Source organism: Sciurus carolinensis, chromosome 17, assembly GCF_902686445.1.
Source record: "Sciurus carolinensis chromosome 17, mSciCar1.2, whole genome shotgun sequence".
Lineage (NCBI taxonomy): Eukaryota > Metazoa > Chordata > Mammalia > Rodentia > Sciuridae > Sciurus > Sciurus carolinensis.
The window spans coordinates 21502002-21775241 of record NC_062229.1 but is presented as its reverse complement, the minus strand read 5'-3'; the positions used below and the strand labels follow the sequence as shown (position 1 = coordinate 21775241).

The following is a 273240-nucleotide window of genomic DNA, read 5'->3' as shown; positions in this document are numbered from 1 at the left end:
TTCCTCAGTCCTGTGACAGTGGCACAGCCTCCAAGACTCAGTTTCCTCGACGTCAGGCTGCTGGGCCGTGGGCCCAGCCGTCCCCGTGGCCATGGTGGCTGGAGGTTCCTAAGCAACTTCGCCCCTCCAGGTGTCCTTTTTGCCACTCAGCAGGTCATGCAGCGTGGCCTCATGGCCTCTGAAGGTGGATTTGGATCCTCCTGAGAGAAACATTCTAATGAAGCCACCCTGTCCGCCACAGCTGCCTTGGACGGGGAAAAGGCAGGAGGAAGTCCCAGGGCAGACCAGGAGCAGCGGGGCTGGGCATCGGGGTCCCTACAGGCGCTCCACCGGCCTGAACTCCCCCGGGGCTGTCTCCGCCCACTGAGGTGACAGGGCTCAGAGAGGCACAGACAGGGGGCTCCTGGACCCCAAGCTTACCTCGGAGTATAGGGGTGGCGGGCGGTAGCGGAACTCCTGGATGTAGGCGAAGTAGGGCCCTTCCAGACTCATCCTGGGGTCTGGCAGCAGTGGGAAGGGGCTCTGTGAAGCGACTGCCACCTCTTCTGTGACCACCTCTGAGTAGTCAGGAGGGGCTGGACACAGGCGACAGGGTGAGCAGGGCCCCCTGTGCCTGCTGGGGGCTGCCCACTGGAGCCCTCCCGCTGGGATTCTGGGGTCCTGGGGCCACCGAAGGGATTTTTTGGGGGCCGGGACAGAAGCCAGGGCCTCGTGCACGCTAGGCCAGTGCCCCCCAGGAGCCTCGGCCCAGGCCGCTTTAGTGTTGGAGACAGGTCGCTAAGTTGCCAGGCTGGCCTGGATCTTGCGATCCTCCTGCCTCGTCTCTGAGTCTCTGGGATGACGGGTGTGTGCCACCTTGCCCAGCCACCAATGCAACTATTACTGTGACCTTTTAGAGGTAGGAACGTGGAGACTGCAGGAAGGACAGCAGACCTGGGACGTGCCTCTGTCCACCTCGCCACCCTCCGGCCCCCAGAGTGGGGTGGGACTCACCCTCAGGGTGCTCGGGCAGGGCTCCCAGCCCCCAGTCCAGCAGGAAGCTGGCGTGGCTGCCCACGCTGGACGAACGGCTGCCGAAAGGGTGCAGGGGGACGGTGCCAATGACCAGTGGCAGCTCCAAGAGCAGCTTGGATGTGCCCGGGATGTCCACGCAAACCTGGAGGCAGAGCTGTGAGGGAGGGGTGCCCAGGCCGCCTGGTGCCCTCCATAGAGGAAACAGGCCTTGGCCGCCGTGCCCACCGTGCCCCCCAGTGCCGGCGATGGAGACCCCAGCTTCAGCCCCGGGGGTGGGGACCCAGCAGGCAGAGCCACCCTGCCCCAGGATCAAGGGGCACTGTACCTTGAGCGAGTAGCCCACGTGGAGCACGCGGCAGTGGAAGATGGAGGGCCCCACCGGGGGGATCCGCAGCGCCCGGCCCTGCCACAGCGCCCGCCGCCCTGGGCCCACGGGTTCGCCCGCCAGACTGGCCACCACAGCTCGCTTCTGCTTCTGGGCGCCTCTGGCCATGAATGTCTGCGTCTGCACCACGGCTGCCCGCGGCAGCACCGGTCGCGTGGAGCCGTTGTCGATCTCGGCGAAGATGGGGATCACCTCTCCTGCCCGGGAGCTCGGCCTCAGTCTCCCAGCTTGCCGCCCGACACCTGCCTCCCGCCCCCCGTCCCGTCCCCCACCTGCTACCTGGCGTGTAGCCCTTGCGGTCAATCTTGGCAGAGAGGGAGACCAGGCCACGGTTACAGTACCAGGATCGGGCGACCTTTTCCCGGGCTCCTGCTTGAGGCGCCTGTCCAGGTGGAGCAAAGGGCCATGAACAGGTCACTTTGTACAAACCAGACCCCTGTGGGGCTTCCAAGCACCCCCAGCCTGAGGGACAGAACCTGGGACAGGGTCTACTTTCTTTTTAATAATCCAGGAACCATCTTTCACATGGAGCCAGGAAAATGACTTATAAAACTGAAGCTGCAAGAAGCAATGTGTGATGAGCGCACTTGTGACCAGCGCTCGCTGGGCACTGACTGATGCTCACACTGCGCATCTGCAGCTCACAGAGGGCGAGGCGCTTTCCCAGAGCCACAGAACCATTTGGTGCAGCCGGGATTTGCACTCAGCGCCAATGGACTCCGACCCATTCCACATTTGCCTAGCTCCCTCCCCGGGTCCCCCTGGGAGCTCAGCTTCCTGAAGGGAGTCAGTTGGGGTCCCTTAGGCGTCCCGCCTACAATGCTCTCCTCCTTCCTCCCACAGGGTAGCCACTCACCAACAGGGCCGGTGTATTGATGTCCACTGGCTCAATGACAGTGAACACCTTCCTGGTCCGACGTGCTGGGACCCAGGGTCGGTGCAGGGTGGCCTTGATGCAGTAGCGGACGCTGCCATGTTTTCCCTCAAAGGATGTCACCAGGGTCCTGGGGGTAAAGGGAAGGGGATTCAGGGGAGGAGCACAGAGACACAAAGGTGGGGTGTCTCAAAGACATAGGGGAAGACAAACATGGGGGTCCCTCGGAGGAGAGGACAGTTTTGGTGCTCATAGGTTCCCAGATACCCAGCACTGGGGGCCCATGGGGAAGGGGCTGGCCCGGGCCTGGGGGCTTACAGAGGCAGCTGGAAGCTGAACGGGAACTCGTGATGCCCGGCAGGCAGGGTCGTGGGCTCGCCAGTGTCTGTAGGTGCAAGCAAGAGAGGGTGGCTCAGCGGCTACGCGGGAATCCGGGTGTCCTGCCGGCGATCGGGATGGGGCGTGGGGTCCCAGGCTGGTACCTGGAGGGAGCAGCGTGGCACGGTGGCTCACGACCTCCACGCGCTCGCTGTAGCTCTGCGTGTACGCGGTGCTCGAGCCCGCGCTGCGAGACTCGGTCCAGTGCACGTGTGCGCGGCCTCGCGCGCGCAGCTTCAGGGTGCCCACGCGCGCCGCGCCCGCTAGCTCCAGTAGCACCCGGCCCACCACGACCTGGCCGCCGCTGAACACGGGCTCAACGCCAGCGGTCGCGCCGTCCAGCTGCACCGCGAACGCCTTCACCTTGTCAAACAGCATCACGCCCCGGGGCGCGAACCCACCACGCGCAGACCCTGGCCTCGAACCCGCGACGCGGAACGCGAGCTAAGGACGCTGCAGCCTGAAGACGCAAACTCTCCCCGCGCACGCACGCGCAGTCGCCGATCCGGCCAGAAACCCCGCGTCCTTCTCGGCGGCGCCGCTTTTATACGGCAGGGCGGAGGTGGGGCCTGAGATGCAAGCCTCTCCCCCCGGAAGGGGATCCACCAATAGCGCGGTGAGGGGCGTGGCTTCGCCCAGGCGTGGAGCAAAATAACAAACATCCCTGTTCAGCGCCGCTGCTCTCTAAGCTCCTGAACCGGTGGTGGCGGGGCGGGGACACTGAAGTATTGAGGCATCCGAAGCCAGTCTCTCGGGGGTCCCGAGAATAAGGAAGGGAAACCGAGGCTCAGAGGCAGGGACCCAGGCCTGAGATTGACTAGCAAAGCAGTCTGCCTCTCGACTTAATCATCAACTGGCTGCCACTTGCAGACGTGACTGGAGACACGTCTGGTCTGAGTTGGGAATGGGGGCCCGACCCTAGTTCGAGTTGGGGAGGGGGCCTATCTCAATCCAGGCCTATTTCCCCTCCCTTGCAAATTGGTGGGAGAAGGAAGAGGAAGGGCCTCCGTCCACTCGGGTCTGCTGCCTCCCTCTTCTGATTGGAGCCCTGCTCAGCCACGTGATCTCGTGTCAAGAGACAACCTGTTGGTGCCTCAGTTTCCAATCGTGCTGAGCCGGTAGAAAAACAGCTTCAGAAGGTAGTGCCTGGACCATCGCGCAACCCCAGCTCGATTCCTCCGAGAATCGAGCCACCAGCTCCTGCACTCCGCCACTCGGTCGCGCCTCGGTGCTTCTGCCCAAACTGCTCCATCACCCGACTTTCTCTTCCCAACTTCCGGCTTCTGGCAAACTCCTCCTTGCCCCCTATGCCTCCTCCTATGCCTGATCCGGGCATCCCCAGCCCCCAGTACCCCAAAGGAAAGAGCCGAGTACAGGGCATGCTCAGGCACCGTCGGGTCCAGGGCTTCAGTGTGCTCTCGGGTTGGCGTGACCTTCCTCTGGGCCTCAGTTTCCCCAGAGAAGAGCCTCATGGGGAATTTAGCCGGCCGGAATCATTTCCGTGCAGCCTGCGGGGCGCTCGCGCCCTCTGGTGGCAGCGGGATGCGCTGCTGGTCGAACCACCTCTTACTTAAGCCTTCCCGTTTGTCGCTGGGGCGACAGAAACCTCAGCCCACCAGCAGAGGGCGGTCATTAACCTACAGGGCCCCGCCCCTCGCTATCTGCCCTACAGGTCAGAGCAGGCAAGAAGGGGCTGGAGGCTCAGCGATCAGCCTGGGCAGCTACCTAGAGGAAGGGACGCGGGCTGAATGGAGGACCTGGGACCTTCCCCCATGGCCATGGGAAGCTTGGAGGCCACAGGCTTAGGAGGAGGCAACCGGGGACGGGGGGCTCCTACTGAGCCTGTTTCACAGATGAGCCCCCAGAGGCCCTGAGACAGGCGGGCCCTCGCTTGAGGTCGCACCGTAGTTCCGCCAGCATTGCCCCCCAGTGATTTAAGGAAGCCTCCAACGAATGTCTTGGGCCAGGTGGGCACTGAGGGGTAAAAGCGGTTCCAGCATGAGGACTGGGGAAGGGAGGTGCCTCGTGGGCCCCTTCCTGCCCCGCCCCACCCCGCTACCCGCGGGTAGTTGGGCGGAGGTGAGGGGAACCCTGGTGCTCGGGAGCTATCCGCAAAACGTCTGTTTTGCGCAGCACTGTTGGGGACTATGGCGAGTTTGAGTTGCTTCTTGCCTTGCCAGCCTCGCAGACTGTTGTAAGTGAGGTCTGGCTTAGCCCGGGGCAGCCCAGAGAGGCCCACATCTCTCCTGCAGCCACAGAGCAGGGTGCTGGGGGCGAATTCCCTCCTGCAGCCCTGACAGGTGTGTGGCCGCGGGGTGCTGCGGTAAGACTCAGATTCAGAGTGGGGTAAGGCCATGTCAGAGACCCGAGACTCAGGTTGATGTGACCCCTCCCTCCCCCCCACCCGGAAGGCATTTCTACCCCTTACCCACAAACACACCTGATGCCCCACCCCACATGGGAGGAGCCCAGAGCAGCAGACATGGCGGGGTAAACTGAGGCAGAGGAGCGCATGAGCCAGGGCCTTCTTTGAGAATCGAGGCCCCCAAGTGTAGGGGTTCCCCAGACCCTAGCCAGCGTTGGGGTCCCCTTGCTTTGAGAGGGGTCTCCCCAGCGCATAATCTGTAAGTAAGGGCACCCAGGCCTGGAACAGGGGACACCCAGAACCTGGGCAGGAGGTCTGAGGGGCAGGGGTTCTGGCCCAAGGTGGGTGCGTGTCCCCGAGGGAAGGTGTGTGTGTGGGGGGTCCCACTCTTCGAGAAGTATCACCAGATCCAGATTCTCTAAGTCAAAAGGCTCTGGACCTGGAGAGGGGCGCCCAGACCCGGGGAGAGCGTCCCGCCGGGCGTCCTGCGGGAGTGGGGTGCGGAGGGTGTCTCACCTCTGAGGAGCAGTTGCCGTCGCCGCAGATACGTCTCGGCAGCCGCGCAGTGTCTGGACACGGCGTTGACGCCCACGCTGCGACGCTCCAGCCAGTGCGTGGCCGCCCCGCCGCGCGCCGCCACGACGAGCGCCCGCACCCGCAGCGGCGCGGCCACCTCCAGCAGCACCCGGCCGCACAGCTGCTCCCCGCCACGGTACGCACCGCCCGGGCCCCGCGCCAGCTCCAGTGCGAAGCCGCGCACGCTGCCCAGGCGCATGGTGCCGGCCAGGGCGCGCAGCCGGGACGGTGCCCGTGCGCCCGGCGGGGACACGGCGCAGGCGCGCAGCAGTTCTCCAGGGTCCCCAGGCGTCCCGGGCGCTTTTTTTGGAGTCTGTTAACTTCTACTGGCGCCGCGAGCCGTGGGAGGGCTCTTCGTCGGCCAACTTCCTGGTCCCCCGCCTCTACCCCAGTGACGCGCCCAGGCCGCCGGGGACGTGCCGTCCGGTGTCCTTACTGTTGACTTTGCCGCCCCCCAGCGTGAGGCGGGCCCTGTTTTTGTAGGGTCGGCAACGATGAGTCAGAAACCGGCGGGGGCGCCGCCCCAGTCTGCTCCCCCCACACGCCCTCTCTCCGTCACCTCTTGGCTGCCCCCCAAACACACCAACCTCAAATCTTGCCCCTTGGCCTTTGCACTGGCTGGTTCAATGCCAGGTCCGCTCTCCCACCTGCCCCACCCACACCCAGATGTCACCTCCGCAGTCCCCAGTCACCCTGACCTTGTTTATTTCTCAGTGGGGCCGCTGCGGGCTGTGTGTTTACCGCTCCTCTTGCACCAGACTGGCTGCTCCCCAAGGCTGCGCACCCGCCCTGTTCTCCCCACACGCCCAGGAGCTAACACTGGGCACAAGAGGGGACGGCGCTTTCCTCGTAGGACTGTTTCCTGCAGGCCACAGGCTGCGACTGAAGCTTCGGATGGGCGGGTTGAAACTTTACGGCCCCTCTGGTTTCCACTTAGGCCTTCAGAGGAAAATGCGGGGGCCCCAATGGAGGCCCGAGCCTTTAGCAAGTCCTGGTTAAATCTGCTGCCACCTCCACCTTAAGATGAGGCAACAGAGGACCCCGGAGGGACAGCCATTGCTCAGGCAGCCCCGTGCCACACTGGAACCCAGGTCTGAAGATTCCTGTGGCACCTCCCCAGTCCCTTCTTGTTCGTGGGTCTGAGCTGGTCCTCTGCAAGTCTTGCCAGGGTCAGGTTATCCCCCAGAGCCAGGTGGCTAAGGGCCTTATCAGAGGCTGCCAGGGCCCCGGGCTCCCACCCATCCCTGCCTGGGGAGCATCTGCCACGTGTCTGGCCACGTTGGAGACAGCGCCCCAAACCCCAAAGTCTGGAGGGAATTTTTGACTCTGCTTGTATCTGGAACCCTGTCCACCAGTCCATCCGAATGCCTGCCCCAAAGGATGCCACCTTGTGTCCCCACATTGACACCTCCTTCCCAAGGCTGCCCCTCGGCAGTGCCCTCCTCCAGCACATCAGTGCTTTCCCCTTGGAGTCCTGGCTCCACTACTCCTTGCAGGGTGGCCCCAGGCGGGTGGCCTCGTCTTTCTGAGCCTCAGTTTCCCCCACGCTATCCTGGTCAGGTGCTGGTGAAGTTACTGTGGTCATTTACATCGTATTCCATGTATACAGCAGGTGCTCAATATGTGTCCAGTGAAAACTTCATACCCTGTTCACCCACGGTGGGTCTATCCATCCGAGATGGGGAAGGCATAGATGTTACAAAGAGCTGTCCCCAGTGGAGCTCGGGCCCAGAGGGGACACTTGGACAGGACAGTTAGGGATCAGGCTTCCCTCTACCGCCCTCCGTCTTTGCACCTCCAGGCTGGGGCCCCTCCCATGGTGTGACTATCAGGGACCCCAGCCACCACCACAGGCCACAGTTTGGTGGGTCCTGCTTTATTCAGAACTGGCAAGGACCCCCCTCCCTGCTGCCCCACACCCACCGGGGGCGTGGGGTGAGTGGAGGGCCAGGTGACCAGAGGATGCTCCGGGCTCCCCTGCTCGCGGCCAGGCAGTGGGTGGGTGGGCGGCCCCCATCCTCCCAGCCCAACTCAGCTTCGGCTTCTTGAACTACAAGAGGCGACACTGTACAGGGCTTCCTGGACGGTGTGGAGACGGCGGCCACACGATGGCCAAGATTTAGGTGTCCGGTGGCGGGCAGAGCCGTCACCCGCAGTCTGAGGGGGCCACGTGTGCCCACCGGCACGGCGGGCTCTGGGCAGCTTGGTCAGGGAGGCCGGGGCCGGGCCGGGGAGGCAGGGGCGGCGGGGGCGGGCGTATGGCTTGGGCGATGAGGCCGGGCAGGGCCTGCAGGGAGGTGCCCAGCGCGTCCAGGCGGCTTTCCAGGGCGGCCAGGCGGACCTCGAGTTCCTCCTGCTGGGCGTGCAGCTCGGACACCAGGTCGTACATGATGTTCTGGGTCTGCCGGAGACAGGAGAGGCTGAGGGGAGGGAGACACACGGACAGAGGGGGACCCGGCAAGGGGGACTCCCAGGATGCCCCAGCACCGCGACCTCTGTCTGGAGCCCGGGGGATGGTGGGGGTGGACAGGAGGGGAAACCAGCACGAACGCCAGGCTCAGAGTCAGGGGACTGGGGACCCCCGGGTGGACGCTGCCAGAGCTGCCCTGGAGTGGGCTGAACCAATGCAGCCAGGGGGCGGGGCCTCAGTGGGGCTCCCAGACCTGGAGAAGGCGCTGGGCTGGGGCCGGGGAGGGTCGTGGCCGCGGGCCAAGGGCAAGGTGAGGGGGCATCCTGGCTCAGTTATGAATTAACATCCTGCCCCACATTGAGTTGGGGAGGGGACAGGGGTCTGAAGAGACTGGTGACCATTCTGAGACATGGGACATGACAGTTGCAACAATTACTGTTAACGGCAGCTTGTGGGACGTCCCACCTCTATAGCTTCACCACGACCCAGAAAGCCGCTACAGTTCACGTGGGCACTGGAGGCCGACCAGGTGGGGACGGTTGCAGATGCCACTCTGACCAACAGGTGGCGCCAGAACACCGCTCCGTGGCCCTGACCGCGGCTGATGCCAATCACAGCCGGGATCTGAGGACTAGGGGCAGCCTGTCGCGCAGGTCGGGACCATACGCACACCCCACCCTGATCCCGAGGAAGCTTGTCCCCCATGGGCTCCCTTCCACTGCCACACACCCTGGGTGAGAGGGTGACATCTGGAGGCTCCTGCATCCAGTCATGGGCGGTTCTTTTTGTCTCTCTCTGAGGACAGTAAGCCTCAGAGTGAACCCCCTTACTTTTAGAATAGACATTTTATTTTAGTCAGATAGAACTATTAAATTAGTCAGAAATCTTGGAAAACATTAAAATTTAATACTGAGCCGGTGCCTGTGGTCCCAGATGCCCCTGAAGCAGGAGGATCACCTGAGCCCAGGAGTTCAAGACCAGCCTGGGCAACATGGTGAGAGCCGGTTTCAAACACCGAACCAAAACAAAAACATAATGGTGAAGAATATTTTAACTTTATTAATTTTTTTAAAATTAGAAACTCACATGAACTCGCATAAAGAAGGTTCTGTTGAAGGTATTTTGTGAGGACTTCATGGCCGAGAGGAAAGGGCGAACCTAATCTTTTCAAATCCCGATTTCGAGGCTGGGGGTGAGGCTCACCGGCAGAGCGCTCGCCTGACTCAAGGCCACAGGTTCCATCCCCAACACAGCAAAAAATTTTAAAGTACGAATATGATATTTGAGGCAGGTTTCCTGCTTTGCTGCCCAGGCTGGCCTCAGACTGCTGAGCTCAAGCGATCCTCTGGCCTCGGCCTCCTGAGGAGCTGGGCCTGCAGACACCCCGCCCCCCAACTGCCTGACATGTGATCTTTTAAAATAAAGCCCAGTGTTAACAAGCGGAGACCCCACACAGGCAGGGAGACCTCCCATGTCTCTCCTGTGTCAGGGTGACAGTGGCCCCTGGTCCCTGCCAGGGCCTGTCCCTCCCCTGCCCCAGCTGGCTCACCTTGGCCAGGTCGGCCAGCGTGTTGGCCTGGTCGTTCAGCTTCCCTTGTTCAATCTTCACACTGCGGAGCCTGGGGAGACACAGTGGGTGACTGGGGGCAGGTGGCAGCGGCAGTGGGGGTGGGGTCCTCCGTGCACCCACCTGCAGTGGCCCCGTGGGACATGCATCGGGTCTGCAGGGCGGAGGGGCAGCTCAGCTACCATGCCCTGCAGGACGGCCCATCGGAACCGACCCGAGACCCAGGGGATCTTCACACCCGCCAAGGGGACGGCCGTGCACCCTGTCTGGCTCTGAGGGTGGGGCTGGCATGCCCACTGTGCCCCTGCCCCAGAGCCACCATGCACCCAGGCTCCCTGCCCCCAAGGCCCCCGGAGACTTACTTTTGAGCCCTGGCAGGACCAGCAGAGCAGGAAAAAACCATGAGGCAATTTTAATCTCGGCACAGCTGAGCAGCACGTGCCCGGCCCTGCCCGCCTCCCACATGCATCACCCAGGGCCACGCTGGGTCCAGGCGGCAGAGGGGCTGGTCTCGCTCTGAAGGCGCAGGGCCAGCCCCTCAGGAAGGTGCCTGTCCTGTCCCTCCCCTCAGCAGGGTCCCCGGTCCTGGCCACGCGGCCTCCAGGGTGCCAGCCTGTGTCAGGGCCTGGCCCTGCAGATGGCCTTTGTCCTGGACAAGCCGAGGGCCAAGGGGCAAAGCCAGTGCTTGCGGGCAGGCACCCCAGCAGGACTGGAACCTGCGACTGCCCCATGGTCTCTGTGCCCTCGGCCCTGGACCACTGCCCGTCGGGGAGCTGACCTGTGTGTGCTCACCGCTTCCCACTGTCCCTCGGTACTGAATCAGCCCAGGGCCCAGGCCTGCCAGGGTGCCCTACACCCGCCGGGCATCTGAGCCCAGCCCTGTATGCCCCAGCAAGAGACGCCCAGGGAGCCCCAGTCCAGAGAAGCAGAGGGGGAAAGACGCCCCCAGGCCTGGAGCTCAGGGCTGGAGCTGGGGAGCCCTGGAGAAAGCAGGAGGCCTGCTCAGGACCCAGACGGCCTTTCGCTGGCCATACTGTGCCTGGCTGCTCTGGAACTGCCCTGTTTAGGGTGAGCCACGTTCACCCCCAAATTTATGCTGGCATCCTCACCGCCAGTACCTTAAAATGTGACCAAATAGGAAACGGGGTCTTTGCAGATGTCATTAGTGAAGATGAGCTCATGAGGGTGACCCCAACCCAATATGGCTGACGTCCTTACAGAACGGGGAGGGGCTGGGGAGCTCAGCTGGGGAGCACTGGTCTAGCATTCATGAGGCCCTGGGTTCCATCCCCAGCACCACAGTAAAACAAAAAAGCAAAATAAACAAACAAAAAGCCCTCCCAGGGTAGCCAAGTGCTGTGCCCCATGCCTGTAGTCCCATCTACTCAGAAGACTGAGGAAGGAGGATCGCTTGAGTCTAGGAGTTCAAGGCCAGCCTGGACAACAGAGCAAGACCCTGTCTCAAACAAAAACAGAAACAAAAGTCTTACCACAGTCATGTGAAAAGGGACTGTTGTCATTAGAAATCAGTCCAATGATAACAGTAAACACAATAAATGTAAATGGACTAAACTCTCCAGTTTAAAAACAAGGATGTCCTGGGTTTGGGCACCCTCCCCCCAGAAAGAAAGACAGGGATGTAAAGGGCATAAAGATAGCTTTGGTGACAGATAGGAACATATCTGTGGTGAGTGTCATGGTGATATCATATATTAAAACAACAAAACTGGGCAGAGAGGGGGAGGAAGAGAGGATATTAATGGGTTCAATCCCCAGTTAAAAAAAAAAAAATAACAGGTCCAGGAGGGTACAGGAGGAGCAACCTGTAGTATTCTGTAGCACGGTCGGGTAAGTGGTACACAAGTTTTTATTGTGTGCTTCAACACAGCTAGCCAAGGGGGTTTTGAATGTTCACAACACAAATAAACAGCGTATCTATTTTGAGACAGGGTCTTGCTATGTTGCCCAGGCTGACCTTGAACTCCTGGGCTCAAGCGATCCTCCTGAGTAGCTGGGACTACAGATGTGAACCACCACACTCGGCAGAGAAATAATAGACATTTGAAGAGCCGGATATACCAAGTACCTTGATCTGATCTTTCCACATATCCACATGCCTTAAAATCTCACACCGTACCCCATAAATACGTCCAATTATTATGTTGAGTTTTTGAAAATATGAAAAAGCCAGGCCTGGTGGGCCCACGCCTGTAATTCCAGCAACTTGGGAGGCTGAGGCAAAAGGATCGCAAGTTCAAGGCTGGCCTCAGCAACTTAGCGAGACCCCGTCTCTCAACGAAAAATAAGAAGGGCTGAGGGTGGGCTCAGTGGTGAGGCACCTCTGGGCCCATCCCCAGAACCAAAAAATTAAATTAATACATAAATAACACTGACTTCTTGTTTCTTTTAAAGTTGAAATCAGTGCTGTTCAGAGGCTATTCTAGGGACAGCACAGTGGTCGGCGTGATGGCCTGGGGGTCGGATCCAGCCAGCTGCCTGTCCCTGTTTTCCTGATACAGTGGCAGAACTGAACGGCAGGACAGAGACCATCTGGCCCCAAAGCTGGGAATATTTACGACTTGGCCCTTTACATGAAAAACGCCCTCCCTGGCTACATTTCAGACTCACCTGAGGAACCCGAGTCCCGGCTGCACCCCAGATGCTACTGTAACTGGTATTAGAAGTGGCATGTAAATCTTTCTACCACTCCCTAAGTGACCCTGGTGAGTGGCCACGGATGGAACCCCTAGATTAAATAATTCCCAGGGTGAAGGGACAACAGAATTGAGTAGTTTCTAATTATCCCACAACACCTCACAGATCAGACCACGCATTCAATTCCAAACTTCCTGGCAGGCAAAGCGCAAAGAGGAAATAGCTTCAAAGTCAGAGTAACCATTTTGGTTATTGCAGAGAATAAGGCCTGCTTCCCGCCACTCATATTGGGTGGCTTCCACGACTCATCTGAGGCAACTGTTAAGGCTGGGTATGGGGCCCAACTCCTGTCCCCTGACCATCTTATCCTCCCCAGCACAGGAACGGCAGGTCCCAACCAACCGACCACCTGGCCTGGAGGGGGCCCATGACAAGGCCACACTGAGCTGCCTGGTCCTTGGCCTCCTCCTGGGGGCCACGGCGGCCTCCAGGCCAGGCAGCCTCGGAAACGTGAGCTGGAAAGGTGCTGGACTTACTGATGGATGGCTTGGAGGAACTTACGCTGGTGTTTCCGAACCCGGGCTTGGTCTGGCTTCTTCACCAGCCTGGTGTGTTTGTAGATGAGCCACGTCTCCCTGAGAACGTTAGCAGCGGCGTTTTTTACCTGGGGCCAGAAAAGGAAGATTCTCAGGGTAGGTACAAAGCCACGGAAGGTTCTAGAAACCTCCAGAAGTCCTCCAGGACTGGGGTCCCTGGACTGCAAGGCAGGGCTGTGTTTGCACGTCCACACGGTAGGAGGGTAGTGAGAGTGTCTAACATGTGCGGCTTGCCCCAGCCGGGCCCTTCGGATACACCGCAGGGACCTCGGTGCAGTGCCCATAAGTTGATCTCTCCTTGTTCTTTTGGCACTCGGGGCCCTCTATCAGGGAGCTGTGTCCCCAGTCCTTCTTCCTTCATATTTTGACACAGGGTCTCTCGGCATAGTGATTCCCAATCTTCCTGCCTCAGCCTCTTGGGTAGCTGGCGTTATGGTCGGGCGCCACCACACCCAGCCGAGACCGCCCTCATTTTATACCGGGAAAACCGAGGCCCAGGTCAGCCTGCAACCTGGCAAGGTCAGAGGGCGCACACTGCACCGAGGCATGCTCCAGGGTCGCGCTTCCCGCCTGGCCTGGGTGGCTCCTACGCCACACTACGGTCTGTGTCTGTGCACAGCATACAGATGGACACAGCCGGGGCAGGGCAGTGACTCCTGGGTGCCTAAGCGGCCTGCTGGCGCAGAGGCAAAGCAGGGAGGGTCTCGCTTGCTGATAAGCAGGGAAGGTGGCCCTGGCCAGGGCTGGGGTCCTCACCCGCTTGGTGAGCTGAGTGTCCATCATGAAATTATGCACGTGCTTCTCAGCCTTGGTGAGCTCCAGCTTCCGGGCCACCACGGCCACCACGAGCGCCGTGCAGCCGGCCCCCTGCAGGCAGAGCGGAGGGACACCTCAGCCTCGGCCTCCGGTCGCCTCCCCCTCCCCCTCCAGGAGGCCTGCCTGGCCCAAACCCGGCGGAGCTGCTCGGAACTGCAGTGGCAGCGGACTCCCCCCCCCAGGCCGCTCTGCCTGCCGAGCCCACTGCCTGGTAAAGGTGCGCAGTCCACGAACGAACGAGCTCATGCGGCCCGTAACTCACTCCTGCCTCCTCCAGGGAGGGAACCAAGACTCGGGGGAGAAAGGAACGAGCCGCCAGGCCACGCCCACAGAAGCGTCAGGCCACGCCCACAGAGGCGGGAGGATTTGGAAGAGTCCTGTTCAAGGCTTTGGGCCATAGATGCGACGGGGACAGGGGCTGACATGCACTAAAGGTGGCCACCAAGCAGGGTCAGAGGGACAGGCTGGGGCTCGGGGCATCTGCAGGAGGCGGGGGGAAGGCAGAAGGGCCCAGGAGGAACGGGGCTGCCCGTGGTGGCTGGGGAGGACTTGCCTGTGCCCCTGTGCGCTCGCTCAGGGCAGCCAGGCAGGCAGGGAGGGCAAGGTTGAGGTGGGAAGCGGACAGGAAAGAGTGATACGGGTTGGGGGAGGACGAAGTTCTGCCACTGAGAAGCAGGGAACAGGGAACCTCAGACACCCAGGGGTGTCCTAGCCCCAAGGAGACAAGTGGTCAGGTGGCTGAGGGGCCCAGGAGGCACCCACAACTCAGCCACCAGTTCCCTCCTCCTGCCACTGCTCAGTCACGGGCTGGAAGGGGAAAAGGGCCAAACTTGGGACACTGAGGGTGAGGGGCCAGGATGGCTCAACGTTTCTCTAGGGACAGAAGGAAACATTTATGGGAAGGAGGGGGGAAGGGCCAGGACACCATCAAAATGTCCTGGATGGGTTTAGATACTAACATGCCAAGTCTGGGTGGGTGGGCACAAGAGTAAGCAGGGGCTCTCTGCCCAGGTCTAGAGAGGATCCACAAACCTATTCTCAGGAAAATCCCTGTTAACAGGGAAAAAGCAACTTGCTGAAACCTCTGGAATATTATGCAGCCAGGAAAAGGGACAGCTGAGGGATCCATGCTGAAGCACATGGGTGCTGCGTAGATACAGGATAGACACAGTGTTGGTCAATAGATGGCCAGCTTCCAGAAGGCCAGGCTGGGATGCCCCTGAAGCTTAAAAACAAGAAGTTCAGGGCTGGGGAGATAGCTCAGTTGGTAGAGTGCTTGCCTTGCAAGCACAAGGCCCTGGGTTCAATCCCCAGCACCAAAAAAAAAAAAAAAGAAGTTCAAGGATGGTGCTGCAAATTGGAGTCCATGAGGCAGTGATCAGGAGTAAGAGGGAGGCGAAGAGGTAGAAAAGGAACCTGGCTGAAACGGCCAGGGTGTGGCTTCAGGTGATTCCTAGAGTCTGTGAAAAACCCCGCGTGTGACCTTTTCCATCTGCATCAGGGGCAAGCGCAGGAAGCAGGCTGCAGGGTAGACACAGAACTTTCTAGAAGGAGCCCCAACCCCACAGCCACATCAGGAACATGGCTTCTCCATTTCATCCTGGCCCCTCTGGGTTTGAAGTCCTCCCTCTGAGGGGTCAGCGTTATCTGTTTGTACCAGCTGCTGGGGGCAGGGGGAAGTCTCTAGCTTTTCTCCAGCATGAAGTAAAGAAAAATGTCATTAGCAAAGCGCTGGGAAGCCAGGCAGCTGGGAAGGCGCTGAGTCAGCTCGCAGACAGGAGAAGCCAGGACGTGGGCTTCCCAGGCTCGCGTCCAGCAGGGGGGACGCAGGATCAGGCAGAGCCGGAGGGAAGCAGGGAACAGCCTGGAGGGCGGCGGGGGAGGCCGGAGGAAGGAGAAGCACTCAAGGAGGAGATGAAAGAAACTTGGCGAAAAAGAAGGTTCCAGAAGGAGGAGATGAGAGAAAGGAAACTGACGATGGAACTGGAGAAGAGAGAAGGCTCCCGACGTCCCAGGACGCCCACATCCACGAAGGCGGATCTGAGAAGTCTCCGGAGAGACTGGGTGCTGCTGGGACCGAGTCCACAGACGCGCTTCACAGGGCCAGGGCTGCACAGGGTCAGATGGGGGCGGGGCTGTGACCCCCAGTCACCGATGGGTGTTCCAGGCGTAAATGAGCTTAGTCTTTGCAACAAGGAGAGAAAGTGGCACAGGACACAGCTGGGGAAACCAAGGCACAGGAGCACCGAGTCCCTTGCCCTGGGTCCCAGAGCTGTGGCTAGACTGGTGGTGGAGAATAAAGGGGCAGAGACGATACTCCGCTCAGAGTGGATCACAGCCTCTGGAGGGAGCTACACATCCAGAGCTGGAAGAACCCAGACAGAGACCCGGGAGGCCCGAGGCTGCAGGTTCCACAGGACATGAGAGGGAAGGGGCAGGGGAGGAGGGGGCCGACCTCGCAGCTCTCAGGGTGGGGCGCTCCCGTTAGGGGCTGCGCGAGGGCGGGGAGCGCAGAGCTGCCAGTGTCCCCGGGTCCGCCCACAGCTGCGCCCTTACCATGATGCCGGTGAGCAGGCACACGCCCTTCCCGCAGTAAGTGTGGGGCACCATGTCGCCGTAGCCGATGGAGAGGAAGGTGATGGAGATGAGCCACATGGCCCCCAGGAAGTTGCTGGTCACTTCCTGCTTGTCGTGGTACCTGGGGGAGCCAGGGGCAGGGGGCTCCGTCAGCTCACGGTGGCATCGCAGCCTCCATCACACCCTGGGGCAGGGTCAGAACTGCAGGGCCCCGGGTCCACGGCCATCCTGGGTCCCCGACCTTGGCCACAGGAAGTCGATCAATCGGGGACGTGGCTAGCCCTGGGGCAGGAGGCAAGGGCACCCACGCCCTCCTTCCCCACCCCCTTCCAACCCCCCCAGCCCGACACCCAAGCTACTGCCCTCCCCAACCCTGGTGACAGGACAAAGAAGGGCCCCGGTGAGGGGACACCTGCACATGGGCACACAGTCTCCCTCCCAACAACAGACACAGGCAGACGGGGACACGAGTGGCTGAGGGTGCCAGAAGCAGCAAGGAGTGAAGGTGAGGATTTAGGTCAGACACCAGGAAGAACTTCCTCAGCCAATGAGGCCCCAAAGAAGGAGGACTATTGGACAGGCTAGTGGATGGAGCCCAGGACTTAAGAGAAGGAAAGAGAGCATGCAGAGGGAGTCCCCAGTGCCCAAACCCGGGGGTCTTGGGCTTGAGAAGAAGTGGGCAGGTCACTTGGCACAGGGGGGAGGCCCAGGGCTATAGTTTGGAATCCAGGGGACAAGCCCCAAGATCTTGGAAAGGACAGAACTTTGTCCCTGTCTCAGCCAGGCCTGGGCCCAGGTACAGGGGTTCAGAGGTGCACGGGTGGCCAGACAGGATACAGGCTGGAGGGGGATTCTCGGGGTCAAGGGGCAGCAATCCTGACACCTCCCTGGGACGACTAGATATCCGGCCCCATCTGCCAAGACTTCTGTCAGGGAGCCTGGGCCTGGCCAGCTGACCTACGCCTTCCTGTCTCAGGTGGCAGAGCCTGGCCAGCCTGTGCAGAGCGCCTGGGGCGTTTAACGTCAGAAGCCGGTTGGGGAGGCAGGGGATGTGGACCCCTAGCCCGGCAGAGCAAAGGGAGCTTTGGTAGGGGCGGCAGGTCAGCCTGGGGACAGGGCTCTGGGGAAGGGGAGCAGGGAGCGCCCCGAGGTCAGCTCCTTGGGAGTCTCCGGGCCCCTGGGGCTTGGATGCTTTCAGGCGCCTTCAGTCCAGGATTCTAGGCTGCTCAAGAGGTCCTGGGAGACAGAACCCCATGTTGCACAGGGGCATTTCAGTCCCAAACTGCCCCAGTCCCAGAAGCCAGGAGGGCAGTGGAGGCGCGGCCAAGCCCGCTGGAGCCACCGGCTGCGCAGAGAACCCCAGGGGCAGAGGCAGGAGCATGCGGGAGGCAGGGGTGGGCGGAGCGAGGCAGGGGGGCAAGCAGTGGCTGGGCTCAGAATTTAGGACCGGCTGCCCTTGGCCCTGCCTCTCTCCACCCCCACCTGGGAGAAGCCTGAAGTAACCCTGCTTGGACCTCAGGGACACCTGACTGGGGAGACCCCAGTGACCCCAGACCCTAACCCTGATCCCACTCCTGCCTGGATGGGGGGGATGGGCTGTAGGGACTGGTCCACGGCACATCAGGGGTCCCAGGAGACCCCCACGTATGACTCCTAGACCCCAGAAGAGACCCTGATCCCCAGAGAAGCTGGCTCTAGCCACTGGGAACCAGCCATGGGGTCCCAGAGGGGGGTGCAGGAAGGGTAGAGTGACTGGCGGGGATGGGAAGCGAGGATGAGCCCAGCCCGGGGATCCGGCCAAGGTCCTCCCCAGCTTGGCATGAGCAGGGAGACCCTCTCTTCGATTAGGAAGCCCCAGGGCAAGTCCTGTTGCTCCTCAGGGCCTCAGTTTTCCCATCTGTGAGTTGGGCCGGTGACCTGCCACCTTCCGGGGCGTCCAGAACAAACTCCCCACGGAAGCCCTGAAGGCTGGGTCACTCCAGATCCGCTAAGCACTCAGGAGGTGACTTCAGAGCCCGCGGAGGCCAGCTGCCTAAACAGAATGTTTCTCTAGGCGCCTTCCTTCCTATGGAGACAGGACCCCAGGCGCAGAGAAGATGCCCTCCGGCCAGGGGTGGGGCTGATGCGACCCCCCTGGTCCCTGCTGGCAGCACCGGCTGACCCTCCAGCTCCCCTCAGTTCTTGGCAGCTAATCTTAAATTCCTGGCAGCGAGGCCACCACGGCGGGCTGCAGCTCTGAGCGCGCGGCTCGGCCAAGGGCGGGACTCACATGTTCTCCCTACGGTCCGGCGGGGCGGGCAGAGGGGGGAAGGAAAGCCGGTTAACCGTGGGGGGAGGGGAGCAAGGGCCTGAGGGGCCGTCCCTGGCCCACTGCGTCCTGGGGCCTTTGCCACCCTGGCCAGAGGTCACCAAGGGTCTCCACGAGTGGCGAGAGGTGCAGCGCGGGAGCTCTGCGGAGGGAGGGGAGAGCCAGGGAGCCCCGCCCACGCCGGGGAGGAGCCAAGAGCGGCCCCGACTGGGCTGGGAGGAAGGTCCCCGGGTTGAGCATGGAGACCACGCACTGGGGACAGGGGGCACCACGGCGGCCTTGGGGGTGGGTGAAAGTGATGGCCCGGGGACTCCGAGGCCACGGGAGTCGTGAGCGGGCATGGGGATCGCAGGCCTGGTGGGCCTCCGGCGGGCGCACCTCTCACAGACGCGCACGGTCCAGGCGGCGATGACCCAGGACGAGATGCTGAAGACCAGCAGGACGGTGCCCGGGCAGATGGTCATGAGAGTCTTCATGACGAAGCGCGTGTTGAAGGTGATCTTGTTGAGCGCCCCGATGCTGCGGCTCGAGGCGTCGGTGAAGATCTTGCTGTGCAGCAGCATGACGCGGCCCAGCAGGTAGAGGCGGAGGAACATGGGGATGGACAGCAGCACGTCCACGTCGGCCTCGGCCACCGACGGCGCGTACGTGAAGGCCAGCCGCGCCGTCCACGTGAAGCGGTAGTGGCCGGGCACCGGGTGGATGGCACACACGGCCAGCTCCAGCGAGATGAGGAAGACGCGCTCGCAGGTCATGGCGATGCGCCAGTCGTCCGCCCCGTTGTCCACCATGAAGAGCTGCGGAGGGCGATGCGCGGGGGGCGGTGGGTCCCGGAGTCGCCCCCGGGCCCCACCCTTAAGGGCGAACCCCAGCCTCAGATTTTCCCAAGAAAAATCAGAAGCGTGGCCTTGGAGGACACTCCCTAGTTCCAGCTCTGACCAGATTCAAACTAAATGTCAGATGGGTGTCCCCCAAAAGTTAAGCACAGTTACCAATGACCCCGTCGTCGCACCCCTAGGAAGAGCGTGACAAAGAAATACATGGAAACAATCCCCCACCAGCCACACTCGAGCAGGGCATTCACCATCGACGGCAGCGGGATAACCCGCGTGCCGGTCCACGGACAGATGGAGACCAGACGGAGTGTAGCGCGCCCCAAATCCCTGCATTCAGCCAACTGCGAATGGAAGATATTGGGGTGTATGCCACCTATACTAGATGTGCCCAGTCTTTTCCTCGTCATTGTGCCCTAAACAATGCAGAATGGCGGCTGGGTACACAGATCCACGTTGGTTGAGGTACTATAAATCATCTAAGGATGATGTAAAGTCTATGAGAAGATGTAGCCCAGCCAGGTTAGCCTGTGATCCCAGCCACTCAGGAGGCTGAGGCAGGAGGATTGCAAGTTTGAAGCCAGCCTCAGCAACCTAGGGAGACCCTGTCTCAAAGTAAAAAATAAAAGACTGAGTATGTGGCAGTGGTAGAGACCCTTGGGTTCAATCCCCAGCGCCAAACAGAAGGAAATCTACAAGAGGACGCGCCCAGGCTGTGCGAACTCCAACCATCTTATTCTATCTTAAATGCTGCTTGTTTTATTGTTATTTTTGGTGTGTTTTGGGGTTTTTTGGGTGCTGGGGGTAGAACCCAGGGCCTTGCTGCATGCCAGGCAAGTGCTCTACCCTGAGCCATACCCCCAGACCCAGTTGTGTCCCTTGCAATTCATGTGGAAGCCCCAACCTCCGATGTGACTAATTGAACACAGGACTGTTAGAGATAATTAAGGTTAAATGAGGTAATTAAAGTAGAGACCACTGGGTGCTGTGGCGCAGGCCTGTAGTCCCGGCAGCTTGGGAGGCTGAGGCAGGAGGATGGCGAGTTCAAAGCCAGCCTCAGCAAAAGTGAGGAATTAAGCAACTCGGTGAGACCCTGTCGTAAATTAAATACAAACAGGACTGGGCATGTGGCTCCATGGTCGAGTGCCCCTGAGTTCAATCCCCAGGACCAAAAAAAAAAAAAAAAAAAAGAGAGAGAGAGAGAGAGAGAGAGAGAGACCTACTCCAATAAGGCTGGTGTGTTGATAAGAGAGGAGACCAGGGGCCACAGGTGAACACACACCGAACCACGTGAGGACACCACAACCAAACGGCCATTTATGAGGCAAGAAGAGAGGAGGCCCCAGGGGAAGCAGCCCTGCTGGCCCTTGATCTTGGACTTCTGGCCTCCAAGGCCAGAACTGTGAGAAGACAAATTTCTTTAAGTCATTCCGCTTGTGGTATTTGACCCATGGCGGCCCCAGCGAACTCGCATAGATTTTATTCACTTATTAATATTGTGTGGCTCTATTTATATGAAGTGTCCAGAACAGGTGAATCCAGACAGAAAGCAGATGCGTGGCTGCGGGGGCGGGAGGGGATGGGGAGTGACTGCTGATGGGACGGCTCTCCTGCTGGGATGATGACCACGTTCTGGAACCAGGCAGAAGTATGGCAGTTAACATTACAAATGCACTAGAGGCCACTGAACTGTTCCCCTTTAAAATGGTTAAAGTTATATGAATTCTACCTCAGTAAAAAAGTCTAGGGCTGCAGTTGTGGCTCAGTGGCAGAGGCTTGCCTGGCACCTGTGAGGCACTGGGTTCCATCCTCAGCACCACATGAAAAATAAATAAGTAGAAAAAAGCTACTGTGTCCATTCCAACTAAAAAAATTTTTTTAAAAATCCAGTGGGATGCAGAGGTACATGCCTACAATCCAACTACTTGGGAGGCTGAGGCAGAAGGATCACAAGTTTGAGGCCCGCCTCAGTAACTTAGCGAGGCATTAAGCAACTTAGCGAAACTCTGTCTCAAAATAAAAAATTAAAAGGGCTGGGGATGTGGCTCAGTGGCGGAGCGCGTGCCTAGCAACCACAAGACACTGGATTCCATTCCCAGCAGTGCCAAAAAGATGAAATAAAATAAATGAAAATAAAACAGGAGCAAGGCGGGGCGGGAGGGGCTCAGTGCAGAGCGCTAGGCCCCGGGTTTGATCCCCAGGACTGCCAAGAGGGACGCGGCATTCAGACCCAGACAGGCACACAGAGAAAACGCCACACGAGCCTCAAGAGACCAGTGCGGCATCTACAAGGCAAGAGCACCAAGAGCTGCAGGCAGCACCAGGAGCCAGGCAAGAGGTCTGGAAAGCCCCCCCACAGTCCTGAGGGGGAGCCAGCTTGCTGATGCCTTGACCTTGAACTTCCAGCCACCAGGACCGTGATTGAGTGCATCTGTGTCGAGGCCACTCTGTTGTGGGTCTCTGCAATGCCCCGGAGCTCGTCAGTACGGAGCTCCAGTCTTTCTTCACCACCGGATGGCTCTCTATCCTACAGAGGCACCACGTCTTGTTTTCTTTATCCATTCACTCACTGAGGGACTTTTTTTTTGGGGGGGTGTGTGCCAGGGATTGACCCTGGAGGTGCTTAACCACTGAGTCGCACCCCCAGCCCTTTTTATATTTTATTTTGAGACAGGGTCTCGCTGAGTTGCTCAGGGCCTCACTAAATAATTGAGGCTGGCTTTGAATTTGTGATCCTCCTGCCTCAGCCTCCCCAGCTGCTGGGATTTCACTGTGGGAAGTTTGTACATTGTTTCTCTTTTCTGGCCATTGAGAAAGGTGCTGTTATAAACATTTGTGTGGATGTTGGGTTTTGTTTCTCTTGGGTGTAAACCTAGGAGCGGATTGTTAGGGGTCAGGGTTACCTCCTGGTTAGCTAGAATCAGCCCTCCACACTCGCGAGTTCCACGCCTGCGTATTCAGCCACCCACGGACTGAAAATACTCTGAAACAAAATCCCAGCTGTACCGATTCTTTTCTTGTGATTCCCCGAATGGTACAACGCTCGAACCTTTACGTTGTATTAGGCGTTCTAAGTCACCTAGAGATGATTTGAAGTTTGCAGGAGGATGGGCAGAAGTTTTATGCAAATACTATGTCATGTGACAGAAGGAGCTTGCGCGTCCTGGGATTGAGGTATCTTTGGGGGTCCTGGAACCAGTGCCGCATGGACACCAAGTGCTGACTCTGAGGAACTGCCAGGCACCTGTCCCCAACAGCCATGCCCCAAAAAACATCTGTGCAGGGCCTGGATGGGGATTTCTGTCATGCGCATTCTGCCTGACTGAGGTGTCTGGAGGTGGGGTCTGAGGTGAAGGCAGGAGCCCAGGGACAGGACGCGGGTGTGACCTGGGTGAGCCACCCGGCGGGACACTCGCAGCACACGTGACTGCAGCACATGGGGTCCAGCCCAAGCAAGACGCACGCAGCCTGTTTCCAGGCTGCGAAACCTCAGAGGCCACCAGGGCCGTGGAAATCCCGGTCCAGACCCCCAGCCGGCCTGTCCTTCCACCCGTCTGCTTTGGTTTGGAAATGAGCATGAAAATTAAAAAGTAGACGCGTTACAGGGAGATTTAGTGACCGCCGGTGACGCTCCGTGGAGAACTTTGGTTTGGTCCAGGAGACTACGTGGCCTCTGTGTCCCGGGGAGCTGGGGTCCCAGCTGGCTGATAGGGGCACCCTGGGCCCAGGCCGAGGGCCCCGCCCTGCCCGGGGAGGCACTGACCTGGATCTCCCGGGCGTGGTAGAGGACGACGAGGCCCAGCAGGATGGCGGTGGACAGGCTGATGAGGCATTTCAGCGCGAAGGAGAACAGGGAGTCCTGCTCGGGAGGAAGACGCGCCTGCGGGAGGGGCCTGGGCGGCCTGCGGGGCTCCCACACCACCCGGCGGGCCAGTACCCGCCCAGCTCAGCCTCCCGTGCCACCTGTGCTGGCCGGTCTCACATGGGTCTGGGCACTTCACCGTTCATAAAGCCTGGTGCCACATGGGCCAGGGGACCCCAGGGCGCCCAGGCCTGCCGGAGCACAGACTGGAGCCTCCAGCACCCGGGGCTGGGGGGACGAGGCCCTGACCTCTCTGCGGTCACACAGTTGGCACTGGAGGGCCCCCAGCCAGGCTGGTAGCCAGCCGCCCGGGGAGAAGCGGAGGAAGGCCTGACCCTGCCCTCAGCCCCGGCCTCCCTGGGGTCACCCTCCCCACCTCCAGCCAGCAGAGGGAAGGGGCTGAGCCTGCCTCCCTCACGGTGGCCGCCCCGCTGTCCCCCAGAGGTGGGGACTGCATTCCCCGCCCGCCCGCGGGCCTGGGCCAGGCTGCTCGTACCTTGGTGTACACCCCCCAGGACAGCTCGGTCTCCGTCACCATGACAACGATGCCAAACATGCCAAAGATGAGGGCGTAGTCGCTGAGACGCTTCCGCTTCTCAAAGAGGGCCCTCCGGTGGCCCAGGCGGTGGCCCACGGTCGGGGGCTTCCCAGGGCCCCTCCGCCCGCCTGCTTCGTCCTCCTCCTCCTCCTCCTCCTCCTCCTGGTCCTGGGGCTGCCCCCGGGGGCTGCCCGGCGAGAGCTGGGCTGGCTCGCTCTTGGCCACCACCACCTGGAGGCCCGGGCTGTGCGGGGGGTACGGGGGGCGGCCCGCTTCAGGGTCCGGAGGGTCTCGGCCCAGAACACCTGGCCCGCTGCCCAGCGGCCGCCCCACGCTACCATTGTGGCTGTGGCCGTTCATGACCACCTGGGTGCTGGGGCTGAACTCGCTGCAGGCCGCCCGGGGCCCGGCATGGCTCAGGGGCTGGGCTCCTGAGCTGACCTGTGGGGAGCAGAGGGACTCGGTCACAGAAAGGCCAGAGGAGCAGGGATCAGCACCACCATTCCAGAACATTCTGAGACAGGCCACCTCAGGAGTCATTCAACCCAGAGTGCTGACGTGGGGTCACCATCCAGAAGCCCCGAGTCAGCCTGGGGCTGACTGCCCCTCCTGTGCTGTCACCTGCTAAACCAGTCCTCACGGTGGCCGAGGGGCCCTCTGCGGGCAGGCTTCTTCCCACCCCACTATCCCAGACTCGCTCCCCTCCAGTCACACTGGCCTCCCCAAGACCCCGTCCCAGCAAGCTCAGTCCTGCCTCCGAGCCTCTGCAGAGGCTGTGCCCTCTGCCTCGATCACCCTTCCACCAGAGCCTGGCCCCGACCCAGCACAGGGCCAGCACGCAGCCCACACTGCCCAGCAGGGTTGCCTGGGAGCAGAGAGAGGTGTCCGGGGAGGAGAAGGTTTTGCTCTGGGTCAGCCCCGGCAGGCTTCTGGGTGGAGCCTCTGCTTCCTCTCCCCAAAATTTCCAAAGGCCTCCGCGCATTCATGAGGGCTGGGGTGTGGCCTGGGGTACTTCAGAGATCATGGCTGTGACTGGAGCCCTGGAAGCTCCCTTTGCCTCAGCGGGGGGAGTTCCCATTAGCTCGGGATTCCAGGACCAAAGCGGGGGTCCAGGATTTAATTCTAGAATCCCAGAACCAATTCTTCAGGGCCTCGTGAGACATGCTTGGCCTGACCCTATGACTCTGGGCCAGCCTCAGTGTCCCTACCAGGTTACTGTGGGGCAGACTGATCCCTTGACAATGTTCTCTGGTGTCACATGTGAGTATAGGGACTGAAATGACAGGGCCCTGATGCGACTGTCTAGATTCTCCTGGGGTCAGACCCTCCACCCTGCCTTCTGTCTCACGCCCTCACCAGTACATCCTTCTGCCCCCGGTCAGGGTTTATTGAGCATCTACTACGTGCCGTGCTCCATTCTCCACTCAAGTGTTCACCCTAGTCCTCACGGTATACCCAGGAAGTGACCCTGGATTTGGCCAGCCTTACAGGTGAAGCCCCGGAGGCGCAGTGTTGTGAAGGGACAGATTCTGGCCCAGGCCACCTGGTAGCGTTCTTGTGTTATCCCGTGGCTGGCACAGGCTGGCGCTCTTCTGTACGCCAGGCCTGGGACAGGGAGGTGGGCAGCAGCCGTGCACGTAGGCAGGACAGTCCCCACTCCCACTGGGGTGGCCGATATGGGGACCATCAACTTGGGATACGCGAAGACGAGCCAGACTGCCTGGGGGGACGTTAGTGACCTTGGCCACCCCACATGCCACGGTCCACTCGTGCCCTTGACCAGCAGCCCCACACTGTGTCTGTCCCCCGACCATGTACGCATCTCCAGACACTGGTGCCACCGCCCTGTGGCCGACCCGCAGAGCCCGTCCCCTGCCTCCTCCCATGTGTCACCGGGCACCTCGGCCTAGCCCTTCACAGCAAAGGCCTGGCCTCCAGAGGCCCCGCGCCTCAGAACTTTCTAGGCTCATGATTTTCTTGGCTCTGATTTTTCTCTATCTACACAAATTCACGAACCCCTGCTCTCTACGCAAAGGCGACCGCCGTGCATGGGGGGCGGCGCTCATCCAGGGCCCTGGATCCTGCCCTTGCTTGAGGGCGGGGGGACAAAGAGACCCCAAGTGCCCTTCCACCGCCCGGACCTGCGGAGCACAGGCAGGCAGGAGAGCGGCTGGACTGGTGGGCAGGACCTGGGGACCTGGGGGCCGGGAACCAGCAGAGGGCCACTGCAAACGACCTTCCAAACTGCACCGCTGAAGAGGCAATTTAAGATGTGACTCAGCCACCCGACGCCTGGGCCAAGTTCAGTGGTGTATCTGCCACATTCCTCCTCGCCTGGCAGCCGCGTCCTAAGGTGCCCTGGGCAGGGAGGGGGCAGGGAGGAGGGGACAGATGACAGGTGGCTTCTGAGTGGGCAGAGGGTGGAGGGCTTTCCTGGAGCCACCACGTGGCCAAGCACCAGGGCTCTGGCTGCATTTCAAGCCCTTGATCAGGAAGATCACATTTCACCCACCCAACGGGGCAGGTGGTATTCCTGTTCCCGTTCTGCGGATGAGGTACAAAGCTCAGAGAGGTTGAGCACGCTGCCCAAGGTCACACAGCCAGGAAGGGCAGGGGCCAGGTGAGTGTCATTCAGAGGTGTCAGAATCTGTCATGTGAAGAGGGAATCAGCCCAGCCTTGCCCTTGAGAGGCCAGAAGCTGGGAGCACAAGTGGTGGCAAGTTCCAGATCCCTCCTTGGCCTCAGATGAACAGGAGGACAGAGTGCCTTGCCTGAGATGCCTGCTTCAAAAAGGGGCGGCCCATTTCTAAAGGCTAGGAAGGACCAGAGGGCCCTGGGGACAAGAGGCCCTCACTCTTCCCAGGTATTCCTTCTCCTCCCCCAGGGCAACCTGGATGCCCAGAGGCCCAGAAACTCCTCTGAAACACCAACCGAGCTTTGGAAGTATGAAAGGGTATTTTTTTCCTTTGTTTTTATTTCTGTGGTACTGGGGATCGAAGCCAGGGTTGCTCCAGCACTGAGCTACATTCCCAGCCCTGCTTTTTAAAAATTTTTTATGTTGAGACAGGGTTTTGCTAAGTTGCGCAGGCTAGCCTCAAACCTGTAAGCCTCCTGCTTCAGCCTCCAAAGTCTCTGGGATTAGAGGTGTGTGCCACTGCGCTTGGCAAGGGTGTGTTTTTCTAGTCCAGGGCCCCAGGTTCACCATGGAGATTCCCCATAAGGTAGGAACCCCTGTGGACTGCACTTGGAGCTAAGCATCCTGGGCATTTAACCATTGTTGAATGTGTCTGGGAAAAAGACCCCTGCTCCCCGAAGGCTGGGGTAGGGGCACCCACAACATCCCAGGAGACATACACAAGACTTGTGGGAAGCTGGCAGGCTGGGGGGCCAGGAGGGCTCTTGAGAAAAACAGGGAGCAGAGGAGCTGGCCCCTATCCAACAGCATGTGGGGAGAGAGGAAAGCCAGCCGCCCCCCACATGCCCTTTTACAGATGATGGCTTGGTAAAGCAGCTGCCCACGGGGAACCCTCAGGTGCCCCTACCAAGGGGGGAAGTCATTGCCCCTTCCTGGAATGGCTCTTTTGTAAAGGATCCCAATAGTGCTCACCCCACACCATGGTGACCAGAAGGGAGTAAGAGACATTTTCATTCTTAGAACTAGATCAGGTGGTGTCCCCTGCTCATCCACCAGTCCTCCGAGTCCCCAACCCCACCCCAGTGTTTCCAAAAAGCCAGAGCCACCCGTGGCAGAAACTTCCAGGATGCACAGGCCTGTTTTGAGTCCCAGCCAGGGCAGCCCCAAGGCCGTGTGTCCCTGTGGAGGGTGAGGAAGGACCCCAAGGGTCCCCTCGGTGCTCTCGGGTCCCTAACTCTGCAAGGTGGGCAGGCTCAACCTGTCCTCCTGCCCTGTGGCCTGGCGCCTGGGAGCTGTGCAGTAGGTGCTGGCTGCCAGCCTGGTCCCCCATCACCAGCGCCAGGACCTGCCTGCCAGCCCCTGGGGTGCGCTCCGGGAGGCCGCCTCCCTGGGCGCCCTCCCCTCTGATCATCTCCACCAGCCTCTGCTGGGCCCCCAGACTCTGGCATTCACATCTGCTGCCACACCTTCCGGACGGCAGGGGCAATGCCCTGGGCTGGGTGCAGGGACCTCTCTGTCCAGGGAGAACTGGGAGACTGGGCTCAATGACCCTTTGCAAGGCATCCCCGTCCCTGGATCTAGGGGTCAGCAGCGGGGGCTCCTCCTTCCCGTCCCAAGTCATCCCGGCTCGCTGCCCACCCCGGCAAGCTCCTCCACCTCCAGCGTGTCTGTCAGTCCGGAGACTCGCTGCTGCACCCCCTCCAGCGGACCCAGACCCTTGCCCTCCAGGATGGGGGTCCGGACTCTGCACTCGCTTGGCAGGGCACACACAGTCAGCCCCTCCTCCTCGTGTCCCCTGCGTTCCAGACCCCCGAGACCCTTCCTCCTGGCCCTAACCCCAAGCCGTGTCCCCTTCTGGGACCTGGCTCCCTCCTTGGGTACCCGGGGCTGCACATCTCGGACCCTCGCGCCTCCCCTGCCATCCCACCTTGTACCTGAGGACGACGGTGGATGGACGAGACTGGCGGGGAGAGGGTCCCGCGCGGCCGTGAACCCCCGGGTAGAGGCCGGGGCCGGGGTCGCGGCCGGGACCGGCAGCAGCTGGCGTGCACGGGGCCCCCGGGCGGCGGGGCTGGGGGCGGCGGCGGCCGGCTCATCCCCCGCCGCCCAGTCTACGGGCCCGGCCGGGGGGCGAACGCCCGCCCCAGCCGGGAGAGGAGGGGGCGGTGCGACGAGAGCGGCGCCGCCGATTGGCCGATCGCTGTTGGCCCCGCCCCCGACGACCCCGCAAGCCCCGCCTATATTTAAAGATCCCACATTCTCGGGCGCCCTTTCTCCCCCTCAGCGCGCGGTTGGTGGTCAAGTTCGCACTCTTGTCCCGCGTCTAGGAAGGGGACTTGGCAGAACCACAACCCCCGCTCGCCACTGCCTTGGGACCGCCCAGCCACCCGTTTCCCAAAATGGGTCCCCTAACTTCAGTGGCCCCTCGAAACTTTGCGTGCCTGGGGGCCATCCGCACCACACGCACGGCTGGATGGACCAGCTTCGTGCCCCCTCCCTAAACGACCTCCTCTGTGGTCGGCTCAGCGTAGAGGAGCAGGAGGCAGGAGGCGGGAGGCAGGATGGGGGCAAGTGGGGGTGCCTGGAAGCCCGCTGCAGGAGGTGGGGTGTCTGCAGCCCGGAGGGACAACCGGGAGGACACCTTCTCTGGGAGGAGAGATGTCTGCTCGCCTCGGTCCCTCCAGCCCTAGACCCCAATACCCGTGCCCAGGATGGCCGGCAGCAGTAGCCCCCACTGAGTTGGGATCACCAAGTTGGGGGTCACCCAAACAGTGCTCGTCCCCTGGCACCCAGGTTGGCATTCATTCGACCTTAATGGAGGCTCCAGGAGAGTCTTGGGGAACAGAGGTGGGGACAGAGGTGGGGAACGCCCATCCTCCCACCTGGTTTCCCTGGTGCCTGGAGCTGGGGGTGACGGGTGCCTGGTCCTGTGCCCTAGCCCAGGACTTCCTGGGGCAGCAGCTCTCCTCCCATCGCCCCACATCCCCATCTGTTTCCTTCCTAGAGCTCTAGGTGGGAACATCAGCTGGCACTTGTCACAGCCTGAGGGCAGTTTTGTTTCCTCTATGGTTCTTGGAAAACAGCTGGACAGAAAGAAGGAAGGAAGGAAGGAAGGAAGGAAGGAGGGAGGGAAGAAAGGAAGGAAGGAAGGAAGGAGGGAGGGAGGAAGGAGGGAGGGAGAGAAGGAAAGGAGGGAGGAGGTGACGGTGGACACCTGCGCAGGAGGCCGGGGGTGGCAGGTGGACTGCTGGTGGACTGAGACTGAGCAGGGCCAGGGGATGTCTCAAGGCCCAGGGTGGCAGATGGGCCCTGTTCTCTCCTCTCTAGAGCCTGTTTCTGGTCACCCTGATGTGGTGACAGTGTTCAGGGCTGTGACAGGAAATGGAGGCCCTGGTGGTCCCTGCCACGTCCACATAGATGGGGCTGGATGAGTGCCACCATGATAAGGATTAAAAACTCCCCAAAACCCGAGAGTGCCATGGGGACCTCAGAGGGACAGGAGAGTCCCTCCTCCCTCCTGAATAGCAGTCGCCCGCCCCCATCGCCCTTGCACTGGAAGTCCCTGCCTGGAGGGGGGTCCTTCTAAAGCGCACCATTGAGAGTCGCCCTGCTCCCCAGGTCAGGAACACACCCTTGCCCTGCTGAACTCAAGGCCCCTGGTCGCTGACGGCCTGATCCGCCCCCGTCAGGTCCCAGCTGCAGGGGCAGCACTTACACTGTGCCCACTGACCCTGCCCTGCCTGCCTGCCTGTGGAGGCTGCGGCACTGAACGGGGTGTAAACATGCCCAGATTCACAAAAGCGTCAGTCACCGCCTCTTTTGGAGGCCCCTCCATCCCTCTGGCCTTGCCCAGGTCCCCAGCCTCTGCACCCACGTTCTCCCTCTGGAAAAAGTCATCTTTCCCTTGGGGCCCTTCAAGGAGACAAGCCTGGGACAGCTGAGCTGGTGAGCTACTGAGACGGGGCTGCTGCCCACTAGACCCCCGCCCCTTGGACACGAGGCTGGTGGTGTTGGGGGTCAGGAGTGGACACGGGTGGGGCCCTGGGTGGGGCTTACTGGGGCTCCATTCCAGGCAGAGCCTCCCATCAGCCTATGGCTGGACCCAAGGAGCCTGCAAATGAGCTGGGTAGCTGGCCAAGACACCCCTGGGACTCACGCCCCAGGAAATGGCTGGGCACACTGGCTCAGTGTCCTCTCTCACAGGCGGGGGCTGCTAGAGGCAGCAGGACAGGAAGTCCTTCCCTAGGGGCCAGCAATCCCTGGGCGGTGGCTGAGGGTCTGGGGCTCCTTCTCAGAGCCGAGTGCCTGCCCGCAACAGTCCAGCCTATACACACCACACCCCTCCCCCGGCTGACTTCCTGGAGGAGGGGACAATCCTCTTCAAACAGGGAAAGAAAACTGCCCGTGAACTCCACAGCAGAAGGCCTGCCTGGTGTGGCCCCAGGCCCATCCCTGCACCCCACAGCAAGCAAAGAGAACCTCTGGGCTGAGGCAGGAGGGCCGTGACTTCAAAGCCAGCCTCAGCAACTTAGTGAGACCCTGCCTCTAAATAAAATATAAAAAAGGGCTGGGGATGTGGCTCAGTGCCCTGGGTTCAATCCCTGGTACCCCCCAAAACAGAATTATTTCAGATATTCAGATACACAAAAGCATCGGAAAGAGATCCAGTGAAGTGAGGAGAAACAGGACAGGGGCCGGGACAGCCAGGCCCGAGAGCTGGGAGACAGGTGAGGCCCTGGGGGGCCAGGAGGGCGCACTGGAGGGAGAGAAAGGAGACCGTGGGCTGCACTGCAGGCAGGCAGGAGTCCCACCTGCAGGGCTGGGCCAGTGACTGACAGAGCCACCGTGGAGGCCTGGGCTCCCTGGGCTCCTGAGGACTGTGGGGCAGGAAGGGGAGGAAGCGGCCGGGCAAGCCGGGCAGGGGGCCCAGAGGCCTCATTCCTGGATCTTCCGGGATTTAGGAACCTGTCGGCACTTATGAAGCACTTTCTGTATACAGAAACAGGGTTTGTACTCAGGCGGGGACACCGTGGTGGCGAAGACACACAAATTCCCCCAGACTCAGCCAGATCCTGAGTCAATAAATAAACCCGCAGGACCCTGCAGCCAGGAGGAAGGAGGCTGAGGGGTGGGGACGTTGCTTGTCTCTGGAGGCTGGAGGTAGGCGCCTAGGGATGACAGACAGGCGGGAGGCCCCGCCATCAGAAGCAAGGAGTTCCCACAAAGCATCCAAGGCTGTTGGGACCAGATATCCAGGTCCCCTCCTTCCTCACACTCAGGCTGGGATGCTCCAGGTCACTCTCATCTTGGCAGCCCCTGCCTGGCCACCTGGCCTGCATAGTCCTGTACGGCTATCCTGGTTTGAAAAATTCCAGTCCTTCCCCCAGAAGAACCTCAGAATTTGACCTCACATGGAAATAGGGTCTTCACAGATGTCGTTAAATTAAGATGAGTCACACTGGATTAGGGTGGTAAGAAGGAGAGAAGGCCCTGTGTAGACACAGACACGGGAAGGAGGCCAGGCGACAGCTCCAGGCACAGGATGCACTCCAGAGAGGCAGGAAGAGGCAGGAAGGATCCTCCCCTGGAGCCTCAGAAGGCAATGTGGCCCTGCGGCACCTTGATTTCAGACTCTGGGTCTCCAGAACTGTCAGAGAATCAATTCGTGTTGTTTTAAGTCACAAGGTTGTGCTCACTCTTCACAGCAGCCACGGGAGACTCATACGGTGGCCGTGGGTCATGCACTGGACCTCCCTGAGCCTCAATTTCCTCAGCAAGGAAATGAGGCCCTGGGAGAGCAGAGGGGTGAGGAGTTGATCCCCATCACACGTCCCGTCCCCGCACACAGCGAGCGCTCCAGGATGCCTGCCGCTGGCACTGGTCTAATTACCGCTGGGACTGTTGCAAAAGGGCCTCCTGGCCTGACTCCCCCAGACCCCCAGGAAGGTCTTTCTTGGTTGCAAATTGGATTGTGCTCCTCTAATTCTGTGTGCTCAGTGACCCCCAGGCTCCTGTGGCCTCTGAACAATCAGACCTCCACAGTTCCAGCCTCGCTGCCAGCAAACTCCTACGTTGTTCCCCTCCTGGCTCAAAGACCGGCTCCCCCAGGATGTGCTCCCAGTTTTCCCAGGCACAAGGGATCCCTGTGGTTCCTTGACCTAAGGTGGAAACCTGGTCCCAGTTTCTTCTCCACCCCCAGCTCACTCCCAGAATCCACCAGTTCTCTTTGTCCTGGAGTTCCAGACACCTATTCTGGTCCAGCCCAGCTAATGCCACCAGATACCTCTCCAGCCACGGCTCTGACCTTCTGCCACTTCCTCTCTTGCCCTGATGGTCCCTACCCTCCACGGCAGTCAGAGGAGCTTTTGAAAATCCTAAATCACATCAGCGTCTCTCCTGCTCACACACCCTCCATGGCTCCCCTGAATTCCTCGGGGCTTGGCCCCCGCCTGCCAACTTCTCTGCCTTCATCTTCCTCTGCTCTCCCCTTTGATCATTCTGTTCTAGCCACAGGCACTTTCTCAGTGTTCCTCAAACATGCCAAGCTTCTTCCCACCTCAGGACCTTTGCACATGCTGTTCTCTCCGCCGGGTCTGCTATTCCCCTACCTCTCACTTGGTTGGCGCATCCTCTTCCTCAGGATCATCCCCCTGGAGAGGCCCCTCTGCCCACCTGGACTTTGTCCTTCCCCTTGGAGAAGCTCTTGTGTGCATCTACCCACTCCTCTGGTCATTCTCTAATACACCACCATGTTCCATTTTCCTATCAATGCATGTCACTTTCATAACTGATGTCCCCATGAAATTCCACAAGGACTGACCAGGACCCGTCTCAGTCCTTGCTATGTCCCCAGTGCCCACCCCAGGGCCTGGCACACAGTAGCTAGCTGCTCAGCATTTGTTGATTCACTGAATGACCACAACATCCCTATGTCCCATGCAGGGGAGGGAGGACAGAAGCCAGCAAGTGGAGGCTGTGGGGGCCATTTGGACCTGGTTCAATGCCATTTTTCTAGCTGTGTGACACTGGGTGGGTCACCCAGCCCCTCTGAGCAAGTTCTCTCCACCCGTGTTCCAAGTAAATAGGAAGTGACTTGGGGGGTCTCTAGAACACAACCACTGCTATGACTTTTAGTATTATATTGTCATTGTTATTATTATTTCAAAGGTTGGCAGTTTTTCCTTAAGTCTTCAGTCTTTCTATCCAACCCTGGACCACCCCACCCCAAAAGGTGACCGGAGGCTGGACCGACTCACCCTGAGGTGCAGGGTTCTCCTCGCTGAGCTGCTCGCTGTCCAGGGCCCTTCAGTCCTCTGGGTCACTGCCCGGCGCTGGGTGCTGCAGCTGCTGTTCGCGTCCTCTCAGGACCTGGAAGGAGCAGAGACGGGGCGTAGGGTAAAGCAGGACCCAGGCGAGTGGTACGCTGCTGGCTCCTGGCCACAGTGAGCAGACTCCACGTTAAAAGTTAGGTCACCTTGGAAGTTTTAAGGAAACTTAAAATCCGTGGCTTTGTCTGTCCAGCGGGGCCTTGGGTGAGCCCCTGCAGCTCTGTCGCCCCACCCACCCAGGGCCCTCCCTGGAGGACGCTCCTTCTTCCACCAGGTGCTGGACACTGACCACTCTCTCTGCCCCTCCCCATGCTCTTCCGTCCTCCCCCAGGTCGCTCCACACAGCCGCACGTTGGGAGGGGCTGACTTGAAGAAGATGGAGGGGAACACAGCCATGAACTTGGACGTCACAGCTGTCCGTCCATTCTCTCACCAGGATCTGAGATGGGGACAAGGGCCACTTCAATGGCTCAGGGGCCTCCCCTTCCAGCTAAGGGGCCTTGCAGTTGACCCTGGTTCAGGAGGGCAGTTGGGTGGCCCAAGGTCGGCCCTCAGGTCTGAGATTCTGTCCCACTTGGCTCAGGGAAGCTTAGGTTCACTCATCTGCCACCCCCCTCACCTCAAGGGTTTCCTTTGACAAGGTCTTGGGCAACCCGAGGAGGCTGGAGGAGAGGGGAGCCAGGGGGCACAAAGGAGGAAGAGATCAGAGAACCAACGGGAGAGCCAGGTCGGGGCTCCTCAGCTCGGACTGGGTCTCCAGCGGGTGGGGAGACGTGGAGAACGAGAATGTAAGGAACACGCCCAGATCCAGGGCCCCCAGAAGGGCCTCACCCCCCCTCCCACCCCGTCAGGGTTGAACACAGGAAGCAGAGGATCCAGAGATAGCCCACCAGCCAGCTTCTAGGGTTAGGGAATCTGACTCAAAATCTGTTCTGCCCTGCTCAGCTGGGTGACCTTGGGCAGGTGGTAACCCTCTCTGGGCCTCAGTCCTCCTTCCTCCTGTAAATGAGGGAAGGGGGAGCCTGGAGAAAAGGCCAGCTGCCCGAGCTCTAAGGTTGGGGGTTCCCTCCCACTCCGCAGCGGAGGGAATCCCCACCACGCACGGGGGAGAAGCGGGAGTACTGGGAGCAAGGGAGGGGGGACGGGGAATGGGGGTCAGCCCCGGCACGGAGGATGCCCCCGGCCTGACGACCCAGGTCCCCACTCCCATCCCACGGGGTGTCTCCGCGTCCCCAGACCCGGGAGCAGGAGTCCCCTCCTCCCAGAGGCATGGGGGTGGGGTCCGGAGCAGACACAGGGTTCCGCGAGAGGGGGACAGGAGAAGGGACGCCCGCCCCCTCCCGCCGCTCCCCTTCGGATTGCCCGGGTCGGGCAAGTGCCTGGCCTGTTCGCCCACCTAGGAGACGGGGCACGCCGCTGGGACCCCGGCCCTGGGACCCCCCACCGCCCACTCACCGGCCAGAGGCGGCCGCAGCAGCCGGAGCCCGGCGCCGGCCCGAGCGCGAAGACAAGTGCACGGCCGGGCAAGGGCGTGTGAGCCGCGAGGGTGTGCGCGCGCCGCCGCAGAGCTGACCCCCGCCCCGCCGCCCCGGGCCCCGCCCCGCCGCCCCGCCGCCCGGGGAGGGGAGGGGAGGGGAGCCGGGGAGCCGGGGAGCCGGGAGGGCGGGCGGCCGCCAGCGCTCTCCGCCGCGCTCTTCCAGCAAGGGGACGAGCAGGGAATCCCCCTCCCGCCCGCCCCAGCCCGCTCCCCTCAGGGGCGTGACGGCAAATCTCGCAGGACCCTCTGCGGCGGCTGGCCCAAGGCCGTGCGTGCACAAACGGGGAAACTGAGGCCGGGGCAGGGGTCGCCCCAGGCCGGGCCGGCGCCCCGCAGCACAGGACGCGGCTGACCCCGCACTCCCGGGCCCGATCTCCAGTCTCCCGGGAAGGAGCCCAGCCAGCACAAGGCAGGGGAGGAAGCCCTGGCCCTGGGGACTGGGGAGGGTCCAGGTGAGACTAGAGGCTCTGGGCAGCTGGTGACGTTGCCCTGGCTGGAAGGTCCCAGTGAGAAAGGGGGAGTCTAGGTGACCAGAAAACAAACGACAGGAAACTTCTCTATCTTACGTTTGGGTCGGTGATGTGCCCCCTCCCCCATTTCACCTGCCGGATCGCAGACCCCTCTGTGCCTGAATGGCAGAGGCCTGGGCGACAGGGTTGTGAAGGTCACTCTGCCAAATTAGATCAATGCGGCTCCCGGGGTCCGGATCACTGGGGGATGGCCCGGGTAACCCACAGGAAGTCCCTTCGGTGACCTTGGCCCTGCCCAAACCCCTTTCTGCACCTCAGTTTCTCTCCAGCCAAAGGACAGCACCCACCTCCAGGGTCTCTCCAGCTGAGTCTGTGGGGCCGCCGGCTACGTCTCGCTGTTTTCTTCTCCAGCTGCCACCCCCACCCCCAAGGAAGCCTGGCGCCCTCCCAAGCCACCCCTTGCAGCGCCCCTCCCCATTTCTGAGCCCCCACCCACCTTCTGCCGCGGTCTGGGGCAGGGGGCATTCCTCTTGGGAGCCGAGAGGCTTCTACAAACCTCCATTCTCCCCCCCCTCCTTCTTCCATATATTCTAAAAATAGTCCTCCCCCCTCCTCAGTCCCCCGGCCGGGAGCCTGTCGTGAAAGGTACTGCGCTCCCCCCGCAGGGCCCCGGGATTCCGCGGCGCGGGCGGGGCTGGGGGACTCGGACAGCGAGACGGGAGGAGGCTGGGAGCGCACCCCTCTCCCATTGTGTGAGCCAGACGCGCTCAGTGGGAGCCGCCGGCCTGACCCTGACCGTGTGTGCAGGGAATGAGAACAAAGGGGAGAGGGGGCTCTAGGGTCGGTATGGCGCAGGCAGAGAGCTGTGGTCTGGGGAGCCGTGAGTGAGGGGCATACCCAATACCTCCACGGGGGCTACTTTATGTCCCCTGTGGCTGTTCTCTGGTCAAATATGAGGGAGAAAGTCAAAGGCAGCCATAACAAGGGCTCCCCTCACTGAGGGATCCCCTGCAGACACCAACACCCTACCATCACCTATGGAGCCCCTGACCCTTCTCCAGTCCCAAAGCGGGCCCCATTTTCCCTGTCCCCCTACAGTCTTTTCTCCCTAACACAGATCTCTGTCCTCACCCGTGTGGCAGGTCACATCCTTGTCCTGCAAACTACCTTTCCCTCCCTCTCTGTTTTCTGAAACAAGAGGACCGTGATTTCTCGCAGGCCCACAGTCTGGATCCTCCTCCTACTCCACCTATGTCCAAGCCCCTGAGTGGTCTCCCCAGACCACCCAGTACACTCTGGTCACACCCAGCATCTCCACGAACCAGTCCAGCCTGAACCTTTGCATCTGCTGTGCCTCTGCCGTGATCCCCTTTCCCTGCTCTCTCACCTTCCATCCCTACCCTGTCCTCTTCCTGACCTGTTACAAGGTCACCTCCTGCCTAGAAGCGTCCCTTCTCTGGGCACATCACCCGATTTACTGTCCTCACTGCTCTCAGCCCCTGATGTGACCTGTACATTCATCTCGTGCTTCCCCTAGGGAAACAAGGAGCTATGTGCTCCTTGGGCTTGGCCGATGGTCAGAGGACATTGCTGCAGACCCACACCACCCAGGCTCACCCTGCTTCAAATAAGGAAGTGCTGTCCAGGGAGCCACACTAGAAAGTGCCTTGGGGACAAAGCACAGAAAATCCACCACAGCCCCCAGCTGCTGCAGGGATGACTCTTTGGGCAGCAAAATTAAAAAGTCAGGTGGCCACATGTTCCCCACCTGGGAGTGCTAAACCATTTCCAAAATAAAGGGACCCACAGGGAGTGCATTCTTCGCCTCCTGGGTGGAACCCAGGCTGAAGGTCTGTTCCAATGGCAAGTGGGAACAGGGAAGATGAGAACCGTGTTAGGGGAGGCGCTGGGGGGCTGCCCTCTCCCCTCTTGCTACTTTTCCTAATGTTTTATTATCTTACACTTTTGAAACCAAACAGAAAGGTAAAAGGAAAATTGCTTTGTTGAAGGAGACAAAGACCCAGAGAGGGTATGTATCCCTATGGGACCAGGGGCTCAGTTGTCTTACGCGGAGAAATGTAGCTCTCACTCCCTAGAGCCCCTACTATGTGCCATGTACTTATATAATCAGGGAAGGGGGAGCCGGCCAAAAACAGAGAATCCAGGAGATCTCTGTCATCTGGGCTGGGCAGGCCGCTGGGGAGCACAGGATTAGAAGGTCCCTAGGGGTGTGTACGGGTAGCTGGCCAGGACTGGACTTCGGGCAGGTGTGCAAGGCCCACACGAGGGGAGACAGTGGGGGCGCCCCGCGTGCAGGGCGGTGGGGCGTCAGGGAGTCAGAGGACAAAAGCGGCTGCCCTAGGCGTTCAGAAAAGCAACCTAAGGGTTGCCAGAGAAGGTACAGGACACGGAATGGGACACACTGATAACAAAAAACGACTCGTTTATCTGAAAATCAAATTTGAACGGATGCTCAGTATTTTATTTTCTATATTTGGAACTCTTTCTCTGGCACCCAAGCCAATGACTTTCTGCCCAGAGACCCCCGCCCCCCACGCGCCACCCCTGCAGGTCAAGCTGCTGGGGGAGCTGAAAGGACGTCTCCCCGCCCCCACTGCCCGCCCTTCGCGCCTCCAACCCCAGTGTCCCCCTCGTAGCTCCCTTTGTTCCTCTCCTCTCACATTGTTCCCATCCGTTCTCTCAGCGCTCCGGCTCCCCTCCCCCTCCGCGTTCTCTCATCGCCCCCTCCCCTGCCCCCACCCGAGGCTCGCCCTTCCCCTACACCCCGCGCCCCACATCCGCATCTATCGCTCTCCCCCACCGCCCTCGCTCCCGCACCCACCCCTCCTCCTCTCCTCCTGCACCGTCGCCTCCATTCCCTCCCCCGACCGCCCCCAGGGCGCACCAAGGGGAACCCCGGCCGTCGGCTCAGAGCCACGCGCAGGCGCAGAGCCGCCCGGCTTCCCCCAGGCTGACGCCGCCCCCGCACTGCGGCCCGCGCGCCCGGTTGTCAAGGCGACGGCGGGGGCCAGAGCGGGAACCTCGGGAAGACCCCGCTCTCGCACGCTCCCCCGCCACCCCCTCGGCAAACCCCACTCCGGTTTGAGCCGGTTTCCCCACCCCGCCCTCAGTGCGCACTGCGGCGGGAAAGGATTCCCCGGCCCCTAGGGCGAGGGGAGGGGGGGTGTGAAGGGGGATCGGCGCACGCGCACTGAGCCGGCGCGCGAAGGGAAAGCCCAAGCTCGTGAGGCGAGCACCCCCCTACGCAGGCGCAGTGCGCACCCGGCGGTCCCGCGGCCCCGCCCGGTAGTCCTGGCAACGCGCGCGGGGAGGGCTGGGAATGCACGGAACTCCCCTCTCACGCCCCCTCCTGGAGCCGGGGATTCCCAGTCGCCGGCGCGCAGGCGCAGGCCCGGGATTCCGCAGGGGCGGGGCCGGAGTGAGAAGGGGCTTTTCTGTGAAAAAGAACCAATGTCATCAGCGCCGTCTTTATGGCTGAGGGCTGAAGGCGATGCTCTCAGCTCCCGCCCTGAGTCTCAGCTTCATTCTGGTCCCTTTACGTCTCCGGGAGGTCACGCCAGGCGCAGCGCCCACACGCCCGCGATCCGCCAAGGCTCCCCATCGTCCCGGTGAAGCCCCACTCCGTTCCCGGTTGAGGCCGGCGCTGCCGCTTGGCTTCTTCCTTCAGGTTCATCACCACTGACCTTCCCTCACCCCCCGCCACGAGGTTCCCGACGCAGTCGTGCGGGAGGTTCCTTTGCCAAGCGCCTCTTTAGGACACGCTCTTCCCAGGCACCAGCTCACGGATTCTCAAGATAGCCTGGGACCAGGACTGTCTTTTGCCCCATTTTTTAGGGGCGAAAACTGAGGCTCAGACCATTAAGGCCCTAGCCTGAGATCTTAGGAGAGGCGGAGATGGGATTCGAACCCAGGCCTCCATAGTGGGGCGTTATCTGGACCTGTTCTCCGGCTAGGGCACCTGGCTGTGCCCAGGACTCTGCTGCTGCTGTCACATGCCTAGCCAGGGCCTACCCTCCAGGGGCTGCGAGTTCTCTTGACCGGCACAGCCCCCACACCCCACCCGGGAGCCTCTTCGTTGGCGCCCCCCGCTGGGCACTGTACCCCCTGTCCCTTATTCCTCACTGAGGCTTCTTGGGGTCTTTCCCGCATACCCTACAAAGCCTGGAGATGATCTCAGGGTTGGCTCCTGGGGACTTCCAAACTAAGTCCCCGTTCTATCCATGCTAGGTAGTCCTTTCCTATGGTGGGGACGGAAACCGGGGCTTAGAGCACGTTAGGGAAGTGACCCACCTCTGGGCCACAGCTCCAGTGCTGCTGGGTCGCTCTTAATGCCAGTTAGCATTGTTCCAGCGCCCTCCAGACCATCCTTCAGCTGTACTCAATTACTAATGGCACCTCTCCCTTGCTCAGGAAGAGTTGTGACTGCCAGAGTCTGTAAGTACGGTTCCTTCTGCATTTCTGTCCCTGGCCTGGGTGAAGAACTCCTATGCACCCTTCAGGTCCCTCCTCCTTGAGGCCTTCCCTACCCCTGGGCAGAGGCTAGCCCACTTCATGCCAGCCCTGACCCTCTAAGCTGGGGACATCTGTGGGGAACTGCATCTCTCCTGCTGGGAGGAACCAAGGGGGCAAAGGCCTGGAGGGGAACAGGACGGCTGGGGGAGAACCTGAGGTCAAGGAGCAGTGGGTACAGGCAGGGTCCTGCCTGGACGGAGCCTGAAGAGCGACCTGGCAATCCTCCAACCTGCCCCCACCCCATCCTGGGTGACCTCAGTCCCTACAGTACTGAGACCGGGCACACAGCATGGTGCAGGGATGGGACCCAGGGCCTTGCACATGCTCACAAGCGCTCCACCACAGAGCCACACTCTGCCCTTTTTGTTTTTGGGACAGAGTCTCACCAAGTTGCACGGGCTGGCCTCAAACTTGTGATCTGGCCTCAGCCTCCCAAGTGCCTGGACCTTTCCCTTGCGGCATAGCCATTTCCAGGGCCAGTTACTGTCCTTCCGCTGTCCCTGAGCCCACGAGGTTAAGTGCTACAGACGATCAACCCTTGCCAGCCCGAGTGAGCGAGGGCGCAGCCTGGACCCGAGTTGGCTTTCCTGCCTCAAGACCCAAGCACTGCGCTCATCCACCACCTCGTGAACCCATCTGCTTCTCTGGGGACCATGGACTCTGGAAGCCAGAACTGGGGCAAAGCCCACTCCACTCTTCCCAGACGCACAGTCCCCGTCCCACCCAGATCCACCTGCCTGCTGCAGCCTCCAGGCCCTGCCAGCTCAGCGCCCTCTTCCTCCCTCCAGGATGCAGTGACTCATCCTGTTAAGGCAGGCTCAGAGAAAGTCACCAGTGGGACGCCAGCCCAGAATCCATCCCAGACACATTCCCTGTTGAGATAACAGCGAAGAAGCCAGCATCCCCTCACCCCAAGTATGGTGGCAGGTGAGCGCTGGCCCTGAAATGTCACATGACCTCGGGCCAGCATGTCCAGCACCCTGGCAGGCAGCAGAAGGTCATACGGGGGTCTCCGTGGACACGTGTCATGGCCTGAAGTGGGGCCCTGGCCTTTTGCAGCCATGGTCTCAGCTCAGACAAGGGCAGGTACCGAACGAGAACCTTTGTGGCCGCGTTCCCCACCTCGGGCCAACCCTCAGCACCTACCGGCACACACAGGCCTTACCCACCGCCTTTATTGGGTGCTCAGCCCCAGGGCCCCACAGGTGTGGTGGGGGATTGAGGGTGGCACTCAGAGCAGGGGCCCACTGGCGGAAGAGGGTTGGCGGGGTGGCACACAGCCCCAGGGGCAGGTACCAGGGTCCCCGGACTTCTCTGTAATCCTCAGAGCTGACCCAGAGGGAGGGCATTCGGAGTCGGAGTCGCGGCCTGGGCGCCCGTGGGCAGCCCCCCCAGTTCTGGCCTCACTTGGGGGCGTTGAAAGGCAAGGCCCGCTGGTTCATGGGGTTGTCGGGAGAGCGCAGCCACTCCTTCTTCAGCAGCTGCTTCAGCTGCGACAGCCGCATGTTGGGGTTCTCCTGCTTGAGCCGGGGCAGCTGGGCCTCCTCGAAGGCGGTGAAGGCCGCCCGCATGCGGCGCTCGGGGTGCCGGTCTGCCTCTTCCGCCACGCTGGGAGCGCACGGGGTGGCATCAGGGGGCTGCAGGCCCCGCCCCGCCGCCAGAGGCCCCGCCCTGCCCCGCCCCGCCCCACCTGCCCCCAGACCCGAGGGAGGCCCGGCTACCTGAGCACGGCGATGGCGTCCTCCACGGTGCGCGCCTCCACGCTGCCCTCCTCCAGCACGCGGCGGTTCACGTTCTCTTCGAGCGGCACCTCCAGATGGCTCCTGGCTTTCTCTGCTTGGGACAGGCAGACGGCCGGGTGGGTGGTGACAGAGACACACAGTCAGAGATGCAGAGTTCCAAGAAGATGAGACCGTGGCAGAAGCAGCCGGGAGGGAGGGAGGGAGGGAGGGAGGGAGGGGGCGGAAGGGGCCCGGAGGCTGCAGGAGGGAGCAGGGGCCTCCCCACGGCCCTGCCCAGGCCCCCAGCCCTCACGAGGCGCCCACCCACGGCTAGGGTTCCTGGCCTCAGGACCCCCACTCAGGCCCCAGGGAGCACCAGCCACATGCACACACCCATGCTGTCCCAGCCGCCACCACTGTGAAGGGGGACCTGCAGACCCTGGGGTAATCCCACGGCTCAGCATCCAGTGGCCAAAAGGGCCACTCCAGAGTGGGAGGCAGCCCACCTGTGTCCTGGGCCTCCCTGTGCTGATGGTCCCGACGCAGCGTGTCCTCAATTTGGGCACGGGTGACCTTACTGGGGGCCGCCCGGGGGGCCTTGCCACCCTTGAGCTTCGAGTCCTCCTCCTCCAGCAGGCGCTGCGTCTCCTTCTTGCGCTCCAGCTGCTCCAGGCGCCGCTTCTCCTTCTCCTCCTGTGGGGACAGGGGTCAGGCTGAGGGAGCCACCTCATCCCACCCTGCTGGCATGCGGGTCCTGCTTTGCACCCCAGCCAAGCTGCAGGTGGCCTTGATGGGTGCCGGGGACACAGGGGAGCAAGGTGGGCCCAGGGGCTGCCCTAGCAAGAGGCTCCTGTCCTACAGGGGTGTGGGCAACAGGGGATCCTGGCCAGGACAAGCAGTAGCTCTTGGAGCAGTGACACCTGCATGGCAGGAGGGTGGCCAGATGGGGGCCCTTCCTTGGTAGGGGTGGGGCAGGTATGAAGGACCCTGGCAAGATGGGTTTGGAGCTGGTGTGGACACTAAGGGTCACTGTGGAGGGAGAGGGCCGGGAGGAGGGGCCTGGGCCACGGGAGCCCCAGGACAGAGGGGTCTGCTTTGGACTCCAAAGCCATGGAGTTCTGGGCCCATTTGGCAGCTGGCAGACACTGTGTCCAAATGTCCTCAGGCATGTATTAGTGAGGAGGTAGGTCCTGATGCAGCGGGTCTGTGGGACCTGCCGTGGCCACTGCCCTCACTCACCCAGGGGGCCAGGAGGTTCTGCTCTGTTCATAGCACAACCACAGGCTCCGAAGAGCCCCTGTCACCTGCCCAGCACCCCCACAGGGCCCTGCCTCAGACACCCACCTGCCTGCTTACTGCCTGGGACCCTGCCATCTGCCCCTTAAGCTCGAGTTCCCCCAGAGACACCTGCAGCATTCCTGGGGACACTACCTGTGTCTCCAGACAGACCTGAAGAACTGAGGGTCTCAGAAGAGGGGTCCTCACACCTAAGGCCATGCCTGCACCGAGGGAAAGTGGGAGGGTATTCACACGCAGCCACTAGGCTCTGAGACACGGTGTCCGTCAGTCAGAGGCGACTTCAACCTGAAGGTCCTCGACCCACCCACAGCACACAGGCACAGTCCATACTTCCTTCGCCCCCAACACCACTCTGCCCCAGGGTCTTTGCACTGGCTGTTCCTAGCCTGGAGTGTTCTTGCCTCCTCCCTGGCTGCCTCTGGCTCTCTGAGCCTCCCCTACACCACACGGCTCTTTTCTGTGCCCCAGAGATCCATTTTCCAGCCTTCTGATGGCCTCATCTGTCCTGGAGGCGGAGGCCCTGGCCTCAGTTGTGGCTGGCTGCTTTCTGGGCCTGGCTGGCCACATAGCGAGCCGAGGGCCCCCATCCCAAGTGCCCTCCTCCTCCACGGCTCCTCCAGTGCTGGCTGAGGGCTGTGGCTGGAACGTGTCCCCCAAAGTCCGCGAGCTGGGAACTCAGTCCCCAGGATGGGATGCTGGTTTGCAGGCGCGGCCTAGGAGTGTTCTAGACTAGACATGGTCGTGAGGTGGGACGTCGGTGGCACCTGTGGTCTAAGATCCATCCCCAGGCTGCTGTACCCCAGGGACTCCGCCCTCCTCCAGGCAGTGAGCCTGGAGCACCTGGGGGCCTGCTGGGCTGTGCGGCCCACTTGTCCCCAGCCCTGGGGTGTCCAGCAGGTGGTGACAGAAGTGTGCTAAAAGAATGGATGTATTCTGGAAGGTTCCAACAACTTCGGAAGGACATGAAGACGGGGTTGTCAGAGTCACAGGGCCGACGGCAGTGCTTGGCGTGCATCATTTCTTGTTAGGTTGTGGTGGTGGCACGCCTGTGGCCCCAGCTGCGGGACGTGAGGCAGGAGGGACACCTGAGCACAGGAATCCAAGGCCAGCCTGGGCCGCACAGGAGGCCGCTCAATGCCAAGGCAGCCGTGGAGGAAGGGTGGGGTCAGCCAGCAGCAGGGCCTGCCCAGCACCGGCCAGGCCTGGGCCCCACACCAGGGAGACACACGCACACCACGGACACCATGCACACTCACACACACCTGACGCACACTTGTGTGCTCACACACACGCACACACAATTTTTCACAGCCACTCAGTTTCATGCAGAGCAGGACATTCGGCAATAGGCAGCCCAGGTGGCGTGCAGAGGGCGCGTCCTCTCTCTCGGTGGGATACTTCAGAGCCATCAAAAAGGAGCCCTATGCCAGGCCCTGGGCACAAGTCCGTAATCCCAGCAGCTCAGGAGGCTGAGGCAGGAGGATCGTGAGTTCAAAGCCAGCCTCAGCACAAGTCAGGTGCTAAGCAACTCAGCGAGACCCTGTCTCTAAGTAAAGTACAAAAAGGCTGGGATGTGGCTCCGTGGGAAAGCACCCCGGGTTCAGTCCCAGGTATAAGAAAGCCCGAGACCTGAGCCTCGGAGGACTGAGCCGGAGCCCAGAGGCGCACAGCAGTGCCCATCACCAACGCGAAATGCCACCGCTGGCGCTCTGGATGACAGTGCAGCCCACAGGGGGGAGTACTGGTTTTCAGTGTCTGGAGCAGCATGGATTTTTTTTTTTTATCAAAACAATACATTTAATTTCATTTTGATTTTCTGCAGTGCTGGGAACCAAACCCAGAGCGTGTGCAGGCTGGGCAGATGCCCTGCCGCAGCCCCCTGGTGTTTTAAAGCAGCTCTCAGGGAAGGAATGAAGGGGGACCAGGTGCGCTCCAGAGAGGCCCGGCACCCAGCAGTCGGCGGAGGCGGACAGACCCCGAAGCCACACCGCAGTGGAGAAGAACCAGCACTAAGCATGGCGTCTGAGTGAGGGGCACTGGACAGAGGGCACGTCCCGCGCGAGTCCACTTTGCACGACTATAACGCAGCACCTGAGGCAGCTGACTTCATAAAGAAAAGAGGTTTATTTGGCTTGTGGTTCTGGAGGTCAGAGAAAGGCCAGGCAGGCCCCACTGGCCAAGTCTGTGGTAATGGTCATTCCCAAGGTGGCACTGAGCATCACCGGTCGAGATGAGGAGTGTGTGCGCTTGTGTCTCCCCTCTCTGCCTGGGCTCTGCCCGACGACCTTGTCCAACCCAGTCACTCCCAAAGGTCCCACTCTAAACAGCACGCCTGGCGGGAGTTCCCGCCTCTTCATCTCTGAGCCCAAAACCTGGGCAGCGATTAGCCTGCCTGAGTTGGGGGCCACCTGATTCAAAGCGGAGCGCCACACGGATGCCTTCACTGGGCATTCAAGAGCCACGCCCACCCGGGGACTGGGGGCGGGCGGGGCTTTGCCAGCGGCAGCTGTGCCTGTTTGCAAAGCTGCCATCTGTGGCTCCTTCTATGCCAGTGTCAAGGTCTAGTGGCCGCAGGGTTCTGCTGGCCCCTAAACGAAGTCTAAGCTGGCCACCTCTGCTCTCCGCTTCTCCCGGAACGTGCTGCGCAGGCGCCTGGCCAGCTGATGCTCCGGGCCCCACACCTAGGGCAAGGGTGACCTGCGGCACTTCCTGCCTTCTCTGTGCCTCGGTTCCCTCGCTTGGGGAACGGGGAGCACCCCATCCCCAAGATGAAGGCGTGGGAGGCCCCGAGGCCCCAGCCGGAGCAGGCCCCAGGCCCCAGGGCTGCGCCTCCCTTCTAGATGGGGGCCTTTGGCAAATACTGATTTTTCCTTCTGCCTTTTCAGCCGTGAGGTCGTCAACACTTTGATGAGTGGAAGGACGGAGGAAGTGGGGCCAGGGCGGTCAGGACCTGACCAGAACCTGACCACGCAACCCAGAGCCTTGCACGGGCCAGCAGGCCCCAGGCACCGTGAGGGCGGGGACGGAAGGGAAACCAGTGACACTGTGTTCGCTGAGAACGAGGTAGGAGCCCCAGCACAACGAGGTGGCCGCAGGCTGGGCGGTAGGACGTGGCCCTCAGGCTGGCTCAGGGCTGCTCACCAGACACCCTGGGCCAGAACAGCGGCTCGCTGGCGCCACCTACTGGGCCCAGCAGGTCAGCACGGCCCGGAGCCACACCTGACAGCAGGTGAGCAGCTGGGCCTGGCCCTGCTCACAGGGACTGTCCACCACCAGAGCAGGTCGCAGTCGGCAGCGGAGCCCATCACAGCACTCTGGCCACAGTTCTGTTGGCACCTGGGGCTGTCCCTGCACCACGGGTTGGGCAGCATCCCCGGCCTCCGCCTAGCAGGTGCCAGTAGCCCCTCAGGAGCAGGCTCCCAGCAGGACTGACCAGTCTAGCGCCACCCTGGCATTACTCTGAAGCAACGAGCCATAGGGAGCCAGGCCTGCCCCGCCACTCCCTAAACCAGGCGAGCGCTCGCCACCCCAGGGCCTTTGCACAAACTGCACCCGCTGTCTCCACCTCCCTCCCAGCAAGTTCAGTGCTTCCAGCCTTCCAGGCCAACTCCCCTCCACGCCACCAGTTAAGTGCCGGCCAGCGCCCTGCCCACCTTGCGCTGCTCCTTCCTCATGACGTGTTTGTCCTCGTCCTTCCAGTAAGCATCCTCCAGCTCCTTCTGCTTCTTGGCATCAGCTGCCGCCTTGGCCTCAGCCCTCCGTGCCCGGGCCGCCGCCGACTTGGTGTTCTCGCCCTGGAACTTCTTGGGCATCCCTCAGCAGGCTGCAGAGAGGGCACAGTGGTGAGGGGAGGCAGCACCCTGGACGCACACCTGCGCTTCCATCCTCCACCCCGGGGGCTATGAGGCGAGGCTCGCGGCCTCCCTCCCTCCCTCTAGTATCTTCTTAAGGTCAGCCCGGTGTGGTGGTGCACGCGTCATCCCAGAAACAGGAGGCCGAGGCAGGAGGATCGCACGTTCAAGGCCAGCCTGGGTAACTTAGGGAGGCCCTGTCTCAGAATGAAAAATAAAAGGGCTGGGGACATGGCTCAGGGACACAGTGCCGCGGGACCACAGAAACACACCCGAAGGCGAAATCCACAGACGCAGAATGAACCACTTGAAAGTGTCCCGCGGGCCGACGAGAGCCACCTGGTCCAGGCCCAGAGCACTTCCACCTCCACAAAAGGAGACCCGCCCCTCCCGCAGTCACTCCCCACCTGCTCCCCAGGCCTGATGCTTCTGACAAATGGAGGCCTACACTGCACATCCTCCCGCGCACGGCTCGGGCGCCTGGCGTCCTGTTTCCAGGGCGTCCCTGTACCTGGGAGCCTGTCAGTGCTTCATCATTTTCATGGTTGACTCATATTCCACCGAAGGATATGTCACTTTCTTAGGGTATCAGGGACTGAATCCAGGGGTGCTCTACCACTGAGCCGGATGCTTAGCCCTTGATTTTTCATTTTGAGGCAGAGCCTCACCAAGTTGTCGAGGCTGAACTCATGACCTCCTGCCTCAGCCTCCTGCGTAGCTGAGATGACAGGCACGCGTCACGTGTCCTGCTGACATGCCAGGCATTGGGGATGGACACCTGTGTTGTTTCTGCTTTTTGGCTTTTCTGAGTCATTCTACAGTGGACTCCAGTGTCCCTGCCCTCTCTGCCACTAGGACTCAGGTTCCACAGAACTGAGGTCAAGTCCCCGGGTCAGTAGTAGCCACGGTAAGCTACTCAGGAGAATTCTGGACACAAGCAAAGCACGTGGGCAGGGCCCAGGGCAGGAAGGAGGCTGGTGTTCTAGGCCGGCGCAAAGAAGCAGGGTGGGGAGGGAGCGGGCAGGGCGGGCAGGGCGGGCAGGGCCAGGGGGCCTGGGCTGGGGGCGCAGCCTTCAGCAGGGCGTGAACGCGTTCTCAGAGGCAGCTCCCAAGCCCCCGCGGCTGTGGCGTGGCTGGGCAAGGCTGCAGCGGAGCCACACGGTGTCACGGGCAGGGCTGGAGCCAGGCAGTGATCGTGACTGGGCTGCCGAGCGGTGGACACGCCAGGCCGCTGGCTGGCTGGGTGGTACTTATTCCGCAGCTGAGGCTAGTGAAGTGGCGCACGGGAGATCCCAGAGCCGGCTAGCGGAGGGGCCAGGAGTCCAGCATTCCCAGCCCCTCAGTCCTGTGTCCTGACCTCTGTCGCACCCCAGGGTCCCAGCCGGCCCCTCAGGAAACATCGGTGCAGGTCAAGGCGCTGGGGTCACTGGGGCCCCTCAACCCTGAGACTGGGGAGAGCAGGGTGGAGTGGGGACACCAGACTGGGCCAGGGAGTTGGGCACAGAAGCTGGAGTGTGCCTGAGGCTGAGGTCCCTGACCCACACCCTCCCGGCCCTCCTCAGCCCCAGCCAAGTGGTAAGTGCTGGTTACCATTAGCGAGTGCTGACGGGACAGCCCGCAGGAAACCTGCCCTGGAATCCCCAGGAGAGCACGGCCGGGGTCCCCAAGGCGCTGGCTGGCGAAGCCCCTTGCTGCCCTTTCCACCCTTTCCCTGCTTCTCCTCTTGCCTTACCGGGCGGCAGCCACACTGGCCTCTTGGTCCCTCTTCAAAGCCACGCAGGCTTCTGCCCGGGGCCTTTGAGCTCGCTCTGCCCCGCCCTGGATACCCTCTGTGCCTTTTCATCTAGTAAACAGCTCGGGAGCTGCCACCTGCGGGAAGCCTTCCGAGACCTCCCGATTCTTTCAGACCACAAACTTCTCCTGGAGACACGTATCTGGGCTGCTATTTTAGATCCAGTTAGGTGATTATCTGATAAGTGTCCCGCTTTCCCACCAGGCTGGGAGTGAGCAGGTGGCTGACTGCACAGCAAAGAGGCCTCCCCAGAACGGAACCGGCAGGACTTCCCAACCGCCAAGTCAGAGAAAATCTCTGTTCAGCCACCAGCCGTGGCATCCTTGTCATGGCTGCCCAAGATTATACACACGCTTGGTTTTCTGCGTGGTCATTTCTCCTCACACCTGTCATTCAACAAACACACAGAGCAACTAGTGGGCATGGGATGCTGTGCAGAGTGCTGGACACCAGCTTCCCGAGTGCGTGGGACTCCCCGCCCAACAGGAAGACAGAGGACTTGCGGGAGTTACAAGATGCGACCAGGTGGGCTGGGCCTGCGGCTCAGTGGTAGAGCACTTGTCTGGCATGCACGAGGCCCAGGGTTCCATCCCCAGCACCGCCAAAATAATAATAATAATACGATCAGAGACGTGCTGCTCAGGGCACAGGGAGGGGGCTTCTCTGACCCAGCCTGGGTTGATGGCCTCTTAGAGAAGGTGCTAAAGTAGGGGACCCTGAGCCTGCAGAGGTGTGCAGGAGACAGCTCGGGAAACGGGGTCTCCATTCCGGCACGATGGGAAGGTGTGGGGGGCCTTTGAGCAGCACCTGTGGGTGAGACTGGGCCCTCCGGGGTGGGTGAGGTGGTGGACTGAAGGGCCAGCACAACTAGGAGGCCAAACGGGGTCCAGGGAGTGGATCAGGCAGGCCGTGGGATCCACTTCAGTGGGAACTGAGACCCACCTGACTGGGGGTGAATGTAACAGAACAGAGGATAAAGCTCACAGCTGCCTCCTCCGAGAAGCCCTCCCAGTGCCCTCTGGGTCACGCCATCCCAATCCCTAATCCCACTGCAAGAGGGCGTCTGCATCCAGCTCGGTCATCCTCGGAGTGCAAGCTGTTCAGTGCATCGTGGGTCTGGGTGGCCTCCAACACGATGCCCTCTGGCTTTCGGTCCCCAGGTCCGAGAAATGGGCACAGCCCCCCTCGGAGCTGTCAAGACTGGGCGCCAGAAGTGCCCATGTCTCCGAGCACCCCACCTCCAGCCTTCCCGAAGGTAGACCGGCGCCGAGCAATCCCCGCAGGGCCCGTCCGCCCCCCAACACCCGGGCTCCGCCCGCGCCGCGGCCGCTCCTACCTCCTTCCCCCAGCGCCGGCCCGGTCGCGCCTCCGTGACGTCACCACAGAGCCTGCGCGCTGATCTTCCGGTGGCGCGCGCTCATTGCGTTACCATGCCGTCGCCATCTTGGTAAAGGAAATGCTGGTCGGGCCTCACACACAACCCTAAGTCGTCAGCCATTTCTTCTATTTTATAAAACGAGGATATTTCGTAAATACTCATTATTTCTTCTCATTTCACATACTGAGGTGCCAGGATTGTGGATATAAGGTATAATCCAGAACATTACCTTTACCAAGATGGCCGCTGCCCGGATGAAAGATGGTGGCCTCTATTTCACACGCGTCCGACGGTATCAGCCAGGAGTTGCCTGGCCGCCAGGGCGCGCCGGTGATCCATATGGGGAGATGATCCAGGTTGTTAGAGGTAAGACTCAATTGGTCCTTCACAGAGTTTGAGCTTTGAAAGCGCTTTCCAAGTCCAAGATCTTCGTCCCACTCGCCATGCTAGGGCACAGGAGAGAAAGGGGCGTAGAAATTAACACCCTCCGCCGCTGTGCAGCTGGAAAACTGAGGCTGAGAGATCAGGGATTGAATTTGGCTAAAATGTAACCCCGAGCGGTTCAAAGTCCTCTTCTTTTGTTCCTACTGACCTCTCCTCCCGGATTATCGACTCTACCGCCCTTATTTTTATTTTTCTATTTTTGTTTTTTTAACTTTATTTGGATTTTTCCTTTGTCTACATTTTTTTTTTTTTTTTTTTTTTTTTTTTTTTTAAATAATGGGTATTGAACCCGGGGCACTTAACCACAGAGCCACATCCCGAGCCCGTTTTTTATTTTTTTATTTAGAGACAGGGTCTCACTGAGTTGCTTAGGACCTCGCTTAGTTGCTGAGGCTGGCTTTGAACTTGTGATCCTGCCTCAGCCTCCCACGTCACTGGGATTACAGGCAGGCACCTTTGTCATTTTACTAAGTAATTAGGCTTGGGGCGTCAGTTTATTTTAGACACCTATGTGTCATTTACTAAGCTTCAGTATCCTCATGTGAAAAAATGCTAATATTAAGGATTGGTTACACCAGGCCTGGCTGTGGAATTGGGCAGTACAAGCAGGACCAGTGAACCAGAGAATCTGTTCTCCAAAAGGCATCCTTCCAGCGACGCTGCTGGGACCTAAGTCAGTAGACCCACCTGCCCTGCTCTAAAGCCTACCATGGATCCCCACTGCCCTCAAGACTCCTGCCCCGCCACTTTAGCTCCTTTGGTCCCCATTTGCCCTCGCTCCTCCCGCACCAGCCCTCTTTTATGAAATTGCCTGGCATGTTCCTGTCAGATTGTTTTTGGACTCTGAGAGGGCTGTGCTGTCAGGAAGGAGCCTGTGCACCTGAGAAGGTGTTTAACACCGAGGGGGATCGGACTGGGGTGTGGCTCTGGCCAGGCCCAGGCTTCCATCCCCAGGGCTGCGAAAAAGAAGGGGCTCAACGAACCTTTATAATCCTTTCTCCGATAAAGATCCAGACTAGTCACACCTTGGGCTGGGAACCTTTTACCTCAGATGTTTAATTAGTGCAAGAGAAAAGAAGAGCTTTGGGCATTGTTTAAAGGGTGTTTAAAATTTAACCAACTAAACAAAAATGCCAATGTGATATTTTAATTTGTATGGGCTAAGTTTTCTCATGATTTATGTTTCCTAAATCTCCATTTGGTTCTAGAAATTAAGCAAATTATAAGTATTTCATTGACTTTCAATAACTTGTTTAAAAGTTATGAAAGTATGAAGTTACATTCAATAAAGTGAACTGATAACAATAGATTTTTAAATTTTTCTTTGTAGTTGTAGATGAATAACATGCCTTTGTTTGTTTTTATGTGGTGCTGAGGATCAAACACACGCTAGGCAAGCGCTCTACCACTGAGTTACAACCCCAGCTCCCCAACAGATTCCTTTTTAAGTTTTATTTTTCATTGTGGTCACAAACATAGCATGAAATTTACCATCTTAAACAATTTAAAGTGTGCAGCATGATAGACTTCTTTCTTTTCTTCTTTCTCTTTCTTTCCTTCTTTCTGGTATACTGGATACTAAACCCCCCTTTCTTTTCCTTCTTTCTGGTATACTGGATACTATTCCCCACTGAACTATATCCCCAGAACTTCATTATTTTTTTAAACTTTGACACAGGGTCTTGTTAAGTTGCTGAGGATCTTCCAAGATACGGAGGCTGCCCCAGAACTGGTGATCCTCCTGCTTCAGCCTCCTGAGTCAATGACAGATCTATGCCACCAAGCCAAGCTTCGATTTATTTTGAGAGCATTTCACTTTATGGTTTCATGATACCATAAATCATGAGAGCTTTATGAGTTTGCTGAAAATGTAATCTTTAGGTCGACAGTAGAAAAATGTCATTGAATTAATAATGAGTATGTTTGCGCAATTTCTATAGTCAACAGAAGAGCTCCCCCAAATGTTCAGTATCCCTGGATACCGTGAATAGTTTGTTATCTAGCAAAAGAGATTTTGAAGATGTAATTAAGGTTATGGACTTTAGAGAGCCCAGAGGACATTTTGGCGAGGGAAAGGCAGGCACAGAGACCAGTGTGGCCTGATCCTGTTCCCACGTGGACTCTAAGAAGGTTCAAGTCACAGGAGGCACGTGCTGGTGCTGTTGGGTTGAAGACTAATCAGTGCCCGGAAAGCCTGCGGCCAGATAGGAAGGTCTCCAAAGGCCGTGGGGGCGGGGGAGTGGGAGGGGGCGCTGACTGCGGCCCTTCTCTCTAGTCTTGGGGGAGGATCTGGAGACAGCGACCTTGGTTGTAAAGGAATGTACTTGGCGAGTCCTGCTGCGCTATGGCGTGCCACCTGTCCTGCGCCCCCAGCGCCTCAGATGGGGGTGGCCCTCCATCGTATCCCAGCCCCCGCCCCCAGGAGTAAGTACTATGTCCCAACCTCTCCGTTGAACCCTCCCACCCTTCCTTTGGGATTGGAAAACAATGTGCTGAAAAATTGCCAAGTCGAGCTGTTACAAATCAAGGATCGCCTTCATTCTAGAATCCTCAGTTTAAGGTCCCCCAGCGGAATGCACCTCCCGTGCTCGGGATAAGATGATGGGTTCCTTCTTCCCCGTGGAGGTGGTGGGGACAGAGCCCAGGGCCTCCTCCACACCGGTGCCGCCCGCCCGCCTTGTCTTCATCCTGCACTGCTGAGCTCCGTGCCCTTCTCCCGCCACTTACGCCTAAGTCTCCTGCATTTCTCACAAACCACAGCCAGTTAGTTATTCTGGACACAGCTAATGGCCACGTCTCTTCACTCCACACCTGGCCTTGGTGACAGTGCCATACTAGCTATTTCTTTGTCCAATTCAGAAAGTCGATGTTGAATTGTGTCCCCTCAAATCCTAACTCCTGGTACCTGTGAACGTGACCTTACTTGGAAACAGACTCTGCAGATGTGATCAAGTTAAGACCAAGGAACATTTGGTTGTCACAGGAGGCATGTGAGTGGGGCATGGTGACACACACATGCCTGTATCCCAGCTATTCAGGAGGCTAAGGCAGGAGGATTGCAAGTTTGAGGCCAGAGTGAGCAATTCAGTGAGACCCTGTGTCAAAATAAAAAGGGCTGGGGATGTGGCTCAGGGGTAGAGCCCTCCCTCGCCTGTGTGAAGCCCTGGGTTCAACCCCCCCAGGACCCCCAGTAAAAGCGGGGAGGTGGTTTGGGACCAAGGGCTGCAGAGGGAAGAAGGGTCCTGCAGAATGTGCCTGCAAACCAAGGATGCCAGCTGCCACCAAGCCCAGGAGAGGCACGGAACAGATCCTCCCGCAGAGCTTCTAGAAGGAAGCAGCCCTGCCAACACTTGGATTGTGGACTTCCTGGTCTCCAGAACCACGAGACAGTACATTTCTGTTGCTTTAAGCTACTTGTTTGTAGAGCTGTTGTCGCAGTCTCGGGACCTTCCACAGCAGATTCCCTCCTCCGGCCCCTCCTGGAAAGCACTTTCCCCTCACAACTTCATCTCGCAAACTTCCTCTTGTCAAAACCGGGTCTTAATCTTAGGCACACAAAATGCTTCTGTTGAGAACTCTACAACTCAGTCAGCAAGCCCAGCCGTGGGGAGTGGGAACAAGCTCTGGGGTTATGGATTATCTTTTTCCTTTTTCTTTTTTGTTTTTTGGGGGGGTCCTTGGGGATGGAACCCAGTGTGCTCTCCCACTGAGCCACACCCCCAGCCCTTTTTATTTTGATTTAGAGACAAGGCCTCATTAAGTTGGTGAGGCTGGCTTTGGACTCCAGATCCCCCTGTCTCAGTCTCCCCAGCTGCTGGAATCACAGGCGCGAGCCGAGTATTGGGGTTCCCGGGGCTCTAGTAGTCAATGCATTTTTAGAGACCCCAGGTTTCCTCGAAGGTGCCCTTTAACGCCACTGGAAAACGCCACGGTTCCGCTCACTCCTGCCGAGGTCGGCAGGACTGGTGTTCCGATGAGTCTGTGTCCCTTGTCACTGCTTCTTCTGAGGACCCGAGTTCCACTCTGGAAATGCAACAGACCAGGTCACCTGGGCGGCCACGCGCTTTCCTCACAGCCAGCCCAGGGCGGCTCGCGCTAGAGACGTTTCTTACTGTCCCCTAAGTAGAAGAGTCTGAGCCACACGGTCGCTAGCACGGACCCGCCCCCGGCTGCCTGTGGGGCATTTTTTACTGGGGGTCCTGGGCTGGGTCCGCTAAGCCTTTTCTTTTTCTGTGCTGGGAACCAAACTCTGGGCAAGGGCTCCACCGCTGCGCGGCGCCTCCATCGCGGGGCTGGATTTACGAACTCACTTCCGAGGTTAGACTGAAAACCAGGGCAGCGCACGACGGCGCCCACCTGAGCCCAGCGGCTGGGGAGTCGGAGGCAGGAGGATCGCCAGTTCCAGGCCAGCGTGGGCAATTTAGCTGGACCCTGTCCCAAAATAAAAAATAGAAGGGGCTGGGGATGTTGCTCCGTGGTAAAGGGTGCTTGGGATCAATCCCTAGTGACGCAGGCACGCACGCACGAATGAGTTCCCATTTCCCAGCTTCCCGGGACACCTCTACCAGTAGGGTTGGCCATGGACCCGGATCTGACCAATGAAGCGGAAGGGAGTATACAGCAGAGATTTCTAGCAAAGCCTCGTCTCTCCTGATACAAGGGAGATGCAGCTGGGTTCCCACCTTACCTCCTTCTTTCTGCCTTGAATATGAGTATGACATCTGGCGCGGCAGCAGCCATTTTGCAATCAGAGGGCAACAAGCGTGAGGCTAAAGGGCACACACCAGAGGTGGCGGACTCAAAAAGGATGTCCGGCAGTAGGCGCAGGTGAAGAAAGGAAACCGGTAGCTACCTCGTTCCGGATTTCTCTCTTTGCTCGTTTTAGTTCTGGATATCTTGTTATTGCCATTCCCTTGAGATGGTCTCTGGTTGCGTTCCCAAGTAACCACTACCTAACCTAGTGAACAAACTGAAACTTTAACACAAGAGGCTAACAAAACAGCCAGATTTCAGTTGAGTTTCAGCCAATCACAAACACTTGAGTTTCAGCCAGTCACAGCCCGCCAGCTGACCGCGCCAGGCCCACTCGAGGCACATGACCAGCCGTAGCCAATCAGAGGCTTGCGCTGCTTTGCCGCTGGGTCGGCGCTGCAGAAGCCAACCCGCAGCTCCTGCTGCTGGGTGGAGCTTTCTGGGTGTCTACTGGTTCTGAGGTGCAGGAGGAAGGGGCTTTCTTGGGAAGGAGGTGGAGCTCAGTGGTAGAGCTCTTGACTTGGTTCCATCCGCACCGGTGCCGAAAAAAAGTTATTTGCTCAAAAGCTTGCTGTTAAGTTTAACTTGCTCACAGTGTTTCTTTTAACATTATGTAGTACAAATACACCCCCGTTGCTATGTTATGTTTTGAATATGTGGCCCAAGGCACCCTCCAATCCATGGCTCTGTTGGAGGGGGTAGAGCCTTTAAGAGGTGGGGCTTTTTGGGAGGAAGTTAGGTCATTGGGGTTTGCCTTTGAGGGGAGACTGGGCCGCTGGTCTCTTCCTCTTTCTCCATGTGCTTCCTGGCTGCAGGGAGGTGGGGAGCAACTTCTCTGCCACGTTCTCCCACCATGAGCTGCTGTCTGCCACAGGCCCAAAGGCAACAGGGCCAGCCAACCATGGACTGAAATGTCCAAGACTGTGAGCCAAAATAAACCTTTCTTCTTTTCAAGTGTATCATCTCAGGATTTTGTTATAGTAATGCAAAGCTGAGTAACATGCATATGCTTAGGAAAAATAAATAAAAGACTGTGACTTGCATCCTGGGTGCTACCTCTCTTGGGTCACTCCTGTTGGTGGAAGCCAGCTGCCACATCCCGAGGTGGCCCCATGGCAAGGTCCACCTGAGCAATCATGGACCAGCCCAGCCATGATGCTACCACAGCCCTGGCCAACACCTGGAAGGCCACCTCTCAGCACCTTTTTAAGCCAGAGGTACCAACCAAGCCCCTCTCTGAGTCCAGCCCCTTATGTGAGGTCATAAGTGTGTGACGTGTGAAGCTGCTAGATGGGGGTCCCTTGTCATGCAGCAATACGTAACTTATACAGTAGTTCCTTGGTATGCCAAGTGAAGGAAGGAAGGAAGGAATCCAAGATACCCACACAAGAACTTCCCCCCATTTCTTCCTGGATCATGCCCAATCCAGAGCAAAACCCACCGCCGTGAACCAAAGAATCATCTGCAGGAATCCAAATCCAGAAACGAGTGCCTTCTGCCACACCTTGGTAGTAGCAGGCCAATGGTGTGGCTCTTGCTTGCTGCAAAGAGTGACAACACAACCTGACAAACCATTGCTCCGCGCTGTGCCTGGGGTCCTCGGAGAGGGCGCTCCAGTGCCCAGTGATTCCTGCAGACCAGAGTGCGGTCAGCGGGCCGTGGGTCAGATCTGCCTCCGAAAGTCCCCAATTCTAGGAATCTGAGCTGAGAAGACTGAATGTTGTTGTGTTTTTAAAAACTGTGGTTAAAATACACGCAACGGAACTTGCTATTGGAAGTGCACAGTCCAGTGGCCTTAAGTGTGCTCACGTCCTTGGGCCACCGTCACCGCCATTCAGCTCCAGGACCCTTCATCTCGCAAAGCGGAAGCCCCGTTCGTGTTAAGCACTCCCCCGTCCCAGCTGCCGGCACCTGCCGTCCTACTTTCTGGTTCAGTGAACCCCCTACAAGTGGACCATAGAGCGTGTCCTTTGTGACTGACTCATTTCACAGAGCACAGCGCCTTTAAGGCACATTCGTGTTTTAGGATGTGTCAGACTCTCCCCAGCCCCTTTTTACTTTCCGGTACTGGGAATTGAATCCAGAACGTGCTACCACCGTGCTACAACCCCAGCCCTTTTAATTTCTCATTAAGTTGCTGAGGCTGGCCTCAAATTCACCATCCTCCTGCCTCAGCCTCCTGAGTAGCTGGGATGACAGGAGTGGGCTGCTCCACCTGATCAGAACTTAGGTCTAAATAACCTTCCACAGTGCGCATGAACCCTGATGTTCAGTCATTCATCCACGGAAGGATGTTTGGGTTGCTTTCACTTTTCAGCTGTTGCAAATAAGGCTGTTCTGAACATGGCATGTAACTATCTGTGTAAGTCCCTGCTTTCTGTTGTTTAGGGTCAGACATGAAGTTGATCATATGGCGTGGTTGTTTTTTTGTTTTTTATTTTTTATTATACTGGGGGATCGAACCCAGGGGTGCTTAACTGAGCCACATCCCCAGCCCTGTTTTGTATTTTATTTAGAGACAGGGTCTCCCTGAGTTACTCAGTGCCTCGCTTTTGCTGAGGCTGGCTTTGAACTCACCATCCTCCTGCCTCAGCCTCCCAAGCCGCTGGGATGACACCACACCCGGCTCATATGGTAATTCTGTCTTCAATTCTTTGAGAAAGCTCCATATCATTTTCTATAGTGGCTATGCCTTTTTTTTTTTTTTTTTAGTAAATTGTATCATTGATTTGTTATTTTTATTGGGGTAAAATTTGCATAACACAAAATTAATGAAAGTGGCCCATCCACATAATATAGACAGCATCGTTATCTAGTTCCAAATTGTTTTTATCAGCCAAAAGGAAATCCTGTCCCCACCAGCCCTTCCCCAAGTCCCTGGCAGCCACTGATCACTTCCTGCCCCTGTGGCTCCGCCTGCTCTGGGCATTTCTGATCATGGGGTCACACGCTGTGGCCTTTTCTGTCTGGCGTCTTCCTCTCAGAACCGTGTCCAAGGTTCATCTGGGGCACAGCCTGTGTCGGTGCTTCATCCCTTTCGAGGAGGCTGGCTGCAGATTCTAAGTCTTTGATCACATGATTTGTTTTTTTTTTTTTTTTTGGTACCAGGGAAGGAGCCCAGGGGCGCTCAACCACTGAGCCACATCCCAGCCCTTTTGATCCTTTATTTAGAGCCTGGGTCTTGCCGAGTTGCTTAGGGCCTTGCTAAGTTGCTGAGGCTGGTTGAACTCGTGATCTTCCTGCCTCAGCCTCCCAAGTCACTAGGATTACAGGCACGTGCCACCACGCTGGGCTTTGGCCACACGTTCTGAGGTGTGATCCTTCGGGGACCCCAGGAATCCCGGCCTGCTGTCCCCGGTTCAGAGACCAGCGTAGCGTGGCTGCAGCCCCCTGCAGCTCCCAGGGTGCCCCTCTCTCCGCAGGCCCAGCTGTGGGCTGTGACCTGACTAGAAGGCATGAGGCACCCATAGGCCTCTCGTCTCAAAAGCAAATATTTGAGCGAGGACCGAATTCAGCAAACAGCCCGAGCCTTGGTGAGAGACGCGGGCTGGGTGGGCCGGGGCGGGAACGGAGCATTAACGGGTGACCGAGCCCTTCAGGGACGCACGCTGCAGACCAGACTGTTGTACCTGGAGTTGACCCTTCTCCTCGATAGGCTGCAATCTGTCACCTCGGGTGTGTTTTCACTTTGTCCCAGTAGATAGCCCACAATCTGGGGCCGCTCTCCCTACTTCAGACATGGGCTCCGCCAGCCCCTGGGGCTGGGGGTTCCTTGCAGACTGCGGTTGACCTGGCCACACCTCTGGCCAAAGACAGAGGCTTTCTAAGGCTCAGGACTTCAGGACTGTGCCCTCTCCAACATGCCCACTAACAGACATGGAAAGTCCCCGAGGTGACGTGGCCTGGGAAACGGGGGTGAGGAGAAGGCCCTGCACTGACGGCCCTCATCTCCCAGGACAAAGGTGTTCCAGGTGGCGGCTGCAGACAGGGAGAGGGGTTTATCACCCCTACAGTGACGTCGCGCGGAGGCGTTGATCTCCTTCAATGTAAATCCTCTCCAGACGCTGCCCACAGACCCCCGACCCCCCAAAAGTTCAAACTGCCCAAGGAAACTGACGTGCTCACTAGACCACCCTTCACAACAACCTGTACAAACGCACTCCCTTTCTTTGTTCAGTGGCTCATTTTCCACCAGGAAAGTGGGTCCCCCGGCGCCATTACATCCCTTCGTCCCCCATTCCTGTGTGAAGCTTCATTTCTGAACAAACAGCTGAGATGCTTTGGGGGCTGCGTCCTCCCCGTCTTTTTGTGTTTAACACACGCACTTTTTTTTTTTTTTTTTAAAGATGGGTCTCACTGTGTTGCCTGGGCTGCCCTTGAACTTCGGAGCTGAAGTGATCCTCCTGCCTCAGCCTCCTGAGTGGCTGGGACGGCAGGCATGTGCCACCACCCTCAGCTTACAGCCCCCTGGGCAGAGGCCGCCCGGGCTGAGCCGACCAGGTCGAGCTCATGAGCAGCAACGTAGGACTCCATCCTGGCTCGACTGGACCCTGGGCCCAAGGGGCCACCTCCCTGGGGCGGGGAGGAGGAGAACTGAAGGAACCAGATTTGGGTTTCATGTCACCATGAACTTGTTCTGAGGCCAGTGGGGATCCACGGAGTGGGTGGGGCGGGAGTAGAGGTGGGACAGAAAGGGACAGCAGGGAGGGCAGAAGATGCCAGGGCCTGGCAAAGAGCCTGGGACTTGGTTAGAGATGGAATGGAGGGACTTGAAGCCCAGCGGACGCTGCAGATGCCCGTGATGAGAGTCAGGGCCGAGGCTGGTCCCCGGATGCTGAGGACCCAACACCCCAGAAACACTGATCCAAGAGCTGAAAGCGAGTGTCACTCAAGGACAGAACAGAGGTGGACTTCTCTGCGGAGAAGGGACCCCGAGCTGGGTCTCCAAAGAAGGGGGGTGTCCTGCCCCTTTCGGATGCTTTACAGTCCCTCTGTTCTCCTGGCCTCTCCTCTGCACCCTGCATGTGTGACCAGTGGCCAAGAGCCGGCGATCCTGGGCGCCAGGGGAGGGAGCCCAGGGCCTTCACCCGTGAACAGCTCCTTGCAGGAGGGAGGCCCCTGGAGGCAGGTTGCCTTGGCGACGGGTGGCCAGGAGGGGAAGGGCTTTGGTGACATCAGCGTTTTATTTCCTTTCTTGTCCAGCGGCCCCCATCTTCCCTGCGGGACCCAAGTATTTCTTACCCACACCGACCGTCGACCGTCGTTTGGACCGCACCTCGTTCGCCCCTCTGGAAACACGACTCTACCTGCTGTTGGAGGAAAATGGACCGTGACCACTCCAGCGGCGAGGGGCGCGTGGGGCAAGCAGCCTGGGCTTCCCTCTCAGGACCGTCTGCGGTCCATCGAGGGGTCCGTGGCAAAGCCTGGTTCAGAAGAGCAGGTCGTGAGGTCCTGGGGGGTGGGCGCTTGGGCGGGAGAAACCAGAGGGCGTGAGCACTGGAAGGAGAGTGATGCCAATCCCAGGCGGCAGCGCCCGGAACACGCTGATGGACGTCAGGAAGCGCAGAAGCCACGCACGGCGCCCCGGGAGGTGCAAGAGTGAAGACGTTGTTCCCGCCACCCGGGCATGAGGACGTGTCCTCTGCTTGGGAATGTGAGTCCTCCACACTGTCGCCGTCTCAGCAATGTGAACACAGCACTCGGCGTTTACGACGTCTCAGATAAAGTGTAGTTAAGATAGAGAGCGCCCTCTGATTCTGTAAAGCATCTTTTTATTGGCATGACCCACGTTTAGTAGAGACCCTTTGTCTCTGTTATCTGGGGTCAGAAATCACGCCGGTAGGTAGTAGCGAGCAATGAGCAGCGAGATGCCAGGGAAGGTCATAAAGCGTTCTTCAAATTGCTTTACGGTCCTTCTTCAATCCAGCTTAAGAAATCAGACGGTGGCAGTTAGTCCAGAACGCAAACAAAAGCAAGGGAGCGATCTGCAAATCACGACCAGAGGAAAGGATTCACGGAACCAGCTCTGGGCGGCCCTCGAGGTGGCGTGGGGTTAGGAAGCATGGCGGTGGGGTCTCGAGTTGTCTGGGAAGGAGGCTCCATTAGCAGCCGGGCGCACTAAGGGAACTGCTGACCACCTGCTGACCCCAGTGCCCACGTTCACATGGGACGCAGATGAAGCCCCCCTAAATAGGATGGCCCCCGTGACAGCTCCGGAGAGGACCAACTAAGGTCAGGAACTCCACCACCCGAGGTGAAGGAGCAGCTGACCCCTGATTGGTGAGGGTTGCTGACCCCAGTTTGCAAGTCAGCCATAAGATGGAAATAAATCTGGGGACAGTGTTGTCCCCTTTGCCCTTCTGTACTGGGAGACGGCCCGCTCTCTCCCTCAAGTGCTCTCTGCTGAGCCTTGCTTTGCCTGTACTTCACTTTCACCTCTAATAGAGTTCTCTCACGTGGCTTTCGGTGTCTGACCTTAGATTTTCTTTCGTAGGAACATCATCCAAGTCTTGGGGTCTCATCTCCCTGCTTTCCTGTGACGATACTGGCAAACACAGACCAAGCCCACCTGTGCAGCTAGGAAGATTTCTAGGCCTTAAATTGATTAAAAACGTCTGACTCGTAGGGTTTTGTTGTTATTGTTGTAGTTGGTTTGTTTTTGGTCTTGGTTTTAGTACCTAGGATTGAACTCAGGGGCACTTGACCCCGGAGTCACATCCCCAGCCCTATTTTGCATTTTATTCAGAGACAGGGTCTCACTGAGTTGCTTAGGGACTCTCTGTTGCTGAGGCTGGCTTTGGACTTTCGATCCTCCTGCCTCAGCCTCCCCAGCCACTGGGATTACAGATGTGCACCACCACACCTGGCTGATAGTCTCTTTTGATAGTTATCAGGCGCTCTTGTTTAAGAATCCCTCTTTTGTAGTCTTTAGTCTTATTTACTCTTGGTGGGGCTAACACAAGTGCACATCTTAAGTTATATTTGAAGAAGTGTTTTCCTTTCTTTTAAGTGCCCAGAGATGGCCGTGCTTTGGCTATAACTGTTTTTGCTAGATGTTTAAGAACAAGTGGGTCAAACTGATCTTGTTCCTATCTATTGTTAATACTCAGTGACGCCTCAGGGGGTCACCCCTTGAGAAGCCTCTTAGCTCTTCTAGTGCCATCTGCCAGGACAGGTTAGGGTCTCCTTGATGAGGTGGCTTCCCTTGGAAGCATCAGGGATGTCCCCCTTCTCCAGTGACCCTCCTCTTTTGCAGCATGTGCACTGGTCAGCTTTCTGTTCTGCAGGGTCTTAGTGATCCCCCTGACCGGGAGGTCATGTAACCCAGAATTACGAAGCCCATAGAGAAGTTCCCTTGTTCCCTGGGTTTAGGCTGACTCAGAAGGAAAGAGCCAAATATTGACTATTTTCTTTCTTGTCCTTTTACTTCCTTAACTTTAGATTCTAAGCCTTGGTCTTAAACATTGAGCAAGCCAGTCTCACCTGGTTTAAAGTAAGAGTACTGGCTTTAACTTTAATGCCTATAACCTGACAGTCATTTGCCCCTTCTATTTAATTGGGGGCTGTATTAGTACTGGAAGTTATCATTATATCCTGTCTGTCTCTGAAGATGATGGCCTTTTATCTCAAATTGACTCAAATGGTTATGTTGAAAGTTATACTTCTGTAAGGCACTAACATAACAATTAAAGTTTACAAGGCAAATACAAAATGAAGTTAACCAGAATAAAAACATTGAGTTTGCATAATAACTATGAACCAAGAAACATAATTTTTATAATCTCAAACCTTTACTTTGAGCTTTATGTTGAAGAACACCACCTTGGCAAAATGGTCTTTTAAACCTTATACTTTAAAAACTTGTATACATGGAAGATATGAATACATTTATTATACAACGAAGCCAGTAATAGCACCACAGTTACACTGATAGTTTTATGTTAACCAAGTTTAGTCTTCGAAGAAAAATTTAGACTCAGTAATGTAAGGTAGTACTCTAAAATAACAGTTGTTGTTTAACCAGAGTTGTACAAACCCTAATTCCTTTAAGGTCACTTGCTCTAAATAATAAAACTTAACAGATGCAAGATTATCTTGATAGATAAGAGCAGATTAATGTTTTAAGAAATCTTTGTCACTTCAGCCTATAGAGGATTAAACTTTGGTTTATATCAGTACTTTACTATTTGACCTTAGGGAAAAACCTTGAATAACTTTAACTGATTGTGCTACTTATATGTGACCAATTTAGTTACACACAAACTTTTTGAAATTTGTACTCCACAAACCTTTTGTAACTTACTTAGACATTTTACAACTTTTTACTTTATCACACAGAGGCTTTCTCACCCAGAAACATTTCCTTTCCTTCTACTTTCCATACTAAACTATATTTTCATACCTAAGACCTTCCTATCATTTTCCTAGCTGTTGACGCTTCTTCTTAATTCACACTCTGAAACAACCTGACGAAATTTTTGAATTTAGATAAATAACTCCACTTTAATTAGATGAAATACCTTTATGTTTTTATGGTAATTTAATCAAAATCCAACAAGAAACCTCTCATATTTTTTGTATATAAATTACACATGACAGAATCTTTAACTCTTAGTAACCTTGTTTTAGTGAAGACACAGAGACAAAGCAATATTAAAACTTCTTTCATTTACCAATTTATGAAAACACACATAATGTTTAAATACATTACCCTATGGAATTTAAGAACTTGAGAGTACTTGATTTTATATTTAGCAGTTAGCAATTTAACTTTGTAAATTAACCAGATATCTCTAACAAACACATTTATAATAAACCCCATTTATGTTAAATCTATTTTACTTATTTTTAACTGTAAAAACCAAGGTATCAGGGCTGGGGATATAGCTCAGTTGGTAGAGTGCTTGCCTTGTAAGCACAAGGCCCTGGGTTCAATCCCCAGCACTGCAAAAAAAAAAAAAAAAAAAAAAAACAAGGTATCAGACTACTGTTTTTAATAGTACTGGCCATTCTCATTGAAGAAAAATCCTAGAAGCAATAGATAGTACATTCTAGACATTTTATAGAAACCAACACTCTATTAATTGCCTGACCATCTAGAAAAACTTGTGAGTTAGTAATTTTAAAGACAACTTTATTTTCATTTGTCTTTAAATTAAACCCCATTTTATTTTTTTATTTTCTAATTTTTAAAATATATTTTTTCATTAACTTTTTTGATAGTGATAAATAAATTTTTTTCATACATGTATATAGGGTAATAATGTCTGTCTTCAACCTATCATCCTTCCCATCCCTACCCACTTAACCCTCCCCTCACTCCCCTCTGTACAATCCAAAGTTCCTCATTCTTCCCTACCTATCCCCCATTGTGGATCAGCATCCACTTATCAGAGAAAACTTTCAGCCTTTGGTTATTTGGGTTTGACTTATTTCACTTAGCATGATCTTCTCCAGTTCCATTCATTTACCTGCAAATGCCATAATTTCATTCTTCTTTTTTTTGTTTTTTTGGTTTTTTTTTTTTTGTGTGTGTGTGTGTGTGCTGGAGATCGAACCCAGGGCCTTGTGCTTGCAAGGCAAGCACTCTACCGACTGAGCTATCTCCCCAGCCCCAATTTCATTCTTCTTTAAGGCTGAGTAATATTCCATTGTGGAAACATGTTTGAACATGTAAATGTTTAAGAAATAAGCAAAATAATGACATAGTTTGGATTAATAGGAATATTGGTTTTTTCTCCCCTAGGAAACATAAATATAATGATGTTTGTGTATTTCTTATGGAATGCACTCATAAAAAGAACTTTTGAGAAATTGGGGATGTGAATACATTTCTCAAATAAAATTTAAATCGTAAAATAGTTTTATAATAAAGTATTTACATTAATTGATATTTTAATATGGATGGACGTTGTATACAGTCAAATAAATTAAAATCCATGATAAATACTAAAAAAAAAATTCGATTGTGGATATGCACCACAATTTCTTTATCCATTCATCTGTTGAAGGGCATCTAGGTTGGTTCCATAGTTTTGCTATCATGAATTGAGCTGCTATAAACATTGATGTGGATTCATCACTGTAGTATGCTGATTTTAAGTCCTTTGGGTATAAACTGAGGAAAGGGATAGCTGAGTCAAAAGGTGTGAACCCCCCTTTTTTGGGGGGGTACTGGGGATCAAACCCAGGATCTTGTGCTTGCAAGGCAAGCACTCTACTGACTGAGCTATCTCCCCAGCCCCTGAAGCCCCTTTTTAAAGTCATGTGAACTAAAAGATATTTGCATCCATTTCTCATTTAAATTTTAATTTATGAGTGCTCATTTATCTGCGTGCCCATTTTGATACTATGTACATGATACATGGATGCAAGCACATGTAGATACAACACAATACACAAGTGCACACATACACAAAACAAACAAGAAGCAAAGACCTTCTAGTCTTTTATAGGCAGACCTCCACTGCCATGCTACAGATGTTTATTAAAGACTCTGTGAGATTTCTTTCCAGCATCACCGTGTCTATGTCCTACTTAGGATCTTTTTAGAGGAAATTGTCCCAATGTATTTGACAACTAACCCTTGAAAATTGGCCCCTGAACAAAGGCAGAAGGTAAAGTCCTCTGTAGTTAGATAAAATAAGACCGATCAGAAAAATACATTAATTTAGGCACACAGGATCAAAAATATGAATTCACCATGAAACTATGAGCTCAAAAAGATAGAATTTTTAAAAACACAGGAGTTCTAAAAAGAAACAACATGGCCATAATTAGTAAAGGAGTCTGCAGAACACCTTTATCAGATTAGGGTTTACTTTTTGACTCAGATTAGAGTGAGTTTGGGGTTGGGGATGTAGCTCAGTTGGTAGAGAGCTTGCCTTGCAATCACAAGGCCCTGGGTTCAATCCCCAGCACCACACACACACACAAAAAAAAAGATTAGAGTGAGTTCAGATATTGAAAGAATGAGAGAGAGAGAGAGAGAGAGAGAGAGAGAGCGCCCTGGAATTTTGGGTGGAGATTCTCAGGGTAAAGAAGACTTGTATATATGAGGTCATTAGATTGCCAGATTGAAACCAGCCAGCCTGTCAGGTCTCACGAGTGGCTTGGATTTCAAAGTGACACCTGTTTTCCTGGTCCCAGTTGGTCCCCTGCACGTCCTACAGGCCCCCACAGTTTACATTTCGGCGCCAGCCTTGGCAAGATGGAGCTCTGGCAGAGCCTGGGCGGGCTGTGTGGGGCACTCTCTTCAGGCGTGGTCGCACGGTTTGTCTCCTCTGGAGACGGGTTTTGTTCCCCAGCTGGTAAGCAGGCCAGGTCGGAAGCAGAAATGGGTCAGTGGGTCAGACTCAGCCCAGTGTGCAGGCTGGCGGTGAAGCTGGCAGAGCTGTGGAGACGAAGCTGCCCTCTGAGCGACGCCCGGCCACGTGAACCCAGCAAGAGAACAGGACCCAGAGTGCGGCGCCCGGGACTGTCTCTTCAGCTAGGGAACGTGCCCCATAAGGCTCGCCGCAGCAGCCCCTAGGCGCGCTTCTGCTGGTCAGCAGAGCATCTCTCCCGCATGGATCTGCCCACCCTGGCATCATGCCCACCCATTATACCCAGATGCTAGGCCTCCGCTTTGCCCTGTGCCCAAGACCTGGGAGAATTCAGACTCAGAGGCGTTGAGGACCCTCGGCCACCGTAAACTTTCAAATGTGATGACCCACACAGAAACCCATGGCGGCACATGTCTCTGCTGGGGGGCTAAAGGAATCTCCGGGGGTCAGGAGGATCTCTAGTGCTCCTCAGCAGCTTGACGCCCCTTCTCCCAGAGGAGTCCGCACAAGGGGTGGAAATGCTTCCCTTCTGGGGCCAAAGAAATTTGAGGAGCACGTCGGAGCCCAGGAGCCACACGGGCAGAAACCTGAGGATCCTCAGAGCTTAATATGGGACAGAGGGAACCCAGGCGCTTGTAGGAGCCACTCCACGTCCCTCTCGGGTCCCTAGAGTCTGAACAGCTTGAGTCTGATCCGCGAGGGGAGGGGCGCTCGGGAGGAGCGAGCAGCAGAGCCAGCGGGATGGTCCCCGGGGGCATGTGTCACTGGCCCTTTTCCTCAACGCCACCTGATTGACCGATTGCCATTCAGGACACCCCATGAGGGCAGTCAGGACGGGAGCCGGGAAGGAAGCTCCGGTTGCTCTGTGGGTCTCCACACACGCAGAGGCGACCCGGGTGGGAGCCGCCACTCCCGCCAGACGCCCCCAGGGCCTGGGCAGGATGGCGGGAAACCGCTTCAGCAGAACCCAACACGCCTGACCCTCAGGACGGGCGACTGGAAACCACCTAGGCTGAGTCCTGTCACCCAGCCTTGTAGAACGGTGGCCGGCACTAACTGCAGCTCGTTAGCCAACGTCGCCCATTACTGTCCTCCAGAAAGCGACAGAACGACGCACCTCAGGAAGACGTGGGGTGCGGGAGAAGGAGTTCATCTCGGGCTCGCTCTCGGTGGGCCCTCCAAATGTGATGCCGGGGACGAGAATAGGGCCGAGGACTGTTCCCCAGACGCTGAGGACCCAACACCCCAGAAACACCGAGCCAAGAGCTGAAAGCGAGTGTCACTCAAGGACAGAGCAGAGGTGGACTTCTCCATGGAGAAGGGGCCCCAGCTGCGTCTCCAAAGAAGGGGTGTCCTGCCCCTTTCAGACGCTTTACAGTCCCTCTGTTCTCCTGGCCTCTCCTCTGCACCCTGCATGTGTGACAAGTGGCCAAGAGCCGGTGATCCTGGGCGCGAGGGGAGGGAGCCCAGGGCCTTCCCCGTGAACAGCTCCTTGCAGGAGGGAGGCCCCTGGAGGCAGGTTGCCTTGGCGACGGGTGGCCAGGAGGGGAAGGGCTTTGGCGACATCAGCGTTTTATTTCCTTTCTTGTCCAGCGGCCCCCATCTTCCCTGCGGGACCTAAGTATTTCTCAGCTACAGGACTGTCTTTTTGTTTTGTGGCCACACTGGGAATGGGCAGGGGAGGCTCCTCAGTGTCCGGCTCCAGGTCACACATGCCCAGTCCCTAAGGCCTGCTGTCCACGCACACTTCCATCTGAAGCAGAGCTTCAAGATGTGGCCAACGCTCACCCCACGGCAAAGCCGTTCCTATTTATACCACTGTTGTGTGGACGTTTTCCATGATTTCACCAAACTCGGGAGCTGTGGGGGGGGGCTGTGGATTTTCATAACAAGTCTTCCAGAACAATCTGACCCTTTATTTTTGGTATCAGGGATGGAACCCAGGACTGCGTGTATACTCTGCAAACTCTCTACCACTGAGCTACAGCCCCAGCCCTCTTCATTTTGAGACAGAGTCTCTCTAAATGGCTGAGGTTGACCTTGAACTTGCAATGTGGATTACAGGTGTCACCCACTGCACCCGCATTTGCTCTTTATTGTGTGATAAAAAATAAATAAAAAATGGGGGTGGGCAGGGATCTGATGAAAATCAGGGAACTCAATAGAGGAAAGGGACCAGGAGGTGGGAAGACGGAGGGAGAAGGAAGGTGTTGGTGATTGACATTGATCAAGTTATATTGCTATATTTTCTGCACGTCTGAATAAGTGGCAACACATCCCACCATTATGGAGGACTGTAATGCACCAATAAAAAATGGGAAGAGCAGCCAGGCACGGTGGCACACAGCTTGGGAGGCTGAGGCAGGAAGATGGTGAGTTCAAATCAGCCTCAGCAATTTAGCAAGGCCCTAGGCAACTCAGTGAGACCCTGTCTCTAAATAAAATTTTTAAAAAATGGTTGCAGATGTGGTTCTATTTTTAAGCACCCCTGGGTTCAATCCCCAGTACCTAAAAAAAAAAAAAAAAAAAAAGGCAAATTTTAAAAAAAATATGTGTAAGATTTGATTTATAAGAATTGACCAGGAATCATTTCTGTGATTTACATTTTCATGTTTTTTTGGCAGTACTGGCAAAGGAACCCAGGGCCTTGTGCATGTGAGGCAAGTGCTCTATCACTGAGCCCTGGGTCATTTTTGATGAAATATGAAATACAAAAAGTTGGGCTGTGTGTTGCTAAAGCAACTGTGGATTCGATTGGTTCATTGAATAACTCATTGCCAGGCTTGGACTTGGAGAAAGCCGTGGGGACAACCAAGAGAGGGACAGGAACAGGCTGTAGCTATGCAGCAATTTCACTGGGATTTCACACTGGTGGGTGAGATGGTGTGATGTGAGCTAATTCTTGAGAAGTCATCACTTTGGTGAGGATCCCAGTTTCATCCCCAGTGTAGGATCTGGATCTGGGGAGGGCAGGATGTAAGGAAGATCTGCCCCCTTGCACTTCATGTCTCAGGTGAACCTGGAGCCAGCTGTACCTGAAGCTGACACAGCCATGGGGCTGAGGAGGAGGCAGGGGATCCTACAGGTGGAAACCTACCTGCTTCCTGCCTGATCTAGCATTCTGCTCAGTCTGGCCGCTTGACAAGTCTCCTGCTGCAACCAGAATGAACAGGCTCCAGCTATGGATGCCAAGGTCAGCAGGGGAGACTGACAGGAGGCTTTGGCCCTAGTGGGGAGAGGCCCCACCTCCTGGCCATATAGGGAATAGTTAACAGAATGGGGATGGAACATGGAGGAGGAGGAGGAGGAGAAGGAGGAGAAGGAGGCTGCAAGGGTGCTGTTCAAGGTGCCTGGGTGGGCAGCAAGGTAGGCCATGGGGGAGGAGCAGTTCCAGGAGGGGAGCTGGGGGTCTAGGGGAATGCTGGATTGAAGTCACCAGATTGACTTTGTACCGAGATTCCAGAATCCCTGTGGGAATTGACTCTGCTGCAGAAATGCCATGAATAGGTCAGGAGCCTTTGCTCAAAAATGCTAAAAAAAATATTAGCAAATTGAATTCAGCTGTGCTTTAAAAGACAACAAGAGCATGTGGGGTTTTATTACAAGAAGGAAAGAAAATGTAGTCTCAGAAAGCCTTCCAGTGAATGAAAAGATGAAAAGAGAAAAATACCAAGAGATCATCTCACCATGTAGGAAAGATATCAGATAACATTCAGCAATCACTTCAATTCTGTAAACAGTTCATACTAAACAGGAAGAGGAGGAAATTAGCCTGATTAAAGATAATGTTTGGAAGGGAACCACCTGCATCATGTTGGATGGAAAAATGGGAGAGAATACATATTCCAGGATGAGACAGGGATGCCCACAGCCAGGGCTATTACTTGATGCTGACGTAGAGATGTTGGCCAATGCAATAAGATAAGAATTATGCCCACATATGATCATGAGTAGAAAACAAAAAAGAATAAATAAACAAATAAATAAAGCAAGACCAGTAGAGAAGAAGTACAAGGGAATTTTGAGACAGCAAAACTATTCTGTATGATACTGTCATGGTGAATGCATGTCATCATGCATTTTCAAACCCACAGAGTGGCCTGGCACGGTGGCGCACAGCTGTAATCCCAGCAACTCAGGCGGTTGAGGCAGGAGGCTGGCAAGTTTGAGGCCAGCCTTCACATCTTAGTGAGACCCTCAGCAACTTAGGGAGACTATTAGGGACTCTCTGGGAAGCTGAGGCAGCATGGAGACCACTGCTTCCCTGATTCTTGCCATCAAATCAGAAAGATGACAGTCAGGTCGCTCAGAGTAACAGGCATGAGTTTATCAGAAAGGATGGAAAAGGAGAAAGGGGACACTCTCAAGGGAGAGAGTGGGTTCTCTCAGAGAGGAGAGGGACAGTGAGCCTCTCCTATGCTCCCAGAGAAGTTTCCAGAGAGTCCCTCTCATGTCCACCTTTTGACTTTTGACTGACAGCAGGATGACATCAGACTTTCAAGTCCCCACTGCAAGAACAACTGTAGGTCACTATGGCCTATATCAATCAGTTTCAATTGGATTCTTAACCATAAGTTCTTACTGATTTTATGGTGAGGAGGAATTATCCTTATCTGCCTGAATTCTGGAATATGGTCTGTAAAAAGGGTTATAAAATCTCCCCCCTCAGGGTAACTTGGGGTCCTCTTGTCAACAATATTTTGGGCCTGCATTTCTCTTGCAGATAATGCATAGTTTGAATGTGACATATCCTGTCCACTGACACCAGGCAGGGCAGCAGGTAAATTGCTTTTTGGAAAAGAAAGCACATGGAGGTCAGCACCATGGGCCCATTTTGTAGAATTATTCCCTTAACCTCGTGTTTCCACCGCTCATATCTGTCTGTTCCCTATCAAGACCCTGTCTCAAAATAAAAATAAAAAGGGCTGAGGATGTAGCTCAGTGGTAGAGAGTTCCTGGATTCAATCCCCAGTAGTAGGAGGAAAAAAGAAAAGGAAAAGGGAAAAAAAAATACTTCTAATACCAGTAAGTGATCTGGCACACAGTATATGCTCAATAAATACCAATCATTTCGAAATGTTTTTCTTTTCAGACTATAAAAATCAATCACTTTAAAAATTAAATATATGGCAGGGGGTGAGACTCAGGGGGTGTGGCGCACTTTCCTAACGTGTGGGACCCCAAGTTTGAGTCCCAGTCCTGCAAAACTAAATAAAATATGTGTCATAGGAAAGGAAACCTTAGATATGTCCTTATTGATTATTTAGAGACATAGAAGAGTGATACTCAACCAGAGATGATTCTGCCCGCCTAGGGACACTGACGATGTTTGTGAACATCTTTGGTTGTCACAAGTTTGGGGGAGGAGGCCAAAGGGAGCCAATGGCCTGCAGTGAGCAGAGGCCAGGAAGCTGCTACACATCCCAGAGGGCACAGAATAGCCCCCAATGCAGAGAGTCACTTAATCCTGAAATATCAACAGTCTCAAGGCTAAGAAATCCTGCTATTGACTAATTTAAAAAAAACTAAGAGGGACCTGGTTATAAATATCACTGGGTAACTTGGTGAATGACTTTTAGTGCCTGTCACCTGGGCAGTCTCACCCTGACCTTTGTTGGTCAGTTTGTTGCTTTGCAGTGCTGGGGATGAGCCTCACACATGCTAGGCAGTCGCTCTACCACTGAGCTACATTCCCAAGTCCCTGCCTGGCCTTCTGTCCCCTGGAAACACCACATCTTATAGTCTAGGCGTTCATGCTGCACATCTGAGTGGCTGATTTTTGTCTTTATTTCCAGCATTTAACTTTTCCAAATCCTAGTGTACTCAACATATGCACCAGACCGATTCCTCCAGCCAGGGTTGGCTGACGTGTGGAGACTCAGAGTCCCTGATCCCTGCTGAGGCTGGAGTGTGTTGCTATGAAGCTAGTCCCTGGGGGTGTAGCTCAGTGGTAGAGAGCTTGCCTGGCATGTGCAAGGTCTTGGGTTGGATCTCCAGCACCATTACCCAGGGAAATTTTTCGCCCAAGAGACATTGGCAATGATTAGAGACAAGTTTGGTTATCACAAATCGAGGGCCCCAAAGAATGATCTGGCCCAAATGTCAGTAGTACTGAGGGTCAGAAACTCTGGCATAGAGAAATACAGCAAAGCACCAGAATAGAGAGTCCGTAAATAACTCCATATGTTTATGCCACTTGATTTTTGACAAAGGTGGCAAGGTAATTCAATTGAGATTAGAAAGAAACCTCTTTTCAAAAAATAGAGCAAACCAACTGGATAAACATTGGTTCCCTACCTCACACCATACAAAAAGTTTAACTCTTAAAATAATACAGCCTCTAGAAGAAAACACAGAAGAATGTCTTAGTGATGTTGGATTAGAGAAGGATTTCTTAGAGTGGGTGTTGGGGGTATAAAATTTGCCTATCATGCACAAGGTCTGGGATTCCATCCCCAGGGCGCACACACACACACACACACACACACACACACACATGCAAAGTTTTTTTTTAGATTAAACACAAAAAGCATTACTCTTCAAAAAAAAAAAAAAAAAGAGAAAACCCTTGCACTACTCTAATTAAGCTGACGAGTGCACTATAAAACAACAACAATGAAAGCCAAAGTGATAGACCAACTTCCTCCATGAATATTGTCACAAAAATTCTCAACAAAATGCTAGCAAATCAAATTTAGCAGTACATTAAAAAGATCATAAAGGGCTGGTGATGTGGCTTAGTGATATAGTGCTTACCTAGCATAATCAAGGCCCTGGGTTCTATTCCCAGTACTGCAAAAACAAAACAAACCAGGATTATACAATATGACCAAGAAGCATTTATTGTTGGAATGCAAGAATGATTCAACATATGATGATCTGTCAATGAAGCATGCACATACACAGAATGAATGGGAGACACATGATCATCTCAAGTGATGCAGAGAAAAACACTTGACAAAACTCAACACAATTTCCTGATTAACAAACACTTACCAAACCGGAAATAGAAAGAAACTACCTAACTACGTGTGGTGGCACACACCTGTAATCCCAGCAGCTCTGGATGCTGAAGCAGGAAGATCGTGAGTTCAAAGCCAAACTCAGCAACTTAGTGAGGCCCTAAGCAACTTAGTGAGACCCTGTCTCAAAATAAAATATTAAAAGGGCTGGGGACGTGTCTCAGTGTTTAGTGTCCCTGAGTTCAAGCCCTGGTATGAAAAAAATTCTAGCCAAGGTATTAAGCATGAAAAATAAATAAAAATCATTTTAATTGGAAAGAAAGAAATGAAATTATCTGTTTTCAGATGACATGAAAAAGAGAAAGAACCTGTTAGAATAAGCAAATTTGTAGAATACAAAATCAACAGATATTTTGTTTATATATACTAATAATGAATAATCTGAAAAGGAAATTAAGAAAACAAATCCATTTACAATCATCAAAAAGAACAAAATACTTAAGAATAATATTAGCCAAGAAAGTAAAAACTACAATATATTGCTGAAAGAAATCAAAGACATAGGTAAATGGATAGACATACCATGTTCATGGATTGGGAGACTTGATACTATGGTCAGCACAGGCAAAGTGTCTAAAGATTCAATGTGATTCCTATCAAAATCCAAATTTTTTCATATAGAAAAATCCATCCTTAAATTCATATAGCATATCAAGGGACCCTGTGGACAAAACAATAATGACAGACACATAAGCCAATGAAACAGAATGGAGCATACAAAAAAACCCACTGTTAATGTATAGTGAGATGATTTTTGGCAAGGGTGCTAGGACAGTCTTTTTCGTTGTTGTTTGAAACCAGGTCTTGTTAAATTGCTGAGGCTCTGCTCAAACTTGTGACCCTCCTGCCTCAGCCTCCCAAGTCAATGGGATTACAAGCACACGCCACCACGCCTGACTGGGAAGGACTGTCTTTTTGACAAATCGTGCAGTGAAAGCTGGATCTCCACATGCAAAAGAATGAGGTTGAAGCCTCGACTTAGCCACATATGAAAATTACCTCCCAATGAATTGAAGACCTAATATAAGAGCTGAGACTATAAAACCATTAGAAGAAACTATAGGGGAAACTTCATGACCTTGGAACTGGTAATGATTTCTTAGATATGACCAAGAAAGCACAGATGTAACTGAAAGCACAGACAATGAAAGAAAACAACAGATAGGTTGGGTTTTATAAAAGTTAAAGAAACAACAGAGAAAGTGAAAAGACACAGAATGGCAGAATATCTGCAAATATGTGTGTGCATATGTGTATACGTATATATTTTTTCAGTGCTGGGAATTGAACCCAGGGCCTCATACATGCTAGGCAAATAATCTACCAGTGAGCTGCACCTCCAGTCCCCAGAATATAAATTTTAAGATTCTTAAAAGTCACCAAGAGCCAGGTGCAGTGTTGCATGCCTATAATTTCAGCTACTGGGGAGGTTGAAGCAGGAGGTTGACAAATTCAAGGCCAACCCAAGCAATTTAGCAAGACCCTATCTCAAAATAAAACATAAGGGCTGTGGCTGTAGCTCAGTGGTAAAGCATTTGCCTTGCACGTGTGAAGCACTGGGTTCGATCCTTAGCACCACATAAAAATAAATAAAATAAAGGCATTTTGTCCATCTACTATAAAAAATTTTTTAAATAATAAAAATACATAGGAAGGAATGGGAGTCAGGGGCAGTGGCTCATGCCTGTAACCCCAAAAGCTCAGGAAGCTGAGGCAGGAGGATTGTGAGTTCAAAGTCAGCCTCAGCAACTTAGTGAGGCCCTAAGCAACTCAGTGAGACCCTGTCTCTAAATAAAATATAAAAAAGGATTGGGGATGTGACTTATGTTAAGTGTCCCTAGGTTTAATCCCCAGTACAAAAAGAAGGAAAAAGGAAAAAGAAAATGCAGTCATCCCACAGAATCTGATATGTGTGGGGGATAATAATGACACACAAACCCTCCAGATGCTCAGGTCCCTTGGGTAACTCCCATGTCTACTCCCAGATATTTTCAATCACTTCACATTACCGGTGATACCGACTGCAATGTAAGCACTGTGTACATGCTCACACATATGCATACACATAAACTACATGCTGTATTGTTTAGAGAATCACAACAAGAAAAAAAGAGTCTATGCATGTTCAGTATGGACACAATTTTTTTTTCCAAATATTTTCCATCAGTGGTTGGTCGGACCCACAGATACAGAGGGCTCGGTGTTCTGTTCATACAAGACTTGTACGTGAATGTTCATAGTAGTTTTATTTGTTATAGCCAAAATCTGGAAACAACTCAGATGCCATTCATTGGAAAAGGAATGACACACTGTGGTCCATCCATACAATGGAATACTACTCAGCAATGAAAAGGGAAGAAATATCGATACACACAACAACATGGAGAAATCTCTAAACAGTAACCAGACCAGCTTGTTCTGTCCTCAGGGGGACCTCAGCCATGGGTGTCCTTTATATTTCTTCCCATCCCAGATTCTGTTCTAAGTGAGGACCACAAACAGGTCAATGATTCAGTCATTGATTTTAAAATTGCAATGGTCAGTTCTAAGTTCAAATCTAAAGATATTCAATCGAGACAGATTGCACAGAGGGTCAGGTCTCAGAGGGGTAGGGAGAGGCTAGATCAGATGGTGTGTATGAGTTTCCTGTGGCTGCTGTAACAACTTATCATAGACCAGGTACAAGGAAAAAACAAAAATGTATTCTTGACTCTTCTGGAGGCTAGAAGTCTGAAATCCAGACGTCTATAGGGCATGTGCCTCTGAGGGCTGTAAGAAAGAGTCCATTCAAGGCCTTTCTCCTGGCTTCCGGTGACTGCGGGCAATCCTTGGAGTTGCTTGGCTTGCAAATGTATCACTTTAACCTCCATCTCTCTTCCTGTGGCTTTCTCCCCTGTGCGTGTCCGTGTCTCTACTCCATGTTTTCTAAGGACTCTAGTCACTGGATTCGAGTAATCCTATCCCTATGGACTGTTTGCCTTAATCTATTAGTCAATTAAACCTGCAAAGACCCTATTTCCAAGGAAGTTCACTTTCTGAGGTTCTAAATGAATTTGGAGGGGAAGCTGCTCAACCCCGTACGGGGCCCTCATTGCAAGGTGACCAGGGAACATTCCCCTGAGGGTATAGGGAGGCATGGCACCTGTGTGGTCGGCCCAAGGTCAGAGGCCAGGTGGTGTTTGACTCTCCTCCCTGGGAGGAAAATGGAGGGGTGGGGAGAGCTGGTGTCCAGCTCCTGTGAGCCCCTGATTTTCCATATGGCATTGGTCAAGGTGCTACTCCTCTCTGGGCCTCACTTTCTCTGCCTGATAAATGGGGCACAAAAGGTAGGGCCTGAATTCCTCCAAAATCCTAGTTAAGGTTAAACACATTCCAGGGGAAAGTTGGAGTCTTTTTCAGGCCCCGGTGTTGGGTCTGGGGGTTTTCTTTTCCTTTTTCTTTTTCTTTCTTTTTTCTTTCTTTCTTTCTTTCTTTCTTTCTTTCTTTCTTTCTTTCTTTCTTTCATTATTATTATTATTATTATTTTTTTGGTGGGGTGCATACCAGGGATAGAACTCAGGGCACTCGACCACTGAGCCACGTCCCCAGCCCTAGTCTGCATTTTATTTAGAGACAGGGTCTCACTGAGTTGCTTAGCGCCTTGCCATTGCTGAGTTTGGCTTTAAACTCATGATCCTCCTGCCTCAGCTTCCTGAGCCACTGGGATTACCCACCTGTGCCACCACTCCTGGCAGATCTAGGGGTTTTCTATGTTGTTCAGAAGAGAAAACAAAATCTTTCTCATTGTGGATAGAGAAAGATCCAGCCTCATTTTGTGGGGCAGGGTGAGAAGGGGTACAGCGGCTCGCAGGAGGAGCAAAGCTGGGAGAAATGACCTCCTGGTGGTGGAGTCTCGGGTCTGTAGTACCAGGCTTATTTGCATCTTATGCCCTCCAGCCAATCAGAGGTGGAGCCTGTTGGCTGGTGGCCTGGGATTGGTCCACCATGAGATTCCACCCAAGGTGGTTGGTCCAGGCTGGCCCTGCCTTCAGAGGTTTGTCTCTCCATGGTCTTGACCACCACTGTGTCCAGGGCTGGGGCTCCAGGTGCGGGCCTCTTCCAGCTCCTGCCCCAGGAAGAGAGGATGGGCCTCATCAGTGGGCAGGAATCCACGGGGCTTTTTGGTTCCAGGAAGGAATTCTTCAGGACCCTGAGGGAAGGCGAGAAGAAAGGCCCCATCAGACATCCTGTCCCCAGACGGGGATACTGATGACCTGGGAGGACCAGCTCTGTGCAGGATCACACAGTATCTCCTGTCCCATCCATGGTCTAGACCTGCCCCTCTGTCTGCAAACCTCCATCCACCTCTCTTCTGTCTGCCTGGGCCACCTGCAGTTCAGGCCACTAATGCTTGCCCAGATGCCATGGCAATGGTACCTCCCGCCTCTCTCTGTCTCCATTTCTCTTCAAGAAAAATATTTTCCCATAGCAGCTGGAGGGAACTTTAAAACACTCTGGCCAGGGCTGGGGATGTAGCTCAGTTGGTAGAGTGCCTGCCTTGCATGCACAAGGCCCTGGGTTCAATCCCCAGCACCACAAAACTCTGGCCAAACCATTCCCTCCCGGGCAAGCCTGTTCCTGCCAGGGCAGTGCACCGGCTGTGCCCTCTCAGCTGTGCCCTCTGCTCTCCCCATGGCTGGCTCCTCCTCGTGTGCAGGGGGCGTCAAGTTTTCCAGGACAACCAGCCGACTTCCCTGGTTGCAGATGCTCCTCACTGCGGCATCCGCTTTATTATCTTAACCCCCGTAGCTGCTGGGATTGAACTTGTTTCTCTTTGTAGATGTCATCTGCTCCCACGAGCAATCACATGGTTTTGGCCAACATCCATCTGCCCCATCTGTATCTTACGTAAGATTTTTCTCTGAGTTGGCTCATTTTTGAATTAAGCAATTTTATCTTAAGAAGAGACTATATAAGCTATTCTAAGGGCAAATCACTTTCCCATGCCAGAGATAGGAAGTGATTGTTAAAAAAAAAAAAAAAAGATACAAGCAAGGCGCAGTGGCGCACACCTGTAATCCCAGCGGCTGGGGAGGTTAAGGCAGGAGGATCACGAGTTCAAAGGCAGCCTCAGCAACAGCGAGGCCCTAAGCAACTCAGTGAGGCCCTGTCTCTAAATAAAATACAAAAAGGGGCTGGGGATGTGGCTCGGTGGTTGAGTGCCCCTGGGTTCAATCCCTGGTACCAAACAACAACAACAAAAAACAGACATGAGAAAAAATAAACAGTATTGAACGGTGCTGGCTCCCGTGACAGGGTGCACTACATACTACTGAAGATGAACCTGCACACGCCTGAGCATGTCCACGGGAGGGAAGAGAGGCTGGGACAGATGGGGACTCACCACATCCCTCCCCTGAGTTATGGCCACAGCCCATGTGCCCAGAGCCACAGTACTGTCCCCTGCTGTGGAAACCCAGCCTGAGACTGACCTTCACCAATCTGTCATCCAGGGTGCTTATTTCCTCCTTGGGGGCCACTGATGCTGTCTGTCGAGCAAGGTCCCACCAGAGCAACCCAGGGCCCAGGGCGCTGCGCTTGGTAGGGCCTGAGGGGCAGGGAAATTGTGGCCGTTGGTGACAGGCGGTGGGGCTGGAGCCCTGGGGAGGGGGGTGGGTTCCAACCCCAGCCCTGCTGGCCGCCCGCTGGCCCTCTCCGAGCCCATTCCTCATCTGCACAGTGAGGGGATGTCAGCACTGCTGGCTGAGGCTGGGTGGGCTGGCCTGTGCTCCCTCAGAGCAGCGTCCCCAAGGTCTGTAATGGCCCCTAGCATGGAGCTCAACAAGGCCTAGGGAATGGAAGGCGGCCATTCCTTCAGGACATGTCCCTATTCATTTCCCTTTGCTTCTTCCTGCTTCTCTGTGGGAGTCAGAAATCCCAGGAGGGCACGGAGTCACCACGTGGATGACAGAAAAGCATTTCAGCACCAGGGACAGCGCCCGCGGCCCACCCACTCCAACAGCAGGGACTCCAGCGTGGAGAGGGGCTGCTCACGGGAGCCTCACTTTCTGCCTCTGCAATAGCGCCAGCCTTGGAGGTGGGGGCCGTCGCCGAGGTGAGGCGGCTTAAAGGGGTCCCACGTGTCAAGCATGGAGGTGCTCCCTCCTTCCTCTCCCTGCTGGGAGGGGCCCTGAGGCAGGGGGATGACAGGGTGACCCCGGAGGAAGCTCTTGCGTCGCTCACCAGTCAGATAGCTGACGAGGGCTCCGCACAGCATAGTGGTCAGCGTGCCTAGGGCTCCGTAGTACAGATAGGAGATGGCGTAGAAGCTGTCCGCTAAGGCCGGCCTTGTTGGGTCCATGCTGGAGCTGGAGGTGGGAGGCATGGCATGAGCCTTCTTTTAAAAATTAATTAATTAATTAATTAATTGACTTGGTGCTAGGGGTTGAGCCACCTCCCCAGCCCTATTTTGTATTTTATTTAGAGACAGGGTCTCACTGAGTTGCTTAGGGCCTCGCTGAGTTGCTGAGGCTGGCTCTGAACTCGAGATCCTCCTGCCTCAGCCTCCCCAGCCGCTGGGATGACAAGCTGAGCCTCCTTCTCCACCCCTGTCTACATCCAAAGCCGCACCCAGGCCTCCCACTGCTTCCTATCTCCGCTGCCACAGCCTGGCCTGGACATTAGCGCTCACTCCATGGGTTCACCAGGGGCCAGCGGCCAGCTCTACTTCCCCCGCGATGCACTAACAGGCACTCTCCACGCCCAGCCAGAGTGAGCATCACTAAAATGCATCTCGATCGTCTCCTGTCACTGCCCATCACCATTCATGGCTACCTATTGACCTGAGTCAAACCAAATAAAAGTCTTAGAAGAAAATATGTTCAAAAATCTATGACTATGGTTCAGACAAGGATTCTTAGATATGGCAAAGTGGACGGAAGCAAACAACCGAACTGGACTTCATCAAACTGACAACTTCTGCCGGGTATGGTGGCGCACACCTGTGATCCCAGCAACTCAGGAGGATGAAGCAGGAGGTTTGTGAGTTCAAAACCAGCCTCAGCAACTTAGCTAGGACCTAAGCAACTCAGTGAGACCCTGTCTCAAAATAAAAATTAAAAAAGGGCTGGGGATGTGGCTCAGTGGTTAAGCGCCCCTGGGTTCAATGCCTGGTACCAAAAAATAAACTAACAAATAAATAACAACTTTTAGGCTGGAGCTATAGCTCTGCAGTATGGCTGGCACTTAGCATGCGCAAGGCTGTGGGTTTGATCCTTAGCACCACCAAAAAATTTTTAAAAATACATAAATCAATAATTTTAGTAGGAAGGAAAATTAAAATCTTTCATGTATCAAAGAACACTATCAAGAGGATAAAAAGATGAATTATAGAAGGTGAGAAAGTATTTGCAAATTCACACATCTGATAAGGGCCTAGTACCCAGAATATATAGACATATATAGAATATGTAAGTTAAAACTGAAAAATGAAAGGACAAATAACCACTGGGGCTGTGGCTCAGTGGTAGAGCGTCATGTAACACACACAAGGCCCTGGGTCCATCCTGGCACCACAAAGCAATTAATTAATTAATTAAAATTTAAATTTGAAAAAGACAAATGACCCAATTTAAAAATGGGCAGTGGGGGCTGGGGATGTAGCTCAGTTGGTAGAGTGCTTGCCTTGCAAGCACAAGGCCCTGGGTTCAATCCCCAGCACCGCAAAAAAAAAAAAAAAAAAAAAAAAAAAAAAAGGGCAGTGAATTTGAATAGATATTTCTCAAAAAAAATATATATATATATATGAACACCCAATAAACACATGACAAAATGCTCAGCATCATTGATCAGGGAAATGCACATCAAACCCACAAGGAGAGGCCACTTCACACCTTCCAGGATGGCAGGGATTTTTTTTAATGGAAAGTAACAAGCATCTGTGAGACTATGGAAAAGATGGAACCTCACACGTGGCTGGTGGGAATGTAAGTTCTACAGAATTAGCATCCGCTCGAGCGTTTCCACTTGCAGGTACACACCAAGAGGAACGAGGACACATGTCACACCAACACTCACACGCAAATGTTTACAGCAGCGACATGCACGATAGGCAAGAGTGGGGCGACCCAATGTCCGTCAGCAGATGAGCAGATAAAGAAAACGTGGCCCGTGCACGCAACGCAGAGTTACTCAGCCAGAGAAAGGACCGGAGCCAGCAGGGCTGGGCCCTGAAGGACGCCGAGGCCAAAAGGCTACGCTGCATGATCCCCGTTAAATGAAATGTCCAGAAGAGGCAGATCCATAGCGAGAGAAGGGGGCTGGGGAAGAGGGGAATGGAGAGGGAGTGCTAATGGGACAGGGCTTCTTTCTGAGTTGATGAAAATATTTTTGGGTTAGATAGTGGTAATGTTTGCATAAATCTTTTGAATATACTACAAGACCCCCTTTTTAATGGTTAATTCTGTGGTATGTGAATTCTATCTCAAAAAACAAATCCAATCCAGTCAAACCCTCCACCTGCATGATGTCTCCCACCCTTCCCTCCTCCCATTAAATCCATCCCAACCTCTCTGCAGCTGGACTGCAGCAAGCGGAAACTGGCCTCAGGGCCTTTGCACTCGCTCTTCTCTCCTCCCGGAATGCTCTTCCCTAGTCACGCTCCTTCTTCATCTGGGTTCAGGGTTCCTCCCTGAACACACTGTCTCAGGCCAAATGTCTGCCACCTCCCAGACCAGCCTGCTCACCTAGAGGTCCTGCTGGAGGCGTTGGTAGCGAGGATCGAATCCAGAAGGACAGAGGTGTTGGCTGAGAGAGTCACGCAGCCAGAAGTGGATGACGGCAGGACCCCCATGATCTGTGCACTGGGTGGGTAAAGCGTGGCACCCATGGCCACCCACAGCGAGAGAGACAAGCCGGCGACCAAGCCGGAGAGGACACCCTGGAAGCGGAGCCAGCATCAGGGGAGGGGGCTGCCGGGCCACGCCCCCTCAGGCCCTCAGCCCGCCCTTCCCCACTCACCCGCGTGTTGCAGGCGGGAAGGAACATCCCCAGGACGAAGGCCCCCAGCAGGGGGCCGCTGATGACACCCATGACTGTGAAGGACCCCTGTGGGAGTAGCGGGGTGGCGCTGAGCGCAGAGCCGCCCCCTCTTCTGGCCTCGGGTCACCCGCGAGGAAAGCAAGACCTGGGGGTTCCCTCGTGGGCTCAAGACCCCGAGCGCCTTAGCTTCCCTAAAGGGAAGGGACCCCTGCTTCCCGCCTCTCTGGGCCGTAGGCAGAGATGCCATTCTCTCTCCAAGGCAGGGAGGTCCTTTCTGTCCCCAGGACAAAGCCCCCACCTCCCACCTCCTCTCACCACAGGCCAACCGGCGCAGGAAGTGTCCTACCCAGACCCTCCCTGGCCTCACTTCGAGGTGGACGGTGCCCCCACCCTCTTGCGGGCAGCAGGACCAGGCGGGCTGCAGGGCTCACCTGGAGGACACCGCCCCCCAGTAGCGAAGACAGAGCCGCCACCGTGAGACAGGCTGAGCCGTAGACGAGCGCTGCGGGGGAAGAGCGGCGGCAAGGTCAGCGGGAGGCGCGCGCTGCGCCCCTGTGCCCTGCCCGAGCCGCCCCAACTCACAGAGCCCCTTGGAGATAATCACGAGCTTCCGGGGCGCCAGGTTGGGCAGCCGGGGCTTGATGAGGTCTTCCACGGTGACTGCGGCCATGGCATTGATGCTGGTGGATGCGGTGCTGTGAGGTAGGAGATGAGGGGTAAGGCCGCCTAGGGCGTGTGGCGCCCGCTCTGGGGTCCACCCATTGCGCCAGCCACTCAGTTACCAAGCCGGCCAAGATCCCACTCATCAGGAAGCAGAGGTGGGGGTGACCAGAGTGCCCCAGAGTGGAGGAGAGGTCCACCACCTGTCCTCCACCCAAGACATGAAATACTTCCAGGAGAGCAAGGGTACTGTGACCAAGGTCACAGAAGACAGAAAAGCTGGTTGCAGAGGGGAGTGAAGGCATGTGACCCGAAGTCCTGGAAAATGCATAACCCCCAGGGCTGGAGTGAGGGTCAGCACCATCAGGACCGAGGACAGCAACACTGGCCTCATAATAGGTGCTCAGTAAACACTCATTAGAGGGGGGAGAGCAGAGGAAGAGGTTGCCTCCCTGCTGGGTGATAAGGCGAAGACGCTGGAGCTGTGCTCAGGCGTGCCCTCTGCCAGAGCCCACATGGACCAGCTGGGGTGAGAGGTAACTGAATGGGTGGACGGACGTGCCCAGAATATTCCAGCCCCCAGGGAGCAGTCAGGAACCAGGAGGCCCTCGGGGACTTAGATGTGGCTGCTGAGCAGGTAGGAGACTCACCTGAGGGTACCACTGTAGGCACAGGCAAGAAAGAGCCCGGGGACTCCAGGCAGCTCCTTGAAGATGTCCAGCACCAGCAGGGGCATGTACTGAGGGGGACGCTGGGGTCAGGCTCCAGGACAGCAGCACCCCAGGGGAAGTCTCCTCTCTGTCCCGACCCTGCACATCCCCCGTACCCAGGACACGCGGGGCTCAGAGTGAGCATTGGGGGTGTGTGTTGACTGAGCACATAGATCTGAGAACTGTCACCGAGCCCCACTGTGTGCCAAGTCCTGGAATCCCAGTGACACAGGGTCCCATGTCATCAACGTGTTACTCATGAGGACTGTGAGGCCAGAGGTGACACAGCTGGGGATTCTAGGATCTGACCCTGGAGGTGGACAGCAGACGAGAGGGCCTTGCAGCTTCTGCTGACTCGGAACCGCATGGCTCAAGCTCCAGTTGGGGTGTGGGGAATGGGTCCTGGTCCCAGCCCTGCCTGACCTGCCTGCTAACCTCTGGAGTTTTCTTCCCGTTAAACCCCAGTTTCCTCATCTGCAGGGCGAGCGCTGCGGCAGCCTTGGTCTAATCACACACTGGGAGAGCCGATAGCAAACTGACTGCTTGACAAGGGAACAGTGTGAGGAACAGCAGGGCTCGGGACAGTTAGCATCAACCTCACTTCATGCTGGATCACATTCCCTTCTCCTTTTTCTTTCTTTCTTTTTTTAACTGAAGGTTGAACCCAGGAGCATTTTACCACTGAACTACATCCTTAGCCCTTTATAATTTTTATTTTGAGACAGGATCTTGCTAAGTTGCTGAGGGTCCTACTAAATTGCTCAGGTTGGCCTCAAACTTGCGATCCTCCTGTCTCAGCCTCCTGAGGAACTGGATCACAGTGCTTGCCACTATACCCAGCTCCATCTCCTCCTTGATATCCTTTCGGGGCTCTCTGTGGTTCTCAATATGAACGTACCCCTCCCCTGCTCACCTGGCTCCCCATCGCCTCCCAGACTCTCTTTCCCTTCATCCCAGAGCCTCCTCTGAGCTCTTTCCTGCCTCTGGGCCTTTGCACAGGCTGTTCTTTCTGCCAGGAGGCTTTTCTAGCTGCATCGCCTGAGATTGGAAGTGGGGCACAGCACCGACCAGGAGCCTGAGTGGGGCTCACCTGATCAGGGGCAGAGATGCGCCCCGTGAGGAGAGGGTCACAGTTGCTGTAGAACACGAACATGACGATGCCGCAGAAAGCTGCGCTGGACACGATCAGGACCAGTCCCAGCTGGTTGATGAGGAGGGCCCTGCGGGGAGGGGCAACTCAGACCGGGGAAGGGGGCCGCATCCTAGAGACTGGCCCTGCGGCCCCCGCACTCACAGCCTGGCCTGTCCCTCCGAGCGGCAGGCCACGTAGCGCTGCACCTGGGCCTGGTTCACGCCATACATGGAGAGCCACACCAGCGTGCCTCCCACCACGAATGTCCAGAACGTGTAGCGGCTCCGAGGATCGGGGTCGAAACTGGGTGGAGACAGGGCAGGTCAGTCATGCGAAGATGTCACATTGGCTTCACCCTCCCCGGGACCCCCAGGTAACCAGGCTGGGGATTCTGGGCCTGGAGGGAACACCTGCTGCGGGCCCTGAAGTGTGAGCCGGCGCTTGTCTGATTGCAGTGCATTTTATTGTTCACCAAGTCTTCTGTGGAAGTTCACAGAACACACTCCGGGCTGCGGATGTCGCTCAGGGCTAACAGGCTTGCCCAGCGTGCATAAGGCCCTAGCTTCCATCCGCAGCACCAGAAAAAGAAAAAAGGGAAATAGATTGTTCTTTTGCTGCCTGGCTCAGTGGTGCATGCCTGTAATCCCGGAGGCTCTGGAGGCTGAGGCAGGAGGATCGCAAGTTCAAAACCAGCCTCAGCAACTCAGGGAGGCCCTAAGCAACTTAGCAAGATGCCTCTCTAAATAAAATATCAAAAGGGCTGGGGCCGTGGCTCAGTGGTTAAGGCCGCTGGGTTCAGTTCCTGGGACACACACAAATCATTCTTTCTTTGTCCAGGTGGGAGCTCCAAGAGGCTTCGGGTCCAGTCTGGGCCAGGCACAAGGGGCAGACCTGGACACAGACCTGCCTCTCTGCCCCAGCAGAGCCAGTTCTGGGCCAGAGGGAGGGACAGGGCTAGGGGAGTGCAGAGTGGCGGGCTGGGCTCTGTCTGCAGGGACATGGGGGAGGGAGCGGAGAGGCTGCCTGGAGAGGAGGCATCGCAGGTTCTCCTGGGGCACAAAGGGAGGTCACTTTCATCCTTTCACGGTGTCCTCCTTTCTAGTCCACTCACTCCAGCAGGTTGACCCTCGAGTGATTCTGAGCAAGCCCGAGCACGCGCCAGGGTCCTCCCATGAGCATGGTGCCACGGACCAGGATGGCCCAGAAGCCAGCCAGCATCACCACCACCTGGAACACATCCGTCCAAATCACAGCCTTCATGCCGCCCTGTGGGTCGGAGCAGAGAGGGCTCAGTCGGGAGCTGACTGGCCAGCCCTGTCTGACTTGAGGACCAATGTGTCCCTCTCCCTTAGTTTCCTCATCTATAAAATAGGGTTAATAATAGTTTTGCTTGTGAGATTTAAATAACTTAATGAGTGAAAAAGACTCAGAACAGCACCTGGAACTTAAAGGATTCAGTGAGCAATTACTACATGACTATTACTATTACTCTGACTGCTGTCATTATTAGTTATTGTTATTATTATTATTATTATTATTTGGTACCAGGGATTGAATCCAGGTGCACTTAACCACTGAGCCACATCCCCAACCCTATTTTGTATTTTATTTAGAGACAGGGACTCACTGAGTTGCTTAGGGCCTCGCTAAGTTGCTGAGGTTGGTTTTGAATTCACGATCCCTCCTGCCTCACCCTCCCCAGCCACTGGGATTACAGGCCTGCGTCGCCACACCTGGACATTATCAGTTATTTTTCACCCATCCTACCTCATGGCTTGCTTCCCCTTAGAAGTCTCTAGCTTTTTCTTTGGAGAAGACCCCCTCCCTGTCTGATTGGCTGTAAGAATAGCCAATCAGAGCATCCCAGTCCCGCAAGCTGTCTAAATGGTTCAGCCTGAACATGGAACCCAGACCAGAGTGAGCCTGAGGCTTGAGACTGCTGCTAGGCCGGTGCTAAAAGGAGTTCACTTTCTGCTGGTCAGGAAGTCAGAAGAGGTGGAAGCCTGGAGCTGGTGGAGCCCAGAGAAATGGAAGAGGGACACAGAGGACTCCGTTGGAGGCCCCGAGTCCAGCCATGCCTGAAGCTAGCCTATCCCTAGGTTCTCAGCAATAAGCCTTTGAGATCACCTTTCATTATAAAGAAGAGAACTGAGACCCGCCTAGGACAGGGGCTTCCTCAAGAGAAACGGGGGGAAGAGCGGTGCTGGCCGACCGAAAGTCTCCCCCATAGAAGACCCAGTGGGTATAAAGCCCCCGCGACATTCGTGGGGACACTCACCACAGTCGTGTAAAAAGTGCAGATAATTCCGGTGGACAGGAGGGACGCCCAGATGTCCAGCCCGGTCACTGCAAAAAGATCCCCCCCAAATGAGGCCTCCCTGCGGAGAGCAACGTCTTAGGCCCTCCTCTCCCTCCCGGTCTTCTGCCCAGCCTTCTCCTCCTGGACACCCTCCCCTGCTCTCCCAGGCAGACCTTGGTTCAGGATGAGCGCAGGTGCATAGATCACGATGCCGGTGTAGAGCATCTGTAGATAGAGGGCGGGGCGGTGAGGCGGGGCGGGGGCAGCAGCAGGTGTGCGGGGCTTGGGCGGGGGGTGAGGGCGGGGTCCTGTCGGGTGCGTGGGCGGGGCCGACGGGGAGGAGCTACACCGCTGCGTGGGCGGGATCTGGGCGGGGCTCGCTGGTTGTGGCGGGGCCTTGGGCAGGGTCCCGGGTGCTGCGGACCCGCTGTGAGCTTAGCGGACTCAGGCTGGACGCCGACCGCGCCGCGTGGGTGAAGGGGCACTGAGGCCACTCACCGTGGCCACCAGGTACTGCAGCGTCCCGCAGAGCCGCACAACACGGCTGAAACGTAGCTCCAGGTACTGCAAGAAGGAGCCGAGGACTTGTGGTCACTGGGACAGCCTCGAGGACTCTGGGGTCCCTGCCAGACCTCTTGGTTTCTGCCCTCCCTCTGAAGGCTAACTGCGCTGGCGGTACTTTTGCCGGAGCGCCCCGCACATACCCGGATCTGTCCACGCACACGTGCCATCCCGGTGCCTTGCACAGGACGTGTGCCCTAGAGGAGCGATCCGTGTACACGTCCCCCCACTCACGTGAGACCGCTGGGGTCGCTCCGCTTACCCCTACAGTGCCGGCGGCCAGTGGCATCAGGCTACCGAATTCCGGCCCCATTGTCGCTTTACTCTCTGCCCTGGAGGGACATCTTATAAATTTCTGGCCTTGGACAGGCGGGAAGCCTGAGCAGAGAGGCGCCCTTGCTCAAATCAAGGTAGAAGGAAAGGATTAAGCCGGGTTTTGAACCCAGAGATGGGGGTCGACCCCTCTGGGGCGCATGAGTAGGAGTGTGCGGGACATGTCGGGGACAGGTGTGTGCCTGCCCACACGGAGTACACGCGGGGCTGATGCCCGCCCTTGCGCCTCCACCGAAGACCCAGGACAGCAGCTCCTCTCTTCCTCCTTCCTGCCCCTGGCCCCACTGCCTGGGGCCTCTTCCCAGAACCCTCCTGCAGGTCTGCCTGGGGCCGGGTCAACTCCCAGGAGCCGAGCTGCCTCCTCTTGCACAGTGGCTGGGAGCCCCGCCCGGGGCCTCCAGCACCTGTCCCCTGGGACAAGGCAGGTCCTGCCTCCGGGTACCTGGTAGGTGCTGGTGAGCCCCAGGCGGTAGAAGACTGGCAGGAAGAGCTGGGCGGTGAGCAGGGAGTTGAGCAGCTGGCCCAGGCACATCCAGAGGAACTTGAGGCCGTAGCGGTAGGCCTCGGCCGGCACCCCCAGCACCTGCACCGCGGACATGAAACTGGCCGCCAGGGACAGGCCCACGGGCAGGGCCGCCAGGCTGCGGCCCCCGGTGAAGAAGTCCTCCGCGCTGCGCTGGCCACCCCGCGCCAGCCCGACCCACAGCCCGATGCCGGTGGACACGAGCAGCATGAGGGCAAAGACCCCGTAGTCCCAGGCTCCGAACGTGGCCCGCGCGCCTGCCTCCGCAACCTCCATGAGAGCAGGTGCGACGGCCAGCGGTGTCCCGGGCCCTCCTGGCAGCTCCGTGTGCTGACAGCAGGGAGGAGGCTGCACGGGTGGTGGGAGGATGCTCAGGCCCCTCAGGAAGGTCACACGCCTGTCCCCCTCCGGGTGGGGCGACAGCACAGGAGGGGCAGGGGCTCCCTGGGCTAGCTGCGCTCTCCCTGTGCTCCTGCCGTCTATCTGTCCACCTCACCTCTCTCTGGACCCAGCTGCCAGAACCGGTGCCAGCAACTGGTTGGTCTGTCCCCCTCCCCGAGCCCTGTGCTCAGTGCTGACAGCGGGAGGTCGCAGTGAGGCTTAAAGAAACAGTTCCAGGTTGTGGGCTGAGGATTTATTGAGCTCAGGGGTCAGAGTGGCTCCGCCCCAGGCCTGGAGGCGGGCAGGACCCGCACCCTTTCAGCTCTGGGACAGACCAGCTGGGAAAGGCCATGCGGGTGTCTGCTGGGGGTGGGGGTGGGTGGACCTCCCCCCCCATTCTCCCCCTTCCTCCGGAACTTTTCCCTGTCAATGCCAGCTGTTGACAAGTAGGGAAGCAGGCTCAGAGAGGGCATGTCATTTGTCCAAGCCCACACAGCCTGCTTCAAGCACTCGAAAGTCCTGCTTTGCTCTGGGGTACTCCTTCTCCCACCGAACAAGCGTTCACTTTCAGGGTGCTGTGGGTGTCATAGGGAAAACTGCTGGCATCAGCCCCTCCCCACAACTAGTGTTCGGATCTACCCTTTCCCTGGAGTCTCTGGGGAAGGCCTCATCAAACCCCTGCCCTCTGGGTCGCTGGGTGGGAGACATTCAGGGCTCACAAGTCCTGGGTGGGTACATACTTGGGGGATTCTTTGCTTCTCTATCTGGGAAGAGAAGAATTCTCTGGGGTCTCAGTTTCCCCATCTGTAAATGGGAACAAGAGAGCCTCTGAGGACTACATTGACCTGGCGGGTGGGAGTGCTTTGCCCGTCGCTTGTGAGTTCACTGCTTCGTTCGTTCACTGACTCCTTTAGCAGAGCTCGGGAGCCATCCTGGCTGGGCAGGCAAGTGGCCAATGGAGGTCACAGGGTGATACCGTCGTGGCTATGAGCCTAAGCACATGAAGACCCACAGCCAGGAAACCCTAAATAAGCCCACCAGCTTCACGAGCTCCTAACAGACTTAAAAAGCTCTAGCCGTGGAGGCCACACCATCGGAGGGGACATCGCTGGTCCCTCTCTGGCTTTGCTGTAGATCATGCCTCTGATCTGTGGGTCGTGATGGTAACGGTCGCCTAGGTTACTCTCTGGGGACTGGAAGGCCACGTTTTTTGGTGGGGGCTATTGGGGACTGAACTCAGGGGCACTCGACCACCGAGCCACATCCCCAGCCCTATTTTGTTTTATTTAGAGACAGGGTCTCACCGAGTTGCTTAGGGCCTCGCTTTTGCTGAGGCTGGCTTTGAACTTGTGATCCTCTCGCCTCAGCCTCCCGAGCTGCTAGGAGGACAGGTGGAAGGCCACTTTTGCTGCACACACCTCCTCTTCCTGGGGCCTGCAGGCGTGTGGAGGGCGGCTGGGTGGGAGCAGGGCGCTGCACCTCTGCCTTCACACTGGGTCTCTTCTCTGGGCTCAAGAAGCAGACGCAGCTCCACTCTTGAGACGTTTGTCCGAAACCCTCCTGTGGGCCGAGCGACCTGGACCCTGCTCTCTCTGCCCCTGCCCGCCCCTCGAAGGCTGAACACTCCCCATCCCTGGCCTCCACGACCTGGAACGCCAGACCGAGAGCTGGCACCCAGTTCCTGGAAGACCTGCGCCTATTCCCAGAAGGGACGAGAAGACCCCTCCCCCTTCTCCGTGTGTCCCTCTCATTCTTCCTACGTCTGGCAGCCCCGCCCTGGAGCTGAGCCCCATTCCCTCTCCATCTTGGTCACCAAGCTCAGCTTTTCTTCCCAATGCCGTCTCCACGACGCTGCCTTGTCTGAGATAAGCCCCGAACCTGGGCCCGGAAACACCTGGACTACCCAGGAAGGAGGGCGGATACCCAGGCCTCTCCTGTGCCCTGCATGGAGGAGGGACAGGAGGCTCAGGGCTGGAGGTCTGCTGCCTAGGGTCAGGCAGCCACAGTCCCTAGGAGCTGTCATCTCCTGATCTCTGGGTCGAGTTCCTGCTGTGCACCCGATTTCCCAAGGGACCTCACTTGTGGAAGCTCAGTGCCCTCCTCCTCCAGCCTCCACCGCCCCCTGGTGGTGTCCTCTGGCCCACACATGACACCCCCGCAGGGTCCAGCACTCCCTGCAGGTCCCACCTGTCCCCTGGGATGGAGTTCCTGCCTTGCCCCATGCTGTCACATGGGCAGCTGTTGCCTGTTAGCGTGTCCCTCCACTGTGGGTGACCCTGCCTGCACCAGGCTTGGGCTGTGAAGCAGGTTCACTGAGCGCCTACTGTGTGCAGGCCATGTCAGGTGCTGAGACACAGCAGGACCCAGGAAGAACTGCCCGCGTGCTGTCTCCTGCCCCTGCCCCGCACAGCAGTCACCTCAGGAGGAGATGTGAGAGGTGGAGAGGGCCCACGGCCTGGGGGTGGAGACCTGCAGAGTGGAGGCCCTGGGGAAGGGCAGCCCAGGAGGGGGCACTGGCCATGGAAGGCAGTGGGAGACTTGAGTAACCCCTGGGCCATGGGGAGGGTGCCGGGGAGCCACTGAAGAGCTTGGGGGAAATGAGGAGCCGGGTGATTTCCCGTGGGAAGGGGGCCGTCCCCACGCTGGGGCTGCAGGGTGGACTTGGACGTTATGGAATTCTGCTGAAGGCTGGCCTGCATAGTGGGTGGGGAGGAAATGCCAGTCCCACCTCAAACTCCTGCGTTCCCAGCTGCAACGGGGTCCGTGCCCCTGGTCAGGAGCTGGCAGGGGCCTAGGGCAGCTGTAGCTGGTGGAGGGAGGGGCCTGGGTGCCAGAAGCTGTGACAGTGCTGGGGCACTACTTGCCCCAACTGTCCCCCGGGACCACCAAGGGCTACCTGAAGACATGGCAGGAGCCCAGGGTGACAGTCTGAGAGCTGCTTTGTGACGTTCTGAGAGGCCTGGACTCTAGATTCCTCTTCTGGGAACTAGGAGAGACAACAGTCCCCGTGGCAGGATTTCAGCCCAGGTCACCAGGCTCCGGAGACCACCTTGAACTTCCGCGTGGTACCTGATGGAATTCCTTGGTTCTGTCCCTGGGCTTCAGGATGAGTCTGGGCTCTCCTGAGCCCCTACTTGCCTGGCCTGGCTCAGGTGTGCACACCCATAACCAACCCCAGAAGCTCAAGAGGCTGAGCCACAACCCCAAGTTCAAGGCTAGTCTGGGTGACCTGGTTAAAGTCACAGCAAAATTAAAGGGGATGGAGCTCAGCGGAACACCATGCCTGGGTTCAAACCCAGTACCAAACGGGAAGGGGACAAAAACCAAGACAGTAGAATGAATCGGACAGGACCTCCTTGTGTTCACATATGGATACGCGACCAGCTCCATCCACCTTCTATGCAACTGGACAAGAACAGGAAGCGGTCCTCCCCGTATGCATGACAGGTCAAGATGCACTCTACTGTCAGGCGTATTTGAAAAGAATTTTTAAAAACCCGACAACCCCACCCAGCAATCGACTGCAGACACCAGCTCAGCATGCCCACCTCCTGGGCCTCCGCAAACCCACCATACAGGGGCGGGTGTGCTCTGGACACTCCAGGCCTGGGGTTCCCAGGGTGCCCGTTTCCTCTCAACCTGTAGGTCTCCAGAATACTAACGGAGGCCCTGCAACCTGTCCATAGTACCCACAGGGGTGGTCATTTTCCAAGTATGGCCAAGACAGTGAATGTGTCATGCTGACCTTCAGATGAAAATACCAAGGATCAGAAAGCCAGGGCTGCCCAAGGTCACACACCAGGAAAGGACACTCCCCAAACCCAAGTTCTTGGCTGTGCCTCAGCTCCATCAGCCCAGGCTTAGCTTCCAGCTGGCTGAGGGCTCAGCCAGGGTGGCTACCTGCAGGGTGGGATTAGCTTCGTGCCTGGAATTTTCCAGGCCTGAAGTTGTTCCCTGGAGGCAAGCACCTATGGTGAGACCTTAATCTCCTACCAAGATCTGGGCTGCAAGCAGGTCCCTAGGAGGGTGGGCAGGGGCCCCCATGTGCCTACCCCAAGAATCTGGGGTACTGCAGATCCAGTTGTAAGCTGGTTTAGCCAGGAAGGGAGCCTCGTGGGCGGACAGGGACGCTACCCCACCACCTCCAAGGACTCTGCCCAGGTTCAGGAGATACAGAGTTGAGTCTGGTGAAGACAGTGGGGACAAGACCGATCTGGGGAACTACAACCTGCAGCCCACGGCCTAGGACTGGCTGAACAAGCAGGGGCATCTCAGGGGATGGGGGAGATGTGGGTTGGTTGTTTGCACTGAGGACTTTAGTCCACAAGACTCAGCTCAGCTGCCCCCGGGGGGTGACCCCTCTGGGCTCTCACTGCTTGGTTCTGAGTTCTGCAGAGTGCGCAAAAGAAAACGCACGCTGAGCCCGAGAACCAGGGTGTTCCCAAGGAGTTTATTTGGGTAACCTGGGGGGGAGGGGCCCTGGACCTAGAAGAAGGTGTTGGGCCTCTTGGTGGTGAAGCGTGGCTTGTGCTGGCGACGCAGGACCCGATGGGGCAGCGGGAACTTGATCTTGGAGTCCTGTGGGAAGGAAGTTGGTGAGGGGGGGGGTAAAGGTCTCTTAACCACATCCTCTGGGGGTCACCCAGGTGTGGCGAGGCCCCCTACCCAGCACTGGGCTACTGCGTCACCCGAGGCACCCCCCGCTGGGTACAGCAGCCCAGCAGGGCCCTTGGGGCACTCACGTGGAACTGCTTGACGGCCGGCCGGCGGCACTTGCTGGCTGCGATCTCCTCCACCTTCATGATCTGGATGGAGTGGGCCCGGGCACGGTGCCGGGCACCCATGTCTCGGTCTGCACAAGGGGGAGTGGCAGTCAGCCAGGCGGAGGCCGGGGGCTCCAACTGGGGGTGACTGGGAGGCCACAGGCCCTGGCCCCAGCAGGCCTGGTCACGAGGAGTGTAGAACCTCCAAATTCACTTTGAGGGGCACAGCCACAGCCTCTCAAAGGCGACGAGATCCACTTGCTGTGCGCACCTCTGTTTAAACCGCCGCTACGAGAAACAGCGATTCTTGGGTTGAGGTGCAGGTGAGAGGCTTGGGCCCTGGGCAGGTGACCTGCATGGGGAGGACCCCTCAACCAGGGGCCTAGGGCGTGGCTGTGATGGACGATGAGGCCTGGGGTTGGTTCCTCTGAGCTAAGGTCCACCTGCTGCCAGGGTCCAGACAAAAAGCCCTCTGGGGCCTGAGCCTCCTCCACTCTGGCCCCTGGGCGCGGTTCCCGCGTGCCCATGACAGCTGGCCTAGGCACCTCTATTTGCTCTGCTGCCACCTCAGAGTCAGAAGAACTGGAGATGCCCACAGAGTTAGCCTGAGAAGGGAGGCGGGACCAGCAACTCACAGCACTGGGTGACGGCGCCCGCGGTGGTCAGGTCACGGTATTCCCGGTACATGTTGTGGGTGCCGCTGCGAGAGTCATAGCGCAGCCAGATGCCGAAGTTCTTCACCCGCAGAGGGGACTTCTCAAACACCTGCCGAGGCAAGGGACGGTCGGCACAAGGTGCGAACAGCAAGCAGGCCTCACGGGCCCAAGTCCTGCCTCCAAGACTGTCCAACCCCCAGGGACCAGGTTCTCAAGCTGCAGCTTCCCAGTGTTGGACAGCTAGGCACCCTCAGGGGACAGGCCAAGTAAGGGAAATACCCCAAAAGCCCAGTGCAGCACCAGTTCAGGTGGGGCTGCCTACCCAGTACAACCTCCAAGAACACGTAGGCCAAGTGGCCACTGCCCGCTGCCCAGGTGCCAATGCACCTGCCCAGTTACAGGGCCTTTCCCCACTTCACGGATGTGGCCTGGGGAGGATGACAGTCTCAACCAAGGAGTCTTACCATGCCAATCACCCTCCTCCCTGGGCCCTGGGTTTTCTAAATATACACATGGGGAAGCCCATCCAATACCAGGGCCCCATGGCTCTGAAGACTGCCAACCCCAAGAGAAGCCTAACGCCTGCCGGAAGGTGCGAGTCCACTCCAGATCCCATGCCCTCCACTTTCCATACCTGCCCACAGTAGACAATTTCCCCTGAAGACTTCTTCATCTTCTTTAGCTGAGATACAAAATACCAGAAGCGGGACTTGGCAACAACATGATTAGGTGCAAAGATTCGCATTCGGTAGAGAGGTGGGGTGTGACATTTTGGGGTGGGCAGGCAGCGTCCCACCACCTTGTACTCTCGAAGCTGAAAGGAAAGAGCAGTAAGGCCAGGACTGCGCCCAGAACCAAGTGTGGAGACCCACCCTGCCACCTTTCCCAAGACTGGTGACAGTCAAATTCAGGAAATGGAGGCAGGGTTATCCTAGAGCGTCCAATGGGAATTCAGGGGCCTGTGGCTGATAACGACTGACTTGAGCTTTATCCACAAACTGCAAAGAGGGAAGAGAGGATTCTGGGTTAGGAAAGCAAAGCTAGACACATATTTCAAACCTGCTGCCCCTCCATTTATTTTTATAAGTGGGAAAACTGAGACCTAGACCTGTAGCCTCAGTCACTGACCCATTAGACAGTCTTTTTCAAGTCGTCATCCTAACTGCTCTGCAACCCTGAGAGTCACTCTGCAGGTCGAGCTACCACCCTCTTTTACTAGGGGGCCTTGAGATCTCAGATAACTTCAGAAAGAACCAGCACAACTCAGGGTTCTCTGCAGCCGTGGGTTCCCCACAGAAGTAAAAGTGACAATGTTCTGACAGATCCCAATCCCGTATTATGGCAGAAAGTGACAACCCAACCTTTGCTGACATCAGTGAAAAGGAGCCACAACTTTCCAAGACTCTGCTCCTATTTCCTGCTCTGCACTGGACCCACTGGCCTTGTGACCACACATTCAGAAAGGGAAAGATGCATCCAGCTCACAACTGGTCCAGGGAGGTAACCGAAGTCGGAGATCTGTACTTCACCCATTTACTTTTCTTTTATCTTGAGGTAGGATCTTGCTAAGCTGCCCAGGCTGACCTCGAACTCGCCTTTCTCCTACCTCCGCCTTCGGAGCGGCTGGGATGCCAGGTGTGCGCCCCCAAGCCCGACCCAGCCGCACCTTTTCCCCGTCTGTGTACCAGAGCACCCTCCGATGCTGCCCAGCAGGTACCACTGTCACAAGACCCGCGCTGCTTGTTTCTGTTAGACGTTTATACTTTTCTACTCCCCGCCACGCCTGGGGAAAAGCGATACTATCCCTTTCCAAGTTCACTTTGCAGACGAGCAAATTAACGCTCGGAGGCTAGACGTCAGGCCGCGGCACAGCCCTCCACGCTGTGCGACTTGTCCCTTCCCTGGAAAGCAAACTCGACCCCCCCGGGTCCTCGCGACTGCCCAGGCGACCCAAGCCACGCACCGGCCCAGCCACGCGGCGTCCGCTGGGCCGCCATGTTGGCGGCACGTTGGGGCGTCGGCGCGCTGCCCGGGAGGACCCAGACAGGCGCACGCACCGCGGACTCGGCCCGCGCCATCGACCCGGGCCCCTGGTGCGGCCCGCGCCGCGTCCCCCGGCCCCAGGCCACACCGCGCCCGACTCACCGTGCCCGAGGCCTTCATGGCGCTCTTTCCGCGCTCGCCGCCACCCACAAAAGGAAGTGCCTTCCTTCACGCAGCCGCTCACCATGAACCCACGGCAGGAAGTCCCGCCCTCTAGAAGCTATGCGTTCATTGGCTTCTTGTCCCGGCGCTCAAGGAGGTCCGCTTCTTCATTGGCTTCGGATCCATCTACCATTCACAGCCCTGCCTCGCCTCACCGCGAGACTACATCTCCCAGGTTCGGCGAGCTTCGCCTGTTCCGGGGCCGTAACCGAGAGTCGGCGCGAGCGGCATTCTGGGAGTTGTAGGCACTCGAATGGTCTCCTTGTGGATTTCCGTGTTCGTTTCCTAGGGGTACTTATGCACCGAACCCAGAGGCTCCAGAATTTATGATGAACTCGTGGGGCTTCTTCCCATCCAGCGCCTCTTCTCCCCGGGATTGTGCGACGGAGGTCTTGAGTCACGTGCCTAAGAGTTCTCATCTGTAAAATGGGAATAAATATATTTTTGTCCTAGAGATGTTCAACACGAACGTTGATTAAACACGGAAATGCTAGTTATGTTATTGGAGATCTGATTCGTGTTTTGTAGTAACTGAGATTCAAACGCCACCTGTTTGCTTCCCGTTCTCACGGATCCTGGGGGACCTGGGGATGGTGGTAGAGGATATCAGAATTGTTCAAAGTTCAACCCTTAAGGAAGAACACTTGCCTGGCATGCACGAGGCCCTGGGTATGATCCCAGCATAGGAAGCAGGGGAAGGACGCCCCCAAATCCAAGATCCAGCCTTCACCCTTGAGGGGCTTCTGTCTTAGCAAGTTGCTCAGGCAGAAAGAAGTCTCTTGGGAGAAAAGAAAATAACTACAAACAACTTATTGAAAAAGAGTTATAAAGTAAAGCAAAGAGGAACAAAGATGAATAAGGATATTTATTTTGGAGGTAGGGAGCTCTTAAAGGGGATGACATTTGAGTCCCATTGGCATTTTTCATTTTTAAATTAAAATTTAATAACAACTGGGGCTGAAGGTGCAACTCAGTCAGTAGAACACTTGCTTAGCATGGACCAGGACCTGGGTTTGCTCCCTGGTACATCATCATCATCATCATCATCATCATCATCATCATAAAACAATAAGTTTAATTTAGATTCCATACAATTCCTTTTTTTTTTTTTTCAGTGCTGGGGATTGAACCCAGGGCCTTGTGCTTGCAAGGCAAGCACTCTACCAACTGAGCTATATCCCCAGTCCCCATACAATTCTGTTAGCTTGTACAATCCACTGGGTATAGAGGTGTATACCTGTAGTCCAAGCTATTTGGGAGGTTGAGGCAGGAGGATCACCAGAGTCTAAGAGTTCAAGACCAGCTTGGGCAGCATAGAAAGACCTGTCTCAATATAAAAAAAACAAGCAAGCAAATAAATTGTACTATCCTAGGATTTTTAGTACATTTGCAAATACACTTTCATATACATTTCATATATGCACAGTATGTAACCATCACCACCATTTAGAACATTTTATAATCTCCAGAAGAAACCCTTCACAAATAGCTTTCACTCCCCATTCCCTCCCCCCAGCCCTGCACAACTGCAAATCTATTTTATTTCTATGCAAATTTGCCTATTCTGGCCATTGCACATAATCATATAAAATGAGGTCTATTGTGATTAGCTTCTTTGATGTAGCATAATGTTTTTAAGGTTCATATGTTGGAGCATGGCTCCATACTTTATTTTTTAAAACTTTTTAATTTGTTCTTTTTAGATATACACGACTGTAGAGTGCATTTTGACATACCATATGTACTTGGAGTAGAACTTCCCATTCTTGTGGTTGTACATGGTGTGGAGTTACACTGGGCATGTATTCATATAAGAACAGGAAAGTTCTGCCCGATTCATTCCACTGTCTTTCTTATTCCCATCCCCTCTCCTTCATTTACTTTTTTTGCTGAAAATATTAGATTGTACGAATATGTTGTGTTTTGTTTACCTCCTCATCAGATGGGCAATTTGTTTTTTTCCCCTTTGGCTGTTGAGAATAAAACTGCTCAGAACATTTGCATTCAACTCTTTTTTGGGTGTGGGGGGATGTAATGGGGATTGAATTCAACCACTGAGCCCCATCCCCAGTCCTATTTTGTATTTTATTTAGAGACAGGGTCTCACTGAGTTGCTTAGGGTCTTGCTGAGGCTGGCTCTGAACTCACAATCCTCCTGCCTCAGCCTCCAGAGCTGCTGGGATAACGGGCACGTGCCACTGCGCCTGGCTACATACAACTCTTTGTATAAATTTATATCTTCATTTTTCTTGAGTGCATAACTACAAATGGAACTGATGGTCCTGCGGTGTCTCTGTTTAATCTTTTGATGGTTGCTTAGACTCCTTTTCAAAATGCCTGCATCATTTTACATTCTGACCAGCAATGTATGAGGGTTCTAATTTCTCCACATCCTTGACAACATTTTTATTACTTTATTTTTTTTTTTATTATAGACATCATAGATACATGAAGTAGGTATCTCATTGTGGTTTGGATTTTCATTTCCCTGGTGGCTAATAATATTGAGTATTGATTTCTTTTTTAAATTTTTTGCAGTGCTAGGGATGGAAGGCAGGGTGCTTGGGCATGCTAGGCAAGCGTTCTACCACTGAGAAAGGTCCCCAGCAAACTTTTAATTTTGTTTATTTATTGCAGAACATCTATTTGGCCACTTACATATCTTCTTTGGAATACTTTGCCCAATTTTAAATCCAGCTGCCTTTTTCCTATTGCGTTGTAAGAGTTCTTTATTTATTCCGTAGATACCAGGTCCTTATCACTTATGTGGCTTGTGAGATCCTTCCGTCCTGCGGGTTGTCGTTTAACTTCCTTGATGGACATCCTAAAATGTTTAATTGGGATAAAGCCCAGTTTATCTTTTTTTTTTTTTTTCACTGTTACTTCTTGTGCTCTTGGCGTAATTTTTAAGGAACTATCGTGTGATCCAAGGTCATGCTATTTATGCCCGTGGTCTACCTTTAGCTCTTCCCGGGGAGGACCCACTTTCCTGGCTAGTGTCAGGGGAAAGGCAGCTCGGTCTTAAAGGCGCTGCCGCCAGTGTCCACCAGGTGGCGAAAGAACCTTTCTTTCCTTCTGCGCAGCGGAGGCTGAGAAGCCAGACCCAGGTCCGCGGTGCGCACGGGTTCAAATACCGGTCCTCGGTTGTTCTCTGGCGCATCGCCACGCTGGCCTTGTTTCCCCACCGGTGAGATGGGACCAATACAAGGGCCCAGCTCGTAGGATCACTGTGACATTCAAAGGGACGCATGATTATTCCGACTCGGGAGGCCCCATCGCTCTGTGAGGGGACCGGACACCGAAAGGGATCCTGCAAAACCAACGAGGGAGTCCAAGGTTCCCAGTGGACCCTGAGAGCTGGGAGGACAGGGGAAGGACATTAGAGAAGGGGCGGGGAGGGGTCCGGGGAGAAGGGCTGGAGAGGATCCTGAGGCCCAGCCTTGGCCTTGGCAGCCTGGCAACTCCATACACGACCTGGGTCAGAGTGACCGGGAGAGGCCTGGTGGTGTGGGCGGGGTGGGCTCCTGAAGGTCTGCCCAGTATTTAAAAGCTTTATTTACTTGTTTATTTGTTTTGCATTCTGGCCTCTCCTGTGCCAAGGGAGGGACCACTCTTGGGACATACCCTTCTGCCCAGTGAGCAGCCCCTCCCCACAGGCCTCTCCTCTGGAATCTAGGCCTGACCAGTTGGTCCCGGGCAACCTGCTGATTGACCTGCAGACCATGAGCTCTGCATCCTGGCTGCCTGTCACCACATTCAGCCAGGTGTCGTTGAGTTCCTGGTTGGCAGGGCCGGGGCGACCACCCCGCCCGGCTGTCTTTCTTCTCCTGTACCCGTTTATTACTCTGGGATACGGGCCACACCTCAGCTCAAATCGTGTCAGTCGCGGTGCTGGTCTGTCCCCTTCCTGCTCACTCCAGTCTCAGGAGCCGGCACCTGCATCCTGACAGGTCTCTGCAGGATTCTGCTCCTGGGACCGGGGGTTCAAAGCCAGCCTCAGCCACTTAGCGAGGCCCTGTCTCTAAATAATGTATAAAAAGGGCCGGGGGATGTGGCTCAGTGGTAGAGCTCCGCTGGGTTCAGTCCTGGTACCAAATCAAACAAACAAAAAGCAAAGGATTCTGCTCCTGACTCCAGGCCCTGGATTCCCAAAATGTCCTGAAGCCATCTCCTCCCCTGACCCCAGGTGCCTCCAGACCCTGACTGTCAGTGTCCCCTGCTCCTCACCTGCCCACGACTCCCTCTCTGAACTCATTCATTGGGGCTGTGTTCCAGGCCCTGGTGGCCCTGAAGACACGAGCGCCAGGCCCCTGGGTGGGGTGGAGAGCTTGCCTAGTGAGGCCCTGAATTTGATCCCCAGTCCTACAACCTCCCCCGACCATAAAAACCCACAAACCCCAGCCCGCGAGATTCCACAAAGCTGGTTGTAATGGACAAAAGTCAAAATAAATATGAAAAATGCGTGTGTGTGCCAGGCGGAAAACGAGTCAGGAAAGCAGGAGCAGGTCCCGCGTCCTTTCCCTGACCCAGGACGGGGTCCAGGACAGGCCACCGGCGCCTCTTCCTTGGTCACTTGCCCTCAGAGCCCGGTTCCCCATCTCTACGTGGGGATCGTGGTGCATGGCTCTGAGGTTGTTGTGACAGCAAACGAACTGCTACCTGGGACACGCTGCGCTGGCCCCGGTGGGCAGGGAGCACTTGATCTGTTTGCCGTCCGCATTGTTAAAGCGATCAGGTTGCTTCCTGGCCAACTCGAGTTTCAATCGCTCTTTCTTCCATCCCCTGCAGTTGAATGTCTCTCTTTTAAATCAAACACTTCCTTTTAAACACCATTATTATGAAATGCACGGACAAACACGGAAGGTCAACCACATAACCGTCTCCCTCCTTGGCCCTTCATGGCTCCCGATTCCCTCCCCAGCTGGCAAATAAAGTCCGTTCCCTTCCCGAGACAGTCTGGGCAGACACAGAGAGATCCTCAGTGTCTCTCTCTCTCTTTTTTTTTTTTTTTTGGTCCCAGGATTCAACCCAGGGGCACTTAACCACTGAGCCACAAACCCAGACCCTTTTTATATTTTATTTAGAGACAGGGTCTTGCCGAGTTGCTTAGGCCCTCGCTAAGTTGCTGAGGCTGACTTTGAACTGGTGATCCTCCTGCCTCAGCCTCCCGAACCACTGGGATTATAGGCATGCGCCACCACGCCTGGCTCTTATCATATTATCTTATTCTTTTATGAGCTAAACAATACCTTCGTTACTCCTTATTCTGGACTAGGCTTTCCATGAATTCAGTTTCAGTCAACTATAGTCTGAAAATATTAAGGGGAAAATCCCATCTGGATGCAGTGGTGCCCACCTGTAATCTCTGTGACTCCGGAGGCTGAGGCAGGAGGGTTGCAAGTTTTGATTCCAGAAACTTAGTGAGACCCTCTCTCAAAATAGAAAATAAAAAGGGCTGGGGATATAGCTTAGTAGTAGAATGCCCCTGGGTTCAGTCCCCAGTATCAATATATAAATAAATGGGAAATGCCAGAAATAGACAAATCACAAATTTTTAACAGTCTGCTGTTTTGCATAGTACGATGACACCTCTTGCCACCCCTCTCCATCCCGCTAGGAATGTGAAGTATCCCTTTGTCCAGTGTATCACACTGTATCCACTACCCGCACATTAGTTACATAGTAGATGTGTCTGTCCATTGTTAGATCAACTGTTGCGATGTCTCAGTGTTTTTGTTCAAGTAATCCTAAGGAGTAGCCTAATGCTACTTCACATCACCCCCCTCACTTCATCTCAGATTATCACAAGAAGGGGAGTACAGTAAGAGATTTCAGCTGGGCGTGGTGGCCCACGCCTGTATTCCCAGTGACTGGGGAGGCTGAGGCGGGAGGATTACAAGTTCGAGGTCAGCCTCAACAACTCAGCAAGACCTTGTCTCAAAAAATAAAAGGGTGAAAATGTAGCTAAGGAGCAAAGTACCCTGGGGTCAATTCCCAGTACTGGGGTGGTAGGGGGAGACATGAGTAGGAAAAAAAACAGCATATATGGACTTTGGTATTATCCAGTTTCAGGCATCCACTGGGGGTCTTAGAACATATTCCGCAGAGATCAAGAAGGACTCCTGTACTCCACAGTCAGACTGGCCATAGCTTTGTCAGCAAATCCCCTCTAGCTGGGCATCTAGGTTGTTTCCAGTTGGTTGTAGTTATAAAGAGATACAATGAATGAAAATGTGTGAGTGTCATTCCTGGGAGGCCCAGTTCCTGGAAAGAGCCGGCTGGGCTCTGGGGCCTGGCCGCTGGCTCACTAGCTTGCTCGCTCTCGCTTCCATTCCTTTCCTGCCTTCTTTTTCTTTTCTTTTCACCAGGGACGGAACCCAGGGCCTCACAGAAACCAAGCAAGTGCTCTGCCAGCTCCCGACCCCCAGAGCAATTTTTTCTTCCAACTCCTACCTGATCCCATCCCCAGGACCAAGTCAGTGACACTCCTGAGAGTTGAGGATGAGGATCCCTGTCTGCACACCCTTGCCAATAGGCTGGGTTCTCGAAGGTTTCATCCGTGCTAGGCTGGTAGGTGGGAAGCGGGTTCGTGTTACTCTCCCCCATCGCCTGGGCCATTGTTCAAATCACTGAGGTATATCCTGAGTATTGAATCACACAGTTTTACAATGCACTCCTGAGATGGAAGTAGAGTACTAAGCGTCACATGTTTAAAGAGCACCGTGAACACAGCTGTGACAAATGTGTGAGTCACGGCCAGGGTCCTGACCTTCTGAGGCCCACCACCCCAGCAGGCTCCTTTGCCCTTTGCTGTGACGGCTTCCTTCCCCTCCACCCTTAGGCGGCTCTGATCCACCTTTGGTCACTAGAGTCCTGTGTGTGTTCCAGAATTTTATATAGAGAGTCTTTCTTCCTCTCTTCTTCCCTTTCTTGCTGCTAGGGAGGGAAGCCAGGGCCTCACACATGCCAGACAAGCCCTCTGCTGCTGAGTCGCATCACCAGCCCTTTTAATTTTTTAATTTTGAGACAAGTTCTCATTAAGTTGCTGAGGCTGGCCTTGAACTTGTGATCCTCCCAACTCAGCCTCCAGAGTTGCTGGGATTATAGGTGAGCACCACTGCTCCCACAGACTCTTAGGATCGTTTTGGGAAGAAGGGTCATGTTAACAATATGAAGACTTCCAAACCATGAACATGGTATACCTTTTCTATTTCTTTAGGCCTCCATGAATTTATCTTAGCAATATTTCTTAGTTTTCAGTATTGAAGTCTTTTGTTAAATTTGTCCCTAAGTGTCCGTCATAGTCTATTTGGGCTGCTATAACAAAGTGCCATGAACTGTATAGCTCATAGGCAATAGAAATTTATTTCTGTTTTGGGTCCTACAAAGTTCTAGATAAAGATGCAGCAGATTTTGAGTCTGCTGAGGGCCTCTTTCTCAGAGATAGCGCCCTCTCTCTGTGTCTTCATGTGAGGTGAGGGGCAAAGCCTCTCTCGGGGCCTCCTTTATAAGGACACTAATCCTCTCTATGACAATCTTCTCTCATGACTCAATCATCACCTAAAAGTTTCTGCCCCCTAATACTATCCATCTGAAGGCTAGGACTTCTTTTTTTTTTTTTTTTTTTTTTTTTTTTTTGTGGTGCTGGGGATTGAACCCAGGGCCTTGTGCATGCAAGGCAAGCACTCTACCCTCTGAGCTATCTCCCCAACCCCCAAGGCTAGGATTTCAACATATTAATTTTGTTCCCTGCGGGGCTAGGGATGAGAGGCAGGGCTTCATGCATTCTCGGAAGCATTCTCCCACTGGGCTGTGTCCCTGGCCCTCTGTACAAATGTTTGGAGGGACACTAACATTCAAACCTGAGCAGCATCTTATCTCTTTTGACATATTCTGTTACAAATGGAACTTAAAAAAAAAAAAACAACCTCATCTTCCACTTGTCTTCTGCTAGCATATAAGAATTTAATTTCATTTTGTATTGAATTCAATTGCTTTTTAAGAGTTTTTGGGGGGGTTGTTGATAGACCTTTATTTTATGTACTTATTTATATGCAGTGCTGAGGATCAAACCCAGGGTCTCACACATGCTAGGCAAGCAATCCACCACTGAGCCACCACCCAGTCCCTTCAACTGCTTTTTAACCTATGCTTTTGCTAAGCTCATTTATTAGTTTTAGTAGTTCTTATAGATTTCCTTGGGTTTTCAAAATCATCAAGCGTATCACCTGCAAATAGCAAGTTTTGCTTCCTCCTTTGGAGTCTTTATGCCTTTTATTTATTTTTCTTGCCTTTTTACAAGGGCTAAGACATCCAGAACAATGCTGAATAGATGTGCTAAGGACTGGCATTCTTGTCTTGTTCCCAGTTTCAAGAGGAAACTATTTGCTCTTTCACCATTAAATGTAATATTACCAGCAGGGGTATTGTAGTTGCTCCTCATCCACTTGAGGAAATTCCCATTCATACTTAGTTTGCTGGGAGTTTTCTTTTCTTTTTTTAAAAATCATGAATGAGTGTGGCCACATCCTGGGTTGACTGCCGGAGAAGGATGTTGGTGACTTTTTTTTTTTTTTTTTTTATATCTATTACCCAAAAAACTTATCTATGCAATAAACACACAAGAGCCAATACTCTCTTTATGAGAGGGGGCGAGGCGGATCGTACCAGTTCCAGCCTCTTACAACAACTCCCCCAACTCTCCTCTATTTATACAGACCGGTAAAGGGCGCAAGGATGGGGAGGAGCTTCTTCTGTGATGGATAGGATAGGGTGGAGTTAGGGGAGCCATCCTCTTAGGGGGAAAATTCCAGAAGGTAACAGGGAACCACTCCCACGCAGCCCCACACGCTTCCCATGGGTTCTAGAAGCCAGGCCTCTGCGTCCCATGGCTCAACCTACTCTGATTCTGCTCAATAAGGACAGCTTCCCACAAATGAGTATTGAATTTCTTCCAATCAGTTTTACATCCATTGAAATGATCATGCACATTCACTGTGTCATAATTTGCCCTTCTATCATGTGCTACATGTTGAACGAAGGCCTAGTTCCCCACCGTGGAACTCCTGGGAGATGGTAGTGGAAGGACGTTTGATCACGGGAGGGTGTTCTCTTGAAGGGGATATTGAGGCCCAGCCCCTTCCTCTCTCTTTGCTTCTAGGTCACCATCAGGTGACAGCTCCCTGCGTGGTATACTGTGCTGCCACAGCTCCAAGGCTACAGGGCCAAGTGACTGTGAGCTGAAAGCTCTAAAAGTGTGAGCCAGAATAAATCTCTCCACTTTTTAAGTTGACTATCTCAGGCATTTTTGTACAGTATCAGAAAGCTGACGGATGCATTAGGAAGGAGGCTGGGCATTATTTCTGGGTTTAAGGGCTCTTTGCACTTCACTATTTTTGTGTGTGTGATTTCTGGATTTGTATCTCTCTAAGTTGTTGGCATTGTCTTATTGTTAGTATTGTCCATGTATTTCTTATGTGAGGAGAATATTTCAACTTTGTTTTCAGTTTCATTTGTTATTTTTTGACAATATTTATGAACTCTCTGCCAGAAGAAAATTTTGACTTGCTCATTCTGTCACCTTGGGGCCTAAGGAGGCCTGCTGGGAACAGGAATTCTAAAAGGCAAATAAATCTGAAGGGTGAGGAGCACAGCTGGCTCTACGTGGGATCTCTGGAACCAAAGGGAACTCCCAGGTCTTCTTCAAATTGAAGGTGATTGATCTGAAGGTGGAGCTTAGTGGTAGAGCACTCACCTAGCATCATGAGGTCCTGAATTTGATCTCCAGCACCAGAAAAAAAAAAAAAAAAAAAGAAATTGAAGGTATATATGCCCAAGAGAAAACTGAACTCTATTTGTGTACCATGAATAGAACAGTGTCTCCTGGTGGCGAACCAAAGAAAAACAGTGTATTCGTGAGCTTCCTGCTACTGTAACAAAATCCCTGAGGCAATTCACTTATTGAGAGAAAAGTTTTGTTTTGGCTCATGGTTCTGGGATTTCCAGTCCAAACTCAGGTGGCACCATTGCTTCAGGTCTTCAGTGAGGGCAGCACATTATGACGACAGCAAGTGACAGAGCAGTGACAGAGCTAACTGCTCACCTTGTGAACCAGGAAGCAAAGGAGGAAGAGAAAGAAACAGGTCCCATGGTTTGTGACCTACTAATCTCCTACTTGGCCTCATCTCCCAAAGATCCCACCACCTCCCAATAGTACCACCTGGGGCCGAGCCTTCCACACATGGCCCTCTGGGGGACACTCATCAGGTCACAGCACAGAGCAATCTGAAGAAGGTGACTTGCGTCTATGGAAACAGTGGCGAGGCTGGTGCCAGATTCCAGAGCAACCTACCTGCGAAGCCATCAGACACCCTCAAGGATTTAAATTATGAAAAATAAATGAAAGTGGAAACAAAAGCAACACCAATCATCTCTTTTGATGTTTGTGTCACTTAAGTTCACAAAGCTCCGGGCTTTGCCCCTCGAACTTCCTTACCGGCGGGCCACTTGTCCCTTCTCTGGGGCTGAAGATGTCACCTTTGTCCTGGTCTCACTCTTCTTGCTCATTCTCAAAGGATCACAGAGAACGTCACGCTGGAACTGTCAGTGGTCCAGAAACTCGCCTGTCCTTCCCAAGGGCGGAAACCACAAGTCTTGGCCAGAAATGGGGGACACAGGTCTCCATGCTTCTGGGCTGAAGCCACACAGGAAGTGAAAGAAAAGCACTGAGCTCAGCCCCCGCCAGCTCTTCCTGCCACAAGAGCGCTGCAGGTCCCTCAGGCAGAGGGAGGACACGCCCCGGTCCCGCCATCTTACCCTGGGAGTGAGTGTCAGCTCACCGCGGCCCTGAAACCCCGCCCTTCTCAGAAACACCCTGATCACAGCCACCTCCATCTCCTGGGCCCTTCCCCAAACCGCCCAAGCCTTAAATCGATCTGGCTCCTCCCACTTGTCACTGTGTCCCTGAAACCCTACCCTTCTCTGGAACACCCCGATCCCATCCACCCTGAGTTCATCCGCCCTTCTCCCCAGAAACCCCCAAACCTCAAACCAGTCTCTGGTCCTCCCCCTTGTCCTTGGATTTCAGTCTCGAAGTCATTTCCTCCAGGAAGCCCTCCTAGCAGCTTGGCTCCCAGGGTCCTTGGAATAGCTAGCTCCTGGGTGACGATCTACCATGGCCTCCACTAGACAGCAGCTCTTCCAGGCAGGAGCTGGGCCCGCCTTGTCCCCCAGGCCTCTCCCATAGGTGGTGCCCAGCCCAGAGGTCAACAAAATAACCATCGAAGTCAGGACTTCTCGTGGGGTTGCAGAGAAAAGAATTCTTAAATCCAGTCTCGAAGCTCCCCTTCCTGCTGGGCAGGGTGGTGCTAGGGAGGCTGAGGCAGGAGGATTGAGAGATCAAAGCCAGCAATGAGGAGGCCCTAAGCAACTCGGGAGACCCTGTCTCTAAATAAAACACAAAATAGGGCTGGGGATGTGGCTCAGTGGTTGAGTGCCCCTGAGTTCAATCCCTGGTACCAGAAAACAAAACAAAAAAGTTCTCCTTCCTGGGGTTCACAGCCTCTGGAGGACAGCGACCCAGCTGCCCGCCCCTCCTTTTTGCAGTACTAGGGGTGGATTCCAAGGGTGCTCTACCACTGGGCTACACCCCCAGTCCTTTTAAATTTTTATTTTGAGACAGGGTCTCTCTGAGTCGCTGACGCTGACCTGGAACTTGCGATCCTCCTGCCTCAGCCTCCGAGTGGCTGGGTTTCAGCCGCTGTCCCTGCATGCTGCCCAGGCTTCCACCCTGGCCTCCTGCCGGCTCCTCCCCAGGGCGGCTCCCAGGCCACGCTGGGTTCCACCAGCGCCCGCTCTCAACCTTCCTGTGGCTCCTGGTCACTCTGAGAACAAAATCTGCCCTTCTCCTAAAGACCCTCAAGTCCCCAGGATCTGGCTCCTGCTGACGGCCCTGCCTCCCACAGGGGTCTCCTGGCTGCTCCTCACACCACTGAAGTCCTTCTCCCCTGTGGCCTTGCTGTGTCCCCTCCCGGGCGCTCCTTCCCTGGCTGTTTCTCAGGCTCCCACCTGAGCCTCTCCTGTCACCTGCCTCTTCATGCCCCTCGATAATTTGGCCAGCCAGACTGAGGCTCCGAGAGGGCGGGGCCTGTCTGCCTGTCTTCTTCAGTTCGGGAGTCCAGGGAATGGTATGCAGAAGTGACGATTGGCTGTCCCCAAGTCTCACGGGAGAAGCATCTCAAAGGAGAACCAGACCATGCCTGGGCTGCCTCCCTGGGGAGATCCAGCCCAGTCCCCCCCGGTGCCGGTCAGTTCTCCTGAGCCCTGGTGGGCACCAGTGGCTAAGCCACAAGGTGGATCTGGAGCTGCCCACTCGCTATGGCCTGGGCCCCTCTCTGTGCTGTCGCCCCTTCCCTTGAGTCTGGGGTCTCCAGAGGCCTCTCTTGAGTGGGGTTACCCACTGCAGAAAGTTCTGGAACTTTCTGGCCAGGCCCTCCCCCTGCCCTCCCCCACCCCCCCCTTGACTCTGACTTTCAGTAAATGACAGAGGCTCAGGAAACCAAGGGGCCCACACAGGAAGAGCCAGTGGGACTTTCCTGCAGTCGCCTCCAGCTCTGCCTTGCCGTCTCGGTCCAGGTCCCCACCCGCCAGGTAGGAGCTGGCCGTGCCATCATGGCTCTGGCCAGACCCAGGGGGCAGGCGGCGTGGCCCAGTCGGCTAGGCTGGCGGGGGCCCTGCAGAAGCCCGGGAGACCGCGTTCTGAGACCTCGGGCCTCCAGCGGGCGGCGAGCTGGGCCTTGTCTCCAGGGGCCGCGGGCCTCCGGGCTCTCGGGGGTCGTGTTGTCCGCCTGGAGGAACACCCCAAGCCCAGGTGGCAGCCCCCAGGCCTGCCCTGAGCCCCGAGGGTGGTCTGGCTCCCACTGGAGACTCGGGGGTCGTTAAGAAGAGGGGCGTTTTTCTGGGCCCAAATTTCACCTGTGACGTTTATTCTAAAAAAAATTCATGTTTTAAGATTTGTTTTAAATACGATAATATCCTGTCCAGGAGGATTCTGGCCTCTGGTGACTAGGAACTTTCTCTCCAGTCCAGAATGGTACCCAGGGCACCGCTGGACCCAGCGTCCTTCCTGTCTGGTTTAACAGGCATTGTTGAGCCCTCGCTGGGCCGGTGGCCAGGACTGTGGGGCTCTCAGCCTCACTCTGGGCCTGGGCTGGGCCCAGCCAACCTCCTCCCTGAGGCTGGAGGGAGTTAGCCCATTTCACAGCTGGAAAAACTGATGGGATACGGTGGGGCTCGAATCTGAACCCAGAGCCTGGGGTTTTCACTCATCCCCAGCAGAAGGCTGTATTTTGGGGGTGTTAAAACATCATTTATGCTGTGTCCTCTTCCCCAGCCCCGCCCCCTGGTCCCCCCAGTATTATTTTTGAGCCCAGAAAAAAATTTTTTTAACCTAACGTTCTCTCTGGACGTCTCTGCTCAGGCCAGTTGGAGTAGCTCTTGGAACCGCTGCGCCTCTTGAGTCCCTAGCCCCACCCCTTGCCCCGCCCAGTCGGGGGTCCCTGAGCCAGGCGGGCCCAGGGGAAGGAACCACACAGGTGGGCCGGTGGAGGCGATTTCCTCCTGGGCCGTCCCAGGGACTTTTCTTGCTGTGGGAGCTGGGTGGAGCTTGGGAAAAACGACTGGTGGCCAGGCCTGCCATCGCTGCGACTCTGGAGGTGACGCAGGATTGCACGTTCAAGGACCCCCTGGCAATGTATGGAGACCCTCAGCAACTAGAGAGAGCCTGTCTCAAAATTTAAAAAAATATAACGGGCTGGGGGTGTGGCTCAGTGGTAGAGCGCCCCTGGGTTCAGTCCCCAATCAGAAGGGTGGGGGGACGATGAGGTGGGGACAGAGCTAAAGGGGACTGTGACAGAGGGGACAAAGACAGGGGAGGGAGGTGGAAAAGGGATGGGGAGACACACAGAAACCCTTGTCGGTGGTCACCTGAGCCACCCCCAGGACAGTGGCACCAGGTGCAGAAGCTGTCAGTGACCCCAGGCCCACAGGAAGGCCAGCGTCTCCATCCTCTAAAGCCCCACGGGCACAACCAGCACTCTTTTGGCTCTCTGGTCAGGCACATCTGCACATCTGTGATCGAATGCTCATGCCTGCCCTGGGTGCGGGCTGGGCTGGCTGGGAGGGAGATTGGAGGCTGCGGGTATGCAGGTAGAGATGTCCCCACTGCAGGCCCAGGTGAGAGGGCCTCCAGCCCAGCACAGCCCTCACCTGGGGGCAGATGGCTCCTGACACACCTGCACACTCAGCTCCCTCTCTGATCGCGTCTCTCTCCAGCCCTGCCCTCCCGGCCCCAGAAGCCCTGAACACTGCAGAGGACTAAGAGCTGTGCCCATGGCACCGCCAAGTGAGGAGACGCCCCTGATCTCTCAGCGCTCCTGCAGCCTCTCGTCCTCAGAGGCTGGGGCGCTGCACGTGCTGCTGCCTCCTCGGGTCCTGGGCCTCCTCAGAGCCTGTCTTTCTCCTTTGGGGACCACTCCGCCGAGGACCTGTGTGTGCGGGCCGCCAAGGCCAGTGGTGAGTGGAGGCTAGTGGACTGGGCCGGAGGGAAGGCTAGGACTGTGCGGGGCCCAGACTGGGAGAGGAAGCAGTTGCCACAGGGACCAGCGCTGGAGCTGGGACTTTGAGGGATGAGTAGGAGTTTGGTCAGGGAGGAGGGTGGACATCTGAGACTCTGAAGCAAGACGGCACATGAGAAGAGCTGGACATTCTTTGAGATCAAAGAAAGCAGTGGAGAGCCGGGTGCGGTAGCGCATGCCTGTCATCCTTGTGGCTCTGGAGGCTGAGGCAGGAGGATCACCAGTTCAGCCTCAGCAACTTAGTGAAGCCCTAAACAACTCAGTGAGGCCCTGCCTCTAAATAAAGCACAAAATAGGGCTGGGGATGGGGCTCAGTCGTTAAGCATCCCTGGGGTTCAACCCCTGGCACACACAAAAAAAAAAAAAAAAAAAAAGAAAGAAAGAACGAAAGAAAAGCAAGCAGCAGGGAAGGACTTAAGAAGGAAGCTGAGTGTGTGGCCCCTCTCCTGAGGGTAATAGGGAGCTCTAGGTTGTGTGTGAGCAAGGGTGGTACCATGTCCTAGCTAAAGGACAGAAAAAGCCCTAGTGCACTGGGGGGTGCAGCCATTGTACCCGCTGGGAGGGAACTGATGGGCCCCTCTCCTAGGCATCCTGCCCGTGTACCACTCACTCTTTGCTTTGGCCACGGAGGACTTGTCTTGCTGGTTCCCCCCGAGCCACGTCTTCTCTGTGGAAGATGCGGGCACCCAAGTCTTAGTCTACAGACTCCGGTAGGAATCCCCTCCCAGCCCCAGGCATCTTACAATTTTATTATCTCCCTGAACTTTGAGAACATTATCACTGCCCATTTCACAGATGAGGCTAATGAGGCCAGAGAGGGTGGGTCACTTACCCAAGGTCACACAGCAAATCAAGGGCACACAGCCTGGGCTCTGTGAAGCCTTGGCCAAGTCTGCCACTGCGCCCCAGACCTCATGCTACTGAGGCCAGGTCGCCCCATCCCAGGGCTCTCTCCTTTCTCACACAGCTTTTACTTCCCCAACTGGTTTGGGCTGGAGAAGTGCCACCGCTTTGGACTTCGCAAGGATTTGGCCAGTGCCATCCTTGACCTGCCCGTCCTGGAACACCTCTTTGCCCAGGTGAAGTCTACACGGGGCTCAACCCAGAGGTGGGAGCCCAGGGCAACATCCGGGCTACTGGTTGGTGGCCATGCTGACCCTGGCTGTGCTCCCCCAGCACCGCAGTGACCTGCTAAGTGGGCGCCTGCAGGTGGGCCTCAGCCTCCAGGAGCAGGGCGAGTGTCTCAGCCTGGCGGTGCTGGACCTGGCCCGGATGGCCTGTGAGCAGGCCCAGCGACCTGCCCAGCTGCTGAAGACCATCAGGTGAGGGCTTGGGCCGAGCCTGGGAATGGGCCCAGGTACCCCCTCCCGAGGTCCAGCTGGACAGAGGTCCCTCCTCCCGCAGTCACTAGAGAGCTGTGGTGTCCCTGTCTGTCCAGGGGGTGCCAATGGCCCTCCGCCACACTGAGGTCCTGTCTCCAGTGGTGCTCCTGAATGTGTGTCCCTGTCTGCCTGCTGCCCCCTCCGAGGCTGCAGTTCCCCGCTGGACTAAAGCTCGGTTTGTGTGAGCCCTTGAAGGACCCTCCCCATGCTGAAGGCCAGCTTGCTCTCTTCCACCACCGCAGCTACAAGGCCTGCCTGCCTCCGGGCCTGCGCGACCTGATCCAGGGTCTGAGCTTCGTGACCCGGAGACGTATTCGGACGACTGTGCGCTGCGCCTTGCGCCGTGTGGCGGCCTGCCAAGCCGACCGGCACTCGCTCATGGCCAAGTACATCATGGACCTGGAGCGGCTGGACCCTGCTGGGACCACCGAGACCTTCCGCGTGGGTCTCCCTGGGGCCGCTGGCGGCCAAGATGGGCAGGGGCTGCTCCGTGTGGCTGGTGGCAGCGGCATCTCCTGGAGTCCCGGAGCACAGGAGGTGCGCGCTTGCACTGCACCGGGTCTGCACAAGGACGGGCCAAGGAGGAGGGACGAGGGGTGGGCGTGGCCAAGGGGCGTGGCCGAAAGGAGGGTGAGAAAGTGGGCGAGGCTCAGGGAGGGGCGGGGTTGGAGCCGTCGGCGGGGGTGGGTGGGCGGGGCTTAGAGAGCGGGGGAAGGGGTGGCAAAGAAATGGGAGCTGAGAAGGGGAGGGGACTTGGCGGTGGGCGGGGCCCAGGAGGGCTAACCGAAGGTCCAGGAAGGAGGCAGGACTAAGGGAAGGGGCGGGGCTCCAAGAGCCGGGACCCTTGGACAGGAGGAGGCGGGGCTTGGCAGGTGGAGCAGGGGATAGGTGACCGGGATGGGCGTGACTGAGACAGCCGGGCTCGTGGGCGTGGTCGGTGGGGTCCAGGTTTCCAAGAGGATTGGGGGGCCTCAAGGGGTAGGACACCCAGTCTCAGTCCTCTCCCAATTTCCCAGGTCTTCCAGCCCTTCTGTGACTTTCCAGAAATCGTGGACATCAGCGTCAAGCAAGCCCCGTGGGTTGGTCCGGCCGGGGAGCACCGCCTGGTCACTGTCACCAGGACGGACAACCAGATCCTGGTGGGTACAGGACCCCTGGCCCTCACAGCTTACCCCGAGGGTGAGGACGCGGGACCCCAGGCTACGCTGATCGCTGATGGGGTCCTTCGCAGGAGGCCGAGTTCCCGGGACTGCCCGAGGCGCTGTCCTTCGTGGCCCTGGTGGATGGTTACTTCCGCCTGACTTGCGACTCCCGGCACTTCTTCTGCAAGGAGGTGGCACCGCCACGGCTGCTGGAGGAAGTGGCCGAGCAGTGCTATGGCCCCATCACGTGAGGACTCAGTCCTGTGGCCAAGTCAGGGTCACTCCATTGTGGTCCCTCAGTGCCTAGCTCCTCAGGAGCCCTGGACGAGGGTCAGGTGCTCAGCACCATGGTCGGCGCTCCGTGAGGCTGGGGTCTCCCTTCTGCTGCCCAGGCCAGCCTCTCTCCTCCTGATCTGGGGGGTACCAGGGCCATTCCCTGGAGAGGACCCAGATGCCTCGCTTCACCTACAGCCTCTCCTTCACCTTCCAGCTGAAGTCCCTTGGTTGATTCTGTAAATGGGGAGGGGGAACCGGGAGAATGTTACTTGATCAAGGTCCCAGGGCTTCAGAGGGACCAGAATTCAAACCCAGGTCTGGCTGGCTTGGTCTCTCTCCTCCATCTGTCCCTCTCTGCCTTTGGTCCCCTCCTTCTGTCCTCTCTCTTCAATCCCACCTTCCCCGCAGCCTGGACTTTGCCATCAACAAGCTAAAGACTGGGGGCTCACTTCCAGGCTCGTTCCTTCTCCGCCGAAGCCCCCAGGACTTCGACAGCTTTCTCCTCACTGCGTGTGTCCAGGTTGGTTCGCCTCTTGGGGCCAGGCCATGGCGGGCTTCCTGGAGGATGTGACATTTGCCCTGAATTGTGAATGAGCCTTAGCTCTCCGCAGGAGCAGGGAAAGGCATTCCCAGGGAGGGAACAGCACGTGAAAGGCTTGGCGCTGAGCAAGCGTGTGGTGCTGAAGGAGGAGGGAGGAGGGGAAGTTGAAGCCCCATCCCGCTACTCAGGGGTCTCTCCCCTTTGCAGACACCCCTTGGTCCCGATTACAAGGGCTGCCTCATCCGGCGCGACCCCATCGGAACCGTCTCCCTGGTTGGCGTTGGCCGTCCTCACAGCAGCCTTCGAGAGCTGCTGGCAGCCTGCTGGGATGGCGGGCTTCACGTAGATGGAGTGGCACTGCGTCTGACCTCCTGCTGCACCCCCACACCCAGAGGTGAGCCTGCCTTCTCCCCTGAGCCAAGCCATTCATCTAGGGCCCTGACATTCTACATCAGTGACAACTCTTATCTGGTGGCAAATGGCAAAAATCACAAGACAAGGTGGTTTATTGGCCCATGGGCTAGAGTTCAACCTGCAGGTATGGCTGGATCTAGGCACAGTTGGATCTTAGTGATATCACTAGCATGTACTTTCTCTCCATCTCTTTCCTCTTCTTGTGGGTGAATTTTATGCTCAGACGAACCCCTCTGAAGGGACAGCTCCCTAGTGGCACTGAGCCCTGGTTGCCCACAGCATCACCACCCGGTGGGCACCCCCAAAGGGCTCCTTCCTTCCTGCTCACATCCCATGAGAGCTTCTTGGGATCTCCTTTCAAATAAACCATGTGCCCTGAGTCCTCTCTGACCTCTGGGGGTCCCCCAAACTAAGGGGGCACACGGACCCTTGGGGACCTTTCTCTGACTTCTGATTTTCTCCCTCCCCCCTCCCCATAGAAAAGTCCAACCTGATTGTGGTTCGGAGGGGCTGCAACCCCCCCTCCACCTCCGCTGTTCAGCCCCAGTCCCAGTGCAAGCTGAGCCAGATGACATTTCACAAGATCCCTGCCGACAGCCTGGAGTGGGTAAGGGTCCCCAGGAAGTCGGGGCACTACCTGGGTCCGGGAACCAGAGACTCAGCTCTACATCTGCCTGTCCTGTGCAGCCTGAGGCCATGGCCTTCTGGAGCCTCTGTTTCCCCATCTGTAAAATGGGGCCAGCATCTGTGTCTCACGTAGGCCTAGGGCAGGGGTCCCGCGGGAGCCCCTCACTGGCCTCTCCTGCTGTCCCTCCTGCTCCAGCATGAGAACCTGGGCCATGGGTCCTTCACCAAGATTTACCGGGGTTGTCGCCACGAGGCTGTAGATGGGGAGGCCCACGAGACAGAGGTGCTGCTGAAGGTCATGGACGCCAAGCACAGGAACTGCATGGAGGTGAGCCTAGTGGGCACCAGATCTTTGGGTCAGGGCTGGCTGGAGAGAGGGTCTTGGATTCGGAGAAATTAAAAAACATGGTTGTAAAATAACAAAAGTGCACCCAGAGTCCTCAGGAGGCTGAGGCAGGAGGATCACCTGAGCCCCAGTTTCAAGGCCAGTCCCAGCAACAAAGCAGCATAACCATAACAAACCCCAGAAGTACAGCTGCAGCATCCTGCACCATAAACTATGAAAGGCTCAGGGAAGCTCCATGCAGACAGTAAATACACAAGACAGACAGGAGAGCATGCAAAGGCCCTGAGGCAGGGAGGAGCGCGTGGCTAAGGAGGAGTGAGGAGGCCAGTTGCTGGAGAGGAGCAAGCAAAGGAAGAGAGGAGAGCAATGTGGTTGACATCAGCAGGGGCTGGATGCACAGAGGACAACTTAAGCTCTTCTCTAACCCAATTCTGTGTGAAAGACTTAAGGTAGATGAGAGTAGGACTTCCACTCCCCATCAGAAAGTCATCTTCAAGTGTTGGGTGCATTAATGGTGAACTTCAGGATCAAAGGGGGCCTGTGGCCAGTTCTCCTGGTGCAGGTTTGCGAGCACCAAGTCTGGGGTCCTTGGTTCCATCCCAGGGAACCCATGCATCTTCTCCCCCTTCCCGCCCCCCTAGTCCTTCCTGGAAGCTGCGAGCTTGATGAGCCAGGTGTCCTACCCGCATCTGGTGCTGCTGCACGGCGTGTGCATGGCTGGAGACAGTGAGAGCCCGCCCCGCCCGGCGCCCCGCCCTGGCCGCTGCTCACCCCACTCAGCTCTTACGCAGCAGCACCAGAGATGTGCTGAGGCCCCCAGATGGCCCCCAGTGACCACCAGGGACCATCACCCTGTAGTCAACCCCCTTGGTGGCAGCAGTCCAGCTTCCCACGGGTCCCCAGCATGACCTCGAGTCAGAAGGACCTGGGTTCCAACCTCGCCGAGATGTGTCCTTGCTGTGCACTTCTGCACAGCCACGTAACCTCTCTGGACCTCGGCTCCACCAGTCCAGCTCAGAAGCTGTATATCGGGTCTGGAGTGTGGCAGGAGCTAGCACACGGCAGGGAAGGTGACAGGCAGAGCAAGAAAGGGCACTGTGGATGCTCAGGGAACCCTTCTGGGTGGGCGATAATTGTCACCCGGAAAGTCAAGGGCAAGAATGGATGGGGCCGGGGGCGGGTTGATCCAGCAGAGGACGCAGAGCGTGAGAGGCTTGGTCGCCCGAGAGAGCGCCGCCCCGCGGCGTCCAGGCGCAGGGTTCCCTAGCCGGGAGGTGAGGAGGGGCGGGGAAGGAGCCAGGCAGAGCTGAGTCCGAGACCCCCGAGCGCAGGCTGGGGCGGAGCCTGCGGGGCTGGGGCGGAGCTACGAGGCTGGGGCGGAGCCTGCGGGGTCGGGGCGGAGCTGCGGAGCTCAGGGCCCCTCCCTCTCCCTCCCTGCTTCCCGCTGCCCCAGGCATCATGGTGCAGGAATTTGTCCTCCTGGGAGCCATAGACACATATCTGCGCAAGCGTGGCCACCTGGTGCCAGCCAGCTGGAAGCTGCAGGTGATCAAACAGCTGGCCTATGCCCTCAACTATCTGGTGAGCGCTCCCTGCAGGTCCAGCCCCCTGGGGTGGAGGAGGAGTGGGAGCCGAGCCTTTTGGTAACTAGCAAGGGGGCGTTTTAGAGAGGAATAGCCCGCGTGCAGGCTGGAGGTGTGACAGCCCTGGAGGTCAAGGGAGCGGGAGAGGGGGGGCGGGGGGGGGAGTAGTGAGTGCTGAGGCTGGGCAGGGGGAAAGTTCCCCAAGTGTGAGCATTGGAATTGGGGTTTTGAAGGTTGCGTAGGAGTTCATCAAGAGGAGAAAGGGAACAGGGTTCATAAGACTGAGGAACCGCCGGGGCAGAGGCTTGCAGGCTGGAAAGGGTGTTGCACATCCTGGTGCCCATACGACTTCCATTGGCAGGAGACCAGGGTGGGGATGTCAAAGAGAACCTCAAGGCCCAGGGCTTTGACTTTGTCCCAAAGACGGTGGGGAGGCATAGGGTGATTGTTATTTGAAAGGGAAGGGACACAGTCAGGGTGGGTTAGAAGAGTCAAGACAGGACGCCAGGAGTCTGGGAAGCTTGCTGGAATTCATCGGGCAGTAGCAGGTGGGCTTTGAAGGATGGATAGGAGTTTGCCAAACAGGATTCATGCATCATGTCCTCGCTGGCACTTCCCTGCGCCTCACCCACTTAGGAGGACAAAGGCCTCCCTCATGGCAATGTCTCAGCCCGGAAGGTGCTCCTGGCTCGGGAGGGGGCTGACGGGAGCCCGCCTTTCATCAAGCTGAGTGACCCTGGTGTCAGCCCCACTGTGCTGAGCCTGGAAAGTAAGTGCCTACGGCAGGGCTTTGAGGGCTGGACAGGAGTCCGCCAGGCGGAGCGTCGCTCCTCACGTCCTCCCGCATTTCCACGTGCCTGGCCCACGTAGAAGGACCAAAGTCTCCGGTGGCAGTGATCCCTGACGCCACCCCTGTCTCTCAGTGCTCACCGACAGGATCCCCTGGGTGGCCCCCGAGTGTCTCCAGGAGACCCTCGGCCTGGAAGCTGACAAGTGGGGGTTTGGCGCCACGGTCTGGGAGGTGTTCAGCGGGGTCCCGATGCCCCTCAGCGCCCTGGATCCCACCAAGGTCAGCGCTCCCATCGGACTCAAGCTCAGCATGGGAAAGTCGGTGGACCCAGTGGGGGCCCCCGGGGTGGACCGGGGGTGACCGGCCTCTCCTCTTCCCTCAGAAACTCAAGTTTTATGAGGACCGGCAGCAGCTGCCAGCCCCCAAGTGGACGGAGCTGGCCCTGCTGATCCAGCAGTGCATGGCCTACGAGCCCGGCCAGAGGCCCTCCTTCCGAGCTGTCATCCGGGACCTCAACAGCCTCATCACTTCAGGTGCCAGGAGCGGGCAGGGTGGGTGGGGCTGCAGGGTCACCTTGGGCCCAGTGGGAGGAGCGTGGTCTGCATTCAGAGCCTGCCGTGTGGGGGAGGTTGGAGTCCTTGATGACCAACAGTCATCAGGAGCCGCGACATCCGCTGTAACAGACAGGCCCTCAACTCAAGGTTCAACTCAGTGGGTGTTTAGTTCCCATTTGATGAGGACGTCCAGGTGCACAGGCACCTAGCTCTTCGTGACTCTACCCAGCCCATGGCCTGGCGTCTCTGTTGGATCCTCTGCAGACAAGGGTCTATGGAGTAGCCAAGCTAGCTTTCCACGGGCCAGAACTGAGGGGCCCCGGTTCCCTCAAAGACCGATCTCATAGGTAATGGGCAGCGGGGTCTCGCCAGGCTCCTCTGGGTCTGTGCCATGTGTGCACTGCACGAGGAGGCTGCCTCCGCCCAGAAAGCGCCTCTTCCCATTTCCTGCAAGGTACTCTGGCTCACAGTGGTCTTGCCATAGTGCACAGAGACAGCTAGTATGCAGGTCAAGGTTACACAGCACACAAGCTCAGGACCTGGGCCAGAATGAAATGTGCTGCTCACCACTGGCTGTGCCCCTAGACTACGAGCTCCTCTCAGACCCAACCCCTGGCACCCTGGTGCCCCGCGACGGGCTGTGGAGTGGCACCCAGCTCTATGCCTGCCAGGACCCCACAATCTTTGAGGAAAGACACCTCAAGTACATCTCACAGCTGGGCAAGGTGAGGGGACTGGACTGGGGGGCGGGCAGATCCCAGGAGTGTGGATACCAGCCCCGTCTCTCCCCAGGGCAATTTTGGCAATGTGGAGCTGTGCCGCTATGACCCTCTGGGTGACAACACGGGTGCCCTGGTGGCTGTGAAGCAGCTGCAGCACAGCGGGCCAGATCAGCAGAGGGACTTCCAGCGGGAGATCCAGATCCTCAAAGCGATGCACAGTGACTTTATTGTCAAGTACCGAGGTGTCAGCTATGGCCCTGGTGAGCCACCCAGGAGGGGTGAACTACAGCCTCGGGGCGCTTCCAGTTGCACCTACCCATTCTCCTGCAGTGGGCTGAGAACCAGGCACTATGAACGTTTGGTAATCTAGATTCAGATGGGCATTGGTGCAAACCCTGCCCATTACTAGCGGAGCAAGCTTGAACAGGCCATTTAACCTGAGTCTAGGTTTTCCAGCTGTAAAATGGATCATTATGAGATTTAAATGAATCCATATATGTTGTAGAAGGTGCTCAAAAGAAGTATCATAGATGCTGTTCCCATTTTGCAGATAGCAACACTGAGGTACCAAAGGACACATGTCCCACTGAGAACAGGAGGAAGACAAATGGGAAGCCAGGTGCTGCTCAGGAGGCTGAGGCAGGAGGATCGAAAGTTTGAGGCCAGCCTCAGCAATTATAGTGAGATCCTGTCTCAAAGTAGAAAGGGTTGGGGAGTAACTCAGTTTACAGTGGCTGGCTATCATGCACAAGGCGTGCGTTCCATCCTCAGTACTGAAAAACAAACGAGGGGAGCTGTCAGGACTCTGGGGGCCTTCGGTGACACCTCCCGCCCCCTACAGGCCGTCAGAGTTTGCGGCTGGTCATGGAGTACCTGCCCAGCGGTTGCCTGCGTGACTTTCTGCAGCGGCACCGCGCACGGCTGGACTCAAGCCGTCTCCTCCTCTATGCCTCGCAGATCTGCAAGGTGCGGGGCGGGAGTGAGAGTGGGGCCACCCGGGACCTCGGGGGCTGAGTGCCGGCGGAGACTGCGTGGAGGTCGCGGTGGAGGCCGAGGGGTGGAGTTTGGGACCAGGGAGGGCTGGAGTGGGTCGAGTTAGGGCTCTGTCAGAACTGAGAGGAGGGTGAGTCCAGGTAGGCTCAGGCTTGGGGTCTGGTGCTGGGGCAGAATTCCAGATCAAGTTCACGCCGCCCACCCGCAGGGCATGGAGTACCTGGGCTCCCGCCGCTGCGTTCACCGCGACCTGGCGGCGCGGAACATCCTGGTGGAGAATGAGGCTCATGTCAAGATCGCCGACTTCGGCTTGGCCAAGCTGCTGCCGCTCGACAAGGACTACTACGTGGTCCGCGAACCCGGCCAGAGCCCCATCTTCTGGTGGGGACCCACACCTGGGTGCCCGGCCCGCCCCCTACCTTTGCGCCAGCCACGCCCCTTAATCATAGCCCCGCCCACCTCGCCCGGCGCCCCCTCCCGCGTCCTGCCCCGCCCCCGCCCCACCCCTTAGCGCCGGCCCCGCCCCTCCGGCGGCCAGGCCTTCGCCCAGGCGCCCCTGGGGTCGCACAATCCGGGTGTCCTACAGTCCGGGAGCTGGACCGCCAGGCCTCACTGGCCTCACAGCCCACCTCGCCTGGACAGCCCCCTGGTCAACCCCGTCCTCCGCCCCTCCTCGAATCTCAGTCCTCCCGTCCCCGCCCCGCCAGGTACGCCCCCGAGTCCCTCGCGGACAACGTCTTCTCGCGCCAGTCGGACGTCTGGAGCTTCGGGGTCGTCCTCTACGAGCTCTTCACCTACAGCGACAAGAGCTGCAGCCCCTCGGCCGTGAGTGCCTGGGATCCCTCACGCCAGCACCCGAGGCCCCTGGGGAGCACCGCCCAGCCCGCCGCCCAGGCCCCTCCCGTGCCCTGCCCCCTGCTCTGCGCAGACCCGCCCCCGCGGCCCAGTCCCCCGCCGTCGCGGCGGTCCGTCCCCAACGCGGGCTCTCCCTTTTGATCCCAGGAGTTCTTGCGAATGATGGGGTGCGAGCGAGACGCCCCGGCCCTCTGCCGCCTCCTGGAGCTGCTGGCCGAGGGCCAGAGGCTGCCGGCGCCCCCCGCCTGCCCTGGCGAGGTGAGCAGAAGGCTGGGCCTCGGGTTCCTAGTCGGTAGATTCTTCCGGGGTCTTGAGCTCCCCACGGCCCTTGTCTCTTGATTGACAGCCGGTACTGAAGGGGATCGTGATCCCGAGTTAGCCTCGGTCTCCGGTGTCACAAATCACAAACACTTTTCGGAACCTCAGTTTACCCATTTCCAAAATAGGGATAATACGGCACAATGGGGGCGGGGGGGGGGATCAGACTGGTTGAAACCTGTAAGAGCTCAGCTCAGAGCCCAGCGCAGTCAGGGCTTCATAAATGACACTGACTCTCAGGGCGTACAGTCCTTACTTTTGTGTGTCTGACATGTGGTTGGTCATTCATAAATTCATCCATTCAGGCCGCCCACGTTCATTGAGAGCCACCTGTGTGTCAGACCCTGTAGTGGGTGATGGGGACTCAGCAGGTAGTGCCCCGTCTGCAAGCTAACAGCAGCACTCGGTGGGCACAGTGCCTTGACATAAAAACCAAAACAAAAGCCTGGAAAGATAAAGAGGGAGAAAGGATGGGATGGGGTCATCGGGAGGTCCTCTTCAAGGGGGTGAATGGAGGAGGAGAAGCCATCCATGGGTACAGATGGGAGAAGGGATTCCCAGTGGCAGATACAGCAGGTACAAAGGCCCTGAGGTGGGAATAAAGTTGGTGCTTTTAAATACCAGTGAGATAGAGGCAGGTGTGGCTACGGGGGGCAAACGGGGAGATTCTAGGAGGAGGGCTTCAGGGAGGAGTTCTGGTTTATTCTGAGATCCACAGGGAGCCGGGGCAGGGAAATGCGATGGAGTCTAATTTGTGTTTTAAAACTGTGAATGGGAGACTCGACCTTCCAGCTGCCTTGGCCTGACGCCATTGTCCTCCCACCCTTTCAGGTTCACGAACTCATGAAGCTGTGCTGGGCGTCTAGCCCACAGGACCGGCCGACCTTCAGTGTCTTGGGTCCCCAGCTGGACACGCTGTGGAGTGGAAGCCGGGGATAGCAGTCAGCTCTCTGTGTGCCCTTAGGCAAGGAACTGCCCCTCTCTGGTCCCCTGAGACCTTGTGAGTGTTCCCTGCTTCGAAAAGACCCCTCCTGGGGCAGATGACACTGCTCAGCTGCCTGGTGGCCCCTGGAACTTGTGAAGATACAAGGCAGATGTCTTCTGAGCCCTGCCCGCTGTCCCAAGGGACCGAACCCAAGCCCCTCCCACCTTCCCATCCTTGCTGGCCTGGCCCAGTCTCCTGTCTTCTTTCCAAAGCGGATACAATGTAACTTGAAGTAGATGCTCTCAAGGATAAGAGACCTGCCCTGCCTGGCATTTCAGGGGCAGAGCCTGTGTCTGTCCCCGATGGAGTAAGGGGAGGGGAAGGCCATGCCTGAGTGTCCCTGGGCTTCAGCTTCCCTACTTGTACATAGGACCCTTTCTGTCCTGACCCACTAAGGGCCACACAACAGATGACATGAGAGCCTGGTGGGAACTTTTCAGGCGGTCAAGAGAAGGAAGAGCATTCCTGGCAGAGAGAACAGCATGCCAAGGGGCTCAGAGTACAGAGGGGAAGAGCCCAGGTGTCGGAGCCCACATTGCTGCCACTTACTTTGTGATGGTGGGCAAGTTGCTTCTCCTCTCTGGTCTCAGTTCTGCAGAGACAGAAGTGACCCTTTGGTGGCAGAGAGGCAGCGTCCAGAGGCTGGCGCGGAGGTGCCTGGTTCGCTCCCGTTAAGCTCCCGGCACCGTTCTTTATCTGAAAGGTTGTCTACTTTTGCCTCCCTGCGAAACTCTCACTCATCTCCCGGAACCCCAGCTGCCACGTCCTTGCGTGTGCCCCCTTCCAGCTGTGTCAACCCTATCCTGCCCTCCAGCCTAACCCTGACCCAGGGCGGGGGCTGTGTCTGTGTCCAGCTCTGTGCCCCTGACATGGGGGCTCCTTGGGGGCTGGGCTGAGGCCTCTGCCCAGGGTGGGCACAGAGTGGAGCTGGGAGTGTTTGTTGAATGAATAAAGGATTCCCCAGGAAGGAGGGTTTGGTACTGTGTTTGGCATCTGAGGGGTCTGAGCTGGGAGCCATGTGGTTGGGGGGGTTCTCAGGTCAGACTGGGGGCGGGCAACTGGGGAGACCTTGGCCAGAGGACAGACCTCCCCTCTGGCCCCAGCTGCCGGCCTTGGCTCCGTCCTGGGAGAGCTGATTACAGCTGTGTTCCTGGCGGGCGGAAGGAACAGCCTGCTCTGGGGGCCAGAGGGCAAGGCTGGAGGGACGGGACCACATCAGCTGGGGCCAGACCAGCCCTCCCTGACTCAGAGATGCAGAGGCAGAGAAGATGGGGAGACAGGGAGGCTGAGAGATGGAGGCCGAGAGACTGAGGCAGAGCCCGAGTGCCACAGGAGGCTCCGTCCCTGCTCCCTTAGCCCCAGAAAGGCCCCAATTTGCTGGGAAAGCGAGAGGGCAGCTGGGGTGGAGCAGGTCCCTGTTCCCACCGCCTCTCCCTCCCTCAGCCTCAGTCTCCGCTTTTGGCAAAAGGGAACCAAAAGACGCCCTGGGCAGACACAGGACAGAGGGGAGCTGGGGGACAGTCAGGCTCTGTCAGTCCCCGGGACCTCGGGCAGACCTGGGGTCCCTGCTCTGGACCCCAGTTTCCTTATTTCTACAGTAACAGGGACAACGAGGTCTGAACATTGCTGAGCTCAGAAGACCCCCCCACCAGGTTGCGCCCTTCTGTCTGTCTGCTGTCGGTCTGTCTGTCTGCCTCTCTCTCTCTCGGTCACTCTGTCTCTGTGTCTCTCCCTGGGGACCGACCCCAGGCCTGGGGCATCCACTGGCTCCAGCACTGAGCTGCGGGTGGCAGGTCACTATTCCCAGTTAAGACGGTGGGGGAGGGGAAGAGCCCTCCGTGGCTCCCCCCGCGGGCGCGCCCGAGGCCCCAGCCGACCCCACCCTTGACCTTGCCCCCGGGCCATCCCGCGGAAGGCCGCGTTCCTCCTCCAAGGGCCCCAGCTGGGCCGGCGGGGCGCCTATAAGGGGTGAGTCCCGATGGGCTGGGCTCCTCTGCACCATGGACCCCCGTCTGCCCGCCCGGGCCTTGGTGCTGATGCTCACGACCCTGGTGCTCGCGCTGGGACCCGCGCGCGCCCTGGATGCGCGCGAGAAGCTGTGCGGCCACCACTTCGTGCGCGAGCTGGTGCGCGTGTGCGGGGGCCCGCGCTGGTCCCCCGAGGCTGGGAAGCCGGCGGCAGGCGGGGACCGTGAGTGGGGACGGGCGGGGACTGCGATGGGGGGGCCTGGGTGCAGCAGGTGCAGGCGGAGCGGGTGCCCGACCTCACCCACGGCGCGTGTGTGGAGGCAGCGGCGGAGTCCCCTGCCGGGGGACAAACAGACGGTCCAAGCGCTCGCGGGGCGGGGGTGCAGTCCATTGAACGACATTTTGATTTTGATGATTTTTTTCCCCTTAATTTTGATGTTTAAAAGATTTTCATTTAGAGACAGAGCCTCGCTAACTTGCTGAGGCTGGCTTTGAACTAGCGAGCCTCCTGCCTCAGCCTCCCGAGCCTCTGGGATTGCAGGCGTGGCCACTGCGCTCCACTGAGGCAGGAGGATCCTGAGTTCGAGACCGGCCTCAGCAATTTAGTGAGGCCCTAAGGCACTCGGTGAGGCCCTGTCTCTACATTTTTTAAAAAGGGGGCTGGGGCTGGGGCTCAGTACTAGAGCTCCTGGGTTCAATCCCAGTGGACATGGGGCGGGTACTGCATGACACTTTTTTGTTGTCGATTTCGCCGTGCTGGGGTTGGAACCTAGGGCCTGGCACTTGCTAGGCACGGCTCTACCACTGAGCCCCACCCCCAGTCCCTAAAACATTCATCTTGGCTGCTGCTGTTCTCTGCGCCTCTCCCTCTGGGAGAGGCAGCCAGCCAGCCCGGGTGCCTGCGTGGGCACATGCAGAGGGCTGGGCGTCCCTGTGCACCCACAGAGGGTCCCGCCGACTCTGCGCCTCCAGGAGTCTGTGAGTCCACCTCCCACCTGCTCTGGGACCTGCCCAGGGAACCAGCACCCTCTGCAGTTCCAGGAACCCAACATTCCTTGGGTAGGGCTTGGGGCACACGGGTGGCATGTGGGGCGGTGCACAGCTGGGGACCTGAGTGTGGTACGAGGGTGGGTGGGGAGTTAAAGGTGCCTTGGGTGCTGCAGGGCCTGAAGGAGCGAGCCCTGCTCCCCTCGCCTTTCCTTTCTTTCCTTCTCTTTCTTCTTTCTCTCTTTCCTTCCTTCCTTCTTTCTTTCTTTTCTTTCTTTCCTTCTCTTTTTTTCTTTCTTCTTTCTCTCCTTTCTTTCTTTCTTTCTTTCTTTCTTTCTTTCTTTCTTTCTTTCCCTTTCCTTTCCTTCCTTCTTTCTTTCTTTTTCTTTTCTTTTCTTCCTTTCTTTCTTTTTCTTTTCTTTTCTTTTCTTCTTTTCTCTTTTCTTTTCTTTTCTTTTCTTTTCTTTTCTTTTCTTTTCTTTTCTTTTCTTTTCTTTCCCTTTCCTTCCTTCTTTTCAGACCAGGGATTGAACCCAAGTGTGCTAAACTATTGAGCCACATCTCCAGCCCTTTTTACTTTTCATTTTGAGACAGGGTCTCGCTGAGTTGCTTAGGGCCTCACTAAGTGGCTGAGGCTGGCCTCAAACTTGCCATCCTCCTGCCTCGGACTCCCGAGCTGCTGGATCCTAGGGATTGCGCATAGCCCACCCCTGCTTCTGTGTGCATGACGAGCGTCTGGTGGGTCCTGGCCGGGTGCACACGGTGTGGGTGTCCTCTGGACCTCTTCCCTCTGACCCCTGCTCTGTCCGCAGGTGAGCTGCTGCAGTGGCTGGCAGGAAGACATCTCCTTCATGGGCTGGTGGTTGACGGGGACCCTGCACTAGTGCCTGGCTCAGGGGCCCTGTTCCCTGTTTCTCACCGCCGCCGGCGCCGGGAAGTGGCCTCCAACCCCGCTCGCCGCTGCTGCCGTAGTGGCTGCACCCACCACGACCTGATGGCTCTCTGTCCCCACTGAGCCCACCCTGGGCGTGGTCCCGGGGAGCCCGAGCCCCCAAGGCCACAGAGCACCTTGAAGCCCCAGTGACCAGGGCACTGTGACGCCGTCGGGGACGCGCTCCAGCCTCGGTCCCGAGGAGCCCCGTTTTATGGAGATGCCACACGGGGAGGGTCAAATGCCCTCTTTGCAGAGAAGCCCAGGCACTGCCCTCCTTTGTCCCCAATAGGAAATAAATAATCCAAAGCAGCTCCGTGTGTTTGCTCTAGAAAAAGGGATGTGCCTGCGTCAGCCCCTGTGTGGGCTCGTCCTCTGGTGGCCTGTGGACCTGCCATGCCTTGCAGGAGCCTGGCGAGCCCTTGAGGGTCATCACAATACCAGGTGGGGAAACAGAAGTCCAGGGAGAGGAGCACTCAGCCGAGTTAGATAAGGAGAGGGTGGCCAGCTGCGGGGCTCCTCCTGGGGCTCCTCCGAGGCCCTGGAACAGTGGATACAACACACACGTTTCTGAATGATGATAATGAACATTATTCCAACTCTGACTATTCCTCTCACTGCGTCCTCCCTTCACCCTGAGTGGGGGATTGTATGATAGGACCCTTTCATAAGACTGATGAAACATCTGTCTAAGTGGCCCATGTACTTAGTGTCCAGCGCTGCTGTAACAAATGATCACAAACTGGACAACTTAACCCACAGAAATGTATTCTCTCTCAGTCTGGAGGCCACCAGTCTGGAAGCAAGGTGTTGACAGGGTTGGAAGCTCTGCAAGAATCTTCCAGTCCTCTCCCTTGGCTTCTGGTAACTCCTGAACCCTTAGTTTCTTGGTTTGTGGCCACATGATGCCAGCCTCTGCCTCCATCATCACAGGGCCTTCTCTTCTGTCTTTTCTGCCTTTTAAACACCACTGCTGGTTTGAAAGTCCACCCTGATACAGCATCTCAGTATTTACCTTAACTCCAACCATGAAGGTCCTATTTCCATATAAGGCCAAGTTCCCAGGTTCTAGGCAGATGTGAATTCACGTGGGTTGCCCACAGGATCCAACCCAGGACCGCCAGGGGAGTCAAGGAGATGGGACTCAGACTCAGGGCAATGGGGAGCCATGGAGGGTGTGTGAGTGTGAGCAGGGACAGTGAGGTCGGACCTGCTTGTTAGGCACTCCTGCAGCCCGCCCCTCTTGCGGCCCGATTTGTCCGACCTGGATGGGGCCTCAGCCTCCGAGTCCCCACTCTCCCTCCCCAAGTCCCCATGGCAGCCATGGGACTTCTTAAAGCTTAAAAAACCAGCCTCCTTCCTTGCTCCAAAGGTGCTGTCGCAGTGCAATGGCACCCTGTCTGTGACTCCCAGCCAGTGCTTGTCCCCACCACGCTGCGTCCTGGCACCTGGCTCCAATTCTCAAAGCCCCACCATTCTGGCAGCTTCCTGTTCAATTTTGCACAGGCTGGCTTTTCTGTCTGGACGGGGACCTCTTCCGGGGAGGGAGGAGAGACGCAGGGTGTGAGGCACACAGGAGGCGCCCAGTAGATGCTGAGGGGGGAGGGGCAAGGCACAGCCGCTGCCCTGGTGGGAGAAGGCAAAGGGGAGGGGCTGGGTGGTGACCCCGTGGGATTCAGAGGAGGGTCTAGTGTCCCACCCAGCTAAGAGTAGCGTCACCACCTGCCACTCCAGGGTCTGCTGACAAACCCTCAGCAAGAATCAGCCTTGGCTGACGGGGGCTGAGGGCAATAGGGAGCCACAGAGGGTGCGTGAGGGGTGGGGTGAGGTCCCATCTGCCCACTAGAAACCTTCCTAACCTCCGCTCCAGTCACGCTCTGCTGTCGCTGGTACTTCCTCCTGGAAAGGAGACTTGAGGAGACGGGTGTGGACCAGTCTTTTGTGAACACGGAAATGGCTTTAGAAAAATAAATAACAGGCTCTCCAGGTTTTCATGAAATGCTTTATTCCCTGAGGACACTCCGCCCAGCTGCCCCTCATCCCCACCGGGGGCAGCAGGGGACGGGCGGCTCACTTGGACACCCGCACCTGTAGACACGCGGGGCGGAGGCCCCTGAAGACCCGGATGGCCCCTTCTCCGGGCAATGGGCGCGCTCCGGTTGGCCGGCCCGAGCTGTTCCTGAACGCTTGGGGGGCCAGGTGTGGGGGCTGAGCCCTGCTGGGGACCAGGAACACTGAGCTCCCGCAGCCTTATGGGCTCAGCTGGGTCCGTCCTCTGCTGCCACCGCCATTGGAGCGCGGGACACACAGGTGAGGGGGGGCGGCCCCTCTCTCCAACCAAGGGCTCCGGCGCACAGGGGCGACCCGACAGGACCCCGCTCGCCTAGGCTGAGGACCTTCCCACTCCAGCAGACACGGGAGTCCCCAGAGGGCCTTGACCTCATCTCCCACGAGACCACCAGGGCCTCACCTGGAGGGAGGCCGCTGCGGAGGGTCCAGCCTGCGGGTCAGGTCGGAACACCCAGTGGAAAGGGTGTGTCCACAGCTGGAACCCTCACAGAGGGGCTTCTCATCGTCAAAAGGAGGTGGTCACATTTTCAGGGTGTCCTCCAGGCAGGCAGAGGGCCCGGGAGCGGGGCCCAGCGGGTTTTGCAGGGTGTGGAGGAGCTCGCCTGGCAGCATGTTCACCCACCAGTGCCCATCGGGGCTCCGCGACGCCCAGCTCGCCTGGGGAGTCAGCCCAGCTCCCCGGGAGGAAGGTCCTGCTCCTTTCTGTGCCAGTGGGCCCAGGAGCCCAGAGGCCGGCCCGCAGTGACCTCAGAAGACCTGCCTCTGCTGGCCGCAGTTGAGGCGGGGCTGGCTCAGGGCGTCCCACATGAGCAGCATCTCGTAGGGCAGGAAGCGGTGGACCAGCAGCAGCTCCCGGTAGAAGCAGGGGTCGAAGGAGGTCAGGCGAGCCGATGGGACGTGCACCCCAGACGTGCGGACGCCACTGTGCGAAGCGGGGCTCAGCCCCTGGTGCTGCAGGCACATGCCGAGGAAGACGTCGTCGATGGGGAAGAGCTCCAGGGCCGGGGCGGCCCGGCGCAGGGCGGCGGCCGTGAAGCGGGACAGCAGGAAGCCGCCTCCCCCGCAGTAGGGAGGGTAGCGTTCCGCCTGCGTCACCACTGGGGGCACGTAGTACTTGCTCCAGGGAACCCGGATGGGGCCCACGTTTTGGATCAGATGCCCCACGAAGAGGTGCTGGCTGGGGTCAAGGCCCTGCAGGTAGGTGACCATGTTGTCCGTGTGTGCAAAGACATCGTCGTCCCCGTTGAGCACGAAGCTGGCGTCGGTGCACCTCGTCTCTTGCCACTCGAGGAACAGCACCTGCAGGGTGGGAGGGCATCGGCTTGAGGGCTGGAGCCCCTGGCTTTAGGTCCCTGTTGGCTGCCCTGGCCCAGCAAGCCTGGGAAGGGCTGTGTCCCCACACTCGAGTCAGCCCGTGTCTGGAATCTCCCTCTCCAGGGTAAGCCGGGCCTCGCTTCCAGCTTTCCCAGCAGGCCTCCTCACAGCACCTGCCTCCAGAATCGTGGGGGACCCAGGAGAGGGTGTTTTGTAAAGAACCAAGACATCCTGAAAATTGTGCCATTTACATTTATTGGGATTCCATTCAACTCTGCCTGGCTGAGCCCTGGAGCTCGATAGTTACTCATGTGACTCCTAGCTGACACCTACCTCCCCTGCCAGTCTCTGTCTCTCAGGGTGGGGACGGTGTCTGCCCTATTTTTTTCCATCTCCCCAGAACCCAGCATGGGTCCAGCATGCCGCAGGTGCATCCTTGTCAGGTGAAATTTAGCACACTTTTGCTTTAAGGAATCCCAGTTACTTGGGAGGCTGAGGCAGGAAGATTGCAAGTTCAGGGCCAGCCTCAGCAACTCAGCGAGGCCCTGTCTAAATAAAATACAAAAAGGGCTGGGGATGTGGCTCAGGGGTTAAGCCTTCCAGGGTTGAATCCCTGGTACCAACAAATTTGACCTTAGGAGACAGGTGTGACCCTCAATCCAGGTAAGGGAATGGACAGGGAATTGAGCAAGGTGACACATGGAGAAAGAGCCACAGAAGCCTTGGACCCAGCCCTGCGTGCCCCTGCACTGCCCGCTAATGTGTCTCCACTCAGCTTTGCTCTTTCCACTGACTTAGGCTGGGTACCTGGAGCCTCCAATTCCTCATCTCATACGGGTTGGGTTTCCTCTCTCCTGGGTTCTTGCCCACCAAAGGGTCTTTACCGAGCACTCACTATGTGCCAGGCCGGAGAAGCAGTGTGTGAAATAGACACAGACCCCAGCCTCGTGGGGAGATAGAAGCAGAACAGATGAATGAGATACTTCCATGGTCACTGCCAAAGTTAGCTGAGGCTGAGGCAGGAGGATTACAAGTTCGAAGCCAACCTCAGCAAGTCAGTGAGGCCCCGTCTCTAAATAAAAAATAAAAAGGGCTGGGGGTGTGGCTCAGTGTTGGGCCAGCCGGTCACCTGTCCACATGCCTTACAGTTGGGTTTGGTTTGCAGTGCAGGGGGTGGGACCCAACACTTCATGCATGCTGGGCAAGTACTGTACCTCTGAGTGACACCCCGGCCACAGGTGCCTTCCTGATACTGTCTCACGTAGCCCTCAGAGGTGGGGGGTCTAATTCACATCCCATCGCCCAGATCAGGAAAACGAGGCCCAGAGAGGCAGGTGAACTCTCCCAAGGTCCAACAGCAACCAAGAGGCAGCGCCTGGTTTGAACCAGTGCCATCCCAGCAGATCTATGCAGCCACCTCAGTCCCTCTGCCCTTGCTCCCAGTCCCCAGGGAGGAGCAGGTCACGAAGAGGATGGGGAAGGGCAGTAGAGGGCTCAGTGGGGGCGGGTTCCTGTTCCCTGTGCCCCGCGCAAGGGGGACCTGCCAGCGCCCCCGTCAGGCGCCCCAACCGGCCCACCTGCTTGAGCGTGAGGTTGAAGAAGGAGTCGTGGAAGTCCCACTGCAGGATGTCACCGTGCGTCTGCGCCTCCAGCTCCAGCAGCCGGTTGACCTTGCGAGCCTCGTGCGGGTGGCTGGCGGTGCCCACGAGGAAGAGGCGCCGCAGCCGCGCGCCCCGCACCAGGCGCTCCTGGCCCCACGTGCGCCGCACCAGCTCCCGGCGCTCGTAGTTGCTGGGCGAGGACTTGATGGCCAGGAGCAGGAAGACGGGCCGCGCGCACTTCTCGGCCGGAACGTCCTGCAGCAGCGCGAAGCGGCGGCAGTGCTTGTAGAGCAGGAAGTTGCGCACGTGCTGCGGCTGCCCCGCAAACTCCGGGTGCGCGGCCACCGAGGTGTTGGCCAGGCACGGCGCAGGGCGGGCGTGCGCGGGCGGCGGCCGCCAGGTTCCGAGCGCAGGGGCCCAGTGGGCCTCCTCGGGCACCAGGCAGGAGGGCGGCGTGGACACGTGCACGCTGAGGAGAACCAGGAGGGTGACGGCGCCCACGGCCAGGGCGAGGCTCAGCTCAGGCCGCAGGGAGCGCAGCGGACACCGCATCCTGGGCAGCCCGGGTGTGGGGTCGGCGGAGCGGGCCCTCGAGGTCTCCTGCGAGGAAGAAAGGCCTGGAGTGCTGGCGGCGGCAGAGGCTCTCCCGAGCTACCTGGGGCACCCCAATACCTGGTGGGCCTCCACCGTGGCTCCCGTTGGCAAAGTGCTGGCAGCCCCTCCCTACGCCCCCACCTGCGCCCTCACTGAGCTCCCTTCAGCGCCTCCTCTAGATTGGCTCTGAGAGGTGCCCAGGCTCTGCTGGCGATTTTTATTTGCCTTTTTATTTCTTTTCTTTTTTTGGGGGGCGGGTACTGGGGATTGAACTGGGGGGCACTCGACCATTGAGCCCCATCCTACCCCTATTTTGTATTTTATTTAGAGACAGGGTCTCACTGAATGGCTTAGGGCCTCACTTTTGCTGAGGCTGGCTTTGGATTCGAGATTCTCCTGCCTCAGCCTCCCCAGCCACTGGGATGACAGTGTGCCACGGCGCCGGCCCTTCTTCCCGTCTTTAATGGTCTTCCAACCTGAACATGGCCACTGGCTCCTCAGGTCCTTCAGACCCAGCCTGTCTCAAGCAAAGCCATCTCCCTGGCAAACTGCGACCACCCCCTCAGAACCCCTCGCAAACGGCCATTCTCCAGAAAGTGCTCACTGATCCCTGCGAGGGTCCTGGTTGCCATTTGTCTAGTCCTTTCCTCCCTCCCTGGCTCTGTCCGGGTTTCCTGGAGGTCTCCGTGTCTGGCTTCCTCCTTCCCACCGCAGCGGCAGTGTCGGGGTTTGGCATCACCCCGAATGAGGCAGACCCGTGGGGAGCCAGGGAGTGTTTACCGAATTTACAGATTAAAGTGAATCGCTCGGTGTCTCCGGTGAACGTGCACACAGCCTTCGAAACCCCGGCGGCCGCGACCCTTCGTCCCGTGAGCTCTCCCTCCGCGTGCCCAGGTGCAGCCTGCCACCCCCCTTTCAAGTGCCTTCCTGGGCTTCCCTAGGTGCCTTCGAACCCTCAAGTCAGGAGAGAGAAGGTCTGTGTTGTCCCCCAATCGAAGGTGAGGCTCTACTCTCTGGAGCAGCATGAAGGAACTAGATTAGACTCAGGAGGGACTTTCCTGTTCAGCAAATACCCAGAGCGACCTGGAACATCAGTCCTGGAGAGCACACTTCAGGGTCCAGCTTCAGGGCTGAAGCTGGATTCTACCACGCCCGGGCTGTGCCCCTCATTCCCTGGGCCTTGGTTTCCTCAGACCTAGGAGGGGACCTCCAAGCGGGCCCCCAGCTCATAGGGTTGTGTGGCCATTAGGGGGCGCCAGCCACCTGTGCACAGTGGACACTTGAGTGTTCATTGAATGAGCATCTGAACGTACTTACCTCAGACTGTCTTGGGATCTCAGACTGTGCTGAGCTGGGGCCTCTTCTGTCTCCCCAAGAGCACCTGGAACAGTGCGGGGCAGTCAGTGGGTCCTGTTGGGCCCCTTCAACCTCAAGGGACCCCACCCAGTTCCAATCTGAGAGCAAGGCACAGAGCAGCTTCCTGTTTCCGTTTCCATTTCCATCTGGGGCCACAAAGTAGCACTGGAACCAGAACCGGGGCCATTTCCCAACACGTTCGTCCCAGCCTGACCAAGGTCTCCTAGGCCAGAGAGACGAGTGCAGTTCTCAAATAGGGCCCAGATTCTACACCACAGGTTGCACTGTGCGGCCTTGGGAAAGAGCCTGACCTCTCTGTGCCTTGATGTAAAACACGAAGAATCAACACCCTGGGTGTGGTCCTGCCTCAGGATCTTTGCACAAGCAGTTCATGCTGCCGGGATTGCTCTTCCCTCAGATCTCCAAGTAGGTCGACTCCTTCCTGTCTCTGCACCAATGTCACCTTCCCAGGGAGAACTTTGTGGCTGGGACATGCTGTCTCACAGGCTACCCCAATCCCCATTCCACTTCTTTTTTCTCTAGCACTAGTCACCTCCTAAAACACATAATAAAACTTTTAAAAGGGGTTTTTCCTTGACCCTTCCCTCCACCAGGATGTCTGTTTCATTTCCCATTTTATCCCCGTCCTCTGGGTGCATAGTAGGTGCTCAGTAAAGGTATGATTATTGAATGGAGGAGTGTCGGGTTGCCACGGCACCTGAAAAAAATAGCTGATTCTCAGAAAGATCTACTACATTCGTTCATGGGCTGTGCTCCTCCGATACACCAGGAGCGGAGGCCAGGCACGGGGCACACAAGAGTTCCTGCTACCGGGGGGCCCAAACCCTGGAGGGTGGCAAACTCAGCGAAGGAGACAGGAGAGGAAAACTCAGGAGGTGGGTAGCAAAGCAGCTCAGACTCGGGTCCCTGCTAGGCACACAGCCCGTCACCTCTGCGACCCAAGACAGGCGGGGACTTCTCACCAGTTGCCAAGCCATCAGGTCCATGACGGACGCCTGCCGGGTGCCCTCCGACTCGGTCCTGCTCTGACTCCCCACCTGGACGCACGGGTCAAGGCTTAGTCCCCAAGGTTGCCCCCATGCCCAGCCCCAGGTGGCTTTCTCTGTGCTTCTGGCTACACAGCCTCTACCATGCAAGAAGCTTCCCCGCTGGCCCGGAACGTCCGGTGCTCCTGCCTCAGATCCCTGGAGTGGCTGTGACGACAGGCGTGCCCCGCCACGCCCAGCCTTGAGTTCTCTTGCCGGAAGCGGTGGTGCACCCTGTCCTCCCAGCGGCTCAGGAGGCTGAGGCAGGAGGACCGTGAGTTCAAAGCCAGCCTCAGCCATGGAGAGGCCCTGAGGGACTCAGGGAGACCGTCTCTAAATAAAATACCAAGTAGGGCTGGGGATGGGGCTCCGTGGTGGGGCGCTTACCCGGCCTGTGTGAGGCACTGGGTTTGATCCCCACATAAAAAAGAAAAAATAAAGGCATCGCGTCCATCTACAACTAACAAACAAACAACCCAGCACGAACGCAAGGCTGAGGCGGTCTCAAATCCAAGACAAAGTTACCCATAAAGCCCAGCCCACAGTGGACGAGCCCGTCCACGCACAGAACCCAGGGCTCAGGGGGCCAAGGTCAGAGGCAAGAGACGAGGACCAGGAGCGGCGAGGACCCAGGCAGAAACCCGGGTCCCATGCTGTCACCAGGGACTGCCTTGCCACCTGATCTGTCAAAGCAGTTAATGGGCACAATGCAGGGCAACCCAGGGAGGACGATGTCCATCAAGCAGCCAAAACAGACGGTTGACAAATGCGTCAGGGATGGAGAGGAAGTGACCTGGCGAGCTGCTCATCCACCCACGGTCTGCCCAGCGATGCCGGCCACGGAGAGCCGGGACTTCCCCTCCCCGGGGCGGGTGGCAGACGGATGCCCCTGCCCGGGGGTCGTCCACAGCACCACGCTCCAAGACCGGGCCAGCTGGAGGCTCTCCTCCGGCAGAGATGGCAGACAGTTGTCCCCAATGCCCCCTCCTCATCCACCGGGACCTGAGGGTATGTCACTTAGGTGGCCAAGCAGACTTGGCAGATGTGATTGAGATAAGCATCTGGAAATGGTCAGACTGTCCCGCCTGTCCAGAGGAGCAGGTGTACGGAGGAGGGGGAAGGCCTCGGGCGAGAGGGGGGCGTGGCCCCTGGGCACTGGCGGAGGACGGCCCTCAGTCCTCGCCTGGGTTCCGGGAGGAACCCACTCCTGCCCCCCTTGACTTTGGACCACTAGACTGAAAGACTGATTTCAGATTCTGACTTCCAGAACTGTGAGAAGCAAATGCGTGCTGGTCTTGGGTGGGAAAGGGGGTATCCCGAAGGATGCGGATGGAGGGGCTCATGGCGCAAGGCATGCTGGGAAGGGCCCGGGCGTCCGTGGCCTCTGGGTGTGCCACTCTGCCGGCGCCTCCGACCGTCCCCTCTGACTGTGACCCGTCTGAAAGGCCTCTGGATCCCGTCCTCCTGGGGTTGTACGGAGGCTTCGTTAAATAGGCTCGGCTGAGGAAGTTCTTGGCCAACTGTGATCAACTCAAGCTCAGGCCCTCCCCCTTCCCCGAGGCTGGGAACAGCTCCTGCTTGAGAGGCTATCTAGAGGCTGCTGCCACCTCACCTCATTAGATACAAAGACACTCTCTAGGACTTGTACTCTAGGAAAAGAGAGGAAGACCAAATATGTATTTCGCAACACCCTAGGAGGAGATGGTTTGATTTTAAGGTCTGGGTGACATCTGGGCTGAGATGTGAATGGACGGCAGGGAGAAGCCAGCGTGGTGGTCATCTGGGCAAAGGTGCTGGGGTGGGAGCAGCAGGTGCAAAGGTCCTGAGGCAGGAACTCGTTGGGCAGCTGAGGGCCCTGGAGGCTTAGCCTCTGAAAGGTCCCAAAAAGTCAACTAGGAAAAATCATGAGGGAGCTGAATGTTGAAGGAGATTTCAGGCTGCATAGGAAGGTGGCCTCCCAGCCACATCACGAGCCTCCATCGGAAGACCAAATCACCAAAGAGGAAATCGAATGAAAGAAGCCAGGGCATCTCCTGGGTGACCCAGCAGCCAGGGTGATCAGAGGCTGGGAAACGAGGGTGCCCCACAAACCCAACTTTGGGGCATGGGATCCAGTGGGAAAAACAGGACATTCAGGACTTGTAAAAATTTGGAGGGTGACTGCCTCTGTCCCATTTACAGATTACAACCTAAGTCGATGGTTCTTAACCGGAGTGATTAGGTCCCCAAGGGACACCTGTCTGGGGACACTTGTGTATGTGTGTGTGCCCCACGGCTCAGCTGCAGCCCCCGCCCTTTTACATTTTCATTTTGACCAGAACCTCGCTAGGTTGCCTAGGCTGGCCTTGAACTTGTGATTCTCCAGCTGCAGACTCCCAAGTTGCTGGGATTAGAGGCATGTGCTGCTGCACCCGACTGTTTGGGGACATTTTAAAACATCGGTTAATTAAAAAAAAGTTTTTGAGCCAAGATCTCACCGTGTTGCCAGGCTACTCTCTGACTTCTGGGCTCAAGGGACTCTCCTGCCTCAGCCTCCCGAGTCCCTGGGACCCCAGGCAGGCACCACCCGACCTGGCTGGAAGATATCGTCAGTGCTAGGACCCAGGTGGGGCAGGGGACGGCCATCGGCGCCGGTGGATGGAGACCAGGGACATTGTGTAACATCTCGCACTGTTACAGGACAGCTTCTGCACAGTATCTGTCCCCAAAGTCAACATTTTCAAGGTTGAGAAATTCTGGTCAAAACCCACAGATAACCCAGAGTAGAGAATTCAAAGCGAGGGGTCAGGTGTGCTACTCGGGGGCAGAGCACTGCTTCAGCATGCACGAGGCCCCGGGTCCCGTCCGCGCACCAGAAGGCAAAACCAGACAAACCTCCAAACCAAACCAAACCACAGCTACCCAGGCATGGGGGAGGGGCAGGGGCAGGAGCGAGCAAGACCACTGCCGTCCCTACCACTGGGGTTGGGGCACCCAGGCCAAGTAGAACCTCTTGGCACGGCTTTGACTCTAATGAACCCCACGAATGCCTCTTCTTTTCCTCGCATTTCACTTTCTTGTTTATTCCTAAGAACCCTCTGCATGTGAAACACGTGCTCCCGTGGGCTACCTCCTTTTCTTCCCCAGGCTATGTTTTCTGTAAGTGGGGAGAGTCTCAGGTCGGCGATCAGCTGTCCTAGCAGCTCCGATCCCCAAACCCGCTGTGGAAATCATTCACTCGTGCGCAGGTGGGCGGTGGCTGCTCAGGTTCTTGGCGGGGTCTGAGCAGCGGAGGGGGAGGATTCTCTCCTCCGCGCCCGCCCGTGCCCTGGACTCCCACTAATGCAAACAAGGCACCCCCTGAACCCCTGAGCCCTTCAAACCTCAGGCAGGAGCATCCGGGCAGGCTCATGGGCCTGGCGTGGGAAGCGCCTCTGGGCGTTTCCTCTGCAGGGCTGACCAGCGAGCCTTCACTGGTCTGTCCAGTGGATCGTCTAGCTGCCACTTTGGTCTGTGCTCCAGGCGGTACCAACCCGTCCTCATAGGTCTTCCGATCAGAGGGGCTGGGACCCACTCCCACCATGGGACATGCGGGGCACGGGGGTCTAGCTGAGGGCCAGGGACCCTTGGCTGCGGAGGGCTGGGTATTGATGGGCCCCCCACCCAATCCTGGGGTCAGTGACCTCTTGGAGAAGCTCCTGTTGCAAACCCCCGCGTGGAAATCACCCATTCATTCCATAAACACACGCTGGGTGCTACCGAGGAGCCGAGGCGTCCCCACCCTGGACAGGGTCCCAGGAGTCAGAGGGGTACATGCGGGGGAGACGTCGCTTACACACCAAGCAAGCTGCTAATGCCACAGTGGACGCCAGCTGAGGGTCCTCTAAGTCCACCCCGTTCAGACACCAGGTACCTGCAGTCGGGGCAGATCCCACAGGTCGAGGCTCAGTCCCCAAGGCTGTCCCCTCCCCCGCTTCTGATGCCCTTGGTCAACCCCAGTGGGTCTCCCGGTGTTTCCGACCCCCCAGTTAGAAATTGGGGTTCCCAGGACCCCTTCCTTGGGCCCGTCAATTAGCAGAGCACGGGACACCTCACTGGCACTGACCGAGTTCTCGGGGGGGGGGGGGGGGAGGGGGGGACGCGCACCTGGCGAGCTTGGGAAGAGGGCTTCCATCTTCCTTGGGCTCTCAGGGTCCCCCTGCAGGAGCTGGCCCCTGCGCGGCTGGGTCGGGCTGCTCTGGTTGTCACTGAGGTCTCCTAGCGCAGGCCTGATTGACGGGCCACCTGCGGCCAACCCCCCCTCCAGCCCTCTCCCCTCCCTGGAGACTGGGGTGGTGCCGAAAGTCCCGGGGGACCAGCACCCCTCCAGAAGCTACTGAGGGGCTGCCCAAACCACCTCTTTAGCATACAAGGCACTAGGGCTGTGAATATTCCAGAAGATTCCAAAGGTTTTAGGAGGTATCTGCCAGAAACTGGGCTGCGACCAAATCTGCACTTACCAGCTGTGGAAGACCAGAGCCCCATCTGTGGGAAAGCGAAACTTTCAAGGGGTTCGAGGCCTTCTAGAAAGTGCCTGGGGAGCTGGTACGAGGGTACACACCTGTCATCCCAGCAGCTCAGGAGGCTGAGGCAGGAGTGCAAAGCCAGCCTCAGTGACTTAACAGTCCTAAGCAACTCAGCGACCCTGTCTCTACGTAAAATGTAAAGAAGGGCTGGGGATGTGGCTCAGGGTTAGCACCCCCGGGGTTCAATCCCTAAAAAGAAAAGAAAAGGAGTGCCTGGAGAGACCCAGGTAGACTCCCCACCTCCCACAACTGCAGAGCCTTCCAGAGTCAGTCACAGGAACCGTGTCATGGGCGACACCAAACATGTGGAAGGACGGAGAGCCCGGAGCCCAGGTGCACCCACGTGGTACACAGACACCCGTGAATGTGTGGGCACGCTGCAGTCCAGCTCTTACCTGAGGCACTGGCCTCTGGGCCACGGAACAGTTCCTGAGCACCTACTGTATGCTGGATTCTGGGGCTGCCAGCTCTGCCCTGTGACACTAACATACTAGTGACATAGTAACCAGTGGCAGCTTTTATAAATGCTGCGGAGGGAAGAGGAATCAGCAGGGGACCTGATCCACCTGGGGACCAGGGAGATTCTGAAGGCTGCCGCGGAATCCCCTGGACAGGGCCCTGGGGGAAGGACATCCCGGACGTGGGCGCAAGTTTAGGGTGCTGGAGGGGGAGATGAGGGAGGCGGAGGGTGGATTCCTGGACCAGGCTGGAGTCAGACAGTAGAATCGGGCCAACCAGGGAGAACCTCTTATTTCATGTGAGGGGCCACGGGAAGCCGAGGAGGGTGTGTGAGCAGGAGAGGAGCCAGATCAATTTGTGCTTTTAAAAACGTCCCCTGTGGCCAAGGGGCAGAGGTAATCAGCAGGAGCAGAGGGTGGGGCAGCATCCAGGTAGAAGTGCTGGGGCTGGGGGAGGGGGCAGGTCGGCGGGATACAGGAGAGGGCACCACGGAGGCCTCGGTGTTAGAACCCGGATGTGGGGGTGGAGAAGAAAGCACGAGGCACAGAATGGGAGCTGCCTCCGACTCCTCCCTGGACGGCGAGATGCAGCGAGACCTCTCGGGTGTAACAGCAGGTGGACACAGAACATCGACCTGGAGGCCTGCGGGCGCGGGATGGGCGAGCACCCCGCACGACTTGCATGCTGCAGACCTGGGTTGGGGAGCCCCAGGGGGGTGGAGGAGCCTCACTGAGGACAAGGCCACAGCAGTGGCATCTGGATGACCCTCAGGACCTTTATCTGCCCCCCATGGCCAGACCAGTCAACTTCCTGGGGCTGTTTGCTTTCACGCACAGGTGCTGTTCTGCCTAATCCAAAGTCTGCTTCCTCCAGCCCACACAGAAAAGCCACTTCAAGTTACTGGCCAAAACCCAGGAGCCTCCCCGGGGGTTGTGGCTGCCGGATGTGGCCCTCTCAGCACCCATCTTCCCCCACAACCTCTGCCCTGCTCACCAGCTCCAGTCACGCTGGCTTCTTGACCAGCTTTTAAGCATCCAAGCTCTGTGCTGCCCCAGGGCCTTTGCACCTGATGCTGCCTCCACCTGGGACTCCCTTCCCTCCAGAACTCGTCCACCCAGTTCTCTTTAATCTTCAAGTCGCAGCTCAAAGATCACCTCAGCAGAGTTCTGACCTCTCGTCCAAACCACCCAGCCCACATTTGCTCTTCTCTGAATCATTTCAACCAGATGTCACAGGAAATTGACTTGTTGCTCTTGTGTTAGTCTCCAAGCCGGCCTGGAGCCCCAGAGGTGGGACCGGGTCCCTTGTCCTCTATGGCTATGTCCCTACCTGACAATAACCAGGTCATTTCCTCCCATCTCACATCAACCTCACCCTCTCCTTCCATGAGTACTCTGCCTCAGAAAATGGGTAGATCTGCAGCTTGTGGGGACACACAGCATGTGCAAGGTCCTGGGTCCCATCCCCAGCACCGCAAAGACAGAAAAAAAGACCACCAGGCAAGGTGGTCCATGCCTGTAATCCCAGCAGCTCTGGAGGCTGAGGCAGGAGGATGGCGAGTTCAGAACCAGCCTCAGCAACTCAGCGAGACCCTGTCTCTAAATAAAATGTAAAAAGGGCTGGGGATGTGGCTCAATGGGCAAGCACCCCTGGCTTCAATCGCTGGTACCAAAGAACAAACAAAACAAAAAAAAAAAAAAAAAAAGGAAAGAAAAGAAAGATAAGGGGAGTCCACGTGGAGCGGAAAGGGCAAGTCCGGGCTCCAAATCTTCCTGCTGGAGGGCTGAGCAGTCCCTTGTGATGTATTTAATAAGAAAGAACCACGACAGCTCAGGGAAGCAGGGTCTCCCGGTGTTGTACTACGGGAAGCGCTGTTGACCCTGCAGATCCTCGGGGGACGTCCAGGACAGCCGTGGCTACCCAAATCCGCGTCGCTGGAGCGCCTTCTATGAAATGGTGCAGTGTTTGCACAGAAACGACGCAGGTGCTCCTGTAGACTTTAGATAATCTCTCGATGACTCATAACACCTCACACAAAGTCAAGACTGTGAAAGGTCGTGACGCTGGGTTGTTAGGGAATCGCGACCCGAAAGAGTCTGTCCGGGTTGAATCGGATCTGCAGATGTGGGACCCTTGGGTCCGGAGGGCAGAGCAGCTGCAGAGTACCTTCGTGATCCGTGAACCGTACCTGTGCTCAGATGAAGCGTGACAGGCCACTCAACAGTCCCCAGGCACCAAATATTCGTGGCTTCTGAATATTCATGAGGTGTGGGCACTGAATATTCATGATCCATTGAAGATTAACAAGCCCCAAGATAGGCAGAAGGGCCGGCCCAGCTGAATTCCTTTTGGACCCCCTGGTGGCAGCACTGCAGCCTCATGCCCTCTGTCATCATTCCCAGGTGACAGCCATCCTGAACGCTGGTCCTGGACATGTGTGGCTCCAGGCACTTCTGTCCCCGCCAACAGGAGGCCAAGAGGGGCGGTTGAAGGACCCAGGCGGCAAGACCCGCCCAGTCCCGCAGCCCGGCCCCGCCCCTCTGGCCTACACGGATCTGGTAACTGGAGGCCTATCTGACCCCAGCATGGGGCCTCCACCCCCTCCAGACCTCCCACTTTCCAGATGAAAAAAATGGAGTCCTGGAACCCTCTCGGAACCTGTCCCCCTGAATTCTAGTTTTTGCAAGGTACGGGTAGCACAGCGACCAGGCCCTGCCCCGTCCTGTCCCAGCTCGGTGGGTTTCCCGACAAGGGTTCATCTCTGCCTTACCCTGCAGCCATGAGGCCCCAAGGAACTGATGTCCTTGAAGTAGCAGCCCCTGGCAGCCCACTGACCATCTGAGGTCCCCCTGGACCTCAGAATCTTCAAGTTGGTATGGTGGCAGCTGCCAGCGCATGTCCCACCAGCTGCAGGAGTGACCATTCTACATTGGTGTTTGCTTCTGCAGGTCCACCCACCCTCCGCTGGGATTTGTGGTGGGTGGGTGGGTGTGGAACCTTCTGAGGACTTTGTCAGAATGTTCTGGAACATTCTTAGACAAAGTGAGGGGCGGAGGGTGATGGAAGCAATTAGAAGAATCCCCTTTGTGTGCAGACAGGTCACGTGCAGCTCCACATGGTGACTTTTGTAAGTGACGTTTATGAAACGCCCGCAGTATTGTTATCATCAGCAGCAGCCACTGTTATCACCTACATAAGCCCCGAGGTCCTGGGTGTCCCAGTGCCAGGTCTAGGCCGGGTCTAGGTTCTTGGAACTCGGTCAGGATAACAAAGAAAAGCCTCCAGGCTCATGCGATGCACAGAGAGGAAGCAACAGACAATTTTCTGGAGATGGAACACTGGGGTGAAAAACTCGCCACCTCTGAAGGAGCCCCAGGGCCTCTCATGGGGCCTTCCAGGGGGGCCTTGGTTCCCAGGCGGGCAAACTGGCACAGAGAAGGTACCAACTGCCCGAGGTCACACAGCTGACTGAGGCTGGGGAGGCTGGAGGGACGCAGGGCAGTCCCTCACCTGTTGGTACCGGCTTGCTCTACCCGTAATGATGGGTGAGCCCTTTTTATGAGGAACAGGAGTCACTTTATAAACAGAAAAGAAAGAAGAAAACGTCCAGTAAAGATAAGTCCTTCGAAAGGCTCGGCCTAGCCAGACCCTGCTTCATAAAACCCATGCGCTCCGTGGGTTCTAGGCCAACTGTCCCGATGCACCGGGCCAGTACCTGGGCGTGGAGGGGGGTAATGCCACCCTCCAGACCTTGGCTTCCTGGTTTTCAGGTCAAGGCTCAGTCACGGTCATAGTGATTCACTTAATGAGCTGGCCCGGCTCCGCAGAAACTGCCCGGGGCAGCTGGGATGGATCCGAGGGATCCGAGGCGGGGCGGGCGCCCCTGAACGAGTGCCAGCCCCAGCCCCACTGGGTCTCAAAGGCATCTCTGGGCTCACTTTTAGGTGCAGAGACCTACCCCGTGGAAGCAGGCTGGGCATCCTGGCTTAACCCTTCCTGCAATCCAGGTTGATGGGGACAATGGCGTCCCATGGGCCCCACTGCTGGGGAATTCCTGGACCCCACACTTTCAGGCCAGGCAGGGTCCTTTGGTCCTGCAGTAAGTCATGCGATTATCATGCAGAGATGAACCCCGTGAGCGGGACGCAGGGAGCTGTGTGATCGGGCCTGGAGCTAACGCGCCAGCTCCCTCGGGCAGCCCTGCCACAGTCTGCCTGGCCACATGTGTCCTCGTGGAACGGCAGGGCTGGTTAGACTCGTGTGGAGAGGGAGAATGAGGCACAGCACCCAGGACTCCCGTAGGAAAGGCTGGGTGTGGCCCGGGCTGCCTTTTACCACCTGACGGCATTTTCCCGTTGATTTGTGATGTTGATAATGAGCTCCCGTCACGGGAGGCAATCAAGCCAGGCCAGAATCCCACCAGGCAGAGAGATTGTTCCAGACTTCGCCCTGGCTCATGGGGTGGCCCCAGACAAGTCCCTTCCCTGCTCTGGGCCTCAGAGGCTGGTGGCAAGAGGAGAAGTCACTTAGTGAAACCTTCTCTGTCCCTTCTGGGCTGACTCAGTTGTCTTGGGTCCCTGGTCTGAGCTGGCGTTTTGGGGTTGTCTGGGGCACACAGGCTCCAAGGCCCCTTCTATTGGTTCACCACAGCCAGAGCACCAGACGGAAGCTGCCACACCTTGGGAGTGAGGGACAGGGAAATGGAAGGAGTCCCAGCTGGGCAAACAGGCCCTGCTCATCTAAGCCAGGTGGGGCCAGCTGCCCAGCTCAGGGCCACACCTTCTCCCGACTCCTAAGACACTGGCTCCACTCTGCCCCCAGTAGTGGCCTTGGGAACCCTGGTGGCACTGATAGGCAGTGAGGCATTTTCCCTTGGGGACCTGAACCCCAGATCTGAACTACAGATGAGAGTGTGCGTGTTGGGGAGGGGGGCGGCCCCAGCTGAATATGTGGCCACCAAAAATTCAAAGTGTCTGGAAAGGGAAGTCGGCCAGAACGGTGGTCACATAATCATTATTAATATAGTCATGGTGACGGCTCACTGCCCCATGTGGCCACAGGACTTGTCCACTCAATTCTGCTTCACCCTGGTTCCTGCCAGGAGTCCTACTTGACACAGAGGGAGACTGAGGCTCAAAGACTTAAAGTCACTTGTCAGCGAAGAGTCCCCGGAAGGGTACCCCATAATAAAAATTCCCCCCCTGGCTGGGCAGTCAGCCACCTTCATCAAAGCTGGGTCACTGTCTCACCTCGACGAGGAGGAACCGAGGCCAGGAGACCAGGAGCAACTCCGTGGTGCCACAGAGCTGGGGCCTCATGTTCCTGAATATGGCCCAGCGCAGGGAGCAACAGGAAGAGGGGGATGGACTGGTTTCCTCCAGAAACGAGAGCAAGCCCCCTCGGGAGCTGGGGGGCAGCTCCTGGACAGCCACCCCCGAGGGCTAACAATCGCGACAACAGTGGACGAAGGCTGAGCACCAGCCGCGTCTCCGGGCAGACCCCGCCCAATCCTGGAAGGAGGCGGGAGCCGGGGTCCCCGGGACTGGGGAAGCCTTCCTTCCCCGCCAAGGCCAGAGGTGGCCTTGGAAACGCTGGCGACCCCTGTTGCGGCTGGGCGGGGACAGCCGAGTTCCTGCGACTCTAGGACGTCGCTACACCTTCAGGGCGAACGCGGCGGGGACTTGCTGGGGACTTGCTCTGGGACCCTACTCCCGCCGCCCGGTGTCCGCTCCTGGGAGCCGCCAGGTCCTCAGGGTCGCTAACACTCACCCGCCAGGCGACCGTCCAGGCTCTGCGCTCCTCGGGACCGGGAGAGGGCTTTCACCTGGCGAGCCCCGCCTCCCGGGCTCGTCCTTCCCGCCGCCGGCGCCCGCGAGCCCCTTCTCCCGGCGGCGCGGAGCTTCCTAGTGGCCAAGGCGAAGTTCCCCGCGGCCACGCCCCCGCCCCGCCCCTCGGCCCCGCCCCTCTCCCCTGCGCCCGCCTCGGCCCGTGTCTGACTCTCGGGGCCGCTTGCGCTCCCTCCCGGGCCTCGACCCCACCTGGGTCCAGCCGCCGCCAGGGAGGGGCTCCCCGTGGCGGGAGGTGTGCAAGCCGCACCGTGCGGTCCCTCGGCCCCGGGCCCCGCGTGCGTTCACGGAAGAAATGAGGGGCCGGGAGGCAGGTTGAAGCCAGCGGCTCCTCGCGTCCCTGCAGAGTGTTGGAAGATTCCAGAGGCCCCACAAAACCTGTCCCGTGCACCTCCTCCTCCGGACATCCGGAGGTTGCGGCGTGGCATTCAGAAAGGTTCTGGAAATGGAAGGTCAGATTTGCGATTTGGGGGGTTTGGTCTTGGGGAGGATTCGAACCCTGTCCCCTGCGTCCTCCGGTGCCTAGAAGTTTCTAGGCTTGGCATGTTGGGATCAGGGGCTGTGGGGTGCGGGGTGCAGGTGTGCGTAGGCTCCATTCAACCTGCCCATCCTCCCATCTCCAGCGATGGCTTCCTGAGGGGGAAAGGTGAGGAGCCGTCTGACCGGGCCTCACTTTCCTCGCTTGTAAAATGGAGGAAAGAGCCACCAAGTCCTCTGGTTGCGTCAGCTCTGGAGAGTGGACTCTGCTCAGCGCAAAAGCGACTGCAGAGTGATGATATCAAACATGGTTGCTGCAGACGGGGCCCCAGGACAGCAACTGCTCCAGACGCACGCGTGATTTCTTGCAGAGATAAACACTTGACCTTTGGTTGGGAGCTGTGATCCCCCATGGGACCCCAGAGAGGCGCTGCCACATTCTTTCCTGTGGGAGGGCCCCGCCCATTCCCCACCTTCGCCAGAAAGGGGCCCTTCCCTGGGTTGCCCCAGAAACAAACGGTGCAGAACCACTGAAAATAGAGGAAGCCAGCTGTGCCCTCCCTGGTAGAAGTGGGAGGAGCTGAGACACCCAAATTCTGGTCCCTCCAAATGCTTCCAGGGAACCCTGGACACAATAGTCGGAGTTCTGGGATCAAAAGCAGGGAGTCTCCGGGCACTGTGGTGCATGCTTGTGATCCCAGCAGCTGGGGAGGTGGAGGCAGGAGGATCGGGAGTTCAAAGCCAGCCTCAGCAACTTAGCAAGACTCTGGTTCCAAATGGCAGTGTCGCTCAGTGGTGAGCACCCCTGGTTCAATCCCCAGTACAAACAACAGCAACACCAGAGGCGTTCTCTCCACCCTGTGAGAATCTAGCCTGTTGCCGTGCCACTCCTCGTGGCAATTCCAAATGAACCCAGAATAGGTGTTCAAGCAGATCCTTGGCCACACCACCCGGCAGCACCATTTACAGCGGCCAGGAGGTGGAGGAACCCGCATGTCCATCACAGGGCCGAGGGACACTCGAACGGGTCCATCTGCATAGTGGAAGGTCACTCGGCTGTAAAAGGACTGAAGCACTGACACTGGCCACAGCGTGGATGAAACTTGAAATCGTGACCCTGAGCAACAGAAGTCAGGCACAAAAGGCCAACAGGTGACTCCCTTGACAGAAATGACCAGAACAGGCCAGTCCAGAGACCAGGCAGATCCCGGGCTGGGGGAGGGGCGGGGAGGGGCGCCAGTGCGGGTGGGGTCTCCTTTTGGGGAATGAAAATGTTCTAGAACTAGACGGAAGTGACGGTCACACGTCTCAAATGTACTGAATGCCACTGGGTGGTTGGCTTTCGCATGGTTAATTTTCTGTTATGTGAATCTCACATTTATTTATAAATGTGAGACCTGGGGGCGCTTCGCCATGGAGCCACATCCCCAGCCCTTTCTAAAATGTTTTTAATTTGGAGACAGGGTCTCACTAGGTCTCCGAGGCTGGCTTGGAACTTGCGATCCTCTTGCCTCAGGCTCCCGAGTCGCTGGATTACAGGTGTGTGCGACACACACCCAGCTCGCCTCAATTCAAACCAAAAAAACCCCCCAAACCACCAAGGGACTTAACTGCTCACACTGCAGACTGGTCACTGTGCAGAGCAGAGGTTTTAGGATCATGCAGACGGGGGAGAGCAGAGCTGTAAACCACTGAATGACACCACACCCTCTGGGGTTGGCCAGCTCCATGGGTCCCTGCGTCCCTGCCCAGACCCACCCTCCTGAGATAGGTGCGTGTCACACAGGCCGGGGGAGGCAGGGCACTCCCGAGAAAAATGCCTCCTGTGTTTTAAAGGTGCCCAGCCTTGCTCGGGACCCAGGGGAGGTAGATTAGAGGCAGCGCGAGGTACCATGTTCCTGCCGCTTATCAGATGGGCCGGAACCCACGCCTAGAGAGGCCGGGGAGAGGAGGTGGCCGCAGATGGTGGCCTCCAGGCAGCTCCAGGCATGCAGCTGGCCCTACACCATCAGCCCTACGGCCACACCAAGACTATCTGGAGGGCCCAAGGCCACCAGTCCTGACACACATGGATGGAAGGGACACTGCCATGGGCTCAGGTGACTGCTTTGTCCCTCTATGGAACTGCGACTCCCTCCCTGATCCCCACAGCTTGCAGGGCCACTGGGGGAAGCCACACCTCAATGGCTGCAAACCCGTGCTGAAGTCAGGGACGTGCAGACGCTCCCGGCACCAGGGTTTCCCTCTTTTTTTTAACGGATGAAGAAGCGGAGGGAGGAAGGGCTGGCGCATCCCAGAGGCCAGGCTCCTCCAGGGAGTCAGGAGGCGTCCTAAGGGACACAGTGTAAATGGGGTTTTTAGGTATGAGCAGGAGCTTGCAGGATGGGGAAGCGCACCCCTCCCTGGCACAGCCGGCCCTTCCCTTCCTCTGCAGACAAGGTAGGAGGACCCAGAAGTGCGGGGCAGGTCTCAAGCCACATCCTGCTTCCTGCTTCCGGAGCTCCATCTGGTGCAGCTTGGTTCCCTCAGGGTCAGACACTGAGGGTCCCAGGTGCCTGGCAGGACCCAGGACTGCCTGCTGAGCTTGGCCCTGCTCCCCAGCACTGGGTCTGTTGCCATGTCTGTCCTGGTCCCTCCAGGCCACTTTGTACACGCACTCCTCTAGGGTGCATCTTCCCCATGGACACTGTTGAGGGGGGTTGCAGATGAGGAAACTGAGGCGCAAGCCACTCCGAGCACAGTCAGTGAGGGCCGTGTAGGCTCCGGACCCGGGCCCTCTGCTCCCAAGGCGTGCAGCTCCTAAGAACTTTGTCTTGCTCACAGCTCTGACCCACCGCCTGGCATACTGTAGGGGCCCAATTAATACTCATGCAGTGACTAAAAATTGCTTTTTCATGGAACTCAAACTCTGCCTGGCGTGCCCTTGCTCATCTTGTAAACTCCTACTTGAACCTCGAAGCCCCATTTACTTTGCCCCCTCCCTAGGAGGTCTTCTTGACTCCTTGAGAAAAGCTCTGGGGGCCCCAGTCTGGGTTCCTCTAGTCCTTGCCCCTCCCACTAGCCCAGATCTGAGCCCGTGGGACTGGTGCCCATGTGGCTTTTGTCCCTTGAATGCTTGGAGGATGAGCAGCGTGGAAGGTTGGGGCCCACACCCGGCTCTTTTCCTCTCCACTCTGACATTAAGAAGGACAAACCCTGGAGCAGGATGAGGTTTCCTTTTTTATTTTGTTAGAAAATAAAGTGTTGATTCGAAGAACATTAAAAGGCCAGGGCCTGCGCGGAGCTGGCAGGAGGCGGGTCTTGGCTCAGCCGGGCAGGGCCTGGGGCTGGGGAGGCCCCGCGTCCAGCAGGAGGGCGGTGGAGAGGGCACCTGTGCAGAGCCAGGCGGGCTCAGCAGCTCACCAGGTACATCCCTGCGGGAGGGACAGTGAGGAGGGGCTGTCCTGCCGGCTCCCTCCGGGCTGCCCTGGGTCAACCCAGGCCCCTTTCTTCCTTTTTGTTCGCAGTTGGGGGAGGGGCCCCAGGCCCCACCCCCCTGCTTCCCCCCTGACTTCTTCCTCTGGGGCCCTGACCCCAACCTACTTCCCCAATTCTGGGTCTCTTGGCTCCAAAGCCTTCCTGTCCTTTCAAAGGCCCCCCTGCAGACTCCTCCCAGCGCCCTGGCAGGGGCAGGGGACAGCAGGGCCTGGCAAGGCCCCGCCCCGCGTGCACGGTGGCTGGGCGCGGGTACCTGTGGCGAACCTCCTCTTCACTAGCGACATGCGGTAGCCGCTGCCCACCAGCTCCAGGTCCACGCCGGACAGAGTTGCCCCCTCGCTGGTGAACTGCGCGGCCACAGGGCTGGGCGCACTGGGCCCAGACAGAGGCTCCCAGCTGGCAGAGAGGTGGCCGGAGCCTAGGAAGGCCGGGTGAGCTGCGCCCAGCGCCGTCCCGCGGTCCCTGAACTAGGAACCCTCTGCCTACCCGCCACCTCTTGCACCCCTGCACCCTTTCCTTCCGGTTTACAAAGCAGTCCCATCACAGGGCCTTTGCACCCGCCATGCCCACCCCTGGGTTGTCTTCTCCCAGACTTTTCGAGCCCCGTCTCCGGCTACGGCCTCTCCAGCTCCCCCCGAGGGAACGAGTGCCTCCCCGCTGAGATCCGCACACCCATACTCACCCCCGGCCTCGCACACATCTGGAAGCTTCCACATAAACCGCTTCTCCTCCAGGCTCCTGGCAGTGAGAGGGGTTTGCTCAGAGAAGAGGCTGGAAGCCCATGAGCACAGCTTGGCCACCTCCTGGTCACTGCACGGCCCCCACAGTCCCACTTCCCACCTCGCCCCGCTTCCCCATCTGTGAAGGGGCAGCCGCCGGAAGCCCTGCGGTGCTCTCAGGAGAGTCCGACCCTCAAGCCCGCTCCTTCCTGCAGGTTCCAGCTTCAGTACGAGGCGAAGGTGGGCTGGGGCCGGGGCTGCGGCTCAGCGGAGGGCCCTGGGTTCCCACCCCAGTACCGCCAAAAATAAATGAACAAATCAAAAGCAATGGTGTCCCACACTGACAGCCTGGCGGGCTCGGATTTTGGTGTGACCTCAGATGAGCAGCATGGCCTCCTTGGGCCTCAGTCTCCCCGGCCATGAACGGGGATGACAGGCGTCTGCACCTCGCGGGGTTGCTGAGGCCCGACCTCGCCTGAGGTGGAGGAGGCTTTCTGCTAGACATTATCATTCTTAAAATATTAATTATTTTATGTGTTTATCTGGGCAGTGCTGTGGTGGAACCCAGGGCATGTGTCCGCTACCCCAGCCCTCTTTTTTTTTTGAGGTGGGATCTCACTGTGGCCCAGCCTGGCCTCAAACTCTGGGGCTTAAGCGATCCTCCTGTCTCAGCCTCCACCTAGCTGGGACCACAGGTGGGTGCCACTGTACCTGGCCCCAGAATTGTCAATAAGTCATCCCCAGTTCGGAGCAAGGTGGGTACCGTCAGTGGTCCAGCCTTGGGCAGACCCTTGGTTGCCACGTGGCGGGAAGCTCTAAAGGGTTCGGGTGTGGGAGGGGAGGGCAGGGCTGGGCCTCAGCCGTCCTCCCTGTGAGAGTGTGACCCTTACCAGGTGGCAGCGGGCTGGAGGCGGACATTGGTCACAGGCTCCCCCACGGGCAGCAGGATCTGGAAGTTAGTGAGCGGCGTGGACACAGCCGTGGCACCAGCGCGGTAGCTGTACTCCACGGAGACCTGGGTGAGCGAGGTGCCACACTGCCAGTGGACACTCAGCTGCAGAGGCAAGGACTGGGGGCCGGGGCGGGAGAACTGGGAGGAGCGAGAGGCACCGCGCGGTCATTATGTCCTGCTGCCTGCTGCGGCGACCTTGCCTCACCACCCACCGCCCCACCACCCTGACTGCAAGGCCATCATCTTCCCAAGCCCCCAGGCCCACGCGGGGAGAATTTAGCGTCTGTTACACTGTGTCTCCAGCAGAGGGCAGGAGAGCACCTCATTTCAACAAGGCAGCCAGACAAGCACAAGTCCAAGGTTCTGGGCGGGGCCTCCTCCAATTTGCATAATTGTACATCTGCACCAACCGAGGCAGCCCCCTCCCACCGGCCCTGCGGCCCCTCCCCAGGCAGGGGCCCACCTGGTACCGCAGCAGCACCACGTTGTAGTAGGAGGCCGTGGGGTTCTGCTCTGCCTGGCGCTGCAGGGCCTCGGTCAGGGCCGCCATGTTGAGCCAGAAGTCTTTGGTGTCTGGGTCGCTCTGGGAGGGGTCGCTGTACAGACAGGGACTGTCACCCCCGAACCCCAGGAAATGCCCTCCCAGAGCTTTCTTCTATGCAGCGCCTTCCTAAAGGCGTGATCTCTTGGCCCACCCTAGGCCCAACAAAGCCCCCTACCTGGGTGGGAAGTGAAGGCAGTAAAGGAGTCAAGGAAGGCAAGGTTCAGAGAGGGCAAGCAACTTATCCTAGGCCACATAGCACATTCCAAGAGGCAGAGCAGTAATTCAGAGCTAGGGAGCCCCTGAGCTAAGACGCTTCCACTCCCCATGCACAGCACCTGAAGAGCAGGTCAGCACTGGGCTGGAAGTGCTCAATGGGGGCCGTGTGTATGAGCCGGAAGCTGAGGACGGGTGGCGGTGGGGTCCCACTGAACACGCGCATGATGCCAGCTGGAAAGGTCATGGTCAGCTCCCCAGTTACTCGAGCCAGGCAGCTGGGGAGTGGGGGGGACGTGGTGGCTCAGGGCTCTGCTTAGGACCGCCTCTCCCCTTCCCTGGGGACACTGCAGCCCCGGGCTTCCAGTCCCCCTCATCATGCCAGCACACCTGCCCTCCCTGCCTGGACAGGAAGGAGCCACCCTGAGCCCAAGGGGAGAGAGCCCCTCCCTGCTCCCTTTTCTCTTGGACCAAGAGGCTCAGGTCTGACGCGCCTCCTCTTTGTGGTTTGACTTCAGGCCTTTTCTGCGGATTCACCCCAGGGATGTCAGGCCTGGTCCTGGGTCCCCAGCTCACCCCGCCTGGCCCTCATGGGGGGCGGCTCTGGTCCTCTCAGCCCAGTGCCGAGGCAGCCTCAGGGAAGTCCCAACACCGCCCAGGCCGGCTTCCACACCCTCTGCGGCTCCCACTGCCCTCGGGACAGGGGCCTGTCGCTCAGTTCAGCGTTCTAGGCCTCACATGGCCGGGGACCACTCTGCCACTTCTGTCCTGAGGCCCAGGCGCCGAGCCTGCTCTCCCCGACTGCCGCATACCTGGGGCTGTGGCCACGGAAGTAGGCGTGGACGTACTCGGTGAAGGCTGTGGCCACCGGCAGGGCATCCTGCGAGCCGAGGACCACTGGGCTTGGGCCCCGGGAGACTCCTGGGGTGGTGAGGAAGGCGCTGAGCACAGGCCCCCGGTGCCACCCACCCACCCAGCCCAAGACGGGCGCCTGAGGCCTGGGGCCAGAGCTGCCCACGTACCGTGCCCCGTCTGGGAGGAGAAGCTGGGCCGCTCCAGGGCGAGGCTGGGGGCGGAGGAGCCCAGCGGCAAGGGGCTCGGGGGCCGAGACTGGAAGGGCAGGAGAGCGGGCTGGAGGTGGAGGTTGAGATGGCCCAAGCCCCCCCCCCCCAGCCCATTTCCTGTCACCTACCAGGTCACCATTGCTTCGGGTCAGGGGGCAGGACACCTTCCTGGAGCGGGGCCTCCGGGGCGGGGCAGCCAGGCCCTCCCGAGCGGTGCCGTGGGCGGGGCCAGGCATCAGGTCTGGGAGGAGGAGAGGGACAGCTGAGGCCTCGCCGTCTGTTGACTAGCGGGGCGCGAGTCCCGAGAACGGGCTCCACCCAGCTTCTCCCCACGGGGCGTGCCAAGCACCCTCGTCAGCAGCGCTGGGGACCATGTGTGGTCAGAGCCCACCCAGAGCTTGGGGGCCGTCCCTGTCTGCTCCCTTCCTTCAGCCCCTCTGGCCCTGCCTGCCCTACCCCAGGCTGCCCTCGCGATGACACCTTCACGCAGCTGCGACGTGCCCTCTGGCCCCTGCCCCATCTGGCTGGCCCTGCCGGCCCTTCTCTACCCTCACCCGAGGCCTGCCCGCCTGCTTCTCCCCACCGCCGCTCTTCCCTCGCCCCTTCCCCCTCCCTCCCAAGCTGCCAGAAGGAGCATGTGCCCCCAAAGTCACGTCCTGTGCCTCCTCCGTTCATAGCCCTTAGGGGCTCCCGCTTCTCAAGGTGCACGTCCCAGCGCCCCTCGGGCCGGGCACAGGTCCTGGGTCCTCCGCCGCTCACCGCCGTGGGCCGCACCCCAGCCTCTCCCTCCGGGTTCCTCAACTGTGCCCAGCAGCTCCTGCCCCCGGCTGTGCTCACCACACCTCCTCTCTTGTCCAGGGGGCCCCATTCTTACCTCCATCAAATCTTAGCTCAAATGTCCCTTTCCCTGGGCCTGTCATCCCCTGCCTTGTTAAATATCTACCTCGTTATCGCCCCTGTAGAGGTGGGGGTCACCTCATCCCGGCTGCATTCCCAGAAGCCCAATTGGGTCCTGCCTACAGGGGGCGCTCAGTCCCCTCCCCTCCAGGTCCCCACCAATTCTCAGAGGCCAGGGCGCTGGACTCACCTGCTTCTGCCTCCAGTCCCCAAGGGCCTGGCGATGGTGCCAGGCGCTGCGGAGAGTCGGGCGGTGGTGGGGGACGTGTTCCCCTGGATTCAGGGGGCTGTGCCCTACAGGTGGGCGGGCTCTGCGGGGTGCCTGGGCGGGGGACCCAGGAATCTGGGGAGGGACCGGGTGCTGCATGGGAAGGAGAGTCCAAGCCAGAGTCTTCCACGTTTTCAGGCGATGAGGAGGAGAAAGGGGAGGGGCTGGAGGTGAAACCGAGGCTGCTGGAGCCTAGGGAGCCAACAGCCGGTCAGCGGCAGGCCACGCCCACATGGAGTCCCCGCCCATCCTCCTTCAGGCCACACCCATGAGGAGGAAAGGTCGGTCCCATTCTTGGTTGTCCATCTCCCTAATGCCCTGTCCACTGTTACCCCGACTCTAGCAAAGAACCTCCAACCTAGATGGCCCCGCCCACTCACGCATGCGTCTCCATCCGCTACAGCTCTGCTCACCCTCACACAGACCAGCCTGCCTTCCATTGGCCCACCGTCTCTCCGCCTGGCCTATCCTTGCAGCGGCCCCACCCATTCTCGCTAGCCACGCCCACACCCCTGTTCCCATCACCTGTAAAATCTTCATGGTCGAAGGCTGACTCCAGGGGTGGCCCAAAGAGATTCTTGGACACCTGCTCGTCCAAGGGCAGCTTCTCTGCACAGCTGTGGACCAGGAGGCCGAGGGGGCGGGGTCTGACGGCGGTGCCCTTGTCCCACCCCAGAGCCTTTGTGCCGCTGCTCTGTCCTGGGCTGTTCCTACAGTTCCAACTGTGGCCACCTCCCACAGGTCCAGCCCAAAGTCAGCCTCTCGCGGAGCCCCCACCCCAAGTGAGTTACCCCTTCCTGTCCCAGCACTCGCCCCCTGAGCTTCTCCACGACGCTCAGAGTACACTTGATTCATTTGCTGGACATTTTAATGAGCCACTAGAATGTGACTGAGAACAGAGACCTGTCTTGGTCATATGCCGCCAAACAGCGTGGCTCAAGTACACAGAAGGTGCTTAATAAGCCAGAAGTCCAAGGCAGAGACGTGGGGAGGAGGTAGGGACAGCTCACCTCTATGTCCCACCCTAAGAACCCACCTGCTGGTCCTTGGAGCAGACCGAGGCCTCTGTGGCTTCCCAGCAGTGTCCCCTGTGGGAGATAAGCCTCCGTGAGCTTTCCTGTCACCCTGCCTACGACAGTCCTCACTGCATACACCAGGGCCATGAGACTCAGGGCCGTCCAACCAGCTGCCCACTGCCACCAGCAGAGATGCAAAGAGGGATCTGAAGCTGAGCCCACCTGTCTCCAGGTTTTGGCTCTTTTTGTAGCCCCAGCTTCTCCTTTCAACTTTCACTTAACTTTACCCTACTTTGCAGAGGAGGAGACTGAGTGTCAGAGTGGTTAAGCAGCCTGCCCCAAGTTACAGCAGATCTGGGACTCAAATCCACACCCAAATCCAGGACTAGCTGTCCCTCCAAGTTTTCCAACCCACACCAAGACAGAAGGCTACTCACGTGAAGAATGGCGTTTCATCGTGCCCTGTGGACAAACATGGCAGTGTCAGGCACAGGTGCATCCAGCCAGCCCTGCTGCATGCCCAAGCAACCCTCCCAACACCTCACCCCTGGGCCCGGCGGAAGGATGAGGCTGCCAGCTGTGGCCCTGAGCTGTGCCGCTGCTGCCTCGGAGCTACAGGATGGGGCCCGGGCGGGGGCAGGCTTGATGTGCACGTGGAACTTGCGGGGCTCCTCGTCGTCAAAGTCAGAGTCGCTGGAGGAGAAACGAGAAGGCTCGGCCGTGCTTAGGCCTCAGTTAAGGAGCCAAGCAGACCCCAGCAGCGGCTACCCCACCGTGGCCTCCTGCTCAGATGTTTGGAAATCCCGCACCATTCCATTGCTCACACTAACTGGCAAACTCCTATTCAGCTGCAAAACCCCAACACTGCGGCCCCTTCCTCCAGGAAGCCCTTTGACTCTCCTTCTGGGACGGTCCAACCCTTCTCTCACTCTGGCCCACCCCTGACCCCACAGAACAGGATGGGTTCCCTCTGCATAGAGGCTCCCTGTGGGTGTACACGGAGGGTTGCTAATGGTGGATGGGGTCACTGACACAGCTTGGTCTCTGCTGTGCCAACAACTGTTCCAAGGGACGTCAGAAGGATATTGTTCTGGGTTACGTCAGGTCGGACAGTGAAACCTTCTTCATCCACCTCTGGACACGTCTGGGGTGGAAAGTGGTGAGGCGGATGCAGTTCTCACCACACACACATGCACACACACGCGCACACCGCCAGGGCCTGACTCAGACCCCAACTACCTTCCCTTGTCCCCTGGTGAGTGGCAGGTCCAAGGGGTGGGCGCACTGAAGCGGTGGGATGTCGGTCCTACCCCCAAGCCCGGGAGTCTGCTTAAGCCCAGCCCCAGCTGCACTTCCTGGGGTCTGCCCCCCCACTGCCCCCTCCCCAGCCTCCACCTGGGCTTGACTTTGAAGGCCAAGTGTGAGAACAGACCTGCCCACCCACAGCCGACCCTCCCCTGGCACTCACCCCTGAATCGGGTTCCGGGAAATCCCTGGGGGAGGAAGAGGTGCCAGCATTAGCTCCCTGGGAACTGGGGAGACTGTCCCAAGCCACCTTGGGGTCGTGGGAGTCTGGAGTTGGCTAATCAGGAGGTGTTTTTAAATAGCTTGGGCGGAGGCCCCTGTAGCTGGGCTTCAGATTGACCCGAGGAGGCAGGGAGTGTGGGGGTCTGTGGGCAAGGCAATGACCGGGCTAGCCTGGGCAAGGGAGGAACCCTGGGTCAGCCTGGGCAGGGCTAATCCTTGGTCTCCCTGGCCAGGAAGCTTGGGCCTGGCTGTGGCCAAAGGATCGACTCCAGACGAGGGTGGGCGGTGATGCTCTGGAGCTCTCCTGGGACAAGTTCTTCCGGTCTAGTCTGGGGAGATGGGCTCCTGGGCTAGCCTGGAGCTCACGTTACTCCTGAGCTACCCACAGAGGTCAACAGGCAATACTGGGCTAGCCTGGGCTAGCCTGGAATAGGGAGGCTCCTGAGGGGGGATTTCTGGGCTGGCCCTGGAGGCGGACAGGGTCTTGGGCTAGCCTGGGCAAGGGCCAGCCAGGTGGGTGCTTCCTCACACGGCGGCTGGAGGCTCCCGCTCCCGCCGGCTGAGTCCCGGAAGGCGGAAGGCCTTGGATCCCCGCAGACGCTTCATTGCTGAGGACAGATGGAGGGGGCTGAGCCCTGTGGGTGCCCCTCCCACGCAGATCCGCCTCCTCCACCCGCGGTCTAGCCTGGGCAACCAGGCCCAGACGTACTTGCCTTCCTGCAGCGCGGCCGCACTGTAGGTCTCGAAGTCCAGAGGTCCTGAGGAGGGAGGGGGACATCCCTGAGCGCGGAGGCAGCAACGCACTCTTGGCCACACCCGGCCAGCGCTGGAGCCTGCGGCAGACCGCGCAGGTCAAGGCCAAGATGCTGGCCACCCAGACACGGTCGTGAGTAGGGGTCTCAGGGGTCATGTCCGAGGCTGGCTGGGAGGTGCCACTGAGCTACTCAGACACCTCCGGCACTGCAAGGTGGAACTTGGATTGGTGAGGGAGCTGACCCAGGTGGGCCTGCAGGGCCGAGATGAGGAGCCCGGCCCTTCCCAAGACCACAGGGCGGCAGGGAGAGCTGTGAGCAGGAGCGGGCGTGGCAGATCTGGGTCAGAGTGGGGGTTCATACAAGGGGGTGGCCTGCACAGGGCCTGAGCCATAGAGACAGCAGAGAAAGGACAGGTCTAACTGGCCTAGCAGACTTGGGGACAGCAACCGTAGTTAGTGAGCACCAACTGCATCGACTCACTGAGCATTATTCTCATCCCCACTTTCCAGGTAAGGAAACTGAAGTTCAGAGAAGTCAAGACACATGTCCTGGGTCACATAGCCAGCAAGGAAGAAAGGACCCAAACCAGGTCTGATTCTCAAACTTGCCCTCGGTTCCTCTCAGCCCCCACATCTGGGCATTTCCAAATCAGTCTTTTGCTCAACAACACTCAGTAGCTCCCAGGGGCCCTTGGGGTAAAGTCTGAACCACCAAGCCTGGTTTCCAAGGCCTCTCTGGGATCTGGCTCTGAGACAGACACACCAGACCAGCCAGCGAATCCTTTTCCTACATGGAGGAGGACTTGGAATCATCATCAGCCATCTTTCTGATGAAGAAACCGAGGCCCAGGGAGGACCAGTCTCCCGCCTCTCGGGTCCTGCTCCTGCTCTGTCGCTGCAGCCCCCAGCCTGGCCTCCACCGCCGCTGACTCACCCGGCTTCTCCCGGCCGGTGCCCTTGCTCTCGGCAAACTTCCTGAGCAGCATCTCCACGCTGACGTTCTCTATGTTCTGCTTGAATTCCTCGTGCACCTGGGAGGGCGGCGGGTGGCAGGGCATGTGACCGGCATGGCCCTCCTGCCCGGCACCGCCCCGGCCTCATCCAGCACACCAGTCGCTCACCTGCCCGATCTGCACGTGGGTGTCCTCCACCGAGTGTGCGTAGGAGCCCAGCAGCGCCTTCATGTGACGCAGGTGGCTCTCCTCCATGGCTTGGAAGCGCTGAGGCAGGAGGGGCGGGTGAATGGAAATGCAGAATGGCCACGCGGCCAATCCGAACATCCCAGCTCCTGGCCTCAGTGACTGATTTGGGGAAGAGCCAATGAGAGTCTGCCCTAGGACTTTGGCTGGACCCATAGGAAAAGATTCTTTCATTCCTGAGCCAATGAGGTGTTGGGATACAAATGGGAGCAGCTGACAGCCACTTTGCTACGCACACACTACACAGTTGAGTACACACACCCACACGTGAGCGTGCACACACACACACACACACACACACACAGGCATGTCTAATGTCTGCCCAGGAGTCAAGTCCCCAGGGAAGAAAACTGACTAGAGAAGCAGAGACACAAACTTCCTGAGACACCATTTGAGCACCTGAATCCATCCATGCCTGAAGCTTCCAAAACAATTCTTCAGTTCACTGAGTCTATAAATCTCGTCAGTTTAAATAAAGGTTTCTATCACTTGCTGATTGAAAATGAATTCTTATCTGAGTCCTGGGATTCCAATCTACTCTAGGTCCATGTAAGCCAATGGAGACCCAGAGAGGGCAGTGCCTTGCAAAGGGATGCACAGTTCCTGAGGGGGAGGGGCTGGATGGCCTTTTGGCCACCAAGAAATCTCTGGAGACTCTTGACTTCTTAACTTTGCCCTTCTTCCAAAAAACTCTCCAACAGATTAGAAATAATAATAATAGTTTATGGAGTGGCTTCTGTGTACCTGGTACCAGTCTGGAAACGTCACAGAGTTGCTCAGTTAACCTTCGCTACTCTATGAGGCAGGTGCTATTAGAGTCTCCATTTTACAGATGGGTAAACTGAGCCACAAAATCATCTGGCTTCTGAAATAATGTCAACGACAATGACAACAGGCCTCAGGTCGGTGACCCTAAGCATCCGGGACGCGGGCCCTGGGGAGGCATCCTGGGCCGGCCGCGGACCTCGGGCGCCTGCTTCTTACCCGCGCCGAGTCCAGCATCTTGTGCTCGAAGTCGGCTCGCGCCGAGTTGTACTTCTCCACCGCGCGCCGCAGGCTCTCTGCCGCCTTCTTGGTTTTGGTTTCTGCCTAGGAGGCACAGGGAGGGGATGGCGTTGGGATGGGGACACAAGGGGCTTTCCCAGCCCCGCCTGACACCTGGCAGGTGCACTCCCGGGGTACCCAGGGCTCACTGAGCCCCTCTGTGTGGCACGTTTTCACTCTGCTCAGGCGGCCGGGGCCCTGTGGCAAAGTCCCCAGAACCACGCTGGACAGCGGCTGCCACCAACAAACCTTGTCCATCTCCTTCTGGCTGGTGTTCTCTCTGCGCAGGCGCTCCTGGTCCATGCAGCGGCTCAGGTAGTTCTCGCGAGATTTGGGCAGCAGCTGGCTGACGCCCGCGAGCACCTGCACCGCGTCCAGGGTGCCTAGTGCCTCCTCCTTGCACTGTCGGGGAGGGAGAGGGGCGTGTGGGTGCCACCCATGCCCAGGAGGGCACCGTGACATTCCTGGCTTCCCAAGCACCCTGTGATTCTAGGTCTCCAGTCTATTTCTGGGTATTTATTTGTATTAGATACACGCTACAGGCCCGGGGTTCCCTCCCCAGGACCGAAGAAAGTGTGTGTATGTGTGTGTGCACGTGTAGACTTGGATGGTTTAAAAAACAAGAATTAACCTCAGCAGGAAGAGCGAAGCAGGAGATATCACAGTACCAGACCTTCAACTATACTATAGAGCAACAGTAACAAAACAGTATGGTACTGGCACCAAAATAGACAGGCAGACCATTAGTACAGAATAGAAGACACAGAAACAAACCCACATAAGTAGTTTTCTCATACTGGACAAAGGTGCCAAAAACATACAATGGAGAAAAGATGGCCTGTTCAACAAGTGGTGCTGGGAAAATGGGAAATCCATATGCAGTAAAATGAAACTAAACCCCTATCTCTCACCCTGCACAATCAACTCAAAGTGGACCAAGGATGTTGGAATTAGACCAGAGACCCTGCACCTAATACAAGAAAAAGTAGGTCCAAATCTTGATCATGTCAGCTTAGAACCAGACTTCCTCAACAGGACTCCCAAAGCACAAGAAGTAAAAGTAAGAATCAATAAATGGGATAGATTCAAAATAAAGATTTTTCTCAGTAAAGGAAACAATCAACATCGTGAAGAGAGAGCCTACAGAGTGAGAGAAAATCTTTGCCACACACTTCAGATAGAGCACTAATCTCCAGAATGTATAAAGAACTCAAAAAACTTTACACCAAGAATACAAATAACCCAGTCAATAAATGGGCTAAGGAAATGAGCAGACACTTCACAGAAGAAGATCTACAAGCAATCAACAGATATATGAGAAAATATTCAACATCTCTAGTAATAAGAGAAATGCAAATCAAAACTACCCTAAGATTCCATCTCACCCCAATTAGAATGGCGATTATCAAGAATACAAGCAACAATAGGTGTTGGCGAGGATGTGGGGAGAAAGGCACACTCATACATTGCTGGTGGGGCTGCATATTGGTGCAGCCACTCTGGAAAGCAGTGTGGAGATTCCTTAGAAAACTTGGAATGGACCCACCATTTGACCCAGCTATCCCACTCATCGGTTTATACCCAAAGGACTTAAAATTAGCATACTATAGTTATGCGGCCATATGGATGTTCATAGCAGCTCAATTCACAATAGCTAGATTGTGGAACCAACCTAGATGCCCTTCAATGGATGAATGGATAAAGAAACTGTGCTATATACATACACTGGAATATTATTCAGCCATAAAGAAGAATAAAATTATGGTATTTGCAGGTAAATAGATGGAGCTAGAGAGTATCATGCTAAGTGAAATAAGCCAATCCCAGAAAACCAAAGGCTGAATGATTTCTCTTGATGGGTAGATGCTGATCCATGGGGGTGGGGAGGCAAAAATGGAGGAAGGATGGATTGTATAGAGAAAAATGAGAGGTGGGGATGGGGTGGGGGGAGAAAAGATATTAGAATGAGACAAACATCATTATCCTGTGTACATGTATGATTACACAAACAGTGTGACTCAACTTCCTGTACAACCAGAGAAATGAAAATTGTACCCCATCGGGGTAGAATGAATCAAATTTTAAAAAAAAGGATTAAAATATGCAAATTCTACACAGAACTCTACACAGCAGCTCCTTGACTTATGGTGAGGCTGCGTTCCCAAGAAAACCACTGCATGATGGGTGTGGTGGCACACGCCTGTAGTGCCGGCAGCTCCGCAGCCAAGGCAGGAGGATCACAGGTTCAAAGCCAACCTCAGTCACTTAGCAAGGCCCTAAGCAACTCAGTGAGATGCTGTCTCTACATAAAACATAAAAAGGGCTGGGGATGTGGCTCACGGGTTAAGCCTTCTGGGTACAATGCCCAGTACCAAAAAAACAAAAGGAAAGAAAACATCGCAAGTTAAGAACACTGTACGTGGGAAATGTGTCAAATCTGCCAACCCACCTGCACCCCAGCTTAGCCGCAGGGCACACTGGGGTGTCCCCATGTTCACGGGGCTCACAGGCGCTGCTTTCTACGGAATGCGTGTCACTTTCGCACCATTGTGAAGTTTAAAAAAAAAAAAGAAGTAAGTGAGCATTTTAAACTGGGGCCCTCTGGAAGTGCAAAGAACCTATGATTGTATAATTACAAACTTCAAAGGCGTGGGGTCCTCAGTTTAAGGCTTGAATCACCCAAGATTTTAGGCTCTCTTTTTTGTTTCTTTAGTTTGTTTGTTTGTTTGTTTATGGTACCAGGGTTTGAACCCGGGGGGCTTAACCACTGAGCCTCATCCTCAGACAGGGGATGAGACAGGGCCTCTCTAAGTCGCTGAGGTTGGCTTTGAACTCACAATCCTCCTGCCTCAACCTCCTGAGCTGCTGGGATGACAGGCGGGCACCACCGCACCCGGCCGAGTCTAGGTTTTTAAGTCTAGAAATGTTAAATATCGAGACCTGTAATGTCCAAGGCTCCGAAGCGGGTTGGTGGATGCTTTCTGTACAGGGACAGATGGCAGATGTGCTGGGCTCATCCCCAACACTGGACGCTGCCCTCGGAGCACAAAACAGCCAGACGCCACGCACAGGAACACACAGCTGGGCGCCAATAAAGCCGTGTCCCCTGGCACCGCGATCTGCCCAGCACAGTGTCCCCCACGACAAAGCAGCGCATCCTCTGAGCCACGCAAAGGCTGGCAGGGGGCCGGGCCTGGCCAGGGACTGAGGTGACTCCAGGGGTGGAACCCGGGTCCTGCCACTGAGCCCGCCCAGCCCGCGGACCCGCGGCCTCGGGTGCGGGTGGTTTCTGTGGAGGTGGCTGCCACCGGCGCCCGCCCGCCCGCCCGCGCACCTTCTTGTGCGTCTTGAGCTGCTCCTCGCCGTAGCGCAGCACGTCCTTGATGAGGTCCTGCAGTTTGCGCGTCAGCTCCAGGTGGCACAGGGCCAGCTTGTCGGAGGAGACTCGGAAGACCTCCCAGAGCGGGGCGAAGGTCCTGGGGGGGCCGGGTCACACTGAAGTCCCCTGAAGTCCCCTCACATGGCTCAGCTGGCATTGGCTTGGCTACCTGTGCCTGGCCGGGCTAAGCCTGCACCCATCTTAATTAACCTTTTCATTTTCATTTTTAAAATTTCCGGGGCTGGGGACAGAACCCAGGGCTTCCTGCATGCCAGGCAGGCGCCCTTCCGCTGAGCTCCATTCTTAGTCCAAAGCGGGAATTGAAGTCCAATCTGGAGGCCCCAGGAGTCCTTCCTCTGGGTGTGGCCCAGTCCCCCTGGTCTCCAGGTCCCCCGATTATTACCAGTGGGTGAGACTCAGGTGGGAAACCAGGTCCCCTGTGGACCGTGCCCCTCAGCAGGAGCCCTTCCAGTGCTCCCACAGACCTCTCCCTGCTGCCTCCTCCGGCCCTCCCCACGGTGTGGCCCCATGGCAACCACAAGGAACTCTGCAAATGCCAAGGGACATGCTTGAGCCTCAGGCCCCCTGGCCTTTCCTCCCCCAACATCCCCCCCCCCCCCAAGCAGCCAGGTGAGCCTCCTCCTTCTTCCCTGAACATGCCAAGTGTGCTGCTGCCTCAGGGCCTTTGCACTGGCTGAGCCGCCCGCCTGGGTCTCTGGCCCACGGCATTCCCAGGGCCAGCTCCCTGTCCACACTGAGGTCTGGGCTCCCGGCCTGCCTACTCCAGAGGAAGTGCCCGCCCTCTCCTGGCCCGCCTTCATTTCTTGCCTAGCCCTCCTCACTCTAGGAAAGGACGGCTATGTCTAGTTGAACGTCTGGCTCAAGGGACATGGCACAAAGGTCCCGCGGGCAGCTGCAGTGCCTGATCCACAGAGGGTGCTCAGGAAGCACCAGCGAGTCAGCGGGCCGCGCCTCCTTCCCACCAGGCCCACGGAGGCGCACACGCTGCTGTCTGGCTTCGGAGGGTGAAGACGCCTCCACCGCAGGAAGGCCCCCGACGCCCAGCGCCCCAGCCACCTGGTGACCTCTGCTCCACTCACCCCATGGGGGTCCCGTTGCTGGCCAGCTTGGAAAGTTTCGCCATGGCCTTTGAGTAGGTCTCCTCGATGGTGGCTCTGGGTAGGGGCAGAGGGAGGAGGAGCGTGACTCGGGGCACCCTGGGGAGGCGCCACCCCTGGACCTCAAACATCTGAGCCGTGACTCAGTCGGGGCCTTTCGGAACCTCAAGCAAGAGGCCTAGTTCCCATCAAGTAGCACATTGTCCCAACAACAGCGGTAGTTGTAGCAGGAGCGAAAACAGTCCCGAGCGCAGACCAGGCAGAGTGCGTGCTTTCTGCAGGCGTGTGGCTCAGGCGGATCCTGCTAAGTGCCCACCTCCTGCCTGGGCACGTCTTCCCGCAGACGAAACCGCAGTTCGCCAGGAGCGGAAATGTGCCCGTTTAAAAGCAATGGCGGGAAGGAGGTACCTGGCAAGGCAGGTGTAGGACCAGAGGGGCGGTGGGGGGGGCCTGAGAAGGGGACTTCATGTGGCTGTGGGCGTGGCCACATGGCAGGTAGCGTGGGGACCTCACCTCTCGCGGATGAAATCGGCCAGCTCCTTGGTGGAGATGGGCCCCTGCTTCACGCTGTGGTATAGGACCTCAAAGCCATGGTTTTTCTCACCCTGAGGGCATAAAGATGAAGACTGAGAACAGGGAGGGAAGAGGATATGTTGTCGCCTAGCAACGGGGGCAGGGCCCAGGGGTCACCTTGCAGAAGTCCATCCCTTGGCTCTAGGGACTGAGTCAGGCCTGAGCAAATCAGTATGCCGCACTTCCCCTTGGCCACAGGGATTGGCTCTTGAACTTTAAGTTGGGCCAATCAGAAAAAAGCCTGGGATTCTGGGGCCATAAATGAGGGAGAACAATCTCAGTTCTTCTTTGTGTCTCTTTCTGTTTCTGTTTGTCTCTTCTTGGTAAGTCTCTTCCCGTTTTTTCTGTCTCTCCATGAATGAGGAATAATATGATGACAAGAGATATTAGAAGCCAAGTGGAAACCATGAGCCTTGGAAAGATGCTGGACCAGAAGGAGTCAGATAATACACGTGTGTTTAGCCGAGCTGCTGGATCAAACCAAACCTAAAAGCCACATTGCCCCCACAACTGTCCACTTTTGTAAGCTAAGACAACCCCTGTTGTTTAAGTCACTGTCGTTGTGTTTTCCATTCTTTTCAACATGGAAACTCCCTCTTTGAGAACTCAAGTCAGGGCATGGGGTTGAGTTCTTTTTCAGGACCCAGCAAAGCCCAGCACATGGTATGACCCAGAAAACACAAGTTTTTGAGAATGTTGAATAAATAAACAAATGCTATTTTGCTGCAACCAGGTAGTGCTTTTGTAATCAGGACTGAAAGATGAGGTTTGTGGAGAGACCGGATGCCTTCTGTCTCTGTCTCTCTCTGCGGTGCTGGGGACAGACAGGGCTCTTCCATTGAGCCATGTCCTAACCCAGCCCCAGGCTACTGAGTTCCCAAGAGAACCCCCAAGCCTCTCTCTGGCAGTGCTGGGCAGGTTCTGATAAATGGTGGAGTCCTCCACTCACCCTCCCAGTTACCGGGAAGCTGGAAGGCCAGTCAGAAGTCACTGCAAGATGGCCCTCCTGCTGTGCACCCAGAGAAACTGAACCAGATTTAGCACATTAGAGTTGCCTTTGGGGCTTTGGGGACCCTGACAAGGCTCCCTCTGGTTCATCCCCCTATGAGAGGTGGCTGGCTCCCTGTCCCAGCTTAACAAGGCACTACCTACCCACAGGTAGAGAGAGTGACAGTCACCCCTCGCTCTAGAACCTCTGATGGCTCCAGTCAGCCGTCCATCAGCTGCTAAAGTTCAAGGTCCCTTCGTCTGGAACTGCCTTCCCAGCCTAGCTCCTAGCTCCTTCCTGTCTCGCCAGCAAGACAGTAAATGGTGCAGACTCGTGGTCTCGTGCCACCGCACCTTTGCCCAGGGGTCCCACCACCAGCTCCTCAGCCCGCCAGCCCCTCCGCCAGCCCCTCCCACTCGCCGGCTCCTCCCACGTTCTAGCCCCTCCCACTTCACGAGGGCCGATCCGACCCACCTTCTCTCCCGCTGCTCGGAACCCCACCGCCCTGAGCACTCCGCCTGCCCCTCCAGCTTCCCAGGAATAGTTCTCTTTTCCTGTCTGGGGCTCTATTTTCAGGCTCAAGTGCTACATCTCCCTTACATGCGCTGGGTGTCTCTGAGTTGGTGACTTCACCTCTCTGGGCCTCAGTTCCTTGTCCAACAGTGAGACCACCCAGCTTCCCAGGGTCTTGGCGAAGTGGGGCTGGCACAGCGCTGGGCGGGGGCCTCCTGGGTCAAAGTGTGGGCTTGGCAAACAGCCCTGGCAGGGCTCACTGCCCCGGGGATCCTCGGGTGAGGCTGCTCCAGGCACTGTCACCCAGGCCAGCATCTGGGGCTGACTCCCAGCCAGTCACTGGCCTTTTTCCCAGGCCTGGCAAACCCCCAGCAGCGTCTGCCTTTCTCGGAGTGGGCTGGCAGCCGAGGGTCCCAGGAGGGACTGCCTTGGGTGTGTGTCTCCCACCAGAACCTCTGGATCCCAGTCTCGCTCCAGTGCTCGCTGGGGCAGGGCCTTCAGGTCACAGTCTGATCAGGACCCTCTCCTGCTCACACTTCCCCATGGCTTCCTAGCGCGTCTACGCCTCTTTTCTTGCCCAGCTCAAGGAGACCGATGCATCCCTGTCTGTCTCCATTACCCCCAATGAGAGTCTCCTCTGGACCATCCAGAGCCCCTGCCCGCCCAGCAAAGGGCCAGGCCTATGTGGGGACTCAAATACAAGTAAGGGATTGCTGAGGGCTGGGGACGTGGCTCAGTGGGAGAGCATTTGCCTAGCACGCCCACGGCCTGGCTTCAATTCCACTACTGGGGAGAAAAAACAAAAAACAACGTCGCTGGATGCTTCTCTCATGGACAGGGTCCCCGGGACCCTCCGTGTCCCAGGAAGGGGAATTCCATTCCCCTTTCCCACACGGGGTAACTGGGGCTCAAGGAGGCAGAGTCACCTGGCCCAGGGCTCCCAGCAGAACCAGGTTCGAATCCTGAGCTCAAGGCTCTGGGTCCCCTGGAGCTGGGGTGTCTTTAGGTGGAGGTGGTTTCTATTTTTTCTTCGCTCATCTGAGTTTTCTGTGGAGGGTTTGCGTGCTTCATGCAATTAAAAAGGACCTAAAATAACTTAGGTGCCTCCTGTCATTAAAAGACATCTTCAGGAGATGTAGGTGCTGCCGTCGGGTCTCCAAAATGGGGTGACTTCTGACACTCCAACCCCCTTACACAGAGGTCCTCACGGGCGCAGAGACACACAGCCCCTGGGTTGGGTCACACAGCCATTCAAAGGCATCTCTGGGGAGTCAGACCCTTAGGGAGAGGGTGGAGGTCAGACCCCCGCGGGTGGCATGGGGGTATGGCCCCTTTAAGAAAACGAATGCGGGTAAGAGGAGCCCCAGCTGGGGAGGGAGTGAGGGAGGGCGCCTGCCTGTTGCCAGGGGCAACTGGTTGCCTAACAACGGGCTTCCTCTCTGCAAGCCCAGGGCCTGCAACTCTGGACCGGGCTTTCGGGCCCCTCCCGGTCAGGCAGCCTCCTCCGAAGGTGCACCGTCCGCGGCTGCTCTGCAGGAGGAGAGCGTGTTCCCTGAGCGGGCCACCGTGTCACACCTCTGGGCTCTCGCCCGGCCCGTTCCTTGGCCTGGAGTCCTTTACACACATCCTGGAGACGGGGGCCTCGCAGCCGCAGCCGGCAGCAAACACAGCTCCTGTGCCGGCTCCTCCCTGGGCGCCCCGCAGGGCTGGCCCTGGCCCGCAGGGCGGCGGTGTCTGGCCAGCTCTGTGGCCCCTAGGTGGGGGGTTCCTCCCTCAGAGCTGGGACGGAGATTCCTGGGGGCCCAGCATCTTCCAGAGGGAGGGAGTCCACGAATGGACTCAGCCTGTCCTCTCAGTCCTCCAGCCTTGGGTCACACTAGGTGGTCCCCACCCTGGATGGTGAAGCAGTGCAGGGGACGCAGGGGTCAAGCCAAGAAAACCCCCCAACTCTCCAGCCGGGATGGGCACGGAAACCCCCTGGCGGGAACGACCTGCGTCCTGGAAGTTCACTCTGAGTCTGCCTTTCGCTGGGCAGCTTCAGCTAACAGATTCCTACTCTGGGCCGTCATTTCCCGGTGGCGCACGCGGTGACCTGCCTGAGGTCACACCGTCTGTGAATGCTAACCCAGCCTGACTCTGACCGCTCTGACCTCTCCCGCCAGCAGACCCTCCACCCACTAGACACTCAGTCTCCCCATCTCCATGAAGGCCCCGCCAGGAGCCCCACCAAAAGAAGAATAGGTCTTACCCAAAAATGATCCCCAAAATATGACATCCCGACGGCCTCTGTGGAGACCCCTCAGGCCCCGGCCCACACCTGTCTGAAGAAAGAGGCAGGTCTGAGCCCCAGTCCCACCCAGTGCCAGCCCGAGGGGGGAAGCAGGAGGCGGGAGAAGGGGAAGCTCAGAGACCGGCACGCCCGGGGCCTCTGAGATGACTCGGCTCTGGTCCTGGGTCCCGAGTCCAGGGGAACAGAACTGGACACACATGCCCCCGGGCTCATGGGGTCAGGGCTGCACTAGATGGAGGGATGGGCGGGAAGGAAGGGCATGGACCATGGGGTTTTTAACACATATAGGAGTTCGTGGGCCAAGGTGGAGTGGGAGTGAGTAAGCCCCGCCCAGGCGGAAAAGCTCAGGCCCATTTCAGAGATGGGAAAATTGAGTCCCTCTGAAGAGGGAAAGCCACTTGCCAAGGTCACGCAGCAGGAATGACAGCAGAGCCCAGGTCTGCCCCTAGCTCCTCGCGGGCAGCTCCTGTGGGAAGAGAGTCTGGTGAGAGGTGGGGGCTGGGGTCCCTGGAGTGTCCCCGAAGGTCCCCTGGGGTCTCTGAATCCCTCTTTGCTGTCCCCACCTGGAACTCAGCATGGAGAGCTCGCCCCTCGCTCTGGCTACCCTGCTGGCGTGGTGGCCCCGGGGTCCCAGGCCTGCCCCTGGAGGCCAGTGTGAGCTTATCTGAGACACTGTCCAGCTCTGTGCCTCAGTTTCCCCATCTGCCACCTGCGATGGGACACCTAGAAGGTGGGGAACCCCGGCCTCTGCACCGGGCTGGGCCGGGCGGCCCGGTGGGGGAGGGCCACACGGTGTCCTTGGCATGTTCCGAGGCCAGGCTGGTCACTGAGCCTGCAGGCCTCATCCATAATTCATGACCCTGTGGGCAGCTCGGCAGCAGCCGGGAGCCAGGGAGGCACGGTGGTAGCAGGGGCAGGGCCTGGTCACCGCGGGCTGGGGAGGCTCCCTGGGCCCCACCAGGAAAGGGCTGAGCAAACCCTTGGGCAGGGCTGCCCCTCTCTCGGCCTCAGGTGACCTCATCTTGAAAGTTAATTTCACCCACCACCCTCCTGCCTTCTGCCCGGACTTCATGAGCCACTCGGCACCTACCCTGTGCCCTCTGACCAGGGCACCGCCAGGTCTCTGAGATGATTTGGCCCTGAGCCTGGCCCCCAAAGCGCCCCCAGTCTAGGAGGCAGAGCTGGACACAGATGTCCCTGATCTGGGGAGTCAGGGGGAGGCCGGAAGGAAGGCCAAAGGCTGGACTGAAGCAGAGCGCATGGTGCTGGGGCCGCTGGCACACACCTGCTGCCAGCTCTCAGGAGGCTGAGGCAGGAGGATCACAAGTGTGAGGCCAGTCTCAGCAACTTAGCAAGACCCTGTCTCCAAAGAAAATAAAAACACAAAAAGCACCAAGGAGGCAGCTCAGTGGTAGAGCACCCCGTGTTCAATCCCCTGCACTGCAAAAAAAGAAAAAAAAAGGGAGGGGGGAAGGGACACAATAGTTGGGGTTTTAAAGCATCAGTAGGAGTTCACCAGGCACACCATTTATTAAGGCAGATGTACCCAACACCACCCTGTGTGGGCAATGCTAGGGCCCAAGTAACTTCTGCTCCCAGGGTAGCCCCTGAGCAAACCTAGCTTGGTGAGAAGAGGCATTCCAGGCTGATGTCCTAAGGGAGGAAAGTCCCCAGTCTCCTATCATTTCGGGTCACGAGCTGGATCATGAGCCGTGCTGACCAGTACGGGACCCCCAGCCCCAGGAGGTGACTTAATCTGAGCACAGTTAAAACTGAGCACAGTCCCACAGCACCTCTTCCCTGGGCCAGACGCCTCCCGGGCCAGCAGGAGCAGGCGGGGCAGATTCGGCTCTGCTCAGCACGTGGTCTGAGGACCCCGAGGTCCCAGAAACATCGGTCTCGCTCCTGCTCTCAGGGCTCAGCTCCGATCAGGTGGCCTCGCCCTCTCTGCCCCCACACAGCCTGCCGGGCTGTGCCCAAGCCCTCACACCTGGCCACAGGCCACGTCCCTGGACGCAGTCCCAGCTTCCAGACCAGGAGACAGGCCCAGAGAGAGGTCACTGCCTCTGGGGACTGTGGCTGTGCCCCTCATACCTGCCTGCTCTTCAGAGGTGGTTCCTATTCAGTCCCCTGGTCCCCAACCTGTGCCACCGCTCAGAGCTGTGTCGGGGGCAAAGCTAAGGATGGCTCATGCCCACGGTGGCCCAGCCCAGGAAGTGACACTCGCTACTTGTTCCGAGACCAGCCCAGGCAGAGGGGCTTCCCTTCTGTCCCTGATGGGGCCCAGGAGGGGCAGGAGGGCCCCCTGGCCAGGACTCAACTCACCCCACGGGCGTTTGACGGGCAGGCTCGAGGCGATGGCCACAGGCCCCTGCCACTTCCGCCGCACCAAACAGAGGCCGGTGAGCGGGGGAGACAGGAAGCTACCCTGCCCCGCCTACCACCCAACTGCCACCTCGCCACCCCGCCCTGATCAGTTCCCCTGGGACCCCTCTGTGCCCCAGGGAAGCCACGCAGGTGGGTAAACTGAGGCGTGTGACCCTGGGGCCCCAGCCTGGGCTCTCGGCCCTGGACAAACAGTAATCATGGCAACTTGGGGGTACAGCGCCCATAACGGCCAGCGGCCCTCCCCAGCACCCCAGGACCTGCTAGCCCGCGCTGGGAGGCTTGATCGCCCCGTAGGTCCCGCCCTCCACGAAAAAGAAATTTAAAATGACACTTGACAACAGCTGGGGCAGCAGGATGAGGATGCTGAGCTCGCAGGCTGAAAGACTTCCTGGGACCTGAGACCTTCTCGGTGTTTTGTTTTTTTCCCTGATTTGTAAAGAAGTTCAACATGGCTGTGGGCCCCTAAAAGTGCCGGGAGACTGAGACATTTGCCACCGTGTCTGATCCCAGGCTGCCCAGCCTCTGCAGTGCCATGGCAGAGCCCAGAGATGGCTAGACGCTTGCCCAAGGTTACACAGCAGTTTGCCAGCTGACCCCAGATGCCCCCCAGCCTGCTTTCCCAGCACCAATTCCCGAAAAACCGGGATGTGTGAGCTGCCCGGGAGTGGAGAAAATGGGACAGGGACCGTCAGCAAGAGGGCAGAGCCCGAGCTCCACATCTGGGCACCGGGTGGGGGCTGGCTGGGTGTCAAGGCCCCTGACCTTTTGCTGGATGACCCTGGGCTGCCCCTGCCCTCTCTGGCCTTCCAGGATCTATAAACAGAACCTGACCCATGTCCCCACCGGGCTCCAGTGTGCACACTACAGGATCCGTCTCTTCCTTCCCACCGGTGGGCTGCGTGGTCCTCGTGGAGGCCACGCTCTTCCCAAGATCAGCTCAGTCATGTCTCCCCTTGTGGCCCTGCCACCAGGACTGTCATCAGTTACACAGACCGGCTGGCTGCTTGCCAAGTCCAGGCAGCGTCTCATCCGGTGGGGAAACTGAGGCACGTGCCCGGGTCCTGCGACAACTCAGCTGCAGGGTGGGCATCTGAGCTGGCGCTCAGGAACTTGTTCAGCTTTCCCGACTGGTCCCCTCCCTCTCCATTACTTCACATGGCGCACACCTATCGAGTGCCTGCTGTGTACCTGACTTTACAGACATCCCTTGGAGATGCCCCGCCCTCCTTCCCCTTCCTGGTCAGTTGTGACCCCATTTAGAGAGTATGATAATTAGTATGATAATGAGCACGTCTGCATTACAGCACCCCCTCCTCCCACAGTCCCCTCTGATCTTCGCAGAGGGAGTCAGCCCATCTCATGGAAGAACAAAGCAAGGCACAGGAGGGCAAAGCCACACGCAGGTAGAGGCAGGGGTCTCAGACGCTCATCCTGGAACTCGCCCCTGTGCCCACTGCTGGGACGAGCTGGAAGGGACAGGGAGAGGCTGGCCCATCACCTCCCACCTCTTCCTCCTGCCCAGGACCCCACCCAGGAACTGGCTCGCCCCTGGTGTGGGTGGAGGTATGTGGGTCAGGGTGTGCCCCAGGCAGTGACACCGGTGAGACCAGGGTGGCTGGGCCCCTGTTCTAACAATTGCAGCTTGGTCATGTTTTATTGTCGGACGGGACTGATGGTCCCCCTTCTTATCCTCAGCCCTCTGGTAACACTGAAGTGTCACCATCAACCCATTTTGCAGTGCAGTAAACCGAGGCACAGAGGCCAGCAAGGCTCACTGAGGGGTCTTCAAATCCCACAGTTCTCCTGACCCCATGTTAAGCAAGAGGAGTGGTGGTGGGTTCAGAAGATGGAGGTGGCAGGGTCAGAAGCCCCGCATCTCAACTTTCTCAAAAGAGGAAACCAAGGCTCAGGGAGGTGCTGTCACCTGCCCAAGGTCACCAGTGAGGCAGGTCCATTGGACGCTGCCTCCCTCCCGATCCCCAGTGCAGCTGGGGCAGGCAATTCAGGGGATGGGAGGCAGATGGAGGGGCTGCCCACCACCCAACCCTCCTCCGCACCCCACTGGCAGCCAGCCTCAGGCAAGATCTTAATTTACCTCCATTTATTTTCATCCCCAGGAACAGATGCTGGCTGCTCCCCCTCTCACACTCACCCCGAGAGGGACCCTCAAAGGCCAGGCTCCTGCCAGGAGGGGACCCCACACTCTCTCCTCCCCAGAATTCCAGACGTGGGGTCCCCATAGAGGATGCTAGTGGAAAGACCTCCACCCCATCTTGGGGTGCTGGATCAGGACATTTAGATGAAGGGAAAGGAACTCCCCCAGTCCCTCTGGCTGCCAGGCCTGATGGGGGTTCACACTGGAGAAAAAGGGAAGCAGGTCCTTCATCTCAATCCCTGGGGGTCTGCAGGTCAAAATTGGGAAGAGAGAAATTGCGGGGTGGTCTTCGCCCCACCTGCGCAGGTTTGCAGGCTGGAAGGGGGGCGGCGCCCCCATCTTTGAAGCCCCAGAACCTAGCCAGGATCCAGGCTTAGAATAAAGGGATTTGGGGAGGGGTCTACCTGCACAGCCACCCCGCTGCACGCTCTAAGTCTAGGCCAGGAGACGGGGTGCTGGGGAGGGGTCCCCATCTTCGCCTCTGGACCTTCGACTGCCACCGGGGGGGTGGAGGAGGAGACCGGGCGCCCACCGCGCAGCCCCCTACCCCCGCCGCCAGCCCTCGCGCGCCGCCGCGCCTTTGCCCGCCGCAGTCCCCAGTGCCGCTGGGCACAGTACGCGTGGGGGAGCTGCGATGCCTGGGGACGCCGAGGGGTCCCGGGGACAGCACTCACCTCTCGAGCTCGAGCTCGGGCCGACCCCGCGCCGCCGCCACCTGCGGCTCGGTGGCTGATACCCGAGCCCGCCCCGCCCCTCCCCTCCCTCCGCGGCTGCAGCGCGGCAGCCTGGTGGCTCCGCCCCTGGGGCGTGGCCTATAAAGTCTCCACCCCCTTGGCGGCGCCGGGAGGCAGGGGCGGGCTCAGTGTTCGCGCGGTCCACCATTGGGCCATTTAGGCGGCCAAGCTCCGCCAGCCCTGGGCGTTGATTGGCTAAGAAGAAGAGGCTCCTTTTTTATGTGTCCCTCTACGCGCGCGCCCCCGCGCGCGCACAGACTCACAGACACACACACACACACACACACAGACACAGACACACACACACACACACACACACACACACACACACACACACACACACACACAGACACACACACACACACACTCTCGCACACTTACGCCACCACCCGCAGTTCATTTGCATAATTTAAAGAGACAGGCGTCTTTCCGTTCCTCTGGGTTGAGAAGGAAGGTTACCCCAGCATTTATTGAGCGCCACTGTATGCCAGCCATTGAACAGGGCTCATTTGCTTCCCCCTACAAGGCTGTCAGTGGGACAATATTGATCCTCATTTACATTTGCTCGGAGAGGGCAAAGACATGCTTGGAGGTCACACAGCAAGTCTGCAGCCTCCAGCCCCTCCCAAAAAATGCCATCATGCCATATAACAACTCTGACAGACTCCCATCTAGCTCACCTGAGTCTTCATAAAATGAGACTTATACACAGCCTGCCGATCCAGACAGAATAGGACCTTCTACACAGGGACAGAACGCCTGGCTGATGTCCAGCGCCCCATGCTTGGTTATCCACCAACTTCCTCAGCTCAGCCAGGGCAGCCCAGGAGTATGGACCAGGGCACCCAGATGCCCTGAAATCCCACCCTTCCCTTCACTGTCAACCGTTGGTCATGCAGACCCTGTGTCTTTGAAACACCCCCAATTTGCCCATTTTCCTGCTCCCCACAGTGGCCCAGGGCAAGGCCAGCTCACCTACAGCCTGGATGCTTTCTTGGCTTCCTCAAAAGGCCTCTGTTTCCTCCATCTCTGTCCCTGACAATCCCTGTTCCCATGGCAACCACATTTATCTGTCTATCCATCCATCTATCTGTGGCCATATGTATACTCAAACATTTCATCTCAGAGCAGTTTTAGATTTACAGAATCATCATGCAGAAGAGCAGAGCCCCAGGCCCAGGCTGCCCCATCGTCACACTCACCAGTGTGGCACACTGGTCACCATCAGCGAATCAATATCAAGACACAGTTATGGGGCTGGGGTTGTGGCTCAGTGTCAGAGTGCTTGCCTGGCATGTGTGAGGCCCTGGGTTTGATCCTCAGCACCACATACAAATAAATAAAGGTATTGTGTCCACTTACAACTAAAAATACTTTTGAAAGGAGGGGGGCTAGGGAAGTGGCTCAGTGGTTAAGTACCCTTAGGTTTGATTCCTGCAAAAAGACACAATCATTAACCCAAGTGCACACTTCATTCACATTTCCTCCTCTTCCCTGAATGTCCCTTTTCTATCCCAGGATGACACGTGACTTTTTTTTTTTTTTTTTTTTTTTTGGTACCAGGGTTTGAACCCAGAGGTGCCTAACCACTGAGCCACATCCCACACATCCCCAGCCCTTTTTTATATTTTACTTAGAGACAGGGTCTTACTGAGTTGCTTAGGGACTTGCTAAATTGCTGAGGCTGGCTTTGAACTTGTGATCCTCTTGCCTCAGCCTCCCAGGGATTACAGGCATGCACCACACGCCTGGCCCACAGGACATTTAGTCCTCACGTCTCCTCTGAACTGAGACAGTTTCTCAGCCTTTCCTTTCATCTTGACAACTTTGATGGTTTTGAGAACTGGGCAGGTGTTCTGTCCTTCTCCCTCCACTGGATTTGTTGGGTGTTTTTCTCTGGGTCAGACTGGGGTGATGGGCTTGGGGAAGGAAGACCACATAGGTGACATCCCCCCCCCTTTTTTTTTTTTTTGAGACAGGGTCTCACTAAGCTGCCAAGGGCTTCATTAAGTTGCTGAGGCTGGCCTCAAACTTATGATCCTCCTGCCTCAGCCTCTCAAGTTGCTGGGATCATAGGCATGCACCACCATGACCAGCTTGAAGTGCCCTTCTCGTCACATTGCAGCAAAGGTGGACACTGTCAACATGACATGTCACAGTTGGTGTTCACCTTGACCCCCTGGCTGAGGTGGTGTTTGTCAGGGTTCCTCACCATGAAGTCACTCTGCCATCCCCATTCTGTGCTGTGAGAGGAAGTCCCACAGCTCTCTGCCTAGGAGTGGGGGGTGATGGCCACCTTCTTGGGGGGCTGAGGAGCTATGAAAATTACTTGGATTCTGCCCCCCAAATACATATCTTCCCCCTTTTACTCGTTTACTTAATTATTTATGTCAGTATGGATTTGTGGATATTTATTTCGCACTCTGGGTTATAATCCAATACTACTATATTGATTTTGTGACTCGTGTTGCAGTTTTGGCTGCTGGAAGTTCTTCCGGTTGGCTCCCATGTCCCTTTGACATTCCTCCCTCTTTGCTGGCTTTTTATTTATTTATTTATTTTTCTGTGAGGACATCCTACTTTTCTGCCACTGTAAGATGCTCTGGATGCATATATTTCCTGCCCTGGTCCTAGGATTTGCCTTTGTTTTCCAAAGAGCACCCCAGTGCCTTTAAATAGAGACTGGTTATCTTCATTTGTTTTCTGTTGCTAAACCAAAATACCTGAGACTGGGTGATATATATATATATATTTTTGGCCGGGTAGGGGGTACTAGTGACTGAACCCAGGGGCACTTTAGCCATGAGTCACATGCCCCACCCTTTTTATTTTTTTATTTTGTAACTGGATCTTGTGATGTTGCTGAAGGTCTCACTAGGGTGCCCAAGCTGACCTTGAACTTGCAATCCTCCTGCCTCGGCCTCCAGAAATCACTGGGATCACAGGCATGTGCCACCTTGCCTGGCTGAGACTGGGTAATCTATAAAGAACAGGGGTTTATCTTAGCTCAGTTCTGGAGGTGGGCAAGTCTCAGAGCACAGTCCCAGCACCTTGGTTTCTGGTGAGGACTCAGTGCTATTTCAACTTGTGGTGGAGAGTCCAAGAGGAATTGCTGCATGCGGAAGAGACATCACCGGAAATCTTGCAATTGATGCTCATGTCTAAATGTTACGTGGTACCACACTAATATGCACAACTTTATGTTTTTATGTATTATTTTAAAAATAAATTTAATTTCTTAATAACCCACAAGGGGTTGCCAGGGCTTTCTAGTTGCTCTTCTTCCACTCCCTTGAGAAACACGTGCATCCCTGTTACCCCTAGAGGCTGCCCACACGGTTCCACTGGGAATCAAGGCTCCACCTGAGCTTGGAGGGGAGCAAGCAGGTTCAAAGCTCAGGTGCCTGCTGCTGCCCGGCGAGAGAGCAAAGGAATGTCCGTACCCCCGCTGGCCTGGGTAGGGAGGAATCTCTACTACTGCAGTGCCCAGCTTAGGCTGGCCATCGGTCCACGCCGCCGTCTCCGCACCCAGCCCCTCACCACGCGGCTCCTTCTGGCCCCTTGCTAGTCTGTGACCTTCCACTTCACCAGGGAGAAACCCGGCCCCCGCCCTCCAGCCCCCAGTGCCTCAGGGGCTCCATCCCCACGTGCAGAGCGATCCAGGATGTTAACCCACACCCGTGGCAGGGGACCCGGCAGCCTCAGGACCCGCTGCGGGCGGAGCCTCGGCCCCCACAAGCTTCCCCTTGTCCCGGAGCTTCGAGGTTACGCACCTCTCGGTTCCTCCACCAGATCAGGCCTTCGCCTCCGCCGGCCGTCGCTGCAGGAGCGGCCAGCCCCTCCCCTGGCGCCTCCTCCTGCCCGGTACCCTCCACGCGCGCCACTCGAGGCTCGTCGCTCCCTTCTGTGTGACCCACTTCCCTTGACACCGCCGGCCCCAGGAGGCAGCACCCCATGCCGCAGGCTTGAACGGCTGGTGCTGGGATTCCGGAGAGGCCGCCTGGGGAGGCTTAGAGACGCGACCAGGAGGGGGAGTCGCGAGGCGTGCGTGCTCCATGCGGAGCAGGCGCCCCAGGGTGGGCAACCGCCACCTGCTCCAGGGTCTCCACGTGCCTCCGCAGCAGCAAGGATATTTTTAGTACGAGCTCCTGCAGAGGGGGGCCCAGGCTGGGCCTGACAGCTGTCAGGAGGGATGGGGGTTGGGAAGAGAGAAGAGGAGGCAGCGAGGGGCGGGGGAGGGGAAGGAAGAGGAAGAGGAAGGGAGAGGAGTGGGAGAGAGGAGTGGGGAGGTGATTGAGCCATCCACACACAGCCCACAGGCCAAATCCTGTTCCTTCCCTGCTCGTAAATGAAGTTTTATTAGAAGGCAGTCGCGACCATTCATTAGTTCGGTTCCAACAAGTCACCTTTAGTGGTGTCAATAAAGACTGCAAGTGGCTTGCAATGCCAAAAAACTCGGCTTTCTGGCTCATCACACAAAGTTTGCTAACTATTTGCTGTTCTGGACAAAATGGCCTCTTTGGGGGGATATTAGCAGTTAGGATTTTCTTCTTCTAGGTAAAATGGAGGAGCTATTCAGAATCCCTGAAGTTAAGATCGAGTGGCTTGCCTTGGTCAATGAAATGGGAGCAAACGGTATGTCAATTCTCCAATTTTCTTAAGAGCTGATATCTGACACCCTGTCCTTCCTCCTGCAGCAAGCCCTGCCATGCTGTAGGTGGTGGATTTGCACTGTTGCATTAAATCACCAGACAGGACAGCAGAGGCCCAGACTCACAGCTTCAAAATACAATCGGAGTGGAGATCTTTCTAGGAATGTAAGGGTGCATCAATGTTAAGAATCTAATAATAGGACAAAAAGAGAAACTTTATGATTCCCTCTCCTGATTTCCAACTTTATACATTTGAAGCTCCATTATTAGGTGCATATAAATTTGAACTATTATATCTCCTTGGTGAACTTGAAGCTCTGATCTGACATTCCTTATCTAGTAATATACCAAAATATAACTAATAGCTTGACAGACATAAGAAAATTCTAGATACTGGGTGGCTTCAACAAGAGAAATTTATTTTCTCACAGTACTGGAAGTTTTGAGTCCAAGATCAGGTGACAGTGTGGTTGGATTGGGGGGAGGGCTCTCCACATGGCTGCCAGCTGCCTGCCTTCTCCCCTGGTCGTCACCTGGTCTGTGCCTTCATGCATGTACATGAATAATGACAGCAGTTTCTTTCTTTTTTTTTATATGGCTGCCAATACTATTGGCTAGGATTCCAAATTTTTGACCTCATTTAAACTTAGTTACTTCCTAAAAACCCTTTCTCAGAGGGGGAGCATGAAGCTCAGTGGTAGAGCATTTGCCTGGCTTGCCCGAGGCCCTGGGTTCCATTCCCAGTAACACACACAGCCCTGTCTCCAAGTATAGTCACATTTGAGGTTACCATGTATCAACTTAAGAACTTTGGAGAGACACACATGGGTCCACAGCAATAATGATTCATTTGGCTGTATCAGCTTTAATTTTGTTAGTTTTTAGTATTCACCAGGTTTTTTTCCTATCCTTTACTTTCAAATTTTTAACATTTTTATATTTACATGTTTCTTGTAAATAGCATAACATTTGAATTTAAAAAATAAAACACCCTGAGTCTTTTGTCTTTCAAGTTTTTTGTCCATTTATGTTTAATGTAATTACTGGCAAGTTTTATGAAATCTCATAATTTTTAGTTCTTAAGTTCATAACTTTTTTCTTCACTATGGACCTTATTTTGGATGATTTCTTTTACATTTTAATTTTCACCCATCTATTATTGTGGATGGTATAAAGGTATAAACTAGTTATATTCTCCTATGATTTACTATAAAATTTTTAGCCAGGCATGGTGGCACACGCCTGTAATCCCAGCGGCTTGGAAGGCTGAGGCAGGAGGATCACAAATTCAAAGGCAGTCTCAGCAATTTAGAGCAAATAAATTTAGAGCAACTCAGTGAGATCCTGTCTCTAAATAAAATATTAAAAAGGGCTGGGGATGTGGAGGTGGTTAAGCACCCCTGGGTTCAATCCCCAGTACAAAATATTTCTCCTATGCTCACCCAACTAATGTCACCCTTCTCACAAACAATACCAGGATTTTAAGACGCTCTTCCGTTCAGCTCTCCTTATCTGGCCAGTGTTAAATTGGGATGAGTGTTTAACCCCACGTGTTGCACATCGTAATTACTAACAGAAGCCAGGCGGTGGCATGCACCTTAGTCCCAGCTTCTCGGGAGGCTGGAGCAGGAGGATGGCTTATTAATGGAGGCGATGGTTTGCATTCATTCACGGATTTCTGTCTTTCTTGCTCACGGTCTCCCCTCGTGTCACCTGAAAAGACCCCCTGGAAATTTCCCTCAGTGGGGGTCAGTGGGAGTCACTGCGGCAGACCCTCACACTGCCTCCTCCAGCTGTGTGGTGGCACCCCTGCTGGCTGACTCTCAGCAGCTTGCGCACCCCACCCTTCTCTCTCCACCAGGCTGTGGCCGGGGACTTGGTTCTGGCAATGTCACTGTTTTAGTTGGCTGGGTTTTTGCACTTCCACTCAGTTGTGTCCTTTTATATATCCTGCTTGGGATATTTGATTTACTAAATATGAATTTGTTCTAGAAAATTCTGAGTTCTCAATCTCTCTTCAGACTTTTCCTCTGCTCTTCTGTCTTGAAAAAAAAAAAAAAGAAATTTCTTTGTACTAGGATTGAACCCAGGGGGCACTCTACCACTGAGCTACTCTCCCAGTCCTTTTTAAACTTTTGTTTTGAGACAGGGTCTCACTAAGTTGCCCAGGCTGACCTTCAACTTGTGATCCTCCTGTCTCAGCGGCCGAGTGGCTGGGATGACGGGCCTGGATCACTGCTCCCAGCTACCTTACTGCATTTCTTATCCGTGTGTTTGGGCCCCCTCTGTGCATATTCTAGAACTGCCCAGGAGGAATCAATATGTGAAAATAGCTGGAAGTTCAAGGGCTGAGGTGTATATGCAAGGCCCTGGGCTCCATCCCAGCACCATAAAAATTAAGTTAAAGAAAAAGCACCTGCCTTATGAACTACTAAGACACATGGCTGCGTGTAGTGGCACACCTGTGATCACAGTTACTCGAGGCTGGGGCAGGAGGGTCACAAGTTCAAGGCCAGTCTGGGCAACTTAGCCAGAACCTGTTTCAAAACAAAAACTTACCAGGGCTGGGGATGGAGCTGCGTGGTAGAGCACCCCTGGGCTCAGTGCCGGAGGTGGGGACGCACACAGAGGTTCAACTAATTACTATGAGGACACAGCCCATCTGGAACAGATGGTGACACACAGCAGACCTTCCCAGAGGAGGGTCCTTCGACTCCGCTCACAGCATGGGGGCACTGGGTGTCCCCTGGGGTGACATCCCCAGATAAGTCACATGGGCCAGAGTGAAAGCCGAGGTTATGAGCAGAATAACAACTAAAGCGTGGAAGGCGTGTGCAGCCGGGGGCAAGGCCGCTGGAACAGGGGCAGTAAGGGTGGTGGGCGGGGCAGGGCTGGGATGGAGCGCCTGCCTAGTCCATGCGAGGCCCTGGGGTCCACCCCCAGAACAAGAGAAAAAGGAAGCCTGTGGTCAGAGACCACGCAGAACTGTCCATAAACAAAACCGAAAGGTTCACTCAGAAAACGTTTACGTCCAAGTTCCTTACTTCTCATTTAGAAAGAGAATCATATGTGAAGGAGAGAAAGAAAACATCCAAGAGGTAAGACTCAAATGGCGAATGAGAAGGCCGAGTTCCCAGCAGATCTCTAAGATGGCGGGTAGGTGGCCCGGTCACTTGACAGTTTGGCTACAAGGACCAGTCCTGACAATCTGGCTTCATGTGTCAATGGGAACTCAAGTCCATCCTGCGGTGACAACAGAGAAGGGCTCCAGGGACCCTCTCCTACGTGGGCCTCATCCCCCAGGGCTCCTGCTGGGGAAGCAGGGAGGGTGCAGGGAAGAGAGCAGTGACCAGAAGGTCAGCGGGAGGTTTCCAGGAGCTCTGCGGCTCCTGCCCGCTGGCCGCTGTGGCTCTGGGCCCCTCCTCAGACTCCTCAGATGCCTCCTGGGCTGGGTGCACACTGAGCTTGGTGACGGGGCGCCAGCTTCCTTGACATCCAGGTATGAGGCAGGGAGTGCCGCTGGGCTCTTCCCTCCTGGGGGTTCTGGCCCCTGCTCCCCGCCACCTGTCCTTTGTGACCAGCTGCACTGTGGCCACTTAAACCCCAACATGCAGCGATCAGGGCTGGAGACCAGATCCCACTCGGGGTTCCCACCCAGAACTAACCCTTTGTAGAGCTCTCCATGCCTGCCAGCGGCCGACACTGAACTCCAACTATTAAGGACCAAATGCTAGCTGGGTGTGGTGGCCACTCAGGAGGGGGCGGCAGCAGGACCTAATTTCCAGGCCAGCCTCAGCAACTTAGCAAGACCCTGTCTCAAAACAAAAATAAAGGGGCTGGGGGAGGCTCAGTGCTGTAGAGCAGGTTGGGGGGACCAAATGTGCAGCAGAGTCCCTGCACGGAAGCTGTACTGCCCCGCCCTGTGCTAGTGTGAAGAGGTCTTTGGGGGCTCTTTAGGGTTAAATGAGGTCTCCTGAGTGGGGCCCCATCCCTGCCATGGGAAGACACAGCAAGAGGGTGCCCATCTGCAAGCCAGGCACAGCTCTGACCCGAGCCAGCAGCAGCTTCAGCTTGGACTGTGAGAAATGCCGGTCATGAGGCCACTCAGACTAGGGTTTCCTTAGAGCAGCTCCAGGTGACCAACACTGACACAGCGGAGGAAGAAATCCACACCCCAAAGCTGCTGTAGCCCCCAGTGACTCAGGCCAGTGCTGTGGCTTGTATGCAGTGTCCCCCAAAGGTGCCTGTTATGGTTTGGAGGTGAGGTGTCCCAGAAGCTCTCAAGACAATGCAGAAGTTTCAGCGATGACGGGCTGTTGAGCTTGGCCCCGTCAGTGAACTGACCCGATGGGATCAACTCAGGAGTCTGCTGGGGTGCGCTGGAGGGGGAACCGGGGCGTGGCTAGGGGTAGATTCTGTATCTGGAGAGCGGAGTCTCCCTTTGCTTCCTGATCATGACATGAGCCCTTCCCCTCTGCCGCTTCCCTCAGCCATGAGGTTCGGCCTCACCTCGAGCCCCGAGGAGTGGAGCCTCGGGACGGAGACCTCTGAAACCACGAGCCCTCAAATAAACTCTTCCTCTCTATGACGGTGCTGGTTGGGTTATTAGTCACAGCAGCAAACAAGCTGACTGAACAGTGCCCCAGCTTGGGCCCGGGGAAGCAATACTGAGAGGTGGGACCTCTGGAGGTGGTGGGGTCACAGGGCCACCACCCTCTAGGGATGAGTGTTTGTCCTGGGGGGAACAGGCTGGGTCTTGGGGCTGCATTAGTTCCCAAGAACGGGGGTCCAAGTCAGGCTGTCTGGGCTCACTCTGCTTCCGGGGTCACTGCGTGCCTGGGGCACACCCCCTTGCCACGCGAGGCCATTCCCCAAGGCCCTCAGCAGACACTGACGACTGGCTCTCGACATCCAGAATGGCCAGCTAAGTAAACCTTGTCTTTACCAGGTGCCAGCCGCGAGCACAGGGCATTTCGCTGTCTTCTGCTGAGCCAGGGTCGGAACCCAGGGCAGGGTGCCGCTGGCCAGGGTTCTGCCCCGAGCCCCACTCCTGGGCCACCGCCCTGGCGCGGTCGCCTTCCACCCCGTATCGGTCACTTCGTCTCTTAGAGGGCTGCCTGTTATTGGATTTTGAGCTGACTGGGATAATCCGAGATGATCTCATTTTGAGATCCTTCAATTAATCTCATCCACCAAGACTCCTCTTCAAAACGAGAGGGGATTCCCAGGCGTCAGGATCAGGATCTGGATCTGTTTCTTGGGTCGCCAGCCAGTCCAGTGCAGATGGCATCTTTTTTTTGGCACTGGGGACTGAACATACTGAGCTACATTCCTAGCCGCTTCTATTTTAGGAGAGTCTCACTGAGTTGCCCAGGCTGGCCTTAAATTGGGATCCTCCTGCCTCAGTCTCCTGGGCCTCAGGAAGTGACCCACGGGTTTGAGAATCCTCTTTATGAGCCTCCTGTAGAGAGGGACTCCCTGGAACGTTCTGGCCGCTCTGCAGTGAGCACCATGGGCAGCTGATCACGAGCCAAGAGGGGCTCCTTCCCTGGGCCTGGGATTCTCCTGTGTTGCGAGGACACAGTGAGGATTGGGGCCCCTTGTCGAGTCTCCCCTGGCCAGAAAGAATGGAGGCCCCGGCTGAGCAGTTACCGATTTATTCTGGTGCAGTAACTTCCAGGACAGGCTGGGGGGGGGGGGGTGCTGGGGCTAGAACTCCACCTTGCAGGCTGGGAAGGCCTCGTCCTGCATGGACACCATGCTGTTGCTGCCCAGCACGGTGATGCCCAGCGCCTGGTGCCGGGCGTGTGTCTCCTCGTACCACTTGTGCATTGCCACCGAGTCGAAGGTGGGGATCAAGGTCACCTGGAAGGACAGATGGACCACTGGTGATGGGCGCCCTCTGCTCTTCTGGCCCAGCCCCAGCTCCTGCCTTGCCCAGCCCTCAAGACCACCTGGTCTCGTCTCTAACCCGGTTCCCTCTGCCCTGATGCCTGACCAGGACCCACCTGCCCCTCAGGCCCCTTCTGCCTGGCACTCACAGGGCCCTCGGACGCGGCAGGCCTCGGCTCTGCAAAGCCCCCGCCCCGTGCCCCCTGCTCCTCGTAGCTCCCCCGCCCTCCCGAGCTCAATTCCCTCCTGCTGGGGCCGTGCCCCTGCCTGGTACTCTCCCAGAAGTTCCTGGAGCTCAGGGGCCACAGGTCCAGCTGCTCAGCGTGTGACAGTGTGCATGCACTGTCCCCACACAGACACCCTCAGCCTCAGGGACGACCCCTGTCCCAGCAGGGTCTCAGCCTCACAGCCCCTCCTCCAGTCCGGCTGGTCCTCGCTGCACAGGGGAGGGGATGCCCTTGCTCAGTCCTGTGCCCTCTGCCCCAGGTCTCCTGGAGACGTGAGGGCAGGTGACTCGATGGGATAAGAGGCTGAGGGGCCATGTACAGTGGAGCATCTGGGACTATTTGTCCTCAACCCCATATAACCTCAGGGACACACTTGGTCCCTCTGAGGCCTACTGACCCCCGGGGAGTGAAGCAGTAGTCCCACACAGACTGCCCACGTTTACCATCACTAGGACACTCTAAGGCCCTGCTTGGCATGTACCTGGAGGTCCCGGTCCCACTGCTGCTTGCTGGCCAGCAGCGCATCCAGGACTGCCCGCATGCCCTCCTCCTTGCGCTGGTCTTGGCCACTGATGACGTAGCAGAGCGCACGCACGCGCCGGAAGAACTCTTCGTCCACCAGGCGGGCGCTGCTCCCGCTGGGCAGGTAGGCCAGGTCCAGGTAGACGGGAGAGCCAGGCGGGGTGGCTGGCCTGCCTGGCCGGCTGCCAGATGACCCTGTGGGAAGGAGGGACAGGGTCAGTGGAGAGCTCGGGATCTGACTGAGGGGTCAACACCCAGAATCCAGCAGAAACCCCAAGAGCGGGGCCTCTGCCACAGCTCCAGGAGGATAGTTGGGCCACAGCAGTGGGAAATCTGCCTGGCACCCACGCGGCACCTGGGTCCCCAGGGCATGTGGCTGGGCGTTTGCAGAGTGAAAGAGGTCCCCGACTCTGGGCAGCAGCCTGACCCTGGGCCTTGGAGTCCCTACTTGGGATGGCGAGGATCCTGAGTGGAGCCTAGGAAAAGAAAGCCATGTGGCCGCGCTCAGCAGGAGGGCTGCCTGGGACCCGGGCAGGAGGAAGGGGCCGTGCAGAGGCGCGACAACCAGCCTTAACACACTTCTGCCGAAGCACACGTCTCGCCAGGCACAGAGCCAAGCAGCTGGCTGGGAGGAGACCGGCGCGGAGGTGAGAATGTCTTACTGCCGGCTGGCCCAGCGTGGGAGCGGGGTCTCTGGTCTGTCCCCTGAAGGCTGGAGCACTGGAAGCTGAGCCCCGGCATGGCGATGTGAGGGCCAGCGGGGGTCGCAGGTCACTGGAGACGTGTCCTGGGGAGGGGGCTGGAGAGCAAGCCTGGCCCCTCCTGGGTCTGGCTCCCTTCTTCCCTCTTAGGGAGCCAGAGAGTTAACGGGAGGGACAGTCGAAAGCAATCCCATGTGCAGGGATTGAGAAAGCCACCAGGCAGGCACAAGGAGAGCCAGCCTCAGGGAAGACCAGACCTGAAGCTTCCAGTTCAGGCCAGTGACACCAGCACAGCAGGCCCGGGGGACAGACTGGCTCTCCAGAGTGACTGCGTCATTCAACCCGAATAGCCAGTGTTCGACAGCACAGCTATTAAGGCACGAGGAAGCCCTTTTACTGTGGCACATCCCAGATACGTGCGTGGCCGTGTGCAGCGTCCTCGGTGCCAACCGTGGAGGCTGAGGCCGTCTTGGGAACTGATACGGTTTGGATGTGAGGTGCCCCCAAAAGCTCCTGTGAGTCAATGCAGGAAGGTTCAGAGGAGAAGCGACTGGGCTGAGTCTTACCCCAGCCAATCAGTCCCCTGCCGGGTTTAATGGCAGTCCCTGAGGGCAGGGGGTGCAGCTGCCGGCAGGCACTGGGGCGCACCTTTGCGCCGTGTATTTTGCACCTGGCCAGTGGAGTCTGCCTCCTGGTCCTGTGTGTCCCGCCACCGCTCTCTTCGCCATGATGTTCACCTCACCTTGAGCCCAAGGAATGGAGCCTGCGGTCCACGGACTGAGGTTTGGAAACCCAGAGCCCCACGTAAACCTCTCCTCCCCTCACTGTCCTCCTCGGGTCTTTCAGTCACAGCAGTGGGAAGAGCTGACCAGACGGGACACCGGCACATGGGTTCAAGAACACATGTGCTCGTCCCTCAGCATCCAGGACCCCCCTGGACACCGAAACCCACGGATCAAGTCCTTTCTATAAAGTGGCACTGGGCCTGCATAGAGCCTACCTACTTCACAGCAACTGATACAAAGTAAACGCCACCCGCGCAGCTGTTACTCTGTGAACAATGGCAGCCAAGGACCTTCTGGCACAGCCCTTCAGTCCCAGCCACTTGGGAGGCGGTGGCAAGAGGATCGCTGGAGCCCAGGATTTCAAGACCAACCTGGGTGGCATAGCAAGACCCGTCTCCCTCTCCCTCCCCCTCCCTCACACAATCCCTACGCTTCCAGTACAGTTGGAATTTATTTCCACAACACTTCTGAGCCACTCTGCTCCACGCTGCGTGTGGGGATGAGCTACGTTAAATCGACTTCCCAGGCCGGGGTGGCAGAGCACTTGCCTGGCGTGGGTGAGGCCCTGGTTTCTGCACCTGGCACTACAAACAAGAAAACACATCTGACTTTGTCCCTTTATTGTAGCCACTGGAAAAGCCACCACACTAGACCTGCTAACACTTGGCAGTCCTAGGGGCGGAACCCAGAGGTGCTCTGCCACCAAGCTACAGCCCCTGGGGCCCGCCGCTGCCCAGCCTGGCCTCAAGCTTGGGATCCTCCTACCGCAGCCTCCTGAGTAGCTGGGATCACAGGCCTGTGCTCCTGCTGCCACTTTCCACTGTGAGATGGCAGGTGCTTCAACAGGGAGGGCCAAATTTCTTTTCCAGGAAAAATGGAGCCCCAAAGGTTGGAGGAGTGACTGAAATCACACAGCATGCAGGAACAGGACCTGCATCACGCTCTCATGACTCAGCTCAGCACAGGGATGCGCCCCAGATACTCACCAGACGGGCCCAGAGTGGAGGTCTTGGTGACTGAGGACTTTCTGATCAGGGGTGCCCGGCCTCCCTTGTCAGCAGGCTCACTTCGGGCGCTGAGTGGTCGGCCTGCCCGGTCCCCGCCGGCAAGCCCCTTGGTCTTGGCAGTAGCAGCTGCTGTGGATTTGGGGGCAGCCATGCCAGAGCTGGGCCGGGCTGGGGGCTTCCGGGTGCGGCCAGGGTTCTCGTTCTGTCGGGTGGACTTGGGGGGCAGCATCTCAGGGTCCACCATGCAGATGCTGGGTGTGTCAGGCAGTGGTGGGGGAACTTTGAGGGGTTCAGGCAGTGGGTCACGGCGGGGGACCCCAAAGCCCACTGTGTCATCGTCTGAGTCCATGGCTCCGGACGCAGCAGGCAGGGGGTCTGAGTCAGACAGCGTGGGCAGAGACTCACTGACGGATGTGGGTGGCGTCTCCTCGGCCCCAGGGGCCCCTGCCCGCTCCTGGGACCGGGCACTACTGTCATTGGAGCTGCCAGGGGATGCAGGTGCTGGAGCTGAGGGCACAGCCTTGCGGTGCTCAAACTCACAGGGTGACACCAAGCACAGGTCCACGTCATGTGGGGATGCAGAGCGTCGTGCCCGGGGGCCACGCAGGGGGAGGCTCAGTCCAGCCTCGCCAGAGGCTGGTGGTGGCAGTACTTGCTCAAAGGACACGGAGAGGGACTCGTCCACCTCTGTGGAGTGTGGGGAGCCCACCTCGGCAGGCAGTGAGGGGGTGGTCAGTGTGGGGGTGGTGACGGTGGGTGAGGCGTCGGGCCCTGTCTCCCCACCCCGCAGCGGGCTCAGTGACAGTGGCCCACTGCCCTCAGCCGGACTCCGGCGGCTCTCAGTGGGTGAAGGTGTGGGTGGACGGGGGGTGTTGGTGGCCAGCAGCAGCTCCAGAGTCTTATCCTCAAAACGGCCACCCTCCTCCCCGGCTGGACTCAGCCCCAGCTCCAGGTTGGTCCCCAGACTGGGTGCACCCACCAGCTGTGGGGCAGGGGATCCATGGGCTGCAGCAGAGGGGCTGGGGGGGCTTCGGGGCCCATTCTCCACAGGCAGAGCACCTGGCTGGGGTGCGCCAGGTGCTCTTCGGGCTTTGGGGGCCCCCTGGGTGCCCGCCTTCTTGAGGCTGGGCGCAGCATTAGCTGTACGGCGCACTTCCCGGGGCTGGGTCCGGGGCGCACTGGGCTTGGGGTCTTTCTTCACCTCCCGGGAGGGCCTGGTTTCTTTTTCCGTCCTGCGCGGGGGCTCGGCCCGGGCTGGCTCCTTCCGGGATGCCCCGGGACGCTCCTGGCTGGGTCTAGGGGCTGCCCCTGCCCGAATCTCTCTCTTTGAACTGTCCCTGGAGCCCAAGCTCTCTTTGCTCTCAGCTCGTCGGGGTCCTTCTAGATCCTGGGGGGTCACCACGGGCTCCCGCAAGAAACCCAGGTGCTGGAGACGGACCAGCCCGTCCAGGAGGCGAGCGGGCGGAGTGCAGCCTGGGAAGAGGACACGCACCACCTTATCGGCAGGGCCCGCAGGGTGCCACACGAGCAGGGCACACACAGAGGATAGAGTGCGGTCGGAGGCGGGCGAGGGCGGGTGGAGCACATACATGTCCAGGCGGCCCACGCCCATCTTCTCCAGCAGCACCGTGGGCTTGGCCGGCAGCGGCCCTCGGCTCAGGGGCAGGGGCGTGATGCCCAGCTGGGCCAGGAGACTCAGCGCCTGCTCTGCCTCGTCCTCGCCCCGCAGCAGCCGCGACGCAGCCTCGCGGGCATTGAGGAACACCACCCCCAGGGTTGGGGAGATGAGGCGGCGCAGCCTGTCGTCCCAAGAGCCCCCGCCAGCAGTGGCCACCTCGTGACGCTCGGCCAGCTTGCGCCGCAGCAGACTGTTCAGGCCCGGGAGGCTATCGGCGCCTGCGTGGGTCACCAGCACGGCGTCCACACGGTCCAGGTGCCGCACCAGCTTCCAAAAGCTCGACTTGGGGTTTGAGCCGCCGTTGACAAGCATGGTGAAGCCGTTGACAGCGAAGAAGGCGGCGTCGCCCAGGCCTCCAGGGAAGATGTAGCAGCAGGGCCGCGGGAGCCTGAGGAAGCCCCCAGAGGACGGCGGCTCTAGCAGCTCAAAGGGGGACGGCAGCTCCAAGGACTCAGCCACGTACTCCAGGAACTCCCGCAGGCCCTCGGAGGCGGGCAGCTGAGCCGGGGGATTGAGGCGCAGCTGCAGCCGCAGTGGGACCTGTAGGCCGGGCACGTCGGGGGCCAGGCGCGCCCAGTCTCCGAAGGTCGGGCAGGTGATGGTGAGTGTGGGCAGGGCTGCAGGCGGAGGCGAGGAGGCCAGGGCGTCGTGAATCTGCAGGGGGCAGCGGGCAGTGGGTAAGGGCTACCTGGTGCAGGCAACAGTCAGTCCCTTGGGAAACGGGGAGAACACCAAGCCCTGCCCCTCAGGCCACCTCTATCACCGAGCCTTTCCCCACCACCATCAGGCACTCGCTGTACTGTGAACAGTGACGGTCCAGGCCTGTGGCCAACTGGCCCCCCCCAGAGCCAGGCTCTAGAAAGGATGCCATTTGGCTCTATCCTAGCTGGTACCTGGAACCTGGGGTCCCGTGGCAGGTCTCTGGTTCCCTACTGAGCACCAGGCCCAGTCTCACACCACAGCCTGTCCTGGCAGGTGGCACCAATCCTGACCCCAAAGGTGCACATGGGTCGTCGTACAGGAGGGGAGAAGGGTCAGGAAGGACGGCACTGCAGCCTGCAGCCCAATGGGGAGGAGTCAGGATTCAGAGCTGGGGAGAGGGTGACAAGGGGGCGCTTACCTCTTTGTCCCCCAGGACCTGGAGGAAGTGGTGAGGCGAGAAGCCCCCCGTCTGAAGCAGAAGTTCTCCCGTCTCCTCCAGGCAGGGCCCGGCCAGGACCAGCAGCTTGTGAGGAGCAGGATCCAGCAGGAGGTTCCGGAGCTGGGACAAGCATTAAAGGTCCTTTCTATGCAGCAATGTGGCTGGCACCCCACACTGCGGTGGCTCCCAGCCCCAATCAACAGGTAACCACCCAAGCCCTCAGCCCCGGCCGACGGGCAGGGTGACTGCAGGCTGGGAGGGCAGACTCTAGTCCTCCTGCGGGGCCCTGTACCTGGCCAGCTCCATCTCATCCTACAAGGCTGGGCGCCAACGCCCCTTCCACCTGAAGCCACCCCTCCCCCAGCCCAGCTCTGATGTGACAGGCCTGGGGCTATCAGCTATCTGGTTCAGGCTCCTACAGTTTTGAGAGTCCCTTAGGGAGCAAAGGAGAACATTTGTGATCAAAGGAATCAACTTGTAAGAGGGTCTCTAGTGGGGTACCCCAGGGCTCTGGCCTGCTCATCTTTCTGACATGCAGTTGGGAGAGGGGTCCAGGTGTGTGCAGATCGGCACAGGTGAGGAGAGGGACGGTAGCCCCAGCAACCCACTCCCACCAGGGGGCAGCCACTCCCTACCTCATCGCAAAGGGACTTGTCTGAGGGGTTCAGGAGGACCAGCGTCTCCAGGGTGTCTCCACGGTGGTGCAGGCTCCGTTGGCCTGTGGGGGATCAGGCCAGGCCACCCACCCAGTGTCAGGCTGTCCTGGAGTTAAATCCCGCCTCCCTGAATAGCCCTCAGGTACCACGATTCCTCAGGGAACCCCCCAGGGGTATGGCTATGGGTCAGGATGAAGGGAGAACAGGACACCCAAGCAGGGCCTGGAGGTCACCCTGGAACCAGGCGACAGGCCCCACGTGTGCTGGGCCTGACGTGCAGCTGTAGCCCAGTGGGGAATGCCATGGTTGCCTCCAGTTTAGAGACAAGGATCCTGAGCCCGAGGAGGGCCATCAAGGACATGCCCAGAAGAGGGTTCGACATGGGCAAAGATCCAGAGGTAGCACTGAGCTGAACACAGGAAGGGCGGGGATGGCGCTGCTCCTGTGACCCCAACCCTGGAGGGCTCCCCAGAGCCCATATGTGTTTTGTTTTATTTTTTAGTATCAGGGACTTCTGAACCCAGGGGTGCTCTACCACTGAGACACATTCCCAGCCCGTTTTATTTTTTATTTTGAGACGGGGTCTTGCTGGGTTGCTTAGGGCCTTGCTAAGTTGCTGAGGCTGGCTTTGAACTTGCGATCCTCCTGCCTCAGCCTCAGGAGCCACTGGGATTACAGGTGTGCACCAATGCACAGGGCCCAGATGTGTTTTGAACATAAAGCACAGGCCTTGAGTTTAGAGAGCCACTGACCCTTCAGCTCTGGTCAACCCTTACCATGCTATCACAGATATTACCCCACTTGGGGGGAAGTGGTCAATGAGGTCACACAGAGCAGACAGGATTTCCAGCCCCCCTCTCTGCTGCACAAGGGGTCAGGAAGCCACCAGGACTCGCTGGGACAATGAGACGAGGGACATTTCCTTCCCTTCCTCTAGCAGTCAGGAGGTGACTCAACAGGCCAGCTCGGGCAGGGAGAGTAGTCAATAATACTCAAGCCCCACCCAGTGGCTGCTCTGGGTCACCCCAGGATCCCCGGAGAGCCTTGTGCCAGGTGATTCTCACTCAGTTCCCCACTACCAAACACCCACTGTGTATAAGCCCTATGTGGGGTCACAGTTGTGATTCAGACTCAGTCCCTCCATATCCATCCCCCATACCTGCCCAGTGACCCCTGCCCCAATCTCCTTCCAGATGTTCTGTCCTCTTTCCTACCCCTGACACACCAAACTCAGCAGTTTCTCATTCCCAAAGCCCCATCCTTGAAGGGCTTCTTGCCACCCCTGCCCCCAACACCAGGGTTTCTTCTGGTAAATGGGGGCAAAACCACTAGGTCCTGCTTTTTGGATTGCTGAGGCCTGAGAGCATTACCACTGGGTCAGGGTTGCCTGGCTCAGCAGCCAGCTCAGTAGTTGGATCACTACTTTTTTTTGTTGTCTTTCGAACAGCTGCACCCCACCCCTACACCTAGCATTCTGTGAGCACTTGCCGGATGAACAAGAAACCCCACCTCACCTTTCACGATGCTGGAGAAGGTGGCCGAGTGCCGGGACACGAAGACCTTGAGCTGTTCATCCAGGCTGCAGACTCTAGGATCAATGTCCCAGGACCGGACACCTGGTTAGGGGTGGGCATGGAGGCAGTTCAACCTGGCACGCTCAGTTCCCAGAGTATACAGGAATTAGCCCCTGCCTGGAGGGCTGAGCCAGCACCCTGGCCTTTCTCAATTGTCAAAGCCTGGACACTTAGAACCACCTAAAACCTGCAGATGTGGCAACCGAGTAGAGAGTCACCAGGGTGCACACCAGCAGACTCAGGATATCAGTGAAGAGGACCCCTCTTCCTGGCCATCATCTATCTCTTCCTCTCCCCCTCCTCCTCACTCCTCTGCTCTGCCAGCAGGTTGGGTCCCCTCTGGGCCTTGTCACCAGTTGTTCCCACAGCCTGGAAGCCCTGATCCCCTGTCTCTCTACCTGTTCCCGCTGTATAGGGGCCCTTCCCTGTGTGCACCCTTTGGTGCTAAGACTGGCTGTCTTCTCTGCCATTCCCACCCTGAGCACTTTGGACACCAAGAGAACTTCCAATTGTTCATCTCTTCATTCACTTTGGGTCCATCCTGGCAGCACACCGTGAGCCTATAAGTCATGGCTGAGCCTGTCTACGATTCAGGCCGGGTCCCAGTGCCTGAAAGCCTGGCACATGGTAGGTGTTCAGGGAACATCCACCAAGCACAGAAATCGAGGTGCGTGCTGCGGCCCCATTTCACAGGCGAGGGGACACAGGCCTGGCCGTTCTCCTAACACATGGGTGCAGCATGCCAGCTCATCCTACCGTGCCAAGAAGCTGCAGGTGAACCTTGCAGGTGCACCTGTGAGTCACCTCCCCAGATGCCAAATCCCCCGGAGAAGGCCGCACCCGCCCACACCCCAATTAGCTGCTCCTCGTTCTGCGAAGGAAAGTGAGCCCCGAGGCTGCAGGACGGGCCTCCCCACATCGGCCCTCCCTCCAGGACGTCGAGGATGCTGACACCCGGGATCCGCGGCGACCCCGCCTCTCCCTCCAAGCAGGAAGCTGAGTGGTTGCCCAATCGAGCGGGTCCCAAAGCCGGGGCCGTGTCCCCTCCCGGTCTGCGCCCAGGGCTGGGGCGGGGCAGCGCAGGCCCAGGCGCCGCTTCCTGCAGGGACGTGCTCGGCTGCCCCGCCGCGGCCCGCGCCACGCGCCCAGCAGCTAGGGGCACTGAGCCCCCGGCGACGCCGCGACCCCGCCGCCCCGCCGCCCCTCCCGGCTGCAGGCCAAGCCGCTCCACCCCCAGCCCGGGCGGAGACGCCGCCGCGCCCGCCTCCCCGGCTGCCGCGCCGCCGGCCGGTCCGACCTCGTTCGAGCTCCTCCAGGACGTAGGCCAGCAGCCCCGGGCAGCCGCACTCGCCGCCCACCACCAGCAGCAACGAACTCGGCGCCTCGGCCGCCACAGGCATCGCCGCCGCCATCTTCGCGCCGCCCTGACGCTCTGAGCTCCCGCCCTGCTGGGCCCGCCCCTTAAAGGGGCCGCACCGGAAGGGCTGAAGACCCCTCCCGGAAGCTCCCCCTCCCCTCTTTATCAGCCCCTTCCTGGACCTTCTAGGTCCTGGAGAGCCGGAAATGGGAGTGTCGGAAGGATTGGCCGCCACTCAGGTCTCCGCTTTGGTACGCTGTTCCCAAACGACCATTCATTCATTTATTCATTCATTCATTTAACAAGCTTTTCCGGAGGTCGAGGCAAGAGGATTGCAAGCTCGAAGGCAGCCGGGCACTTGGAAAGACCCTGTCTCAAAATTTACAAAAAGAAGAAAGGGTTGGGGATGTTGCACAGTGGTAGAGCACGTGCCTAGTATGCGCAAGGTCCTGGGTTCAATCAAAACAAAACACAAATAAACTTTGATCAGAAGCCTGTGGGTCAGAATTTCTGCTAGGGCGGAGCTCAAATCACAGTGAGCCCAGTCAGAACCAGCTGCAGGTGAATGCTCTCAACTTCCTAGCCCCAAGGTTGAATAAAAAAGAGAAATGTATCTTGTAGGTGGGGCTTGGAGGGATGTGTAGGAGTTTGCCAGGTGTAGGCGAGAGCAAGTGAAGCCGAAGTTAAAGTATGAGGTAAGTTTGAGACAGAGGCAAGTAAGTTCGTATGTGTTTGGGTTTCATCCAGAGCACTCTGGGCCTGGAGCACTGCCACACATTTACTCTGAACCTCCTGTGTGCCAGGCATTTTCCTCCATTAGCTCATGGAGTACATGCACAAAGCTATGAGCTGGACATTGTATGGTCATTTCAGAGAAAAAGAGAGCACACCGAGGTCTGGAAGGCAGGTGTCGCCAGGCCTGTAAGTGATACAGCAGATCTGAACCCAAGGGGATTTGACTCCAGATGTAGCCTGTGACAGGGACTGCCTGGGTGTTTCCCTTCCATACCCCTAACCCTTCCAGAACATTCTCATTCAGCTCTTTTACCTTTGGTGGTCCCTATTTGAAAAGCCATTACATTGAACATTGAACATTGTTACATTGAACTTTTGGACCGTCATCCATGCCCAAGAAGGATTGGGCTGGTTCCCTCAGGAGTGAGCTCCCTGTTTCTGGAAATACACAAGGCAAATCAGGACAGAGATGAGAAAGGTCCAGGAAGCAGAATCAGCCTCCTGTTACTATTCACTCATTGACTTGTTCAACCCAACTTCCCTGATCAGTGTAATCGCTGCCATTCACTGTCTACTGCTCCTGCTCTCCGCTTCCTCTTTCCCTTGTCCGAGGGCATCCTTCCTCTAGCAGGGCCCCTCCCACCTGGCTCCTCCCGTGTCCTGGCTGCCTGTTTCCTCTGTTGTTGCTCTCAGCAATGATGGGGGCTAGAGTGGCTGTGACAAGCTCCATCTCCCCAAGCCGTGGGGCCCTGGTGGTCAGACAGGACAAGGTTGGGCATCTGGGAAGGTCATGATTAAAAAGAAATAAACACAGGCTTAATGAGTGGGGAAAAGGTCCATTCAGCCACCACTCATTCATTCCCCCTGCATATCCATTGACTGGTACAGGATTCAAGTCCGTAAGCTTCTGACTGACGTTCATGCCCTTCCCTCTGCCCAAGACTGCAAATTATGATTATTGGTATTAATTCCGATTGTTCTTAGAGGGCCTGAAGTGCCAAGATAGGTCTCCGCAAGGGAGTCTGATTTGAGAGAAAGGTCCTCCCTTAGGCTTTTGTGGGGCAATGTCCTGAGTGTTCTGGAGGTCCAAGGTTTTCCTGCCCCAGAGTGTCCTCCAGGACGGGGACCCTGGTGTGGAGAGTGTGGGGAGATCTCCCAAGGGACTGAGAAGCATTCAGGGGTCATTTATGGAAGCCCAGGCCCTGCATTTGTCCACCCCAAGCTCCATGCCTGTTTCCAGGCCAACAGTCCCCAGGTGGGTCAGGTGACGGCATTTGTGGGGAAAACAGAAATCCCAGCCCTCAGGACTACTGCATGCTCTCATCTTCCTCTAGCAAGTCCCCATCCCTCTCCCTCCTTTTTCCTCCCTCCATCTCTCTCTCCAGTGCTGGGGGTAGAACCCAGAGCTTCACGCCAGGCACATGCTGTACCCCGCAGCAACACCCCCAGCCCCACTTTTCTGTTTCCATCATTTTTGTAAGGTTGGCCATGGACACGGGAAAGTTCCCCGATGTCAGAAGTGGAGCTGGATGAGGGTGACAGATTTTGGACTGGAATCTAGTTCAGCTCCAGCTCCCAGTGGTTCCTTCAACCCTCAAGTTGATTCTCCTTTACCCCAAGGTGACTGCTTTCCGACCTTCATCGCTACAGAGGGAATTTTACCTGGTTTTGAACTTCACATAATCAGGATTGCTCAGGATTTCCACTTCTGGTTCTGGTTTCTCTAGCTCCTCACATTGAGTTGAGTATCATATCATTCCTTTTCACAGCTGTGTAGTATTCCTGGGTACCAATTTCCCCTCCTTTTATTGTGATAAAGTACATATGGCATGCAACCTACTATTTTAACCCTTTTAAAGTGTATACTTTAGCACCTGTGCATTCACAGTATCTAATTCCAGAACACAGTCATCCCTCAGCATCCCTAGGGGATTGGTTCCAGGACACCCTAAGGATACCCAAATCTGAGTATGCTCAAATCTCTTTTATAAAATGCATAGTATTTGCATAGAATCTACGCATATCCTCCCACAGACTGAGCTGTCTCTATGACTTAGAGCATCTAATACAATGCTGTGTACACAAGAAAAACCGTGTACCTGTCAAGTACAAGTACAATTTTTTGTGTGTGTGTGTGTGGTGCTGGGGATTGAACCCAGGACCTTGTGCTAGAAAGGTAAGTACTCTACCAACTGCGCTATCTCCCCAGCCCCAAGTACAATTTTTATCCAGTGTGTCTTTACCCTGGCTGGTTGAATCTGCGGATGCAGAACCCACACGCGCAGAGGACCCTGCCACGTCAGCAGGCACTCCCCTGCCCCAGCCTTGGCAGCTGCTGACTTACTTCCTGTCCTGGTGGAATTGCCTGTTCTGGGGTGTCACACCATGTGGCCTTTCGTCTGGCTCTGTCACACAGCATCATGTTTTCAGGTTCATCTGCTCTGTGGCCCGGGTGGGTATTTGAATCCTTTTCTGACAGAGTAGTGTTCTTGATGTTAGTTATTGTGATTTCGCCTTTTAGTCTTTTTTTTCCCTCCGAACATTTGTGCGCCAACTTGAGTACCCACTTTCAATTCTTATGGGTCTCTACCTAAAAGTGGCACTGCCGAATCATATGGCAATTCTATGTTTAGCTCTCCCAGGGACTGCCAGACCGTTCTGTGCACGGATGTACCATTTTACAGTCCCGCCAAGAGCAGAGGAGGACTTCAACATCCTCACATCCACGTGGCTTGTTCCCCCACTAACAAAATAGTACAAGCTGGGCACGGTGGCATGCTCCTGTAGTCCCAGCTACTCCGGAGGCCGAGGCAGGAGGATGGCTTGAACCGGGAGTTTAAGGCCAGCCTGGGTGACACAGTGAGGCCCCATCTTAAAAAAACAAACAAAAAAACCAACTATAGCCCCAGGGAGCCAGTTTTTTGCTATATATACATTCACTACTCAGCAGATGTTTGGGTTGTTTGCAGACTCTGAGCACTGAGGATAAAGTTGTTTTGAGCCTTTTTGTTTGTATTTTGGTGAATATACCCCTTTCTATGAACGCCCAGGGGTAGCATGGCTGGGTTTGGGAATGTGAAATGACTATTTCCGAAGTGACCCGTGGGGAAGGCCAGGCTATCCCATGTCCTTACCACTCAGGCTATGAGATTTTGGAGGGAAAAATGTGTGTGGGGCTGGGGACTGAACCTAGGAGCACTCTCCCTCTGAGCCTCGGCTGGCTCTTTCCGCCTGCCTTCCTTCCTTCCTTCCTTCCTTCCTTCCTTCCTTCTTTCCTTCCTTCTTTGTTTTTGTACTGGGGATTGAACCCAGGGGCACTTAACCACTGAGCCACATCCCCAGCCCTCTTTATATTTCATTTAGTCAGAGCCTCGCTGAGTTGCTTAGGGCCACGCTAAGTAGCCAAAGCTGACTTTGAACTTGAGAGCCTCCTGCCTCAGCCTCCCAAGTCACTGGAATTACAGGTGTGCACCACCTTGCTCAGTCTGTGTTTTATTTTGAGATAGGGTCTCACTAAGTTGCCAAGCCTGGCCTCAAACCTGTGATCCTCCTGCCCTGGCCTCCCAGGTAGCTGGACTACAGGCATGGGCCAGGGCACCTGTGAGCTGCTTTCCTTCCTGCCTCCCTCCCTCTGCCTGGGGAGCCAGATCCTGTTTCTCAGCACTCAGGTGCTGCATATACTGATAACATTCCTGTTCTGGGTGCTGGGGCGGGGAACAAAGCTACTGGTCCTGGGTGTGGATCACTTCCCATCTGAGATGCGAGGGAACCTGAGGTAGTGACATTTGTTTGATATGTTAGTTCATTTTTATCTTTCAAGAACCTGGGACAGGGGCCGGGGAGGCACTGAGTAAACATTTCCGAGAGGTCAAGAGGCAGATTCAGTGACCAGCACCCCAGGATGTGAACTGACTCCAGTCCCTAGAACAGGTCCATTCCTTCATTCATTGAACACGTGTTGGCAGACTGGAGGGGACAGGACTGGAGGCAGACCCATAGATCCTGGGTGGCTGCCGGAAGCTAAAATGTACTGCTGGGAGCCGCCACTGGACATTTGCGTCGCCCTCAGAGGGGAAGGTAGTATCGAGTCAGTATCGAGTATTCCCTGTGTATCGAGCACTCGCCGTGGGCCAGACCCTGTGCCCAGCCCTACCTGCAGAGTTCCAAGCTCGGTACCTCCCAATCTCCTCATCTCTGACCCATTATTTCATTATTCCCCTTGCCATACGTTCTGAATATGTACCCCGCTCCAGGCGACAGAGAAACAAGGGCTTTCTGAGGCCCCGTCCTGGCTTCTGAGGAGCTTGTGGCCTGCTTTGGAGACAGGCAAGAAAACCATGGGATGAGATCACAGGTTGCCGAGGTCCCCTAGGGCACCGCCACCCAGTCTTGGGAGTCAGGGAAGGCTTTCCGGAGGAGGGGGCGTTTCAACTGAAAGTGGGAGAGGAAGCAGGGTGAATCCTGGAAAAGAGAAGGAAAGGGTGCCTCCGACCAAGGCCTGCAGCGGGGACTTCCAAAGAATCCGCGGCCGGAGGGAAGGTCGAGAAGGAGGGGAGACCGAAGGGCCAATCACTCCGCAAGGAAGGCTTTGTGGGCAGAGCTTTCAAAGTGCGCCCTCTTATTGGCCGCTACCCGTCCACTGTCCAATCAGCGGCGGCCACGGAGGCGTGGTCGGAGAATGGGGCTGCATCCAGACTCTGTGGTCCAGTTCCTGAGCTGGATGCGACCTTCTCTGGTAGCTTTCTGTCTTTTGGGGGCGGATGGGGCCGAGCTGGGTCCCGATCCGGTTTCCCACCGCTGTCCATCTGGGCTCTCAGGCAGCACCGTGTCTCGACAGGCAGGCTTGCATCAAGTTAAACAGGCACGGAGGTCTCTGCATCCCCCATCCCACTAATGACCCCAAGGCCAAACGGCCAAATAAGGGATTGAAGATGTTAGGAAACAGGGCACAGATGCCACAGCTGGCGGGGTTAAAATTCCAGCTGTCTTCGTGGGTCTCCCATGAACTGTGCGACGTCTCTGTGCCTCAGATTCCCTGTCGCTTGGATTGGTGTAATGATAACCCTACTCTTTAGAGTCATCATTGGTATTAAACAAATTAATACAAGTATTAGAAAGTATACAGCCCAGCGCCAGCAGTAGCTAAGCGTCTAGTACCTCCCAATGTTGGTTATTCTTGTATTTTCTCATTTTACTTGGGAAGTCGACTAGCCACAAGTAGCTCTGAGTGGTCCATTGGTTATGATCTGCCTGGGATCTTCCGAGGGAGAGTATATCCATTCCCAGCCCTGTTGCCATATGCACCAAAGGAAGTCCTGAACATAAACCCTTGGTTCATTTGGACTTTGCATTTCCTTTGTTGCACTTTATTACCAAAGTGTGTGCATATCTGGGTCTCAAACATTTTCATAAGACCCTGGAGCTTTTGCCAGGGCATGGAAAGGCTGAGACAACTCTACCTGACGTTGCCCTAGTGGTGGACCTAGAGGCACGAGTGATAATGCCCTGGGTTCAAGTCCCATTGTGCCTGGTACTACCAGGATACATGTCTTGTCTTCTCTCATTAGTAGTTTCCCACCTGTCAATGATGACATCATCAAAGTCCCACATCCAGCTACCTCAGCCCAGACCCACCAGGGATATAAAGCCACAGGTTCTTCAGCTAGTCTGGAATGGGGAAGCTGGACTTGAAGGCAACGCGTCCGAGCTCAGCTCTGAGCTCGGGCGGATGAAGAGCAGAAGTGGCAGAAGGGTGCTGGACGCTGCAGAGGACAGCATTTGGTAGTTGGCCCCCCTCTGAGCAGGGCCAGGCTGAAATGGAGGAGTCTTACAAGTTTCTAGAATTCTCACGTTGGATCTCGCACTGCCTAGGCTCCCACATCACTCTTTGTGCCTGTTTCCTTATCTCTAAAATGGAAATGATTTTACTTTCTTCCCAAGATGACACATAGTGAGCGACCCTGGAAAGAGTTGAGAAGGAGCCCTTGCTTATTTATTTATCTATTTATTTTGCAGGGATATGTGTGGAACCCAGCCTTGCGCATGAGCGTGGGGGGGATCTACCCCCATTGCCACCTATTTTTAAACTGTTATTTCAGGAGATTTGAGGGAAGAAGAGCCAGTGGAGTGGAGTGCAGAGGCTAAGGGACCCCCCTGGAACACCTGGGTTCAAAGTTCCGCCACTCACCAGCTCTGAAATCTTGGGTAAGCAACTTCAAGATTTTTTTTCCAATTTCCTTATCTGTAACATAGATTCCAGTATTAAACAAGTGAACATTTGTAGAGCTCTGCACAGGACTTTGCAGGAATTTGTTGAGTGACTCTCCGCAGGGGATTCCTGAATCCTGGCTGCCCCAGTCGGGGATCTCCCACAGGCCGAGTGCTGCCCCCTGCTGGCCACTCTGGGAACTGAGCCTTTGCCTCCGGACCCGGAGCCCCGCCCCCATTCAGTCTGGACTTACCACTTTCCTTCGCCTTCTATAGTTCCCGCCACCGTCTCATTCCCCTGACCAATCCAGAACTGTCCATGGAAGAAGAGGAGAGCATACAGCAGCCCCAGAGACACTGGATTCCATACTACTGCACACCATCACTGGCTGATCTGATGACAGGTCCTCTAGTGGCCACGGACCAAAGTGTGGAAGGTGGACCCCTGGGATCAGTGTCCGAGTTTTGGTTGGTTCTGGAAGCCAGGGAGGGCCTTTGCATTCCATCTACAATCTTCTTGTCCAAGTGGTCATGTCTCATCTCATGTTGATGGGTATTCTATTGGTGTCTCCAGTCCCTCCTCTCCCAGAGGTCCCACTGATCCCCACAGCAGTCCACCTTGCCCACTCGGAAGGCATTCCGGGACTTTCTGCAGATGCCTGAAAATGGGGACAGTAGCCTCCATGTGTCCCCAAGTGGTCCCCTGTTACTAGTGGGGGATTGGTTCTGGGACCTCCGGAAGGATTGACCAAAATACCAGGATGCCCAAGTGCCTCCAATATACCCTCCCATAGACTTTAAACCATTTCTAGATGACTTTTAGTGCCCGATACCAAGTAAATGTTGTGTACATAGTTGTTGTACATCATTTAGAGTATGGTAACAAGAAAAAAAAATGTCTAACCCAGGCGCGATGGCCCTCTCCTGTAATCTCAGCAATCCAGGAGGCCGAGGCAGGAGGATCGCAAGTTCAAGGCCAACCTCAGCAACTTACTGAGACCCTGTCTCAAAATAAAACTGAAAAAAGAACTAGTCTAATGCCCAGGGTTTGATTCCCAGTACCAGAAAAAGAAAAGAGAAAGAAAGAAATCTATACATGTTCGGTACTGATGCAAATTTTTTCCCCAAATATTTTCAATCTGTGGTTGGTTGAATCCATAGGCCTGGAACCCATGAATATGGAGGGAAGACTCTCTTGTGCTTTTTCTTCTATCTATGATAAAGTTTAATTTACAGATTTTGGCACAGTAAGTGATTAACAATACTAACATAACTAACAAAATAGTACACATAATACTAGAGGTTATTTACAATGTGTGAATCATCCATTTCTGGAATTTTCTGTTTAATACTTTTGTAACTCATCGACTGCAGGGAACTGAAACTGCAGATGAAGGAGCCTCTGATTCTCACACGGGGTGTTTTCGGTGTTGGAGCTGCTGCAGATGGAACGGGGCCTGGAGCTGCCACGCACATGCGTGGCCACTGAGCCGCAGCCGGCACCCTCGGGTGTCTTGCTGGCAACTCAGACTTACAAGGCCAATCTCGGTTCCTCGCTCTGAGATCCGCTGCTTCTGTGTCTTGCTGACGACGCCGTCGTACACAGCTGATGGCGAAGACCCCAGTCCCTAGCCTCTCCTCTGGTCAGCAGGTCCTGCATGCCCAGGCTCCCCCAGAACCAATCTGACCCTGGCGCTCCCAGGAGCCCTACTCTCCCCCACCTGGTGCTGCCACCTACGCTCCTGCCCTTGTCTGTCCAGGCCCTTCTCCAGTCACAGAAGGATCCTGAAGCCACGAAGCAGCTGGGCGCCGTGGCCCACGCCTATAATCCCGGTGGCTCAGGAGGCCGAGGCAGGAGGATCTCATGTTCGAAGTCAGCCTTAGCACCTTAGCGAGGCTGTAAGCAACCTAGTGAGACCCTGTCTCTAAATAAAAATGAAAAGGGCGGGGATGTGGCTTGGTGGTTAAGCACCCCTGGGTTCAGTTCTTGGTACCAATTAAAAAAAAAAAAAAAAAAAAAAAAAAAAAAAAAAAAACAAAAACGTGAAGCAGAACCTGTCCTGCCTCTGCTCGAAGCTCCCTCAGGCTCCGCATTGTCCTGTGTAAGCCGCGCTGCTCCCTCTGGCCAGGACCAAGGCGATCTGCACCCTCCCAAGCTGCCCACTCCCCCTCCAACACGTACAGATGCATCCCATTTATAAAGCACCAACTATGTGCCAACTCCCTTCTCAGCACACAGTGGTCACCCCCACCAGGGCAGGGGATCCCAGAGATGAGTTTGCAGGGGAGACATGGGTAAGTCTCAGCAACCACTGGGCTTGGGCTGGAGCCTTGGGGCCTACTGGGCTCATGTCTTGCCCTCTAAGACTGAGACTCCATCTCTCCTTCCTACTTTCAGTGTCTCTCCCTCTGCCTCCTTCTTTCTATCTCTCTGTCTCTCCACCTCAGAAACTCTCAGACCCCTTCTCCATGCTTCCCAAAATGCCCGCCCACTTCCCCCTCTCTTTTCCTCTCTCCTCCTCACTCATTCTGCTCCAGGTGGCATGTCTGCCTCAGTTCCTCCAACCTCAGGGCCTTTGCACCAGCTCTGCCTCTGTCTAGGGTGCCCCTCCCCCATTTCTCTCCAAGCAAGATGTGAAGGCTCCTCCTCCTTTGCATCTCATCTCATGCATCGGTTCCTCCAGGAAGCCGCTCTTCCCTCCCCTGCTGTTCCTCTCTATCCTAGGACCCTCTTTGTTTTCCTTGCAATTTTGCTTGATTTCCTTTGTGTGTGCTTATGTGTTTCCCCCTCCCACGACAGGGGCCATGTCACTCTGTACAATCTGGTGACAAGCTTACTTCTCAGCATCCAGATGGTGCCAACAAATGTCTGCTGAACCATTTGATTGACATTTCATGGATGTCCTTCCCCTCGGTGCGCGTCACTCAGAGCCAGGAACATCAAATGGATCCAGCAAGGATTGGGAATTTATTTGAAGATCAAGCAGCGTCGACCTGGGAAGAGGCTGCTCGCAAAAGCTTCCTCTTTCCCCGTGAAAAAACGGAGCTTGGAAGATGCTGCGGGGGATCCTTCTCGTCTGAAGCCAGCTGTGTCCATAGCTGCTCTTGGCACAGGGGCTGAGCCAGTGTTAATCAAAGCAGGGCCCCTGGGGCTGGCGGCCTGGAGCTGGGCAGGCGGCGGGGGGCAGGGGGCGTGCGCGTGCACGTGCGTGCTCGTGTGCACGTGCATTTGGTTTGTGTCCCCAGTGTGTGCGGGGTTGTGCTTTTCACCAGGGTCTGCTCCGTCCCGCACTCCTCTTTCAGAGATTTCTCTTTGCGGGTTTCATTACGTGGCGACGAGAGACATCAGAAGCCCAGAGAGAAGCGAGGCCATGTGCAGTGCGGGCCGGGGAAGAGGGGCTGAGAAAACGGGCCGGAAGGGCAGCGGCCGCTGGGAGGGACAGCGGAGCGGGAGCCGGCGCGAGTCAATCGCTCTGGAATGCGCTGAGCGGCGGGTGGCAGCGCAACGAGGCACCGGGGCTGCAAAATTAATTGGATCCAAGTGATCAATGGTGAAGGTTGAAATGTTCGCTTTAATACTGCGAACGAGGCAAGGATGCCTGTCACCCCAGAGCCTGGCATTTTACTGGAAAATAAAAAAGGAGCGAAAGTTCAAGGACTGGTAAGAAATGCAACGTGTTTATTTGCCGAGGACAGCCTTGTATCCCACGAACTCCCAGGACGTGTGAGTCTAATTGCTGGATTTATGGGAAGTGGAAAAGCTTGCCAGATGCTAAAGCGAACGGCAGTCCACACTTCTGCAACAACAGGCAAAACATGGCATTTAAAAAGCCCATTTATTGCCAGGCATGGTGGCCCACGCCTGTAATCCCAGAGGCTCAGGAGGCTGAGGGAGGAGGATCAAGAGTTCAGAGCCAGCCTCAGCAACTTAGTGAGACCCTAGGCAACTCAGCGAGACCCTGTCTCTAAATAAAATACAGAATAGGGCTGGGGATGTGGCTCAGTGGTCGAGTGCCCCTTGGTTCAATCCCTGGTATCAAAGCCCATTTATCCATAGCCTCAAATACACAAAGGATCTGGAAATAAATCTAAAAGTTATAAGCTTATTGAAAGATAGATAAATAGAAAGATTCAACATGTTTTAACCTTGGAAGATGCAATATTTTAAATACACTGATGCTCTAGACTCAATGCAGTCAAAGGGGTGGTTTCTCCATGGAATCCAAATAACTGAGAAAAAGGCAAAGAATAACTCAGGTCCTGAAGGCAACAAGATGGGGAGCTGGTGTTAGGAGACATCAGGACCCATCTAAATATTGGTAATAAGAATTGATGGGCACTGGGACAGAAGAGAGCCCAGAACTGGGGATGTGGCTCAGAACTGCTCATATGCATAAAAACTAGCTTTGTGACCGGTTCACGAAAGGCTATTGGAACCACTGATTATCCATATTGGATCTTATCTCACTTCATATTCTGAAATCAATTCCCAGAGAAGTCGAGACTTGACTGTCGATGACAAAACCCCAGCAATACAGGAGACACCGTGAAGGGCCTCTGCAGGTTTGGCTAGAAGTCCGAGGCACCGTCCACTGGGCCACAGAGCCAGCTACCCAGGAGACACCGTGAAAGGACTTTATCATGCCGGGACAGGAACGGACTCCTGAAACAAGACAGCGTGCACGTGGCAAAGGAAAGACCGATCCGGTTGAAGAAAGTGGAATTAAATCCAGAGAGACCGAATGAATGACCGCTGGGGCCTGGGGGAGGGAATGGGAGTGGCTGCTGATGTTGGGGGTCAGTTTTGGGGTGATGCAGATGTTCTAGAACTAGATAGAAGGGGTGGCTGCCTGACACTGTGATTGTGCTGAGTGCTGCTGAGGTGGACGTTTTAAAATGGTAAATTTTGTTTTGTTTTTTGGAACCTGGGATCGAACCCAGGGGTGCTCAACCACTGAGCCACATCCCCAGCCTATTTTGTATTTTATTTAGAGATGGGGTCTCGCTGAGTTGCTGAGACTGGCTTTGAACTTGAGATCCTCCTGCCTCAGCCTCCCGAGCTGCTGGGATTATGAGTGTGGCACTGTGTCCAGGTGTTATGTGTGTTTCATGACAGTTTTTAAAAAAAATTTAAAATTAAGAGCTTTGTAGATAGACCCCCCCTTACAGATCCCTTCCCGCCTTCAGATCATACAGCAGGAAAAGGAGATGACTACAGCTCCGCAGTGGATAAACCTGCAGGCACCGCCTTAAGTGGGTCCCCAGGGCTCACATCACATGCGGCATGATATGATGAGGAGGGAGTCCCACCTCTGGGTTCTCCTCTCAAAACCCCACAAACTCCTCCTGATCACACAACATCCAGTTGAGGAACTTCCTAGAAATACCTGACCAGGCCTCCCCCAAAGTGTCAAGGTGGTGATGAAGAAGAAAGACCAAGAAAATGTCACAGATCAGAGGAGACCAAGGACACACGATGACCAAATGTAGGGGCAGTAGGAGAACATTAGTGGAAAATCCAGTGAAATGCAGATAAAACCTGCAATTTATTTACTAATAAGTACCAGTGCAATGGCTTTAGTTTCGACATCTGTACCTGGAGCCATTGGTAAGATGTTCGTGTGGGCTGAGGCGAAGGCACCCTACAGCTTTGGCAGCTCGGTGCCTCTGCATGCTTACATTTTTTTCATGAAGATGTTTTTTAGAGAATTAAGAGATTCTAGGTTTGATCCTCAGCACCACATAAAATCAAATAAAGATATTGTGTCCACATACAACTAAAAAAATATTTTAAAGGAAATTAAGAGCTTCTGCTGGGCATGGTAGCACACACCTGTAATCCTGATGGCTCAGGAGGCTGAGGCAGGATCACAAGTTCAAAGCCAGCCTCAGCCTCAGCAATTTAGCAAGGCTCTAAGCATCTCAGTGAGACACTCTCTAAATAAAAAATAAAAAGGGGTGGGGATGTGGCTCAGTGGTTGAGCACCCCTGGGTTCAATCCCCAGTACAAAAGAAGGAGGAGGAGGAGGAAGAGGAGGAGGAGGAGGAGGAGAAGAAGAAGAAGAAGAAGAAGAAGAAGAAGAAAAGAAAATTAAGAGATTTTGTTCAGAAAAAGATGCAATAAATAACAAAGACAAGTTACAAAATTGGAGACTTTTACAATACATGAAACCAACAAATGATTGATAACTAAAATGAGAAGAAGCCTTACAAATCAATAGGAAAGGATAAACAGTCAAAGTTTTAGAAACAGGTGAAAGGTTTGAACAGGCGTCTCACCTGGAGAAGCAGTCAGAAATCACATAGGAAGTCCAGCTGCATGAGCAACCAGAGGAAACCCTCCAACCCTCTGCACTGGTGCAACCTAAAGTCCTGGGCAACTCAGACATCAGCAAGGACATGTAACCACTGATGCCGTTATGCTGCTAGTATGATGGAAATTGCTGGAATCACTATAGAAAATTTTTTATGTTATCCAGTAAAACTGAGCATGTGTGAGTTTTATGACTTAGTCATTCTTACCCGTGTGCATCAGCACACAATTCTGAGCATGGTCATAAACGCTTCGTTTGTTTGTTTTCACAATAAAGCCACATTTGAAACAACCCAAAGGCTCACTAACTGAATAATGCTCAGTCACTACTGTCGTACTCATATAAAGGAATATTATACAGCAGTGTAAAGGCACACATCCCAGCTAGCATCAAAACAGAGGAACATCGGCAGAATCATGTTGAGCAAACAGCAGGTGGGTAAAGAGTGTGAACATTTTGTTTTGGCTACATAAAGTTCATAAACATTCAAAATTTAAATGTTTGTTGTCAAGCATGTGTAAGGGAAAGCATGGAAATGAAAAAATTAGGGGGAATTCTCCTGTTTGAAAGGAGGGGTGATGAGGTTGGGGAGGCACCTGGGAGTCTCGGGCTGGGATGGTGATGCTTTTGACAAGTTCCCACTCCTGTCCCTCTCCTGTGCATATCTAGTTGATAGTTAATTAAAAGTTTGAAAGCAATGGGGGATGGAACAGGGTTAGCAGGAGGCATTGCTGTTCCCGGCATTGACTCATATGATGGTTCCTGCGACCTTGTGAGGCGAGTCTTGTTGTCACAGGGAAACCAGGCACAAAAGTCATGTGACTTGCCCAAGCTCATGCTGGCCATCAGAGGCAGAGCTGGGTTTTAAACACAGGCCTCGCTCACAACGAACTCCAGGCACATTCTGCTTCGTGAAGCTCTTTCCTGTGTGTTCGGGACAGGCTGCCCCATGGGGCTCGGCCTCAGGTGTCATTCTAGGTACTGGCGTACACTTGGACAGGTTTGTAGGGCGAGGGCCATATGGAGTCTTCGGCTAGGTGCGTACAGGGGAGTGGAGAGCAGAGTTATGGTGGAGTCAGAGCCCAACCAGAGGAAGGGCCGGGGCTGGGAGCCAGAGAGGTGGAGTAAGGGCTCAGTGCAGGCAAGTCAGGGAAGGCTTCCCGGAGGAGGAGAGGTTGTGGACCTGGGCGTTGATGGATGGATAGGAGATTTCTAGTTACACAGGGAAAAGAAGGCTGGGTGGCTTAGAGAAAGTGAAACAAAGACATTGAGACCTAGACAGGACCTAACAGAGGCGCAGAAAGGGAACAGAGAGAGGATCAGAGGGAGAAGAGATGAAGAAAGGCCTGGAGACAAACAGAGCCAGGGAGAAAGTGTTGGAGGAACTGAGACCCAGAGGAATGGAGATCCTCGGAGCAGAACCGGCAGGCGACAAGCGCGGGGGCCGCCCGGTCCCCCTGCGGGGGGAGGTCTGGAGGCGGGGAGCCGGGGCTCCTCGCCGGGCTCTTTAACACACCCCCGGCTGCGGCGCCCCCGCCCCATCAGGCGTCCGGGCCCCGCCCTCGCGCGCCGGCGCCACGTCAGGAGCTGTCCGCCCCCCGGTGCTGAAGCAAGATGGCTGGCGGCGGCCGGGCCCCGGCGTGAGCAGAGCGCGGGCTGCAGCCGCGAGATGCCCCGACCCGGCAGCCGCTGAGCCCGACCCCACCGAGCCGGCCTGGCTGCCCCCGGCCCGCCGGCGACTCCAGAGCCATGTCCCTGCTTTGCGTGGGAGGTAGGCGGGAGATGCGGGTTGGACCCCATGCGGGTGCGGGTTGCTCTCGGGGTCCGCGTGGATGCGGCTGGGCTCCTACCCGGTGACCGGAGCACACGCGGTTGGACTGCCGAGGGGCGAGTCCTAGTCTCTGCGGCAGCTCGCCTCGTGGGGCGATCCGTGTAAACGCGGCTCGGTTCTTCGGGGCTCCCAGTCGCCGCTGTTGGGGGGTCGTGTGGACGCGGGCGGGGCATCTGTGTAGGGGTCCATGTGGAGCGGGCCGGGCTGGGTAGTTTGAATCCTGCGGGACACTTGGAAGGAGTCTGGTCCTGTGGGTCGGGCTGCGGGTCCTCAGGGACGCCGACCAGGTTGGGCATTGGAGGGGAGTGGGTCCCCAAGCCCTGGAAATGTAAGGTTTGGGTGGGTGGCTTGGCCATCGGGACAGCAGAGAGTTCTAGGAAACCCTTAGTCCTGAACGTGAAGAGGATTGGGGGGAGGGGAGCCAGGGAGACCCCCCCCCCCCGGGTTCAGAGAGGGCTATGCTTGGGGGTCTGGGGTAGCTTCTCCCATTAACTCTTTGGCCGCCCAAATGGGGACTGGAGGACAGCGTGGGTGCCCTTTCCCTCCCCGCCCCCTCCAGACACCCCGAAAACGTACACAGTCTTCTCTGTAGGGAGCCGACCCCTTGGAAGAGCAGTGTGCCCCACAGACCGTCCGCCCTCGACCCCGACCCCTCTGGGTCCATCTTCACCTCACCCACGTTGGGCTGCAGGGAGGGAAGGAGACGTGGGGTGGGGAGCTATTTTGGGGCCAGAACGCCATCTGCACCGAGGCCCACGCCCAGGCCCACGCTCTACGTTGGGTGGGGGGAGGGAGAGAAACGTGGGAGACGCATGACCCCCGCTCAACACACCTTTGAGCCTGGGTTGGGGAGAGGCCAGTTCACCGTGGCCCAAGCGTCTGAGGCGCTCCTGCAGAGAACTCAGGCTCTGGGAGACCTTGGGCAGCCAGGTGGTCGTGGACTGGGATTGGGAACCCACAGAAGTCTGAACTCTGGCTTTTAAGGACTGGGGTTCGCGGCCTCCCGCGCCCACTTCAAGAAGACTGCGGTGGTGGAAGGAGTGTGTGGACCAAGCCTGAGATGCCAGGCTTCGGGAGACCTTGGGAACCGGGAGCGTGTATGTGTGTGCGTGTGTGTGCGCGCGTGCGTGCTGAACTCCGGCCGCCGCCTGGACCCCCGGGTGGGCAGGCCCTGAGCCCGGAGCCGCCCCCGCCACCCCTCCCCCGCAGCCCCTCCCCCCCCCCCGCCGCTCCATTCACAAACCCAGCCCCGCCCGCCCGCTCCCCGCCGCGGCTTCCCGTGTGCAAATAGGGTCGGGCCGCCGGCGTGGACGCGGGTGTTCTTAAAGGGACAGGGACCCCCTTTCTCTGAGCTGATTTTGGTCTGACGAGGTTGGGGTGGTGGGAGAAGGATCCCTAATATCAAAGGTCATCGCCTGCAGCCCCAGACCTCAAGGCCTATGGAGTTAGTGTCGTCGGGAAATTCAGGGGACCCCCGTGCCTCCCCACGGACGAGGTCTGAGAGAGGATGGGGAGGGGAAGGTGACTGTAAAGACCCATCTGGCTTTTTCCTTTCTCGAGTTGCCTGGCACTCGAGGGAGCGGCGTCGCGGGTGCTCCTGCTGACCCCCATGCCCCCTCGCACCCCCCTCGCCGGCTTGCCCGGTGGAGGGGGCGGGGATCTCACTCAACTCTGACGCAAACAGGAGGCTCGGCTGCGGGGGTGGTGTGACGTGGGGGGGCAGTGAGAGGGAGGAGGCTTCCAGAAAGGGAGGCCCGGGGGCAGGATTGTACTGGATTCTGTGGACTTTGTAGGAAGGGAGTCACCAGCAGAGTGGAGGGGTGATGATGGGAGGGGCAAGGTTGGGGCTGCCATGGGGGACGCAGAGCGCAGGCAGGGAGCACTGTACTGGAGGACCAGAAGCAGGGTGGGGTGGCTGGGGGGTGCTGGTGTTAAGCTCCATGGTGGGGGGCGAGGCCAGGAGGACTGGGGGAGAGAGGGGTGTGAGGTGGACTGGGCAAGAGGGGACCTAGGCTAGAAGGGGAGTCCATGGGGTCTGAGCTCATCCTTGGAGTTGAAGCACCTGCCCCTCCTCACCCAGGCTCACCTCACCTACACCCAATCTGATCAGGCTCATTCCTTGTGGACAGACACGCTCACCGGTACTCCCTGTAAACCCGTGCCTACATGAACACATACCTGTGGGTTTATGCGATCCAGTCTAATGCCACAGACAGGGTCCCCGAACTACAGATGTGTGTGTCTGGTGGCGCACAACTGGATGTATCCGAAGTTGATGTGTTCAGAATACACACAATCTCCTTACCACCTAACACCCAGACATGTATGCATATGCACCCATTAAGGTCCCAAGTCTCATGCAGTACACTTGTATACACATAAGCACATACCAAGGCCATATGTATACACACAGGACACTGCTTGCCCAGACATTTTGAATGGACAAATGACGGTACATACAAACACTCACTTAGGTGTGCAGGTACACACACAGGGGTGTGTGCATGCAAACACACAGGTGCATGTGTCACGAAGCTGCATGGCATGCACATACATGTACCAACCCGTGTGTGCTGCGAACTCATTATCCACAAGATGGCACATGCCAGCACGTCTCCACCTCCAGGCACGTGTGTCTAGACCCTGACCTGCACATAAACAGTCCCTTGTCCCTCTATACTTGCACACACACCTGCCTGTCCTGTTATGCAAGCAAACTCCTCCCTGCAGACACCCAAGCAAGCACAGGCAGATGCAAACTCTCCTGTGTGCACCCCAAGCCAGCAAACGGGAGGCTGCCCGCACAGGCCCCGGCTCTGCCCTCCTTCTCCCTTATCTGTGTGGAAACGCACGGCCACCCCTAGCCTACCTGCTAGCTGTTGGCAGTATCTGAGCTTGCCAATGGCAAATGCACCTGCTTCCTTTATGAAGCCACTTGTATTTACTTGATAAGAAGTCATTGAGCCTGTACTGTATATCAGGCACTGTTCTTGGTTCTGGGGACCCAGCCCCAGCCCTGGCCACTCTCCTAGTTGTTTGAGGTTGAAAGAGACGGGGAAGGGCTGAGGAGCTGAGAGAGGGTGTCCAGGACACTCTTCCTCCAGGAGGCTGCCTAGAACCCCACCCCTTACCATTTGCCTGAGTGTCAGAAGATGAGGGAAAGATAAACAGAAGGGAGATAGTGGCCGGGCGAAGGGAACAGCGTGGGCAAAAGCACGGTGGTCAGGATCAATTCCAGGCTTTCCTGTGTGCCTCATGGCATTTTGCACAGACCACAGGTTTTGAAGGGTCCATAAATATTTGATGAGTGAAGAAGGTGAACAAATCAGTGAATGTGTGTGAGGAAAGATCTGCCTCTCAACTAATAAGCAAAGAAGCCCTATCCACCCAGCATTTTGCAGGCATAGTGCTGAAAATTTTTATGCCCACTGCCCTCTTCACTCCTCAGCAGCCCCATTTTACAGATGAGCAAAACTGAGGCTCAGAGAGGTCTAGCAACTTGTCTAATGCCAGAGGCGGAGGTGAAAATAACTGACTCCCTAGCCTTTTGGGAGTGAGCTCCTCTCAGCCTCAGAACCTGGAAGACAGCCAAATTCCTTCCAGGGGTGAGAATCTGTCCGATTACCTTCTTCCCACATCAACTCAGTAAACCGGCATGTCACAATCTCCTCATTCATAGTGACTATTTTCCTCCTCTCTCCCAGGAAGTCTTTGCAGATCTCCCTCCTGGGCTGTCCCATCTGGGATACCACCCAGCCAGGGGCATCTGCCTGAGTCTTCACTCTCACTCTTCCTTTTCATTCCTCAGTATGCACATCTGTAGCATGGGCACACTAACAGCACCAGCGCCACCTGGGTTTGCCAGAATTCTCTAGTGAGAGGAGGCAGAGCCCTTTGGCATGATGCCTGGCCTATGGGAAGGCCCAATAAGTGTGAGCCAAAGAAACGGAAAATCAATGATGGGATTTTTATTAATGGAGCCTAAGAGCTTTCTGGAAAGCGGTCCATCAGTGCAGGACACTGTATTCAGACCTGAAGAGGGCTCCAAGAGGGGTCTCCAGGCTCTCGAGCAGGAGATACATTGGGGATACAAGAGCAGGGATGGGGTTTCAGCACCACGGACAGCGTCCATTTGGCCTGCAGGGCTGGTCTTAGCGCAAGTTAGCTGGAGGAGGAAATGACGTAGTGCCTTTGGTAAGCCACTATTTAATGAGCAGCTACTACTGTATACACTGGGCCTAATTCTTAGTGGTCCATGGTAAACAGCACAGGATCCCTGATCCTTGAGTTCTTGGCATGTTTGGTTTTTACATAGAGGCTCCAGCTTATTTCCTCCATTAGAGTCTGAGAGTCCTCACTTATTCTCTCCCCTGTGCAACACCAGCGGGGTCAACGTCCTTTCTCATAGAGCTCATCCATCTCCCGCTGAAATGTCTGCCAGCGACATCACACAAGAAACCATCAAATATCCTGGAATCTATTTCTGGATTCTTTCTGCTCCCCTACCCCCATGCCAAAGCCACCCTTGCAGTATGTCTACTCTGACACTCACGGAGCACATCAGGTGAGTGGGCTTTCAGACACTCCCCTCGATGGCTGGGTTCTCCCCTGCCCTTCACACTGCCCCCTCCCCTGGCAGGGCACGAACCAAGTGCCCCAAGACTGGAGTCCCCTTCAGTTAGAATTCAGGACCCTAGAATCCTCGAATCCGAGCCAAGGGCACGCTGAGAAACCAACCAAATAATAAAAACAGTCGTGACACTAGTACCAATAATAGTATTAATGGTGCTGTAATAATGAGGATGCAGAAGGGGACGAGAGAGCGAGAGGAAAGCAAAACCACCCAGCTCGGCCTCTCCCCATTTCCCAGATGCAGGCACTGAGGCCTCGAGCCCGCAGCGCGCGTGGGGATCCCGCAGGCTGAACCCCCGCTCCAGCCTCCCCAGGTTCGGGCCGCCAGCATCTGTAACCACGTTCATCAGCCCGGGCTGATGCGGCCCCGGAGACATCCGAGGCCGCACAGGCCACTGGCTGCGCATGACGCGGTGTCTCCACCCCCCCCCGCCCCCCACACCCGCCGTCAGAAGGCGACAGCGCCGGCGCCCCCCTTCCCCCACCTGGGCCGCTCCCGCCACCTCCCCGCCGTCGCGTCGCTCGCGCCCTCCGCGCCCACGTTATAAATAGCCTTGTGCCCGCTTGTGACTCGGCGCCCGCTGGGGAGGGCTGGCGCTTCCGCCCCGCTGACCCTCATCCAGCAACAGCGCCCGCCCGCCGTGTGAAGGTGGCGGGACGTGACCGCGAGGACGGCGCCTCTGGGGAGAGCGCGTACTGACCGGGAAAGACACAAGGACGATCGGTTCCTCCTCTGAGCCCCTCCCCGTCCAGACCACCCTCTCAAGCCCCGCCCCCGAGACCACCCTCCGCTCCTTCCCCTCCCCCAAGACCACCTCCTCTCCAAACCACGCCCCCGAGACTACGCTCCCCTCCCAGCCCCGCCCCCGAGGCCACCCTCCCTGTCCAGCCCCGCCCCCTTCTCGAGTCCCTCGGGGCTCTCGCGCTCCCTTCCCCTCCCAGACCCCTGTCCCCACGCTGGGCCGCCTTCGGTTCTCCCTGTTCTCTGAGACCCTTTTTCCCACTGAGGTTTCTCCTTTCCCCCTTGAGCCTCCCGAACGATGAGCAGATCTTGTCCTTGCCCTGGACCTTCTGCAGGGGGCCGAGGCCCGAGCTGGCCTCAGCCGGCAGGGCAGAGCCCTCCAGCAAGCCCCACTGCCTGAGGACCCTCCGCGGAGCCCTTCGCCCTCGGGGCGGAGCTGCGGGGAGGGGCCGGGCTGAGGTTGGAGGAAGCGGAGAGACGAGGGAGGAAGAGGGGACCAGAAAGCAGGAACGAGTGATGGGTGGAGAGAAAGACCAAGGAACAGGGAGCAGACCGAGTGACATGGTGGGCGCCAGGGCAGGACCCTCCGGGAGGAAAGAGACGGGGGGAGACAGGCAGACTGGCACACCAACGGCTCTGGGCTCCCCTGAGCCCGGCCCAGGGTCCGCAGAGCGGGCATAATCCAAGGAGCCGAAGGGTGGAGCTCCCGGGCCCTCGGACTCTCCCCCAGGGCCGGGCTCGCTCGCCCCCTGGAAGTGCCCCCGCCACGCCGCTCTCCCCGCCCCCTGCTCTGCCCCGCAGGGGTCTGTGGCTCTCTGCGTCTTGGCCTGCTGTCGCTGCTGTCCCGTCCTCCGCCTCCCCTCTTCCTCCCGCTTCCCCTTTCTCCTGGTCTCGGCGTGTGCTTTCCCAGCCTCGGTCTGGCGGCCTCCCTCCCGCCCCGCCCCTTTGGCAGAGCATCCCAGGTGTGGAGCAGCCTCTCCTCCAGGAGAAGAGGCTCAGGCTGGGCCCACTCCCGAGAGGCCGCTCAGCCCCAGGTGGGGCGATGAGTAGGAGAGCTCCCTGGGGTCTGGATGACAAGATTCATGAGGGGCCCGTGGGGCAGGGACTGAGGGAGCATGCAGCACATGCAGCCACATGCCTCCAGCCAGAAAGTGAGGACACAGGGACTGATACTGATTTTGGGGTGTGAGGGAAAGAAACAGCGATGAGGACAGAAAATAAATATAGGGGGAGGGAGGGAGGAAGAAAGAAGAGAGAGAACCAGAACTAGAAAAGCAGGAAGGGAGAGTAACACAAAGATGGAGGCCCAGAGAGGGGTATTCACTAGCCCAGGGTCACACAGCACTGAATCTGAACCCAGCTCTGTCTGACTTCCAGCAGAGCCAGTGCTCACCTCTCCCAAAGCCCAGTAGGGTTCCATCCACACTCTGCCTCCCAAGGGTGTGTGGTGGGTGAGATGCCCAATTCATTTGCTTTTAAAGCCTGGGCTTTCGAGTGGGGAGGTTGGTGCTGGCTTAGGAAAGCGCCCTCTCATTTGCTGACTCCTCTTCCGTTGACTCCTCTGCTGCAGGGGAACAAACTGTATTCACTGGCATGTGTCACGGCCACCCTGCTCCCCACCCTTGATGGAATCCTGTCTTCCTTGGCTTCAGTCAAGTGTTTTGTGAGACAGAAATTCAAGCGATGGGGACAGAGATACAAACCCAAGAGGCTGTGGCATTTGTCCATAGATTAAGGATTCTGTTTCTAGGAATTCATCCTGTCACGGCTTGAACACATACGTCAAGAGACGCGGGGGGCTGGGGTGTAGCTTAGTTGGTAGAGTGCTTGCCTCATGCACAAGGCCCTGGGTTCAATCCCCAGCACCACAAAATAAAGAGAGAGAGAGGGAGAAACATGGGAAGCCCGGCAGGGTGGCGCATGCCTGCAAACCCAGCGACTCTGGAGGCTGAGGCAGGAGGATCACAAGTTCAAAACCAGCCTCAGCAACTTAGCGAGGCCCTAAGGAACTCAGCGAGACCCTGCCTCTAAACAAAACATATAAAGAGCTGGGGATGTGGCTCAGTGGTTAAGCGCCCCTGATTTCAGTCCCTGGTACTAAAGAGACAGGGGTGGGGGGAGAAGAGAGGAAATCCTGAAGGTTTGGAACAGTGGGCGTGTGATGAGTTGGTCCGTGTGGGGACCCTCTCTAGGGTCGGGAGGACCTGGCTAGTGGATTCCCCAGGGGGGAGGGTCCCCACACACCGTTCCTCAGTTCCTTTGGTTGGGTCCAGGGTGCAGTCTCGTCTACCCACACGAAGACATGAATCAGAAAAGGAGGGGGAGATGGAGAAGGGAGAGGGATGTGGGTTCCGGTGGGGTGCAGGTTTGGGCAGGGGGTAGAGAGTGAACTGTCACCACAGTGAAAAAGCACAGAATGGAGTCGCCTGGTGGTCCAGCTTTCCCCGCCGCTGAGCCTAGAACATTTGCTAGCACAGACAGAGCTGGACGATGAGGGGGTTTCCTTGGGCTGGCAGCGGATGGGGCCTGGAGGTTGGCTGTCCTCCCACCCACCTCCTCCGCCCTGCCCGGAGGCAGTCAGTCCCGAGGGCTTCCTGGAGGAGGCGCCAGCTGCCACCTGCCCAGTTCCGTCTTGCTCCTCTTGCTCCCTTGCAGTGAAGGCACAACCCCGGGGGGGCGGGGCGGGGGCTGCTCCCACCAGCCCGTTTTCTCCGGCCTTAGGTCTGCTTGGGTGCATCTGTCTGATGACCTCTCTCTCTCTCTTCCCCACCTCCTTCTCCCTCTCCTCTCTCCTCCCGCTTCCCTGGCTTCGCCTCTTTTATCTTGTTTTGTCTTCCTGATTGATCTCTTGATACACCTCTTCTGTGATCTCCCCGCCACCTGCCTCTCTCCTGTCTCTACCTGTCCTTCTCCTGTGTCTCTCTGTGTCTGTCTCCCTCCTCTCTGCCTCTCCTGTGGCTCTGAATTGGGGGTCTCTGTCCCTGCTCCCTCCGCATCCCTCCCGGCCTCCCCTCCCTGTCTGTCTCTCTCCACAGTCAAAAAAGCCAAGTTCGATGGTGCCCAAGGTAAGCCCGCTCTTCCTGCCCTGTCCTGTCCTGTGCTGTCTGTCAGTCCGTCTCTTGGAAAGACTGGGAGGGGGTCGGGGTCCAGACTCAGACTTGGTCTCTGTGCCTGCTCGGCAGCGGGAGAGGCCGGGAGGGCGGAGCTGGGAGGGCAGGCCTTGGCCTGGGATCCCACCGTTGCCACGTGTCTCCGCCCTGGGGACCCTGCCCTGGGGACCCCCGCCCCAGGCCAGTGGGACTCACCCTGAGCCTGTGGCTTCCCGCGGCCTTGGGAGGCAGGGCCCGGCTGAGACCAGCTACAGATGAGGAGCTAGAGCCCAGGTCCAGAGGGACAAGGGAGTTCCTTAGTCAGTTTTGTCCCTTTCCTGGGACCTCAGTCTTGCCAGCCCAAACCAAAAGCTACTGGGCATGGTCCGTATGGAACCCGTATTGTGGGGAAGGAGCCCAGGCCCTTCAGGCTGGGCAAGGACTTTCCCCCGGGGTCACACCCCTGCCCCAGAGCGGGCCACACGTCCAGGTCCAGGTCTCCCTGATCTGACGCCTTCCCGGCCCCTGGCCTGTCATCGGAGGGGCCTGGGATGGTCGGGGAGGGCTGGCCAGGCCTGGAGCCCCTGCGGGGCAGCACGGGTCATCCAGAGCTGGGGAAGGGGCACCGAGCCCCGCGCTCCAGCGCTGACTGTGCTCTCACCGCCACAGAGAAATTCAACACGTACGTGACCCTGAAGGTGCAGAATGTGAAGAGCACGACGATCGCCGTGCGCGGCAGCCAGCCCAGCTGGGAGCAGGACTTCATGTTGTGAGTCTGCGCGTCCAGCACGCCACGCCCCCGGGGCGGGGCCTGGCACCAGCGCGCCCGACGGGTGCCTCATACCCCAGCCCCTGCGCAGCCAGCCCCTCTCCCCGGAGCTCGCCCAGAAGCAGCCTCCCTGTATCTCAGCAGCCACCAGCCAAGTCCCGGCTGCCCGCCCCAGCCTCCGCCCTGGCCTCCTGCTGCCGACCGCCTCCCGCAATCTGTTCTCCTTCAGGCAGCCAGGGGGATATTTTTAAAACTGCAAATCACATCCTGTCACTCCTAGGCTCCACACTTGTCCGTAGCTTGTCGACCTCAGAATAAAAGCCACACTCCTCCCCGCTGTCCCCGCCTGCGTCTCTCCATCTTCTCCTCTTCCACCTGTCCCAGCCACATGTTCCTCCCATAGGCCCAGGTTGGTCCTGCCCCAGGGCCTTTGCACTTGCGTTTCTCCCCCAAGCAGCTGGCTTGTCCTTTGGATTTCAGCTCATGTCCTCTCCAGGAAAACCCTTCCTGACTTCTGCCCCCAAGTTACAATTTTCAGAGTACTGTATCTTACCCAGGTCTCCCCGCCCATGACTTTTCTAGCCATTTCTATGATTTTTCACATTTCTGGCCACTGCCAGACTGAGTTCCAGGAGGGTGGGACCGGGTCGGTTCCTGTCCCCGCTGTGACCCCATGTCACAGGAATTGGAACATAGTAAGTGCTCAAGAACTATTTGTCTCATAACCAAATGAACTAACAGCCTGGCTGAGCCATTGATCTAGAGCCACCCAGAGCCACAGGCCCCCGCTTACAGAATGGGTCTGTTCTGATGCTGGCGGCGCTGCGCCCCTCGGAGGCTGCCTGCCTTGTTAAGTCAACCGCATGCACAACCCGCGAGGGGAGCTGCCACTGCCATCCCCATTTTACAGATGATGACATGGAGGCCCAGAGAAGTAAAGCCACCTGTTCAGCGTCACACAGCATGTGTGTGTCACAGCTGGGTTTGGCCCCAGGCTATGCCTGGAGCGGAGCCTGACTGAAGGGTCAGAGGCCCCAGCGATGAGGATCCCGAAGTGGAGGACCGGAAGGGGCAGGGGGGAGTCTGGGGATGGTGCGCTACGGGGCTGCGCGTCCCGGGTGTGGGCACATTTCCAGGGTGAGCCCTCAGGGAAAGGGCAAGCAAGTGGGCTTGTGCACGTGCTCGGGAGTGCCCCCACCTGGTAGAACGGGGTGACGCCGGCCAGGCTGGAGACGCGTGGAGTTGGCTGAGCACCTTCTTCACTCACCCGGCACTGTCAGGGTCTACCGGCTCACGCAGGGGCCCGGAAGACAGGTGTGGGAGAGGTGTAACACCTGTGCCGCCCCTTCCCTCCTGGCTTGCTTCTGGGACACTCAGAGCTAGTCCTTTCCCACCCCTGGCCTCAGTCTCCCCTCTGTCAAATGAAAAATAACATCTTGCCATCCCAGCTAGGATTGAAAAGGGGTTCATTTGCAGTGTGCTGTGTGTCTTCAGGCAAAGGAAACAACCTCTCTGAGCTCCCATTCTCTCCCTCCTGCTCCCTTGATACCCCATCTGCCCTTCCCACAGTGAGATTAACCGACTGGACTTGGGACTGACGGTGGAGGTGTGGAACAAGGGTCTCATCTGGGACACAATGGTGGGTACTGTGTGGATTCCACTACGTACCATCCGGCAATCCAATGAGGTGAGTGGTGGGTGGGCTGAAGGCTGAAGGCAGGAAAGGAGGAGTGCCAGAGGCTCGAGGCCTAAACAAGGTGGACATTTACTCTCTGTCCCCTGACAACATCTATGTAGACCTTTGGGGTTGTTAAGACAGTTAAAGTCACTGGGGCCCAAGTTCCTTTACCTTGTTGCTCTCCCGTGTGGCTTCTACCTTATGGTCCAAAGTGGCTGCTTGAGGCTCACCATTGTATCTGCATTCCAGCCAAGGAAAGGTAGTGATGGAGAGTACTCATCTACTTAGTTAAGGGCCCCTTTGGAAGCTGCTCACAGTGTTTTATGTACATCCAAATTGGCCAAAACTGAATTGTGGTTCCACATGGCTTCAAAGAATTCTGGGAAATGTAGTCTTAAGCTGTGCACCCTGATCCCGGCTAAGAATAGATTTCTATGGAGGAAGGAGAGGAGGGGGATGTGGGCACCTAGTGTCTGGTACCCCAGAAGGATCTTCCGGCCTGGAGCCCTGAACTGGCCCCCGCCCTGTCCCTTGGGAGCCTTCTGCATGGCACCTGCTCACTCTGCAGATTCCAGCCTCTGAGCCTCTGCAAATGCTGTTCCTGGGCCTCGAGCACCCTCCCTCCTGCTCCCCGCCAATCCCAGGGTTGCCCGCTCCAACACCTCCCGCTCCGGGAAGCCCTTCCCAGCATCCCTGGACCCTCAGCCCCCTCCCTCCCTCAGGGCTGGCCCTGACCTCAGGGGCCGGGTGCCCGAGTCCAGCTCTACCTCCCAGGACTGTGAGGGCTGCCGGGGTCAGACCGGTGGCTGGGACCCTGGGACCCTGGCACACGGGGTGTGACCCTGGCACAGAGCAGGTCCCACTTCAGTGATGGAAGGAACCAATGACCAGGGAGGAAGTGAATGTCATCATCCAGGGAAATGAGTCCCACAGGAAGCCTCGAGTGGCCCCCCAAGTGTGGGGGAGGCCTGGCCACGTGGGCAGCAGACAGAGGGCTCACTTAGGAGACGAGAACACCGGGGTGCAGAGTGGGCCCCGCTTGCTCCCGGGGCCGTGTCCCTGAATCACACGGGAACAGTCTCGTCCTCTCTGGGTGCTTTCTCCTCGGACGGTGGGAGGGCCAGGGCTTCTGTGTGAAGTCAGAGTCCCCAGGCCCCTCGTGACAGAGCTGTGCCATGCCTGCCTACTCTCCTGCTCCTCTCTCTGGGTCCTGGGCTCTGGGTTTCCCTGAGCCGCCACGTGGCTCTGGACGAGACCCTCCCTATCTGTCAGTTTCCCTGCTGGAAAGTGGGGCAGGACCCTCGCCCTCCAGGTAGGGGTGAGGTGGCTGAGGGGCATCTTGTGAGGGCAGGGGGCCCCTGGGAGACTCGACCCCCCATCTAACTGCCCCCACAACCCCAGGAGGGCCCTGGAGAGTGGCTGACACTGGACTCCCAGGCCATCATGGCGGACAGTGAGATCTGCGGCACCAAGGACCCCACCTTCCACCGCATCCTGCTGGACACGCGCTTCGAACTGCCCCTGGGTGAGTCCGGCTTCTGGACCCCTTGCCAGTCCAGGAGGATGACCGCGTGCTAGTGGGCCCAGCCGGCCCTCCGTGCTGAGGACACGGTCCCCTGCCCAAGCACACCCTGTCCCCTCAGGTCACCCGTGAGTGGCAGATGCCGCCGACCCTCCCTGGGGGCTCAGGTCCGGGCGGTCCTGGCTGGTCCTCGGGGGGCCTTGGGCTGCAAGGGGCCGGCGGGAGCCAGGGAGCAGGGAGGCCCTCAGCCTGGGCCTCACCAGCTCTGCCCGCAGACATCCCGGAGGAGGAGGCGCGCTACTGGGCCAAGAAGCTGGAGCAGCTGAACGCCATGCGGGACCAGGATGAGGTGCGCCCCCCTCGCCACCTCCGGCCCCTCCTGGCTGCCCTTCCCTGCGTCTGCGCTCAGAGTGCAGCCGGGCAGCACGGCCCAGTTGAGAGGCAAAGTGCGGCAGGGACTGACCCTCCCTCCCCTCCGCCCTGGTCCTCTGGGCGAGGGAGGGGGCGGGAGGTGGGCAGGAGAGGGCAGGACAGAGGACCTTCTGGCCCCTGAGCGCCCTCTCGCCCTCCCCTCAGTTCTCCTTCCATGATGAGCAGGACAAGCCGCTGCCCGTGCCCAGCAGCCAGTGCTGTGAGTACCTCCCGGCCGCCGTCCCGACACCCATGTGACCCAGACCTTCCCTTCCCGCCCAGCCCTCCTGACGAGAGGGCCACTCCCCTGCAGAAGCCGAGTCCTAGGGTGCACAGTGTCCCCGATGGGGAAAGAGAAGTGACGCGGGGCTTGGGCCTGAGTCCTGTCCTGCTGTGTGGTCACAGGCACGCGCCCATGTCCCTCCCTGACCCTTAGGGTCCTCCTCTTAGGAACGGGCATCCGACAGGCCTCCTCTGAGGGCTGAGGAGGGACCCAGGACATCAGAGGCACAGCCGCTTGCAGACCCTTTAGCTCCACTCTTCAGACTCTGGATGGGGACCCGGAGCTCATTTGAAAATTATGCTGGGGCCACCAGACCCCAGGCCACCAGCTGTTAGGTGGGGTGTCCCCACAGCCACACCTGCCCGTCCCAGGGCCGCGGCTCTTTCCCGACCAGCTTTCTTAAATGACCCTGGAGCCTGTGAGGCAAGATGTCCTGCCCCAGGTCACACTGGTGGCAAGCGCTGCAGCCAGGACTCGAGCCAGGTCTGAAGGACCTGCCTCCACTGCCTCCGGTGGCATCGCGGAGCCCTGCCCGCTGCCCTCCCTGGGGCGGGAGGTGAAAGGTGCTGCTGTCCCCAGAGACCTAAAGCTCATCTCCACCGTCCCCTTCCTCAGGGCTCCCGGCACCCTTGGCCCTCTGGAGTGGGACAAAGTGACAGACCATGTGGCCCCAGGGCGGAGCCCCCACCTGCTCCCTGCCACTCTGCAACCCCTTCTCCCTTCCATCTGCCCCCCACCTCCCTTCCTCCCCTCTCGGTCTCCCCCGCATCCACCTGTCCCCCCATGTGCCCAGGAGGGTGGCAAAGGAGTCTGGAGGGTGGAGAGCCCAGGGACTGCAGAGGGGACCGCACCCCCAGCCTGGCTTGGCTTGGGTTGGGGAAATGGAGCCACCGCCCCAAATTCACCTGGCGCCTCCCCTGGGAGTGTTTCCTCACCCCTCTTTCCCAGAGGAGGAAGTCACGAACTGAGCAGAGGAGCCAGGATTCCAGAGGGATTTCCTCTGAGGTGACAAGTACTGGGGATAAAGAGGGGATGTGGTTCTTTCCCTGACCCTGTTGCTCAGAGGCTGTATGACTTTGGGCTGTTCACTGACCCTTTCTGATTAAAAAACAAAACAAAACAAAACAAAAACAGCAAAATGATGGAAACCACCCAACAGGGCGCTTGGAAGCCTAGGGTTCCCAAGATCATGTGCTTTGCTTGTCCGTGAACTGGGAGGAGGGAAGAGGAGGGGAGCCCTGGCCCCAGACTTCAGAGTCTGCAAACCCTGGATCCAAAAGCCCCCTTTTGTTACTTCCTGGCTGAGTACAGGGCAGGATGGGGAGCTGGAAGAGGCTGCCAAGGAAGCAGATGGCAGCCATGAGGGGGATCCCCGGGGCCTGGGCAGGGAGGACCCGGGGAGAGCAAGGGGGATAAGGGAGCTCCTCCCCCCGCCCCCCATTATCATCTCTGCCCCTTCTCTTTGTAGGCAACTGGAATTATTTTGGCTGGGGTGAACAGAGTAAGTAACCCTTGACCGAATGGAGGCCCACGGGGAGGCGGGCATCTTGGTGACCCCGAGGTCCCCCACCCCCCCACGCAGGGAATGGGAAGCCGAGACGCGGGGCTCAGAGGGCTGACAAGACCCTCTCCTGCGCCCTCCGGCCCTGTTCATGAACACTAGTCTTGGGGTCACGCTCTGTGTGGTGGGGAGCGGGCATGGCCACTGGGCTGCGGACACCCGGCAGGGAGGGCTGGACATTTAGTCGGAGGCATGTGGAGGCTGGCCTATCTCCAACGGGCACTAGGAAACCCTCCTCTTGTCCCCATGTATAATCCATCCCTCTCCTCCCCTGTCTCCTGTCTTCCTTCACCTGGAACTAGCCCCACGCCACTCACAGGGCTGCCACTCACAGGGCTGCGAGAGGGAGGGAGGGAGGGCCCTCCGAGAGCCGCCCAGGCCACGCCCCTCCGCCTACAACGCCACGCCCCTCACGCCCCTTCACGCCCTTCCGCCACACCACGCCCCTCCGCCCACAACGCCACGCCCCTCACGCCCCTTCACGCCCTTCGCCACACCACGCCCCTCCGCCCACAACGCCACGCCCCTGCCACCCTATCACGCCCCCTCCGCCTGCCTGCTGGGGAAGGAGGGGAGACCCCCCTCCCAGGCAGACGCCCAGTTTTTTTCTTCCTAGGAAGTGCTTCCTTTGCTTCCAGTCCTTCCTTTGTAAAAATCTCTGTTATCCGCCCCTGGGAAGCCCCGTCCCCTTCCCCACATCCTGGCACCTGCCTTGCTCCAGGCCTGGGGGACCGTCTGCAAACCTTGATCCAGGAGAATTTCTCTAAAGCCTGTTGGGTAGAGGTCAGGGTAGCCCTGGTGGGCGCTGGGCGGACGAGGACGGCCTGGGGACTGTCACCCAGCCACATACCAAGAATTCCCTCAAAAGCAAAGGCATTTTTGGTTAAAAACCATTCTGGCTAAAACTGGTCATTGGGTCAAATAGGGAAGATACTTGAGCCCAGAGCAGACAGTACCAAAATGAAAGCCGCTGAAAATTTCTCAGCCAGAAGCAGGGAATTTGGACACAAGGCATTTGGTAAAAAAACAAGACTGGGCAAAAGCAAAGAGTCCAGGTGAAAACAATTTGCCCCTCAAAAACAGAGTTTGTCAGAAAAAAATAAATAATTTGATAAGCATGCACAGAGCCGCCTGTGACTTGGCTGCAGTATGTCAGCCTGGTCCAGGACAATTGGGTAGGAAGAATGTCAATTTGTCCAAAGACTAAAAACTCAGGTAATTGGATGGGAAAGGAGATGGTCAGAGGGACATTTTGGTGACCTCAACAAATTGGTCAGTGTTTCATGGAGGATGGCCCAGCTTTCCGAACTCCCACCTCAGGCCTTGATGACGTTACAGTGGCACCTGACCTGACGCCCACCAGTAAGTCAGTCATGAGAACTCGAGGTAAACTGGTCTCACCTCTGCCGAGAGCGTCAGAGCCGATGGTGTCCAGAGCATCAAGCAGTGGTCGTGTAACACGGCCAGGATAAAAGATCCATAGGTCACAGTCCTCCCAGTCTAATGTCAAAACCAGAGTCACCTTGCTAAGGCCAGCCTTGCTACTGCAATGAATTGAAGATTTTTCAGAAGGTAAAATAACTCAGGGAACATATCAAAATAGCTTTCTATGTCTAAGTATGGAATTAATTAATTAATTTTGGGGGATATCAGCAATTGAACCCAGGGGCGCTTAACCCCTGAGCCACATCTCCAGCCCTTTTTTATATTTTATTTAGAGACAGGGTCTCAATAAGTTGCTAAGACTGGCTTTGAACTCTGGATCATCCTGCCTCAGCCTCCCAAGCTGCTGGGATTACAGGCCTGCGCCACCACGCCCTGTTGGAATTAATTTTTTAATAGTTCACTTCATCAAAAAATTGACTCCTTTTATAAAAATACTTTATTAGTTGTTGATGAGTTTTTATTTATTTATTTGCATGTGGTGCTGAGGATAGAACCCAGCACCTCACACATGCTAGGCAAGTGCTCTAGCGCTGAGCCACAACCCCAGCCCCTGACTCATTTTTTAAACATATAAAACATATGCATTTGCTAAAAAAAGATTTAGATAAAATAACAATGTAAGAAAAATATGTGAACATCTGGCAACTGAAATGCTTAGAGACGGACTCGGGAGCACCCGCTGGTGCATAAAATTGCTGGCACCCCACGGCGGCTCAGCCAGGGTTTCGGTGTTTCTTGCAGCCGCTGACTTTCCAGCCCCGTGTTGATTTCTGAACACAGGGAGCCTCTCGGCCCTGCCAGACTCACTTATTTGATGCTGCTGTTGACAATCACATTTCCTTCCTTTAATGCAGCAAGAGCCTAAAGGTCCCAGTCACTGGTCAGAGATTCTGGGACCTGGGATTCTCCCCGACACATGCACTTACCCTCACTTTTCTGGTTTTCTACATCAGCTATGTTTTGCTTTACTTTCAAACTAAACAGAACTTGCCAGGCGCGGTGGCACAGGCCTCTAATCCCAGCGGCTCGGGAGCTGAGGCAGGAGGATACTGAGTTCACAGCCAGCCTCAGCGAAAGTGAGGCGCCAAGTAACTCAGTGAGACCCTGTCTCTAAATAAAATACAAAATAGGGCTGGGGATGTGGCTCAGTGGCTGAGAGTCCCTGAGTTCAATCCCTGGTACCAATAAATAAATAAACAAACAAACAAAAAACCCCATAATTTTATCATTCTTCTGAATTATAAAAGTAACTTGTACATTACTGAAATAAAAACTTCCTAGAAGGCACAGAAAGGAATAGAGAAGAAAATGTTTGAATCTTAATTATTCTACTACCCGGGTGTGTAGCTTTAAAATTAGAATTTTCTTTTTTTAGAATTTAGAAAATAAACTGTTTTCTTTTTACTAAGGAGACCAACCAACCCAATATATGCTTTAATTGTTACTAAACACCAGCTGCTGGGCGAGTCGCCCTCCAGCTCGGGGCTGGGGCTGTGGTGGTCTTGTTGACCTAAGGCCGGAACCCTGAGGGAGCCCGGACCTCTTCCAGCAACCTCCCAGCTCTGGCGGGGGCAGGTTCAGGCCTGGGGCCCTCCTCCTCCCATACCAGGTAATCTCTCAGGGTTAAGGGGCATTTGCTCCACTCGATCTCCCTGCAGTTTCCCTCCGAGTGTAACTTCTTTTAAGGGAAACGAGCTGCCTGATGGGGAAAAAACTTCCCATCTCATTTTTCAGAGAGCCTGAACTTTGACGAAGTTCATTCTTCTGTTTGTGCTGAAGGACACCCTCTAAATTATCCCTGTCTTCTTCAAATTATAGGACCTACCCAGACTCTAGGTCTAGTGTGACCGGAATGAGTCAAAGTAAAGTTTTCACCTCCCTTATTCTATAGCCAATGCCTCTATTAACATAACCCATAATCCTTCAAGCATTATGAAAAAAGATTCTCTTCTTGGGTTAGCAGTCAATGAAGACCCCGTAAGTCTGGGAGACTGCATTGACCCCATGTGTGCTCTCTCTCTCCTCACCCTCCCCATTTACCTACTCTTTCTTCCAGACGATGACCCTGACAGTGCAGTGGATGATCGAGACAGTGACTACCGCAGTGAGACAAGCAACAGCATCCCACCGCCCTATTACACTACGTCACAGCCCAATGCCTCAGTCCACCAGTATTCCGTCCGTCCACCGCCTCTGGGGTCCCGGGAATCTTATAGCGACTCTATGCACAGTTATGAGGAATTCTCGGAGGCGCGGGTGCTCAGGTAGCTGCCGCGGAGTGTGGGAGGGGCCTGCTGTCCCTGGGAGCGGGGGCGGTGCGGGAGGCGCTGAGGTGGAGAAGTGGGTCTTGCCTTCTTGTGGGCATTGGATGGAACTCTTGCTTTGCCAAGTTGCAAGAAAGTCCCTGAGTTTCATAAAAGGCTATTTGCTTTGACTGAAGTGAGAGGGACGGATAGGCCCCGGGAGATTTCCTGGACATATGGGACCTCGGTGGCATTCCCTATAAAGGCCACTGGTCCCTGCGTACTGTGTGACTGGGCTGAGGAGAGTGGATGGAGGAAGAGGCAAGGACTAACCCGTGTGTGAGGTGAGGCGCAGTGAGGGCCCAGCCAGCAGCCGGCCCCGCCCCTCCTCCCGTGGCCCCGCCCTTCCCCGGGGCCACGCCCCTCACCCCGGGGCCCTGCCCTTCCCTCCCCAGGGCCCAGCCCTGTGTTCCCCCAGCAAGACTCCGGTGCAGTTGGAATGGAAAGTTAGCCCTATATCTTTAGTCCGGGAGCAAAGAACTCATTTCAGGTACAAAATGTAGGGCTGCCAGCCAGGCATGGTGGTGCACACCTGTAGTCTCAGGGACTGCCGGGGCTCAGGCGGGAGGAGCTCAGGTTCAAGGCCAGCTTCAGCACCTTGGAGAGACCCTGCCTCGAAAGAAAAAATAAAAAGGACTGGGGATGTGGTCAGGGGTTAAGCACCCCTGTCTTCAATCCCCCATCTCTCTCTCTCTCTCTCTCACACACACACACACAGAGAAAAAAAAATAAGGGATTCCAAAAAGTCAGTCATTCAGATAAATAATATTTTAGTGTTTTTATGTATACATATAATACATCTATCTATAACTATATAATGTTTATATAATATAAATTATACCTATGAATATATTCTATATTCTATATATATATATATATATTTTTTTAATTGTGTGTGTGTGTGTGTGTGTATGCATAGTGCTAGGGATCAAAACCAGGGCTTCATGCCTGCTAGGCAAGGGCTCTATCACTGAGCTCCACCCCAGTCCTTAGTGGAATATTTTGATAGATCAGTGGATTTTTAAAAAATAAAACAGCTAGGCGTTGTGGTGCACAGATGTGGTCCCAGCAACTCTGGAGGCTGAGGCAGGAGGATCACGAGTTCAAAGCTAGCCTCAGCAACTTAGCAAGACCCTAAGCAACAAGTGAGACCCTGTCTCTAAATAAAATATATAAAAGGACTGGGAGGTGTTCAGTGGTTAAGTACCCACAGGCTCAACCCCAGGTATACCCCCCTTCCAAATTTTCTTTATAAAATCAAGTAGAACAACATTGCAGGCCCTCTGCGTAGCAGACATCTTTCCAGTGTGCAGGAACCACATACAGCTGGTGGTTACCACAGAATAATTCCCATTTTTGCAGGAAGCTTTATTAGAAAGCAGCGTAGAGGACTTACACAAAATACAATGTGAAAGAAAACCTTTCTAAGCTTCCTACTGAATCTTTAGCATTAAAGATTTCTTTGCAAATATGGAACAATTTTATTTTTGAAGTTTCCTATATTTTGCATAGGACACTAGAAACAAACCATGTCTAGTTTACAGAAGGATCATTCTAGAAGAAACTTTTTAAAAGCTGGGGCACGTGCTCTAGTCTGTTTATATTTGAAGGTCCAAGGAAATGGAAGGATATGCTCATGTCTCGCTTTCGGTGTTGGAAGCGGGGGTCAAATCACACCTGCCTGGTTTTCTCTGGCGGTCTTTCCACAAACCCTACCTGCGGGGGCCCATCTGTGCTCTCCAGCCAAGCACAAAACCCTAGATCTCTCTTTATTTGTATTCGTAACTTTTCCAACTCTCTTCAGAAGCACTTCTGTCTCTCTCAGTTCCCCCTACCATTTTTGCATCCAGTGTCTCTTTAAAGTTTTGTCCCCTTACTGGCACCAGCTCTACCTTATGCAATTATTGGAACAAAGTTTCAGTGCACTGGAAGCAAGCAGCTCAGAGGAAAATGAGACACTAAACATTAATAAAATATTAACTCTTCACGAAGAAGGAAGTCTTATCTCAGAGGACACAAAGCAAGGTAGTCATTCGACCCTGGTGTTATCCACAGAAGTTCTGGGAAGTGTGTTTGCCTGGAAATATTTTCCTTAGAGGGAAAACGAATTCTCTGAGATGCTTATTCCATTGGGTGGGGGTGCACAGTGCCCCTTGCCATCTCTGTGAATGTCCTTGAGGCTGGAAAGCATAGGAGGTGGATTGTGCCCATCTTACAGGTGGGGAAACTGAGGCTCACAGGGCAGGAGTGAGTTGCTCATGGCTCTAGGCTGCTATGCATGGGGCTGATCTCCCGCTGGGCTCTGGCCTGTGCAGCAGGCTTGACCTTCACCTTGTAACTTGTGTGCGGGGTCATTTCACATCCTTCTCTGGCCTGATGTGTGTCCATCTGTCCTTGGTGGAGTCTGTCTATTGTGTAAATTTCTGGGAAGGCATGGGGGTGTAGAGCGGGAGAGAGGAGACCCCCAACCCACGCTTGGTGAAGGAGACTTTCCCAAAGGGGAAATGGACGCAGATGCAGAAATCGCCTGCGTCCCCCAGAGCGACTCAAGTCACCCTTCTAGGCCACCCTGGCTGATGCTGGTCAGGGCTCAGCAGGAGGGAGGCACAGGGCGGGACGTTCTTGCTGTGTGCGAAGGCAGGGAGGGTTCCTGGAGGCGGGTGCGTGGGTCACCCTCGAAGGATGAACGAGGCATGGGGGGGGGGAATTCCAGGAGCAGGAGCAGCGGCTCCGGCTGGAAGGGTGATTGGGAGGAATCAGGCCAGAGTCCCTCGGTGGCTCCTTCAAGATCGACGGACCTGGGAGGCACCTGAGTGGCTCAGCCTCCACTGTCAGAGCCTGGGCTGGGAGAAGTCTTGGGGACCACTGAGTCCCACCCCTCGGTTTGGGAAGAAGCATCGAAGCCTGTCAAACCAGTTATATGGCATCCACATTTGCCTGTGGACAAGCTGGGAGCCCAGCCCCAGCTTGTTACCCGGAATGCGCGAAGGTGGACTTTGAGGCACCCACCAGCAGAGGGCGCCCTAGTCCTTCAGCGCCAGCTAATGGCCGCTGCTCCCGCAGCCTCTCTGGCGCCACAAGGGGTGAGTGCCACAAGGTCAGGCGCTCGAAAGCAACTAATCTAGCTAGACATAATCTAGCGAACAAGCACTTGAGGGAGAACCCCCTATTATAATTAATAAAGCATCCCCAGGACTAGGGAAGGGGGTCCTCAGCGCTGAGACTGGAAGCAGTGTTTAAGATGGGGGCCAATGACGTTCACTGAAGACTGAAGTCTGTTGGGAGGTGGGTGGTGAGCCCTGGGCTAGCCTCCTTTCCTAGGGCAGGGACAGATGATTTTCCCTGGTCATGCAGAGGAGGATCCAGGGTGCATCTAAGGAGCATATAGTGGGGACCAGACCTGGCCAGTGGGTGGGGACGCTGTCCCAAGGAAGTGGACACTTCAGTGGGTACTGAAGAATGAGTAGGAGCTTACTAGATAAAGCCAGCAAGGAAGGGTGTTCCTGGCATGGGGCACAGCCAGTGCAAAGGCCCTGTGGTGGGCATAAGTTGAGGGTGTTGAAGGAACAGCGAGGAGGCTGGAGTGGAGGAGGTGGGGAAACAGAGGGAATTAGGAGTGGGAGGAGGCTGTGGAGCTCGGACCACATGAGACTGAGCACAGGTTTTATTGCAAGGTACTAGGGAGCCATGGTGGGATTTACAACAAGGGAGGGATTGATTTTATAGTTCTAATAACCCCTGTGTGACTCTCATGCGAAGCAGGGTTTTTTGGGGATAAGAGTAGATGTTGGGACAGAGTCTAGACCCAGGCCGTAGGAAGTGGATGCATTTCCTATGCTTCATTTTTGTTTTTGCGGTGCTGGGGTGGAATGCAGGGCCTCATGCATGCAAGACAAGTGCTTGGGCCACTACCTGACTGCAGTGAGGGTTGTGGATGGCGAGAGACAGGGAGGGAGGCCCCAGGTCCTGGTGAATTAGGAGGGATTCATGGTGGGAGGACACAGGAGGCCCAGGCTGAGGATGGGGACACCAAGAGCCAAGTGTGTCCACATCCGAGTTCCAGAAGCACCAGGTGTGCATGGAGGCTGTGGTGAGGAACCGATCCAGGGCCCCCAGCACCTGAGTAGCATCCTCCGGAAGCGCAGAAGCCCTAGAGCTACAGAGCAGACATAACTTAATGACGTCACGCGGCTCAGTGGCAGAATGCTCACCCAGGCCAGGCCCTGGGTTCATCCCCAGCCCCAGAAAAAAAGAAAGAAAGGTAATAAATATCCATCTAGTGTATTGCCTGCCCTTCTACCCAGATGTAAAGGCGCAAGAGCAGGATTGGGGTCTTTTTTGTTCACAGCTGTGTTTCTTGGTGCTTACTGTGTGCATGCCAGGCCCCGCCCACAGCTGCATGCACACAGTAGGTGTTCAATTGATGCAGAGTGAACGCCTGGGTGATGATGGGGCCCAGGGGTCAGCAGTGGGACATCCCAGCCCTGAGTCCCATCCCATCCCATGTCCCATCCCGCAGCCCCACAGGAAGCAGCCGCTACGCCTCCTCCGGGGAGCTGAGCCAGGGCAGCTCGCAGCTGAGCGAGGACTTCGACCCGGATGAGCAGAGCCTGCAGGGCTCAGAGCTGGAGGACGAGCGGGACCGGGACTCCTATCACTCCTGCCACAGCTCCGTGAGCTATCACAAAGACTCTCCGCGCTGGGACCAGGATGAGGAGGAGCTGGACGAGGAGCTGGACGAGGAGCTGGAGGAGGAGCTGGAGGAGGACCTGGAGGAGGACCTGGAGGATGAGGAGCTGCCCGAGGAGGAGGAGGAAGAAGAGGAGGCAGAAGAGGAGGAGGAGGTGCCCGATGACCTGGGCAGCTATGCCCAGCAAGAGCCAGCCATTGCGGAGCCCAAAGACTTCAAGCGCATCAGCCACCCGCCAGCTGCTGCCCAGGAGGAGGCCTTGCCCGCCGAGGTCCCCGACGTGCCCAAGGCGACCTCCAAGCCACCCACACCTGAAGAGTTGCCTGGAGCTGAGCGGGCGCCTGAGCCCGAGCCCCCCAAGGCTGAGGAGAGGTAACAGAGGGGCTGAGGGGACAGTGGCTGGCTCAAAGTCATGGGTCGGCAAGGCCATGACGGTGTCAGTGTGGACCTGAGCAGTTGTGGGTCTGGAGTGTCATGGGCCATGCATTTATTGAAGGACTCAGAGGTGACAGTCTTAGGGGTGTGGCCTTAGGGGCTACCGAGAGGTCTCAGAGCATCTGAAGGATTGGGGCACAAATGGGATTACCAAGGGTCAGAGGGGACCAGACTATGCACAAGGGGTTTTGGGACTGTGAAGGGGTCAGGGAGGTGGGGTGCGGGTGAGGGCGCCGAGTCAGAAGCGTGACAGAGATTCTAAGGAGCCATAGACCACGGGGCACATCGCTTGGATGACAGAGGGTCAGGGGAAGGGTCACGGCCCTGGTGACTCACGTCATTCCCTGCCTCAGTTTCAGGCCACGGGAGGATGAGGAAGGCCAGGAGGGTCAGGACTCCATGTCCAGGGCCAAGGCCAACTGGCTGCGCGCCTTCAACAAGGTGCGGATGCAGCTGCAGGAGGTGAGTGAGTCACACATGGCCCCGCCCACACATGGTCCCGCCCACACCCAGCTTGCCACGCCCAACACCACACCCACACTCAGCTTGACCCACCCAGGCCAACTGACCACGCCCAATCCCCCTCCCCCAGTCTGCTCCCGCTGGTATTCATATTGGCCATACCGGCTCCCCACACCTAGTCACGCTTCGCCCACCCTGACCCTTCCCTGGCCACGCCTTCCTCATGCCGCCTGGCCACTTCGCAACCCCGCCCCAGACAGCTCGGCCACGCCCATTTCCCCATCCCTTGCTGCCCTCCCTTCGCCACCTACACAGCCAAGTTCTTGGCTCCACCCACACCCGCCAGGCCCCGCCCACAGCTGCTCTGCCTTGCTTTGTGCCTTTGCTGATAGGGGATGTGAGGCCGGAAAAGGAAGGTTGGAGTCGCCAGGCTTTAGCGTCCTAGAGATAAGAATGGACCGAAGGCCAGAAGCAGGTGCCCAGTCAAGGCTTCTGTTAAGGGCTTCTGCTTGGCACAGGGAGAACTTTTAAGGACATTAAGGTGGAAAAAGACACATTTCTTACGAGGGAGAATTAGGTTAATACAGGGAAGAATATTCCTGTCTTTGGGGGCCTAGGCGGAGGTCTTCCAGGCCGCCTCTCTTTACACCTTGCTGGCTGATAGGTGCCTTAAGCCTGGAAGGCGGAGAGAGCCTAGGCAAATCTAGGTCAAGTTAACCCTGTATTGTAGTTCTGGACGAACCATTTCTCAAATGCTCAAAATGTCAACATGCAGAGCTGAGTAGAATCTGACCAGAGATTAAGACAGCAAGAGAGGAAGATGCGCTAGACAGGCAGAGGCCAAGCCCCTTCATTCCATTCCAGTCAGCACGGACATCTGTGGGCCCAAGCGAAGACTCAGTACTTTCACAAAAAGTGTCCTTCAGGTCCTGGAAGAGTAACCTTGGCAAGATCATAACCCACCCGAAGTCAGGGACATGATCTACCGCAAAGCTAGTGGGAGACTAACCTTGAAATAAGTGATTTTTAGATCTACTATGAGCAAGTGAAGCCAGAGGGTTTATTTAGGTTTTTTCCTGGTAAAATTTGTAGGTTGGCTCAGTGGTAGAGTGCTTGCCTAGCACGTGTGAGGCACTGAGTTCAATCCTCAGCACCACTTAAAAATAAATAAGTAAAATAAAGGTCTACCTACATCCAAAAATTTTTTTAAAAAATTGTAGGTCATTGTCAGGGTTCGGGAAAGATCTGAGGTTAGGTCAGCATTGGAGAAGAAATCAAGTGAAAGATTTAACTCCTGGGGTGATTGCAAAAATGGGCAGTGGGGTTGAAGCATTCATTATTCCTTGATTCAGCCCACCTGGGCTGTGTCATCTAGCATGAGCCTTCCAACTAGGGTGGGGCTGGCAGGAGATCCTAAACAAACACCGAGACCATCAAATATCAAAGTCACAGAAATTTCAAACCGAATGCCTTATTTATTTTAAAATAGAATTTTAGATTATTTTTTACTAATTAATACAATCACATGATTCTAAATTCAAAAGGGAAGAACGAGTATATAATAAAAATGTCTAGTGAATAACTTTCACTAAATCAGAAAGTTAAATGCAGCCTTCACTGTTGCCAGTGGAACTAGTGATATGACAAGAAAAATAAATAGGGTTTCACAGAAGACACATAAAACTACCCGAGGTGATCAGGAGAGATGCTGGAGAAGGTAACAGATGAAGATGAGTGACATTCTGACGGGCTGCGGCTCAGTGGTGGGGCACTTGCCTAGTGTGTGCAAGGTCCGGGTTCCATCCCCAGCACCACAAAGGAAAAAAATATAATATGCAAAATATTTCAACATTATTTCAAAAGAGTGCTGCCTTTTTATATGCCAGAGCTATAGAGGACAAGCTTTTGTTGAAGATGATACTAGCAAATCCCCAAATTTGACAGATGAAATTTGATTGAGGGTGGTGAGAGGTAGAAGCACCCCCAGCCCACTTTAAAGATGGACAAACTAAGGATCAGAGAAAACCAGAGAACTCCCTAAGGACACACAACCCAAAGGGGAGCAGAATTAAATGTGGAGTCTGCCCACCCCGGGGTGGGAGGACAACCACACTAACTATGTCTGTCTGTCCTGTAGGCCCGAGGGGAAGGAGAGATGTCCAAATCCCTGTGGTTCAAAGGCGGGTGAGTAGCAGTACTGAAAGAAGTGGGAGGGAGTTATGAACCCAGAGCTTACGGCTGATCTGCTTGAGAGGGCCAGCCTCGTGGGGGCGCGGGGTGACCTCATTTAGACAGGAAACAGATATTTGGCAAGATAATGTGGCTTGACGGCACACACCTGTAATCCTAGCTACTCAGGTGACTGAGGCAAGAGGATAGCAAATTTGAGGCCAGCCTGAGCAACTTAGCAAGATCCTGTCTCAAAAATAAACTGAAAAGGAGGTGGGGTGTAGCTCAGTGGCAGAGCACCTGGGCTCAATCCTCAGAAATGACGGGGGTGAAAATAATATGGCCACCACAGAGGACCCTTCACCACACTCAGATGCCAAATATGGGAACCTGTGAACTGATTAAAAGATATTGAATGGCTGGGGGGGGGGGCTCTGCTGCCCTTAGGTTACATGTGGGGAAACTGAGCCCCAGGAGATCTGTGCTTTGTTCAAGGTACTTGCATAATTCAAGACCATTGCCGCTTAGAAAACTGTTTTGCTTAGTTTTGAAATTGGGTCTCCCTATATGCCCAGGCTGGCCTCGAACCCCTGGGTTCAAGCAGTCCTCCTTCTTCAGCCTCCTAAGAAGCTGTGACTTCAGGCACATGCCACCACACCCAGCAGAAATAAATTTAAAATAAAGTGGAAACCAATTCCCATGTCCGCCATCCGCAACCCTGGCGCACACTTTTTGCATCAATTCTGTTTCTGAATTTCCCAGATTCTCGCTACAGCTGCCGACTCTTTAATTGATGACAGTCATTTAGACTTAAGTGGAGCATGCTGTCATATCTGACCTCTTAAGATTTGCAGGGGTGTTGACTGGTGAGATTACTGGATGCACAAGATAATTTTTAATGAGATTCGCGTTGGAAATAGCAGCAAGAGAGTGACCTCCTCCCCTGTACGTCCTTTGCAAACAGGCAGGGAAATAAGTGGCTGGGACTCCAAAGCAAATGAGCTGGTGCCCCTGCCGGAGATTGCCCGATGCAGAGCCTGGAACGTGGATTCCTGCGCTCGTGGTTTCTGGAGCAGGTGCTCTTGGGAGAGACCTGCCAGGCAGGCAGTGTCGGGCTAGGGAAGCAGCCCAACGCACCGTGGTCCATTCGCCCCTAACTCTCAGTCTGGAGCTTGGGAAGGCTCCTAACATAAACAACTCGGGTCTCGTCCACAGTCATTGGCTGCGGGGATCTCCCATTGACCAATAGGAACCTTTAGAGAGGAGCCACGCCCTAAAATCACTGGGCCGCACCTCTCAGTAAGGGGGATTCTGAGAACTCACTACCACCTCTGCCACAGCAGCCATTTTGGCAGCTGAGGCCAAACGCCAACAGGCAATAATGCAAACAATTCCAGTTCCCACTTCCCGCTTCCCTCCCCTTTGAAATCACTCCTCAGATAGATTTTTAAAATGCACACGTATTTCCAATGTTGGGCGTCAGTAAGTTTCCCCATATATTTTAGTATAGTATTGAGATTTGCTTTAATTTAGTTTTTCATTTAATGCGGACACCTGCATCATCTCCCCATTTCCCAGATGTGGAAGTTGAGGCCTCAGGTCTTCATTCCCTAGGGCAGCCAGAATAAAGTAACAGAAACTCAGTGGCTTAAAACAAGGGGGGATTTATTCTCTCACAGCTCTGGAGGCCAGAAATCTGAAATCAAGGTACGGGTAGGGCTGCATGTCCTCTGAAATCTGAAGGGGACAGTCCTTTTTTGCCTCTCTGGCTTCTGGTGTTTGTTCCAAATCCTGGGCCACCTGGTTTGTGAATGCATCACCTGATGGCCACCTCTGTTGTCACCTGACTGTCTTTTCCCTGTGTGTCTCTTCCAATAAGAACTCCAGTCATATTGGATTAAGGGCCCTCTACTCCACTAAGACCTCATTTTAACTAATTACATCTGCAGTGACCCTATTTCCAAGTACGCTCACATCTTGAGGGGTGGGGGGTCAGTGGTTGAGAGTGTGGCTCAGTGGTAAAGTACTTGCCTAGCATGTACAAGGCCCTGGGTCCCATCCCCAACACCACAAAAAATAAGACAAAGTCACATCCTGAACTATTTATTGGGGTTAGGGCTTCAGCATATCTTTTTGCTGGACACAGCTGAACCCTTGGCACCTGAGTATCCTGTGTAGGCTTCAAGTGATATCTGCATGGGGACTGGGAATGCCTGGGCCTTCATGTCCTTGTGTGTCTTACAGGCCTGGGGGTGGTCTCATCATCATCGACAGTATGCCAGACATCCGCAAGAGAAAGCCTATCCCGCTTGTGAGCGACCTGGTAAGCACCTGTGCCTTTCACCACCCCAGCAGACACACGCATGCGCAACCTGCACTACTGCCCTTGGTGGTGCTGGGGCTGGGTCCTGGCTAGGCATTTTCTGGAACTAATGTAATCTGATTTCTATCCTATGTGCTTCATGGACACTTCAGGCCATGGTGAGTGATGGTGACTTGGGTCCCCAAAGTCTCCTCTCCAAATCCACCTACATGGGGTACTTCCAACTTTCCCCCAATCATGGGTTCTGGGGGAACCTTGATTCTCACCTCTGACCTATCTTGGTTCATGGAGTGGCTGATGGTTTTGCTCTGTGGCTGGCGATCGCTGCCAGGTGTGACCCCCAGGTCCTAACTGTGGTGGACAGGCGTGGGTGCAGGGCTGCTCACCTCCCAGCGTAGCTCCTGCCTCAGCCTCTGTCACTTCTTCTTCTTTGCTGGATCTGCTGCCGCTGCTGTCTGTAACCTATCTCCGATTGGTCATGGTGACTCCAACCTGTGACTGGTGGCCCCAATCTGCACTGACCCTACCCATCGGTGGCTGTGACTCCCTTTGTGACTTTCTTGCCGCAGTCTCTGGTCCAGTCCAGAAAAGCTGGCATCACCTCGGCCTTGGCCTCCAGCACATTGAACAATGAAGAGCTGGTGTGTGGGGCATCCCCTCCCTGCATTAGGGGTGAACTGGGCTGGGGGGGGGGGGCTCCTGAAGTGTCCAAGCCTCTCATGGCCTCCTCTGTTGTCAGGAAGAGGAAGGATGTGACACAGATGAGCAACATGGAGAGGGGAGGGACCGGGATTTTACTGCATTTGGTGTGGGGATGGGGAGGGGAGACAAGGCAGGGCCAGGGCCCTCAGGTTAGGGGTCCCGGGGGCCCATGCCGCTCCCCCTCCACCCCTGCAGAAAAACCACGTTTACAAGAAGACCCTGCAAGCCTTAATCTACCCCATCTCCTGCACAACGCCACACAACTTCGAAGTGTGGACGGCCACCACGCCCACCTACTGCTATGAATGCGAGGGGCTGCTGTGGGGCATCGCGCGGCAGGGCATGCGCTGCACTGAGTGCGGCGTCAAGTGCCACGAGAAGTGCCAGGACCTGCTCAACGCCGACTGCCTGCAGCGTGAGTGCCAGGCTGGCGTCTGGGTGCGGGCGGAGGGGGCCTCCAGGCGGGCAGGTGGGCGGGGCCAGGCTGGGGGCGGAGCTCCGAGCAGAGGGCCGGGGAGGCAGTTGAAGAGGAGGGGCGCCCCTTAGCTGGGACCGCTAACCTGGTCAGGGCTGTGGGCAGGTTTCCCAGGAGGGACAAGACTGGGAGCAGCGCTCCGAGAGGCGGGAGGGGTAAGAGAGATGGGACAGGAGGGTTAGGAGGTTGAGCTAGGGGACCAGGGGCGGGGAAAGGGGTCAATGAGGGGTGGGGGGGATTGAGGCGGAGCGAGGAGCAGGGTTAATAGGAAGAGGTGTTCCCTAGAGAAAAATAAGACTAGCTTGGAGGAGGAAGGGATCTTAGAGACGGAACCAGCTCTGAGTGGGAGACGCTTGCGGAGGAAGACTGGGCCGGGGGCGGAGACGCGGGGGGAACTGGGGAGGACGGGCAGAGGGTCTAAGAGGGGCTGGGCCTCAGATGGTGAGGATGCGCACCGCTCGGGATTGGGGAGGAGGTGGCTGGGACAGGGGTGACGACTCACAAGGAGTTGGACCGACGTGGGGAGCTCAGTGGAAAAGGATTCAGAGAGGGCCAGACATCCAGAAGGGGAGAGCACTCCACGTGAGCAGGAGTCTCAGAGTGGGCGGGGACTCAGAATGAGCGTGGTTCAATGGCGAGGGCGAGGGTGTGTCTCAGAGGAGGCGTGGCTCAAGGAGGGGCGAGGACTGGGGCGGGGCTCAGGCAGGGGACCAAATAGTGAAAGGCCAGTGTAAAGGCATTCAGAGAGCAGGTAGGAAGCTAGTTTCTGGTGGAGCCCCCATGGCTAAAATTGCCGGTGGTCCCAGCCAAGGGAGCTCTTGAGTTGGGGGGGGGCACTTGTTCCTCTGGGCGGGACGCCCTAGGGACAGTGACAGCCATCCATCATCGGCAGGGGCTGCTGAGAAGAGCTCCAAGCACGGGGCGGAGGACAGGACACAGAACATCATCATGGTGCTCAAAGACCGCATGAAGATCCGGGAGCGCAACAAGCCCGAGATCTTCGAGCTCATCCAGGAAATCTTCGCTGTGACCAAGACCGCACACACGCAGCAGATGAAGGCGGTCAAGCAGAGCGTGCTGGACGGCACGTCCAAGTGGTCGGCCAAAATCAGCATCACAGGTGAGGTGCAGGGCGCGGCGCAGCCCCTCCTTCTCAGCCCCCTGTGCGCTGCCCCACGCCCAGGTCGCCCGGCTTTGCTGCCTTCTACTTGGGTGTGTCCGTGTCTGTGTCTGTTCCAAGTTCTTGCGTGTGCTCCCCGTGTGCACATGCGCAGTGAACGAGACCGCCAAGCAAGTTGAAGGCACGTGGATCAGAGGCCCTGGTGAGGGCTGGGGAACTGCGACCTCAAAGGAAGGATCCCTGTGGGCATGCTGATGAGCAGGCAATGCTGTGACAACTAGGGCCCAGAGCCTCCTGGGACACTGGGGGACAGCGTTTAGTGTATGTGTCAGAGTAGTCCCACCAAGGCAAGAGCGCTGGAATGTTTATCCGTGCCCAACCGCATTTGAACCTCCCCAAAAGCAGGCCGGAGGAGGAGAATTTCAAGGCTTGTAGGTTTTTCAGGAGTTGACCTCAGGAAGTTCAGGTGGGATACAGGGACTTGAGTCTGGGAATAGGGTCCTGCAGGGGGCGCAAATGAGTAGATGATTTCCTGTGCTGCTGGGACTCAGTCCTCCTGGGACCTCAGGGAGACAGCCCAGAATGTGCACATGCCTGAGAGAGATCCCACCCATGGGCAGGGTGGCTGGGCACCTTGCCATCTTTCATAGGTCAAGGGTACCTTCTTTGTTAAATATCTGGCAAGCCTAGTACACCCTGCTGTTATGCTCAGGTCATGTCACCGTGTCCTGGGTGAGCAGCCAGAGCATGTGGTAGTACCTGTTCTTGGTGTGCCTCACCCTGAACTCCATGTCTGTCCTGTGTGTCTTCTAGTGGTCTGTGCCCAGGGCTTGCAGGCAAAGGACAAGACAGGATCCAGTGACCCTTACGTCACAGTCCAGGTTGGGAAGACGAAGAAACGGACAAAAACCATCTATGGGAACCTCAACCCCGTGTGGGAAGAGAATTTTCACTTGTAAGCACCTGGCTGGGTCCCCAGTCCCACATAGAGCTCGCTTCTGGGGTAACCAAAGAGGGTCCCAAGACTGGGCGTGTGCCACCTGCCTGAGGCCTGCCCTTGCCTCCTCCTCCCTGCGCAGTGAATGTCACAACTCCTCTGACCGCATCAAGGTCCGCGTCTGGGATGAGGACGATGACATCAAATCCCGCGTGAAGCAGAGGTTCAAGAGGGAGTCTGATGACTTTCTGGGGCAGACCATCATCGAGGTTCGGACACTCAGCGGCGAGATGGACGTGTGGTACAATCTGGGTGAGCGAGGGGAGGGGGTCCCCAGGAAACCAGACAGAGCTGAAGCCCAGTGCAGGGGACAGCCAGGATCTCAGAAGGAGCTTGGTTGAGAAAGCTAATCTGGTGGGGGAGGCAGGCTCTGTCGGCCCAGTTTGGCAGGGGCAGGAAACACCAAGGACGAGAGGGTGAGCAGAGCCCAGGAAGTTCTTAATTTGGTACAGGAAGGCAAGAAGGGGAAGGGCAGAATCTCCATGTCCCAGTCCCATGGGGGATACAGGAAGCAGGACCTGGGAACCCAGTCTGAGGGGAGAGACCCAGACCCAGAGACCCAATCTACCAAGGAAGGCTGAGCTTTGAGATTTTAGTCCAAGGACAGGGCTATGCTTTGGGAATCCCAATCTGACCAGAGACCCCCGTCTAAAAAGATGCGTAGAATCTGGGGCGCATGATCTGATGGAAGAGGCGGCATGCCTGCACAGTCTGAGGGCGTAGGGAGAACCCCGTCGGGGAGGTTGAGCAGAGATCACGAGCATCCTTGGCTGGTTAGGAGACATCTAGCTATCTTGTTCAGATTGGGGAGGCAGAAAGTGAGACCTGGAGACCCTCATCTGAGGAGAGAGGCCTGGACTCGGGAACCCTGCCTGAGAAGGGGACCAGATGCTGGGGAGAGCATCTGAGGGGAGGCAGGGCCTGAGACTTCAGTCTGGGGAGCTGCTGGTCTAAGGAGGGGGACGCAGACTCAAGCACTTAATCTCAGTGAAGAATGGAGGTTTAGGACCTATTTGAGGGCAGAGGCCAGGACTGGGGAGTTCTGGTCTGAGGGAGCAGATGCAAGCCCAGGGTGGCCCCCAGGCCTGAGCCTGAGTCCGGAAGGACTAGAGAGTGATGCAGATGTTAAAGGAGCCCAGTGCTGTGCTCGGAAGCTCTGGGACCACCGTCCCTTTCTGCCCTGCAGACAAGAGAACCGACAAATCGGCCGTGTCAGGCGCCATCCGGCTGCACATCAGCGTGGAGATCAAAGGCGAGGAGAAGGTGGCCCCCTACCACGTCCAGTACACCTGTCTGCACGAGGTGAGCCCCGCTGAGCCGCCTTCAGAGCTCGCTGGGACCGCCTATGCCGGGCCTCCCTGCTGCCTTCACTGGCCACTACCACCTGCCGCTGCCCCCTGTCCTCTTTCCAGCCCCACTATTCACACTCCCCTGTGCCTCTCAGCCTGTCCCCCATGCTGCCCCCTCTACCTCGGGGCCTCCTCTCCATTAATCAAGGTCAGGCTCCGGGCCCCCTCCTCTGGGAAGCCCCCCCTGATCTCCACACCCCTCTCGCTGCTCAACTCCACGGCTCTGCTTCCATCGGAATGGAACACACAGGGTTGGGATGGACTTTGTGTGTCCGTCTGTCTCTTTAGCTGCCCAGGGGCTTCTGGAGGGAACTATACTCAGGACTCAATCTCTCTCTCTCTCTCTCTCTCTCTCTCTCTCCCCTCTCTCTCTGTCTTCTAATGAATGCTGGTGAATGAATGAGTGATGGAATGGATGAGGGCGTGATAAGGGAATTGGATGGGTGGAGAGGCGGGTGAGCGGCTGAGTGAGCCGAGGCTGAGCTGGCGGGAGGAGGCAGGAACAGCTGGACGGAGAGATGGATGCCTGGCTAGTTACCAGGAGCAGAGGCGCCTGGGTGGGTGGCTGGGGAGAAAGATGGATGATGGACGGATGAATGGACAGGTTCTATTGGATGGAAGGGTGGGGCAGAGAGATAAGCTGGGTAGATGGCAGGGATGGGGGTGTGGCTTTGATTGGAAAGATACATAGGTAGCCGTTGGTGGATGGATGAGTGGATGGATGGACAGGAACTTTGGTGGTGAACAGATGATGGACTGGACGGAAGGCGGAATGACTGGAGACATGGACTAAGTTGTGGATGGGTTATGGAATGGATGGATGGACGGATGGATAGATGTGTGGTTGAATTATTAAAAGGAAGGATGGGGGGCCTGGGGGCAGGTGGGTGGATGGGGTGAGTGGGTGGATGGACAAGTGCCTGGGTGGACAGATCGGTGGATGGGTGACCCCACAGATGCATAGATGGGTGGAGGGCAGTCAGATGGATGGCAGAGTGGTGGACGGAAATGAGGTTGAGTTCCTGGGAGGATGGGGAAATGTGGGGTAGCTGAGGGGGGAGGGGAATGAATGGGCAGCTCAGTGAATAAGGTGACCAAAGCCACCCAGGTGGGGGAGCTGCACCCCTGCAGCCCCTCATGCTCCCTATCATGACACCTGCTCCCCGGTGGCCACAGAACCTGTTCCACTTTGTGACGGACGTGCAGAACAATGGGGTGGTGAAGATCCCGGACGCCAAGGGGGACGACGCCTGGAAGGTCTACTATGATGAGACGGCGCAGGAGATTGTGGACGAGTTCGCCATGCGCTACGGCGTCGAGTCCATCTACCAAGCCATGACGTGAGCTGCAGTCCTGGGGGCCTACGGGGGTGCAGAAAACGGGAGGGGGGCCCCCAGGGGACACTGGCAGGTGTGGGGTGGGAGGGCATGGGCGTGGCGGGGTTACGCAGTTCCCCCGGAGAGCACTAGGCTGCTGTGGTTTTGGGTTTTTGTACCCAGGGATTGAACCCAGGGGCCCTCAACCCCCTGAGCCACATCCCCAGTGCTTTTTATATTTTATTTAGGGACAGGTTCTCACTGAGTTGCTTAGTCTCGCTAAGTTGCTGAGGCTGGCTTTGAACTTGAGATCCTCCTGTCTCAGCCTTCTGAGCTTGGATTGCAGGCGTGCGCCACTGTGCCTGGCTAGGGTGCCATTGGTAATGGCTGCAGGGACAGGGATGAGAGAGCCAGAACTGGAAGATATTGGGCAACCCAGAAGGCTGGAAAGGTGGAGCCAGGAGATGCAGAGGAACTCGGGGCAGAAGGACAGGAGCTGGTTGGGGGCTGAGGGGGAGCCGCTTGCTGGTGCCCCTCAGAGGCACCCTGGGGGACCTCAGCCCATCTTGGCCTGAGCCCAGTGCCTCCCACTCCTTTTGCCAGCCACTTTGCCTGCCTCTCCTCCAAGTACATGTGCCCCGGGGTGCCCGCTGTCATGAGTACCCTGCTCGCCAACATCAATGCCTACTATGCGCACACCACCGCCTCCACCAACGTGTCTGCCTCGGATCGCTTTGCCGCCTCCAACTTTGGGGTCAGTCCCAGGGCTGGGGACGGGGGCGAGGGTGTGAGGGAGATCCCAACGCAGTGCTGCCTGGGTCTTGTTGAGTCCTGGTTTCCCAATCTGGACCTGACTTGCTGTGTGACTTTGCACTCTCCTTCTCTGAGCTTGGGCTTGGTCCTCTGTAGAATGCTGTAGAATGCAAATGGATGTGATGAGGGTTCTGCTCGTGGGGACTGGGATGCACTGAGTGAACAGCAGGCCCTCAGCCCGTATGGCAGAGGTCGGCTACTTCTCTAGACCACTAAGGCCAGCCTCCATCCAACCTCCATCCTCCCCTGCGTCCTCAGAAAGAGCGCTTTGTGAAACTGCTAGACCAGCTGCACAACTCCCTGAGGATCGACCTCTCCATGTACCGGGTGAGAAGTGCGCCGCGATGGTGGGCTCCTGTGGCGCCCCTGTGTGCCTGGAGGGCGGCTACCCAGAGGCACGGCAGGGGAGGAGCCAGCCTCACCGTGGGAGGGACATGTGTGTGCGCATGCACGCAGCCACACCCACTGGCCCGGGGAAGCCAGGCGCAGGCATCCCCCTGGCTCCGAGGTGTTCCCGTCACCCCCAGCCGGCCTCTGGAAACTTGGGGACTCCTGTCTCCCCCAGCCTGCTTCATAACCCCACCCCTCTCTCACCTCCAACAGAACAACTTCCCAGCCAGCAGCCCAGAGAGACTCCAGGACCTCAAATCCACTGTGGACCTTCTCACCAGCATCACCTTCTTCCGGATGAAGGTGGGAAAGGGGACCTACCCGTGAGCTCCCCGGGGTGGGGCCTGTGGGACTCGGGCTCCTGTCTCACTGGGGCTGCGAGTCTCCGTCGCCCTTCCCCGTCCCCACTGCCTCTGCTACCCGCATTCTACTCCCTCCTACGAGATCCAGTGTTCTAGATTCCGCCTGTGGTGAGCCGTGGCCGTCTGTCTGTCCGTGTCTGGATTTTCACTTGCCACGATGGTCTCCAGTCCCCATGTTGCTGCAAGTGCTAGGCTCCGTTCCTTTTATGGCCAGTGGTCTTGCGTTATGCACATAGGCGGACCCCGTTTTCCTCCCCCATCCCTCGGGTGACGGCCCCTCGGGTCCTTTCGCCTCTGTGGCCGTTGTGTATGGTGTGCAGTGAGCCCGGGGTGCAGATGGCTCTTCTGCATACTGATTCCATTTCCTCTGGATCCATGCCCAGTCCTGAGGCTGCTGGTCATATGGTAGTTCGATTTTTAATTAAAAAAAATTTTTTTTTGTACCAGAATGGAACCCAAGGGTGCTCAACCAATGGGCCATATCCCCAGCCCTTTGTATATTTTATTTTGAGACAGGGTCTCTCTGAGTTGCTTAGGGCCTTGCTAAGTGACTGAGGCTGGCTTTGAACTCGCGATCCTCCTGCCTCAGCCTCCCCAGCCACTAGAGATTACAGGTGTGCGCCATGGCACCCGGCTGACTATCTTTAATTTTGTGAGGAACCTCCATATGTTTCCACGGTGGCTTCCCAGTGGGGCTAGTGTTCCCAGAGTGCAGGGTCCCTTTTCTCCATGTCCTCGCCAGCTCCCTTTCCTCTTGGTGAGGTGGCCTTTTGTGAAGGGTGCTCGATCTCTGGTGGCGGTCTTGACCTCCTGCCTCACACCACTGCTGTATCTCCTTGAACGCAGAACGAGCATGGCTGCTTCCGGGGTGCCTCCTGCCCAGCTGTGCCCACCCACGCCCATTCCCTCCCTCCAGGTTCAGGAACTCCAGAGCCCGCCCCGAGCCAGCCAGGTGGTGAAGGACTGCGTGAAGGCCTGCCTCAACTCCACCTACGAGTACATCTTCAACAACTGTCACGAGCTGTACAGCCGAGAGTACCAGACAGACCCGGTGAGCCAGCGGGGCAGAAGGGGAGCAGGACACCAGCCGGCGCTGGCCCACACCCCGGCTCAGCCCTTCTCAAGGGCTCAACTGTTCTGAGCCTCAGTGTCTTCTTTACGGGGTGCTCTGAGCCCCCACCTCCGGGTCAGGGGAAAGAGTTAATGAGATAGAAGCTTTAGATCACATCCAGTTAGGGGCTGGGCATTGGGCATATATGGGCACTCAGGAACTGGCTTGCTGAATGGAGTTCAGCGGACAGCGGTGTGCCTGGCGGAAAGTCATCTCCCAGTTCACATGGGGTCGAACTGGGTTTCTTGGGTGGAGTTCAGCTGCAGCCATTTCAACTGATTTGAGATCATTCAACAAATACTTGTCCATGCATAGAACGCCCCAGGATGGCCAGTAAGGCTTGCAGGAGCTGATGTTCTGGTAGGAGGAGAAGTTGTGGAAATTGACAGCCAGGTACTGAGATGGGGGAACTGGGGGGCTGCAGGAGTTGGGGTGTCCCCTAGCCTGGCTTCTGTTAGGATGTGACACCCAAGCTCACCAAGATCATCACTGGAGCTGGCTGCGTCCCTCACACTGAATCACTTTGGGTGAAATCGATCACTTGATTGAATTCAGGTGTGGTGAACCAAATAAAGCTAGGCCGAGTTCAGCTAGAATCAGTGGAATTTCTATTTGCTCTTGACGTGGGAGGCTGAGGCAGGAGGATCACGAGGTCTAAGCCAGCCTCAGCAACTTAGAGAGGCCCAAGCAACTCAGCAAGAACTTGTCTCTAAATAAAATACAAAAAAGGACTAGGATGTGGCTCAGTGGTTAAGCATCCTTGGGTTCCATCCCCAGTACCAAAAGAAAAAGAAAAAAAGATCCCTCTTGACAAATTAGTCAACAACTGAGTTGGATTGGGTTGAGCCTGACTTTGAATTCATTCATTTCCATTTGTTCATTTGTATTCCATTCCAAATTCACTCCATTTCCATCAGTCAAGTTGTTCCTGACAGGGTTGGGTTGGTGTTGAGCTGGGTGTTGGGTTAGGTGCGGCTGGTCTCAGTTAAGTTGGGCTGATGGGATGGTTTCTGTGGCGCCGGCTCCTTTCCAGTGCTGACGCTTTGGTTGGCCTGAGTCCTCAGGCTGGGTTGACTTGGCTTGACTTGGGATGGGATGAAGCAGTTGCTGAGTGGGCTTGGCTTGAGTTCAAGTCTATTTACTTCCAGGATGTTGACGTTGACCTTGGAGGCCTTCATGAGATTGAGTCCAGTTGACTTCATTTGAGTTTCGTTGATCCAGTTAGGTTCAGTCCCCCTCCATTCAGTGCAGTTGACCCAGGTTCAGTTCCACTGAAGCAACTCAAGACTGACCTCTGTTCAGCTGAGTGGCCTGGTTTCCGTTCATCCCATTCCATGGCTCCACAGGTGTTGGGCTCATTCAACGAAATTCATTTCCATTCTGTTTTCTGAGTTGAGTCTCCAAGTCTGAAGCATCATGGGGCTGTGTGGACATGAGCTCTTTGGGTCCAGTTTTCACGAATCCGGGTCCTTCCCACGCAGGCTTCCCCCGCAGCCCTCACCTTCCACACCTCCCCCACCTCTGCCTCCTGTAATGCACCAGCCGGGCACCACCCCCGAGCCTCCGACCAATGTCACCACTGTCCCTTCCAGGCCAAGAAGGGGGAGGTTCCCCCGGAGGAGCAGGGCCCCAGCATCAAGAACCTGGACTTCTGGTCCAAGCTGATCACCCTCATTGTGTCCATCATCGAGGAGGACAAGAATTCCTACACCCCCTGCCTCAACCAGTGAGTTGCCCGTCTGAGGAGTTCCATCTCCAGGGGCCATTGTGTGTGTGTGCACAGGTGCAACTTTGTGTCTTGTGTATACAGGTGATTGTGTCCAGTTACAAACAGAATGTGTGTGGTGGGGCATGGGTGTGGCTCTGCCCTGTGAAATTCAGATACAGAAAATCGTGTGCAGGAATGTAGTATGTATTTTGTAAGTGCTGACTTGTGTGAATACCTGTGTACGTGTGTATGATTTTGCGTAAGTGTGTAAATTCGTAAAGAACAGTAGATAGTGTTGCTCCAGTATTTACTGAGGTTAGATACTCTGCTGAATGTTTTGCATTTAAATTGCTTTATATCTGAAGTGTGTGTATGTATGGGATTTTGTGTAGTTGCAGTCAATGGGTTGAATTGTGTATATGTGTGTAGTTGTGGAATGCATTTAAACATATAATATTGTGTAATATAAATATTGTGTAATACTGTATGACTGTGCGAATGTGTGCACAGTTGCTGATGTGGATCTATGTATCTGTGAAGTGCTCATCTGTGTTAGATGAACCAGCTGCTGTGTTTTATTTCTCTCTAAGGTGAGTGTTAAAGGGGCCCCTAAATTTGAGATGCTAACATCTCTGGTTACTTAGATACAAAATTAAGATAATGGATTTAGCTGGATGGAGCACAGGGTGGATGAGGGGTGCATGGACGGAGAGATGACTGAATGGAGAGACAGACAGATGGCTGGATAATGAATGAGTGGTAGGTGAAGGAATGGATGGGGCCTAGATGGCTGGATACATGAATGAATCGTTGGATGGATAATGGATGGAAAGATGGATGGATGGATGGATGATGGGTGTGGATGGATGATGGATGGATGGATGGATAAATGGATGGATATTGGGTGATGGATGATGGATGGATGGATGGATGGATGATGGATGAATGGATGGATGATGGATGAATGAGTGGATGATGGATGGATGATGGATGATGGATGGATGGATGATGGATGGATGGATGAATGGGTGGATGGATGAATGGATGGATGGATGATGGATGGATGATGGATGATGAATGGATGGATGGGTTGATGGATGGATTTCTGGATGGAGAAATGATGAAGGAAAAAGGTGGGCAGGTGAATAGACAACCGGTGGGTGCTGGGTAGGTGTGTGGATGGGTGGCGAGTGAATGAACAGATGGGGGACAGGTGGAGAAGTGGTGGACGGTTGGATGCGCAGATGGCTGGGTGGGTGCATAGGCAATATTTGGACCAGTGAGTGAATAATGGATGGAGGACCAGAAGGATGGGTTGATGGGCAGAGGCCTTAATGCAGTGGTGCAGCTAACCCAAATGCAGATGCCCCTGCCCTGCCTCACACTGCCACCTGAGCAGGGAAGGGGGAGCAGCCCGTGCCCTCTGCCTTCTGTCTGCCAAGAGTTCGTGTTTCCATGACCTTTGCCAGGTTCCCCCAAGAGCTGAATGTGGGAAAAATCAGTGCTGAAGTGATGTGGAATCTGTTTGCCCAAGACATGAAGTACGCCATGGAGGGTAGGTCCCCCCTGCACCCCAACCCGCTGCTGCCAGGAGCCCCTGCTCAGCATCCCCTCCAAGGCTGCAAGTGCCTAGACCCTTAGGCCTGCGTCAGACACCAGTCGTCCCTAGGGGCAGCCTTCTGCCCAGACCCGGTGACAGGCCCTCCCAGCTGAGCGGGGGCGTCCTTCCCCCATCAGAGCATGACAAGCATCGCCTGTGCAAGAGCGCCGACTACATGAACCTGCACTTCAAGGTCAAGTGGCTCTACAATGAGTATGTGGCAGAGCTTCCCGCCTTCAAGGACCGCGTGCCCGAGTACCCCGCGTAAGTCCTCAGCCAAGCCTGGCCAGGGCTGGGACTGTGTGCCGACAGCCGGGAGGCCAGAGCCCAGGGCTGACCTGCCGAGGGACCCTGAGCGGCAGGGATGCTTGGTTCGTGGCTACTGGACTGTGGACTCCGGGAAGCCAGAACGTCCGAGGTCACAGAGGCCAGGACGGTGCAGGGCTGTCTCGTGTGCCTTTTCTCACTTAATCCTTCTGGCAATTCTGCGAGGTGACATGAGAGCGTTGCGATTCCCATTTCCAGGGTGAGGAAATGGAGGATTAAAAGATGCCCGATGACTGGGCCGAGTGAGGTCAGCGATGGAGCCCGGATGTGAACTTGGCGTGTCTGACGCCTGCGCAGTGTTGGGGGCTGGGATGGTGGCACCGACTCCCGAGGGCCTACTGCGCGCGGTGCTGTACCCGGCTCACAGCAGCGCCGTGGGGCGGTCGCTGTGTAGTCAGCCCTGGGTACCCAGGGGAGCTGCTCCCGGGACCCCACAGACACCAAAGTCTGAGGGTCTCGAGTCCCTTCTACTAAATGTTGTGGTGTTTGCACACTGTTTCCGAACCCCAGTTGGTTGAATCCCCGGTTGGGGTATCCGCGGATGCAGAGCGTGGACCGTGTAGGGAACAGGATCTCAGAGCGCGAACGCACTCACCGCGGGCCGTCGATCTGAGCCAGGGTTCCCGAAAGTCCAGGCCGTCCTCTGACCGCATCTGCTTGGTCCATTTCAGGGACAGTGTCACCGAACCCAGTGCGGGAGGGGAGCGGGAAACCCCGAGGCCACAGCGGGAGGCCAGGCAGAGCAGAGGGGAGGGGAGCAGAGGGTCGGGGTCCCACCGCCGCTGTCACTTGCAGGTGGTTTGAACCATTCGTCATTCAGTGGCTGGATGAGAACGAGGAGGTGTCCCGCGATTTCCTGCATGGCGCCCTGGAGCGGGACAAGAAGGACGGGGTAAGAAGGTCGGCCGTGACCAGGCTCCCAGTGTGCCCATGGTGACCTGGTTCCCTCTGGGGTCGGCTGGGACCCCACCTGGGGTGTCCGTGGTCCTTGAGGTGAGACCAGTCTGCCACAGGGTCCATCTTTGTCTGCCTCACATGAAGCCTGACCCCGCCACCCACCCGTGGCTCTGTGTCACCGGCACTCGGTGCCGGTCCCCGTGGTGCCCCTGGAGGGAGAGGGGCGCTGGGGCCGGCGCCCTCTGAGCTGCGCCTGCGCCCTGCAGTTCCAGCAGACCTCGGAGCACGCCCTCTTCTCCTGCTCGGTGGTGGACGTCTTCTCCCAGCTCAACCAGAGCTTCGAGATCATCAAGAAGCTCGAGTGCCCGGACCCCCAGATCGTGGGGCACTACATGAGGCGCTTTGCCAAGGTGCGGATGGGCACTGGGTCGGGGGCTGGAGGTGGGGCTGCCAGGTATGGGCATGGCATTGGATCTGGGGTTAAGGTCAGAGCTTGGGTTTGGACTTGGGGCTGGGATTAGACTGAACCGGGGCTGGCGATGCCCTTCTGCCAGAGTCGGGGTTGGGATTTGAGGCTGGAGTTGGCATTGAGGTTGGAGCCGAGGCTATGGTTTCTGTGAGTTAGAAAGGTTCCGGGCGAGTTTGGTATCCTTGGATTGGAGTTCAAGTTTGGATTGTTGTGAGGCTGGGTTAACCTTGAAGATTTCAGGTCAGAGTTGGGATTCAATTTGGGATCAGGTCGTGCTTGTGATTGAGTCTAGGTTAATATGGTGGTTGGTGTCTTGAAAAAGAGAGAGAGAAAGAGAAAGAAGAAAGAAGAGAGAGCCAGGCATGGTAGCACACACCTGTAATTCCAGTGGCTCAGGAGGCTGAGGCAGGAGGCTCGGGGGCTCAGAGGCAGCCTCAGTAACAGTGAGGCACTAAGCAACTCAGAGAGACTCTGTCTCTAAATAAAATACAAAATAGGGCTGGGGGTGTGGCTCAGTGGTTGAGTGCCCCCAAGTTCAATCCCTGGTACCAAAATAACTTAAAAATTAAAAAAGGAACTGGGTCTGTAGAAAATGATGGCCTTCAACTGGGGGTATTTCCCCGGTATTTTGGTGGTCATCCTGGGTGGAGAGTCCAGCCAGCCCAGCAGACCTTCTTAGGTGTCCTGGGGTGGAAGTTCACCCACGATCTCACTAGTGGTCTTGCTGGACTGGTGACCGACCCGCCCCTCTCTCACCCGCCCCCCTGTCCCCGCAGACCATCAGCAACGTGCTTCTCCAGTATGCAGACATCATCTCCAAGGACTTCGCCTCCTACTGCTCCAAGGAGAAGGAGAAAGTGGTGACCTGCGGGCGCCCCGTCCTGTCCCCCACCCCCCCACCCAGTGTCCCCAGGGCCCCACCCTCCCCGTGCCCTGACACCAGCTGCGGAGGCCTCACTGTCCCGCAGGATGGGAGGTGGTGTGTGTTGCGTGTGCCGAAGGGCGTGTCCAGTTGTGTGTGTCAGCACGCGGCGCCTGGGTGCCATGTCTGTGCCTCTCTGCTGGTGGGCGGGTGTGTTTGAGGGAGGGAGGGTCCCTCCGCCTGCGCGGGTGTGGGCTTGGGTGTCTGTTTTCCCTGGCTGTGGTGGTGGGTGTGGCTGTGCGGCTGGCGCGGCGAGTGTGTGTCTGGGTCTGGGTGTCCGACGGGGTGGCCAGCGCCTCCCCTGAGTCCTTGTCCGGTGTGGAGAGTGGAACCTCGGGGTGTGACTGCAGAGCCTCGGCCCGTAGGAGACTGGGCGGCGACCAGGCCCCACCCCTCTTCCCCACCCACCCTGCCCAGCCCACCCCCGAGCCCCAGAAGGCCTGCCGCCCGTCTTCATGAGGACCGCAGGCCCGCGGGATCCCAGGCCGACCCTGAGCGCCCCCTGCCGCCCGCAGCCCTGCATCCTCATGAACAACACCCAGCAGCTGCGCGTCCAGCTGGAGAAGATGTTCGAAGCCATGGGAGGGAAGGAGGTGCGGCTGGTCCCCGCCCCGCCGTCCCTGTGGCCCTGAGCTCGTCCAGGTCCTGGGGCTGGGCTCGCTCAGCTGCTCCAGGCCCCAGCTGGCAGCGTCACCAGCTGTGCCCCCGTCTCCTCTCTGCCCCTTGGGCTCCCTCTCCCTGGGCCAGGCGAGGTGTCCAGGACGGTGGCTGCTCAGCCAGCCTGGCCTGACGTCCCTTCCCCTTCCAGCTGGACGCCGAGGCCAGCGACATCCTGAAGGAACTGCAAGTGAGACTCAACAACGTCCTGGATGAGCTCAGTCGGGTGTTCGCCACCAGGTGGGCATCGCCAGGGACGGGGCATCGGGAGGAGTGACCCCAAAAGGAGAGCCCAGGCTCAGAGTCCAAATCCTGGTCCCCTGCCCACGGGCTGTGTGTCCTGGGGGTCACTCAGGCTTTCTGAGCCTCAGTCTGTTCATCGGTAAAGGAGGGTGACCGAAGTGACTGCCTGAGCAGGACTTTGGGAATGAGATGTCCTGCAGTTCTGCCCTGACCTTGCCAGCGTGGGTCTTGCTCCCGGGTGTGGCAGTCCCCGCTCCGTGCCCAGGTGGTCAAAGCCTGCCCTGCTCTGCCCCCAGCTTCCAGCCACACATCGAGGAATGCGTCAAACAGATGGGGGACATCCTTAGCCAGGTGAAGGGCACGGGCAACGTGCCGGCCAGCGCCTGCAGCAGTGTGGCCCAGGACGCCGACAACGTGCTCCAGCCCATCATGGACCTGCTGGACAGCAAGTGAGCCGGACCAGGCCGCCTGGGACTGAAAGGGGGCAGCGCAGTGCCAGAGAGCCAGGGCCCAGGCGTGTCTGCCCGGTGGGGGTTGAGAGTTTGGAAGGGTGCACAGTGGGGGGAGGGAAGGCAGATGGGTAGATGATTAGAAGGACTGGGGAGTGAGTCCTGTATGAACAGATGGACAGATGGACAGACAGACGGCACGAGGGCTGTGCAGGTCAGCGGGTAAATGAATTAGAGGTTAGATGGAGAACATGTGCTTAAAAAGGACGGTGGATGGATGGATGGACCAACAGATGGTAGAAGGAAGGAAAAGAAACCACAGGTGGGGGGTGCTGAGTGGATGAGGAGAGGGCCAAGGAAGGAAAGGAGACTTGGGAAGGCTGGGCGGAGGGTCCTCCGAGTCAATGGCGGGTCATGTGGACTGCCCCCCTGTCTCCTTGGCTCCCAAACATCTAACCACAAATCCTCTGCTGCTTTTCCTCTCAAGTCTACCCTCCTGGGCCATGTCCCCTCCCTGCTGGGCAGAGCCCTCATGTCTCACAGCCCCTGGTCTCCAGCCCTCCTGTTCCAGCTCAGACGTGAATGTCTGGGTGTCTCTCTAGAGCACTCCATGGCTCCCTATTGCCCCAGCTTCACCATAGGCGTGAGCCTTCTCCCAGGCCTTGAAGCCTCTTCCGGTTTGGCCCCTGCTAACCTGTCCGAGCACCGCTGGTCCTCCACATGCCCCACCCAGGGCCTGTCCATTGGGCCCTCTGGGCACCTGCTGGGGTGCATATTCATGGAACGCCCTCTCAGACCTGCCCTCTGCCCCCAGCCTGACCCTCTTTGCCAAAATCTGTGAGAAGACGGTGCTGAAGCGGGTGCTGAAGGAGTTGTGGAAACTGGTTATGAACACCATGGAAAAGACCATCGTCCTGCCGCCCCTCACTGACCAGACGGTGAGCCACATGGGACCCCAGGGCCACCTGGCCACCTCCCTGTGGGAGCCTAGAGAGCTCGGTGCCTCAAGGCTGGGGGACCAGGACAAAGGCATTGAGGCTTAGAGAGGTCATCCAGGCTCAAGGGCCATCCCAGGGTGATAGAAGCCACCAGAAGCCAGAGAGGTCACACACGGGTCTAAGAGGTCATTCAGGAATCAACTGGGGTTGTTCCACAGTCATAGAGGTCAAATAATCAAGAGCCTCCACACATGGGTCAAGGGATCACTCAAAGGTCAGAGGTCACCCAGAAGAGAAAGGTCAGCTTGGGGCTGGTGGACATCCTTAGGTCATAGAGGTTGTAGTTCAGCAGGTCCATAAAAGGCTTTTGGGGTCAATGAAGAGACAGACTCAGACCAGAGGTGACAGCAACCAGAGGTCACAGAAAGCATCCAATGTCAGAGGTGGACCAAGCAGAGGCCAGGGTTATCCAGAGACCAGGCTGTGCATCCGGATCTTGCAGAGACCCTAGTGCCCAGGGATCAGGCTGCCCAGTAGGGTGGAGTTGAGGTGAGACGCCTGCTAGGCACGTGTCCTCCTGGAGGCTCGGAGGCTGGCCAAAGAAACTTGCAGGCAGCAGTGACACGCGGGGTGAGGCAGAGCCCAGGGCGCAGAGCCCAGGGCGCAGAGCCGCAGGACCTTCCCAGTGGATGGGGGTGTCGGGAGGTGGGGGGGGCCACAGAGAAGCAGCCACGGGGGAGGCCCCAGGCTCTCTAGTCTCCCCTCTCCGCTGGGCAGGGCTGGGGCAGGGGCCTGCTCCTTGGTGCCGTGTCCGCCCCCTCCCCGGCCTTCCCTGGAGACTCACGGTGCCTTATTCCCCCCTCCCTACTGCCCGGTCCCCAACACGGCTGACAGATGATCGTAAGTAGAGGTCCGTCTGTCCGTCTGTCTGTCCATCCGCTCTGTGTCTGGACTCGGCCCACCGCGTGGCTGCACCCCACCCCACCCAGTGCCCCCTCCCCACCCACCAGCCCTCACCCACCGTCTTACCTCCCGCCTAGATGTGCCTGTGTCTGTCTGGGGCGGGGCATGGGGAGGGGCGGGGCCGGGAGGGCGGGAGGCCACGCCCACCTCCCCGCCCCAGTGTAAGTCCCGCGGAGGCGCGTGCCTCTCTCAAACCCTCGACCCAGTCCCTTCCCGTCGGTCCTTGCCCTTTAGTTGGACTCCGCTCCTATTTCTTGGCCAGGGTTCCTGGATCTCTCTCCAAAGCTGGAAAGAGGTTCAGTGTCAAGTGAGCCCCTCTGACCTCCCCTTTGGGCTCTGAACTGTTAGCCGCACCCCAGAAGGCAGGCTTTCGCCCCCTGGATCTCCACTCAGCTTCTGTGGGCGGGCTCCTACCTCAGCCCGAGGGCCCAGCGCACAGCGCAGGCTCCGTTCCTCTGCCCTGGCGCCCTGCCCGCCCCACTCCTGCTGTGCACACAGAGCACAGGAAGCCCAGGCCAGGCGGAGGCCCAGGTGGGAGGTGGCGCGGTGGCTTAAGTGTCTGGTAGATTTGGGGTCAAATCATAGAATAGTCATTCTCTCTCTTCGTGACCCGGGGAAATCACTTCACCTCCTCTCCTCCACTTCCTTGTCTGGAAAATGGGTGATTGCAGCGGCTCCCGGGGTCCCACCACTGGAGTGATCGTCCGGGCCTGGCCTAGAGGTAGCCGGCTTGCTGAACCAGGGCTGCCGTTGTCAGTGGTGGTAGTTTGGATGCAAAGGAGGGTTTAACAGCCAGTTAAACCAGCTCACATTCCACCCCCACCCCCGTGCGCAAGCAGACATTCACAGGTGCTCTCATCTGGCTTCTCCGTGGGTGTGGTGGGGCTTTTGATTGGCGGCAATGTGCCAATGGTAAATAATGCCCTCATCGGCAAGATAGAGGAATTTGTGTTTATTGATGACTCCACATAATCCAGGCCCGGTCACAGCGGCTGTTTCTGATCACCTTCATGAGGACCCTTAAGTGAAGTGGGTGTTATTATTCCCATTTTATAGATGAGGAAAGCTGAGTCTCAGAGCTGCATCCCTAGCTCAGGGCCTTAGAGTGAACACATACCAGAGTCAGGATTCAAAGTCAGGTCTGTCTGAAGATGGAGCCTGATTGCTTTCCTGTTAATCCAAGAACCCAGAACCATTTACAGTAAATGTAAATGGATCATATTTTGGCACTGACTTCTCTCCAGCTCTTTCTCTTGCTCTCACTCTTTCTCTCCCTCCTCCTTCCCTCTCTCCCATGTCTCGGACTCATACCTTTAAGAGTCAGCCATTAAGGCCAGCACACACAGTCCCTGTGCAATCCGTCACTGGCCGCCTGTGCAGTGGGCACCCCCATCCCCACAGTACACATGTGAACATCCCGGGTCCCACGCTGCAGGACGGGCCAGGTTGATCACCCTGTGACATTGTCTCTGCAGGGCACCCTCTTGAGAAAACATGGCAAGGGATTAGAAAAGGTAATGAGGGCCTCATCTTGCTGAGGTCCCCAGCTGTGGTGTTTGGGCATGAGTGTGCATGGTGTATCTGTGTGTGTGGGTGGGAAGTTCAGCTGGGCATCATGAGTAGAAGGCCGGTGTCCTGACAGAGTCCCACAAAGTCAGAAGTCAGAGAGGCAATGCCAAGACAAGGAGCATGTACATGTATGAGCCAACTCCTGCCAGGTGCAGCTCCTGCCCTCCCACAGCAACACCCCAGGGGCTCCTCCTAGTCCTCGGTTCAGCTGACACTCTGTGGTCCTCCTAGGGGACAGATGCTGGATCACTGCCCTGGACTGGGACCTATGTTGATTTTTTTATAAATTCTTTTGTTCTACTGGGTGTTTGTTGTAGGGAGATGGGAGCTGTGGCAGCACATGAGCAGTCGCCTGGCTGCGCACTTGCACAGAAGACATGGTCCCTGTGCAGACACAAGTGAGGTCTTGGCTTTGTGAACATGAGTCGTAGGACTTTCCTGTCCACTCAGCCAGCCCTTTGGGTGGCACAGTCAATGTGCCAGGCACTGTATACATGTATGTGCATCCACGTGGGTACGAGTGTGTCAGTCTGTGTGTGTGATGGTGTGTTTGGGAAACACGTGTGTTTCAGTGTGCGAGTTCTGCACATGTGTGTTTCTGTGTTGACTATGTGTGTATGCCTAAACTTTGTGCACGTACGGGACTATCTGGGTGTGTGTCTCTATGTCGAATGGACCTGCAGCACCCAACAGTATGTCGCGTGTAGCCAGGTGCGGGGGAGGCTGAGGGGGTGGGGGCGGGGAGACCGGAGCCCTCTCCCCCTCCCTCTCCCCCAGTGCCCCTGCCAGGGCAGGCTGGCAGGGGGGTGGGATCAGGCACCTGTCCTCAAGGGATGAGCTGATTCCAGCTTTCTGAACACCCGCAGAATGTACCGCCAGTCAAAGGGGCCGGCTCCAAGCCCCCATTCGGGGACAAGGGAAAGTGCCTCGCGGGGAGGGGACCCAGCATTAGATTCAGGACCTGGGAGGGAGCTCAAGGGCTGGCAGGGGACTGCAGCAGAGGCCAGGGAAGTCCCGTGAGGAGCCGCCGCGCACCAGCAGAACTCTGACCTCCGCCTGGTTCTCTCCACAGGGCAGGGTGAAACTGCCAAGCCACTCAGACGTAAGACCGGCCTCACTGTCTGTCTGGCTCCCCCCCCACCCCCCGCCCCCAGCCCCTCCACCTCTGTGGTCCGTGCTGCCCGGGGCCGTCCTGTGACCCTTCTGTTGGTTTCTTCTTCCTGTGTCTGTCTGCCTTGCTCTTGGGGGGGGTGGGGACAGGGGGCAGGGCCGAGGGTGCCAGGAGGGTGCCCAGGGGAGCTGGCTCAGACTGCTGGCTCATGTGTGATCACATGGCGTCAACCTCGTCACAACAAATGCAGGAACAGAGAACTGGGGATGTGGCCCAGGGGAGGAGCGCAGGCCCGGCATGCCCAAGGCCCCGGGTTCTGTCCCCGGCACCGCAAAGAGAGAAGAAAACAAATCCCTCTGTCAGTGTGTGCTCTTCCGCCTCGCCCACCAGGGACCCCTGACAGCCCAGGACCCTGTAATGCAAGACTCGCTGCCTCACTGAGCCTCAGCCCTGCCCTATCCCCAAGCTAACACTAGTACCCCCATTAGCCAGCAAAGGAAACAAGGCCCAGAGAGGGTCAAGGACAAGCTGAGGTGCCCTGACACAGTAATGGAGGAGGCGCCTGACTTTGAGATGAAGCAATGATTACAGTGAACACGGAGCAAAGACATAAAGCCACAGAATGGGTGTGATTTCTCTCATTTAGATGGGAAAACTGAGGCTCAGAGAGGTTAAGTAACTTGCCCAGGGCCACACAACAGAGCTGGGAGTTGAACCCAGGACCACCCGACTTGACAGAGCTATAGCCATATTGCCATCTTGCGGGTGTCTGTTTTGGGGGAGCATGAGGGATGGGGAAGTACCCTTTATTTAAAAGGTCAGACTAATAGCTACCCCCAGGGTGAATTCCCTCACAGAGGGGATGGCTAGAGGGTGGCTCATTAGGGCCATTTCCTGAAACCCAGCCCAGCCCATGGCTTTCCCAAGGCCCCCTAACTCAAGAGCTCATACCTACCAACTTCCTGTCTGGGGTTCCCCCTACCCACTGTCCCCCATGACCCAGTCCTTGCCTGTTTCTCTTCTGTGTCCCACAATCCTGGGGTCATGGTTGAAGTGTAATGGTGGGTTGTGTTCCCATAGGACTGGGACTTCCAGGGTCAAGGTCATGACCGTCTCCTTAGCACTTTCAGGGATGGGAGGCTCCAGACCTCTGTCTCTGGGACATAGCCATTGCCCTGCCCAGAAACTTTGGGCAAGAACCAAGGTGGTGTCCAGGGCTGGGGTGTCATCTGGGTGGTTGGGGAGTCGGTTGGGGGACCCCCATCCTCACCCCAGCTGTGTCTCTTGTTACCTGCAGGGAACCCAGATGATCTTCAATGCAGCCAAGGAACTGGGCCAGCTGTCCAAACTCAAGGTGAGGTGAGAGGTGGGAGTGTAAGGGACAGGAGATCAGGGGATGAGGGCTTTCCTGGGGCAGATGTCCCTGGATGGTGACAGGCTTTGCAGGCTCAAGGGACAGAAAATGTAGTGACTTAAACACATTTATTTGCTTCAGTGTGTTGGAAAGATGTGTGTATTCAGCTTCAGGTACAGCTTGATCAAGAATGCAAATAATTTTGCCTACAAATATGTATGGAATGCTTACCGAGTGCTAGTCACTTGCTGGGCACTGGGATCGTGGAATGACTCAGTCCAACTCCTCACAGTTTAGCAAGGGTGAGACCCTTAGGTTGATCCTGCAGTGGGGTCTTCCCTGCCCACCCGGCCCCTTTCCCCATCCATCTAGGACCACATGGTACGAGAAGAAGCCAAGAGCTTGACTCCGAAGCAGTGTGCAGTTGTGGAACTAGCCCTGGACACCATCAAGGTGAGAGACCCATCCCTGGCGGGCTGGGCAGAGCGCATGGCTGGCGTGGACATGACCTAGGCTCACCTTGGACCCTGATGAATTCAATTTCTAAACACTTGGGGTTCCCTCTCCTGCGCCAAAGCTAGCCCGACTGAGGCCAGGGCTTTGAGGAGCCCCAGGTGAGGGGGAAGCTGGACACAGGTGTGCTCGGCCTGGCGAGGGCAGGACCAGGAGGGAGGCAAGATGTGGTGGGGCGCCTCAGGAGGGAGTGGCAAGGGCTTTGAGGGGGCTGGGGAGATGGGTTTAAGGTGTGGGAGGGGTTCAGGCACAGCAAATGGGCCGAGGGCTGGGAGGGCCCTTCCACCAGTGGGCACAGGAGGCCCAAAGTCCCCACGGTGGGCAAGATCTAGGGAAGGCTGGTGGGGTCCGGGTGTGGGTGCTGTTCTGAGAGTGTTGGAAGGTTTAGGGTGCAGGTGAGGCAGCAGCGGGATCCGACGTGGGTGGGGTCATCCAAATGCCTGATGTGGGAGTGGGGCTGAGGGGACAGTGGGAGCACCCAGTCCTATGGCTGGACAGTGCCCCCACTTCCCCCATTTGGTCCCCCACAGCAATACTTCCACGCGGGTGGAGTGGGTCTTAAAAAGACCTTCTTGGAGAAGAGTCCCGACCTGCAGTCTCTGCGCTATGCCCTGTCCCTCTACACGCAAGCCACCGACCTGCTCATCAAGACGTTCGTGCAAACGCAGGCTGCTCAAGGTAGGGGCAGGACGGGCGCCACCTACCCCTCCACCCGCAGAGGCGGCCCCGCCCCCGCCCTGCGCTGCGGCCATTGGCTCCGCCCCTTATGACGTCTCGGGCTTGGGTAGAATTGACAGTGAAGCTCCGTGTAGTCACTAAGTCAATGAGTGATCTACACATGGGGGCGGGGCCCTGACCTCAAGGACCAGAGGGTGATTGACAACAGCTTAGAGGTAGAACCCAGGACTGCGGAAGTCCTGAAGTGATTGTCACCTGGTAGAATCTATGGTGTCCCAGGACCATAGAGTGGTTGACAGCTACTGGGGCGGGACCCTGTCACAGGCGTCCAACAGGGAATGGTTGACAGGTACAGGGGAGGGTAACTGGGGAGTGATTGACAGCTAGTGATGGGAGGGACCTTGGAGGTCCTGGAGGCAAGGAATGATTGGCAGGTCCCTGTGAGACCTCTGACGTCAGGGATCCAGAGAGCTATTAAAGTCCCCAAGGGAGGGATCTCCATGATGTCTTGGGGCCATGGAATGGTTTACAGCTCAGAGGACTGGAAGGACCCCAAGGACCCCGACCGGGAGAGGGGGATGCGCGGAGGAGTCCCCATTTCTCAAATTCTCTCTCTCTTTCTAGCTCTGTCTTTTGCTTCTGTCTCCTGTCCCTCTCTGAGCTCACACACAGCAGCTGGGGCTGGAGGGCAGGACTCTAGGGTCCTATTTCCCCTCCCGGGGACCCCCTTTTCAAATTGGTACAGACAGGACAAAGAAGTTTGGCAGCTGACCACAGGCTTTGTTCCAGCTGAGGATGGGGAAGGGGCCCGGTGACCTCCGTGGCCCCTTTCCCCACCCCGCCAGCCCAGGGCCCTCCCTGAGCGCTGGCTCAGTTTCCCTCCGAGTCCTCACTGCTTTTAGTGTCCTTGGTGTTCCCGAAGCGGGAGGCTGTCTGTCTGTCCGTCCGTCTGCAGCTGATGATTTTCTCTCTCTCTTGTTTTTCCTCCCTCTTGCTCGCTGTCCCCTCTCCGCGCCCCCACCCCCGCCACGCACACTCCTCCATCCCCACCTGTCACTCACTCTTCTCCCTCCTCCCCATCCCTCCCTCCCCCTCCCCACCCGATTAGTCCATGGTGGAAAGGGGACTAGGTTTACCCTTAGTGAAGACATTTATCCTGAGAAGGGTATGTGCCTCTGCGCCCGCCGCCCGCGCCCAGTGCCCGGTGCCTGCGCCCCTCCCGGCCTGGCTAGTAAAAGGCCCGTCCTTCCACCTCCCGGGACTGGGGTGCCCCGGCCAGGCGGGCGAGGGGGAAGGACGGCTTGCTGGTTCCACATGGAGAAGGAGAAGCGATTCCCCAAGAGGCATCTCCTAAACCAGAACCCGGATCCCCAGACAGACACTTGCAAGGTTAAGAGCTGGGCTCAGATCCCCAGTCAGCCATTCTGCCTGCCAGGCACTACCAGGCAAAAGCCCACCTCTGTTTTCTCATCTGTAAAATGGGGACCGTCAAGGAATTAATTCCACAGGATTAACTTCAAAGTGAGAAGAAGTTAAATTGAGAGCAATTCCTGGCACACAGCGAGCTCACGATCATCAGCCAGCATTGTCGTGCTCAAAAGCGCCTTCTGAAGCAGACAGCAGCTCACCTCAGGCTCTGACTCAGCCTGACCCAGTATGGCATATTTCTTGGGAGATCTCAAGAAGTTCTCTCCAGCTGTCCCAGGACAGTGTCTATAATTCTACACGAGGAGACTGAATGTCTCACAAGGCTAAACCACTGGCCCACAGAATCTTCCTCTCCTGCAGGGGGACCCGGGACTTGGGGTGGTGTGGGGCTAGGGGAAGCACAGACAGGCCCACGAAAGACCCTTCTCTGTGGAGCCAGCAAACCATGGGAGGGGGGCGCTCAGCACTGCCCCCCTCCCCCTTCTTACTAGCTTTGGCCTTGGTCTGACCTCTCACCTGACCCACCACTGTCTAACTCACCCCCGGCACCTCAGTTTGGCCCGGATTGAGCTTGCTATGAAGCATCGGCCTTGGGGGAGGGGGAGGGCAGGGAGGCTGAGCATGTGACTGTGGGGGCGGGAGCCTGAGATGGTGAGGAAGGCAGCCTGGGGCGGGCAGCAACTGGGGCGCATTCCCCAGCACTGGGGTGATGAGGGTCTCCTGGCCCCTCTACTCCCTGGCCCTCAGTCACTTCCTGCCAGTGTGAGGTAACCTGGATCAACCTCTTGCTGACCTCTTCCCCCGCCCTCACCTCCAGCTTTCCTGTTCCTGTCCCGTGCATGGGTGCTCCAGGAGTAGGGAGCTGCCTGGGGGGTGGGGAGGGTCTCGGTGGAAGTGCTGGCGGTCACAGGTCCACAGGCCCAGCAGGATGCCCTTCCAAGTCACAGGGGCAGGGGTGGGACTGAGAAGTTTTTAGGCTGTGCCTTCAGCGATTCCCATGAGGACCATTTGGGACACTATATTAGCTAGTGTGGTGCAGGTCACCATGACTCAAGCAGACGAGGAAATCTGCTGGCTCTGGAACTGAAAGATCAGGGACCCTTGGTGGGACAGGCTCGCTCCTTATTGGGCAGAGACAGCCCTGCCCACTTAGCACAGTGTAAGTAACCTAACAGCCCGAGTCCCAAGCCCAACTCCCATTGGCCCAGCTTGGGTCATGGTGCCGTCCTGGAGCCAATCACTCTCAGCCACGGGCCGGGACTGCTCAGGTTCGACACCTGTGGTTCATTCATTTCACCCTCCCTGAAGGAACTCCGGACGGAGGGAGCCCTCCGTATTGGAGCCACGGGTGTGAGCGCAGGTCTGAGGTGAGGCTGGGAGCCGTTCCTCATGCAGATTTGAGAATCTATCTTGGAGGGGAGTCAGGGCAGGGAACATCAAGTACGCCAACAAGCTGTCACTTCAGGAGGGAGGAGGATTCTGGGCCAGGTGACCACAGTATGTTGAAGGAGCCGTGAGGAGGCCTGTGGCGTGGAGGACTAGGGTTAAGGACAGCAAGCAGGGGGACTTGAGGCAGGAGAGGTGACTGAGGACTGCTCGGGGACAGGCTGCAGACCTCAAGAAGGCTGTGATCCAGCATGAGACAGGAAGTGCAGGAGGGTCCTGAGCAGGGGAGGCTGGGACTGACTCAGGGCTTTTCTGGATGGCGCACTGAGAACACAGGGCGAGCCGGGAGTCTACTGCAGTGATGGCGCTGTAGCTGGAGGGGAGTGAAGATGGTGGTCAGGTTCTGGGTGCGTGGTGGAGGTAGGGCTGTCGTACCAGAGGCTGCCCGAGGGCAGGAGAAGATGAAGCCTGAGTCTTGACAACACGGCAGTCAGTGGGATGAAGAGGAGGAAGGCAGGCGCATTAGGCTCAGAGAGGTTAAGAGGTGGGCCCGCCTGAGGCCACACAGCAAGAGTGAAACTCAGGATCCTGGGCTTCCCAGCCCCCTTCAGTGCCTCCCTGTCAGGGCTGATGACCTGGTGCCGCCAGCACGAGGCGAGGGCGAGGCAGCCAGGGCCCCCCCGGGCGGTTGGAAGGAGCAGCGCTCACACCGTGCGTCCTCCCGTCCCACCCAGGCTCTGGTGTAGAAGACCCCGTGGGTGAAGTCTCCGTCCACGTCGAGCTCTTCACTCATCCAGGAACTGGGGAGCAAAAGGTCACAGTGAAAGGTGAGCGGCCTGAGCGGGGCGGGAGCGCCTCAGCCAGGAGTCGCCAGTTCTGAGGCGGACTCCGAACTCCCGTTTTGTTTCATGGTTCATAAAACTGAAGTGCAAGCTGGGCGTGGTGACGCACGCCTGTGATCCCAGCGGCTACGGAGGCCGTGGCAGGAGGATCACGAGTTCAAAGCCAGCCTCGGCAACTCAGCGAGGCTCTAAGCAACTCAGTGAGACCGTCTCTAAATAAAATACAAAATAGGGCTGGGGGTGTGGCTCAGTGGTTAACGCCCCTGGGTTCAGCCCCTGGTACAAACAAGAAACTGAAGTGCAGAGGTTAGCTGCTTCAAGCATGGCTGGGTCCAGAAGGGCACACACAGGACTCAAGCCCTCTTTCTCCATTTCTTAGCTGTGTTTTCCTCTTCGTTTTTGGTTTGGTTTTGTGGTACCTGGATTGAAACCAGGGCCAAACATGGGCTAAGCAAGCGCCCTACCACTGAACTACAGCCCCAGCCCCAAAGAGAATGTGTGTTATTTTTAGCTTTTGTTAACCAGAACACAGATTGGGCTGTTTTAACCAAGGCTTAAAACAGATACAATTAGTTTTTTAATTCAGCCACTGCCATCTTTTATTGTACTTTGGTCCCTGATGTGTTCTATAGAGTCCCAAAGAGCACCTCTATCAGCTCACTGATAGGGGAAGGAGAAAGTTTAGGGCTTATTCCCTGCCTTTTAAGCCCCAGGAAGAAGTTGTATACATCACTTCCTTCTAAGATCTCATTGGTCAAAACTTAGTCACATGGCCACATTTATGAGTGGGGCATGCTGGGAAATGTAGTCCTTATTTCAATCTTGGAAAACCACAATTGTCTACTTCTGTCATGCTATCTATGTAACTCTGACCAGCCTTCCTTCTACTTCCTCCAACAGTGGTGGCTGCTAATGACCTCAAGTGGCAGACTTCTGGAATATTCCGGCCATTCATTGAGGTCAACATCATTGGACCCCAGCTCAGTGATAAGAAACGCAAGTTTGCAACCAAATCCAAGAACAACAGCTGGGCCCCCAAGTACAATGAGAGTTTCCAGTTGTAAGTTTGGGGTGTTTGGAGACATGTGGAGAGAAGGGAGGGGCATCCTTCAGGTGAACGTCAGGGCCAGCTAGGTAGGAGAGATGTCTGATGGGCCAGTGGCACCTGGACATGGATATGGGAAGGGCCACATCCTATGTGTGAACACTGAAAGCGGGAGGGGGGGGGTGCCTTGGTGCAAGAGTGCTCAGTGAGGTGACACCAGAATGGAGGTCACCTTCTGGGCCAGGCAAGTCCTAGGGGAGTCAGAGAGTGCAAAACAGCACATGAGGTGGGGTATGGCTAGGAGTGGTGAAGGGGAGGGAAAGTCTGGGCAGAAGGGGTGTCATGGGCAGAACCATCTTGGGGCTGGAGACTAGTATGGCCAAGAGATGTGGGTGGTCATTTTGAGCTGTTGGTGAGGGGCTGAGGGGCATGGGGACAGGACTGAGGTCACTAGGCAGGATGGGGGTGGGCTCTTAGAGTTAGCAGCCAGCCTTGTCAGGATTGTCAGGGCAGGTCATCTGGAGGAGTCAGCTTTGGGGACACAAGTACAGCGTGACTTGAGGGCTTGGGGTGGATGTCACATGATGTCATATCTGGATTTGGGTTACTGGAGTTGGGAGTGGTATTCCAGGTATGCAGGGTATACAGGGGACTGAAACCAGGGGAGTACAGATAAGTCTGATTGGAGTATATGGTGGGGGTGTCACCTGGGGTAGGGTTGGGAGTCATAGGTGGTAGATACCTGGATCAAGTGTGAACCTCATGGGGGCAGGGCTGGGGTGCTCTTGGGGGACAGAAGTGCAGAAGGTAGGGAGCATCAGAGTCCGTGTGATTTAGAGGGAGGTGGGTGCTCCCTAGGGACAAGAGTGCTGCCAGATCCTGTCAGGACAGGACTCTTGGTCAGAGAACTCTGCAGGCCTCATGGAGATGTGTTGCCTGAGTGGCCAAATGCTTCAGATAAGGGTGCAACCTGGAAGGTTCCAGGAGGGAGCCGGAATGGCGGGTAGGAGGGGCTCTTGGTCAGGGAAGGTCACTTGGAACGTGCTTAGGGGCAGGAGGGAGTGGGGGATGTGCTAGTTGTCATTCATGGTGATGTACCAGGGCAGGGTCACATCAGGAGGGATGGGGGGATGGGCACAGGGCCACAGCAGTGAACTTGGTGGAATATGGTCGTGGGTCTTCTGGGTGGGATATCTGCAACTCAGCAGGCAGACAGCAAAGGCACGGGTATCTTGGGGTCTGAATGTGGGCTGGCCTGGGGGTGGTGTGGGTGGGTGAGGAGAAAGGACAGGCTAGGCAGAAATATTACTGCGGTATGGAGGTGGCCGAGCTTGGGAATCAGCTAATAGCGGCTTGACAAAGCACGGGACTGCAGGGTGAGACATGGGGCAGGGGAGGGGTACAGCCTAGGGTGGGAGCTGGCCCATGGGATTATCTGGCGTGGGAAGTCCGGGAGCCGTAGGGGCGGGGCCTGGTTTGGGCAATTTCCCGGTGGGTACCTGTGCGCGTGGCCAGCGGGGGGCGGTGGGTGTGGTCAGTTGGGGCGTGGCTGGAGGCCTCATGCCCCGTCCCTCCCCCAGCACGCTGAGCGCTGACGCCGGCCCCGAGTGCTACGAGCTGCAGGTGTGCGTCAAGGACTACTGCTTCGCGCGTGAGGACCGCACGGTGGGGCTGGCTGTGCTGCAGCTGCGCGAGCTGGCCCAGCGCGGGAGTGCCGCCTGCTGGTTGCCGCTCGGCCGCCGCATCCACATGGACGACACCGGCCTCACGGTGCTGCGCATCCTATCGCAGCGCAGCAACGACGAGGTGGCCAAAGAGTTCGTCAAGCTCAAGTCGGACACGCGCTCTGCCGAGGAGGGCGGCGCGGCGCCTGCGCCTTAGTGTGGGGGCAGGTCGGCGGGCGGTGCTGCGCCTGCGCAGAGTGCGCGGGGCTGGCGGGGCTTGCGCGCTGGGACCGCCCAGAGGGCAAGTCTCCGGGCTCTGCGCAGTGGGCGGACTGCGCCTGCGCCCTAGACTTAACTTCTCCCTCTGGGGAACTGTGAGCGGACGATGCCCCGCCCCCTCGGGAGGTCACGCCCTAGGGCGCGAGGAAGGAAGAAGCCACATCCCCTACTTGAGGCCACGCCCCCGTCATCTTAGGGGCCTTTCGAGCTGGGATGGGAGGAATACCCGCCCCTTTGGAGGAGGCCACATCCCAGGGCTCTGGTACCGGGAGGCCTCGCCTTTTGTCCTCTGGAAAAGCCATAAGACGGGTTCCAAATCCTGGGGCCCAAGACCAATTGCCAAGTATGGAACTCTCAGCTTCCTCGAGGAGCGGGCCCTGGGCAAGGGGTAGGGCCTCCTGGAGTCCCCTGAGATGGTCCGTGAGGGGCCATAGGGACCAGGATGCCTGTTGGAGGGTCCCGGGAAGACCGGTGCCCCTTTCGATGTTTGTGCAAAAAATAAGTGGGGGTAAGGGGAGAATGGGATTTCAAAAGCACATGCGCCTGTGGGCGCCCAAACCCAGGGGGCCGAGGGGGACGGCTCTGGGGCATCTGCACTTCCCCACTACCCTGTGGGGGTTTGTCTCCCTTTCACCCAACAAACCCAGTCCTCATCTCATAGAGTTCAATGCATCCATTTTACAAATGGCAAAACTGAGGCCCAGAGAGCTGCTTGAGACTTGGCCCAGGTTCCCAGTGCCATGCCCCCTCCCAGTCCCTTAGACCTGTGTGCCCCGTGGAAGGGGGCTGAGATCGGATGACCGACATAGCTCCCCATTGCTGCTAACTCCCCCTCAGGGGACCTCCCCCCGTTCTTACAAGTTGTGGGGGTTCTGGGCCAAAACCCCTGTTGCACCTCCCTCCTTTTGGCTGCCAAGCAAGACCCCTGTCCTCAACCCTTTTTCCTGGGCCTCTGGTGGGGATTCCCACTCCCCACCAAAAAGGAGTGAGAATTTGGGATCCCTCGGACCCACGATCCCTCACCCTCATCCCTTCTTCCTTTCCTCAAATTCTCCAGACAGGAAAGAACAGAAAGAGACCAGAAACTAGGTGTGTGTGTGTGTGTGTGTGTGTGTGAGAGAGAGAGAGAGAGAGAGAGAGAGAGAGAGAGAGAGAGAGAGAGAGAGAGAATGCACAAACATGCTTAGAGCTTGGTCTCCAGAATCTCATTCATTCATTCAGAACCCCGGGCCGCAGGAGCCTGGTGCCCAGTGGAGCCTCTGCTTGCCTGAAGCTGCGCCAGAGCCAGCACAGTTGGGGGAACTTGGCTCATCCAAGTGGGACCTTTCGGGAAAGTTTGGCATGGACTGTGTGCCCCAGGCGCAGAGGGGAAGGGCAGGCTTGAGGTGGGTAAGGACTCCTGGAGGAGGGGAGCTCGGAAGGCCAGGGGATCTTCTGAGATGAAAGACGAAGATCCACCCTCGAGAACGAAAGCCACCTGTGCAGAAGCCAGGAGGAGGCGTTGGGGGCACAGCGAGAAGGTGGTATGGCTGAAGCCAAGCCACCAAGGAGGGCAGTAGGGGGCACTGGGGTCCCTGAGAGCTGCAGAACTGTCAGGCCCCAGAGGTTTATCCCCAGAGACTAGAGTCCAGGTTCCCAGTGCTTCTGTGTGAGACTAGATCGATGAGGGGGTACTTTGGGGACATTGAAATCGATTTCTGGAAATATTTTGGAGGCTACATTAAAAAGAAGAGAGACTGCCTTTGGGTGAGCCCAAGGGCCACTCGGTGGTGCCCTGCCAGCTGTGCACTGCCCCAGGGTTTGCTGCCCCTAATCTGTCCCTGTACCAATCCTAGATGTTGAGTGTCGTGTGTTTACAAGAAGGGCCTCCTGACCATGAATGGAAGCATCTGGAAGAAGTGATGCTATTTTTCAGTTTGCTTGAATGTGCTTTGTGTCCCCTAAATTCAGGCAAGGTTCAGGTGACAAGCATTTCTGTACTGGGATGTGGAAGGCACAGGACTGGGGGCTCCATCCTGGAGCTTGGAGACCCCATTGCATGACTGAGGGGCTGATTGGAAGCCAGGGGTGCGCTTGGGGTGCAGCACCAGGCAGGATGGACAGGGGACTCGGAGGTCAGAACACAGAAATGCCCAAGGGCAGGCGATCTGCGACCTCGAACAGAGGAAAGACTTTTGGACGACCGAGAGGAAAAATGGCAAAAGACTCTGGTCAAGTTCTCGTGTGTGTGTGTGTGTGTGTGTGTGTGTGTGTGTGTGTGTCCGTGTGTGTCCCCCCAGCACTGGCCTAGGCCCAGGCCCGTGGAGAGCCTCGGGAGGCAGTGTTGAATGAGTTTTTGTGACTCCCGAGCTGGAACTGATTTTGGAGTTTCCTCCCCCTTTCCTTGACTCAGAGAACTCCTATGCATCCTTCAAAACTCATGATTAAAATACTGTAGAAAACCCTCCCTCCGTCCCCTCAGGACATCCCAGCTTCTGTCCCTTCTCCAGTCTAACTCTGATGTCTTGACACTGGTGGTGTCTGTGGCTGGCTGTTCCTCCTGGCCTGGGAGCTGAGGCCTCTCAGGAGCCCCACCCTGACCCAGCATGAGCTGGGCACCGGGGACTGGCAGGGAGGCTGCGCCCAGTTGACTGACGTGCTGGAGTGGGAGAGGGGCCTGCAAGTGCAGGGCCATCCCCGTGCCAGGTCCTGCCAGCTTTTCCCTCCCCACAGTCCTGGACTTGCAGGAGGTGTTCCGGACAGACTGAAGCTGAGCCCCAGGGCACAGTGGGGTGATAAGGTACAAGCAGACGGAAGAGTACTGGGGACTGGAAGCCTTCTGAATTCAGGAAATTCCTGTATTGATACAAGGCCCAGAGAGGGACAGGACTTCCCCCAAAGCCACCCAGCAAGTAGACACAGGGCAGCTCTGAATAACACCTCTGGATTTCCGCCTTCATCTGGGGTTCCAGGAGGTGGCCCAAAATTCCCATGGACCAGGGGGAAAAAAATAAAGGAGAGTGTCCTTAGGCAGGGTGGGGTAGACCTTAAGGGTTGCCTGGGACAGAGCCAAAGCCCCGCCCGGAAAAGGGATAGAGACTGAGGTTATAGACCCGGAGCGGGACTCAGCCCCAAAGAGGAGATGGAGGGACAGAGACAACTTGTGCAAAAGAGGGGGTCAGGAGGAAGAGGGACCTCCCCTTCTGCTCTCCCCAATCCTGAAGGACTTAGATAAATTAGGAGGTGCCCGCCTGCACCCCCAGTTCCTCGCTCAGGCCCCCAGCCTGCAGCCTCATCGTGCCCCTCCCCCATCAGAGATGCAAAAAACTTAACACCCAACTAGAAATCCTTGGGACCTCCGAGACCCACCGCTCTCGCCTGCGCTGCCCATTTTCAGATGGGGACACCGAGGGCCGGCGGAGCGAGGGCAGCCGGGAGCCTCCGGGACCGTGCTGCCCAGGTGGGGCAGGAGGGGCGGCAGGTGAGGGGGGGCGGGGCTCGGCCCGGACCTCCATCAGGACCTCGGTCGCGTCTCTCCCTGAACGGACATCCTTTCCTAAGAATCGTTAAGGACCAAAGTCGTCTTCGCTGACACGTGTTGCTTTTCTCTTTGCCTTTTATTCTTTTAAAGAGAGAAATGGAGTTGACGCTGTCAATTGAGACCCCTCCCCGGCCTCCCACCCCCGCCCAGCCGCGGTGGCTTTCTGAAGTCACAGGTCACGGGCGGGGGCTCCCCGTGCTCCCTGGTCACGCAGCCAGGGGGCCTCGGGTCCCACCCTTGCCCCAGACCCTGTCTGGCCCGCGCCCACCCCTGCCACGCAGTCCAGGGACGCCCCTCCACTCGCCTTCTCTTAGCATGTGATTGCAGACGTGAAAATCAAAACGTTTGTTTTGTTCTGTTTTGTTTTGTTTTTTTCTTTTCTTTTTTAACTCCACCCTGTTGGTCTGGCGTCTTCACGGATGCCCTCATTTCTCTGTAAATATGTGACTTGGAACATGTTTAAAACAAACGAGAAGTGGTCATGAACGCATGGTGTCAAGATGTTTTGCACTAATCTGATTTTTTGGTCTCTGTAAAAATATTTTATTAACAGCAGACATTAAAAAAAAGTACACAGCCTCGGATTTGTGGTGGATATCTGCGCATGCGCGGCCCCAGGCTCCGCTACTCCGGAGGCTGAGGCAGGAAGAATGCCCAAGCCCAGGAGGTCAGTCTGGACAGCACAGTGTAATCTGCCGTTTCAAAAAAAATAGATAAAGAGGGCACGCTGGGGTGTGGCTCAGCGGTGGAGAGCATGCTTAGCTGCGCAAGGTCCTGCCTTCCATCCCCAGCACCCAAGCAAAACCAAGTATCTCACATTTAGCACCTCTGGGCAGACGGGGTTGAGCCGGCTTCATGAACACGAATGCAACCCGTCTACACCTAGTATCCCATTGTATAGGCGAAGAAACTGAGGCCCAGAGAAGCAACATCGCATCTGGGAAGAGGTGAGATTTGAACCCAGGACATTGGGCAGCTGTGCTCTTAACTCAAGTTCAGGCACAAATCCCAGGGACTCAACCCACACCCACTAGAGTGGGTCTGTTTTAATGACAGCAGGTGAGCATCTCAGTTCCTACAGTCAGTTGTGCAAGGAACTAAACTTTGTGTTCCTAAAAAGAAAGCAAAGAGAAAAAAAGAAAGAAAAGAAGACCTCCTCTTTCCTACAGCTGAATTAATTTCTGTTTTGAGCCCCCACCCTAGCAGGAAGCAGAAATAAGCTCCGTTGAGTTTTGCCTCGGTGAGTTCCAGGGCACCCCTCCTGATGTCTGAGGTCACTTCTACATGCCATCAACCAGGGCCGGGATCCACCTCTGAGACGGCTTCAGTGAGTGCTTTGGGCTGCAAGTCAGGCCAACAGGGTAGGACTAGGGAGAGGGGCGGGTGTGGTCCGGGGTGGGGGCGCCTTCAGGTCTCAGGCTCTTCTTTTAAGGGAAACTGTAAATCGTGAACTTGGAGGGTACACAGGGGTGACATCAGCCTGCCACTCACTTCTCTTAACCGTGGAGCTCAGGGTGGGAGCCGGTGGTCTGGTTCTTTCAGGATCTCTCCGTCGACGTCATCTAGTTAGTAGACGACACTTAGAATGTGGCCATCTGACAGACCTGTGTCACCCAGAGTCCAACTGTGCCAGCGCTGCGGGGTGGGTGACAGACACAGGAAGTGCCCGGAGACCCTGTGGGAGGCGTGCTGTGTTGAGGAAAGCTTACCTGAGCTCAGAGACTGCTACAAGAGGGGCTCCGTGGTGACAGGCTGACAGGTGGCATCCCCACCCCTCGGTGCTTCTCCAGGCAGCGCCTCCTCTTCCTCGAGGTGTTTCATGCTGTCGGCCACAGCTGGCGAGTGACAGGCCTCCCCCTGTAGCGCCCTCCGTTCTGCACCTGTCCCCGTGGAGAGCAGTGTTGTATCTGCGACTGCAGAATCAGTGACACCGTCAGCATCCGCCGCTGGGGTCCTGGTGGATCTGTTAGAAAGTAGCTTTCTACGGGGGACACTCGCTTGCC

General features: G+C 56.8%; 11 protein-coding genes, 2 long non-coding RNA genes and 2 other non-coding genes across 41 annotated transcripts in view; 6 read left to right on the top strand and 9 right to left on the bottom strand.

The window, feature by feature from the left end:
• Arrdc2 (arrestin domain containing 2) overlaps nt 1-6033 on the bottom strand; it is a 6882-nt gene extending 849 nt beyond the window's left edge. Inside the window, exons 1-8 of one of the 2 annotated variants that reach the window (XM_047532466.1) lie at nt 5533-6033; nt 2592-2658; nt 2256-2403; nt 1679-1781; nt 1340-1596; nt 994-1156; nt 421-575; nt 1-200 (exon numbers count right to left, since the gene is read on the bottom strand). The exon at nt 1-200 is cut by the window's left edge and continues 849 nt beyond it. In XM_047532466.1, coding sequence (XP_047388422.1) covers nt 147-200; nt 421-575; nt 994-1156; nt 1340-1596; nt 1679-1781; nt 2256-2403; nt 2592-2658; nt 5533-5791 — 1206 coding nt within the window. In that variant the 5' untranslated portion in view covers nt 5792-6033 and the 3' untranslated portion in view covers nt 1-146. Of the gene's footprint in view, nt 201-420; nt 576-993; nt 1157-1339; nt 1597-1678; nt 1782-2255; nt 2404-2591; nt 2659-2755; nt 3281-5532 lie in introns of those variants that run through there. The other variant, XM_047532465.1, reaches the window with a different exon arrangement.
• Nucleotides 6034-7449: 1416 nt separating this feature from the next.
• On the bottom strand, nt 7450-36301 carry Kcnn1 (potassium calcium-activated channel subfamily N member 1). Of its 8 annotated transcripts, none has more exons than XM_047531353.1 (11): nt 36221-36301; nt 33646-33757; nt 23713-24195; nt 23118-23213; nt 18900-19318; nt 16193-16334; nt 13577-13687; nt 12761-12888; nt 9932-9940; nt 9552-9621; nt 7450-7993 (listed from the first exon to the last, which is right to left on the bottom strand). In XM_047531353.1, exons 3-11 carry the CDS (start codon nt 24112-24114, stop codon nt 7739-7741), a joined length of 1632 nt encoding a protein of 543 aa, XP_047387309.1. In that variant the 5' UTR covers nt 24115-24195; nt 33646-33757; nt 36221-36301; the 3' UTR covers nt 7450-7738. The 8 variants fall into 8 exon arrangements, 6 of the variants coding, with proteins under 6 accessions (XP_047387309.1, XP_047387311.1, XP_047387310.1 ...); XM_047531355.1 differs by lacking the exon at nt 36221-36301 and adding an exon at nt 36072-36104; XM_047531354.1 differs by lacking the exon at nt 36221-36301 and adding an exon at nt 35173-35256.
• A 4696-nt stretch (nt 36302-40997) lies between these two features.
• On the bottom strand, nt 40998-50680 carry Ccdc124 (coiled-coil domain containing 124). Of its 5 annotated transcripts, XM_047530168.1 has the most exons (6): nt 50528-50680; nt 50257-50423; nt 46931-47100; nt 42485-42671; nt 41979-42093; nt 41003-41865 (listed from the first exon to the last, which is right to left on the bottom strand). In XM_047530168.1, the coding sequence occupies exons 3-6, from the start codon at nt 47087-47089 to the stop codon at nt 41661-41663; spliced, it is 666 nt and encodes a 221-aa protein (XP_047386124.1). In that variant the 5' UTR covers nt 47090-47100; nt 50257-50423; nt 50528-50680; the 3' UTR covers nt 41003-41660. The 5 variants fall into 5 exon arrangements, with proteins under 5 accessions (XP_047386128.1, XP_047386127.1, XP_047386125.1 ...); XM_047530172.1 differs by lacking the exons at nt 50257-50423; nt 50528-50680 and adding an exon at nt 49728-49752 and having other exon boundaries at nt 40998-41865; XM_047530171.1 differs by lacking the exons at nt 50257-50423; nt 50528-50680 and adding an exon at nt 48861-48885 and having other exon boundaries at nt 40999-41865.
• Nucleotides 50681-77481: 26801 nt separating this feature from the next.
• On the bottom strand, nt 77482-89635 carry Slc5a5 (solute carrier family 5 member 5). Of its 2 annotated transcripts, none has more exons than XM_047531745.1 (15): nt 88996-89635; nt 88158-88223; nt 87833-87884; nt 87639-87706; nt 86472-86626; nt 85523-85663; nt 85319-85448; nt 84169-84257; nt 83441-83553; nt 83290-83360; nt 82838-82924; nt 82564-82757; nt 80063-80187; nt 79312-79427; nt 77482-78029 (listed from the first exon to the last, which is right to left on the bottom strand). In XM_047531745.1, the coding sequence occupies exons 1-15, from the start codon at nt 89350-89352 to the stop codon at nt 77868-77870; spliced, it is 1926 nt and encodes a 641-aa protein (XP_047387701.1). In that variant the 5' UTR covers nt 89353-89635; the 3' UTR covers nt 77482-77867. The 2 variants fall into 2 exon arrangements, with proteins under 2 accessions (XP_047387701.1, XP_047387702.1); XM_047531746.1 differs by having other exon boundaries at nt 86472-86587.
• On the top strand, nt 81471-81544 carry Trnaa-ugc (transfer RNA alanine (anticodon UGC)). The gene has a single exon. It is a non-coding gene; the product is annotated as a tRNA-Ala (tRNA).
• Nucleotides 89636-93888: 4253 nt separating the features above from the next.
• Rpl18a (ribosomal protein L18a) lies at nt 93889-97178 on the bottom strand. The gene is made up of 5 exons (XM_047531434.1): nt 97022-97178; nt 95511-95690; nt 94856-94985; nt 94200-94309; nt 93889-94035 (listed from the first exon to the last, which is right to left on the bottom strand). The coding sequence occupies exons 1-5, from the start codon at nt 97037-97039 to the stop codon at nt 93943-93945; spliced, it is 531 nt and encodes a 176-aa protein (XP_047387390.1). The 5' UTR covers nt 97040-97178; the 3' UTR covers nt 93889-93942.
• LOC124969655 (small nucleolar RNA SNORA68) lies at nt 94412-94544 on the bottom strand. The gene has a single exon (XR_007106022.1). It is a non-coding gene; the product is annotated as a small nucleolar RNA SNORA68 (small nucleolar RNA).
• A 12235-nt stretch (nt 97179-109413) lies between the features above and the next one.
• On the top strand, nt 109414-124201 carry Jak3 (Janus kinase 3). Its single transcript, XM_047531359.1, is given in 25 exon segments — nt 109414-109729; nt 111413-111563; nt 111566-111652; nt 112301-112424; nt 112682-112793; nt 112891-113036; nt 113339-113633; nt 114113-114235; nt 114328-114485; nt 114923-115034; nt 115263-115449; nt 115949-116076; nt 116293-116424; nt 117084-117168; nt 117896-118023; nt 118662-118794; nt 118949-119094; nt 119198-119348; nt 119955-120094; nt 120162-120351; nt 120933-121057; nt 121293-121465; nt 121792-121909; nt 122087-122197; nt 123089-124201. Coding segments are annotated over 25 exon segments (3474 nt in total). The 5' UTR covers nt 109414-109618; the 3' UTR covers nt 123197-124201.
• A 1041-nt stretch (nt 124202-125242) lies between these two features.
• Nucleotides 125243-127211, top strand: Insl3 (insulin like 3). The gene is made up of 2 exons (XM_047530151.1): nt 125243-125432; nt 127009-127211. The coding sequence occupies exons 1-2, from the start codon at nt 125243-125245 to the stop codon at nt 127209-127211; spliced, it is 393 nt and encodes a 130-aa protein (XP_047386107.1).
• A 1934-nt stretch (nt 127212-129145) lies between these two features.
• On the bottom strand, nt 129146-146002 carry B3gnt3 (UDP-GlcNAc:betaGal beta-1,3-N-acetylglucosaminyltransferase 3). 2 transcript variants are annotated; one of them, XM_047531877.1, is made up of 4 exons: nt 145881-146002; nt 134024-134087; nt 132089-132712; nt 129146-130496 (listed from the first exon to the last, which is right to left on the bottom strand). In XM_047531877.1, the coding sequence occupies exons 3-4, from the start codon at nt 132662-132664 to the stop codon at nt 129945-129947; spliced, it is 1128 nt and encodes a 375-aa protein (XP_047387833.1). In that variant the 5' UTR covers nt 132665-132712; nt 134024-134087; nt 145881-146002; the 3' UTR covers nt 129146-129944. The 2 variants fall into 2 exon arrangements, with proteins under 2 accessions (XP_047387833.1, XP_047387834.1); XM_047531878.1 differs by lacking the exon at nt 134024-134087 and having other exon boundaries at nt 145881-145968.
• Nucleotides 146003-146125: 123 nt separating this feature from the next.
• On the top strand, nt 146126-150105 carry LOC124968838 (uncharacterized). The gene is made up of 3 exons (XR_007105865.1): nt 146126-146409; nt 147441-147586; nt 147898-150105. It is a non-coding gene; the product is annotated as an uncharacterized LOC124968838 (long non-coding RNA).
• Fcho1 (FCH and mu domain containing endocytic adaptor 1) lies at nt 149641-178206 on the bottom strand. Of its 7 annotated transcripts, none has more exons than XM_047531658.1 (28): nt 178020-178206; nt 169372-169435; nt 168928-169000; nt 165119-165210; nt 164588-164662; nt 163443-163584; nt 160358-160510; nt 160049-160153; nt 158987-159085; nt 158800-158896; nt 157825-157869; nt 157641-157719; nt 157053-157077; nt 156671-156728; nt 156130-156308; nt 156022-156046; nt 155605-155656; nt 155094-155185; nt 154491-154691; nt 153532-153644; nt 153362-153470; nt 153152-153260; nt 152462-152617; nt 152046-152178; nt 151521-151720; nt 150594-150649; nt 150165-150329; nt 149641-149847 (listed from the first exon to the last, which is right to left on the bottom strand). In XM_047531658.1, exons 3-28 carry the CDS (start codon nt 168952-168954, stop codon nt 149825-149827), a joined length of 2610 nt encoding a protein of 869 aa, XP_047387614.1. In that variant the 5' UTR covers nt 168955-169000; nt 169372-169435; nt 178020-178206; the 3' UTR covers nt 149641-149824. The 7 variants fall into 7 exon arrangements, with proteins under 7 accessions (XP_047387614.1, XP_047387609.1, XP_047387612.1 ...); XM_047531653.1 differs by having other exon boundaries at nt 154491-154760; nt 178020-178204; XM_047531656.1 differs by having other exon boundaries at nt 154491-154760; nt 168928-168996; nt 178020-178204.
• LOC124968839 (uncharacterized) lies at nt 154644-159544 on the top strand. Its single transcript, XR_007105866.1, has 4 exons — nt 154644-154849; nt 155245-155350; nt 155884-157997; nt 158376-159544. It is a non-coding gene; the product is annotated as an uncharacterized LOC124968839 (long non-coding RNA).
• Nucleotides 178207-184539: 6333 nt separating the features above from the next.
• On the bottom strand, nt 184540-194516 carry Map1s (microtubule associated protein 1S). Its single transcript, XM_047532316.1, has 7 exons — nt 194379-194516; nt 193022-193123; nt 191487-191569; nt 190831-190971; nt 188012-190364; nt 185499-185734; nt 184540-184763 (listed from the first exon to the last, which is right to left on the bottom strand). The coding sequence occupies exons 1-7, from the start codon at nt 194491-194493 to the stop codon at nt 184608-184610; spliced, it is 3186 nt and encodes a 1061-aa protein (XP_047388272.1). The 5' UTR covers nt 194494-194516; the 3' UTR covers nt 184540-184607.
• Nucleotides 194517-208632: 14116 nt separating this feature from the next.
• Nucleotides 208633-271821, top strand: Unc13a (unc-13 homolog A). Of its 7 annotated transcripts, none has more exons than XM_047531681.1 (45): nt 208633-208694; nt 217935-217964; nt 218658-218757; nt 220327-220444; nt 221837-221960; nt 222233-222306; nt 222534-222588; nt 224120-224152; nt 227715-227922; nt 232481-233023; nt 233440-233548; nt 235686-235732; nt 237962-238040; nt 238193-238198; nt 238610-238681; nt 238938-239157; nt 240110-240337; nt 241151-241292; nt 241417-241586; nt 242521-242636; nt 243860-244023; nt 244603-244753; nt 245071-245139; nt 245416-245505; nt 246481-246615; nt 248268-248401; nt 249853-249938; nt 250121-250247; nt 251106-251202; nt 251474-251617; nt 252453-252536; nt 253114-253191; nt 253407-253495; nt 253795-253947; nt 254762-254885; nt 255780-255785; nt 257324-257362; nt 258490-258519; nt 259826-259882; nt 260255-260335; nt 260926-261073; nt 262182-262238; nt 264622-264714; nt 265630-265789; nt 267355-271821. In XM_047531681.1, the coding sequence occupies exons 3-45, from the start codon at nt 218753-218755 to the stop codon at nt 267653-267655; spliced, it is 5046 nt and encodes a 1681-aa protein (XP_047387637.1). In that variant the 5' UTR covers nt 208633-208694; nt 217935-217964; nt 218658-218752; the 3' UTR covers nt 267656-271821. The 7 variants fall into 7 exon arrangements, with proteins under 7 accessions (XP_047387637.1, XP_047387631.1, XP_047387632.1 ...); XM_047531675.1 differs by lacking the exon at nt 208633-208694 and adding an exon at nt 209304-209465; XM_047531680.1 differs by lacking the exon at nt 208633-208694 and adding an exon at nt 213981-214089.
• The last annotated feature ends 1419 nt before the right edge of the window (nt 271822-273240 follow it).

What these genes read in the sequence shown, in the direction of transcription:
- Fcho1 (XM_047531653.1), bottom strand. Translation starts at nt 168,954, where the DNA reads ATGTCATATTTTGGGGATCATTTTTGG. An exon ending in AGATGCTGGACTCGGCGCGG is followed by an intron (nt 159,086 to 160,048) that starts GTAAGAAGCAGG and finishes CTCCTGCCTCAG; the next exon opens with CGCTTCCAAGCCATGGAGGA. An exon ending in TCTGCTCCAAGGACCAGCAG is followed by an intron (nt 155,186 to 155,604) that starts GTGGGTTCTTAG and finishes CCTGGTCCACAG; the next exon opens with CTGTGCAGAGAAGCTGCCCT.
- Unc13a (XM_047531675.1), top strand. Translation starts at nt 209,444, where the DNA reads ATGTCCCTGCTTTGCGTGGGAG. An exon ending in CGTGCCCAGCAGCCAGTGCT is followed by an intron (nt 222,589 to 224,119) that starts GTGAGTACCTCC and finishes TTCTCTTTGTAG; the next exon opens with GCAACTGGAATTATTTTGGC. An exon ending in AGTCGGGTGTTCGCCACCAG is followed by an intron (nt 253,496 to 253,794) that starts GTGGGCATCGCC and finishes CTCTGCCCCCAG; the next exon opens with CTTCCAGCCACACATCGAGG.
- Map1s (XM_047532316.1), bottom strand. Translation starts at nt 194,493, where the DNA reads ATGGCGGCGGCGATGCCTGTGGCGGCCGAGGCGCCGAGTTCGTTGCTG. An exon ending in CTTCTCCAGCATCGTGAAAG is followed by an intron (nt 191,570 to 193,021) that starts GTGAGGTGGGGT and finishes GATCCCCCACAG; the next exon opens with GCCAACGGAGCCTGCACCAC. An exon ending in AGGTCCTGGGGGACAAAGAG is followed by an intron (nt 190,365 to 190,830) that starts GTAAGCGCCCCC and finishes TGCCCCCTGCAG; the next exon opens with ATTCACGACGCCCTGGCCTC.
- Insl3 (XM_047530151.1), top strand. Translation starts at nt 125,243, where the DNA reads ATGGACCCCCGTCTGCCCGCCCGGGCCTTGGTGCTGATGCTCACGACC. An exon ending in GCCGGCGGCAGGCGGGGACC is followed by an intron (nt 125,433 to 127,008) that starts GTGAGTGGGGAC and finishes CTCTGTCCGCAG; the next exon opens with GTGAGCTGCTGCAGTGGCTG.
- Ccdc124 (XM_047530168.1), bottom strand. Translation starts at nt 47,089, where the DNA reads ATGCCCAAGAAGTTCCAGGGCGAGAACACCAAGTCGGCGGCGGCCCGG. An exon ending in TGAGGAAGGAGCAGCGCAAG is followed by an intron (nt 42,672 to 46,930) that starts GTGGGCAGGGCG and finishes CTGTCCCCACAG; the next exon opens with GAGGAGAAGGAGAAGCGGCG. An exon ending in CAGGGAGGCCCAGGACACAG is followed by an intron (nt 42,094 to 42,484) that starts GTGGGCTGCCTC and finishes GCCTGTCCCAAG; the next exon opens with CAGAGAAAGCCAGGAGCCAT.
- Rpl18a (XM_047531434.1), bottom strand. An exon ending in AAATTGTCTACTGTGGGCAG is followed by an intron (nt 94,986 to 95,510) that starts GTATGGAAAGTG and finishes TTGCCTCGGCAG; the next exon opens with GTGTTTGAGAAGTCCCCTCT. An exon ending in CGGCCGTCAAGCAGTTCCAC is followed by an intron (nt 94,036 to 94,199) that starts GTGAGTGCCCCA and finishes TCCTTCCCACAG; the next exon opens with GACTCCAAGATCAAGTTCCC.
- Slc5a5 (XM_047531745.1), bottom strand. Translation starts at nt 89,352, where the DNA reads ATGGAGGTTGCGGAGGCAGGCGCGCGGGCCACGTTCGGAGCCTGGGAC. An exon ending in TCGAGGGTCAACCTGCTGGA is followed by an intron (nt 85,664 to 86,471) that starts GTGAGTGGACTA and finishes GTCTCCACCCAG; the next exon opens with TTTCGACCCCGATCCTCGGA. An exon ending in GCCTCCAGCAGGACCTCTAG is followed by an intron (nt 80,188 to 82,563) that starts GTGAGCAGGCTG and finishes TCCCACCTCCAG; the next exon opens with CTCCAGCATGGACCCAACAA.
- Kcnn1 (XM_047531351.1), bottom strand. Translation starts at nt 28,485, where the DNA reads ATGAGCCGGCCGCCGCCGCCCCCAGCCCCGCCGCCCGGGGGCCCCGTG. An exon ending in CCATCCACCGTCGTCCTCAG is followed by an intron (nt 24,196 to 28,323) that starts GTACAAGGTGGG and finishes TGCTCCCCACAG; the next exon opens with GTCAGCTCAGGAGCCCAGCC. An exon ending in ACCACGCCCGGGAGATCCAG is followed by an intron (nt 19,319 to 23,117) that starts GTCAGTGCCTCC and finishes CGCCCTCCGCAG; the next exon opens with CTCTTCATGGTGGACAACGG.
- B3gnt3 (XM_047531877.1), bottom strand. Translation starts at nt 132,664, where the DNA reads ATGCGGTGTCCGCTGCGCTCCCTGCGGCCTGAGCTGAGCCTCGCCCTG. An exon ending in TCAACCTCACGCTCAAGCAG is followed by an intron (nt 130,497 to 132,088) that starts GTGGGCCGGTTG and finishes CCCACCCTGCAG; the next exon opens with GTGCTGTTCCTCGAGTGGCA.